The 280,275-nt window shown below is 49.9% G+C and overlaps 11 protein-coding genes across 32 annotated transcripts in view; 7 read left to right on the forward strand and 4 right to left on the reverse strand.

The window, feature by feature from the left end:
* The first annotated feature begins 1,971 nt into the window (after positions 1-1,971).
* On the forward strand, positions 1,972-25,966 carry LRRC8A (leucine rich repeat containing 8 VRAC subunit A). Of its 2 annotated transcripts, none has more exons than XM_080927471.1 (4): positions 1,972-2,085; positions 4,898-5,005; positions 19,125-21,292; positions 25,680-25,966. In XM_080927471.1, exons 3-4 carry the CDS (start codon positions 19,133-19,135, stop codon positions 25,953-25,955), a joined length of 2,436 nt encoding a protein of 811 aa, XP_080783597.1. In that variant the 5' UTR covers positions 1,972-2,085; positions 4,898-5,005; positions 19,125-19,132; the 3' UTR covers positions 25,956-25,966. The 2 variants fall into 2 exon arrangements, with proteins under 2 accessions (XP_080783597.1, XP_080783598.1); XM_080927472.1 differs by lacking the exon at positions 1,972-2,085 and adding an exon at positions 2,645-2,696.
* Positions 25,967-26,163: 197 nt separating this feature from the next.
* Positions 26,164-43,959, forward strand: PHYHD1 (phytanoyl-CoA dioxygenase domain containing 1). 7 transcript variants are annotated; one of them, XM_080927483.1, is made up of 12 exons: positions 26,164-26,257; positions 30,771-30,849; positions 33,764-33,922; positions 37,004-37,079; positions 37,185-37,232; positions 39,075-39,130; positions 39,218-39,280; positions 39,681-39,702; positions 41,697-41,825; positions 41,911-42,027; positions 42,719-42,845; positions 43,656-43,959. In XM_080927483.1, the coding sequence occupies exons 2-12, from the start codon at positions 30,817-30,819 to the stop codon at positions 43,756-43,758; spliced, it is 933 nt and encodes a 310-aa protein (XP_080783609.1). In that variant the 5' UTR covers positions 26,164-26,257; positions 30,771-30,816; the 3' UTR covers positions 43,759-43,959. The 7 variants fall into 7 exon arrangements, with proteins under 7 accessions (XP_080783609.1, XP_080783610.1, XP_080783608.1 ...); XM_080927484.1 differs by lacking the exon at positions 26,164-26,257 and adding an exon at positions 30,483-30,535 and having other exon boundaries at positions 43,609-43,959; XM_080927482.1 differs by lacking the exon at positions 26,164-26,257 and adding an exon at positions 30,483-30,535.
* A 3,711-nt stretch (positions 43,960-47,670) lies between these two features.
* Positions 47,671-49,740, reverse strand: DOLK (dolichol kinase). Its single transcript, XM_080927545.1, has one exon. The coding sequence runs from the start codon at positions 49,443-49,445 to the stop codon at positions 47,835-47,837; it is 1,611 nt and encodes a 536-aa protein (XP_080783671.1). The 5' UTR covers positions 49,446-49,740; the 3' UTR covers positions 47,671-47,834.
* A 118-nt stretch (positions 49,741-49,858) lies between these two features.
* Positions 49,859-100,933, forward strand: NUP188 (nucleoporin 188). 3 transcript variants are annotated; one of them, XM_080927270.1, is made up of 44 exons: positions 49,859-49,901; positions 56,568-56,622; positions 57,596-57,669; positions 58,112-58,196; positions 58,319-58,399; positions 58,965-59,009; positions 62,939-63,031; positions 63,168-63,287; positions 68,478-68,689; positions 70,186-70,300; positions 70,856-71,056; positions 73,392-73,481; positions 74,885-74,950; positions 76,095-76,214; positions 76,788-76,914; positions 80,073-80,225; positions 80,601-80,727; positions 80,900-80,987; positions 81,080-81,156; positions 81,959-82,073; positions 83,372-83,492; positions 83,616-83,682; positions 84,530-84,658; positions 85,473-85,612; positions 87,499-87,605; positions 88,718-88,924; positions 89,010-89,179; positions 90,190-90,259; positions 90,579-90,646; positions 91,047-91,242; positions 94,104-94,181; positions 94,402-94,487; positions 94,607-94,752; positions 94,994-95,175; positions 97,162-97,365; positions 97,506-97,598; positions 98,260-98,418; positions 98,660-98,797; positions 99,150-99,224; positions 99,310-99,549; positions 99,654-99,785; positions 100,013-100,086; positions 100,191-100,320; positions 100,435-100,933. In XM_080927270.1, exons 1-44 carry the CDS (start codon positions 49,870-49,872, stop codon positions 100,609-100,611), a joined length of 5,265 nt encoding a protein of 1,754 aa, XP_080783396.1. In that variant the 5' UTR covers positions 49,859-49,869; the 3' UTR covers positions 100,612-100,933. The 3 variants fall into 3 exon arrangements, with proteins under 3 accessions (XP_080783396.1, XP_080783397.1, XP_080783398.1); XM_080927271.1 differs by having other exon boundaries at positions 97,165-97,365; XM_080927272.1 differs by having other exon boundaries at positions 83,378-83,492.
* A 700-nt stretch (positions 100,934-101,633) lies between these two features.
* SH3GLB2 (SH3 domain containing GRB2 like, endophilin B2) lies at positions 101,634-115,398 on the reverse strand. Of its 6 annotated transcripts, none has more exons than XM_080928101.1 (12): positions 115,278-115,398; positions 111,540-111,681; positions 110,818-110,946; positions 107,355-107,488; positions 107,085-107,177; positions 105,291-105,353; positions 103,875-103,898; positions 103,382-103,471; positions 103,119-103,219; positions 102,828-102,842; positions 102,469-102,709; positions 101,634-102,250 (listed from the first exon to the last, which is right to left on the reverse strand). In XM_080928101.1, exons 1-12 carry the CDS (start codon positions 115,338-115,340, stop codon positions 102,143-102,145), a joined length of 1,203 nt encoding a protein of 400 aa, XP_080784227.1. In that variant the 5' UTR covers positions 115,341-115,398; the 3' UTR covers positions 101,634-102,142. The 6 variants fall into 6 exon arrangements, with proteins under 6 accessions (XP_080784227.1, XP_080784232.1, XP_080784229.1 ...); XM_080928106.1 differs by lacking the exon at positions 102,828-102,842 and adding an exon at positions 104,265-104,414; XM_080928103.1 differs by lacking the exon at positions 105,291-105,353.
* Positions 115,399-119,425: 4,027 nt separating this feature from the next.
* On the forward strand, positions 119,426-139,706 carry MIGA2 (mitoguardin 2). Of its 5 annotated transcripts, none has more exons than XM_080928111.1 (16): positions 119,426-119,479; positions 123,038-123,273; positions 124,252-124,462; positions 125,620-125,732; positions 126,404-126,521; positions 126,818-126,954; positions 130,566-130,683; positions 131,362-131,462; positions 131,985-132,100; positions 132,452-132,524; positions 132,656-132,742; positions 135,840-135,938; positions 136,145-136,279; positions 137,216-137,269; positions 137,783-137,899; positions 138,103-139,706. In XM_080928111.1, the coding sequence occupies exons 2-16, from the start codon at positions 123,178-123,180 to the stop codon at positions 138,307-138,309; spliced, it is 1,782 nt and encodes a 593-aa protein (XP_080784237.1). In that variant the 5' UTR covers positions 119,426-119,479; positions 123,038-123,177; the 3' UTR covers positions 138,310-139,706. The 5 variants fall into 5 exon arrangements, with proteins under 5 accessions (XP_080784237.1, XP_080784234.1, XP_080784236.1 ...); XM_080928108.1 differs by lacking the exon at positions 119,426-119,479 and adding an exon at positions 119,486-119,598; XM_080928110.1 differs by lacking the exons at positions 119,426-119,479; positions 137,783-137,899; positions 138,103-139,706 and adding exons at positions 119,486-119,598; positions 137,556-137,765.
* Positions 139,707-145,663: 5,957 nt separating this feature from the next.
* On the forward strand, positions 145,664-152,576 carry DOLPP1 (dolichyldiphosphatase 1). Its single transcript, XM_080927724.1, has 8 exons — positions 145,664-145,931; positions 149,016-149,116; positions 149,317-149,401; positions 149,496-149,595; positions 149,738-149,836; positions 150,309-150,437; positions 150,739-150,828; positions 152,396-152,576. Exons 1-8 carry the CDS (start codon positions 145,856-145,858, stop codon positions 152,430-152,432), a joined length of 717 nt encoding a protein of 238 aa, XP_080783850.1. The 5' UTR covers positions 145,664-145,855; the 3' UTR covers positions 152,433-152,576.
* A 2,564-nt stretch (positions 152,577-155,140) lies between these two features.
* Positions 155,141-167,841, reverse strand: CRAT (carnitine O-acetyltransferase). Of its 2 annotated transcripts, none has more exons than XM_080927722.1 (14): positions 167,560-167,841; positions 165,298-165,561; positions 162,463-162,581; positions 161,252-161,305; positions 160,585-160,750; positions 160,236-160,410; positions 159,905-160,083; positions 159,351-159,451; positions 158,372-158,491; positions 158,157-158,279; positions 157,940-158,075; positions 157,515-157,577; positions 156,726-156,863; positions 155,141-155,932 (listed from the first exon to the last, which is right to left on the reverse strand). In XM_080927722.1, exons 1-14 carry the CDS (start codon positions 167,584-167,586, stop codon positions 155,717-155,719), a joined length of 1,881 nt encoding a protein of 626 aa, XP_080783848.1. In that variant the 5' UTR covers positions 167,587-167,841; the 3' UTR covers positions 155,141-155,716. The 2 variants fall into 2 exon arrangements, with proteins under 2 accessions (XP_080783848.1, XP_080783849.1); XM_080927723.1 differs by lacking the exon at positions 167,560-167,841 and adding an exon at positions 167,444-167,536.
* A 429-nt stretch (positions 167,842-168,270) lies between these two features.
* PTPA (protein phosphatase 2 phosphatase activator) lies at positions 168,271-197,935 on the forward strand (the record flags this gene model as incomplete). Of its 3 annotated transcripts, none has more annotated exons than XM_080927056.1 (10): positions 168,272-168,548; positions 174,891-174,988; positions 176,882-176,968; positions 182,984-183,109; positions 184,573-184,690; positions 186,841-186,940; positions 187,718-187,842; positions 189,226-189,326; positions 193,312-193,419; positions 196,549-197,935. In XM_080927056.1, exons 1-10 carry the CDS (start codon positions 168,518-168,520, stop codon positions 196,624-196,626), a joined length of 972 nt encoding a protein of 323 aa, XP_080783182.1. In that variant the 5' UTR covers positions 168,272-168,517. The 3 variants fall into 3 exon arrangements, with proteins under 3 accessions (XP_080783184.1, XP_080783182.1, XP_080783183.1); XM_080927057.1 differs by having other exon boundaries at positions 168,272-168,527; XM_080927058.1 differs by lacking the exons at positions 189,226-189,326; positions 196,549-197,935 and having other exon boundaries at positions 168,271-168,548; positions 193,312-193,382.
* A 21,555-nt stretch (positions 197,936-219,490) lies between these two features.
* Positions 219,491-221,980, reverse strand: IER5L (immediate early response 5 like). The gene has a single exon (XM_080927735.1). It carries the CDS (start codon positions 221,835-221,837, stop codon positions 220,617-220,619), a length of 1,221 nt encoding a protein of 406 aa, XP_080783861.1. The 5' UTR covers positions 221,838-221,980; the 3' UTR covers positions 219,491-220,616.
* Positions 221,981-279,687: 57,707 nt separating this feature from the next.
* LOC308428811 (large ribosomal subunit protein eL31-like) overlaps positions 279,688-280,275 on the forward strand; it is a gene marked incomplete at both ends in the record, with an annotated part of 4,998 nt that continues 4,410 nt past the window's right edge. Inside the window, one exon of the mRNA XM_080927381.1 lies at positions 279,688-279,722. Within this exon, the coding sequence (XP_080783507.1) occupies positions 279,688-279,722 (35 nt within the window). The remainder of the gene's footprint in view (positions 279,723-280,275) is intronic.

A 280,275-nucleotide genomic window follows, 5' to 3' on the forward strand; every position in this document is an offset into this window, starting at 1 on the left:
GCTGAAACACTGTGAGGTGAGGCTGGACAATCTTAGCTAGTCATTTTGAATTTGCTCTGTATGTAGATTTTCGAGGAAGCAACTAAGGCAGTCTGAGGCTGGATCACCTGGGCTGCTTGTCTTGTTTTTGTTGGTGTCTGGTCATTTTGCTCTGAAAACACACACACTTTTAAAGGTATTATACATCTCTGCATTAATACACGTGTGGATTGTGCAGTGCACACAAGGCAGGCACAAGGCGTCAAACTTTCTAAGTCTGTTTGGACTGTGTAACCCAGCTGTAATACAAATCTCCATCCATGCCATACGAAAGGACCCCGGAACTCTGTAGCTAACAAGATTGATTGACTGTGCATATACATTCATGTCTCCGCCAGTCTCAGAGCTGTTCCCATGAAGAAGGATTGGCATACAGGTTTCCTGTTTTGCTCCTTTTCTTCGGAATACTTTTCTTGATGATCCATCATTTTTCTTTAGATGTTTCTCTTGTCCAGTGGGGTCTGGATTCCTCGTTTGGATGTTTTTCTTCTCCTTGGAAGATAAAAGCAAAACCGTGCCCCAACTCTAACTCTGGGTCCTTTTAGTGACTAGCAGGATGTATCTTTCCTAGGGCAAAATGGTTTTTTTGGCAACAGAAAAAAAAGCATTATATTTGAAATTGAAATTATTATTATTATTAAAGTTTGAAACTAAATATACCTTAGTAGGTGGAAAAATAGACTCAGATCCCCCTTTGTCTTTATATAAATTTAAGATTAAAGGACTGGAGAGATGGCTCAGGGGTTAAGAGCATTGACTGCAATTCCAGAGGTCCTGTCAGTGCAAAAGGGGGCGGGGATCATTCAGTGAGGGAAGAGTAATCTGTACAGCACGTGTATCATATTAGTCAGCTGGTACACACCACTAATACCCAAATCCACAAAAATTGCTGTCCTCCCTGCCTTTCTTCTTTCACTTAAGCTACTGGAAGTCGTCCCGTACTGAGTACATGGAACACTTTGTTTTAATGGCTGAACAATTTCCCAACCTAAGGATTACTACAGTTAGACCTGGAGGTGTGGTTCTGAAGATGTGGTTTCACCCTCTTCTCAGCTCAGAATTCACTGTTAATGTTAGGCTGGAGGTTTCTGGATTTTTAAAAAAATCCCCCTCACTCACTCCGCCAACTTTTTCTCTCCAGCCAGAAGCCAGCGCTAGCAGAAGCCGGGGAACCCGACAAAGAGATTCCCGCCAGAAGCCTGCGCTTACAAAAAGCCGGTGCAGAACACTTAGTTCCAAAGTGACCACTGGACTCAGGATACACCTACGGGACTCCCTAACTTCAGCAAAACTCCAGTACCTTATCAATCACGGCACTGCCTCTCTCCCGTCTGATACAAAAACTTCCTAATCCAGTCCAGTCGGTCGACTTCAAAGACCTTCTAGTGAGAGACAGTAAACTCGCACGGGAGCGACTAATCCCCAAATAAACCTTTTAATTCAGTTCAACTGTATTTATTGCAGCGGCGGCGGAGTAGCCATTCAGTTAACTCGGAATTCTGTAGCTTTTCAGGGACAACCGTCGCAAGCAGGACGTGTGGGAGCGCGCGTCGGTTATCAGCAGAGCACATTTGCAGGTACCTGCATTTTCTGCGCAGCTAGTCAGCTACCGAGCAGCACTAAAAGTGTGAGGACGCTGGCCCAATAGCGATCGGAACCAGAACAAATGAGGTCAGAGGATACTTGCGTCGGTTTGGGTCACTTCGCAGCTCTTCCGGGAGTAAAGCATCCCTTAGGTTGCAGGGATCCCTGTCCCTTTAAGGGGGCTGAACTGTGTTCCGTTACTTCCGCCTCAAAGTGAGTTGACGCAGGCGCGTGGGAGGGAACAGGGTGAAGCGGCCTTACGCTTTTTCCTTAACAAATATGGCGACGACCGGACTGCCGCGGGTGCGCCCGGCCGTGACGTCACTTCCGGGGCGGGGGAGGCAGAGTGGTGCAGTGAGGGACAAACAAAAGGAGGCGCCGGAGGAGCGCGGCGGCCGGTGGCCGGACTGGGTGGTGGAGGGCCGGGGCTGCTTGCTGGGCGGCTGCGAGCGGCGAGCCCAGGTGAGTGGGTCGGGTGGGAGATGAGACGCGCGCTGTCACCTCACGGAACCCACTGGGACGCGCGCTCCGCCCCCTCAAGTTCTGGGAGGCTCTCGCTTGTCCGGGGGCGCCGGCCACCCTGGCCCTGCGTTCGGCTCCGCTCCGCCCCGACTCCCGCGGGCGCCGGCTCGGGACTCCACCCTCCAGGCCGTGCAGCGGCGCGCGAGCCCCCTCCCGGGCACCCTGTTTCCGCGCGCGCCTCTCTGCCGAGTTTCCGCTGCGCTCCCCAGGCCGCACTTGCCGCGCTGGTCCCCCACAGATCCGCGCCCCTCTGCGCAGGCGCCCCCTTCCCAGAGGTTCCACCCGGGGGTTTCTTGACAGCTCCCTGACCAGTTCTTTCAGTTCTTGGCCTTGGGCTTCCCGGCGCCGGTTTCTTTCCCTGGACCACTCCCTCTTCCTGATCTCCGGGGCTGTCCCCTGCTATGAGGATGGTAGCATTGGCTTTTTGGGACCTCAGGCCGAGGGTCCCCGAACGACCGACTCCTGATATAAAAGTCCGTTTGGTTCTGTCCCTGTTTCGTGCATCTCTTGGGCAGGAGTGGCAGATATAGGATGTTGTTGGTGATCTGGAGGTCAGCAAAGACGATCCCAAGCTGAAAGAACAGCGGAGAGCCCGGGCTGACGATGGCAGGGGTTGGGGGTTTGTGTTTTGGGACAGTGTCTCAACTATATAGCCTTGACTGTCCTCGAACTCTTTATGTAAACCAGTCTGGCTGGCCTCGAGTTCATGGAGCTGTCTGTTTCCTGAGTGCTGGGTAAAGACGAGGGCCTCTAACCTCTGTTTGAGACTTGAGTTCTTGAACCTGCCTTGGTAAGGATTCCTCTCCTTCCTCTGGACTGGAGTGAATCAAGAAGGGCTGGTTCTGCTTGGTGCAACTGCTGTCCTTTTGGGAAGGACACAGTGAGTTTGTGTTAGCCTTTTCCTGATGGGAACTGGGCTGACATAGAGGTAGTTCTAGGACAGCTACACTTGGACGGCCTCCTCTTCCCCGGCCCCAACTAGGGCAGTTTTAAGGATGAAGCGTAGACGGGAGAGAGAGAGTGTGTGTGTGAGGACAGGGGAAGCTTGTGTTAATTTTGGAGGCAGAAATGAGTAGCCAGAGGCTACAAGGTCTTTTCCTACCTTGCAAGTGTGTCAGTGGTCCCTTTAATTCTACCATCGGTGTTATGCCCTCTGAAGCAGACCCACTTGCAGACAGACAGACAGACAGTGCAGGAAGAATAAGTTGGCCATTGTGGTAAGAGAATGGGGGTGCTGGCTCATACTGCTGTTCCCTTGATGAAGGTCAGGCTTCTCCAGCTGTCATGGGCAGGCAAGGACAGGTGAGCGGTGCTGGAGGACAACTTCCTGGAGCCTTCCTGGGGTCTGAAGCTCCACTTTGTTTTGGGGGATGTTGTACAAAAGCAGGGACCAGAGAAGCGTTTGACACCTCCCACCCCCAGGATTCAGCCTCATACACTTGTTCTCTGTGCCAAAGGCACATTTGTTAGGATGAAGTTTCCTTGCAAATTTGAGTGGTCTCTATGCAGGGTGTGGGCTTCTGAGGGCCATCCTAATGGGGCAGAATCCCAGCTTGCTGCCTGAAACCAGACTGTTCCCAGCTCACTGTTCTGAGACTGTAGATGAGTCCAGGTTTTTATACAGAGACACTGAAGCACAGGCTGACCAGCAAAGACCTCCCAATAAGTCAGGAGGAATAAGTGCAGACGTTAAGTAAATATAGACTGCAGTGGTCCTGAGGCCGACCAGAGGAGAGAAGAGGGGGTCTTGGGTTATTGAGCAGGCTGTCAGGGATACATGTTCTTCAAGAAGGGACTAGAAGAGTCAGTGAGTCCAGAGTCCTACCTCCGCCATGGCTGCGAAGTGGGCAAATGACTGTCCAGCACCAGCAGTGTTCCAGTCCTGTCTGCGACAGAGGGTGGGGCAGAGGTGGACTGGATGGCCTCTGTACCCTCTTGACTCTGGTGCTTTGCTGCATGGTCACATACAGCCTGTCTGTCTTGTCTTCCTGTGCTTTGGGGACTGAGTTTGGCCTACATCTCCACAAGTGTGACAGCTGCTTCTTAACCCTGCCTAGACACCCCCCTCCAGGTTCTGCTGTCTGCTGCTTCCTTCCTAATTAAATACTGCTATAGTGCTCTTAACTCCCTCATAGCTGGGCCACACTCCCATCTCAGGCTACTGTTGCTTTCTTCCAAGTCTGGAGTGGTGCCACACTTGCCTTTCATTCAGCCTCCTTATCTTTGGTAAGCAGTGCAGAGCCTGGTGCCTGTCGGTAAGTAGTTGAGCACTTGTTCACTGTGGAGAGTATGTCTTTATGTTTCAGTGAAACTTCTTGCCTGGCCTGGCTCAGCCCTTGTCAGTCCTCTCTTTCCATTTCCCACCCCCAGGACTAACTGTGACCAAAGAGTAGCTTACAGCATCTTGTCCGCCTCTTTTCCTCTGCCTCTTGCCTGGATCCTTTCACTCCTCGAACCCAGGGGTTGCCAGATACCTGTTCTTCTAAAAAACTGTAATAACAACATTGGTCTGGCTCTAGGGCTAAACCTGAGTCCCTAGCAGAGCTTTGCCTCCAGATTGAAAAAGCTGCCTTGGGGACTCTTTGGAGAACCGGGATGTGTGGGGCAGGCATCCTTTTGCTAGCTCCTGTTGCTCTAGAGCCCGGTGTAGGCTCTGTTACTTACTCCAGGTTCTGTAAAAATGTCTGTGAACAATGTAAGTGTCTTTGAGAGGCACAAATGTCTATTGACTCCAGCTCTCACTTTCTCATAGGCAGCAGCAGCGTCCATGGAGCAAAAGGAATGTCAGGACCCTGTGCATCCAGACAGGGACCAGCTTCAACACCAACAGCCAACACAAAGATAGCAGAGCCATCTCAGGGTAAGGCTCTCGCCAGACTTTCTGTACTGCCTCTCCCAGGTAGATAGCATGATAGCACCTCCATTTTTATAGTCCTTTGACCTGTTTAGGATCCAGGGCATCTGAGTGGTGCCTGCTCCCTCTGCTTTGGTATTGTGGGTTCTATTTCAGTAATACAGGTTAAGCCCAGGGCCTCACATGTGTTAGATAGACAAGCATTCTACCTTTAAGTTACTTCCCAAAACTCAGTGTGTATCTGAGGTTGGCCTTGAACTCCTGATCTTCCTGCTTCAATCTCCCAGTCCTGGGATTATAGGCACACAACACCATTCTGGGGTAATGCTGGGGCCTCCTGCATCCCATCAGGAAAAGCTGGGACTGAGACAAGAACACTGGACCAGACCCAGACAAAGTTGTCAGCGCCGAGTTCAATCCACGGCCTCACCTTTCTTCGTGGCAATTTAGCATGTTGCTTCAGCTTGTACGAGGGTCAGCACTGGACAGAGACCTCTGCCCAAGCTTTGGCAAATGATCCTGCCGTCCTTTAGGCCAGCTCTAGGCAGTACTCTCTGAGACACACTCTGCTTAGTGCCTTCTCCACACCAGTTCTCAAAAAGGCTCTAAAGAGAGGGACATGTGACTGTCACCACCACCTCTTCCTCCCTGCAGATCTCATTGGTGTGGATAGCTAGAAATGCTGCCTGTGACACATTGTGAAGTTAGAGAACTCTGTGACTGTTGTGGGAACCGTCAGAGCCTTGAAAGCGTGCTCCTGAGCATGAGGGGAGCAGCCTCACATTTACATGGTCACATACGGATCTCTTGCAGATATGTTCCTATACATTGTACACTTTTCCTTTTCTTTGCTTTTTGAGGCAAAGTTTATTTTAGCTGGGGTGGTGTCTATTCCTTTCAACATCTATGTAGCCTAGGCTGACTACTCCTGGGCTAGTCTCAAACAGCAGTACCTACTACTACTACTTATTTTCCTCCTCCTCTTCCTCCACCTTCTCTAGTTTTTTAAAAATGTATTTATCTTTATGTACATTGGTGACTTGACTGCAGGCATGTCTGTGTGAGGGTGTCAGATCCCCTGGAATAGGAGTTACAGACAGACAGTTGTGAACTGCTATGTGGTATTGAACCTGGGTCCTCTGGAAGAGCAGACAGTGCTCTTAACTGCTGAGCCACCTCTCCAGCCCCTCTTCTCTAGTTTTATTTCATTATGTGTATGAATAATGAATGTTTTGCCTACATGTATGTCTGTGCACTATACTATATACCTATACTATAGGTGTGTCTGGTGTCCTTGAAAGTCAGAAGACAGCTTCAGATTCCCTTGAACTGCAGTTAGAGACAATTGTGAGCTGCCATGTGTGTTGGGAATTGAACCTGGGTCTTCTCCAAGAGCAATAAGTATTCTAACTTCTGAGCCATCTCTTTAGCCCTGGTTTCAAACTCTTGATCCTCTTATCTCAGCCAATAGAGAGCTGGAAATATATTGTTTAGATTTTAACATCAGAGAAGGAAAAGTCCTGATCCCGTCTTCAGAGACTGGGATAAAAGGAGACAGACAGGCAGACAGACCAACACACACACACACACACACACACACACACACACACCCCTCATACACACACACACAAACACACACACACACACACACCCCTCCTACACACACACACAAACACATACACACACACACACACACACACACACACACACACACACACACACACACACACCCCTCTTTGATGCTTACTTCATAAAAGTCAGGCCACTTTAGGGCTACCTGCTTTTTAGCTCTCTTGTTTCTTGGAACGGCAGCCAGTGTCTGGAGCTCTTTCCCAGGACTGATTCAGACAGGCTGCTGAGGCTGGCAGTTAGAAGGCACATTCCTGCTGCAGCACCCCTGGGGCCCTGCTAGGCCTTTCTGGCTGTGTGGGGCATTAACTTCAGAGAGGGAGGTGGAAAAGGTTTGGTGTGTGCTGCTGTCATGCTCTTTTGTTTATGGGAACAAGGTCAGCAGTGACTGCCCTGCCCTGTGGGAGCTTCCTGTTGGTCGTTGAGGAACTCTGTCCCTGGGGAGAGGAGGGCTAAGCTGAAGCCTGCCTTGCTGGGCAGTGGAGGACCGGAAGCCAGAGGAAGTGCCTGTGTGAGATGGGAATTCCTTCTGAGCTTGTAAACAGTATAGAGAGTCCATCATGCTGGCCTGAGGTGTAACCTGCCAACTTTGGCCTCTGCTGTCTGCCTGAGCTAGGGTTCAGGTACAGGTCAGGGAGAAGTGTGACATTTGAGTGGAATTAGGTTGATCAACATGCCTGAGTCTGTCCTGTACAGACACTTAAGTCATAAGTTAGAGCTGACTGTTTTTACAGTACCTCCAGGTCAGTTTTGTATTGGTTGCAGAGAGAGTTTCAGACAGAAATCCCATGTGTTAGAAGACAAGAAAAGGGCTTACCAGTTGTTTGAGTCTACAAAGCCACTTTGGAACAATTAAATATCAGCATTTTTTGTTTTGTTTATAGTTTTTTGTGACTATTTTTCTCTTTATTTTATGTATGAGTATGCTATTGTGTTTTTAGACACACCAGAAGAGGGCGCCAGATCATGTTACAGAAGGTTGTGAGTCACCATGTGGGTGCTGGGAATTGAACTCAAGGTCTCTGGAAGAGCAGTCAGTGCTCTTAACCGCTGAGCCATCTCTCCAGCCCTCAGCATTTTTTTTTTTTTAAGATTTATTTTATGTATATGAGTACACTGTCACTCTCTTTAGACACCAGAAGAGGGCATCAGATCCTATTACAGATGGTTGTGAGCCACCATGTGCGTGCTGGGAATTGAACTCAGGACCTGGAAGAGCAGTCAGTGCTCTTCACCACCAAGCTATCCTTCCAGCCCCATATCAGCACGTTTTTTTTAAAAAATGGGATCTAATATAGCCTAGGCTGGCCTTGAACTCCTGTTGCTCCTGCGTCTACCTCCCAAGTGCTGGATTGCAGGCGAGCACCTCCATACCCAGCATCAACGGGTTTTATAGTGAGGCAGGTCAAGCCTGACAGCTGGAGTCAGTGTTGTCTGGCAAGATCTATGTTCTCTCTGAACTCTTGGTGCCCACTGAACTGCATTGCTCTCCTAGGCCCTCCCCAGCTTTCATTCCATTTCTTTCTCTGCCCTTTCCTTACAGTCTCCCTGCTTCTCAGAGATGTGAGCTGGCCCCTGAGTAGCTGATGGCTAGAGCCCTCCTCCTTCCCAACACCCTATTCTCTAGGAACATCCTTGGTGCTAAGAAGCCTGTCTGGTCACCGCATTCACTTCTACTCCAGTCATGTATGTGGTGTCTGTCATTTTACCATCAGACAGACAAAGAGACCAAGGCTTAGAAGGTGTGGTCACTTGCCTCAAGTTGCAAGTGGCAACACAACACCAGGTCTGAAACTGCAGCAAGTGGCTTGGCAACCCATGCTCCATCTACTCCACCCTCTAAGCTCTTCTCTATCTCTTTACTTTGAGGACAGTTTCAGAGTATCTATAATGTGGTGCCCACTGACCCTGGCCCCAGACCTGGAGTCAGATCAGGAGAATTGCGCCCAGGAGTCTGCATGTGGCAGAAGTTTCCTATGTGGTCAGGTTGGTGATCTTGAAGACTATACTGGGGACACTGACCAGAAAGCCACTCTTAGCTCCACCCAGCTGTTAGTGAGTGAAGCCAGGAGGGAGTAGAGTGGAGCTTCCTCCAGAACCAGGATGGATTTTTGTCTGTCTGTCTGTCTGTCTGTCTTTGTGTAATGTATGTCTTCTCTCTCTCTCTCTCTCTCTCTCTCTCTCTCTCTCTCTCTCTCTCTCTGTGTGTGTGTGTGTGTGTGTGTGTGTGTGTGTGTGTGTGTGTGTGATTGGCTTTAACTCCTCTTGTGAAAGAGTCATGGGACTAAGTTCTGGGCTCTTCTGGTAAGTTCTTTCTGTCTCTTGAGAACTTGAAATCTCAAAATTAGATTGCTTGCTGCATTACAGCCTTACACTCCCATTAGAGTAAAAGTGGCTTTAAATTCCATCGTTTCATGCCACGCACCTTGGAGGTGCATCTTCCAAACCTGTGCCCTCTCTGACAGTCAGCATAACGCATGTGCACCGCTCGGGTGCACCTTGGGTTCTCGTTTGGGGAGTGGATAGACATCTTGCTTTTAGCTGGGTTCTCTTGCTTGCTTATGCAGGCCAGCACCTCGTTCTGAACCCACAGCAGATGTGTCTACAGCCTGTCCAGGGTGCCTATACCTACTTTAACCAATTTCAGAAGACACAGTAGGTGCTCACTGCAGGTCATGACAGTCTTTAAGGCTACTTTGCTCCCTGTTTGTACCTGGGCTCCAGTTTTTTTAACCCCTGAAATACTAGAGGCTCCTAAGTATGACCTGCTTACAAAGGCCACATTTCTGTTTATGCCTTGTCAAGAGGAAGTTCTTCCTAAGAAGCATCTCAAAGGGACTGTGGACACAGCAAGACTGAGGAGTCTTGTTGTCTTAGGAACTGCTTGGCACGGTGGCAAGTCAGATCTAGGTCTATTTTGCCACCAGGTCCTGTAACATGAAGTCAGTTCACTCTCTGGACCTCAAGCTCTTCATGTTATAAAGGACTTCCAGTCCTTCTGTTCTGAGAATAGGGCAACATCTTAAACAACCCCTAATAATCACTATAGTAAACATTTTTATTGCATAGAAATGATCCAAAATCTTTTTGGGAACTCCTTCATTCAGTCCCCACTGCAGCCCTCCAAAAGAAACTAACATTTTACAGATGAGATGGTTTCCAAGTCACTCACTGGTGAGCTTGGGAGCTGCCAAGCAGTTTGCTATGATGTTGGAAGCTAAGGGGCAAGAAGTACTGGGCACATAGCAAGGGCAGTGGCTGGGGCTAAGCTTCAGCAGCTGAGCTGTATACTAGATTCCGGGGACCAGTGGGGATAGTCCAGGACGTGTCACCAGAACGCAGCCACACCCCTATGGGTTTGCAGAGGACAGACCTGTTTGGGAAGCCCTTCCTTAGTGCCAAAGCAGTTCAGATACTTTAACCCTCCTGCTCTGGCCTGCCATCTCTCCTGAACTGTTTCTCAGGAGGTGAGGGAGTGTCTTCCTCTGCAGGGTAAATCCCTAGCCCATTTCATTTCATTACTCATTTCAGCTGGGCTTTGGGGGCTGTGTACCACAAGAGGATGAGGCCTTCTCCCACCTCCTGGCCTAGTATGTGAGGAAGCATAAACCCTGGGGCAGATTCATAGGCCTGAGCCCATGAGGCATAGCTAGCCACTCAGTGTCTCACAGGGCCTCTAAGGACCAGCCCTTTCCCTTCCCCAGGAGCATTTTAGAGGGACAGCCTCCCTCTGCTTGCAGGGAAGATTTCCCTTAGGTTCTGTTTGTGCTTCAATAAAGGGCTCTTGCTCTGCATGCTCTGCTGCTCAGAGGGCCTGTAGCCCAGGTGTAGGAGCTACCTGAGTCTCTGAGCATGCATGCTTTGGTTGTCTTTCTCCAGATGGTAGGAGCAGCATGTAATCGGTGTGTGTGTGTGTGTGTGTGTGTTTGGGAAGCATCAACAGGGGCTGGAGAGATGGCTCAGCGGTTAAGAGCACTGACTGCTCTTCCAGAGGTCCTGCGTTCAATTCCCAGCAACCACATGGTGGCTCACAACTATCTTTAATGGGATTCTATGCCCTCTTTTGGTGTGTCTGAAAACAGCTACAGCGTAGTCATATAAATATAATAAAAACATTTTTGAAAAAGAAGCATCAACAGGAAAGTAGAAGCAGTGTACGCCACTGTAAGTCAGCTGCTCAGGTATCAGAGGCCGGAGAATAGTTCATCCCAGGGCTTTGGAGCAACCTGAGCAACATAGACTGCTCTTGAGGAAAGAGAAGACGGTGAGGAAAGGAGGGAGGATGGAAAAGGGAGGCCCTGAAGATGGGACACAATGCCTGAATACTGGCTCTAGTGGCCTTTCCTGAGCCCTGGAAGCACAGAACTATGGGAGGCTCTTCTGGGATGGCAGGTTGAGTTCTGGGCCATGCTAGGTTTCAAACAGGTGTAGCATATCTTGTCCTCAGTTCTTACAGTGACACTCTGGACAGCCACAGTCCCACCTTACAGTTGAGGTAGCAGAGGAGACATGGCTGAATGGTACTTCCCTCTTCAAGCTCTTCCTGCCTGAGAGGTGCCCCCTTAGATTAGAGTTAGTATGGCTGTGCAGTGTTACAGGGTGGGGGAGCACAGGGCTAACCTTTCCTCACGGTGTAGCATCTGGTCCGTGGTTCAGTTACAATCCCCAGCAGTCATACAAGGCTGAAGAGCTTTTTCTTATGTGTGTTTCCAATTTAAAAGTACATGATATGTAAATTGCAAGATACAGAAGAGACAGGCCCATGTTCCTACTTATCCTCTGACTTAATCTTATGAAGTTTATGTGCTTTGTCATACATGTAGTAATGAGGGGTTTTGTTTTATTTTTTTAAAGATTTATTTATTATATATAAGAACACTGTAGCTGTCTTCAGACATACCAGATAAGGGCATCAGATCTTATTACAGATGGTTGTGAGCCCCCATGTGGTTGCTGGGAATTGAACTCAGGACCTCAGGAAGAGCAATCAGTGCTCTTAACCACTGAGCCATCTCTCCAGCCTTGTTTTGTTTTTTAAACTGATGACTGTCTGAGCACAGGCTGGTGCCTCAGGTTTCTGGACAGCAGGGGCGGTGGGTGCATTCCGCCCTGTACGGTAGTTACCTCCTCTACCTGAGGAAGGTTCCTCTTGCAAACAGAAACCTTGTCCCCGTCACGCAGCCCACTCTCTGGAGACTTGCTTCTTGTTGAATTTGACCCCTTGGAACTGCTGTTAGTGTCACCCTGCAGCAGTGGCCATATCTTGACTGGCTGCTTTTGGGGATCACACTCCTCATCCTTGTCAGCAGCTTCTTATTTAGGCTGGGACATTATCTGCGTCATTGTATGCAGATTTGTGAACGGAAGCATTCCTATTACAGAGCAGTAACAACAGACATTTGGGTTAAATTATGTGCTTGGGCCACAAGAATATTTCATGCTGGAGATGAATTTGAACTCATTTGTCTCCTAGTCTTCATCTTCATCTGTCTACAGCCACCTAGGGGAGAGCAGGGGCTCTCTGGGTTGCTTATTTGACCCTTCTGCTCCCATGTGTGGCTTGTATAGAATACATTTCTGTGTGTCTGGGGATGAGGCAGGATCTGGCAAGGATAGAGCTGTCCTGAGTTCATCTGTGGGATAGTGTTTTGGTGCAGAGAGTGTACAGGTTGGAAGAAGGGGGAGTGCTCACTACCATGGTAACCAGTATAGCAGCCACTGCTGCCTGTTAGGCCTTGACAAGTGTGAGAACAGGACAGAACCAGCCCTGGGCGACCTTTGTGTAATGAAGTAGCTGAGGTGCACAGGAAAGTGTCAAGGTTGCATCAGAGTTCCGTCCTCTCCTTCCACACAGGAGTCCCAGATCTGACAGGACAGACGGGCAGTCTGTGGATCTGGGAATGTCACATGTGACAGTATTACTTCTGCAGCTTCAGGGGGAAAGAACAAGGCCTCAAAGCTGTGCCAGCCTCAAGTGTCACAAGTGTCACAGCAATAGATTCTAGGAAATTAAAGACCTGAAGCAAGGGTGCTGGAGAGATGGCTCAGCAGGTAAAAATCCTGGCTGTTCTTGCAAAGAATTTAATTCCCAGCAACCACATGGTGGGTGGCTCAGAATCATTTGTGATGGAATTTGATTTCCTCTTGTGTGCATGAAGATGGAGCGTTCATATACATAAAATACATAAGTAAAGAAATCTTAAAAACACAAAAAACTGAAACAAAGCTTGGAAATGCTCAGGCTGGGAGGTAGGTCAGTGCAGGGTGCTCACCTAGGACTTGTGAGGGTCAATTCTCAGTACCAGAGAGAGACAGTCTTAACATGTCTGGCAACAAAGCTCAGTGGCGCCACGCTCACAGACATGTTTATTGAAGGGCAGGGAAGTCATGCACTACATGTACAAGAGCCTCTTCAAACATGGAGTTGCCATCTTCCTCTCAAATCCCCCCAGCCTGCTGGTTAAAAATATCATCTCTGAAAGTCTTGCAAAAGAGAAGTCAACAGGAGAGAGGACTGCAGGGCCCGCAGCAGGCAGCTCAGCAGGCACGGTGCTGTTGCCAAGGCTGGCCTGACTTCAGTATCCACATCCTCATGGTAGGAGAGACCAAGGCTTAGAGGTTGACCTCTGACATCCACACATACTCCACTGCAAATAAATGAGTGAACTGAATGAGAATGAACTGTTTCCCCTTAATTCTTGATTATAACATGCATATAATAAAAAGAGGTCGACTTGGAGTGAGAAAGAGTAGCAAGAGCAGGCGTCCTCTTGTTACCAGGGTCACACAGTTAGCAGACTTTGAATCTGTCCTGTGTCTAGTGTTTTTGCACAAATGCTCTTTTATTTGCTGTATAGTATTTCTTCCTCTGATCGTGTAACAAATATTTTATGTGTCTCCCCACAGCAGGCGCTTGGTTCCCAGGTCTTGTACCTACTGTATGAGAACTCCTGAGCTGTGTCTGTCCTGCAGTTTGAACAGGCACTGGCCTACCTTTGTTTTTTCAGTTCAGTCTGCTTGAAAAACTCATTCCACCTTTCCACACCCCAGACTTTGTACAGGGGCCTGGGATGAGCCCCAAATGGTCCATGTTATACAGGATTCCCTGCCTTTTCTCTCTCTCCTCAGGCATCTCTTGCCCACTTGTGAGCATCTTGAGATATCTCCCACCATACTCGCCCTCCAGGTCTGGGACATAGCCTCTAGAGGACATTGATTCATCTTTCTGGAAGAACAAAAGGGCCTGGGGAATGTAACTCGGTGGGTAGAGGGCTTGCCTGGCACAAATGAGGCTCTGGGCTTGATCCCCAGTACTATGTAAACTGGGTGTAATGGTAGCTGCCTATTGTTCAGCACTGGAGAGGTGGAGACAGGAGGATCAGTAGTTGAAGGTTACCCTCAGCTACATAGCAGTTTGCAGGCCAACTTGGATTATGTGAGACCCTTTCTTACAAACAAAAGAAAAGCAGTGGGTGTAGTGTGGCAAGGCACAGCGTCTTCCGCCTTCTGTAGCCCATTTCACACCCTTCCATCCTGTGCTTCATTTAGGAGAGTCTCCAAAACCTTCATCTCTTGGGGCAGAGAACTCACCTGACCCATTTCCCTAATGCCTCTGAACTTCCATCTCAAAGCCACACAGCGCCCCTGAGTGCCAGCTGCCCCCTCTCCTTCTTCAAGGCTGTAATTTATTTTGGGTCTTATGCTCTGATTTTCTTCTTCTCCTTCTCCTCCTTTTTTTCTTTTTCTTTTTTTTTTGTGTGCTCAGAATGGAACCCAGGGCTTGGCCACGTACTTGTTGAGCCATGACCATGGGCTCCATAAAAAGTTTTGTTTGTTTCTAAAATTGATTTATTTTTATTTTATGTGCATTGGTGTTTTGACAACATGTATGTCTACATTAGGTTATCAGATCTCCTGGAACTGGAGTTACAGTCAGTGTGAGTTGCCCTGTTGGTGCTGGGAATTAAACCCAGGCATCTGGAAGAGCAGCCAGTTCTCTTACTGCTGAGCCATTTCTCCAGGCTGGTCTCTGCCTCCGTTTCTCCCATGGAGAGCCTTGTTGTGGTGGGTGCAGAGGAGCACATCCTCATCCTTTAGTGCTCTGGGCCAGTCCATTTTCAGTTCCCATTCCACTGGCCGTTTGCCCACCTACTGTGTGCTGGACCCTATCTCTCAACCTAGTGTCCTGTTCATCTCCCCTATGACTGCGCCCACATTCTTTCCTTTCAGCAGGAAGTCCTGGAAGGCTCATTACTCTGGGTGGGCATCTTTTTGTTCCCCTCCCCTCACTCCCATCTCCAGGCTCTGGCCTAGAACCTGGCACTCTGTCAGGAAGGAGTCAGGGCTCAGAAAGGGAAAGCCACCTGCCTAGCTCACTGTCCTAGAGAGCAAGAGAGGCAGCCTGGCCCCAGTCGTTGCTCCTCTGAAGAGCTCAGGGCCTTGGTCCCACCATATTTAATGGTAGTCTGACTATGGTAGGGAAGGCACGGTCAGGACGGAGTGTCTGTGGTGATGACAGTGGTCCCAGGGTCCAGGCCCTGCTGAATGATCTGGGGTAGGGTGCAAAGTAGGGCAGTAGACTGGGTTCTGTCACTTGCTTTTCAGGTCCTTGACCCGTATTTTACACTACACAGACATAAGCATATCTCCTTCAGTCTCTGCTCTCCTCCAGACAGAGAGGCAAGACCGCCTGCAGTCAGTTAAGGCTCTTGCTCCTTTCCCAGAGGATCAGAATTTGGTTCCCATATCAGGTGGCTTGCAATTGCCTCTTACTCCAGTGTCCTCTTCTTAAGCAGGGCAGTGATGTGTGATCCCAAAGAGACTTAGAACCATGAGGTCTATGGAGATGGGTAGACACTTAAGTTTCTGTTGTGCAGTTGATAGTGGAGACACCTGAGCCACAGAACTGGGCAGACACAGGAGTGGCACCATGGTTATTTACTTACGGTAGTTATCATATCTCAAAGCCAGCCGAAAAAGCCATGGGAAGCACAGTGGATTCTAGACTGGGCCCTGTTCTAGCCTCTTCATGGAAAGTTGTTCCAAGTGTGAGTGTTCTCTCCTTGCTCCCTGGGCTGCTCAAGGGTGCTGCACCTCACAACTCCCTGTGACTCCAGTCCCTCCCTGAGGCAGGAAGTGGGAGGGGTCACCCTGCTGGCTCTACCCAAGCCACATCCACCTGAAACTGCTGGCTTACCACACCCAGATCCACACCCAGCCCTGCCCACCTCCACCCTGGCTCTTTTGAGAGTGCCTCTGTGTTTGTTACTCACTGTGTGCTAATGACTGCTGTGCTAAAGAAGCATCTAGCTTCTGGCCGAAGGAGGTGGAGGAGGGTAGTAGATCATGCCAGCTCAAACTGCACAAGTATATGCCTGCCATTAAGGGATAGTCCTCTACACAAGTGACTCTCAGGCCCAGGCCTCCTCTGGGCTTCAGTTCTCTTCCCTCTCAGCCCTGGGATCAGCCCACACTCTGGCCTGAAGTGGGGTACACTTTGAATGTGTTCATTACCCTCACAGAGCCTAGCTAAGGGCTACATAGAACCCACAATGTGCTTTGAGATGGGGGTGGGGGCAGGTGGATAGCATGAATGGATTGAAGTGTCTCCTTCCTAAGGGAGTTAGTGGGTATTACTGCTTAGCTGGGGCTGCTTCACCTGCCGCTTGAACCCTGACCACGACTTTGCTGGGCAGCACTGCTGAGCTTGTCTTTCAACAGGAGACTGGATATATTCTATGAATTTCCCACCAGAAATCAAAGGAAGTACTGTGGAATGGAAGTCACAGCCAGAAGCTGACCAACCCTAATTGACTGTTTCTCTGTCTCAACCAGTCTCCTGGAGGAGTGGGACAAGATATATCATTCCCTCCGGTCCTAAATCTCTACCCATCCCTTTCTTCAGTTTTTTGCTACCTTGGATGAGGCCTTGGAGCCAGGAAAGATCCCCTGAGCAGTTCCCTGCTAGAGTGTGATTCAGCCAGCCCTTCCCACCCCACCATGTGCCCCTCTCTGCAGGAGTGTGGGTGGTGTACAGAGCCAGCTGGTCATTAGGGGGCTGGGGACTTCCTGTGGATAGGCACTCATCCTAGTCCAAGAATCCTGGCCTCACCAGGAGAGCTCATAGTGTCTGCAGGCCCTGAAGTGACCTAAACAATAGGAACCCAGGAGTGTGGACCCTGAACACCTTCGATGGTCTCTTCAACACCTTGTGATTAGGCACTTCCTGTGATTAGGACCCCAGGCAAGAGGAGGGCAAACTCCATAGAGCAATAAAGCCTCAGCTGAGCCAGGAGGCCTGGGCTGATGACATACTTGATTTTTAAAAAAATGGCACTGGGCAGGTGTTTTACCTCCCTGAATCTCTGAAATTTCTGTGAAATAGGTTAAAGAAGACAAGAGCAAGTCCGGTGGAGCCAGTGTGGGAGCCTGCCCTGGGCTGTAGCTGTTACCACTTGTGCCTCACACAGGTGCTCATAAGAGACTGGCTGGGAGCACTTGGCCTGTTACGACTGCCATGATCAGCATCGTATGAAAATACAGTAGGGCCCTCCGCAGGCTGTCCCACTCCTTCTGAGAGAATGAAACCTATCTGACACAATATCTAAAAATTACTGTGAAAACTAGATTCTGATTAAGAACATATGGTGTTTAGTAAAAGCACAACTTCACTTTTTAAAACAGGGGTGGTGGTGGTGATACAGCCCTTGTATAGTATACAGGAAGTCTTAGGTTTGGTTCTTAGCAACTCATACTGAGTGTGGTGGCTTAGGGAGCAGACAGGACCAGAAGCTTAAGGTCATCACTGGCTATGTGCTGGATAAGTCTGAGGCCAGCCTAACACTAGGTAAGACCCTAATCTCAGATGTTGAACCAGAAGATGGTGAAAATGCTGAAGGCAGCTGAGTTAACACAGGACCGCGTTTTTCCCTTCATCTCATGCCTTTTATAGTTTTCCAGATGCTCTCTAGTGAACTGGTGATAGACACTTCCTATACCCCACTCACTACAGTTCTGTAGAGCAGAGTAAGCTTAGTCTCCTTGGCAGAATGTTCAGGGATTCCAGGGACTCCCTTGCACTCATGTTTGTGGCACAGGCAAGTTCTTCCTAAAGCAGCTCCTGGTCCAACGTTTCTCACACCAGGCTAACTGCTGGAGCCACAGAAGCCACTGTTAGACCCAGTTTCCCTGGCTTCCAGCCCAGCCAGATGAGCTCTCTGGGAGGCTCTCTCTTCTTCACTTGCTGTTTACAGCTTCCTCCCCCACACCACAGATTATCCACAGAACATTACCCCTAACCTCCTTTTTGCACCCCTATCCCCAGGAGTCCCTCACTAGACCTGCTGTCTGTCTCCATAGCCTTGTCTACACCTACTGTGTATAAATGTGGAGATGTGTTTGGTTTCTTTTGTTTTAGAGACAGTCTCACTATGTAGCCCTGGCTGGTCTAGAACTCGATGTAGACCGGGCTAGCCTAAAACACACAGAGATTTGGCTGCTTCTGCTGGGACTAAAGATGTGTGCTGCCACACCTGACTACATTTGTAGATTTTTAGACTTCACAGTTTGTTTTATAAGAATGAGTTTTGGGGGCTGGAAGATGGTTTAGTGGTTAAGAGCACTAACTGCTCTTCCAAAGATCCTGAGTTCAAATCCCAGCAACCACATGGAGGCTCACAATCATCTATAATGAGATCTGATGCCCTCTTCTGGTGTGTCTGAAGACAGCAACAGTGTACTCATAAAGTAAATTAAAAAAACAAAAAAGAATGAGTTTTGGAATATGGATCAGCAGTTGAAATGCTGGCTACTCTTTCAAAGGACCTGCGTTCAATTCCTAGCACCTAAATTGTGCTACAACCTTCTGTAACTTCAGTTCCATGGGAATCAGACGCCCTGTCTGGCTTCCGTGGGTACCAGACTTGTACTGGTACATAGCCATACATGCAGGCCAAACAGCCATATGTATATTTTTTAAAAAGTAATTTAAAAAGTTGTTTTGCCAGGCATGATAGTGCATACCTCTAATCCCAGCACTTGGGAGCAGAGGCAGGCATATCTTTATAAATTCAAGGGTAGCCTGGTCTACAGAGTTCTGGGCCAGCCAGGGCTATATAGACTATCTTAAAAAAAACAGATCACAAACAAACAACAAGGATTGAGTTCCAGGTTTCCCTCACTGCAGAAGTTCCTCCAGGTCATGGTTGCTGCGCTTGGAGCTGGTCCTTGGGCTATGGTTTGGGTAGGTTTTTGTTGTTGTTTGTTTTTGTTGTTTTGTTTTGTTTTTTTTTTTTTTTTTTACAAATTCTCTTTGTGGCTCTGGCTGGCCTGGAACTCAGAACCCGGCCTCTGCCTCCCTAGTGCTGAGGACATGTGCGTGTCACCACATTGACTCAGGATGGCGTTTTGGACAGGGGTGAAATGTTTATATTCCCTCATCCTTGGGTCCAGACTTGTGAGACTGCCTTGTGGTAAACCCTCTCTGGTTTCCTTTCAGGTTAAACCATGATTCCGGTCACAGAGCTCCGCTACTTTGCGGACACACAGCCAGCATACCGGATCCTGAAGCCATGGTGGGATGTGTTCACTGACTACATCTCCATTGTCATGCTGATGATTGCTGTTTTTGGGGGGACACTGCAAGTCACCCAGGACAAGATGATCTGCCTACCTTGTAAGTGGGTCACCAAAGACTCCTGCAATGACTCCTTCCGGGGCTGGGGAGCCTCCAGCCCAGAGCCCACTTACCCCAACTCCACCACAGTCCTGCCTACTCTGGACACAGGCCCCACAGGTATCAAGTATGACCTAGATCGCCACCAGTACAACTATGTGGATGCGGTATGTTACGAGAACCGCCTGCATTGGTTTGCCAAGTACTTCCCCTACCTCGTGCTCCTGCACACCCTCATCTTCCTGGCCTGTAGCAACTTCTGGTTCAAGTTCCCACGCACCAGCTCGAAGCTGGAACACTTTGTGTCTATCCTGCTCAAGTGCTTCGATTCACCGTGGACCACACGGGCCCTGTCAGAGACAGTGGTGGAGGAGAGTGACCCCAAGCCAGCCTTCAGCAAGATGAATGGCTCCATGGACAAGAAGTCATCTACAGTCAGCGAGGACGTGGAGGCCACTGTGCCCATGCTGCAGCGGACCAAGTCACGGATTGAGCAGGGCATCGTGGACCGATCAGAGACGGGCGTGCTGGACAAGAAGGAAGGGGAGCAGGCCAAGGCACTGTTTGAGAAGGTGAAGAAGTTCCGGACCCACGTGGAGGAGGGGGACATTGTGTACCGGCTCTACATGCGGCAGACCATCATCAAGGTGATCAAGTTCGTCCTCATCATCTGCTACACTGTCTACTACGTGCACAACATCAAGTTTGACGTGGACTGCACCGTGGACATCGAGAGCCTGACAGGCTACCGCACCTATCGCTGTGCCCACCCTCTGGCCACCCTCTTCAAGATCTTGGCGTCCTTCTACATCAGCTTGGTCATCTTCTATGGTCTCATTTGCATGTACACACTGTGGTGGATGCTGCGGCGCTCCCTCAAGAAGTACTCGTTTGAGTCGATCAGAGAGGAGAGCAGCTACAGTGACATCCCGGACGTCAAGAACGACTTTGCCTTCATGTTACACCTCATTGACCAGTATGACCCTCTCTACTCAAAGCGCTTCGCCGTCTTCCTGTCCGAGGTGAGTGAAAACAAGCTGCGCCAGCTGAACCTCAACAACGAGTGGACGCTGGACAAGCTGCGCCAGCGGCTCACCAAGAATGCCCAGGACAAGCTGGAGCTCCACCTGTTCATGCTCAGTGGCATCCCTGACACTGTGTTTGACCTGGTTGAGTTAGAGGTCCTGAAGCTGGAGCTGATACCCGATGTGACCATCCCGCCCAGCATTGCCCAGCTCACAGGCCTCAAGGAGCTGTGGCTGTACCACACAGCAGCCAAGATCGAGGCTCCGGCCCTGGCCTTCCTGCGTGAGAACCTGCGGGCACTGCACATCAAGTTCACTGACATCAAGGAGATCCCGCTGTGGATCTACAGCCTGAAGACCCTGGAGGAGCTGCACTTGACTGGCAACCTGAGTGCAGAGAACAACCGCTACATCGTCATCGACGGGCTGCGGGAGCTCAAACGCCTCAAGGTGCTGCGGCTCAAAAGCAACCTGAGCAAGCTGCCGCAGGTGGTCACGGATGTGGGCGTGCACCTGCAAAAGCTGTCCATCAACAATGAGGGCACCAAACTTATCGTCCTCAACAGCCTCAAGAAGATGGTTAACCTGACGGAGCTAGAGCTGATCCGCTGTGACCTGGAGCGCATCCCTCACTCCATCTTTAGCCTCCACAACCTGCAGGAGATTGACCTGAAGGACAACAACCTCAAGACCATTGAGGAGATCATCAGCTTTCAGCATCTGCACCGCCTCACCTGCCTTAAGCTGTGGTACAACCACATTGCCTACATCCCCATCCAGATCGGCAACCTCACCAACCTCGAGCGACTCTACCTGAACCGCAACAAAATCGAGAAGATTCCCACCCAGCTCTTCTACTGCCGCAAGCTACGCTACTTGGACCTCAGCCACAACAACCTGACCTTCCTCCCTGCTGACATTGGCCTCCTGCAGAACCTCCAGAACCTGGCTGTGACAGCCAATAGAGTAAGTGGCCTGCTTCAGGGTAGCCTGCTCTGGGTGCTCAGAGGACTAGTGTCTGAGGTTCTAGAAGCCCTGTGGTCTAGAACCAGCAAGGGTGCCAGAGTCAGACTCCTAGGCCTCATTCCAGCTTTACCAAGTCAGAATCTCAGGCTGAGAGTCTGTCCTTGTCATGGAAGATCAGTGTTGTGCTGCGGTAAGGGGTGGTGTGGCCTGTGTTGCAGGGATGTGCATAACACAGGAATCCCAACACCAAGGTTCTTTTGAAATGGGGTGATGGGAGGCAGGTCTTACCTTGCAGTTTGTAATATCTGTCTCTCAACAACATTTTGAGCCAAGAGTCCAGCCTGTATTTCCCCAGCAAGAGAAACTGTGGGTGGTTTTGCTGTCTGAGGTGAAGCCAGATGGTCTCTGTAGCTCCAACACTGCTCATTCCCTCCCTCTCTGCAGCAGAGTGGTGAGCAACAAAGTCTGGCTTGGGTGGGGTGGGCTCATCCACACCTCTGTTCTGGAAAGGAAATTAAGGGCCAGAATTGTGGAAAGCAACGCCCTGGAAACTATAGGTGGTCCCTGTGTACCAGCTGTGTGTGTGTATGGGGGGGGGGGAAGCTGAAAAGCCCCCACCAAGAGGTAATGGGGCAGTTGGGCAGGCTGAGGGCAGAGCGCTCTGTGGCTTGTGGTCAGGGAAAACGAGGCTGCAGCTACTGGATGCTGGCAAGGAGGTTTTCTTGTCCTCAAGGCCTACAGGTTGTCTTCCTGTAAAAAGTGGGGAGCCTGAGGTTAGGGATCAGGAGACAGAGCTAGAGTGCCAATTCAGCCTCCACCTCTGTGCCTCCATTAATTAGGTCCTTAAAGTAAGCAGGTGCTGCTGCCTCTTGAGTGGGGGTTGTGGTGGCCTTCAGCAAGTGTAACTTTCCTGCTACCAGCAGCTCTTTCTGCCAGCCTCAGGTATAGAGGGCAGTGGGTCTAGCTCCGGATTCACCTCTTCGTAGCCCAGAATGGTACTTCCATTGTTCTTGGGCACCTTTAGTATTGGCAGCCTGGATCCTCCATGTCAGAGGGATTGGGGCAATCTTTATTTGGCTTGTTTTATGAACATTGAGAATGATCAAGGATGGTGGTCCAACTCTGGTTGTTTCCACTAGAGTGGGAGCCTCTGAAGAGAGGACTTGGAGGTCCATGAAGAAGAAAAACAGTGTTTGGAAAGTTTGTGCGCACGTGCGCGCGCACGCGCGCTCACACACACACACACACACACACACGCGCGCGCAAGAAGTAGTGTTGGAGAAGGCTGGTTGCCTTAGGGACTTGGGATGGACTCTCTATGCCCCAGGTGCTGGGTTGGATTCAGGAAGGTGTGGGCTAGCTAGCTTTCAGCCTTGTCTTATCCTGTCCCTCACCCCCAGGTTCTCACATCTGACTTGCCTATTAGTGTCATGCCTATTGGCTGAGGTCACCTCTTAGGGAAGGAGCTGGCGGAGGCATGTTGTCCTGTACCAGAGGAAGGGGACCCTCTGTCACCCTGTTTAGCACATTGCTTAGTCACATCCTGTCTCCACCCCTACAAGCACCCAAATGTCTTTTATAGGAAAAAATGTGCTTGGACCAATTACAGGCAGGCAGGCAGGGCCTCGTGGGTTAGAGACTACAGTAGGGTGGGCAGTGAAGTGGGAGGCTTGAATTGAATAAGGCTGCTATGGACCTGTGTGGGGAGAGTCATGGGTCACTGGTTGGGAAGGAAGTGTGGGGTTCTCAGGTTTCTTACACCCTGAGCCAGGACCTGAGAGGAGGTATAGGGAGGTCTTCAGAGGAATGATCAACTATGCATCCTGTGTTAGGTGCTCAGTGGATTGTCCTGAAACTTTCATGTGGCTCCTCATGTGTGGGGCTTCAGTGAAAGAACAGATGTGAATAGAGCTTGTGACTGGCCAGCAGCAAGGCTGGTGGAAGGGCAGACTGGGCTGTGTGAAGTCAGAGGTGACGCCTCCAGATGGTTGGTGAGGAAGGTTGAGGAGCCATGGTATGGTGGAGGCTTGTCCTTATTGAAAACCAGGTGGACTAGGGATGCTAGGGGTGAAGGATATGTGTGCCCATGTCAGGGAGCCAAGCTATCAAAGTGCTTTCACTTTCTCTGTGGCCTGGGAAGTATCTGGTGGCAGAGTGATGATGGCGAGGTTCTAGGAGAGGACTCTGAAGAAGGGACCTCTGGAGGTTTGGACCTGACCCCACCACTCACTGGCTAGAACCGTTCCAACTACCCTTGACTTTATCAGTAGAGGAGGTCATAGGATGGTGGCAGTGGTGATAGTGGCAGGGGGAGTTGGGGGCAGGGAAGCATTGTGGCTATTCTGGGAAGGCTCTGGTCCCTGGGTTTTGCAGGACTCACATTCCATCTGTTCTTGACTTCAGACTCTATGGCCACCTTATCCCATCTCTGACCCCTGGCCACTGCGGAGGAGACATCTTTTGTTATGATACTGAGCCACACTCATTTCTCTCCTGAGAAAACTTAAGTTGCTCATTGGGAACCAGAACCTATGAAGTTCAGGTCCAACACTGAAAAAAGGTTCTGACTTAGAAATGCTGGAGATGAGTATTTCTAGTCCAAGCTTTGTATTTCAAAAATGGGGAAACTTCGGCCCAGGAGGGCAAGAGGCTTCCTTCCTGTTCTTTTCTTTCTTTCTTTTTTTTTTTTTTTTTTTAGATTTATTTATTTATTTCATGTATGTGAGCACACTGTCGCTGTCTTCAGACACACCAGAAGTGGGCATCAGATTCCATTACAGATGGTTGTGAGCCAGCTTGTGGGTGCTGGGAATTGAACTTAAGACCTCTGGAAGAGCAGTCAGTACTTTTAACCACTGAGCCATCTCTCCAGCCCTCTTCCTGTTCTTGAACAGGGTATTGTATTTGATAGAACAAGACTATGGCTCTTGACAGCAAGAAGCAAAACTTGAGTCCTCTCACCAAAATGGGCAGCAATGTCAGACAGTGTGTGCCACCTCTCCATAGCAGGAAAATAGGACAGTGATAGGGTCCCTGAGAGTGGACATTGCAGCTCTACCCAGTCCCTGTGATTTGTCCCTTGCTTTATAGACACAGAACATCACTACTGAACCAGGCTCAGATTGTCGCCCCACCTCCTACCTGCTGAACTTCAGGATGGGAAACAAACACTCACAGACCATTCACTGTTGGGTTTGAACACTGAATGAGTTAACGGCATCTGTGCTGGGGGCTAGACAGATGATTCAGTGGCTCTGAGACTCTTCTAAAGGACATGAGTTCAGTTCCCAGCACCTACATCAGGCAGCTCACAACCACCTGTAACTGTGGTTCTAAGGAATTCAGCACCCTATTCTGACCTTTTCAGGCACCCTCTTATGAGTGGCTAACACACGCATAAACACACAGACATATATAAAAACAGGGAGGGTCTGAGAAGCTGGCTTCTCGGTTACCAGTGCTTGCTGTTCCTGCTAAGGACTTGAGTTCGGTTCCAAATACCTGTATGGCAGCTCCCACCTGTCTCTAGCACCCTCTTTTGACCTTTGTGTGTACTAGGCATTATGTGGTATGTAGGCACACACACAAGCAAGCACTCATAACAGAAGAAATAAATCTTTGGTGGTTGTAAGCACTTGTTGCAGAGAACCTAAGCCTAGTTCCCGGTAGCCACATGACTACTTAAAACCGTTTGTTAACTCCAGCTCCAGAAGATCTGATGCCCTTTTCTGGCTCTCCATGAGACATGCACGTGGCTGCACATACATACATACATGCAGGCAGGGACTCGGGCACATAAAAACACATAAAATCTATAAAACAACAAAACAAAAACTCAAAATAGTATCTGTGCTCAGGGTGGGATCACCTTGTGATCAAGCTGCACATGGTCTTGTCTGTTCTTCCCATGTAGGCAAATTAGGAGGCGTGCTGAGTGTGCAGTACTGGGCCCCTGCACCCTAGCCAACCTGACCTAGGCGAGGAAGGCCTGTTCTAGAAGGAGAAGTGCTCTAGTTGGGATTCTGGCTCCTGTCAGGGAATTCTCTCTAGTTTCCAGAATTGATGCCTTACAATCAGAAGCTGCTGTTAACCTAGGCAGGACCAAGAGCCTGGCCCTGGGCCCTGGAAGCAGGTGGGTTAAGCATAACTACCAGGTTGATATATCCTCTGAGGGGCAGGTATTGGGTAGAGCTCAAAGCCCAAGAGATGTTGTAGGACCTTCCTGGAGGCAGTTATGATGGCTCCCTGGAGCAAGTAACTGTGAGTGTTTGTTGGGCCTATAGTAAGGATTGTCAGGATCCAGAGGAACTGATGTGAGTGGGGAAAGTCCAAAGGCCCTGTTCAGCCATGCACCTCACCCTAGCCCTTTGCTTGCTCCCTTCTGCAGATCGAGGCGCTCCCCCCAGAGCTCTTCCAGTGTCGGAAGCTGCGGGCTCTACACCTGGGCAACAATGTGCTGCAGTCGCTGCCCTCGAGAGTGGGTGAGCTGACCAACCTGACGCAGATTGAGCTTCGGGGCAACCGGTTGGAATGCCTGCCCGTGGAGCTGGGCGAGTGCCCCCTGCTCAAGCGCAGTGGCCTGGTGGTGGAGGAGGACTTGTTCAGCACACTGCCACCTGAGGTGAAGGAACGGCTCTGGAGAGCTGACAAGGAGCAGGCCTGAGCACAGCCTGGAGGAGCAGAAAGAGCCTCAGCACACCCTCACAGGCCAATTGGGCAGCCCAGCTCTCCCAGGACTGCTGGACAGCCAGCTGGGTCCAGCCTAGCAGAGGCTGGGCCAGAGCAGAAAACAGGAACTGAGGGGCTGGTCCCTTTCTCCTGCTGGGACATGTACACCCAGGACAGGCACTTACTGGAGACCAGAATCTCTGAGACTAGTTTCAGAGTGCAGTATTGGACAGTCAGGGTCTTCACGCTGGAGGCCGAGCCAGCACCTGAGGCCCAGGAACAGTAACTTAGATCTGGGTATTTATTTTTCCACTTCCCGTCTTTTCCTTCCAGATAACTTACACATTCCCAAGAAGGCTGGGCTCTGTGGGAAGTGTTAGCACTCTGGCAGTGTTCACCTTTTTCTTTATGGGTGATGCTGACAGAATCAAGTGCCCACCCAGATTGGACAGAGTTGGGTAGGGTGAGCCAGCGCAGGATAGTTGCCTTATTGGCACCATCTGGCAGCAAAGCTTGTGGGAGACCAGGCCTCCAGGTGGAAGGGTCAGGCCTGGGGCTTGCCCCTTCCGTTTTTGAAGCAATTTTAGATTTTTTTTTTTTTTCTCTTTTCTTTAGTGAGATTTTTGTTTTATTTTGCTTTTTGGGTCTTTTTGTTTTTGTTTGTTCATTTGTTTTGGGATTGGGTTTTTTGTTTTGTTTTTTTTTTAAGCTTTGAAAATGATGGTTCAGGTATTTAAAAAAAAAAAAAAAAAAAAAAAAAAAAAAAAGACACTAAAGGCCAGTGAGCTGAAGTCTCAGGTGGGTGGTATTTTCCCCCCTTGAGCAAAGCAGCAAGACATCGAACAAAATTTCCTGTCCCTGGGGTGTGGGCCAGGATGTCTTCCCAGTCTGTCCTGACCTTGGTCCAGAAGTGCTGTTTGCTCTTCTGCTCTCCTGGGGTAGGCTTTTGTTTTTGTTTGCTTTTAAGACTTTTTTTTTTTTTTTTTTTTTGGTGTCCTGTTATTTTTTTTCTCCTCCACCAGTCTTGGCAGGCACCCTTTTCACGGCTGTCAGCCAAAAGAAAGACTCTGGAGCTGCCAAGAAGGGGGGAGACTTGGGCTGGCTAATTCCCAGATGAACGGTGCTCCATCTCCCTCCCTACCCCCACAGTGCCCCTCCACACACAGTGTTAAGGAGCCCAGAGCAGCTGCTCCCCCCCCACCCCCGCCCCCCAACTCTGTCCCCACATCTTGGGTTTGCTCAGTGCTACCACTCGCCTCCTCTGCTTGCATTAGCTCTCTCTGGTCCATCGTGAAGAGCTGACATTTAGAGGTAGATTGGGCATGAGAGGTCACCACTGAGAGGGTGGGCTCCCCTGTTTTGGGGCTCCAGGACAGTTTATACTGGGCACCTGGTTTGCACACAGTACAGTTAGCATCTAGTGGTGGTAAGCCACTCTGCTTTAGATCAATCACTAGGGTCCCCCCTTAGAAGGGTCCTCGCCTTAGATCAATCACACAGACACTAAGGCACGTTTTAGCGTCTCTTGTCTTAATGATTATGTCTGTCTCTCCGTCCATTTGTGTTTTCTGCGTCGTGTCATTGGATGTAACCCTTGGAAATACTGCACACTAGCCTCTGACAACCATGAAGCAATCCGTTACACATGGGTCTGACTTGTAGACTCAGTTGAGATATTAAATAAATCTATAACACAATTGCCTTTGGAGGTCTCCATACCATACAAATGAAGGGTTGTCCCTTCATTTCTCTGAGGTGTTTTGATCCTACTTGAGTAGTTTGTTGAGGGGCCATTACTTGGGCTCTGCTCACTTCTCTGCCCTGTGAAACTGGAGCACCATCGAGACAGTTGCCAGATGTGGTGAGCCAAACAGAGCTCCAGGCATGGTTCCTGACCAGGGGTCTGTAGCCTGCACATTTTCTGTTTTGGCCCCCACAAGCTTTGATAGGTCAGGGCTGGAAGAGGAATCTAGAATGAGAAAGACAGTAGCCAGAAGTCCTTGTTCCAGCCCAGTTGTTTTGTGCATGAAGCAAAGCCCATCTCTTCCCTCTCATGGCCTCTATAACCCTATCTGTGCCTTGGGCATCTCAACCCTGCTTTCAGAAAATGCTTGAGGTGCCAACACCCAAGGCTCCATGGTTCTGCAAAGGTAAGTCACCACCGGGAGGCCTCCCTGGCTCCCAGCCCCTTCTAGGGTCAAGAGCAGAGGCTCAGAGAGAGAACTGTCTGGTTACCTCGGCTCTACTGAGACTCTAGTTACATTAATTTTTTTTTTTTTTTTTTGCTTGTTCCCCTTGCCTGTCATTGGAATAATAACGGCAGAGGCAGGCTTATTTAAAGGGGCTGTGAATATATAGTGTCTACTCTCCATCCCTGTGGTACTCATGTTAGAATGGTGTATGGATTTCGGGGCACACAGGCATTGCTAGAAATGGAGCCTAAGGCCTTGAACATGTGGAACAAGCGCTCTGTTCCTCTGCTGAGCTACACCCCTAACTCCTGAGTGATCTACAGAGTGCTTCCTTAGGTTCACAGTTGCAGAAGCTGGACGTTTAGGATCTGACAGCTTTACCCAGTGAGGACTATGTGCCACCTCAGAACATCACAGGAGTTGGAAGCTTCAGGGCTAGCCTGGCCTCAGGAAGGGTAACCTATTTGTGAGGGTGGACCAAACACCTCCCACTATGCCCCACCTTCCTGAGTTGTTAAATTCAGTCAAGCTTCTAAACCAGATGTCCTCTAGTCACACCTGGAAGCTCAGAAGCCTGGAAGTTGAGTTAGGAAGGTCACCAGAGGCCAAAGCCAGTATGGACTGTATAGTTTCCCAGGCAGACCTACAGAGTAAGCAGAGAGGGTCATTTGGTGGTTTATCAAAATAGCTGGAATTGAGTTTCCAGTGGATGGATCTGGGGTTACAGGTCAAGCCATAGCCTGAGCCCATTCAGTCTCCCACCCTCCTTCTGGACTATGTACCTATCAGGAGCCCTTCCATCAGAAGTATTTAGGTGAGAAAGAGGCCAAAGTGTGACTAAGGAGGTCTGAACTGCACAGGCCTGGAGCCCTCACTTCTCTGCCCCTGTGGACTGCTTGCAGATAGGCTAAACAGAGGGCTTCAGTCACCAAAAGACCCTCTTACATTCCTCCAATCTGGGAACTTCCTGTCCAGTCCAGTCCAGTTCCACAGCCCCCACGCCACCCTAGAGTAGGAGTGGGGGTTGGGAGAGACTTTCAGGCCTCTGCCCCAGACCTGTAGAATTCAGTCTGGAACTGGTTAGCTTCTGAGAAAAAAAAAAAAAAAAAAAAAAAGCAATGTGGAAACACCATCCACCCTCCCCCTGAGGCCAGGCGAATGAATAGATCAGAGGCCCCTTAGCCTCCCCACCCACCCAGGCTACTCCATCTAAAACCACAGCGTGACCCTAATCCCTACCTACAAAAGCAATTTAGAAAATTTAGAGAAAACTGAAAAACAGTTTTAAAAACAAAATACTTCCACCCCCTCAGCTCCACCCTTTTAGCATTTGGTGAAGCAGTTAGGAGGTACTTCCTAGATACTAGCCCCAGGCCGAGCTCCTTTATCAGCTGGAAGTATTACTTGCTGTTCACTGTGCCCTCTTATCACCAGCTGCCAAGAAAGTAAGGGACCACCTGTCTGGCTGAACCCCTCCCCCCACTTTGGTGATATCCCCAGGCCATTTCTGGCTCAGCCAAAGGGGCCCTCTCTGCTCTGTATTCCTGGAACTTGGTTGGGTGTCTGTTTTTGCTCAGCGGTTGCATCAGAAAGGACAAGTTCCCTGTGCCCTGCCTTGTGACATTCCCAGTTCCGTCTCTAGGCCTTCTCCAGCGTGACCAGAGAGAATTTCCATCAGCCCTAGGGGCTAGTAGGCATAGCCCTCATTGGCTTTCTTGAGGCCTGGACAACCCAGACAAAGCAGTAGCTCCCACTGTTATGGCCCAGAAAACACTTGGTCAGGAGCCAAGGCTCTTTGACAGCCGAGCAGTGTCCCCTACTGAGACACTCTGTCCCCTGACTGTTCACAGCAGCATTTCTGGGAAGGCCAGTGAACAGCTTGTCAGAGCTCATTGTCCCTGTCATCTGCAGAGCCACAGGTGGTTCTGACCATCCTGCCACCCCACCATAGACACCAGTCATCCTGGGTCTAAGACTGGAGGGCAGGAATCATCTCTATCCTCCCTCATTCTGATGGGCCTCTGTTCCCCGGACCCCTCATCTGCCTTCCCTTAGCATCCCTTAGCTGGGCTCTCTCCCAGCACCTAGGGGGCTTCAGATCATAGCAGAAGCACACAAAGTTATCTGTCTTCCTAGAGCCCTTTGGCCTTCACAATCCAAAGCCACTCAGGGCCCAAGCCTTGTAGTACAACAGATTCCCCTCTGGGGTAAATTTAGATTCTCTAACTGGGGACTTTCTAGCCTTTTCCTTCCTCATGCTAGTGGTGACTCACAATTCTGGCAGTTTCCTGCCTGCCTACACTAAACACAATCCCGACTACTGCCCAGGAGCGGATTTTAGAGGAAAACTTGAGGGATCAAACCAGCCTGTGAAAGGAAACAGGTATTAACTGGATTAACTGGAGGCTAGGCCGGGGCTGAGACTGGGCCCACCTCCAAGGTCAGAAATGGGGGAGGAGGAGCAAGGGGAGGGACCAGGCCCTGGGTGGAGACACAGGCTGTATTTGTTTGGGAGGGTGGAGCAGTTGGGTTGAATATTTTCTGGGTAGGGAAGAGTTAAATCCTTCTGGACCTCAGTCACTGGTCTTTCTCCCCCTCCTGAACTTTCTCCTCTCCAGCCCTGGAGCCATCGAGCTGAGCCAGCAGAGTCCTGCAGTATCCCCCATGGCCTGCCTGAGTCCCTCACAACTCAAGAAGGTAGGGGCCTATGGCTTGGAGGGTGCAGACCTCTAGTGACCCTTGAACTACCTCTGACATTTCACAAAGGAGAGCAGGCTTCTGGGTGTAAACCCTAACTTCTGTGAACATAGCCTGAGGGGGTCACAGTGCCACCCTCCTAGGCCCCGTATGGTGGGGACTGGGAGATAGGAGGTAGAGAAACCACAATTCAGATTAGCCAATCCAGCCAGCCCCAGGGGCCTGTTAATGAAGGCCTGGTGGGAACAGGCCAGTAGATAGGTCATTCCCATTACGAAAGCCTACCATATAGGGGTGGGACCACACACACTTTAAAATAACTGCCCACAATTTCATATGCCAGGACTGTTAATGTGTTAGATCTAGCCTTAGGATCTTTGCTTCAAAGTCCCTCCTGGAACTGTGGATGTGGCTTAGCAGTTGAGTGCTTGCTGGAGGCTCTGAGATTGATCCCAACACTCACAATGCTGCACTTATATACACACACACCACACACAAACCACACAAACACACTGCACATACACACACCACACATACCACAATACACAAACACACACATAGACTACACACATACATACATAAACATACCACCACCACACACACCACACATCGTGCATACACACTCGCACACACACACACACACACAGACACACCACACAAACACCCCATACTCACACACATGTCCCATACAAATGCACACACATACACATATCACATATACACACCACACACACACACAAATGCATGTGCATACACACACGACACATACGCACACAGAACTCCCTACCACAAATGCACCCATGCGGGCATATACACAGACACATACATAAAAACACACACATACCACACAGACACACACTCATCACCCAAACACACACAGTCACTCATACAGACATAATCTGTTCTGACAGTTACTACTGATGCCGCAGTCCTCAAATTTGTCTGTGGCTAAATATTTACTGGAAGTCAGTCTTTCCTGTCTCCAGGGACAAAGCCCCATGTCAGTATTTTTCTGCCTGTTTCTTTCTTTTTTTTTTTTTTTTTTTTCTGAGCTTTTGTTCGGTTTTTGTGGTTCTGAGAATGGAGGGCCTCCCATGTGTTAACCCGGGTGCTGGTTTGTTGCTGTTTGTTTGCTCTGTTTTGGATTTTTGAGACCTGCTCTTGCCACGTATCCCTGTCTGGCCTAGAACTCCATCTGTGCAGCAGGCTGCGCTCCAACTCACAGAGCTCTGTCTGCCTCTGCTTCCTGGATGCTGGTTTTAAAGGTGTAGGCACCATGCCTGGCCACACTTACATCCTCGCTTTCCGAGCCCTAGTGTGTTGGTTCTGTTTGTCCTCAGTGCTGGGGACGGCCTGGGGACAGCGGTCAGGTCAGTGCATTGAATGTGCCAGGCAAGCAGTCTGCTTCTGAGAGGCATCCCAGTATGCTAGCCTCAGAATAAAGAGACTTGGGGCCACATCTGTGTTCTCACCCCTAGCCTTCACACTCAGGAGAAAGCCCAGCTCCTTGTCTAGCCAGGGGGATCCTGTGACTGGGAACTTTCTAGCCTTTTCCTTCCTTATGCTAGTGCTGACTCAAGCATCCTGGCAGCCTCCTGCCTGCCCATACTAGATAACACAATGGAAATAAATTTCCAGTGGATGGATTTGGGGTTACAGGACAAGCCATAGCATGAGCCCATTCAGTCTCCCTTCTGTCTGCCCCTTTGGCCTTTGCCTCACCCTGTGCTCCAGCCTTTCCCAATTTCTCACAGTCATCCGGTGCTCATGGGTTTTGTACATCCTGTTCTCTGTCTTCAATGGTCCTTCCTATCTCTTTGTTTCCCAAAGTCCTGCACTTTCCTTTGAACCCACTTCCTCCAAGCTGCCCTTTGACCCTTCACCTCACTAGATTCTTTGCCTTTCATTCTCAAAACCCTGCTCCTCTCTCCCCGTAAGTCAGCGCACTGTGGTGTGGTATGCTAGCCTGATGATTAGTGACACACGGGTCTCCTTTACTGGGCTGTAAATTGTGTGAGGGTGGCCTATTCATAAGCACATGTCCATTGCTAATCCACATGGCTCGTACTCTCCTTGCTTAGTACTGGAATAGCCAAACATGGAGGTACATGGCCTCTGATGCCAGCATTCAGGAGGCTGAGGCAGGAGGATCTGGAGTTTGAGGCCTCTCTGTCTTAAAACAAATACAAACAGAACAAGGGGGTTAGGCAGCTCAGTGGTTAAGAGCGCTTCTGCAATCATGAAAATCAGAGTTTGAATCTCAGCACCCACTTAATAAGCCGCACACACCTCTAACCCTGGCTTCTGAGTGGAGACAGGATGGCCAGGGCTCACAGGGTACCAGTCTAGTGAAGAAAACAGCCAAGGTTTAGGGATGGAGAGATGGCTCAGTGGTCAAGAGCACTGGCTGCTCTTCCAGAGATCCTGAGTTCAATTCCCAGCAACCACATGGTGGCTCACAACCATCTGCAATGGGATCTGATGCCCTCTTCTGGTGTGTCTGAAGACAGCTACAGTGCACTCATATAAATAAAATTTAAGGAAAGGAAGGAAAGGAAGGAAGAAAGAAAAAGAAAGAAAGGAAGGAAGGAAGGAAGGAAAACAGCCCAGGTTTAACCTGCTTCAGAAATAGAGACAGTAGAGTGGGGAACTGTATGTCCTCTCCTGATGCCCTTGCACATGTGCACCTGGAGTTCACACGCATATCCCAACTGCCACTTCCCCTTCTCTAAGATCCAAGCGACCAATACTGATTTCTTCTCACTGAGCACCAGATACTCTTGCCCAGGACCATGTCCAGGATGGGGGACAGAGCAGTGAGCAGGACACTTGATCTTGGTTCAGGTTTGTGGTCAAACATGGATGTCAGGAATGGGCGAGGGTAGAGCGAACCTGAGTCTTGTTCCCGCTGCAGTTCCAGGAGGATGGGTTTCTGCTGCTGGAAGGATTCTTCACAGCAGATGAGTGTGGGGCCATGCAGCAGAGGATCGGTGAGATTGTGGCTGAGATGGATGTCCCCCTGCACTGCCGGACAGAGTTTTCCACCCAGGAGGATGAGCAGCTTCAGACTCAGGCAGGTACCTGGGAGATGAGGCAGCAGCTTGGATGGAAGGATCCCAAGGTCAGAGACTTCTGATGAAAGTTTGATCAGACAGACCTCAGCCATCTGCATGCCAGGCACTAGGCTCAAGAGTTGTGCTGTATCGTTCCTCACTATGAATTTATAAGGTGGCTATTATTGTTCTTGCTTGGCAATAACCGGGCTTTTCTCTGGGTAATATTGTGTTACTCCAACCACACCGTTTGTAACTGATAGAGACTTGAATCACCTCTCTGATATCAAATGGTCATTGACCTGCTGTGGTTTCTCAAGTTCTCTGGTCACAAAGAACCCTCTGTGACCAGAGGGAGCCCTGTGATAGGATGTTCTTGGGTGAGTCATCTCCTAGCCAGACTAGGAAGGTCAGTTGCTTCCTCAGACTCAACACAGTTTGACTGGATAGGTGGTTCTTCCAGCCTTAACCCTTCTTAGTCTGAATTTCTAAGTGGTCCAGGCAAGATCACCTTGTACTGATGCCAAGGAGCTTCTGCCACCTGGTGGGCCTAAATAGTATTACAGCAGCCAGAAACTGCTTTCTCTCAGAGAGGAAGGATGTAGTCTTCAGAAGAAACATAACAGACTAAGTATTTTTCCAACTAGCAGGACAGACACAGTCTAAGGAGTGAGGGGGCCGAATCCTGTTCCTTTCCCTAGCTACCAACTGAGAAGACTCTTAACAGCCTGTTGATTGCAGAGGTAGGAAAGAAGAAAGAGTGGGCTGGAGAGATGACTCATTGGTTAAGCACACTGACTGGCTTTACTTCCAGAGGACCAGGGTTCAATTCCCAGCTCCCAGTTCACATGTGGTAGCCCATAACTGTCTGCACTTCCTGTTCCAGGGGCCCAATACTCTCAGACAGATATATGTGTGGGCAAAACACCAGTGCACATAAAACAGGATACAGAGGCAGGCGAATCTCTGTGAGTTCTAGGCTGGTCTACTCTACAAAGCCAGTTCTAGGACAGGTAGGGCTATTATACAGAGAAATTGTGTCTCAGAGACAAAAACCAAAAGGCAAGTGAAGGAGAAAGAGGAGGAGGAAGAAGAGGTTGCTGGGATTGAACCTGGGTTCTTAGAAAAGCTTACCGAGCCATCTTCCTAGCTCTAAGAATCAGTAACTGTGCATTTAAACTTTGTTCTTCCCCCTGGTGACACAGCCAAGGCAGGGGGCCGCACCTCCCATAGGAGAGATGATAAACTTTTGTAATATATGTGTCGCCAGCATTTTTCAGATAGAATATTTGCTTGTTTGTTTTGAGACAGGGTCTTATTTTATAGCCCTGTCTATCCTGAAACTTGCTGTGTAGCCCAGGCTGGCCTCAAAGGCACAGAGATCTGTGGGCCACATTGTTCTGTGACTTTCAGCCCGGGATTCCATACACCATACAAAATGTTCAACCTATAAAGTAGGCACCCCCACCTGCTAATGTAAGTTTTCTTAGTATGTTTAGGGCTAAGTAAAGCTGTCCAGTTGGGCAGGTGTGACAGTGACGTCGTGCCGTAACAAAACCTGGCAGTCGGAAGGAGGATGGGTTTGTTGGGCTCCCTGTTTCAGATGGTCACTGGCTTTGTTGCAGGATATTTGATCACACTGTGAACCCAGAGATTGTGTTGTTCACCGGAAAAGCCTATTTCTAGTTGTGGTGTGGCTCAGCCCTTAGCACACATCTTTTACCCCTCTGACTGAAATACAGACATGCCCTTAGTACACACCTTTAATCCCCAAAATGAAGGGAAAGTTAGTTTGTAGAAGGAAGCGCCATGTTTAAAAGTGTTGTCTAGTTCAGTGGCAGACAAAGGGGTGAATCACAGAAGGATTTGACAGGACAGTTAGTGCTGCTTATGAGGGGGCAGTGCAGAGAAAGGAAGGAGGAGGCCGTTTTACCAGGAGAATTTTTATATAGACAGGTTGAAGAGAGAACAAGCTAGAGACAGAATGAGCCAGACAGTGAGAAGGAGTCAAAAGATTAGAACATACTGCCAACGTTAGTATGAGGCCAAACAGACCACCTCAGTAGAGGCCAAGAAAGGAGCCAGATTGAATCAGTAACCTTGAAGAGGAGTTGAACCAGCCGAGTTGAACCAGCCAGCCGGATCTGAGAAGAACAGGAAAGACTCAATAAGTTTATTAAGCAGCAAGTCTCAGGGGCTGAAAACATTCTAGGTCTAGATTGGATTGTATGGAGGCCAGAAACTTCCAGGACTAGGCCTAGGTTAGCAGACATAGGGAGCAAACATCTGAGATGACAATTATTTTAGGTGGATAAAAGTTACTCTTACATGGCTTCATGAGCATGGGCCTGTGGTGAGACGGAATTGTGGCAAAGCGGTCATGATGAGGCAGAGCTGCCCACCTCACCGCAGTGGGGAAGCAGAGAGAGTGCAAAGGAAAGGTCCGTGGTGAGATGAACCCTTCCTTCAAAGCCTCACCCCAGTGGCCTACTTCCTCCAACAAGGCCTAAGTTCCCAGAGTCCCCCAGTGGTGAGCTCATCAATGGACTAATACAGCAGCCAAGTTAGTATCTCCCTTATCCAGTGGTCACCACATCCGGGGTCATCCCTGTAGTCTTCCTGCTGGGGAGGTGGAGACAGATGCATCCTTAGGGCTTGATGGCTGGCTAACCTAGCCTACTCAGTGAATCTCGGGCTAGTGAGAAACACTCTCAATGAAAGGGAGGGCACGTAGATGGTTCTGGAAAAATGACACCTAAGGTTGTCCTTGCCCGCATACCTGTACATATACAAAAGGCATTTTTTTTTTTATTTTTTATTTTTTTACAAAAGGCATTTTTGATCTATAAGATTTTTCAACTTAGGTAAACTTATCTGGTCAAGGCTCTGTGGTAAATTAAGGAGCATCTGTAATAAGAGATGTCCAGGAAATCCCAATTTGTGGCTTTAGGCACCTGGAGTCCTAGCTGACTGTACCTCAGTGGCCATGCTTGAGAAGCTCCCAGGAGGTCTCTGCAGTCCTATGTGGGTAGGTAGCTCCTGACTCCCTAATGCTCTGTCCCTCAGCTCTTCTCTAGTCTCTCCTGTGTTCCCCTTCACAGGGCAACACGGACTACTTCCTGAGCAGTGGTGACAAGATCCGGTTCTTCTTTGAAAAAGGCGTTTTTGATGAGAAAGGTCTGGAGGCGTGAGGGTGGGTGGGGCTGGGAAGAAGCTGAGACCAGCTGAAGGAAGCTGGATTCCAGATCTTCTGCCTTTGTCTGTTTTTTTTTTTTACCACAGGAAATTTCTTGGTCCCTCCAGAGAAATCCATCAACAAAATTGGCCATGGTGAGCAGGGGCCTGGGAAGGCAGAAAGGAAAGTAGGCTAGCTGAGATCTGAGGAGTTTAGGAGACTTCAGACCGTAAGATGGTGGTTAGCCGAGTGGTGGTGGCATCAGGACACAGAGGCAGGAGGATCTCTGAGTTCAAGGTCAGCCTGGTCTATAGGGTGGGTTCCAGGAGGCTCTGGCCACAGGCTCTCCTCTGCCTCCACCTCTGCATCCTTTGATGTTGGTCACTTGGCACTTCTGCCCCGGCCGAGGGAGGATCCACTGTGTGGCTCCCACGATGGGCAGTGCAGGTTCTTCCACTCTCTACTGCCTGCTCTGGAAATGATCCCTGGGCGTGGGGGTTCTGGCTCCAGCCATGTCCTAGAGTTTCTTTAAGGAAGGCCTGGTATGACAGCCTTGTTCTAAGACCTCCAAATCAAGTATGCAAACTCTTCTTCTCAGGATGTAAATTTACCTTACAATTTATTTTTAGACTTTTTAAAGGAAGAGTCATTTATTATTTTTTTTTAATTTACTTATTTATTATATGTAAGTACACTGTAGCTGTCTTCAGACACACCAGAAGAGGGCATCAGATCCCATTACAGATGGTTGTGAGCCAATATGTGGTTGCTGGGAATTGAACTCAGGACCTCTGGAAGAGCAGCCAGTGCTCTAACCACTGAGCCATCTCTCCAGTCCCCCCCACCTTTTAAATTAAGCATGTATTTGTTCTTCTTCCCTCCCTGCCCTCGTGTGTGTGTGTGTGTGTGTGTGTGTGTGTGTGTGTGTGTGTGTGTGTGTGTGTATCCACATGAGCGTGCTGTGGAGAATGTATGGGGGTCTGAGGACAACCTGTAGGAGACATTCCTTTTTCTGTACTGTGAACTTGTGTTGTCAGGCTTGGTGGCAGGTCCATTTGCTCATTGAGCTATCTCACTGCCCCCCTTTTTTGTTTTCTTTTCTGTTTTTTCTTTTGACAAGGTTTCATTGTCTAACCCAGGCTGGCCTGGAGCTTACAAACCTCCTGCCTCAGCCTCCCTAGTTCGGGGACTACAGGCATGTACCGCAATACCCAGCTCATCATTGCCATTTCAAAAATGCAGAACTCAGGGTCATTAAGTATGTTCAACATTTTTTTTAAATGGCCATTGAAAATGCTTATAATGAGGGATCGTCTCAAGGTGGGATCTGGGCTGCTGTTACACACTCCTTAGCCCACTGTGCCTACAGCATCTCTGGGGACACAGCCGTTTTTCTCACCCCACCTTATAGAGAAGGAGACCGAGGCTTACAGGAAGGCCTGCCATTTGAGTTCTCACAGATGCAGTGGTAGTTCTGAGATTGCTTCTAAGAGACAGGTCCTTCTGACTCTATGAGGTATGGGGAGTCAGGGCTAAAGTGAGGTTTCCAGGTGCCCAGAAGGACCTGAATAAGGTCACAGACAGACCAGAGGAATAGCTCAGTTGGTGGAGTGTTTGTATAAGACACAGGAAGCCCAGGGTTTAGTCCCTAGTACGGTTTGAACCAGGCATGGTGGCCTGTGCCTTCAGTGACAGCACTCAGGGGTTAGAGGCAGGAGGATGGGAAGTTCAAGGTCATCTTCTAGTACACAGTAAGTCCAGGCCATCCTGGGCTACATACACCAGACTCTGTTGTAACAGCATAAGAAAACAAGAAAGGAATAAGGTCCTGGATGGAATAAAGTCAAGGTGTGTCCGTGGCCATTTAATTAGCTATAAACAAACATAAAGTTTCAAATACATGAGAATTCCAAAATGAGTCCTGACTTTAGTATCCAAGATGTGGGAGGGATACATAGGGCCCAAGGTTAGCCCATGAACCCATCTCTGATCCATAGCTCTGCATGCCCATGACCCTGTCTTCAGGAGCATCACACACTCTCCCAAGGTGCAGGTGAGTGGGGACTGGAAGTAAGGGTGGGAAGATGTGAGGGGCAGGTACGAATGATCAGGCTGGTGGCATGTGGCTTTCATCTTCTAGGCTTTGGTCAGAAGTCTGGGCCTCCAGATGCCAGTAGTGGTGCAGAGCATGTATATCTTTAAGGTGAGCTCCGCAGCCTCCTCAGTTTCCTTCTGTAAAGCAGTCCATACAAAACCTTATGTTACAGTAGACCAGGAACTGCTAGGGTTGGTTAGGTTGCAGGGAGGGCATGTAAGGCTGGCCTCTGGCTAAGGTGCTTGGCGCCACACAGATGCTGAGTTAAAACTTGTCTAAAAAGAAGGAAAGGGAACCCAGTGCCCCTTGTTCTGCTCTTAGCTCTCAAGGGACATCTCAGTGCTGCCTTCTCTAAGAAACTATCTAAATCTCCTTGCAGCCCTCCTAGACGGAGCACACAGTAGGTACTCAGTAGGTGGGTGCTAGTGCAGGGTTGGAGAACCTATGAGACCCAGATCAAGCCTGTCTGCTCTCTCCACGCTTACCAGGTCCTTGCCCTCTCTTGCAGCAACCTCACTTTGGCGGCGAAGGTGAGCTGAGACTGGGCTGCTGTGGGGGCCATCAAAGGAGATGGGACATCAGTGGCCATCTGGTGTTCCCTCAGGGTCTGTGGAATGGGCAAGAACCTGGGACAGGGAGGAACAGCCACCTTCCATCCCTGCCAGTAGATTGGGGATGGATCCCTGGAGCCCTCGGCAGAGGGGTACAGTGGTCCCAATTCCAATGGCAAACTTAGCTGGTTGAAACCAGAACCCTCCTCAGTCCCTCTCCCTGAGATATTTTTGTTTTTGATTTTGTTGGAGATGGGTTTCTCTGAGGCCAGCCTGGTCTACAGAATGAATTCCAAGACAGTCAGGGCTACGCAGAGAAACACCGTCTCAAACAAAACAAAACAAAACAAAAAACAAAAACAAACACAAACAAACAAACAAACAACACCCCCCCCAAAAAAAATCAACCAACTAAACAAGAACAAACAATCCAACCAAGCCAGTGTTCCTTCTGCCTGTAGGCGGTGGTGCACCCCTTTTACCCCAACACTACAGCACTCCAGGAGGCAGAGACATGCATTTTTTAAAAATAACACTGTTTCCCAAATCGTTTAGCATGTGGTCTGCTGATAGAAGTTTAGGGACTCTGTGATAGGTGGCATTTTGCTCAGATGCCACTGCTGCTGCGGAAGACTGGCTCTGGCCCCACTCACACGTAGTCCTTTGCTTCTCACAAGTTCAAGTCTGACTCCTTGTGACCAGCTTCCCACACAGCACCAAAGGGCCCCTCCTACTGCCCTGCGCCTGCTCTGCCTAAATCCATCATCCTTGGCCATCCTCCCCTCCCCCGCAGAGACTTTGAAGCCCCCCTAATTGGCCACCCTCCTCAGGATAACACTGAGGATTTCAAAGTCCCTATGGTTGCTTAGAGTGCGTAGTTACCCCAGAAGAATGAAGGTGATGTTTGTTACTGTGGACCAAGCTGCTCTCCAGGGGCATCTCCATCCTGTGTGTGTGCCTGGCATCATCACAGGGGGCTTTAAATGGTGGATGCAAATGGCCAGGGGCCATGTCTCTTGACTAGTAAGAGAGAGGATACTGGTGCCTGTGACAGCAAACCTGTAATCCCAGCTACTCAGGGGGGCTGAGTCTCCGCATTGGCAACTTACTGAGAAGACCCTGTCTCAGAACAAGGCTAAAGAGGGCTAGGGCTCTAAAGTAGGAGAACACCTACCTAGCACGCAAATATGGGTGCTGTCTGGGGCTGGTGGCACAAATCTGTAGTCCCAGTATCCTGAAGGATGAGGCAGGATTGTGAGTTTCAGGCTAACCTGGGCAACAGGGTTAGACCCTGCCACCAAACAAAACAGAATGAAGAAATGTAGTGGCTTCGTCATTCGTAGTCAGTGCCCTGTTCTGCTTATGTTTCCAGCTTATCCTGCTGGTGGGGCATCTGGTGGTTCAAATCTGCTTGCCCTGGTTAAGAACAGAGGTTTTAGCAGGGAGATGGTGGTGTAGGCATTTAATCCCACCACTCAGGAGATAGAGGCAGGAGGATTTCTGAGTTCTGGGCACACTGGTCTTTGTGTGGTGCCAGAGCCATACACAGAGAGAAACCCTGTCTCAGAAAAATAGATAAGAATCGTGGCTTCTGTAATTAGACGTGGCTACTTTTGTTTTTTTTCTTTTTAGCACATAAGTTTGGCCTTGTGCTGAGCAACTTTTAAAAAGATATATACTTTATGTATAGAACATGCTCTATCTGCATGTACTTCTGCACACCAGAAGGGGGCATCAGATCCCATTACAGATGATTGTGAGCCACCATGTGGTTGCTGGGAATTGAACTCAGGACCTCTGGAAGAGCAGTGCCTGCACCATCAAGCCGTCTCTTCAGCTGTCTGTCCTGTACTAAGTGATTTTAGTAGGTCATCCTACAGAGCCTCTAGCAGGCCTTTGAAGCAGGTTGGAACCGGGTGAGGTGAGGCCTGGCCAAAGGCCTTGTACCTTACTCCTGGGTGGGTCTCCTACAGTCTCTCCTCACCAGGATGCTACCTTCCTGTACACGGAGCCCCTAGGCCGCATTCTGGGCCTGTGGATTGCAATGGAGGACGCCATGCTGGAGAACGGTTGCCTCTGGTTCATCCCTGGCTCCCATACCAGTGAGGACACTCTATCCCTGCGCACCCCACCCCAGGGAGAGGGACATACTAAAAGAGTGACTAAAGGCTCCATGTTGGCCCACAGGTGGGGTGTCAAGAAGGATGATCCGGGCCTCTTCGGACTCTGGGCCTGGCACCAGCTTCCTCGGGTCAGAGCCAGCCTGGGATAATAACCTCTTTGTGCCTTTGCCAGTGAGGAGAGGTAGGTGTGGTGCAGAGCACAGGAAGGCAGGTGGTCATGCTTAGAGCTCTGTGTTTGCCCCACTCCCTGCATACAAAAGGCTCCCCGTGGTGCCCGTCTGAGGGCCTTGCAATTGTAGAATGGTTAGTCAGCAAGCAGTGTGTTTCCAGCCGGCTCTTTAAGGTCCGACTAAAGTCCGTGACAGCCAGTTCTTGAAGTAGATGAGTGTCTTTCTCATTCTCAGTGGTCCCAGGTAGAAGGCAATCAATGCAGGGCATTTACAGGAAGCATGTGAGGTGCACACATGTTCCATATGTGTTGGCAGGTAGTGCCTAGTTTTCCTTATGGAAAGGAGATACTGGATGCCAGCTCTGTCTGTCTAGGGGAGGGGAGCCTTCCCACCCCCCAAGGCATGGTTTCCCTCCTGCCTCTGCCTTCCAAGTGCTGGGTTTGATTAAAGACTTGCACTGCCATCTAGCATGGGGAAGTCCCTTCATAAGGCTTCCCAAGGTAGGCCACAGTGGAGAAGACTTGATGCCAAGGGAACCTCAGGTCCTGGAGCACTCGTGATAACAGCCCGAGTTTCCAAGGATAGGAATGGACAAGTTCTCCCTTTGCAAAAGAAGGGCTGTGTTCCTTATTCCCTTGGGAAAAAGACTGCTTGCTATGGGGTTGGTGGTGACTTGCTGGTAATAGTGTGGTATTCCCCAAGGGGGTCTGGTCCTGATCCATGGAGAAGTGGTGCATAAGAGTGAGCAGAACCTTTCCAACCACTCACGTCAGGCCTATACTTTCCACCTCATGGAGGCCGCCGGCACTGTCTGGAGCCCAGAGAATTGGTAGGTAGCGGGGTTGGTGTGTGCCCCAGAGAACCTCCTGAGAAGACCCTTTAGGTTAGGCACAGTGATCCCTTAAGCCCAAAATTGTATTGACAGTTTTGGAGTTTTGGTTTATTTTTTTTTAAAGAATTATTTATTTTATTTCTATGAGTACGCTGTAGCTGTCTTCAGACATACCAGAAGAGGGCATCGGATCCCATTACAGATGGTTGTGAGCCACCATGTGGGTGCTGGGAATTGAACTCAGGACCTCTGGAAGAGCAGCCAGTGCTTCTAACCACTGAGCCATCTCTCCAGCCCTGGTTTCTTTAAAAAACACAGAAATATTATGGGAATTTTTTTTTAAATCCCAGGTATAAGATATGTGGCTACTTCAGATTGTTCACAGCAGCTGACTGTAATTTGTTCTGATTTTGCCAGCATCAGATAGTTTCTGTGACTGTGGAACAATTGGGATTCTGGGGACTTTTCAGAGAGTCTGTCTATAAATGCTAGGGCCACAAGAGGCAGGGTGAGTTGTTGGTCTTGGTTTGTTAAGTAGTTGTTTAGAAGGAACAACCACAAATTAGATATCAATGATGGTGAAGATAAAACTTGCCCCAAGGAACTTGATTTACATATTCAGCCGGAAGTAGTTTAATGATAATGCCACCTCTTCCCCCAATTTTTTCCTCCTATCTAGTGTTAGGGGGTTAGGGTGGAGAAGGGAAGAACTCACAAAGGAGCCAAAATGCAGCTGCAACTCCTCTCACACGCTCTATAGGCTCCAGCCCACAACTGAGCTGCCCTTCCCACTGCTCTACATCTAAGGCCCTGGCTGGATCGTTCCCCCTGGTCCCCAGTGATGCTGTCAACACTAGGCCCTCTGGCTGCAACGCAAAGGCACATCTTCCTGTATGGGCTTCCTTTCTGATGGTGTCTGTGACTTTGGCTCAGCAGACAAGAAGCCAAGAAGCAGAAACGACGAGGCAGGAGCCCAGGCTGGGTGAGGGGCTTCCTCCAAGATTTTCTCTCTATATACCTTTCTGTCCCAACCCAGCTTTCTGAAGTGGCTGCTCAACAGGGGATGGATTCTGCTTGAGTCTCAGCTTTCTCCTGGATGGATGTTACTATGTAAGGTGCCGAATAAAAGGACTTCAAATATCTATGTGTATGGGTATGTTGTATATATGTCTGCACCACGTGTGTGCAGTGCCTCTGAAGGTCAGAAGAGGATGCTGGGTTCCAGAACTGGAGTTGCAGGTGGTTGTGAGCTGCCATGTGCCTGTTGGGAATTGAATTCCTGGGTGCAAAACCAGCCAGTGTTAACTGCCGAGACCTCTACGGCTTACAAATGACTTTGAAACGTAGTTTCTCTATCCATCCTTCTCACTGACAGCCTTGCAGAAAGCCATCAAGGGCATTCCACCATGCTTGGTGTGGTGACACATAATAATGGTTAGCAGCCTTTAGTGGGACCTCACTGCATGACTTTATCTCTGATCCTTATAAGGAGAGGGTCGCATCGATGTGTATGCATCTAGGACTAGGAGCAGGAAAGGACAAATGACCTGCTTAGGTCACACAAATACCCAGTCCCCTCTAGGCCTGAGTGTCTAACCTCCAACCCCCTTCTCCTCTTCCGGAAAGTAGAAGGAACCCTGAGGCTAGGAATCCAGGCTTAGGTATTTCTGGCCCTGTATCTCAGGCCAGGTCCTTCCTTTCTAGTCATACCTGTTTAACGAAGTCAATGAGGGCCACAGGTCACTCTTGATTTGGTGTGCTTAGCAGCACCTTCCAGAACTACTAGATCCCAGTACTACTTAGTGGAGGATGGGCCAAATACTGCAAATGGAGAGAAATCAGCTGATTGGAATGTATTGGTCTTGGCTTTGTTTGGTTTTTAAGCACAAGGCCTGTGCCCCATGTCACACACCAACATCTCTCTCTCACACACACACATACACCTTTTCTTTTTGTTTTTGGAAATAGAGTATATTTTGTGTAGCTTTGGCTGTCTTAGGACTCACTCTGTAGACCAGGCTGGCTTCGAATTCACAGAGATCTACTTGCCTCTGCCTATTGAGCCTGGGATCAAAGGTGTGCACCACCACCATCTGATGGGGAACTTGAGGTTTTCAAGTTTTCTTCAGTAGGTGGGCCATTGCACTGTTACATGGTGACTGCTGGCTGGGCTCCCACCCGCCTTGTTTGTTGGTAGCGGAGATGCAGGACCTTGCACACACTGGGCAAAGGCTCAGACATGAAGCTACTTGCAATTTCTGATGTTTTTTCTATTTTGGACAGAGTTTTATTGTTTGGATGGCCGGGAACTTGCAGGGTACCCCAGGCTGGCCTTGAAGAACTCACAGATCTACCCACCTCTGCATGCCCAGTGCTGTGAGTAAAGGTATATGCTGCCTTGTGGTTTGTCTTTTTTTTTTTTTTTTTTTTTTTTGAGACAGGATTTCTCTATATAGCCATGGGTGTACTGAAATTCATTCTGTATACAAGGCTGGCCCTGAACTCAAGAGCTCCATCTGCCTTTATTTATTATATATAAGTACACCGTAGCTGTCTTTAGACACACCAGAAGAGAGCGTCAGATCCCATTACAGATGGTTGTGAACTACCATGTGGTTGCTGGGATTTGAACTCAGGACCTCTGGAAGAGCAGTAAGTGCTCTTAACCATTGATCTATCTCTCCAGCCCCAAGATTTTTTTTAAAGAAAGAGTTATTTTATGTATGAGTACAGTATAGCTGTCTTCAGACACACCAGAAGAGGGCATCAGATCTCATTACAAATGGTTGTGAGCCACCATGTGGTTGCTGGGAATTGAATTCAGGACCTCTAGAAGAGCAGTCAGTGCTCTTAACCACTGAGCCACCTTTCCAGTTCCTTTTTATTTTTTTTATGTGGATGAGCGTTTTGCTTGGATATATACCCATGCACCATGTGTATGCCTGGTATCCAGAAGAGGGCGTCAATCAATCACCTGGAACTAGAGTTCTAAGAGGTTGTTAGCTGCCACAAAGTTTCTATGAACTGTGTCTTAGCAGCTGAGCCATCTTTTCAACCCTAACATGGGACAAGTGCTTTTAACCACTAAGCTGTTTTGGTGACATCTTAAAAAAACATCTTGAGCAGGGTGTCTTAGCACATGCCTTTGATCCAAAAGGGAGGCAGAACAGGCAGGAATCTCTGAGTTCAAGCAACTTCCAGGCCAGCAAGAGCTATGTGAGACCCTTACACAAAAGAGAGACTTTCTTTTCTCCTTTTGAGATAGCATTTCACATAGCCCAAACTGACCCTGAACTTAATACATAGCTGAAGATAACCTTAAACTTGTGTTCCTTCAGTGTCTCCTCCTGAATGCCAGGTTATAAACTCACCCCGCCCTCTCCTTTTTCACTGACTTGAGAGGCCTAGTACAGTTCTGTGTCCTATTTGTTGAGTGGTGGGTAGCCACTTCTGTAGCCCAGGTCTAGCCTTCTACCAACTGTAAAGCCCAGCAGATGCTTTGTAAGACCAAGCAGGGAGCTGGTGGGAAACTCTCTCCAACATTGAGCCACCTCCTTTCACACAGAGAGGGAGCCAGTGAAGATAAGCTTCTTACTTTTCATTGGCCCCAGAGGAGCAGCCCAGTGCTCGGAGGGAAAGGGCTTGGCAGTGATTCCCAGGGATAGACATTCCTGACTTTTGACCTTGTTCTTACCTCCTCTGGCCTCACTGGGGGAAGGCCTTGGGAATCTGGCTCTTATCTTCTCATGAAGGCAACTGCTCATTTGTTTAGTCAAATGTCTACCAAGTTCTTGCCACTGGCCAGGCTCTGTAGGAACCGCGGGAGCTGTGAAGACTCAGGCACGGGGCTAGACAGCCTGCACTCACACCTACAAAGGAACTTAGAAATTCTCCAGGAAGTCCCCAGCCTCTGCACCAGAAGAAATGAATACAGGTTTGAACAGGTCTGGACTGTAAGGACTGTTGAGTTCATCTTAGCTATTACTGCCTTCCCTCTGAGTAGCAGAAGCAGGGTGGGGCCAGCTTTCTTCAGCCTTTCTAGAAACACAAGTTGACCTATGACCTCCCTTCAGTTCTTCCTAGGCGAAGCAGGAGACACTTTGTACATTCAGCTCTTTCCCTCTTGGGTTTTTCCTCTGAGTGAAGCCAGGGGAGGAAAGGTTACTCTGGCTTCCAAGTACAACCTCTCTTCCTCCTATCTTGGCTGGCTTTTTGCTGAGACAAGATTAATCTTGGGTAATAATGACACTTCCTATACTAATCCATCATGGGTGGGTCACAGCCTGAATAATTAAAATTATTATTAGCTTATGTGTGTGTGACATCTGTGGAGGCATACAGGAGCCAATATGCCCAAGTAGATGTTGAAAGACAAGTCTGTGGACTCATTTCTCTCTTTTCACCTCTGTATTGATTTAAGTCCCTTGTCGTATGATGCAAGTACTTGTACCCACTGTCACCCTGAATACTTTAGATGTCTTACACAGTTCCTCTCAGTAGAGACTTCCCGTATTCAGAGAGTCAGACTGTCATTATTCCCATCTTACAGACAGAACAATTGAGGCTTAGAGTCTCTCAAGGCTACACAGTTAAGCTGTATGGCCAATGATTCTGACCAAATTTGTTTGACACAAAACACCTAAGCGTTATGCTTTCTGTTCTGCTGCCTGTAGGACACACTCCAGCTAAGCCATACCAGATTATAAGATGGGAGCTCTGCATCATATTTAACTTCCCTGAATTGGTGTATGCTTTTAAGCCTTTTTTTTTTGTGTGTGTGTGTGTGCTTTAAATATCAGCAAGAATAAAACCAGGAGAGCTTTGCTTCTTTATTTTAGGTCTGAATCAACTTTCTGGCTTCATCTTCCTAGATGAAGTCAAATCTGCTTTTCATCCCCTGGTCCTTGGTGTCCAAGTGGCTAGCTGCTGTGGGGACACAATTCATTCTCCCCATTTCCCTGTTTCCCATTACGGCCACTACTGGTACTAGGCCATCAGCAAAATCAGTAGGTAGAGAGGCAGTAGGAGATTGTCTATCTGAGTCGTGTATGCCTCCAGAAGTGACACAGTACTGATGGACCCCAAAATCCAAGCATAACTGTAGTTCAGGTCGACCCCGCTGTCAAAGATTAAGATCAGAGCTACAGAGATGACTTGTGCAAATATAGATGTCATGGTCCCCTCGAAAGTTTTCTTAGTTCCAGGCCAGCGGATCTCCCCCATGGTGCTGCCAAATATGGAGGCCACAGTGTCACCCACACCCACAGCTAGGACCCCAGCATAGGGGACTAGGGCTCTTGCTCCTCCCAGGCTGTCCTTCTGTGTACAGGGTCTGGGGATCAGCCAAATGGGAAGAGACATTCCCAGAAGCAGGTAGATGTGTGTCAGAATAAGGGGTCCACTGTCTCGTTCATCCAGGAAGAGGGACAGAAGGCTCCGCAGAGTGTGACCCAAGGGCTTGATTCGGAAATAGCGCACATACTCCAGGAAGACGAAGACTGCCAGACACACAGTGGCGGCCACATACAACAGTGGCCGGTCAAAGATGATACCTGGGATGTAAGTGGCTACCACAATGAAGTGGAAATACTTTCTTGTAATGGTAGGAGCCCTGTGCTTCTTGGACTCAGAAGATGACCGCTTGGCATTCTGGTACAGCACCACCAGGCAGGCCATGGTGGCCAGCAAAGACCAATAGGCTAGGAGGTAGATGCGAGTTTCTGTGTAGAAGAGGAACTGAAGAAGCCAGAGTATGGGGTTCCTACGAATGAGCCAGTGCAGCCAGGGCAGAACCACACCAAGGCCCAGCACACAGGTCATGAGGTGGAAGAAGATGGAAGAGGCCCAGGTGCCTGAATCCATGAAGACAAAGAGGGTGCTGAAAAAGACACCCATGAGCACTATCCCTACCACCACTACCAACAGGAAGAAGTCCACCGGGTCCCCCTGGCTTTCAGTCAGGGAGCGCTTGATGAGTTGGTTGAGGACGAAGCTAATGCCACCCAGTACCAGCAGGGCCTCCCCAGGAGTGAAGCAGCGGGGTAGCAGGTACAGCAGGATCATGTTGAGATAAACAAATATTAGCAGGACTTCCAGGACCTCGATCACCTCGCCCACACTGAGCGAGTGCTTCATAATATAAATGATAATGCCTCCGGCCAAACCCGAGATGGCACAAGTATTGGTGGGCACCGGACGAGTAATGCCAAGTGCCAACACAGAGGAGAAGAGGGCCACTGCCATACCAGTGGCTGCAACCACAATGCCGAAGCGCTCGAAGTATGGGTTCCCTGCAGTCTGGCAGCGCTCCTTCATGACCAGCCCAAGCAAAGGCATGACCATGGAGGCCGGCAGTAAGCCACTGTTCGCGGACATTCGGAACTGGAAAACAGCATTCCCCTGCTGGAGCAGCCGGTCCCACTTGTACTGGACGTAGAAGGCCTGCACTGCGAGGGCCACGGCGCACCAGGAGTATCGGTCCCACACTGCAGCGTGGATGCTCAGCACCACTGCGAACACCACTGCAGCCTCCGCCAGCACTGACCGACTCAGCGCATACCCAGACTCCGGGGCTTGCGGAGGGCACTGTCGGGTCATGTCTCTAGGTCTGGGGCTCTTGGGGGAAGAAGCTTGGTGACTAGGGACGCCTTGGCCTCTGGGGCCCTCCACCCGCCAAGCAGAGGGGCAGCAATTTCACCCAGCCAGCAACCTTCTCCAGCTTCCAAAAGGGTGCTCCACCGCGGGCCACTCTGAGGCCTGGGAGCCGGCGCCCAGTCACCCTCCACCGCTTTCACCGCTTTCAACCTACGGTGTAGTAGATGTTTGCACGCTTCACCTCTTACGGGCTCCACTGCCTCCGACACGGACTCTCCTGACACCAGGGCAGCGCCATCTTGACAGCCCCATTCCAGCCACGCCCACCATCACGTGATCTAATCCCAGACCACCCTCCCCCCGGTCTGGAGGCGCGTGGTCACGTGGGCGCAGCGTATGGAGGCGGGGCTGGGACGCGCGCGCGAAGATGGCGGCTGCCGCCGGTGGGCCGTGTGTGAGGTGCGGAGTGGGGCGCGGCGGGAGGGTGGCCGTGAGGCGCGGGGTCGGAGCCGGGCGGGAGTTGGGAACGGGACTCAGCGGCGGTGGCGGAGACGAGCCGGGACTGGGTGGACGGACACTTGCCGGGGAGGCGGTTAAGTCCAAACCGTTCCCGCTCGCGGCGCCGAGGACACTTTTTGGAGCGGGCCGGCCGCTCTCCCTTCTCTCTTCGTGGTCCTTATGCCTCCTGTCTTCCCCACACACCTACGCTGTCTGCACTACACTCCCTGTAGGCACTACGGGACATTTCGGGTCTCCTGGAAGACCCACCCCACCGCGATCCCCGCCTTGCTGTCCCTGCGTCCTGCTCCGCCTCGGGTGTGACTTGCCCACGCCGCGAGTTCTTCCCGCGGGCATTCTTAGTTCCCGCCTTCTTTTATTTTTGGCTAGTGCCGATATTGATTCAATATCTTCCAAGAGATTCCGGGTGCTGTGCCCGGCTTCGGACACAAGATGATTTACCCCCAAACAAACATACAGTTCTCACTTACGGAGTGCTCTTTTTGTGTTTGTGTGTGTGGGGGGGGGTGTTTTTCTTTTCTGAGGCAAGGTCTCTTGTATCACGGGCAGGCCTTCAAATTCATGTTTTCTTGCCTTTGCCTCCTTGGTGCGGAAATTACAGACATGAATTGCGAGCCCTGCTTGCTTTTAAAGAGCGCTTACTAGCGCCAGACCCTGGGAAAGTGCCTTGTAGGCCTTATCTCATTCATTTCTCACAACTAGGAGAGGCGCCTCCTGTTACACAGGACTCAGAAGTCCAGTTCATACATAGACAGCCCTCCTCGTCTGCCCTCGTCATATTCCCCATGAGGATTCAGCTCGAAGGCTTTAAAGCCTTAACCAGACATTATAGATGAGACAGTGTCTTCCCCTCTCCCCCTAAAATGTAAACATTCCCTGTCACCTGGAGTTGACTCTGCTAGTTTTATTTTGTCTTGTTCCCTGCTGAACCCTTAAATACCCAAACAAACATGTAAATACCACACACATTGCCCGTTGCCTGTCCTTTTTTATATTAGCCTCTTCACCTTCTAGGGGTAACAGTTTTTTTTGGAGCTTCCTGTGGATAGTGTGATTCTTGTAGGGGCCAGTTTGGTTTTCTTCCCCCCTCTTGTTTCATGCTAGACCTTGTGTTCACAGCTCTGGATGAAAACTTGTATGAAAACTTTATAAAGTGAATTTTTCAAAAGGAAAGGAAAATCTTGCCTTGCCAGCAGACTTTGAGCTTTCTGTGGAACTTTTTAAACCCATCGTTGAGGGAGGACTTGAACTGACCCTAGGGTTTTTATTTTACTTTTGTTTTGAGGTACTAGGGGTCAAACCCAGGGCCTCACTAATGCTAGGCAAGCACTCTAATACTGAGTCACAACCTGAGGGTGCCCAGCAGTAGGTTCTAGGTACTGCCTTGGTCTATTAGGACAATGACGTTTAGCACTGAAAAGCATGCTTCTTAGCAGTGGGCTGTTTTTGAAAAGCCTGAGATCTGGAGCAAGAAAACGTCCGTCCTGGCTACCTGCTGCTTTATGGTTGGTCTTAGAAGTCACCTTACCATTTCCAGTTCCTACTTTTCAAATGGGGATCCGTTTAATCTTTGTGTGTAAGGTGTGCACATGTTTGCATGGGGAGACTGTCAGGTGTCTTTCTTGGTCCATCTTTATTTTGCCAACTCGGGGTCTCTCAATGAATCTGGAGCTGATTCAGGGTGTTTAGCTCTCTCTCTTGCCTTGGGCTTGTCTCCTGAGCTCGGGGATTACTGGTGGGCTGCCACACGTGCCTGGCTTTTTAAATGGGCGCTGGGGATCTGAATCTGGTCTTTGCATCAGGTGCCGTCTCTGTAGTCTAGTGTTGTTTAGAGGCATATTAGAGCGACCATGAAACCTAATGTTCTGTGTAGCTGTGGTTGGTCTGGCAGTGTGACCCTCCCATCCCCACCCCTCAGCCATTCTGCTGCTGCAGTTGCAGGTGTGTGCAGAGGAGCCAGCACTAGTGGCTAGTGGCACCGGAATGACGCTCTTTCAACCACTCGGAATCCTGCAAAAGTCACTCAGAATGTGGCAGAAAGTTGGTTTGGACATTGATATTTTGAAGTCCCTTGGTGTTTTTCAGTTGGTGTGTAGAGTCTAAGTGGTGCAGGGGTGTGAAAAAAAATAAAGATACTTTGGAGAAGCTATTTCTGGGCCTGGTGTGATGTACACGTTAAGTCCAGGCAGAGGCAGGCTGATCTCTGAGCTGAAAGCCAGTCAGAGCTACACTGTCTCAAAAGTTAAAAGCTGTTGCTGCTAAGCTTAAGCCCTTGTTTACAAGAGAGCCTGTGGTTTCTGAAGTCAGGTAGACAGTGGCTGTGTTTGTTTCTGTGTAGAACATAACTTTCTCAAAAAGACTGTATTTGGGCTGGAGAGATGGCTCAGCGGTTAAGAGCACTGACTGCTGCTCTTCCAGAGGTCCTGAGTTCAATTCCCAGCAACCACATGGTGGCTCACAACCATCTGTAATGGGATTCAGTGACCTCTTCTGGTGAGTCTGAAGACAGCTACACTGTACTTGTACACATAAAAATAAATAAATCTTTAAAGAAAAATATGAAAAAAAGACTATATTCATGAGAATAAATAACTCAAGTAGCTCAGCGATATTTTCCATCCAAAAGTCTTTAAATTATTTTTTTGAACATTTTATTTATTGTTTTCATGTCTGTAAGTATTTTGCCTGCATGTATGTCTGTGCATCACCTTCATGTAGTGTCCTGGATCTGAAATTAGAGAGGGTTGTAAGTCACCATGTGGGACTGGAAATTGAACCTGGGTTCTGTCGAAGAGCAGCCAATGCAGCCCCTTCCTCTCCCAAAAGTTTGAACCAGGTGGATGTCTCTAAGGAGAATAATGTTCAGTGTCTGATGTGCTTTTATTTATTTATTTTTAAAATTTATTTTATGTATATGTTTGTAGGCCAGCAAGAACGTGCACCAAGTGTGTTAGTGGCCACAGAGGCCAGAATAAGGTGTTGATCTTCTAGAACTCCTGTCCACTTAGTTCAGATGTGGTGCACATTTAGTTCCCGTAGGATAAAGGCAGAAGCTGTTTCCTTCCTGAACCTTTAGTTGGTCGTAACCAGCCTCGTCTGTTGTGTCTACACATTCCCGCCCTTGCCTGTGGGATGGAATCTTTTTTCTTGAGTAGTTTCTAGTGCCCTCTGATTCTGTCATGTAGGCGTGTGCTCCTCTGGAGTTTGCCATTGTTAGTGTCAGTCTATAGTGCTTGCTTTTTGCAGATTATGTAGAATTCAAGTCCCCAGGTTTAGTGACAAGAGCCTTTACCCTCTGAGCAATCTCATGACCCTCAGCATGTAATGGCACATTCATTTATAACGGCCTCTTATATGTCTGCTACTGTATTAAGGTAATGGTTGGCCACTAAGAACTGGAAGCTTCACTGCAATCCATATATTTGCTACTTTACAGGGTGAGTTGTTTTTATGAGATGGTCTCATGTAGCCCAGGGTAGCCTGGGAACTCACCGTGTAATAGAGGCTGCCCTAAAATCCCTCCTCATCCTGATTCCATCTCCCAAAGCTATAGAATTATAGCTGGAGCCACTAAACCTAGCACATGATAAGTTCTTTTTTTTTTCTTTTTTAAAAAAGATTTCTTTATTCATGTATTTTATGTATGTGAGTACCCTGCCTTCATGTATGCCGAAAGGAGGGCATCGGATCCCCGTTATAGAAGGTTATGAGCCATCATGTGGGTGCTGGGAATTGAACTGAGAACCTCTGGAAGAGCAGCTACTGTTCTTGACCACTGCGTCATCTCTCCATCCCCTCAAGATGAATCTTGACTGCAGCTTGACTATTGTGATGGCCTGGCTCTCAGGCATGCCTAGTATACACTTGCTTCCACTGTGCTACCCTCGTGACTCTAGGCCAGGTATTGGCCTCTGAATCCGTATTTCCTGATACTGTATTGAGGACAATAATAGTGGTCCATAGAGATGGATGTAGGCATGTTCCACCTCGTGTGTGTGGAAGTCAGAGGTACCATGTGGGTTCCAGGGATCAAACTTAGGTCATAAGGTTTAGGGGCAAGTTCCTTTCCTGTTGCTTGTCAGAATCTTGGCCTTTTTTTATTTTTTTTAAATAAAAACTTCACTTTGTGGCTGGGGTGTGGATCAGTGGTGATTAGTGCTGTTGAGACCCTCAGATAAATCCCTCTCACACTGGGATTTATTTAGTGAGAGATTGATCACTCAGTGGCTTAAGAACACTGGCTGTCCCAGAGGACTCAGATTTGATTCCTAGCATCTTTATAGATGCTTATCACCTTTTTTATTTTTAGTTTTATTTTATGTACATAGGTGTGAGGGTATCAGATCCCCTGGAGTTACGGACAGTTGTGCCATGTGGGTGCTGGAAATTGAACCCAAGTCCTGGAAGAGCAGCCATTGTGTTTAACCATTAAACCATTTCTAAAGCCCAAGAATTTTATTTTTTTAATTTATTTTAAAAATTTAGAATTTTATGTGTATGTGTGTACCTGTGTATGCCAACGTGGTGTGTGTCCTCAGGAGCCAGAGGACAGTGTTAGATCTGAAGCTAGAGTTACTAGGAGCCCAATACAGGCCTCCAGGAAGAGCAGCAAGCACACGGAGCTCTCCAGCCCCTCTCTTCCTTCCCTCTTTCCCTCCTCCCTCCTTCCCTCCTTCCTTCCTTCCTTTCTTTTTTTTTTTAAAGATTTATTTATTATATAAGTACACTGTAGCTGTCTTCAGACACACCAGAAGAGGGCATCAGATTCTATTACAGATGGTTGTGAGCCACCATGTGGTTGCTGGGAATTGGACTCAGGACCTCTGGAAGAGCAGTCAGTGTTCTTAACCACTGAGCCATCTCTCCTCCCTCTCTCCCTCTCTTCCTCTCTCCCTCTCTCCCTCTCTCCCTTTCTCCCTCTCTCCCTCCCTCCATTCCTCCCTCCATCCCTCCCCCTTCTCTCCCTCTCTTTCTCTCTCTTTCTGTTACATGACCCTTGAACTTATGTAGCCAAGGATGACCTGGAACTTCCCATCTTCCTGCCTCCACCTTCTCAGCACTAGGATCACGGGTAGCGGCGTTTGGTCTGACTTATGTGGTGCTGGAGCTGGAACTAAGGGTTTATGCTTATTGAGCAAGCACTGTCGGCTGAGCAGCCGTTTCTGCAACTGTGCATTAGAATCTTCAAACAACACTGAACATGTCTCATGGGTACTGGACATACAGCAATTGCCCTCACTTTTACATTTGCTAAGTTCAGGCTTGTCAAATAAGTAAACCAAAGAAGGTAAGCGTGCCTTGACAGAGTGTGTGATGACTTTCAGAACACCACTGGATCTCTTCAGTGTCCTCACCTCTGTGTCATTATTTGAGGCTGCTTTATTATCAGCTTGAAGAGAAAAATTTGTTCCAATAACTAGATCTAATCCCCCAATTATTTTTGGACTGTGAATGTTATCCTTGTATCAGAAAAAGGTTATAGATAGTCCAGTGCAGTGGTGTGGGAGATGGCAGCTATGAATTTAATAGAATCAAAGTTGTTTTTCTAAATGCATTAACTTAGGAACAATAATTTTAGGTGTGTTTATGCCTTTGATGGGACGTTCTTGATGACAGCTGTGGTGTACATGGCTCTAACTCTTTGTGTTAGTTTTTTTCTCTCTTTTAACATTATATGTGCTTATTTCTTGTACACATGAAGGGGGTATGCATGCCATAGTTCATGTGTGGAGCTCGGAGGATAATTCGAAGGCTTGGTCTCTCCTTCCATGTGGGTCCCAGGAATTAGACTCAGGTCGGGAGGCTTGGTGGCAAGCAGCTTCACCTGCTGAGCCATCTTGCTGGCCCTTGTTTGTGATTTAGTCTTAATGAGAAAAATCATTTTCAGTTTTTTCTCTTTAAATCTTGTCTTTGGGGTGAATCTGTGCCTTGAATACATGTTGACATGTGCAGACACAGGCTTGTACATTAGCCGCAGACTGATAGGAGCTTCTTTGACTGTGCTCCACTTTATTCATTGTTTAGAACCCGAGATAAATTAGACACATCAGTATGGCATGTCCAGCTTGTTCCTTAGCACAGCACAGTTTTCAGAGATGACATTCCCACATAGCTCAGGCTGGCCTTGAACTCTATGGGATTCATTGTCTTTGTCTTTTATATACTATGTGGCTTAAGGTAATATCTTATACTTTTAGACCAAGTACAATGATTCATTCTTGAATTCCCAGCACTTAGAAGGCTGAGGCAGGAGAATTGCTTTAAGTTTGAGACCAGGGTATACTAAGTAATAAATTTCAGCCCAGCTTGGGCTATGGTATGAGACCTTGTATCAAAAATCCTACTAATAATAAAAATGAGAAACAGTTTAATTCCCCATGAAGAAATAGTCACACGTCTTACTTCCTGTCCTAGCTCCAGAGCCTGAAAAGGTGAACCCACTGGGGCTGACTGGGGGAAAAGAGAAAATTTTGTTCCAGGAAAAAAAAAAAAAAAAGAAGAAACAATTTAAAAAATTCTATGTTCTTACATTTTATGTTTATTTTGAATATCAATTTTTTTTTTTTATTAAAAGAACAAAATTATGTCTGTGCTTTTTTTTTTCAGGAGCAGTAGAGAACTCTGGACAATTCTACTAGGGAGGTCAGCTCTTAGAGAATTGGTGAGTTGAAGTGTTCTAGGCCGATTTTTTAAGAGTTTTTATAATGTATGTGAGTGTTTTGCTTGCATGTATGTATATATACCACATGTATGTCTGATGTCAAGGAGGCTAGAAGAGGGCATTTGATACCCTGGACTGCAGTCACAGATAGTTGTTGGCTGCCGTGTAGGTAGTAGGAACTGAACTTGGTCTTCTGCAAGAGTACTCAGTGGCTGCCTTAATCTAGTTCATTACAATACAGTGATTTTATTTTTTATTTAATGATTACTTGTTTTTATGCACACAGGTTTTTTGTTTTTTTAGACAGTTGTGAGTTACCATGTGGGTGCTGGGAATTGAACCTGGGTTCTCTGAAAGAGCAGCCAGTGTTTTTAAACTGCTGAGACATTTCTCTAGCTCCATAGAGTGATTATATTAAAACAAACAGAACAAGAAAAAAAAAAAAAAAAACGACTTCTGGAGTGTATCTAGCATTTTAGACAAATGACAGACATAATCTGCTATTTAGTAAAATAATGTAATCATTAGAAAGCCACTCTATGAATATTTCCATAAATGATACTTCAGTACCAATCAAAGAAAACATTACAAAATTTTGTGTTCAGAATGCTTTAAACCAATGGTTCTCAACCTTCCTAGTGCTGTGACCCTTTAATAAAGCTCCTCATGTGACCCCCAACAATAAAATTACTTTGCTTGCTACTGTTGTGAATTGTAATGCAAAAATGTTTATTTTCCAATGGTCTTAGAAAACCCTGTGGGAGGGTCGTTTCACCCCTCCTCCCCCCAAAAGGTGTTGTGACCTAAAGGTTGAGAAATGGTGCTTTAAATAGTGGAAACATTTCAAAGGGACACAAAGAAATGTGAGGGTGAGTGTGAGTGTGTGTATGTATGTATGTACGTGCATGTGTGTGTGGTGTGATCCTGAAGTCTGACTTGGTTGAATTTGTGTAATTGCCTTGTTCTTTTGCAGAATCAGATTGAGGCGGAATTGAATAAATATTGGCAGCGGTTGTTAGAAGGGCTTTCTTACTACAAACCTCCCAGGTATGCCATTCTCAGGTCTAGTGATGCCAGTCCCTCTCCTTAACCCCCAGGACTCCAGCATGGACAAAACTGCCTTGTGTGCTTTTAAAATTGCTTCACTAGCAAGTGAGCAAGTCTGGGTGTCTGAAAGGAAGGGAACTAAAGTGGTCAGCAACCCTGTCCAATGGCAGATCCCAAGATCTGACCATGCCTGGATAATTCTTTTCAAAGTAAGGAGCATGACAGCGCAGACCTGGAAGCACACACTGTTGTAACTATTTTATAAGGCACATACCTGATTTTACTACATGGGCATAGCTAGTTCTGTGTTACAAAGTTTATAGATGTGTGTGTATTTAAAGATACTAAAGGAAAAAAGAAGGCCAGTGCCATTGAGTGTTTTTATTTTATACTTTTGGTGGTCATTGTGAATGAGGAAAATAACTTAGCATTTTTCTCATAGTCCAAGTTCAGCGGAAAGAGTGAAAGCTAATAAAGATGTAGCGTCACCTCTGAAGGAGCTGGGCTTAAGAGTCAGCAAATTCTTGGTGAGTAAAAATTGGCACAGCGTCAGCTTGTGCTGCTGTGGATGCCTGCGGCTTCGTTGTTAATGAGGTTAGTACAGTTTTAAGCTTCGTGGCTGGTACTGACGTCGTGCTTCTTGCTCTAGGGTCTCGATGAGGAGCAGAGTGTGCAGTTGCTGCAGTGTTACCTTCAGGAGGCCTATAGGGGTACTCGGGACTCACTAAAGGTTTGTGGCTCTGCCCAGCTCCCTTGCCCTTTACAGAAGAAATTAGAGAAAGCTTATTTATTTATTTATTTATTTTTTAAAGACAGGGTTTCTCTGTGTAGCCCTGGTTGTCCAGGAACTGCCTTTGTAGACTAGGCAGGCCTCAAAATCAGAGGTCCACCTGTCTCTCTCCCCAGTGCTGGGATTAAAGGGGTGTGACATGTGACACCACTGCCCAGCTGGGCAAGACTTTTACAGGCTGGAAAGAGACATCCCAGTGTGTGCTAAGAAGACACCTGTCTTTATTCTTGCAGGGGTTGAAATGTCAAAGAATTACATGTAAGTGGGAAATCTGAGAGAACATCCAGTCTGCCCTGCCCAGCCTTAATCTTTTGTAGAAAGAGATGGACCAGAGGAGAGGGGGGAAGGATTTTAGCATCAGTTTGGTTAGACTTGGCTTAAACAAGGTAGAGATGTTTACAGAAACAGAATAGAAGAGCAGTCATGAAGGGTGTGGTGCATCTTTTTCTTTGCCAGTTGAACTTTGCTTGTCAGACAGCTTCTTGACTGCTCTGTTTTCCTTCAGACTGTCCTGCAAGATGAGAGGCAGAGCCAGGCCTTAACCTTGAAGGTAAGCACTGACTACTGTCTCATTCTTTGGTGGACACTTGTGTGGCAGCTTCTTGTTTCTGTTTTCCTGAGTGTTCCTGCCTTTTCTTTTTCTTTTTTTTTTTATGAGCCAAGGTCTTACTGTATAGCCCTGGCCAGCCTGGAACTCACTATGAGCTACCATGTGGTTGCTGGGATTTGAACTCAGGATCTCTGGAAGAGCAGTCAGTGCTCTTAACCCCTGAGCCATCTCTCCAGCTCGCTGGAACTCAGTGTTTAGACCACCTCACTATATAGATGCACCTCCCTCTGCTCCACAGTGCTGGGTAATAAAGGTATGTGAGACACATCCTCCTCTTGCCTCAGTTTTTAGGTCTTAGCTGAGGCTTCTTAACCCCAGGTTCCAGCTGGGGAATTTTCCCCAGAGTGCTTTCTGCTGCTGGTGCTGAGAACTTGTTTGGGGATGACTATCTTCCAAGGCTCAGTTAACTTGAGATTTTGGGTGGGGAGGATAACTTAGGGATTCAGGGATGTTAAGCAAGCATCCTCCACTGAGTCCCCTTCTCAGTCTTTTTAGTTTACATTCAGTGGGATTGGTTTGTATTTCTATATGCTGTCCTGCAGCCTTCTTTCTTGAGGACTGTCCCGGTGATTTGAATTCTGGATATTTCCTGTTGACACTCAATGCAGCTTAAGTTTATTGCTTGCAACATGATTGAGCATGCAGCTCTGGTATCCATGTTTGTTTTATTTGACCTACTAGTTTGTATCTTTTGTATTTTTTGGACCCTTTGAGAGTTCATGCTAGAAATTGTAGAAGGAATTAGAAATTCTTGTGAGCCCATATAAAAGACACACAATCCAGGTATTTTATTTAAAAGCCGTAAGTCTAGATAGGGCAGGTTTGAAGCTATTCTAACTCATTTCCCAGCCATAATGTCCCTTATTACTTGCTGGTTTTCATGGCCATGTGCTCATGGTCCATCTCCTCTCATGGCGGCCTCCTCCAGTGTCTGTGTCCTTCCTTCTCTCCCTCCTCTACCTGAAACCTCAGCAAAGTAAATGAAACATGTCTACTTATACCTATTGCCCAGTTACAGGCTTTAGTCAACTTTTTAACCAATTAACTTGGGAAGCAAGGTTACATAGCATTATTTGGTGTTTATGACAATCCCCTCATCGGGGGTGGGGGTAGGCAACCAGATCTTGGCTGCCAGAATTTAGCATTTGAATATAAGCAACATCATACCAACCACTAGAGAAAAAAAATGTTTTTTGGAAATTTGTTTAGATTATGTCTTAGTCAAGGTTTCTATTCCTGCACAAACATCATGACCAAGAAGCAAGTTGGGGAGGAAAGGGTTTATTCAGCTTACACTTCCACATTGCTGTTCATCACCAAAGGAAGTCAGGACTGGAACTCAGGCAGGTCAGGAAGCAGGAGCTGATGCAGAGGCCACGGACGGATGTCACTTACTGGCTTGCTTCCCCTGGCTTGCTCAGCCTGCTTTCTTTTCTTTTTTTTTTTTTTTTTCCACGTCAGACGGGTAATGTGCCCAGGTTGTAACAAGGTTTAATGGGTGGCACATGTCACGCAGCAGCATGAACGCCCTATCATCATACTTTATGAACCAGAAAGGATCTCAGCCTGCTTTCTTATAGAACCCAGGTCTACCAGCCCAGAGATGGCACCACCCACAGTGGGCTGGGCCCTTCCCCCTTGATTACTAGTTGAAAAAGTGCCTTACAGCAGGATCTCATGGAGGCATTTCCTTAGCTGAGGCTCCTTTCTCTGTGATAATTCCAGCTTGTGTCAAGTTGACACAAAACCAGCCAGTACAATTGACCCCTTGTCAACTTGACACACACAACACTATTAAGCCTCAGCCCTCACTTTCTTATTCATCCCCAAGATCTGAATAACCTTAAAAGTCTCAAGTCTTTACAGATTCTTACATCTTAAAATTACAATCCCTTTAAAATATTTAATCTTTTTTTTTAAAATCAGTCTTTTTACAATTCAAAGTCTCTTAGCTGTGGACTCCATCCACTTACTTCCCTCAAGAGGGAAAAATATCCGGGCACAGTTGTAATCAAAAGCAAAATCAAACTCTAACCATCCAATGTCTGGGATCCACTCACGAACTTCTGGGCTCCTCCCAAGTCTTGGGTCACTTCTCCAGCTATGCTCTCTATAGCACACACCTTGTCTACCAGGCTCCAGTTGCCTGTACTCCACTGCCGCTGTTGTTCTTGGTGGTTATCTCATGGTACTGGCATCTCCAAAACACTGTTGTCCTCCACTGCAACTAGGCTTCACCAATAGCCTTTCATAGGCTCTCTTCATGGTGCCAAGCCTCAACTTCTATTCATGACCCCTTCAGTCCTGGAGCACTAATTGTAACTGAGGCTGCAACTTCACCAATGACCTTCCATGGTTTCTCACAGTGCCGAGCTTCAGCTGCTCTCCATGACCCCTTCATTCCTTCAAAACCAGCACCACCTGGGTGACTCTTACACATGACCAAGTCCAGCCACAGCACGAGATACAACCTTGATTATCTCTAGAACACAGCGTCTTTGGGCTCAGAAGATACTTTTCAGATTTCACCTCAGTGATGCTGGTCTCTTCTAAATCACCAACAAATTTTTTGGCTGCAGCTGACCAGCATCAATACTCCCAGTAATGCAAAGCTTTCAATTTAGTAGTTCTGGAATCTTGTTAATCACAGCTGATTCTTCAGCCCCAGCTAACCAAAACCACAGAATCTTCACAATCAAAATAGCAACAGCCCTGACAAGAGGCTTTAATCTTCCCTCTGAAATTTCACACCTCCACCTTCTGCACTGTTCTCAACATTATCTCCAGGCTCCTACAGAACATCCCACAGAGCTCTTAACATCCCAATGGCTCTTCTAGCTCGAAGTCCTCCTACAGTCCTCCCCAAAACATGGTCAAGCTGTCACAGGAATACCTCACTGGGCTGGCATCAATTTGTCTTAGTCAGTGTTTCTATTCTTGCACAACCATCGTGACCAAGAAGCAAGTTGGGGAGGAAAGGGTTTATTCAGTTTATACTTTCACATTGCTGTTCATCACCAAAGAAAGTCAGGACTGGAACTCAAGCAGGTCAGGAAGCAGGAGCTGATGCAGAGGCCATGGAGGGTGTTACTTACTGGCTTGCTCAGCCTGCTTTCTTACAGAACCCAGGTCTACCAGCCCAGGGACTGGCACCACCCACAAAGGACTGGGCCTCCCCCTTGATCACGAGTTGAGAAAATGCCTTACAGTTGGATCTCATGAAGGCATTTTCTCAATGAAGTGTCTTTCTCTTCGATTAACTCCAGCTTGTGTCAAGGTGATACACAAAAAGAGCCAGTACAGATTATTAAGTAATAATTCCTTTAGTCTTTCTTGGCATATGACTGTGGAGGTTCTTAATTCAATGTGGTTATATTTCTGTGATTACTGATATTTGTCAGACTTTTCTGTTTGTGTTTAAAAATGTTATTTTAGGGCTTGGAGGTGGCTCAGTGGTTGAGGCCTCAGTTGGGTTCTTAGCTCCCATAGCAGCTGATGAATATCTTACTTCTAGCTCCGGCGCACTACTTGCCCTTCTTCTTCCTCTGGCAGTGGTAGGCAGCTGCACACATGTGCTATACACAAACAAAAATAAAATGAAGCGAATTTAAAATATTTGTTTCTTGTGTATACCTCCATAGCGAGCATGTGGAGGTCAAAGAACAACTTGTGGAAGTTGGTTCTCTCCTTCCAACATGTGGAACCTGGAGCTTGAACTCAGGGTGTCAGGTTTGTTGACCTTTATGCACTGAGCTGCCTTCCCTGCCCTCCATTCACAGTTTTGAAAGATTTGATTATCAGCAGTTTTAATGTTGAGTCTTCTTTTTGCAAGAGTGATTGATTTTGAAATTTTGCATTTCCCCCCATAGATAGCAGATTATTATTATGAAGAAAGAACCTGCATTCTTCGTTGTGTCTTACATCTTCTGACGTATTTCCAAGATGAACGCCATCCCTACAGGGTAAACCTGCTTGGTTTTCTTTTTCTCTCTATCCTGTGTCCTTCAGATTTAAAAAATTTCATGTAACTCATTCATGAAATTATTTGAATGTTTACATTTTATTCTACACATGAGTTACTGTGTTCTGGTTTTTAAGGCTGAATATGCTGACTGTGTTGACAAACTGGAGAAGGAGCTAGTTTTAAAGTACCGACAACAGTTTGAGGAGCTGTACAGGACAGAAGCACCGACCTGGGAGACGCATGGCAATCTCATGGTATGTAGTCCTTGGGCTTATCTCCAGCTCAGCAGAGAGACGTGCCTTGTTCAGGGAGCGCTAGTGAGGTCTCTTACCTGAGCATGTGTATAGGAATGGGCCAGAACAAAAGTGATTGGTGGTCCCTAATTCAGAGCCTCTGCTTGGTTCATTTTATCTTTCTTTCTTTCCTCATTTGTATTAGGAACTCAACCCTCTCTGGTTTTTCTTTGTTCTCTAAAATATTCTCTTAGCACTTAATGTAATCCTTTTGGGGGGCAAGTGCCAGGGTAGGCTGAGTGAGCATAGCATCTCACTCTGTTTCACCCAGGCTGCCTGCGCCTGCATCACAGCAGCCCCCTGCCTCAGCCTCGCACACCAGTTTTGTTTCTTTGTGATCTTTTTGTGCCGTGTGTAATACTAGTCTGCTCCTTTCTAAGTGCCAGACTGTACTGTACAGATCATAATATCACCTCTTGCTTTTGATTGCAGACAGAAGTTTCTACAGGGTAGCCGCAAACTCCCTAGATAACCAAGGCTAGTCTTGAGCACCTAACCTTACTGTTCCCAACTCCCAAGTGCTGGGATTAAAGGCTACGCCACCACACCAAGATACTTTCTTATTTTGAAAATAATACATTAACATTAAAAACGTGTTTGTATGAGGGTGCTATTCAGTGGTAGCAAACTTTCCCAATATGGTTGAGCAGCAAACCAAACAAACTTCGACATAAACAAATGCTAACAATTTTAAATACATGATATAAGAAAAGTACTAAAGCTTGGCTTAATGTTACAGGTCGGAAATCCAAGTTAGTTAGTATAGCTGGAGTTTCCTGGACCCACCAGCCTTTGAATAGTGACACAGAGACTTACTGACTTTATTATATCCTAGGCCTTAGCTTAGGCCATTGCTCAGTTAGCTCATCCAACTTAACCTGACCATCCTTGTCCAGCTCCAGTCATATGCCCATTCCCATACCCCATCTCCTCCAACTTCCTCCATGTGCAGTTCCCGGTTCTTCTCCCACACCTGAACTCTCTCCTATACCTACACAGCTATTGATCCTCAATCAGTCAGTTAGGAAGGTATATGCTTACAAAAGACCAAGGAAAGTAATAAGCCGTAAGAATAACAATACCAAGATTTAGCCAGCCCTCTTGTCTCTGCTGGTACAAAATTAACAATTGAATAATACAAAGACAACCCTCCCACAATGTACAAAAAAGCTCACTTTCACAATTTAGGAGGCAGAACCAGGACTATGGTTAGTTCAAGGACCAATCTGAGATAGAGATTGAGTTTAAGGCCAACCTGAAGAACTTAACAAGACTGTGTTGCAGTGGTAGAACACCTGACTAGCAAAGACATGAGTGGCTACTCCCATGTTTCCCAACACTGTGCTCCCAGAGGAGAGTGGGCTCTGTAGGCAGAAGTATTTATTGCTTCTTCCAGAGGGCCTGAGTTCTGTCCTGAGCACCAAGTAGGGTAGCTCACAACCACTGCTAACTCCAGGTCCAAGGAATCTCAACACTTTCTTCTGACCTTCAAGGGCACTTACACGTATGTGGAATATATACAAAGACACATATGCATAAATAAAAATGTAAGAAAACTGAGCCATTTACAATGCAATGCATAGGATTTTACTGCCTCCTTAGGAAACTCACAGTAAAACATAAAATAGTGATGAAAACAGGATCCCGAAAAAGAAGCTTAATGAAACCTAAAGTCCAAATGCACAGAACTGTGCAAAAGAACAAAGTACTTGCAGAAAGCCGTAACTGAATGGGAAGACACAATACCACAATTTTTCTGTTTTTGACACAGAGAGTCTCTATGTAGCCCTGGCTGTCCTGGAACTCACTGTGTAGACCAGGCTGGCCTCATCTCAGACATTCTGCCTATGCATCCTACATCCCGGGATTAATAGTATATATCTCCATGCCCAGCTCCTTATCACATTTGTTTGTTTGTTTGTTGACAGAAGGTTCTCATGTCTCCAGAAAAAACATACTTTTATGTTTTAATCTGCTGTTTTAAAATGAATGATTCTAAACACCATATAAAAGGGAGCCAGGAATTCTCTTTATCAGATTATAATGTTTTCTGTGCTGCTGGAAAATTGAAATAGTGGAGGTAATGTGCACCATTGCCCTGTTCCTCTGCTTCCTGACAGTACAGTGATTAACTGCAGGAAAGGACCGAGCCCAGAGACAGAATCGTCATACAAAGCTGGAAACTAGTGTGTAAATGGACACAAAACGGGTGGGAAGTTAATGAGTATCTTAAGGTTTTACTGCTGTGAAGAGACACCGTGCCCAAGGCAACATTTTTTGTTCTAATTTTATTTATTTTATATATGAGTACACTGTAGCTGTTTTTGAACACACCAGAAGAGGGAATTTGATCCCATTACAGATGGTTGTGAGCTACCATGTGGTTGCTGGGAGTTGAACTCAGAGCCTCTGGAAGAGCAGTCAGTGCTCTTAACCGCTAAGCCATCTCTCCAGCCCCCTCAGCGCAACTCATACAAGGATAACATTTAATTGGGGCTGGCTTACAGATTCAGAGGTTCAGTCCATTATCAAAAAGGTGGGGGCATGGCAGTGTCCAGGCAGGCATGGGGTAGTCAGACCTACCTGAGAGTTCTACATTTTCATCTGAAGACCACTAGAAGACTGGCTCCCACCTCTACAGTGACACTCCAACAAGGCCACACCTCCTAATAGTGACACTGCCTGTGCCAAGCATATGCTAACCACTACAGAGTGGGAAACAATTGACACTTGAGGGCTTGAGAGGTGGCTCAGTGGTTGTCTTTCCAGAGGACCTTGTGTTCAATTCCCAGCACCTAAATGGTGTTTCATAGTCATCTGTAACCTTAGTTCCTGGTGATCCAACACCACCTTCCTGGCCTTGGCAGATACTATACAAATGTGGTACACAGACTTACAGACAGGCAAAACATCCATAAACATAATAAAATACATTTAAGAAAAAGAAAGTGGCATTTGACTAGTAGGAACTAAGACCTGTAGTTATATGGTACTAGAGCTAGTAGGTCACCATCTGTTGAACCAGGGTCCCATCTCTATTGCAGACTTTTTCCTTTTTTTTTTTAAAAAAGATTTATCTATTATTTTATGTATATGAGTACACCGTTACTCTTTTCAGATTCCATTACAAATGGTTGTGAGCCACCATGTGGTTTGCTGGGAATTGAACTCAGGACCCCTGGAAGAGCAGTCAGTGCTCTTAACCCCTGAGCAACCTCTTCAACCCATGCTTTTTTCTAAAAGCTAAGTTTAAGAAAAGAAGAAGGAAACCAGTTTAGTGTAGAATTTAGAGGAGACATCTAACTAGGGCTTTGGCTCAGAAGTCGTAGAGTGCCTGCCTCAAAAGTGAGGTCCTAGGTTCACTGCCTGTTCTGCCATCACCCCCAAAAAGATGAGTCCTAGTGTTTAATTTTAATATATAATTCTATTTTATTCCACAAGGTGTGTTAGTTTGTCGATGTGGTGTTCATATATAGGTTCCATATAGATTCCACAGAATGCGTACATACATAGGTCAGAGGAAATATTGTAGGAGCTGGTTCTTTCCTGACCATCCTATGAGTGCTGGGGATTGAATTCAGGTTATTAAACGTGGCAGCAAGTGCCCTTACCCTCTGGACTGTCTTGTCAGTTTTCTGATAGAGGGTCTTACTCTGTAGTTGTGGCTAGCCTGAGACTCATAGTCAGACTGCCTTAGCCTTCTGAGTGCCAGGGTTACAAACATACCATCATACCTAGTTGATTCTGTTTCATTTGACTCAGTTATGATTAGTATCTTCATACTTATTTTATTTATTATTTGAAACAGGATTTTTCTATAACACTAGTTGACCTTGAGCTGAGGATAGACTTCAACTCTTGGTCCTCCTGCCTCCCGATTTCTGGGATTTCAGGTGTATGCCATTTATGCCTGGCTGGTTTTTTTTGGAAATGGGTCTTTCTCTATAGCCTAGGCTTGCTTATCAGAACTCACTCAGTCTCCTAGATCATCCTTATCTACAGTTAATCCTGCCATCTTAGTCTCCTGAGTCCTAGGATTACAGTCATGAGCCATAGCCAGCAGCTTCTTGTAGTGCTTTACAGGGTACTGTCCCTCGGCTCTTAGATCAGGTTCCAGTCATATAGCATGGGGAATAAGGTAAGATTCTGTCTTTAAGTAGTGTCCCATGGTTTTTTCCTATTGAGGGATTGTTTTGGTAAATATACTGTGTTCATGTCTACTTAAATAATGTGTGCTTGACAGTCATAGATTGTGATGGCTGCTTGAACTTGTCCAGGTCTTTGTTTTTTCTGATTGTTTTTGCCAGATTGTTCTGTGGGTATCATAATATGATTATATTAGCAAAGATTGGTAATAAGCCAGAAGTGGTGCATACTTATAATCTCAGCACTTAGCAAACAGAACAAAAGGATGGGTTCAGAACCAGCCTTACCTATGTAGTAAGTTCAAGGACATGAGACTGTCATAAAATACCCCCCCCACACCTACCCCTCCCCCCCAGTACTCTACTAAGAGGACTCTGAACATATACAACATTTATATGCAGGGGAATTCTTTGCAACATTAAAAAGAAGTAGCTAGCTAAATACTAGCAAATCTGCTTAATGCTTCTCTGAAAAGGACTGGAGAAAGGGAGCCATCCTTGAGACAGTGTTAAATAAAAAAGTGGCCAAGTAATTAGTGTACATGTTATTTTGTTTAGAGAAAGACAATAGGCCGAATCAGAATCAGTTCTTACATTTGGCACATTGCTGAAAAGAGACAGAATCCAAGACTGTTGCTTTGTACAGAAGTGTAGATGAATGGGCCATAGAAATAACATTGTTTCTTTAATCATACGGATGCACCATTCTGTACTCTATTCGTGTATTTTTAAAACTTTCATTATGGATATGCTATCTAATAAAAAGAACATTTTGGGGGATGGATGTCATGATACACTTCCTTAATCCCAGCACTTGGGAGGGGGTTTGTGTGGAACTATTCCAGCACCTGGGAGGCAAATATAGGATTCCTGAGTTTGAGGTCAGCCTTGTCTACATAGCCGGTTCTAGGATGGGCAAGACTACTTAGTGAGACCCTCTGTATAAAAAAAAAGTTAATTTGTTTTGTAGTCTGATTTCTCTCCCATTTTCTCTCTGTCGGTGCAGACTGAGCGCCAGGTGTCTCGATGGTTTGTTCAGTGTCTCCGGGAACAGTCCATGCTACTAGAAATTATTTTTCTCTATTATGCATACTTTGAGATGGCACCTAGTGATCTACTGGTACTTACCAAGATGTTCAAGGAGCAAGGGTTTGGTAGTAGGCAGACCAATAGACACCTTGTGGATGAAACCATGGATCCTTTTGTAGATCGCATTGGGTAAGTCTGAGTGGGTGTGGTGATGAAATGTGTACAGTGGAGAGGGAAGTTTACCATTTCTGTAGTGGGTGGGGAAGTAGGTGTGTGTGTTGCCATGTCCTGTTCATATCGGAAGTGTCATCTGGAATTCAGGGGACTTGTTCTCGCAAAACCGTTCTCTATTTTATCATTATTTTTACTTTTGTGTGAGTGTTTTGCTTGTGTGTGTGTGTGTGTGTGTGTGTGTGTGTGTGTGTGTGTGTATACCTGTTGACTTTAGAGGACACAAAATGGCATTGAGTCTCCTGTAAGCCACTGTGTGGGTTCTGGGAACTGAACTGGATTCACTACTGCTTAGCCATCTCCTTAGCCCCAAAGACATTCTGCCTTTTCTCTTTTTCAAGACAGGGTTTCTCTGTGTAGCCCTGGCTGTCCTGAAACTCGTTCTGTAGACCATGTTGGCCTGGAACTGAAAGATTTGCCTGCCTCTGCCTCCCAAATGCTGGGATTAAAAGTGGCCCCCCGGGCTGGAGAGATGGCTCAGTGGTTAGAGCACTAACTGCTCTTCCAGAGGTCCTGAGTTCAATTCCCAGCAACCACATGGTGGCTCAACCATCTGTAATGAGACCTGATGCCCTCTTCTGGTATGTCTGAAGACAGCTACAGTGTACTTATATAATAAATAAATAAATCTTTTAAAAGAAAAAGTGTGTCCCCAGCTGCCCAGCAGAGATGAATTGGCGTAGTCCAGGTCGGTCCACTCATCTATGTAACAGAGTACTTGGTGAGCAAGCAACTAGAGCAGGTACAGTGACCATAGGGACCACAGTGACACTGAAGAGCAAGATTTTAGTCTCTGCTGTCTTTGAGGTTGTTGTCTACAGTCTTTGAAATCATGTTTTTCTGTACTGATGGCTGTGGCTATATCCACATGTTGAGGCCTTTTATCCTGTGAGCCAAGAAGTGAATTTGAGGAGTGAAAGCTGGGTCAGGTGTAAGTTACAACTATAGAAAACTTCAGTGTTAGTTCTGAGTTGTCTTGAATGATGTGCACAGCCACTGGTCAGTGTCAAGTACTTGACATTGAGGTGTCCTAGAAACAAGAAGATAAAATACATTCCAAGGTCTGAGACTCAACTGTGGCAGAGTATATGCTTGTCACACACAGGCCCTGGGTTTGGTCCTCAGCAGCACAAACCGTAACAACTTCATTTTTAAAAGCACAGCAGGAGCTGGGTGATGATGCACACACCTTTAATCCCAGCATTAGGTAGGCAGAGGCAGGAGGATTTCTATGAGTTTGATGCTAGCCTGGTCTACAGAGTACGTTCCAGGATAGCCAGGGTTACACAGAGAAACCCTGTCTTGAAAATCAAAAACAAAAACCAAGCCATGCTCAGTGGGAACAAAGAGTGTGAAGTGCTCATTAGTGACTGTATGGTGACCTTATAGCTTCTGCTAGTTTCAGCCCAGCTCAGAACAATGGGACTAAGACTGGTGTGGGTTTTCCTGTCCAGGTACTTCAGTGCCCTTATCCTGGTGGAAGGTATGGATATTGAGTCCTTGCACAAGTACGCCTTGGACGACAGGAGAGAGCTCCATCAGTTTGCTCAGGATGGGCTGATCTGCCAGGTGAACTTACAAGAGCGTGTCCCTTTTCAGGGGTGGTTTATAGTTAGTTCTTAACCTGAACTACACTGATGCATAACATTTTTAGTTCTATATTTTTAGTTAGGTCTGGGAGAACTCAAAGCTACTTGTACAGAGATGACATTGAAGCTAAGTGGAAGTAGACTTACCGCAGAGGTGGCCCGAGGACAAATCCTTTGGGGTTATGGGCATTTGTGGGTTTTATGAAAAAAAAAGGGGAGGGGGTGAGCACTGAGTTAGAATGATTCAAAAGACAGAAAGGGAGAGTACACGGAACGTTCAAGAAGGATCATGCTGCTAACAGCTCTATAGTTTTAACATGTATTTTATAGTATTAAACTAAAATCATATAAAATCAGAAACAGTTGTGGGCGACAGTAGGTTGGGTTTTCTAGCAAGGGTTGGGGGGAAGGTGTGACCAGTGTGGGTATAGAAAAGACAGGTCTCTAGGTGACAGGCTTGCTTGAACATGCTGACGTGCCTGGCCAGAGCCTGTCCTTTCCTTCTCATGGACTCAAGATTTTCTCCCCTTATTAGGATATGGATCGTGTGATGTTGACCTTGGGAGACATTCCACACCATGCCCCCGTGCTTTTGGCCTGGGCTCTTCTCCGCCACACACTGAACCCAGAAGAGACCAGCAGTGTGGTCAGGAAGATAGGGGGCACGGCCATCCAGCTGAATGTGTTCCAGTACTTGACTCGACTGCTCCGTTCACTTGCCAGTGGGGGAAATGATGTAAGGCTGAAAAGGCTGAAATGTTTTGGTAGTAGAGCATGAGAAGGTCAGGCCCTGGAGAACAGTGAGACCTGAGGTGGTGACTTGGTTCATTGTGGTTCTTATTCTTTATTGAGGTAGGATCTCAGTCTGTAGCCCGAGCCAGCCTTGAAATCTTGATCCTCCTGCTCTAGCCTCTGAAGGGCTGGAAGCACAGACGTGCCACTGTGCCAGCTTTGTGATGGTTTTACTGGCTTTGTAGGGTGGTCAGACAGCATTCTCAGCACTCCTCAGTGGTATCTTAGTTGTCTTGGGAATACCAGCTAACCTAATCCTTAGACAGCTGAGACCCAGGAAGATGTAATTTGCTACAAACAGCAATACTTAGTGGTAAGCAGAGTTTGAGCTGATGATAAGTCTGGTTCCTGTTCTAGAGCAAGCAGTTTTCAACCTCTTGGAGTCGAATGACCCTTTCACAGGGGTTGCAATCAGAAAACATATTTACATTGCAATTTATAACAGCAAAATTAGAGTTTTGGAATACCAACAAAATACTTTATATGAATGGGGGTCACCACAGCATGAGGAACTGTGTTAAAGGGTTGCAGCATTAGGAAGGTTGAGAACATTGCTCTACAGGATGAATTTTGGACATCTGACTGAACTTGTTCACCTGTGAACAAGTCTGAAACTGAGTTTCTGCTTGAGGCTCAGATGTAATTTGCCTGGTTTATTTAGTTAGCTCCTGTCAATGTACTAAAGTGAAATACCAAGACCAGGCTCAGTGGTCAGGTGGGTACCTAGCATACTCGGGGCCTGAGAATTAATCTTCTGTGCCAACACTACCACCCCCAAAAGAAAGGAGGAGGAAGAAAAGAAAAGGTAGATTGGTGTTGGAATCATTGGTTTCCCCTACTGAGTAGAAGACTGTGCTCCTAGAAGAGCCCATTCACAGATGTTTATAGGTTTACTCTTATCACAGTCACCTTCACGGTGGCTGGAAGGTAGAGTTGGGAATGTCCTACAGGAGCTAGAAGTGAACACATCAGGCAGTGGGCATTACTCACTGTTTAGAAATCAATGGGTCGGTGTCTCAGCACTCTGGAGACAGAACCAGGCGGATCTCTGAGTTCAAAGTCAGCCTAGACTACATAGCAAGTTCCAGGACAGCCAAGGTTACACAGAAAAACTCTGTCTAGAAAAGAAAATAAAAGAGGAGGAGGAGTTCACTTTGAATCCCTGAGAGAATATGGAAGAGACTGTCAATACAACTTAGTTATACAGCATTACCCTAGCATACATGAGGCCCTGGGTTTGGTTCCCAATTCCCCCCTGCAAACTCTCTCCACCCCCATGAAAACCAGTAGGACAATCCTGATACATATTACTAAGTAAAGAAGTAAATTTAAAGAGGCCACATAGTGTGTGGTTCTACCAGTGTGATATTCTTGGGACTGTCAAAAGAGCAGTAGCTTGCCAAGGATGAGTTGGGAAGAAGAGATGAGTAAGCCAGATGGGATTTTTAGGATTGTCCGACAACTTTCTCTGATGTCAGCCTAACGCTGCTCTGAAAATGACTCTGGGGCTGGGGATGAAGCTCAGTAGTAGAGTATGAGCCTAACCATGTGTGCATGAGACCTTGGGTTCTAACCCCAGTACACAAGAAGTTGTACAAAGAAATTAGTCTTAAAACAGAGACCTCAGCTGATAGGCATGCACCTCACTGTACTGCAGGTTGGTGGCTGTCAGTATCTCATTTGGACTAGCTCACAGAACCTCTAGTGTGTATTCAGTCTTTTGGTTGGATGTTTTCTTTCTTTCTTTTTCCTTTTTTTTTTTAGTTTTGTTTTTTCAGACAGCGTTTCTATATTCCTGGCTCCCACATGCTGAGATTAAAGACATACAACACCATTGCCCAGCTGTGGTTTTCTTTCTTTCTTTTTCTTTTTTTTTTAAGATTAGTTTATTTATTTTATGTGAGTACACTGTAGTTGTTTTCAGACATACCAGAAGGGGGCACCTGATCCCATTTTAGATGGTTGTGAGCCACCATGTGGTTGCTGGGAACTGAACTCAGGACCCCTGGACGAGTAGTCAGTGCTCTTAACCACTGAGCCATCTCTCCAGCCCCTGTGGTTTTCCTTTTATCTACAAATACTTTGGTCATTTTGAGATTAGTTCCTTTGTTTTATTTCTGTGTTGTAATGTTTGTTAGTCCTTTCTTCTAATCTTGTCACTAAATGAGGAAGATTATGAGTGTTTTGGATTCTTTTAGTTTGTTTTCAAGAGCTCCAAATATGGTGGCCGAGTCTCGGAGAGAGTCGTTGTATTAACCACTTGTGTCTTGTCATTCCAGTGCACCACAAGCACCGCCTGCATGTGTGTCTACGGTCTTCTCTCCTTCGCTCTCACCTCGCTGGAGCTGCACACACTGGGCAACCAGCAGGTCAGTGCACGGCTGTCCTCACACTGTCAGGCTACCCCTCAGTATCAGTCACCACGATACCCTCAGAGTTGTTTCTTGCTATTTATTTTCTGTTTATTTATTTGTTTGTTTATAGTTTTAAAGACAAAGTTTCTCTGTGTACCTAGGCTATCGTGGGACTTGATTTGTAGACCAGATTAGTCTAGAACTCAAAGGTATTGTTTCTGCCTCCCCCTCTTCCTCTGAGTGCTGCGATTAAAGGTGTACACCACCACTGTCTGGCTTTATAGTGTTCATTTGAAATGATTAGTATTTTAGAAATTGATGAAAATGAGATTGTTGTCAATTGGAAGACCAAATTTTAGAAAATGGTAAAATTCTTGTGACTTCAGCTTTGACCTTATACTTTAAGATTGATCAGGAAGACCTGGCACATTGATAGAAAATGTTCAGCTAGTTGTGGTGTATACCTTTAATCCTAGAACAGGAGCCAGGCAGGAGGATCTTTGTGAGTTCAGCAAGGCAGCCTGTCTACATAGTAAGTTAGGACAGCCAGAGCTTCCTACTGAGACCCTGTATTTAAGCAAAGAAATAAAGGAAGAAATTGGCCTAGGGCTGGAGAGAGGGCTCAGCAGTTAAGAGCACTTGCTTCTCTTCTGGGGGACCTGAGTTTGGTTTCCAGAATTCATGTGATAGTTCACAACTGCCTGTGTCCCTATTTCCATGGCATCTGATGCCCTCTTTTGACCTCCATGGGCTTATGCATACTTGTGATATATCCCCCCACCCCACCCCCATTCACTCAATATTCCTTAAGTCACTGGCAGATGTCAAGTGTGCTAAGCTAGGTGCTGAGGACATAGTAAATTAGAAAGAAACTGTTTCTGATTTAAGAGCTTGGTCCAACTAAACATAACAACACCATCTTTTTTGGTGTGAAACAGGTTGTGTCAAAACACAGTATTACTGGCTTTTATCATTTCTACTCTACAGTTATACATTTGCAGATCAAGAAGTTGAGTTTGGTGGCCCAGCATTGTAGTGTGTGTCTTTAATCCCAGAACTCAGGAAGCAGAGGCAGGAATATCTCCTGAGTTTAAGGCCAGCCTGGTCTACATAATGTGTTCCAGGCTAGCTATAGGCCAGTTATACAGAGAAACTCTGTCTGGGGGGGGTGGGGGGTGGGAGGATTTTTAATTTGTGAATCTGCAGATAAGATGTGCATGCCTCAGCTTCTCAAGTAGTGCTAGGACTTGCAGCAATATGCTAGAACTGAAAACTATGTAGTGTTGTGACATGACTGCAAGCCAAAGTTCTTGACATACTGTTCAACATGTTTGTTGGTGTCCTTATGGTAATGGAATACCATACAAAAGATAAAGTGGTTTGTGCCAGAAAGACAAACCATTTCCTTCTCTCCACAGGATGTAATTGACACAGCATGTGAAGTCCTGGCAGACCCTTCTCTTCCAGAGCTGTTTTGGGGAACAGTAAGTATGTCAGAGGACTTGTTACTGTAGTGCTAGGGACAGCATACCATGACAGGGACTGCCACCAGTAGGCCAGGATGGAGACATCTCAGTAGCCCACAGTAGCTCTTTGTAAAAACAGTGTGGACAGTTCTGAGAGATGTTTAGTTACCATGTAACAGTTGGGCCCAGCTGGTCAGCACGTTCTCTGTGTCCCAGCTTGAACAGTGTGCTCATATAGCTTCTAGCTCCTCTGCACATGCTGCTGATTTCTGCAGGAGCCTTGCAGACCCAAGAGAAGCAGTTATAAGATATTTTAGGGAATCGGAGAGATGGCTCAGCAGTTAAGAGCACTGACTGCTCTTCCAGAGGTCCTGAGTTTAAATCTCAGCAATCATCTGTAATGAGATCTGATGCCTTCTTCTGATGTGTCTGAAAACAGCTACAATGTGCTAACACATATAAAATAAATAAAAATAAATCTTTTTTTAAAAAGGTATTTTAGATTGGACATTTATTGCTTGTGTGTGCTGGCTAAGTATTGGCATGATTTTGGGGTCGTTCTCAACTTTAATAGAAGAATTTAATAGAAGGAATTATATTGTTTGCCAGTACAAAGGGTGTCCAGGAGGAGGTCATGAATTAGATAGGCAGTATATAATTTTTTAGTAGAATATGAACATCTTAAATTATTAATAAACTGTTATTGATGTCTGTGTAAAGGAAAACTGTATTTAAATGTATGAACTTTCAAAAAATACTTCTTTTAATGGGCACTGGTTGTGTGTATACCTTTAATCCTGGCACTTTGGATGCAGAGGCAAACATCTCTGAGTTCCAGGTCAGCCTGATCTGTAGGACAGCCAGGGCTACACAGAGAAACCCTGAATCAAAAAAGAAAGAAAAGAAAAATAATACTTATCTTTATTTTCATTTTATGGGTATGAATATATGTCTGTACACATGTGTATGCAATGCCCATAGAGGCCAGAAGAGGATGCTGGATACTGCAGTTGGGAGTTACAGATGTTTGTGAGCTGCTGGGTGGGGGCTGGGTCCTTTGAAGGGCTGTCAGTTGTCTTCCTGCTGAGCCAGTCTTCCCTGCAGCCTGTTTCTGAGGATTTCTGAGCACTTGCGAAAAGAGATTTTTCCCTTTGTACTTTAGGAGCCAACCTCTGGTCTCGGGATCATTCTGGACAGTGTGTGTGGAATGTTTCCCCATCTCCTTTCCCCACTTCTGCAATTGCTCCGAGCCCTCGTGTCAGGGAAGTCCACTGCCAAAAAGGTGAGTAGTTTGGTCAGATTTCTAACAAGTGGTGGAAGGGGCTGGCTGCGGTGTCACTGGCACTCCTGTGTGCATCTGCATTGTTAGTGCACTGCCAGGATGGACTTATCTGGAGGTGATTGAAAGATGCCAGTTGGATGGTGTCTCCTCAGTTCTGTATGGGCACATTAAAGCTGTTCTGCTATGTACCTGTGGTTGGTACTGTGAGACTTAAGTGTGAAGTTGCTTAGGAGGGACCAGTAGACTTAAGAAATGAGTGACACTCTGAGGCTGTGCTGTGTGGTTAGTGCCTCCCCCATGTCTTCAAGGCCCTGCATTAGAAAGGGTGGTAGATGAGAAGGAGGAGCAAGCAGAGAGAGCCAAGACTGAGTGTAGAGTAAGGGAGCTTGGGTTAGGTACAGAATGGTGAGGCCCAGCTGAGAAGAGCAGAGGGCAGATTAAAGAAGAGTGTGAGGAGTTGTCTGGGAGGAGGTCAGTAGATGGGCACAGACAGCTGGCTTAAAAAGCAAATGTAGAACCCTTTGTGTAGCCCAGGACTAACATATGACTGGGTTTCTTTCTGGGTGTTGGCAGGTGTACAGTTTCCTGGATAAAATGTCTTTCTACAATGAACTCCATAAGCACAAGCCCCATGATGTGCTCTCTCATGAAGATGGAACTCTGTGGCGGAGGCAAACGCCCAAACTCCTGTATCCTCTGGGTAAGGCAGAGATACTCTGCTTCAGGGGGACTAGTTGGTCCTGGTGCTGCCTGCATTTCTTCATAGGAAATGCCTATGCGGCCCTTCCCCCTTTTCTCACTACTTGGTTCATTGAATGCTGAGCATTGGGCTAGGATGCTTCCATATTGTATGGTTCCTTAGGACACTCTATAGTTCAAGCCTTCTAGAGCCACAAACCAGTAAATCTCAGCCAGTTTTGACTAGTTTAGTGATACAAAATATTAACACACAGAAAAAAAAGCAAAACTTGTCTTTTTGCTATACATATAATTCAAATATCAAACTAAAAGAAAAACATGTTGACACTAATGAGACATTTCTATATCATGTTTAGTTTTAGTATTTCAAGTTTGATTTAAAATCTTTTTGAGGTGGTTGTTTGTTGTTTGTTTGTATGTGTGTGTGTGTGTTTTTAGACAGTGTCTGTCTGCATAGCCCTAGCTGTCATAGCTGTAGACCAGGCTGGCCTCAAACTCAGAGATCCTGTGGCTCCTCCCTTCTGAGTGCCAGAAACTAAAGGCGTGTGTCTCAGTGATAGTGTCTACACAAGTCCTCATAGAACCGTCTGATGCTGTCAGACATCCTTTCTACCAGCACACTGGAAGCTCTACAATGTGCAGAGACTTTGGGATTTGTCTGCTAAGTAATGTCAGAGTAAAAGTAAGTGAAAATCCAGTGGTATTCCACTGACTTCCTGCACAAGTATTTGTGCAGCCTGTGAACTGATGTGCAATGTGGGTTTGGAGGTCAGCACTGGCTTCAGTGCCTAGTCTACAAAGGATGACACACCAAAACACTCCAAAGGAGGGAGGTTGGTCTAATTTGTCGCCATTATGCAGTATTTGGTGTCATATTTTATAATATGACTTAAAAGGTGGTAAACTCAAAGATGTAGAAAATAGATAATCCTTCTAATGACCTGTTTTGTGTTAAGATTTCAAATTGGGCTAAACTGTAGTAGAAACAGAAACAGGCAGATTGCTGTGAATTCAAGACCACCTTGGTCTATACAGCAAGTCCTAGGACAGCCAGGGTTAAATATTGAGAACTGTATCAAAAGAAAAAGACTGGATTAGCACACAGCAGGACAACGATCACCATTGTAGTCTCTGCGGCACTGGGGTGGGAGTCCTGTGAGACTGCTGCTGCGGGACATTGCTCACTGAGTTAGCTCCGTTCTTCGCTTGTCTCGGTGGAATAAGGATCGTCTTCTACATAGAGCACAGTGTGCAGCGATGGCCATGACAGCTGGACAGCCATGTACAAGCCTGAGATTTGGAAGGACTCAAACATGCTGCCAGTTTAGTTCTTGCTTCTAGGTAGTCAAAATGGTGCTCTTTAGGGTTTGCCGTGAACTATTTAAAGTTCAATGCACTCTGTAGGCCTTCCTGGCACCAGGAGATGAGATGACTGATTGGCTAACCATATGTGCCGCTGCTCTTCCAGAGGACACCTCAGTTCCACATGGAGGCTGATAACATGTTTGTTGTCTTGGCGGCTTTCCTTGGTTGTGTGCCCTCTGCTGCTAGTGTTGGGCCAAGTCATACTGCATTGAATATGTCAAGTCCTAGGCACTAGTGTTTCATTCTCAGTAAACAGTCCTCATCGAGAGATGACTAGGTGAGAAGGACGTATATAAAGTAAGTTTCAGAACGGATGTTTGAGAGATAAATGAACATGTGCCATACGTATAAAGAGGAATGCTAGTCCATCTTAAAAGAAGGTTTTAGCTTAGAGCATGGCTAATTGGAACATGTGTATTAGCTTGTAGTCTGATATATACTACGTCAGGTATAAGCCCTGAAGGCAGCATCTTTAGAGAAATAAGCCAGTCACAAAAATACAAACTATTTTTTTGTTTTGAGACCAGTCTTACTTTGTAGCCCAAAATAGCTTCCATGTTGAGGAAGTTACCTGCCCCAGTCTCCTGAGTGAAAATTGAGATTAAATGGGAGCCAGCCCTGCAGCACACAGTTCTATGACTAATACAAGAAATCTGATGTTAAGTGTACTTAAAACCAGACTTGGTGGCACACAGTTGTAGAACCCAGCTACTTGAAAGATTTGAGGCTGAAAGATTACTTGAGCCTATGAGTTCAGTGGCATCCTGAGCAGGACTGTGAGATCTGGTCTACCTAAGTAAATAGATAAATAAGTAAATAACTATTTAGTGTGTGTGTGTGTACACTTAAGTATGTTATGGAGGTTAGAGGACAACTTTTGGGAATTGTTTCTCTCCTGTCTTAGTCAGGGTATCTGTCCCTGAACAAAACATCATGACTAAGAAGCAAGTTGGGGAGGAAAGGGTTAATCAGCTTACACTTCCACATTGCTGTTCATCACCAAAGGAAGTCAGGACTGGAACTCAAGCAGGTCAGGAAGCAGGAGCTGGTGCAGAGGCCATGGAGGGATGTCACTTACTGGTTTGTTTCCCCTGGCTTGCTCAGCTTGCTTTTTTATAGAACCCAGGTCTATCAGCCCCAGGGATGGCACCACCCACAATGGGCTGGGCCCTCCCCACCTTGATCACTAGTTGAGAAAATGCCTTATAGCAGGATCTCATGGAGGCATTTCCTCAACTGAGGCTCCTTTCTCTGTGATAACTCTGGTTTGTGTCAAGTTGACATAAAACCAGCCAGTACAACTCCTTTTATCATGTGAGGTTCCAGGTGTCGATGTTGGGTCATTATGCTTGGCAGCAAGTACCTTTTTTCTGTGGCCCTGTTTTTTTTTTTTTTTTTTTTCTGTTTTATTTTGTCTGTCATTTTCGGCAAGTCAGATTTGGTGGTACACACTTTCCTTTAATCCCAGTATTCAAGAGGCAGAGGCAGGTGAATCTTTGTGAGTTATAGACCAACGAACAGTGATACCCTCTCTAGAGAAAACGAGAAAATTGAACATTTTGGGGGCAAGATTTTAGTTCCCAGGGTGGCTTTAAACTCTTTTCGTTCCTCTGCTTCAGCCTCTAAAGTCTAAGATTGCAGGTGTGTGCCAGCATTTCCACCCTTAGCATTTTAATGTAAAAGTTGTAGAGTGGTGTCTGCTGAGGTCCTGTCTGTGTGTGTTGGATAGTATTGTCTGCCAGAAGAACCTCCTCTCAAATTTGTACGAGGATTACAGGCATTTCTCTTCCATAGGTGGTCAGACCAACCTTCGAATTCCTCAGGGCACTGTGGGCCAAGTCATGCTGGATGATAGGGCTTACCTTGTACGCTGGGAATACTCCTACAGCAGCTGGACCCTCTTCACCTGCGAGATTGAAATGCTGCTCCACGTTGTCTCCACGGCAGGTAAGGGGCTCTTGGAGAGCAGGCAATGGGAAGAGTTGGTGTGCTTGCAGGATTGGAAGCAGAGACCCAACTTGAAGGTAAAATTGGGCTGGAGAGGTGGCTCAGCAACTCTTTCAGGGGTCCTGAGTTCAATTCCCAGCAACCACATGGTGGCTCACAACCATCTGAAATGGGATCCGATGCCCTCTTCTAGTGTGTCTGAAGATAGCAACAGTGTACTCCCATACATAGAATAAACAAAAATCTTTCTAAATAAATAAATAATTTTAAAAAAAAGGTAAAATTGGAAGCCATCCAGTTTGGGGTCTGAACAGGCACATAGTTATCTTTTTATAGAGCGTGTGCCAAGAAGTCACAGGCTGTCTTTCCTCACAGATGTGATCCAGCATTGCCAGCGGGTCAAGCCCATTATTGATTTGGTTCACAAAGTCATCAGCACAGACTTGTCCATAGCAGATTGCCTGCTGCCCATCACGTCCCGAATCTACATGCTGCTGCAGAGGTGAGTCTGTGGCTGGGAGCTTGCAGCAGCAACTATTGCTCTCCAGGCACCTGGCCCTGAGCGCTGTGGGAGGGTCACAGGCAAGGGCTGTTCCTCTCCTCCCTGCAGTGTGGTGAGCACTGGAAATTCTTGTTACTTATTTCCCTGGGCCTGTGCTTTGTTCTTTAACCAGGCTGACGACAGTGATCTCCCCTCCAGTAAACGTCATTGCTTCTTGTGTCAATTGCTTAACTGTCTTGGCTTCTCGAAATCCAGCAAAGGTGAGATGAGAAGTCATTGTAGCAGCTAAGAGTATCTCATTTGGTGTAAATATCTGGAAGGATGTGGACACCAAATTCTTTTTCCTTCTCAGGTCTGGACTGATCTTCGTCATACAGGGTTTTTGCCATTTGTGGCTCACCCTGTCTCCAACATGACTCAGATGATTAGGTGAGCCAGGTCCTGAGTGGATAGACCTTTCTCCTTGCTATAAACCATTCCTGGTCATGTCCAGCCTGCCTTTATTCATTTTAAAGAGCCTCTGTCTTCACAGACTTGAGGTGAGGGAGGATAAGATGAAGAAGGGGCACAGAACTGCTCTTCTTGGGGTACACTGGTGCTTTACAGGGTTTAATTATGTTTTTGAGTTAGGGATTCACTGTGTAGTCCTGAGTGGCCTGGAACTTGCTATATAGACCAGGTTAGCCTTGAATTCATAAGAGATCTGCCTGCCTCTACCTTCTGAGTACTGGATGGTTCACAGGTTTTAAACTTTTGAGAGATAGACTGGGACTTTTCTCATGCAGCTGCAACTACAGTAGCTGTGTGGGCCTTTACGTTCCAGCTGAGAGTCCAGGGTGTCTGGATCCAGAGACTTGGTGTCCTATTCTCAAGCACAGTCAGTGTGCTTCTCCTCCAGTCTGAGGGTACGTGAGCTAGGCCAGTTACTGAAACATAGGCTCCATCGTATTACCTGAGCATGCTCACCTCCCTCTGCTTCCATGATAGGGATTTCCCTAATGGCTCATTTGATTTTTTCACTCTAAACCTTTGGAATTATATACATCAATAAGGCATAATCTTAGATTTTCTTCCCTGGCTATAAATTGTCTGCATTTGATTATTTCTCTTTGAAGAGCTTCGGTGTTTTGTGCTGGAGCCATCTAGTAATAACAAGAATGCTGTATAGTCAGTTCCTTCAAACCTTGACCATTGCTCATGGTTTTATCCCTCTGCCTCTGTCTGTCCCTAGTGCAGAGGGAATGAATGCTGGAGGGTATGGCAGCCTTCTGATGAACAGTGAGCAGCCCCAGGGCGAATATGGGGTCACCATCGCCTTTCTGCGCCTGGTCACCACTCTTGTCAAGGTACCATCTGATGAGATAACTTTGGAGCAGCTCCCTAGTTACCTGCTACTGTCATTACCTTATGCAGGATATGTTCTGAAGTCACTGCACATTAGCTTCTGGGTGTTGAGAGTCTGGCCAGTATGTTCCTTGGTGCTTGCTTAATTTGAGGAGTTAGTTTAGTAGTCAGAAACTTGTAGCGAGAGTTGAAAGTCTGTGGCTCCTGCAGTGCCTGTTAAGCTAGGACACTGTCATCCATGTGCACTTTATGTCTTGCCCTATCATATGCCCGTGTGCATGCTTCATAGGTCTGGCTTTGTGGTTGTCATCCAGACTGTATGCACTTTATATTTTGTCACAGTATGTGCCTGCATGTACCTCCATGGGCTTGTTTCATGATCTAGTCTTTATCTCACAGGAGGTACTTTGACTGCCTGCTCAGACTTCTCTTTCTTAAGCAGATTGTAGCCATGAGCTGATAATAGACCAGGACTCTGGAAAACTAGTATATAGTTAACAAAAATTTTGGAATTAGAGAGAAGTAGGGTGACACTTGAAATTCATTACTGACTACTTGAATTTCTTTGACCAGTTTCTGAGAGTTTCTATGGCATGGAAGTATATATATATGGTCACTCCCTGGTGGAGTTTAGAGGCTCACACATAGAAAGAGTTCCGCAGCCAGCCTGGGGTCCAAATACTAATCCCAAGACTAGCTTCTCAGGGGCCCAACACAAAAGGAGCAGGCTTAAATTAAGGTCTGCTTGGGCTGTAGAGTAAGGTCAGGCCTGGAGACCGTAGTTCAGTGGTGGTACTTTTTTTATAGGACTGTGGTTTGATACAAGCATTACTGCGCACACAGAAAACACTCAGCACCTTGCACATATCCTTCCAGTAGAAAATAAGTGAGGGCTTAGAGAGAAATTATTGTGTGTAGAGTCACAGTGAGAGTTTAAGATAGAGAAGTTGGAATTAATCAGTACTATAGGAGAGTTTGAGTTGTCAGTGCTCCGTGTAGTGCAGCTTCAGGTATGGGTGACAGTCCTGTATCTCGTGATTAGGGAACCTCTGTCCTGTCAGCACTTTCCCCCTGCTCCTCCACGTCAGCACCTTTGGTGGCATTGTCACCTTGCCTTAGTTTTCTCTGTTCACTGTGCGGTTCAATTGAAGTAGGAATTTCTGATATCGGCTTCTATTCTTGGCCAAGGTGTTCCTGATTCCCCTTTGGACCTGTCTAGGCTTTTGAGGTTAAATCTTGAGTAATAAAAGATGATTCCTTATGTGGTTGGCCAAGGCCCTCACAGAATGCTTTCTCATAGGGACAGCTTGGTAGTACCCAGAGCCAAGGCCTGGTGCCTTGTGTGATGTTTGTGTTGAAGGAGATGCTTCCCAGCTACCACAAATGGCGCTACAACTCTCATGGAGTGCGGGAGCTGATAGGTGAGGACAGTGAGGGCTTAACACACTGGGATTTCTGCTCCCTGGAGGTCTCCCCTCCCTTGTCTGAGGCAGGTCATTAACACAGAGATGCATTGTTCACCGCATGTCTTTTCTGGAGTCCAGGCTGCCTCATTCTGGAGCTGATTCATGCAATACTGAACCTGTGCCAAGACACAGAGCTGCATAGCAGGTAATGGGGGATTGGGCTCGGTAGGGAAACACTATATTGGTTGTTTCTACCCAACATGTCACCTTAGTTGAATCTCATCTTAGCTAGAATATCTACTGCTGTGATAAAGCACCATGTCCCAAACAACTTAGTGAGGAAAAGGTTCACGTTAGAGTTTGTCACTGAGGAGAGTCAGGAGCTGAAGAAACACTGCTTACTGGCTTGCTCAGCTTTTTTCGTATATACCCTAATACCACCTGCCTAGGGATGGTACCACCTACAACAGGCTGGGCCCTCCTACATTAATCATAAAGAAATAACCCATGGGCTAATTTGGTGGGCATTTTCTCGGTTGACAAAAATTAACTAACACAAACCTTATTCATCTCTACTTGCAATTTACTAGCCACTGGCTCAGTTGTCATTCTTCCCTATAGACAGAAAAGGGCAGATGTATGCATGTGTACACACGTAATCAGTTGTTACGATAAGTATGAAATGCTCCTGCCCATCAGAAAGTCTGTGTGCTGCAGTGTGCTGCCTCAGGGTGCCTGTTAGTGAGTAGTCAGTGCGGGCTCTAGGCCTATCCAGTCCTTGTACTTCCTGTGCTGTAACTTGATTTTGTGTCTCCCTTGTTTTTATATTTCTGTATATTACATGAATAGGTTAATCCTGAATTATTTAAGTAATTATTTCATCCATTAATTGGTGGGATTTAGATTACTTTTCAGGGAGGTCTTTAGGACCAAGTCTGAGGAAAGTGTTCATACTATCTTGCTTTCACAGACAGTTGGCGAGGGGCACGGAACAATGTTGCTTCTTTTTGGTTAAGAACTCCTAGTGACTGAGAACCTTCTCTGTTTTCCAGCCACACGCCCAGCCTGCCTTCCCTCTGCATCTGCAGCCTGGCTTATACAGAAGCCGGACAGACTGTCATCAGCATCATGGGAATTGGTGTGGACACCATAGACATGGTGATGGCTGCTCAGCCCCGCAGGTAGGGCCTCCTCTGTATCCACCCCTTTGCCCTTCAGACCCCATCTTAGCTTAATTTGTAGTTGCTTTTGTTTTCCCATCTTTTTAAAATTAAAATACACTTACATCATTTTCCTCATTCCCTTTCCTCTCTCCAACTCCTTCCACACCCTTCCCTTGTACTCTTTCAGATTGATGTGTTGTTAAATACACACACATGCCCAGTGTGTGTGCATAAAAATTTAAATACAACCAGCTCCGTACATTTGATGTACTTATACATCTATGATTTCAGGGCTAAGCCATTGCCGTTTGATAATAAATTAGGGGCTGGTCTCTAGGAAAGACTAGTTCTCCTGCTCTGAATTCCGTACTTACCCGAGGTTCTCTGTTTAAGCCTAGAGCCCCGTGAACTTTCCCTCTCTGGTCCTTAGCATGTCTATGGGTATTGTATTCCTTCGGGTCTTGTTCAGGCAGCAGTGTTGATGGATCATGGGTGAAGCTCTTTTTTTTTTTTTTTTTTTTTTTAAAGACAATCTCCTAACAGCTTTCTTGATCCTTGCAGTTGTTTTTTTTAAAAATAACTTTGTAGCCAGATGGTAGTGTGTGCCTTTAATCCCAGCACTTAGGAAGCAGAGGCAGGAGTTTGAGGCCAGCCTGGTCTTCATAACGAGTTCCAGGAGAGCCTAGACTAAACAGAGAAACCCTGTCTAGTGACTGCTGCGTAGCCTCCTTTCTAAGTCTGAATTGGCCCCACTGCAGTCTGACTCAGTGAGAGCACACCCTGACTGCAACTGTCCTATTGGAACTAACTGTGATCTCCATTTGGCACCTAGTGATGGGCCAGAAGGTCAGGGCCAGGGCCAACTGCTGATCAAGACAGTGAAGCTGGCATTCTCTGTCACCAACAATGTTATTCGGCTGAAGCCTCCTTCTAATGTGGTGTCTCCCCTGGAGCAGGCTCTCACACAGCATGGTACGTGTCTCTTCCTCAGTTACATCTCTGCCCATAAAGACATAGAAATTATTTCAGAAATTATTTCAGCTCATTTCTTTAGACTTGGTAACAAGGGGACCACATCATACTTTATTCTGGACTCCTGCTGATGACGTAGTAATACTTAAGGATGGAGACTGGGGTCATTTTTTTCTTGGTTCAAATTTAGGTTTTGCTCAGCTGTGTGAGTACCTCAGGCATATTTAAGGTTGGCCTCAAATTTCTCAGCCAGAATGGTGTCGAAGTAAATTTCTGTAAACCCAACATCTGAAGGAGACTGAGGCAGGGGAATAAGCTCAGCCAGGGCTGCCTAACCATAGAATGACTTCGGTGTGAGATGGTTCCTTGCCTCAGGGTGGGGTGAGAGCTGGCAGTGGTCACACATAGCTGACTGACTGTGTGCAGAGCAGTAGGGCCTGGCTCATGCCCACTGTCCCCTTGCTCTCCAGAGGCAGAAGGGCCAGAGCCACCTGCTGATCAAGACAGCAAAGCTGGCGTTCTCTGTCAGCCGTCCCTGACAATCCAGGCTGTATAGCAAGATCTTTCGAAAGACAAAGGACCCTGAAAAGAGGAGCACAAAAGTCCTTCAAAGCACATGGCCCACAGCACAGTGGGCTTTAAGTGGCTCTAATCTATGGCTCAGTCTAGTGCTTTGTTTTTTAAAGTCAGCTTTGGTTTTTTTATTATTATACAATTTTTTTCTTTCTCTAAGATTTATTTATCTAATGTATGTGAGTACACCATAGCTGTCTTCAGACACACCAGAAGAGGGCATCTGATCCCATTACAGATGGTTGTGAGCCACCATATGGTTGCTGGGAATTGAACTCAGGACCTCTGGAAGGGCAGTCTTAACCGCTGAGCCATCTCTCCAGCCCATCAGTAATGTTTTATATCATGTCTAAAATTATTTATAACTTTAGCTTTTTTCATTTGCTCTGCTGGGTTCTGAACCCAGAGCCTTATGTGTGTTAGCAGGTGCTTCGTTATTGAGTCACTGCTCTGGCACCAATTATGCACAGGCTGGCTGGCCTTAAATTCATGTAGCCAAGGATGTCCTGGGACTCTTTTTTTTTTTTTTCCTTTGTTTTAATTTATTATGTTTGTGTTCCTGATGTCTATGTATCAGCTTTTTCTTTCCACTATGAGTGTTCCGGGAGTTGAACTGTGGTCATCAGGTTTAGCAGCAAGCACCTTATTATTAACCACTGGGTCATCTCAGTGACCTTTGCCTATTGGGGTTTTTTAAAAATTATTTTATTGGGTATTCTCTATACTTACATTTCTGCCTATCAGGTTTCGGTCCTTATTTTTTTACCTCCCAAATGGTGAGATTACAAGTGGGTGCTACTATGTCCAGCCTAAGGGTTTTGTGTTTTCTAAATGTGTACTCGCATGTGGGTGGGGTGTGTGTGTGTGTGTGTGTATTTAAATGTGCAATTGGAGGTCAGACTGTGGGACTTGGCTCTCTCCCTCCACCATGTGGGTTTGGAGGATTGACTGTCTTGGCAAGGATCCTTTACCACTGAACAATCTCACTGCTATCCTGCTTAAGAAGTGTTCTTTTCTTTCCCTTTTTTTTTTTTTTTTTTTTTTTTTTTGTTTGTTTTGGGTTTTTTTTTTTTTTTTTTTTTTGGCTTTTAAATTTTAATACAGTGCCTTTTGTAACCTATTTATTAAATATTTCTTTTAATAATATATCTTTGCATTAATGCAGCATATTGAACTATTTATCCCCAAGTCCTGGTTATCTCTTTGCTACTCTGAACAGGACTGAACTGGCTACCTGAGCTTAGTCTGCCCCAGTGGATGGTGTTTTTGAAGAATTACAATAGGTTTCTGGCTTTCTATTTTCTTTGCTTCAGGTGCCCACGGGAACAACCTCATTGCTGTCCTAGCCAAGTACATCTACCACAGACATGACCCAGCTTTGCCACGTCTGGCTATCCAGCTGCTGAAACGTTTGGCCACGGTAGGATTTATGTTGCTAGCTAGGGTTGTAAGACACGAGCTACTCTCCAGCACTCTCCCACCGAGATTCATTTCGTACTCTTGTGTACGAGTTTGTGTGTGGGTGTGTGCACTTGAGTGCAGGTGCCCACTGAGTCTAGAACTGTCAGATCCTCAGACTAGAGGTCCAGGCGTTTGAGCTGCCTGATGTGCGTGCTCTAACTCTCTTCCTGTGTATGTATGTAAGTGTGTGTGTGTGTGTGTGTGTGTGTGTGTGTGTGTGTGTCTGTATGTGTGTGTGTATAAGTGTGTATACCACCTGTGTGCCTGGTGCCCAGAGAGTTGAGGAGAAGGGTTTGAGTCCCATGGAGCTGCAGTTACAGATGGCTGTAAGCTACCATGTGGGTGCTGGGAACTAAACCTGACTGTGTACAGGAAAAGGTGTTCTTGTTTGGTTGGTTGGTTTGGGTTTTTGAGAGAGTCTCATGTCCAAGCTGGGGTGAAACTCAGAAATCTGCCTGCCTCTGCCTCCTGAATTCTGGGATTAAAGGTGTGTGCCACCATGTCTGACTTAGTGCAGGTATCATTAACACTGCGCTGACTCTCCAGCCCCTGCCCTTTATACTCTTAACATTAAATCTTACATCCTTCCGTCAGTCTGATAGACAGGCAGATACCTCATTTTTTTACATAATTCAGACATGAGAAACATTTAACGTGTGTGTCTGCACAGGTGTGAACATGCACATGGGTGTCTTCCTCAATCATTTCCCCTCCTATTCTGTAAGACAGAGTCTCACTGAAACTGGAGCTTGTATGTTGGCTACACTGGTTCATCAGCACACCCCTGGTCCTCTGGCTTCTCCTTCCGCAGTACTAGGATTATCGGCTCATCTAGCCCAGCTTTTACATGGTGTTAAGGATCCGAACTCATGTCTTCATGCTTGTGCAGCGAGCACTTAACTGGCCCCCTCTCCAGCAGCACTTACTGCTTTCGTTTGTTTCTTCTGTACATTCTTTCACCCCAGAAATTTACGTCTGAGTTGTTCTCTTATTTTGCATCAGTGTCTTCTGCAGAACCCTCTGAAGTTTTTCTGGCCTTAGAACCCTAAAGCTGTTTGTCATGGTCTCCAGGTGGCTCCAATGTCAGTGTATGCCTGCCTGGGCAATGATGCAGCAGCCATCCGTGATGCCTTCCTGACCCGCCTTCAGAGCAAGATTGAGGACATGCGCATCAAAGTCATGATCCTGGAATTCCTTACAGTTGCTGTAGAGACACAGCCAGGTCTCATCGAGCTGTTTCTGAATCTGGAGGTGAAGGATGGCAGCAATGGCTCTAAGGTCAGCCTGCACTCTGGGGAGGCTGGGTGAGGGCTCTTTGGAATCCCTGTCATGGAACTTGAATGCCCACCTGTCTCTGCTGTAGGAATTCAGCCTTGGTGTGTGGAGCTGTCTCCATGTGGTTCTGGAACTGATTGATTCCCAGCAGCAAGATCGATACTGGTGCCCCCCTCTGTTGCATCGTGCAGCTATTGCCTTCCTTCATGCCCTGTGGCAAGACCGTAGGGACAGTGCAATGCTTGTCCTCAGAACCAAGTATGTCCCCTTTGGGAGCTAGCTGACGCATGAGCTTGACTGATCTTGTTTATAAAATGGAAGTAGGTTTCTTGTGAGTTCACCAGATTACGAATGGAATACTTAGCACACAGTCTAGTACAGGGATTCTTAGATGTCTTTTTATTCCCTTTTTTCTTTTTATATATTTATTTGTTTTTTGGAGACAGGGTCTCACTGTGTAGGTTTGGTGACCTAGAGCATGCTTTGTAGACCTGCAGCCCTCCGCTTCCCACCTGCAGAGAGGAAAGGATTTTATTACCACACCTGCCTAGGATTTTTTTGTTTTGCTTTTTTAAATGTATTTCATGTTTATTGGTGTTTTGCCTGTATGTACATCTGTGTATGGGCATCAGATCCCCTAGAACTGGAGTTACAGACAGATGTGAGGTGACATGTGGTTGTTGGGAATTGAACTAAGGATCCCTGGAAGAGCAGCCAGGGTTTTTAACTGTAGAGCCATCTCTCCAGCCCTCTTTTTTACATTTTCAAATAGTTAAAAAATAAAGGGTTGGTTTTTTTTTTTTTTTAAGTTTTTTTTTTGTAGATAGCAAGCATCTGTCACACAGCTATTTGTGGCTATAGGACAACATCTATGACTTCTGTGATATGGGTCATGGGAGTTGAACTCATCATCAGTGTTGGTAGTCAGTGCCTTGATCTCTTGCACTTTTCTTTTCTTCTTTGTTTGTTTGTTTGGTTGCTCTGTATACCTTTGGCTGTCCCGGAATTCCCTCTGTAGACCAGGTTAGCCTCTGCCTCTGGAATAGTGGGATTAAAGGCTTGGACAACTACTACCTGCCTCCCAATTTCACTTGATAAGTGGAAGGTGTAGTTTCATTTATGGATTTTGTATGTTTATATAAGAATGATTGGTTTATGAGGAACATTTTAGGTTTGGGATATTAAAGTATGAAAAAATACCAGCATAGGAGAGGTGGGGGCCAAGTAGGAAAGAAAAAGTAGCATCTCAAAGTATGTTTTTATCCTAGGCCCAAATTTTGGGAGAATTTAACGAGTCCACTCTTCGGAACTCTCTCTCCTCCTTCCGAGACATCTGAGGTGAGCTATGTGGAGGGCAGGGCAGAGGGCTGGTCTATGGCATGGAGAAAAGGACCCTGCCTCAGGTTACATGCAGCCCCATCTGCTTAGCAGTACCTGCTTCCTGTCCTCTGAGAAGCAGACAGACATGGCTTCCCTGGGTGGAAAGCTCTGGCATCTCCACATTATAGACATGGTGCCCTCTCCATTGGCATTTGCCTTTTGATTTCCGTAAATGCGTGTTTTCTTCTTTTCTAAGTGTTAGGCCCTTGCTGTCGGTAGGGGTGGGTGTGGAGGTGTTGCTCCATGTAATTAGTGTGTTTTGCTCTCCCCTCCACAGCCCAGCATCCTGGAAACCTGTGCCCTAATCATGAAGATAATATGTTTGGAGATATACTATGTAGTTAAGTGAGTCCTTTCCCCTTCAGGTGTTGTGTATTAGTGGGGGTCAAACGCCAGGCATTTTTGCATGCTTTACCACTGAGCAGCTCTCTAGCGCTCTCCCATGAGATTTAACCGAAGGGGGGATGGGAGGTTGTGGAGGCCTATCACAGAATGCATGATCAGTAAGCAGGGCACACAGGTGGGGTGGTCAGGCCCATTTATGGAGGGTCGGTGAGCTGTCCCTGACAGGGGCACTGATGGCATTTACGGTTCTGGATGGCTGGGATTTGATGGAGTCAGAGGCTTTTCTGAAACGGCCTCAGTCTCACTCCTTCCTTTGGAGCTGATCCTAGAGCTGGCTGCCATGTGCTCACTTCAGCTTCATGTACTTTTGAATCCTGACTTGGGTTTGTATTTCGTATAGAGGTTCATTAGACCAGTCATTAAAAGATACTCTCAAGAAGTTTTCCAGCGAGAAACGCTTTGCCTACTGGTCAGGGTACGTCAAGTCTCTGGCAGTGTACATGGCTGAGACAGAGGGCAGCAGCTGCACGTCCTTGCTGGAGTATCAGATGCTGGTGTCCGCCTGGAGGACGCTTCTCATCGTTGCTACCAGTCACGTAAGCATCGTGGGCACCTGGCTTTGCTTTAGTGGGAAGCATTTCAGTAGACATTGTATGCCAAGAGATGAGGATGGTCAGGCACTTGGGGACAGGACAGAGAAGCAATTCCAAACCCATCAGATATCCTCAAGGCTTCCCTGCTGTTGGGCCTGCATAGGTCTAGGTGCGCCTCCCAGGAGTAGTAGCTGCCTCTGGACACTGTAGGTGTCTGTGACTTATCTGCAGCAGCAGCTCCAGATCTCTCGCAGTGCTGTGTGTTTTCATCGGTTCTAGGAAAAGGACAAAGACCATTCTCTCTTCACTGTATAGTGAGTTTTTAAATTTTTTAACTTGTTAGTGGCTGCACATGTGTTTGGGGTCAGAAACAAATTTGTGGGGTCAGTTCCAGCTGTATGTGAACTCTGGAGATTGAGCTCAGGCCATCAGGATTGTGCAGCAAGTGTCTTTACCCACTTTAAGAGAGAAAGTTGGTGTTTGGGAAGAGTTTGCACAATTCTTGGCATTTTTCAGTTTGGCACTGTTGCCAAACTAAAAAATGTTTGGCAGTGTTGAACTGTTCTTCCTCAGGGCATCTGGACCATACCTTACTTAATTACATTTGGACCTTGGCACGTACTTCCTTGTTCCAAAAACCTTGTTCATCTGTCTGAATTGTTCTCCAGTGCAGCCTGCCTATAGACCTCTGAGTCTGCAGACCCACGGCAAGACCTGCCTAACTGATAGGGAAATGTCCGTGTTCCTGTCTTTTAGAATCCAACAGTAGCCTGGGGAGGTGGCACAGCCTTAATCCCAGCACTCACTAAGCTGCGGCGGGTGAATCTCTTAAGTTCCGGGCTAGCCTGGTCTATAGGCTGTGTTGCAGGACAGCTAGAGCTACATAGTAAGACCCTTCTCAGGGAAAAAAGAAATCCAACCAAACAGCAGTTCTTAAGTTGTACCTGTGTCCTCTACCTTCTGGGATACTGACCTGGTGAACCTTAATTCCCTTCTCCCTTCCATGACTACTAAAATATTTGTTCTGTGTCTGCAGGCACCAGAGATATTATAACTGGAAGTTGGCTGCTTCTCCACCCCTTTCTTTACCCTTCCAACCCTGTAACACTAGATAGGAGAGAGAAAAAGGATGGAGAGGAAAGAGATCCCTGAATAAAGTCAGAGGTCAGAAAGGAGGCAGCATTATCATTAGACTACTTCCTGCTGATTAGAGGCATAGGATTCCTGGGGGCAAGTTTGATTTTTACCATCAGAATATCTGGTTTCTTGTTGTTTCTTCTTTAAACATGACTACATAACAAACTGTGACCACCAGCAACCAGCCAACAAGCCACCTATGGGACTCTAGTATTTATATACCCTCTGAAAAGTCCCCACAATTCCAAATGTCACACAATCACAGACACATATCTGCAGCTGGCAAAATCACACCCCTGCTGGAGCACAAGGCAAATCATAGTCAGCTGCTGTGGACAGTCTGAAGCAGCGCCACGTCCCACACCTGGGATAAAACAAAAGCACATTCTTAAATATTTCTGTGGTTTTGTTTTGTTTTCCTCAAAGATTTATTTATTCTAGTACACTATCGTTCTCTTCAAACACCAGAAGAGGGCATCAGAATCCATTACAGGTGGTTGTGAGCCACCATGTGGTTTCTGGGAATTGAATTCAGGATCTCTGGAAGAGCAGTCAGTGCTCTTAACTGCTGAGCCATCTCTCCAGTTTTTTAAAGAAACCAAAATTCCAGAATTATCACCACAGAATATAACAGTGAAAGGCAGGGAAGGCCTGGTCTCATGGTGAGGACCACAGGAGAAAGATGGCCCAGTCACAGAATCAGCTAACTGCTCCTAGAGCCTCAAAGAGACTCTGACTCTGCTGCCTGTGCTTGGGATCTTTTTCCTGGTGCTAGGCTGCCCTGTCCAGCCTTGATAGGAGGGTTTGTTCTCAGTCTGACAGTGACTTGTTACCCTGTATTTTTTTTTTTTTTTTTTTTTTTAATGAAAATGAAGGAGGGGGAAAGGGGAGGACTGAGAGGAGTGGAGGGAGGGGAAACTGCTGTCATGGCCTTGTGTAATATATGAAGGGCGGCTGAGCAATGGTGATGCATGCCTTTAATCCCACAGGTGGTTCTTTGAGTTTGAGACCAGCCTGGTCTACAGAGTCAGTTACTGGACAGCCAGGGTTACATAGAGACACTGTATGTTGGCGGGGAGGGATGAGAACCTAAGGGAGGTGAGTCATAAATTCACCGTTTAAAATGTAATGAGACTGTAATACATGGCAATGATGGCGAGGAAGGTGCTGTGACAGCTAACACATGAGGTCAGAGTAGTCATGTGAGGTGACGCTCCAGACTGCTGAGTATGTGAACAAGCCAAGCAGAGAGTGTAGGGCAAGAAGTGTAGGCCGATGGAATTGCAGATGTCAGCGCCGAAGGAGAAGCACGTGGTATGCTCAGGAACGGCTGAAGGCCAGCTGTGGTTGACACATGCTGACAGGGGACCTGAAACACGGGATCCTGAGTTAGGGACTGCCTTTGTAACAACATGGACGGAAAGGAGGGAGGCCTGGCCTAGAGTGAGCATAGGTGGGGCTGAGGATCCTAAGGCGGGTGACCTTCCTGAGCCCTGGGAAGCCTGTGAATAGTGCTAAGCACAGGAAGGATGTATGTACTTCTTCAGGAAAGACAAATGTGAGCTTGATTCTGAGTAGATGTCAGGGTGAGCCAAAAACTGCAGGGCTTGAAGCTCTATTTCATCAGGCCCCTGATGACATTCCAATTGGTAATGGCCTCATGAAAGCCTTCATTTCTTGTCTCCTAAAGTCTGTCCAGAACATAATCCTCCTCCCACCCATTGCAGGCAGACATCATGCACTTGACTGACATGGCAGTGCGGCGCCAGCTTTTTCTTGATGTGCTTGATGGGACCAAAGCATTAGTAAGTATGCCTGAGTTCCCTTCCCCTAAGGTCACAGAGGGAGGAGCTCATGGTCCAGAGGGGTCAGTCAGTGTTCAGGTGGCCTGGGGGAGACTGAGTTGTAAGGAGGTGCAGGGCTCCTCGCACTTGTGAGAGGCCAGGGTTAGGTGAGGAGAGCACAGGCCAAAGATACTCTGTATCTTTGCAGCCAAACTCCTGACTGCTCTGCTCCTCCCTTCAGCTCCTTGTTCCAACATCAGTGAACTGCCTCCGTCTGGGCTCCATGATGTGTACTCTGCTGCTCATCCTCCTGCGGCAGTGGAAGAGGTGAGTGCTGCAGGAAGTGGAGCAGTTGGGCAGATAAGCCTTAAGTGAGGAAGACTGCCTGTGGCTTCTGAGGGGCACTGGGGACAGTGAGGCATGAAGCTTCTGCCTTGTTCTTTCAGAGAGCTGGGTGCTGTGGATAAAATCCTTGGGCCCTTGACAGAAGTCCTGGAAGGGGTGCTTCAGGCAGACCAGCAGCTCATGGAAAAGACCAAGGCCAAGGTGTTCTCTGCATTCATCACAGTGTTACAGATGAAGGAGCTTCGAGGTGAGCAACAGCTCCTAACGCAGGGCCACATGCGCTTGCTGTGAGACTCGAGATTTCAGTGTTGGGATTTTTTTACCCCAGGAATGCTTTTATTTCCCACTGTCCCTCCCCTCCCAGTAGTATGATGCCCTTCCTCTTGGTACTCAACTGCCTTTCTAGCCCCTGCCTAGGAAGAAAGCCTTGTTGTGCAGTCAGAATGGCCCACCTTGCACGACAGCACTCCCTCCCATCTGTTCTGCAGTAAGTGATATCCCCCAGTACTCCCAGCTGGTGCTGAACGTCTGCGAGACCCTCCAAGAAGAGGTGATTGCTCTCTTTGACCAGACCCGCCACAGCCTGGCATCAGGTGGTGCTGCCGAGGACAAGGACAGCATGGAGACAGATGACTGCCCTCGGCCCCGGCACAAGGACCAGCGTGATGGGGTGAGGGAAGGGGGGAGCCTTAGGAGCCCAGATCCCCTTGGGCTCAGGGATCAGAGAGAAGCACTTGGAGAGGTGCAGCTCCCAGCCATTTCAGCATAGTCAGGCAGACACTGTGAGCCAGGACGATTGGACCTTGAAAAGTGTGAGCAGCTTCAGGTCAGCATCTTCTGTGTGATCCATGGCTGGTGTGAGCAGAGGAAAGTGAGGGCAGGGTGGGCCAGAGGGAGCGGCTTTACGGGGCAGACACAGGCTCTTTAACCTAAGGACTCAGGAAGAGACAACGGATACGGTCTAGAACATCTTTGGTGGAGGAGAACTGAAGGCAGGGTTTCTCTACTTTCTGGACCAGGCTGATCTAAAACCAACAGAGATCTGTTGCCCCTTTGCCTCTGCCTCTGTCTCCTCCACCCAAAAGCTGGGATTAAAGGCATGTTCTACCATGCCTGGCTAGAACAATATTTTTTAAACTGTGTATATCATGACCACTAGCTTATTTGGTTACTACCAGCTTTGTTTTGTTGGGGGTTTTTTTGTTTGTTTGTTTTGGGGTTTTTTGTTTGTTTGTTTGTTTGTTTTTTGAGGTAGAATCCTCCTTTGTAGCCCAGGCTAGCCTCTAACTTTCTGCCTCAGCCTCCTGAGTGCTGGAGTTACGGGTATGTACTACTAGTTCTAAAGAGAATGTCAGATGTTTTGCATGATGTGAAATCAGGTAGGTACTACTGGTGGGAAACAGTAAGTATGTTGATGCTGGGGCACAGTCTGAAGTGTCTTGGTATGAGGTGTAGTCAGAAATAAGTGCACATTGTCTTCCGCTGTCAATCTCTGTTTACTCTTGAACCAGAACCTAGTAAGTCTTGGCATGCCTCAAAGCTGGGGTTGCAGGTGTATATAGAACTCCTGCCTCGTTCTGTGGGTACTATCACCAAACTCCAGTCCTCAGGTTTGGATAGCATGTACTTAATATTTATGTATCTGTTTTGTCTACGTGTGTATATGTACACACACAGAGTACATGCCCTTGAACTGGAGTTAGAGATAGTTTTGAACTCTTTTTAACGTTGATTTTTAGTTGATGTGGGTCAAATTGTGTCCTATAAAAAGACATTCTGTTGTTTTATCTGTAATTTAGTATTTTGATATGTGTCATGGGGAGGTTCTTTTCTGGTCCTGTCTATTTGCTGATCTAAGTCCCACCCACCGCTGTGTTGGCAATTGTGGCTGCTGAGAAAAGGGGGAGGTTTCTTTTAGGGTGTGACCCCCTGTTCAGTTAACTGTGCTCCGGAATCCAGCAGTACAGTGAAATCAATGTGTTTGTTCCTGGTAGTTTTTGTTTGTCTTAGACAGGGTCTCACTATGTAGCCCTGGCTGATCTGGGACACACTTTTGTAGAGCAGGTTGGCCTCAAACAGAAATCTGACTGCCTTTTCCTCCCCATGCTGAGATTAAGGCACATACTGTTACCACGCCTGGTGATTAAGAAAGAAAGTTGGGTGGGTAAGAGGTGGGTGGAGGTGGGTCTGAGAGAAGTTGATGGGATAAACAAATATAAGAAATGAATATGAAATTCTCAAATAAAAAAATTATTTTTAAAATAAGCGTATAACAGGCCGTGGTGACACACACCTTTAATCCCAGCACTCAGGAGGCAGAGACAGGTGGATCTCTGGGTTAGAGACCAGACTGGTCTACAGAGTGAGTTCTGGACAGTGAGGGATACATAGATAAACCTAGTCTTTCGAAAAAACAAGCAAAAGGGTATTAAACACTGGGGTTTGAATAAAGCCTAAGGTTGCAGGTGGAGGTAGATGCTGCGGTTAGGCCACTCAGACTGCCAGTGGTAGAGTGGGGTGGACTTGCCGTTCCTGGAGAGATGAAGCAGGAGTCACAGTCCTGAGAAGAGCCCTAGACAGGGAGGCCAGGCGCAGGGCTCTCCCTCTTCCCTCTACTGCCTTTTCCACCTTTCCCTGTCTTTGCCTTGATTTCCAGCAGGTATGTGTCCTGGGACTGCATCTGGCTAAGGAGCTCTGTGAGGTGGATGAGGATGGGGACTCGTGGCTCCAGGTGACCCGAAGGCTCCCCATTCTGCCCACGCTGCTCACCACCCTGGAGGTGAGCCTCCGAATGAAGCAGAACCTGCATTTTACTGAGGCTGCGCTGCACCTGCTCCTCACCCTGGCTCGCACCCAGCAGGTAGGAGGCTGCCTAGGGTGCAAAGACCCTGCTTGTGCCAAATGGTTCCCATGCACCTACAAATCTGAGTTTGACTGGGATCTTTTCCTGCTTTTGGCAGATCTTTTCAGGCTTTCTCTAATTATGGGTTTTTCTGCTAGGGAGCCACAGCAGTGGCTGGAGCTGGCATCACCCAGAGCATCTGTTTGCCCCTCTTGAGTGTATACCAGCTTAGCAGCAATGGCACAGGACAGGTGAGTGCCTGGGATCTTGCCTCTTGTACCTCTTAGGTGACAGGCCCACCTTGCTGCTCTCCCCTCATATTATCCCAGTTCCCTGGTAGCATTGAGCTTCCTGTCCTTGACACGTGGCTAATAAGAGGAATGTAGCTGCCAGAAAGCACCTGAGTGTGTACTTAGCATGGACCTGGTACCAATCTGATCCAAGCAACATGAATGCCACCAGGGCCAGGCTATTAGCGTGGACACTTGTCATCCCCTCAGAAGGCAGTTTGTACTAACGATCCATCATGTCTCCTTCTTCCCCCCAAGTCCTGAGGGCTAGCAGGTATGTCTTAGTCTGAAGTCATCGTCACAGCACCTCTTATTGGAATCTTTATGCCTGTTTAAGTCATTATCTAGCTTAGCCTCCCTCAGTTTACAGGGAGCATGTTGGGGGCCAGAGGAGGGCAGGGTATGGCCACGTGGACATAGCTGGTTAGTGGCATACTGGGTTTGGAACCCTTTGCCCTTGCTGAGTCTGGTAGCCTTGCTCCTCCTAGCTCTCCTCATACCTAGTGGCAACTGTCCACTCGAAGAGACTTTTCTTTCTAGCAACAGGGCCACAAAAGAGACTCTGCTGCTCTAAGTGGGTTCCTGTGGCATCAATCCTGAGCCTCTCTGCCATTTGTCACAGACACCCAGCACCTCTCGAAAGTCCCTGGATGCCCCGTCCTGGCCAGGAGTCTACCGCCTCTCCATGTCCTTGATGGAGCGGTTGCTCAAGACTCTACGCTACAATTTCCTGACTGAGGCCCTAGATTTTGTGGGTGTCCATCAGGAGCGGACCTTGCAGGTGAGGGGCTGCCTACCTCAGTATACCCAAAGCCACTTGGCAGATGGCTGTAGGACTTGGGGTATCAATGGCCTCATCTTTGAGGTAGCTGAAGAAATCTGACTTGAGCCACCTGACCAAGGGGAAGCCTTCATTGTAATGCCAGCCACCTAAGCATGTGTGGGCCCAGCACCTAATCTTTATAGGCAGGTAGGCATGGTGTGCAGGTCTCTGAGCATTCTCTGCTGTCCTGTCCTCACAGTGTCTCAATGCCGTGAGGACAGTACAGAGTCTAGCCTGCCTGGAGGAAGCAGATCACACTGTGGGCTTCATCTTACAACTGTCCCACTTCAGGAAGGAGTGGCACTTCCATCTGCCTCAGCTCATGCGTGATGTTCAGGTGGGCCTCAGACATTGCTTCTTGGAGGGTCTGTGGAGATGAGGGTAAGGGAGTCAGTGGATATCCTCAGTGAACTGTCTCTGAACGTGGACTTCTTGCGTGGGGCACAGGTTTCACTCAGGCTATGGACTTAGGCTATATTTTTCCTCCGTAGTGAAGTGAAACTGGGTGAGAACTTGGGCTCTATGAGGTAGACTTAGGTTCAGAACCCACAGGGGGAGGCCTGAAGCTGGAGGAGCCACAGGCTTTTGAGTTAGAGCATCAGTCACTGAGAGGGAGGCTGGTATCCCTGGAGAAGATTTGTTTATAGGGTTGCCTCCATGAGTTTTTTTCTGTCCCTCCCGTGTCCCAGGTGAACCTGGGTTACTTGTGCCAGGCCTGTACCTCCCTCCTACACAGTCGAAAGATGCTGCAGCACTACCTACAGGTACTGAAGGCCCCTAGCCTGTCACCCCTGGCAGTACTGCCCTTGATCTCCCATGACTTACCCTTCATTTCTTGACTCCCCTCAGAACAAAAATGGTGATGGCCTCCCTTCGGCTGTCACTCCCCGAGTTCAGCGGCCATCCACCACTACCACCATTTTGGCTACCCCACCTGGCTGCTCCTCCAAGCAGCCTGTTGCTGACACCGAGGCCTCCGAACAGCGAGCCTTGCACACAGTCCAGTATGGCCTTCTCAAGATTCTCAGCAGGACCCTGGCAGCCCTGCGCCACTTCACTCCAGACGTCTGCCAGATCCTATTGGACCAGGTACTGGTTCCCACAACCAGCCTTGAGCCTGTGCGCTGCAGTATACTGTGCTGTGCCTTGGAGAGCTCCCAGCAAGTTCTAGAGTGCTGGCTTTTGTCTTTCAGTCCCTGGATCTTGCTGAGTACAACTTCCTATTTGCCCTGAATTTCACCACTCCCACTTTTGACTCTGAAGTGGCCCCCTCCTTCGGAACCCTCTTAGCCACAGTGAACGTGGCCCTCAACATGCTTGGAGAGGTAAGCCAGCAAGACAGCCCCCCCCCCCCCACACACACACACACAACTTCCTACTTGTTTTGGAAATATGGAACATATCCAGCCTCTGGAGCCTAGGCCTCTTCCTACAAGGGCATGCTAAGAGTTCCCATGAGGTGCCAGGGGAATTGGTATGCAAGACCTCCAAGTAGAAGCTCTCCAACTGGCCACTCTTACTGCTAACTTGATTTTTGTACTGCTTCCTCTAGCTGGACAAGAAAAAGGAATCCCTCACCCAGGCTGTGGGACTCAGCACACAAGCAGAAGGGACCCGAACATTAAAGTAAGGCCCGAGTATTGAAGCCTAGGGCAGTTGTGGGCTGCTGTTCTCCCATCTGTGGCAGTTGTCAAGCACCTTTGCAACATTGCCCATACCTGCCTCTCCAGGTCCCTCCTGATGTTCACCATGGAGAACTGCTTCTACCTGCTCATCTCCCAAGCAGTACGCTACCTCAGGGACCCAGCAGTGCACCCCCGGGACAAGCAGCGGATGAAGCAGGAGCTGAGCTCAGAGCTGGTATGGATGTTGGGCTGGCAGCGGGGAAGCTGTTTGTTTGGATGCTGCATGTTCTGTCATTTAGGGTCAGAAACAGTGGCCCTGGGTCTCATTCACCTGCTGCTTTTCTTGCAGAGCACGTTGCTATCCAGCCTCTCACGTTACTTCAGAAGGGGAGCCCCCAGTTCCCCTGCTGCTGGAGTCCTGCCCTCACCACAGGGCAAGGCCACCTCTCTCTCCAAAGCCAGCCCGGAGTCTCAGGAGCCTCTGATCCAACTTGTGCAAGCCTTTGTCCGGCACGTGCAGAGATAGGGCAATGGAGTGCTGTCTACTTGCTGCTCCCTACCAACCTGCATTGCAGCCTGGGCAGAGGGCGCTGCCACAATGCCAGCCACTGAGCAAGCAGCTCCCTTCGTCCTCCTCCTGCCCTCCGCTGACATTATTTTTATATAGCTGAAGAGGTCAACAGCACGGGCAGGCAGCAAAGGGTCTGGGTGCTCAGACGCTGACAATACACCAGGTGGCCCTGTCCTTGAGTGGTCTCGTGGCACTTACTAGCCAGGGAGGCCCTGGGAACAGGAGCACAGGAGAGGCCTGTGTGTAGTGAGGGTTTTCCATGATCTATTCTTGCAGTTTTTTTTTTTTTTTTTTTTTTTGGTAATACTGTGGTCTATTTATACAAATATTAAAAGTGCTGTTTATATACTGGGCCTTTAAAGCCTGTGTTATGCGGCAACTTTCAGAGGCCCCCAGGGTTAGGGGTAGGGAGTGGCTGGAGATGGCAGGATTCCTGTTGATGGTACCAGTACCTGCCCATTGAGTCCTGAGGAGACTGTTGGGACAGGCAAACAAGGGACAGACAGTCTAGGTCTCAGTCAGTGTATATAGTTCTGCTGCCGTGTCACCGCAGCATGCCCACTGGGACCATCTAAGATAAAACATGGTCACACTGGATGCTCCCAGAATCAGGCTCCGTGCCACTTGCAAATTGTAGTACGTTGAAGAGGTAAATGATCCCCTTTTCCCTCACAGCTTGAGGCCAAGCCTGTAAGTGTTGGCTATAGAAGCTTCCCTGCACCCTGACAGGCAAGCCACTGTAGTCTCGTGGGTCCAGGTTTAGAGACAGATGTTTTCCTTAGGCACGAAATATTGTGTGATTGCATGTGTGGAACACTCGGAACTGGGGTGCCTTAAAGACTTTCCCTCTGCTCTGCACTCTGGGCACAGCTAGTACTGTGGCTCTACACAGCCTTACCACAAGAGACCAATGAAGTCTTACCATCATGCTTTCAGGGTGGCCCCTGGACTCTGACACTGACAAGAGCCCAGGTTATTTGCACTCAAAGGAGGATTTATTTGCCAGAGAGCAAGCACAGGCGGAAGTAAGAATGTTAGTTAGAAACAGAGGGATGGTGGCTGTGGCCACTGCACCCAGCCAGAGAGAGCCATGAGGGGAGTGGGGGGGGGGGGGCAGCACTTGGTGCTGCTGCTCTGGCTGACCCTTCTGGTCTCCTGCCACACTGTCCCAGCCCTGCCTGTTTGCTGCTGTCCCTCAACCTTCCTCGGCTGGAAGGCAGATGTTCTCCTTTCATGCCAAGTATATCCTGGGTCTGCGGTGGTGTCAAGTGTAGTGACCCTCCTGCCTCAAGGGAGCTGGGAAGTCTGGGATGTGCAGGATTGCAGGTCAGAAGCAGGGCTAGCAGAGGGACCTGGAGCCATTCTGTCTTGTGAGGTCCTTAAAAGCTGAATGACAAGGGCACTGCCAGAGAAGGGTTAGGTCCCTTGTCCTAAGCAGCTGTCGCCAGCAGACAACTGTGAGTGGCAGAGCCTGGGAAGGGGCTGCTTAGCTGAGAAGTTCCAGGTAGGTGACAGGAACCTTGCCCTTCTTGTTGCCTCTCTCACCAATGAGCCAGTCGGGATCCATGCCCGGCAGGCTGTAGACAGTGATGAGCTGTTGGGAGAAGAGAAGAAACGTATCCCCTGGATGACTAAGCTGGGGCAAAGTTGCTACTTCCCTGTGAGATGTCACTCAGGGCTGAACTACTTTCCCTGACTCCCACAGCTCCTTCCCCAGGGCCCAGGGGTTCCATAAAAATGACCAGAATTGTGCAGAGTCAGTATTCCTGGTGTGTCTAGCTCTTGTCTGCCCCCTCAGGGCCCTAGACCAACCTCATCAGCCAGCAGGGCCAGCTCACTGCTGTCGGCTGCCTCGTAGTCGTAGAGCACCCGGGCCTTTCGAGTCCCACTGGCTGGGGGAGCCACCTCCTCCAGGCAGAGTGCTGCCTCTTCTGGAGGGGCCAAGCCAGCCCCAGTAGGTACCACAGGCATGGTGGCCGCAGTGGTGGTGGGTGAGGTGCTGCTCAGGGGTGGGGAGGCAGGTTCTGTGGTGCCCACAAAGGTGCCTGGAAATCTAGAGATAAGGGTATCTCAGCAGCCAGTGGTAACCTGTAAGAGCCCCACGTACTCTACAAGACAGGTCAAAGACACTGGCCCATTTTACACACAAGGAGGCCCAACCCTCAACTTACATGGCACCCTGGGAGCTGGCAGCACAAGAGGAAAAACAAGATAAAGGAGGCTGAGATAGTCCCACCAGCTTGTCCACGCCCACTTCCCACCGCCATGAGCCCCTGGGGACTCTAGTCCCCAAGGGCTCACCACATGAGGTACCCAGGTGGGGTTCTAGGCAGAGCCTCTGGTCCAACCTCATATATCATGGGGTTTTCTAAGCTCAGAAGGGAAGGCCCTTGGCCAGAAGCATTGGGCCACTCACTGGGTCTGGGAGATAGGGGGCCTCAGAGACCTGGGTCCAGCCACACCTGCCTAGCTGTTTCTGCAGATCCAGCATGTGGCGGTAGCACTGTGCATAGTAGGTTGTCTGAGACTTGACAAACTCATGGAGGCAGCGAAGGTGGTTCACCTGGAAGGAAGGTCTCCATCTAACCTCTGGCCTCAGCACAGTCTGTCCCCGTCTGTGCTCTGACAGATCATACTCCAGATGCCACTGGGTGGGGATGGGATGCCCAGTCTGTGGCCTTGCCTCTGCTTGTGGCAAGGCCCAGCAGAGCATGAATGAACTCACATGGGTACTGCTGATCCCCTCCAACAGGAGACGAGTCACTTCTGCCTGCCGGTCAAACTCCGTCTGGGCCACTCGAAGCTCTTGCTCAGCCTAGGCGGGCCAGGCAGTCGTGAGCGCAGCTCCATCCTGCATCCTTTCTACCAGCTTTCCCTGTGCCTACTAGAACAATATCACGGCCCTCCAGGAACACAGATGCCTGACTCTACCCATGGCTTTGCACCTACAACCAACACCCAGAAAAGCTAGAGCCCATCTGGAACATGTGGACAGCTACAGTGACAGACCCTCCCCAACTTGGCAGGGTGAAGTCTATCAGGAGATGCTGCCACTGGAACTAATGTGCTTTGGAACAATCATTTCCCAGAGGGCAATTACCCCAGTGAATGTAAGGCAGAATTGAAGGCTAGAGACTCCCCATCTATAGCAGCAGTTATGCCTGGGTCCCTATCCTCAACTTGGATCTTATCCCCAAGTTTCCTAAGCCCCAGCTTACCTTGTCTACTTCATCATTCCAAAGCTGTGGAGACCGGAACAGCACCGGGCAGCGGGGAAGGCAAAGTGGGCACTGATCAGTGGAGAATTGGGGACAGCCAGATGCCAGAGCCTGTGCCTGCCCCAGCTCCCACAGCCCACCCTATCCTGCGCAACCCACCCCAGCCCAACCAGGGGTTGAGGCTGGAACAAGTTTGGTTAGGGCGGGGAAGTAGCACACAACCCACCTAGCATGCTGCATGCAGGGCCAGCCAGCTGGAAGTCTTGCTTGTACTTTCCCTACAAGCCACCCCCAACTCTAAGTGGGTCTTAGAGACCAACTGTCCCCACCCCACCCTGACTCCTGCTTGGAGGCAGGACAGGACAAGTGACCCTGGGCCAGTCACTGAACCTTTCTGTCCTCCAGCAGAGAAAGGCAGCCTCGGGCCAGAGTCACACTGGGGGTCAGTGGCAAAAGAAAAAAACAGGGCAGCCTCCACCCTCCGGGATGTTTCTCCTTCCACTCGGCCCAGGGAGGGGAGCGGGAAGTGTCATCCAGAGTCTAGGGAAGAAAAGCCCCCCTCCCCCCACCATGACTTAGGAGACCCAATTTATGGTCATTTGTAGAAATCTGGCCTAGGACAACACCCTGACACATGGACTGTTGACCTGGGCCCACAGTGGGAGCACCATTGTCATGTGCCATGTTGGAGGGCTGTCTAACAGACCTGAGCATTGTCATCTCAAAGACAATTGCCAGCCATGGATGACAGCACAGACCCCACAGTGGCATGCTCAGAACAGAAGCAGAGGTCAGATGGCCTGTGCAGGAGTTTCACGGGGGGGGGGGGGGGGGGGGGAATGGCTGGCCTAGCCCCAACACAGTCAATGTATACTACTAATAGCCAGCCTAGCCTGCTTCCTCTATCTTGCTCTAACCTGTTTTCCAGGAGCTTCCCAGGCCATCTAGCTTGCGACCTACCACAGTGCTAAGGCAAACAGTTGTCTAGAAGTCTGAGACAGGAAGCCTGATCCAGGCAGCCTCCTCTTTTACCCCAGGGTTCCCCCAGCCCATAGGAAGTTGGAATGGTATACCTTTATGGGAAAAAGCATAGAATGGAAAGTTTCTCAGGTTCCCTAGAGGTGGTACTGTGTGCTGTCCTAAGGACACGAAGAGGTTCTGTACAGCTGGTCAAAATATCTTCTACCTTGCCTAGGAAGAAGCCAGTTCAGCCTGCCTGCTGGATCAAACTGGGGCACATGGAACTGTCGCTTCCCTGTTCTGAGCTGCCCCTCAGCCTCTCAGGACAACCTGCAACATGAGCAGGGCCCTTTGCCTCACCTGCTGTCTTCTGGTCCTGCACTGGCAGAGCTAGTGGCAGGAGCTGTGGGCCAAGGAGACCAGGGTGGGGCAAGGCATGATGGAAGGGTTGCTTACCGCGGAGGCGCTGGCCGAGAGAATGTAATTACGAGGTCTAGTCTCCTGAAAGTCAGGCACCGTCTGGCGGGGAACAGAGTTCATGGGGGAGAGGGGTCACCCTGGGCCAGGACCAGTGTTGAGGCAAGGAGGTGGCCCCAGGGTCTCCTATAAGGAGATGCAAGAAACCCTGGCCCATGGGACAAGAGGCAAAACAGATACAACACAGACCCTCTGCCCACTGCAGCTGGAGATGAGACAGGTTTAGGGGCTCAATGGGTCCAAACTGAAGATCCAGTGGGCAGATGTGCTAGGAGCCCAACTAACCCACAGGCTAGACCTGCCCCTCTTCTGGGGCTCAGGCACACAAGGAGGCCCAACAGATCCACAGCCCTCCCCACCACAGCTTTCTCCAGCTCAGGACTTCACTCCATCAAGGCCAGGCCCCTCCCCATAAGAAGAGATAGAGAGATGCATGTTTGGACAGAATAACAACAGGCTTTTAACGTTTGCAAGAAGCTGCCTCACAGGCCCCAATGCCTGCATCCCCACAAACCGGAGGCTCTACTTGGAGGCCAGCCAATTGCAAAAGCCTGAAGGCATGCCCTGGGCTGGCCGCAGCACTTGGGCCCTCGGGCAGGATGGGCGAACGGAAGCAGCACAGCACATGGGACAGGTATACTCACATCTCCCTCACACTGAGCCAAGTTACCCAAGCAGAACGGAAAGGAACAAAAACAGAGAGTTAGTAAGTCCACAGCAGGGGAAGCAGGCACAGCCGGACTGGTGTAGGGCGGCTATAGTAGGACTGGAAGGACACAGGCCACCCTCAGGAGTCCTAGGTAGCAGGCCCTAAGAACACTGCTCATACCTTACATGACCCCTGGGCCCCAAGGGGGAAAGCGGTTACCCTGCAGTGACTAAGGAAAGGAGGAGGTGACAGGGAGTGGGGCTGTTCTGCACAGGTGATTGACAAGTGATCGAAAGAGCCACAGGTCATTCTCTTCACATATGTACACTGGTGACCTGGGCTTGGCTATGGCTCTCACCAGAGGCAGTGTAGGCCCCGGTACTGTAGGGAGGGACGGCACAATGAAGGTGGTGAGAGTTACAGGCAGTGGAGGGCCCAGCAGGCTCTCCTAGTCTAGCTTCACTTTCTTCTGCTGAGAGGCTAAGAAGCACAGGAGTTTTCCTAACATACCCTGGGCCTGAGAATTTCCCTCTCAGGACCTGTGGTGGCTGTTAGGTCCCTTACACCCTTGCGCAGCCTGCACACCAAGACAGTGCTCAGCACTTCTGGCCCGGCCCAGTCAAATCAGTTCAGCCTGTCCCATCCTGGCTGAGCAGGCCCCTGTGGGCTGTGGGGAGGGGGGAGGAAGAGGCTGGCCAAGGACCTGCTCTTTTTAGACAGTCCCTGTGTGAGCTGTGGGGGCTGGCCAGCTCTAGTGCTCTCCACAGCCTAGGAAAGCCTAAGCACAGGGCACAGGTGGAGAGTTAGTCAGGGAGCCATGCCCAGGGAGGGCCAGGCTGAGCATCCACGGAGGCAGGAAAGGCATGCAAGAATTCCATCTGATGTCTTAGAGGCTTGCAGGGTGCCCAGCCCAGTTACAGGCGCTGTGAGTCTACCCACCTCATACATGTCTGTCCTGGAGCCACCAGGGTTCCCTGGGGTGGGGACAGAGACCATGACCTGACCAGTCAGCACAATCTTGCCCAGCCAAGGAGGAAGAGCATGCCAAACACCAGGTCCCTGCATACCGCATCCCTGGACTCCTCAACAGAGCCTGAGAGCAAGGAGGGGACAGGGGCACTTACCGTGGCTTTGGCTTCTGCTGCCTTGGCCTTCTTTAGCCGGGCTTTGCAGGCATCCAAGTCAAGGCGCCGGTTCTGTAGGAGACGCCTCTCCTTCTGCAGGGGTGACAGGGACAGTGGGACTGGGCCAGATCTGGTCAGAGACCCCTGGCAAACTGAGACCCAGAAATGGACAGTCATTCTTGGTCACTCAGCCTGTAAGAGCCACCTCTGATGAGGTCTGGGGTGAAAACCTAGGCACAGAGTTCAGAGGAGTGACCCCAGACTCCTCACCGAAATCGTTTTCCAGTCCCCTTCCAGGAAGTTGCGCAAGGGTGTGAGGAAGCTGAGGGAGGCAGTGTGAATGAAATCCCGCTCTGCCGCTCCCAGGCGCTTTTCAGCTTCTGACACCTTGGTTAGTGTCTTCCCTGGGAAGAGAGTTGTAGGGTGATGGAGGGACCATCTCCACACAAGCCACTCTGCCTCCAACAGGCAGACAAGTTGGACATCTAACATGGAGTGTCAGGGGCTGCTGGAGTGTGGCTGGGGTGGAGCCTTGCCAAGCAGGCAGGACATGAGGTCTAGTGTCTCAAGAGCAAACAAAAGACTGGGGAGTTGCAGAATGAGAAAAGGAGTTTAGGTATCCCCCAAAAGTCACACTAACTGAACACAGCTATCAAAGACGCCAGCTTCTGGTCCCTGGAAATTGTTCAAAGTACAAAAACAAAGTGAAGAAACATTCTCTGAGTAATTAGTGGACCCTGGTAAGAACAATCAAGTGGCATTAGCCGGGCATGTGTCATCTCTCCCTAGTCAGGCCTGGACAGGCAGGAGGCCTGCCTGGTGGTAAGAGCGCCGCCACCCCGACAGAAATGAACACAACACCTGGGGTATGTCTGAGACGGGCTGGGAAGCACACCACTTCCCACCACTAGCTGAAGAGGGAGCCTCGCCCCAACAAGGCAAAAGTTAGCTGGATTTGTAAACTGCTCAACTTTTACACAAGTTTCCCAATTCACACTCCTGGCAAAGTCTCAGGGGCTGAAGATGTTTACGAACAATCACTAACACATACTGACCCAGGCACGGCTCCCTGGGAGCTACCCTGAAACAACAAGAGCAAGCAGGGAATGGTGGGCAGGCCTCTAATCCCATCAACTGTGAGGCTAAGGCTGGAAGACCCAGAGTCAGAGGCCATTCTGGGCAAATCAGTAAGACTGTGTCTCCAAGGGGCGGGGGAGACTTTTGTAAATCCAACACATCAATAATTACATTAAGTGGACTAATGAGCATGCTAATGAAAAGGTAATAACTCAGAATAGGTATTTTTAAAAACTAAATGTTGTCTGTACTGAATGGTGTTGTTAGAGCCACAGTTGAAATTTTATGATAGAGACAGATTGAGAAGAAGGGAAAAAGATACTATGCAAACGGTGGCACTAGAGAGCTAAATAGCCAAACGGGTATCAGGCAAAATGGTCCTTCAGGCAGAGCTTCACTAGAAACAAGGAGCAGCCCTTCCACTTTACTTTGAGAGAGAGATGCTTCCCATCCTCCGCCTCCCAAGTGGTAGAATACAGGCTTATGACACTGGCTGCCGTGCGAGTTCATAGGGGGTGTCACTCAGTGACGGCTGCACCAGCATGCGGACTTGAATTCAGGTCCCCAGTGCCTACATACAACTCAGTGCAATGGCATGCATCTACAACCTTAATACAGATGGCAGTGGAGACAGGAGACTGGCTACCAAGAATAGCAGATAAATGAGCTACGGCGAGAGACCAGTGGAAGAAGATATGCAAGTCTGACTTCTGGTCTCCGCAAGCACACACATGCACACCAATCATCAGGAAGACAAGCGTAAGCCCTAACAGGGCTCAATATACACACCCCACACCGACAAACTACATGAGAAAAGACAGGACAACAAACAGCCGGAAAGGCCCTGCTCTTTCTCAATGACGATGTCAGACAGTCGGCAAGAGCGCACTGCCAGCAGCCGATTTTCCTGAACAATGTCTCACCTGGCAACACATAATGTAAACACATACCAGCCCCTCATAGGTATATGCTGGTTGAGCCCTGGGGTCGAATGACCCTTTCCTGGGGGTCGCCTACGCCCATCAGAGAACAGGGGTATTTACACTGTGATTCCTAATGGTGGCACAATTACATTTATGAAGCAATGAAAGTAATTTTATGGTGGGGGTCAGCACAACATTTGAAACTGAATTCAAGGGTCTCGGTGTTAGGGAGGTTGAGAATCACTATGTTAGCCCATGAAAAAAAGTCCTAAGTTTTAAACTCTAGTGGGGCATAAAGCCACAGAGCCACTTGGGAAGAACAAGCCGGCAGTCCCTCCTTTCTCTGTGCCACCATACCAGGCTTACGGGGTGCTAGAGACGAGCCACAGACCCATGAGTGAAGCAGCGCTTTACCGGACGTCTGAGCTAGAGCGGCAGCCCCGCAGTTTCTCACAAGGTTAGACATGGAGCTGAAGCAAGGGAAGACAGACCAAAGGCCATGTCATTGGTAGTCAGAGCTGGGGACCAGGACTAACTACATAAAGGGGAGACTTCTGGATGAGGCGGAGATGTTTGTACAACTCTAAATTCACTCCAGTATATATAGAAAGTACGTTTCATGGAGTACATTTTATGACATATATAAGGTGCATTTGAATAAAATTCAGAAATGAAGGGAGAGAGACAGAGGAGGCTCCACATCCGCTGGCATGGCTCTTATCTGCTGGAGTGAGGAGCTGGCTGCCCTCCTGAGGACCCGTGTGCAGTTCCCGCACTCTTGCTGATGAGTTCACACAGCTCACAACTCTGGTTCCGAGGGAACCCACGCCCTCTGCAGCCTCCCCGGGCTCCGGGCACACGAGTGATACAATACATACATGCAGGCAGAGCACCCCCCACGACAGTCAGCCCTCGCCTTAAGTTAGGCTGCAGGATACGGAAGGTCCTACTGAGAAGCACATGTCAGGCCTGAGGAGACGCTCAGTCAGGAAGGTGCCCTGTGTCCAGGCATGAGGACCTGACAATCCCCAGAACACGTGGACAGCAGGTGCCATGACATGTGGCTGGAATCTCAGAGCTCCACAAGTAGAGACAAAGCGGATCCAGAGGCTTGATGGCCGGCCATAGTCTAACCAGTGAGTAAACACCAAGTCCTAGTGAGAGCCCCAGAGGTTGGACCTCTGGCCTCCACACACATGCATACACCAGAACCTACGTGCAGACACACGTAAGTAGGGCTGGCTGGGATGCAGCTCAGGGGTGAAGTGCTTACCAGGCATCCACAGAACCCCAGGGTCCAACTCCAGCACCACAGAAACAACATACATACATACCACATACAAACACACTGGATCCCACACATGCATATACCCCACCACACATGTACCATGCACACACATTCACATGCACACTCACCACACACAGGTACCATGCACACACACATCTAAACTGGTGAAGGTAGGATTGATTCATTCTTTTATTCTCCTCTACACCCATGCATGCAAGATCTTACATGTAAACTCTGTATAACTGTAAATGGGACAAAGTTGACCTGACAGCCTCCACCCTCAATCCCAGCATTCAGTGGTCAAAGCCCTGTGGGGCACTGGGATTTAAGACCAGCCCTAAATAGCAAAGCCCAGTCCAAAGTAAAAGAGAGGGAGAGAGGGGAGGGAGGTGAAAGCCAGAGACAGTGCCCCACACTTTGGCTCCTGGCTCTGCGGTGTGCTCACCATAGGGAGTGCTGGGGCCCAGCTCACTGGCTGCCTCTGCCATGTACTGAGCCAGCAGCTCTCCATTGGTGACTCTCGAGGGTACCTTTCTGTCCAGCTTCTCATACAGGAACTCCTCCACTCGAGCACCTGTAGGGAGATAGCAGCCTAAACCACAGGGCTCTCTGGTCTAGGCCAGAGATGAAGATGACAGCCAGGGGGCGAGCACATCCGGGCAGCCCCACCCCCACCCCCAGCATCCATCCTGAAGACTTCCAGACCCACCCCTTCCATCTGCATCCACCCTGTGAGACTACAAAGGATGCCAAGGCCCAAAATAACAGCTCGAAGTCTCACAGCACTGAAATCAGCACCTCCTTGTCTCCCCAGTTTGAACAGGATTTACGGTGTCTAACACACATTTGAACAACTGCCTGCCCTTGGTCCCCAGGCCTCTTTGGACACTTTGGGACACTGCAGGTTTATACGTGACATGCAGGCTGCCTTCGCTTCTGGAGTTTCGCTGGCAGACAGGTGACTCTGCATGACTTCGCTTAAGTTTTGTCCCATCTCCAGCCGGGGAGTTCGTAGTCTATGTGCATCTTTCCCACGTGGGCTTCACTTCAGACATTCGACGCCTCTGCCCAGCTTGGCCTTCTCTCTGGCCCAGAGGGCACTCCGGAGCCCTGCACCGGTTCTGAGCCTGCCGGGTGCCCACCTGCCTCTGCCCAGCACCCACTCACTGGGATTGGGCTGCAGCAGCACCTCAGTCTGCCTCAGAATCCGCTCCGTCCAGTTCTTGGTGCTGTCTGCCCGAGAGAGAAGGTTCTCGAAGTGGGCATCAAGTTCAGTCCTCTCAGCTTGGCCAAACTTCTCCTCTGTGAACTGGAAGTGCAGGAGAGGTCCCGGGGTCAAGACCTTTCGAGACCCACCCTGGTTGCCTTTTTCTAGGGTGAGGGGTCGGGAATGAGGCTCCTGGAAACCCCATAGCATCCCTGGTCCCTCTCTCCACAAAAGCAGGTAGGCTCCCAGGGAGCCCTGAGGAAATGGCCACCAGGGCTGAGGGAGAAAACTTGATAGCAAGTCCTTAGGGAACAGATCGGACCCAGAGCGAGGGTCTGAGTTCGGGGACTCCACAGGCAGCTAGGGGCTTCGTGGAAGAGGGGCTAGGACAGAGATCAGGAAGAATCTAGGTTCTGGGTTAAAGAGACCATTCATGTCTCAGTTTGGCACTGAGAAAGGGCTCAGTTTCCCCTTAAAGCAGAGAGTCAAAATGCTTCTCACAGGCTATAGAGGGTAAGATGGGAGAGATGTGGGTTAGACGTGAGGGGGCTGGCAATTGAACCTGTGCCCAGCATGAATACACAAACTGCTGGGGCTGGCAGCTGATGTGTGTCCAGGGAGGGAGCGTGGAGAGGGAGGCTAGCCAAATGTTAGGGTGTGGCAGACAGAGAACATTGCCAGCCCACCAGAGCCAGCTGCTGAGTGTACCCAGGACCTGGCAGGTCACATGGGTCCCCCATCAGGAGCCATATGGGTCACCTAGGAATAATTGGACTCTGATCCAAGTCCTGCTATCTAATGTAGAAAAGCCCAGGAACAGATACCCCAAGCAAAAGCTTTTGCAAGCCAGGTGACCAGGCTTGCCCCAGGTCATCGTGGGGTGAAATCTGCTACAGGTGTAAGAGAAGGACCATGCTGTACAGCCTGGGGCACCGAGTCTTTGTGGTGTCCGAAGCAGGCAGGGTCAAGCTTCCCATTACACAAATACGGCCACTGGGGCCAAGCAAAGGGCTGTGCTGGAGTCAGGGTCTAGGGAACAGGAGGCGCTGCAGAGCCACTGCCTGTGATGGATGAATCATCCAGAGGCCAAGGAGCCACCAGGTCCCTCAGTAGTCATCAATTATGCAGCTGGCCTCGCTTCTCCCTGCTGTAAGACCTCCTCCCTCAGCTCCCTGTGCAGCTCAGCCTGTCTTCATGGTCCCTGCCCTTGTCCCTGGTCCTAACTCACCAGGGCTCCAAACCCTAGCAGGTCCCACCTAGCCCTCTGAGGCTGCTGTTAGTCTTACTTTCCAACTGAGGCAAAGGCCCAGAGAGGCAGCTTCTTCTCCCCAGGCCTGTTTCTCCCTGGAAAGTGGCAAAAACCCACCTCACAGAATATCCAGCCAGCAAATAGTATGAGTTTAACAGTTTTCTTTTTGGAAATACTGGGGATGGAACCTGGGGCCTCGAAGGTCCTGGAGCAGAAGACACATGCTGAGCCACACACCTGGCCCAAGGGCAGTGTCAATCAGTGTCATCACTTATAAAGTCTCCCAAAGGTGTCACTGGGGGTCGGGGGCTGCCAAACATACAAATTCCCATGCTTACTGGGCTTCCCTGAGCCCTGGGCACCCACCCCCACCCACTGCTACCTGCTACTTGGATGAGGATGAAGCCCTACTGTTAAGATCCTCAGCAAGGTGGCTCCCCATACCCCCACAGGCAAAGTATTCACATTACTCGGGGATGCTGTGTGGTACTCCCTTCCCTGATGGGGACACTTAGTACTGGCAACTGCTTCACAGACTTTGGCTGATATTTCGGACACAACTCTGGGGCCCTTTGTGAGAGATGTCACCCCAAAAATCACTCTTGAAGAAGGGATATTGTCCTTAGGTTCCAAGTTGGAGAGGCCTTGCTCCCTTTGGAATGTGGGTGAGGTGACCTCACAAAACTGTCTCTGGTCCACACGGGGAATGTGTGCTTGCATATCTTGGTGCCTGGCTCGGGGATACTGACCCATAGGAGCTGTCACCTCCTAGTAATAAAGAACACCTCCATCTTTCCTGATGCTGCCCGTGACAGACACCTCTCTAGGTCACACTACAGGTGCCTGCCGCCTCTGCTACCTAGTCCCTTCTCTTCAAAGGGGAAGGGGATCACGCCTGAAACAGTCCAAGGCAGTTTCCAGCAAGATGGCATCAGCAGGAGGGTGGGTGTGTGGAGCAGAAAGCCTCTATTTATAACACTCTCCCTCCTCCACCCCAGCCTGGGCCTGGGCCCTGGCTGCAGCTCAAGTGTGACCCATGTGCCTGCGCCCATCAGGCAGAGCAAGGAGGCCTGGAAGCCCTAAGCCACCACTACCTGTGAGGCCTTTCTGTGGGCCTGGCCAGGTCAGATGGCAGGACCCAGCAGTGGCAGGAAACCAGCAGATCAGGTTCTTCCCAGATGTGTGAGATAGTATGGTTGCCATGCCAACGCTGGGACAGGCTTTCCCCTCTTGCAAGAGACTGAGGCCCTGAGGTGCTAGTATTCTCTCTAGTGCTGGGCTTGCCCACCAAGCCTGGAACCGGGAACTGCAATGGCCATTCTCACTGGGACACAAAGTCTCATGGGAACCCTGTGCTTTCTAGTAAACATGGCCAGATGGGGCTCTGAGGGGGAGGCAGACTGTGCCCAGCAGATCAACAAGGGCAGCATACAGAACTTATTCCTGGGGTACTGAGGTGGGCTGAGGTGCAGAAACCCCAGGAATCCCACACCCATCCTTGGAGCAGACAGGGCCTCCATCCTGACTGAGGCTCATACCTGAACTACAGAAGGGCAGAGTTAGGCTGAGATGACTTGTCCAAGGTCACATGCTGCACAAGTCATTTAACCTCAGCAACTGCATTTGCAGCCAACCCAGGAAAGAGAGCTTTCATCCCATTTCTCAGAGTGAGAAACAGAGGCCCTGAGGTAAAGCTCTCCTGCCCCGGCAAGGTCACAAGAAGCATTACCATCCGTATCCTGACTCCAGCCCTTCACCGAGACATTAATTCGCCTTAGTTTCTCTTTCTTATACCAAATGTTTAGGACTTGTTCCAATATCAGCATTACCGGCCTGGACAGAACCCAAAGAGGGCAGCCTGCCAGATCCTAGCCTTCTCCACATCCTTTAGGCCTGGGAAGTAAAAGGAAACAGGCCTCCCGCAGAGCAGAAAGGAAATAAGTCCTGGCTTCCGGCCTGACTATCCAAGCGTGTGAAAGGGTTGGGATGGAAGGAGCCATAGCACCAACCTGCCCATTGCACGGGTACGGAGACTGAGGCCCACAAAAGGGACTGGGGTATTTCTGTGTGGCCCTCAGCCTCCCAGCCTGGCCTGGAGCGGGGGCGGGAAGGAAGGGAGACTAGTGCAGGGAGGTATAAACCCACCCAGGGGTCGTTCATTCATCTCCCGGGGTGTGCAAGCACCAGGGCAAGTGGGCAAACCTGTCAGTGCAAACAGGCACTGCCAGGGGCCCAGGCACCGGAACACAAACCCCCATGGGTCCCGGGCCCTCAGGGAGGTGCAGCTGACCTCGCTGGGAGCTCCCCTGGGCAGCTCAGGAACAGGGGAGCAGGGGCCCGAGCCATCCCCAGCGCACAGCCGCTGCTGCAGGGAAGGGGCTCCTGCTGCAGGGTTCCCGGGTCGCGCTCCACATCCGGGACCTACGCACGGCGTCGCGCCAGGCCTCACCTGCACCGCCCGAGTGAAGAAGATGCCCGCGTCCGACGCCAGCTTCTTCATGTTGAAGTCCATGGCGCGCCCGTACGCAGGGCCGCCGCGCCGGCCCCAGAGCAGCCGGCAGCCCCCCGCCCCGCCTCGCGCACCCCGCCCGCACCCCGCCCACCTGCTGCCTGCGCCCGCCCTCTGCGCGCACGCGTCAGCCGACTAGCCGAGCGCGGGGCGGAGCCAGGCGGGGCGGAGCCAGGCGGGGCGGAGCCAGGCGGGGCGGAGCCAGGCGGGGCGGAGCGGAGCTTTGTCGGGAGCGCTGCTGCCCCCTGCCGGCCGCAGGCCACACCAGCCGGCTGCTCGCTCTAATAAATGGTTTACTGAAAAGGGTTTCCGTGCGCCCTCGAGGTCTCTGCGGACGCACCATAATGTATACTATTGATTATCTTGGAAATTCTTTGTGCACATTTTTTGGGTTTTTTTAAATATTCGGGAATATATTTGTTTTAAACAGGGTCTCTCTCTAGGCCCCTTTTGGCCTAGAACTCCAAGTGGAGGTCAGAGAAAAACGTTCTAGTTAGTTCCATCTTCTACTTTTATATATGTTCTGTAGTCTTGAAGGTCAAACTCAGGGCACGTTCCATTTCCGGCTGAGCCGTTTCTCCGGCTTCCTTTTATTTTGTTTGTTAATTTTAAAAATGTATTTATGTGTAAGGGTGTTTTGTTTGCATATGCTGTGGATTGTATGTGTGTAGTGCCCACAAACACCAGAAGAGGGTATTGGATCCCTTGGGACTGGCATTACAGAGGCCTGTGAGCCACTGTCTGAGTGCTGGGAACAGAACTCAGGACCTCTAAAAGAGCAGCTAGTACCCTTGCCTGCTGAGCCATCTCTCCAGCCCGTCCCACCTCTTAAGATTTATTTCCGTTTTGTGTATATGTGGACATATGCCATGTGTTTATAGGCACCTGTGGAGACCAAAAGAGGGCGGGCTTCAGATCTTGTGGAGCTGGAATGAAAGGCAGCTGTGAGGAGCCTCACATGGAGGCTGGGAACCAAACTCTGATCCCATGGAAGAACTGTATATGGTCTTAACCTCTGATCCATTTCTCCTGCCTGGCCTGCTTTGTCGTTGTTGTTTGTTTGTTTAGGTTTGGGGGGGGTTGTTTTTGTTTTTGCTGCAAGGTCTCATACAGCCCAGGCTGCTCTCAAACTTAATATACAGTTGAGGATGGCTTCTCCATCTTCCTGTCGGAATTACAGGCAGACGTCACTTCTCCTAGCTGTAAACTGTATGCAGCAGGCAGAGGGTGACAATTGGGGTGATGTTAACTCAGGGGAACAATGAGGTCAAGCTCATTTTTCATACCTCCTTCATTTACAAACCTTTGGCCTGTGATGAGAACATTCCCTGTCCATCTCCTTAGCAGTTTTAAAACATGGGAAATCTGATTAGTGCTTGTCACCCCACTGCACAGCAGCAGTGTTAATATCAGCCATCTCTGTCTGTCCCTGTGTCCCCTTGTCCCCTGCCACTATCTTCCCCTTTCCATCATTTTCTCTTTATTGGAACATTGGCTCTGGTCCAGGAAGACCCTCTCTCAATTCCCACTGTCTTCCTCTCTGGGACTCTGCTTCTTTAGACCAACCTGTTTCTTCTGCCCTTGATGTTGGTAACACTGCAGGGTAAGGAAACTAAGGACAGGCCCTGTTGTTCCCGCATGTGTCCCAGAGAAGGATGGGCAGAGAGCTCAGAGTTGGGGAGAGAGCTCTCAAGCCAATCATGGAACCTTGGAGCTGGGAGGTCTACACTGCTGTTCTGCCAGGTGGAGAAAACGGACTGCTCTAGAACAGCATGCCATGACCTTCAGCCCAGTTCCTTAGTCTCTGGAGGCAGGGGGATGCCCTATACTCCTGTCTCCCCTGCTTCCCCTGTGGCTTAGGAAATAGGATTTGGTGTCTGACTCCATCTGTTCTTGCTCTGGCTTCAAAGCTTCATCTTTTAAAAAGATATTTAGTTTTCTTGGTTTTTAATTATTACTTGTGTATGGGTGTTTTACCTGCTTGTGTGTCTGTGTACCGTGTGTGCAGTGCCTGGGGTGTCCAGAATTGGGTATTGGATCCTGTGGGGCTGGAGTTACAGACCATTGTGAGCTGTCTGACTTAGGTGCAGAGAACTGTAGGACCCCCTTTCAGGGACCTCCACTCGAGTCTCGGGACACGGGGTTACCCAATGAAACGCGAGAGACCTTCTTGCTGCAAAAGCACGAGGTAGTTTAATGATGGAGCTCCGGGCTGATATGTATCTCACGCAGGAGACAGAGGTATCGACCCTGAGACTTGAAAGCTGGGGGTTTTTACAGGGAGAGGGTCGGGGGCTGGGAAGAAAAAGCTCACCCAACACTTACAGCTTACATGCAGTCAGGAAGTCAGGAGCCCGAGCCCCACACAATGACCTCCTCACCCCATTCCCCCTATGTGAGAGCATGGACTCTTCCCAGGGCCCTGGTATCTACACAAGAATTAATTACACTCCAGGGTTCCGCAGTCCCAGGCACTGTGGTGTTTATACAAGATAAGTTACAGCTTCGCTAATGACTGCGATGGTGCCCAGGTGTCCCGAGAAGGCAGTTAAGCCCTAAATCTCCTAGCTAACAACTAACAAGATACTTCTCTCTGTGTGCTCACCCTGCATTCCATCTCCTTGTATAAAAGACAGCCTAAACAAATCATATTCAGACAACTAAAACTAAGGGAAGTATAGGAAACATTATTTCTCCTTAAAGAGAGAATTCAGCATTGCAGAGACTGTCAGATTGTGAAAGGTCTTAATTATTAAAGACTAAAATATACTATGAAGAAAATACCAAAAACCAGCAACAGGATTATCAGACCTTGAATTTAATTTCCTTTCAGAACCAAACCTATGTTCTTTGCTTTTTAACTACTAAGCCATCTCTCCAACCTTTCAAAGTTTGTTTCTCCTCCTCCCCTTCCTCCTCTTCCACCTCCTCCTCCTTTTCTTCCTCCTTCACACAGGGTCTCACCATGTAGCCTTGGCTGCCCTGAAACCTGCTGTGTAGACCAGGCTGGCCTAGAACTCCCAGTACTGGGATTAAAGTTGCACATCACCAAGTCTGTCAAAGCCTCATCTTTTTACCCTGAACTGTATCATCTTCAGCTGGTACCCTTTGCTTTGTTTATGTCTGTGCAGGGGTGACCCTGAGTCACCTGGGTGCTTGTTCAGGCATCTGTTGACCTAACACATTAACAGTGGTTTCCTCGGCGTGAGGTGCCTCTTTCAGACTCTCACTGCACACCGGTAATTCACAAGCCCAAAGCATCTGTTCTCGGTGCTGCACAGCTTCACCATCGTTATTTAATACAGGGAATTTGGATGTAGCTGGGCAGTTTCACATACATGTTTGAAATTCCAGCATGTTGGGAGATTGGAGACGGGGATCAAGGCACAGTGGTGATACACCTTGCAGAGGCAACAGAGGCAAGAGTTCCAGGACACCCTGGGCTACATAGAAAAACCATCTCGAAAGTAAAACAAAATAAAACAAAAACAAACAAACAAACAACTCAACCCAACCAATCAAAAACCAAAACCAAACCAAACAAACACACAAACAAACAAACCCTGTCAGTCTCCAAAGCATGGATCCTTTAGGAACCCTGTCTTGGAAAAAAACCAAAACCAAGAAATTAAACCAAACCATAGCATAAATAAGGGTTGTAGATATGCGTGTGGATGCATGTGTGCCTGTTGGTGTGAGTATGTGTGTAGTGCAGGACAATTTGGTAATCAGATGTGACAACCCAGTGAGAACAACGCTAAGGACCAGTGTGCAGAAGAGGCTTCCTATGTCGCTGCTTCCCAGAAAGCCCCAGGCTTTCTAGCTCTATCACCGTATTTTGAGTGTCCATGTGTCCATCTAATCCTAGTGACCAATCGGAGGAGAGAAGAGGGCACTTCCACACTGCAACCACACTTAGAGGGCGGGGTGTAAAGTGGGAGAGGCGGGAGGGGCGACGTGGTCACGTAGCTCATCCCATTGGCCAAGGGTCACGGCGGCGCGGAGAGATCTCGAGACGCTCATTGGTCAGAACTGTGTCGACTGGACCGAGACCACGCCTCCCCCAAGCTCCCAGCGGCTTGGTTTGGTTGTGTTGCCGCCTGGAAAGGAGACGCTGCCCTTCCCCAGCGATGGGATCCCGGGTGAGTGACGGCCGCTGCGCGGGCGAGCAGCGCAGCAGGGCTAGGAGGAAGGCTTGCGGAGCATGGAGCCCAGCCCACTTAGGGGTCCGTGACCTAGCTAGTCCGCGAAGGTGTCCAAGGTGGGATGAGTGGATTCCCTGGACCAGGCGGCGCGAGAGGATGCATGGCTCTGGGGGTGGAACGAGAAGGGAGTTGGGTCAGAGAAGAGTCCCCGGCCTGGAACGCTGCGGGCATCTAAGCAGGGTCGCGGGTACTCCCAAGCCTGGAAGGAGCAGGTGTGCCGGCTGTGAACAGCACTGTATGTGGACGGCCATCAAGGATGTCCTAGGGATGTCGGGGCCAGCGAGGAACGTCCCTGCCCAGACTCCGCAAGGAGAAGGTTCTGAAGCTCGGAATATTGCTGACGTTCTCTGTAGGGCTGCCCAATGCCAGGCTGCGTGGGTTCCCACAGAGATGTTATGGAATGGGAAAAACAGGACATGAGGCAGAGGGTGGTGTAGTAGGGCTGTCTTGTTCTGAGAACACAGCTAGGTCAAAGTGGGACGAGAGACTGCTCAGGCCAGATAGGGTTGTCTTGCACAAGAGAGGAGGGCCTGGATTGGGAAGCCCGGATATCAGGGTGCCAGGGTGGAGGAGCAGACAACCTCCCTGCTCAAGAATGTGGAGTAGGATTAGTGGCCAGCATTAGAATCGAGAGACAGGATGTGACATGGAGCTTGGACCCTTCCTTTCTGTGAAGTGACCTTTCTCTTGGGCACAGGCAAGACTAACTGGACTCACCTGCAAACAGAAGACAGGCCTCCACCCCCACCTCCTCCTGCCTGGGTTCTAGAATAGATAGATTCTCCTCTAATACCATGTGGCTTTCGCAGACCTTAAAGGCCCCCAGGTTTGATACAAGCAAGCAGCAGGCTAGGGTGCTCCAGCACAGCCTCGGTGCCTCATCTCTCAAAGCCTGAGTATTCATATCCTTGTGGTAAATTATGTTTACCTTGAGGGTTCTGAGAAGGACTCCACTCAGAGTCCTCACAGAGAGCTAGCGCACTGGCCCGTTGAAACACACAGAAAGTATGGTCCCTGCTATCTGATGTCCTTGCCTCTCACTCAAGGCCCTGCCAGGCCAGAGGACTATGCACATCACAGTCCACTTCACAGCCTCTAGGCAAAATTGTCTCCTGCCCTTGACAGTGTGGCAATTTCTTTAGCCCTTGAACCTCACTCTGCTTGCCAGCCTCTTGACCTTTCCCCTCCCCTCCACAGCCTTAGGGCCAACCTGATAGGGTTGTGTGCCTTTCTCCACTCACCAAGGATAATCTGTTCCTTGTTCATCTCTTGTGCTGGCCTAGTGACCTTTGGCCACCGTCCCAGAGAGACAGGGATGTCCTGGCCTGTGTGTTCCTTCTCTGAAGATCCCAGAAAGCAAACTTGAACTTGAACATGCCCCCTGCAGTGTCTTGGGGGTCTCATTTCTATGCGGTCAGACCTCTGATCTGGCCTTAGCTCTTTGTGGGTCTTGGGATATCTTTTCCCCCTCTGTGCCTCTGCTGGGGTTCACTGCCCGCTCCTTCTGTGTTAAGTAGAATCCAGAGTCCAGTAAACCTTGAAGTACCTCTTAGCAACTGAATTATTTTGGACTCCTGGCTTAGGCTGGACAAAACTCAATTTTCTTCCTGAGAAGGTGGAAAAAGGCAGGGAGAAACATCTGCCCTTCTAGCTGTCCTGATTCAGTTGGTTCATAGCAGTAAGCTCAACATTTGGGAGACAAAAAGCAAGAGACGTGTATAGAATTCAAGGCCAGAATGTGCTACAGTATATGACCCTGTCTTAAATATAAGTCAAAACAAAACAAACAACAACAACAAAACCCACCACCACAACAAGATTAGCACAAACATTAGGCCACAGGAAGTGAAGCATTCCTGGCTCTGGAACGGATGTAATGGTTCTCAGTCTGGAGCCTGGGATCTTTATTTAGAAAATGGCCAGTGTTTTTAAAAAGACCGAGAAAGTGCAGAAGGCTCTGAGTTAGAGGGTGACCTATTTCTCTCCCAGTCTCTGGGTTCTTTCTGCAGCTAGCGTGCCATGCATGCCTTCCTCTGCTCCCTGGCTTATAGAGGTGCCTGTGGGGTATCTGGCTGCTTGCCTGCCCATGGGGGCATAGGGCTGGGGCCTGGTATTCCTCATACACGCTTGCTGTTCATTCCGCCACTGAAGGCACTGTTTTCCCCCACTGTTACATGCTAGACAAGTGCTTGAAAAACACTTGAGACAGGGTCTGCCTAACTTGCCCAGTCGTTCTTTGAGCTTTTGGTCCTCCTGCCTTAGTATCCTGAGCAGCTGGGATCACAAGCCTGAAGTGCTCTGAGGTGTGCTGACAGGTGCACCTTTAAAAAAAAGTCTCTCAGATGAGCGTTTTGCATGTATGTATATGTCTGTGTACCGTGTGTGCCTGGTGCCTTCACAGGTCAAAAGAGAGCATCTGGTCCCTGTCAGCTGGAATTACAGACTGTTGTGAGCCAGCATTTGGTTGCGGGAATCGAGTCTGGGCCTTCTGGAAGAATGGTCAATGCTTTTAACTGCTGAGCCAACTCTTTAAGCCCCAAAGTATTTTATGTGTATGGATATTTTTCTTCATGTTTGTCTGTGTACTATATCCATGTCTGGTGCCCATGGAGGCTAGACCAGAAGAGGGAAAGGATCCCCTAGAACCAGAATCACCAATGGTTATGAGCCACCATATGATGGTAGGAATCGAACGTGGGTCTTCTGGGAGAGCGTCTGTTCCTCTTAACCACTGAGCAATCTCTGCAGTCCTGACCTTCTTTTAAAACATTTTTTATTGGAAAGATGGCTCAGCATTTAGGCATGGTTGCTTCTATTCTAAAGGACCTGAATTCAGTTCTCAATACCTACATCAAGTAGTTCCTAACTTCCTATAATTCTAGGTCCAGGGTATCACATGCCTCCTTCTGACCATCTGAAAATATGGCATATACACATACATAAATATAGTACATTTTTGTGTATATGAGTGCGGGAGCACAGAAGCCTGAGAATAGCTTTTGGGAGTCAATTCTCTCCTTCTATACCTATTTTCATTTCTGTTGCTGTGATAAAACACCTCAGTAAAGGCAACTTAGGGGAGGAAGGTTTTGTTTTGCCTCATGGTCCCAAGTGATAGTCCATTGTTGTGGGAAAGTCATGACAGCTGTTCATGTTACACTCAGTCAAGAGGCAGAGAGCAAAGAAAGCATGTTTGCTTTTACACAGTACATGGATGTGGCCTAGGGAATGGTGCCGCCCACTGTGGATGGATCTTCTCACCTTTATTAACATAGTTCATTCCTCATGGACATGCTCAGAGACCCATCACATTGGACCTTGGATCCCGGGAACTCAGTTGTCAGGCTCCCTCAGTAGGTTCTTTTATTTGCGTAGCTATCTCACTGCCCCACAGCCTGTTGGCAGGACTGGGTATTGGACGTAGGGAGGAGAGCGCTCTAGCACTCATACCCTGTCTGAACCTTCCTGTGTCTCACTTGGTCATCTGTCTGTCAGCTTTGTGGAAGGACCTGTTATGTGTGCCCCTATCCTGCGGGGGAGTGGATGGTACCCAGGACCCAGCCAGAGACCAGCTGAGGACGTTCTCCTTGGAAGCTCTCACCCCAATAGGTCCCGTCTTGGATGCTGGGCCTACCATGGCATTCCGTAGGACTGAGGGTATGTCCATGATCCAGGCTCTGGCCATGACCGTGGCTGAGATACCAGTGTTCCTGTACACGACTTTTGGTCAGGTAAGATGGGTGTGGTCCTCTCCAGGGGCCCTTGCTAAGGTTGTGTGGCTTATAATTCCATGAGTCTTAGTTAACCTCTCATGGCTGTGTTGAAAGGCCAAAGCAACTTAAGGGGAACGTGGTTTGAGTGCTTTACAATCCATTGTGTCGAAGGCTTGGTGGCAGCAGCAGGAAGCTGGCTGGTCACACAGCATCTGTACTGAGGAAAGAAGATGACAGACAGACAGATGCCAGTGCTTAGCTCGCTTTCTCCATTTTATATGGGGCACTGTGCCCTGCCCAGCAGTGGTCGCCTCCACAAGTAAGATGGTCTTCCCACCAAATGACGTGAGAGGCCCCTCACAGACAGAATTAGAGGCCTCTTAGGAGACTGTCGTTCTGTCAGGTTCACAGTCAACACCAACTATCTGTATGTACATCTGGGATCTCTTCTCTGAGTAAATCAGAATTACATTGAAAATTGGGGCCCTAAACTCAGTATTTACCCAAAGGCTAGGTGACCTCTTGACTTTAGTTATCTCTAAGTCCCCTGACAACCCCTAAAGCTCTCTTGTGGGACAGAGTTCCACTTGGGCCAGCAGAGGTGGCCAGGATGAGCCTGTTTGGATGGATGGTCTTGGGTACTGAATGTCATTGGGAAATGGATCATTAGGGCTTGAGCTGTATATTGGTCAGTGCCTGCACACATCTTCACTGATGTGAACCTCACGTTCCTTTTGGGCAGGGATCCTGACAGGTGACATAGGTCAAGCCCTGGTGCAGTGTACAGGCCAGCAGTGTGGGGACACACTGGAACCCAGGGTTCATCTTTGTAATGTATTATGCTCTCTGTATATTTCTGATTCACATTTCAGAGAAGCTGACTTGATTTACTTTTTGGTGCCCCTTGCCACCCCTTGGTCAGCAGAGAAGTACTGTGGCCACTCCCAGGTCTTCCCTTTGGGACACGTTACCAGACCACTTGTCTCTTTCCTCCAGTCCGCGTTCTCCCAACTGCGGCTGACACCAGGCCTGAGGAAGGTTCTTTTTGCCACAGCCCTTGGGACTGTGGCCTTGGCCCTGGCTGCCCACCAGCTGAAAAGGCGCCGGCGGAAGAAGAAGCAGGTGGGCCCTGAGATGGGAGGTGAGCATCTGGGCACGGTGCCCATGCCCATCCTCATGGCCCGCAAGGTCCCTTCGGTGAAGAAAGGTAGGTATGTGGATGGGGAGCCTCTGACATTGTCACATTTCAGCACTGTTCACTGTGGGTCTCAGGCTTGTGCCTTCTTGCCTCACAGCCAAGTTACCTCAGTAGGGTTGACAGCAGAACCAACCATTCCTTGAGACACTGGGCTCAGGCATGGTGGGTGGTATTGGTCCCTGGGCGTCCATATCACTGTAGAGAATTCCCATCTCAGGAATAAAGACGTGGAGTTCATGAACCCAGTGGTGTTTCTCCATTCTCTTCTTTGGAGGGGAGAAAAGGGATTTGCATGTGGTAAGGTTTGCCTTTTTAGTGTGTCGTGAACTTTGACACAGTGCCATTATAGAACCAAGCCACTGTGGGAAAACTTTTATCTCGGAGCTTGTGTGTGAGCAAAGGTGTGTAGGTGTGTCATAGTGTATTTTTGGAGGTCAGAGGACAACTTGCATACGTAAGTTCTCTCTTTCCACATGTGGTTTCTGGGGTCAAACTGAGGCACAGGCCCATCCTTCCCTGGCAACCGTGAGACACAGTCGCTTGCTGTGGTCAGTGTCACGTTGCTGTCCTTCAAGGCAAAGCGTTCTCATAGGTTCACAACTTGGGAAAAACAAGTTTCTTTGGACTTATATGTCATCCTAGCACTTGGGAAGATGAGGCAGGCGTAGAACTTAAGGCCACCATGGGCTACACACTGACACTTTGTCTCATAAAGCAGAAATACTAAGGAGAATGAGGGTTGTTTTATTGATTTGTTGATTGTGTGTTCTCCCACGGTGTACATGAGGTGATCAGAGGACCGCTCTGATTCACTTGGACTTGGGTCTCTCCTTTTATCAAGGATTGAACTCAGGTCCTTCTGCCTGGTAGCAAGTTCCCTTATCTGCTGAGGCTTCTGGAAAAGAGTTCTGTAGTCACTTAAGCACACAGGCAAACTGAGTAAGAGCTAGGGAGGTGACTCAACTTGCTCTCAGCTTGTCTCGGCACTTGGGGCCCTCCTGTGTTAAGTCAGCAGGCCAAGGAAGAGCCGTAGTCCTCTGCTAAGTGTACACACTCAGAGGAATCTACTGATGTCCTGGCTTAGGTCTGAACACACTTCCAGAAAGATAAGGATGGGGAGGGAAGCTCAGTGGGAGGATGCACGTGACCCGCCCTTCTCCCCACAGGCTGCTCCAGCCGGAGGGTTCAGAGCCCCAGCAGCAAGAGCAACGACACTCTGAGTGGCATCTCCTCCATCGAGCCCAGCAAGCTTTCAGGGTCCTCCCACAGCCTGGCCTCGGTAAGGAGCCAGGGAAGGATGTGTGTGGAGGCAGGTGCCACCAGCACGATCTTAGACTCTGCCCTAAGGAAACTTCTGGGCTGTCAGGGAGATGGAAGATAACCCCCTTCACTCCTTCACACCCTTACTCATGAATTCTGGCTTCGGATCCTGTGATGATAGTTGGAGGCACCAGTTGGAGACGGGTGTGTAGGTGCCAAAGAGAGGGAGTTTATCAGCAGGTTTGGGCATCACATGTCGAGCAAGTGCCTGGGAGGTGTCTAGGATGGGGCTGGGCTGAGGGTCTAGAGATAAAGGAGACAGAGGTGAGGTCTGTCTCCATGGAGCCCAGCCTTGGGCTCACTGATTCATAGTGAGTCTATTACTCCGCTCCAGCTCTGTGTGGTGACGCCTTTGCTCTTGAGTCTCTGGAAAGGTGGAGCCTATCTTGTGATTGAGAGGTCCCAAAACAAGGTGGCAGCTGTCTGGGCAGGAACTGGGCCCAGGGACATTTCACTCATGGTCTTGGGTGTTTCTTCATACTGTGGCAGTCTCTGCAGCATCCTCGAGCTGCTCTGAGAATGTGGGTGCTCACCTAGCTTCCTTGGGAGGTGTCTAGGAGGGTCAGGCAGTTGGGGTGGGCTCAGAGGGGACCCACAAAGGGCCTCACTCTCTCTTATCTTGGTCTCTAGATGGTGATGGTCAATTCATCCAGCCCTACAGCTGCGTGCTCAGGTTCATGGGAAACCAGAGGGATGGAGGAATCTGTACCCACCGCGGATGGTAGTGCCGAGAGCCTCTATGTGCAAGGTTGGCTGGGAGGCTAGCCCAGGGCCTTGGGGTAGGGTAACTGCAGCAGGGAGCAATGGCCTTCTAGGAGTCTGGGCAAGGCAGGTCACTTCTTGAGGTACTACCCCACCCCAGATCCCTGTCAACTTAGAAGACACATCTTGTTTAGATAAAAGCGTGCACACTGGCCAACCTGAAAGAAGGCAAGACCCAGCTGTAAAGTCCTGCCTGGGTCTGACCCTCCCGTGATCCTCTGCCAACCCCCTGGGTTCATACCCCTGTGGTACCTGAGCCTTTCTCCTCTCCTGTGTTTTCAGGCATGGAGCTGTTTGAGGAAGCCCTGCAGAAATGGGAGCAGGCACTGAGTGTGGGTCAGAGGGGGGATGGAGGCAGCACCCCCACACCGGGGGACAGCCTCCAGAACCCAGACACCTCATCAGAAGCACTGTCAGAGGTAGGTGGTGGTCTCCAGTCACTGCACGGTTGGCCAGGTGAATGGCTGACTCGAGTGTGCTCTCTCCACACGGCCACTCACTAGGTCCCACCTAGAATGGATGTAATAGCTCAAGTACTGTGTTTGGTGCTGTCACATTGGAGACAGCTTGGTGAGCAAGTCCCACTTTCATAACAGACCCTTCTCTCAGCTCTGGTCAGGGGTGGGGGTGGGGTGATAGTGGCGGTGTTGATGCAGGACTATAGGAGATGACCTCTGTTCCTAGTAGACTGGATTCTGGGGCCTTTGGGTTTTGTTTCTATTTGGGGGGAGGAGAACACGCAAGATTTTTATTATCATTTCATAATCTTATTTGTAAGATTTTTATTTTTTATGTGCTTCCTTGCATGTATGTCTGTACACCATGTTGGTGCCCACAGAGTCCACAAGAGGGTGCTGGATCCCCTAGAACTGAAGTGACAGGTGTGAGCGACCAAATGGGTGCTGGGAACCAAACCTGGGTCCTCTGGAAGAGCAGCAAGTGCTCTCAACGGCTGCACCATCTCTCCAGCTGTCCCCTCTTCCTCTGTGATTTTTGAAACATGTGCTGCTCTGGCTGTCCTGGAACTTGCTCTGTAGACCCTGCTGGCCTCAAACTCACAGAGATCAATTGCCTCTGCCTCCCAAGCGCTGGGATTAAAGGCGTGTATTGTCATGTCCGTGTGGGGTCCATTTTTAGCATGTGTAGTCTGCAGTTAACTGTGGAGAGCTCTGGAGAGAAAGGTAGAGAAGCTTTCATTGGTTCCTTTCTCTTCTATTTGTTTAATATAAGAAGACATAAATCAAAACATTAAGAATGAAACTAAGAACCTTGCACGGGCCAAGCACATAAGCCATGTGCCTCAGACAGGGTATCACTGGGAGTTGCAGCTGGAACTCTCAGTGTAGACCAGGCTGCCATCAGACTCACAGAGGGGTGTGTCCACCTCTGCCTCCCAAGCTGTGTACTACCGTACCCTGCTATATGACTCTATTTTCACTCTAGGTCTGACTGTGTAGCCCTGGTTGGCCTAGAACTACTGGTTGCACAGACTAGTCTCAAAGTCACAGAGACCCACTTCTGCCTCCTAGGCTGGGATTAAGGGCATGTACCACTGTATCTGGTTTGTCAGGCGTTTATACTTTTTAAAGTTATGCTTGTGTGTGTGTGTGCCTGTATGTGTATATGGCGCCACAGTGGGCTTGTGGAGGTCAGACGGCAACCTACAGGAATCAGTTCTATTTTTCCTGGGGGTCAGCCTTGGTGCTTTTACCTGCTGAGATATTTCTCAAGGCAAGAGCATGGCAGCATCCAGTTAGCCATGGTGTGGTTGTATTTTGCCTGTGTGCATGCAGGTGCACCACGTGTGCGTGGTGGGGTCAGATCTACTGAGACAGGTCACAGCTTGGTGAGCAGTCTCCCTGACCTCATGCTTCCTTATCTCCTCCCCCGCCCTCCCCTCGGCTTTGGTTTGCATTCTGGTGATCTTGCCTGGCTTGTCATCTGCTGCCGCCCATCTGTGTGTGTGTTGTTGATTTGTGGAGAGGCACATGTGGAGGTGGTGAGCAGACAACTTGCAGGAGTTGACCCTCTGTCGTGTGGGCCCTGGGACTTGAACTCAGGCTTATTGGCAAAGACCTTTATCTGCTGAGCTATGTTGCTGGCCTCATCTGTGTATTTCCTTTAGAGAAATGTCTGCTCTGATCCTCCTGCCTTTGCCCCCCGAATGTGGAGTTGTAAATATTTTGGTTGTTTTTCTTAGTCTTAGGGTGCTTATGTTGAGTGGTTTTGTTTTGTTTTGAGACAGGGTCTCTATGTAGTCCTTACTGCCGTCCTAGATAGAACTCACTATGTAGACCAGGCTGGCCTTGAACTCACAGATTCTCCTGCCTCTGCCTCCCTAAAGGCGTGGAGTTTTCTTTCCCATTCTTCATGGCATCCATTGAAACACACAGAGGACAATTTTAAGTTCTGGTTGGAGGCAAAGCTTATCTGTAGCTTGCTTCCCAGGCACCAGGCCCTGGGTTCCATCCCCAGCACCACAGAAGCAGGAGTTTGCCAGCAGTGCAGCATGTGGAAGGCACAGGCCAGAGGGTCAGTTTAGGGGTACAGCCAGGTGGTGGTGGCGTACCCCTTCAATCCCAGCACTTGGGTGGCAGAGGGAGATGGATCCCTGAGTTGGAGGCAGCTTGGTGTGCAGAGTGAGTTCCAGGACAGCCAGGGCTACACGGAGTGCTGACAGACATAATCAGGAGCTGCCAGTCAGGCCGAGTCCAGCAGAGTCTTAACAGAGTGGCCGTGGCCCAGAGTCCCGTGGTCTGGTTCAGGTCTCTGTCCTGCCATACTTTAGCTATATACCCTGGGACACTTCACTACCATGAATTTTCTCTGTGGAATGTCACTGTCCCAGAGAGAATCTTTGAGACTGAACAGCAAGGTCCTGGGTAGGGCCTCAATGATGGGTACCTCTCACCTCTTCTGGCCCTTTCTCAGGCTTAATTGGCCCTCATCTGATTCCTCCCTGGGCTCTGGTTACTTTAGCAACAGGCTCTACTCTGGTTACCTCCACCTCCATGGAGAGAGTAGTCAGGCTAACTCTTGCCTCACCCTGGGACCCAAACCCAAGAGCCCCAGGGCAGAGAGAGCAGCACCTAACACCCTGTGCTGGGGCTGGAGGTCACAGGGGGCTGTGCCCCACACCGGCTAGCTGAGGCCTACCTGTGCACATACTCTCCCGCCACCCAGACCTTCCCAGAACAGCTTGTCACCTGCAGCCTTGACACTTGGGAGTCAGGAGGTAGAATTACCCTTATTTGATAACGGCTACTACCATTTGCACCTGAGTCCCAGAAACCCTCTTGTTAAGGTGAAGCTTTTCAGTCCCTTCTATACAAAAGGCCTTGTAGGAGGCCACTGTTAAGGGCTTGCCCAGGTACACAGGGTCTGCACTGGGGGGGGGGGGGGTCTTCAGGGAAAGTCTTGAGCCACTTAGAGACACAGTGTTTTCTAGGAAATATGTTCAGCCAGTCTACCAACAAAGCAAGAGAATGCGGGAATGCGCTTACCTAGCGCAGGAAGCGCTGAGCTCCGTCTTCAGCACCATAAGCGGGTGTGAGGCAGGATGGATCAGGAGTTCACCACATAGAAAAAAATAGATGAGATCAACTTGTTTCATCATCATCATCATGTCTTTGTTTTTTCAGTGCAGTTTCTCTGTGACCAGGCTGGCCTCAAACTCAGAGATCCTCCTGCCTCTGCCTCCTGAGTGCTGGGACTAAAGGTGTGCACTACTTCCACCCAGCCTCTTTCTCTTTTTGAGGCAGGGTCTTCTGGAGTCCTGGCTGCCTGGAATTCAATACTCACTGCATGTCCCACATGCAGTCTCAAACTTGAGATTTCCCCCTAGGGCTCCCAGATTGCAGGTGTGTGCCATGATGCCCTTCCTGCTGTGTTTCTGCCATGTGCCTTCTGCAGTGGGCAGCACAGGTCTACAGTTCTTCTTTTGGACCCAGAGCCGACTCCATTTCCTTGGGGCCCCACCTAAATGGGGAGCTTGACAGCTCTAGGTTGAAGGCCATTGCTTTTGTCATAGCCAGAGTCACAGCGGAGGGAGTTTGCTGAGAAGCTGGAGTCCCTGTTGCACCGGGCCTACCACCTGCAGGAAGAGTTTGGCTCCACCTTCCCCTCTGACAGCATGCTACTGGACCTTGGTGAGCAGGACCACACAGGCTGCTGCAGGTCTGAAGTGCCAGGAATCCAAAGAACCAGGGTGTGGTTCCCCAGTGCTGCAAACAAATTGAAGTTTGAATAAATAGGGAAACCGAGGCACTCCCCTAAAAATGGCAGCCAGACACTGAAGGAAGATGAGGCTTGGAGCCCATGGTTAGTGTGCCTTGCCCTGGCCTCGTGGGAACACCTTTGGGTTAAGTACCTACATCTCCTGGACAGGTCTGCAGGCCTTTGGGTTAGCATGGCAGTTACCAAAGGCAGGGCAAGTGGACCAAACAGTTCTCTTGCCACCACAGAGGGGGAACTAGCTTGCTCAGCCCATTGTCCAGTGTCCTCCTCATGCCCATCATGCCTTTCCTAGGGTGCACTGTGGGAACAACTTGGGTCCAAAGAGGGCTGGCTAGTGCTGCAGGCTACATCCTCCCTGGCTTCTTGGCATTGGCCTCAGTGTGACTTTGCCTACAGGAAGAATCCTGTTCCCTCGGATCTTCCTCTACGACAGACATTGCTAGGGCCTTCAAGGTGGCCACCATCAAGTCTGTGGCATTTATTTATTTATTTGACACACCTTTCTGAGGTGTCCTGGAAGGTTCAGACCCCTCAGCTCTAGAGCCTGCAGATGTGAGGGCAGGTCTCAGGCCAGTCTTACTCCCTTCCAGAGAGGACCCTAATGCTGCCCCTGACTGAGGGCTCATTGCGTCTTCGAGCTGATGACGAGGACAGCCTGACCTCAGAAGACTCCTTTTTCTCAGCCACTGAGGTAAGTCGGTTGGGGGACCAAGTTGGATTAGACCAGGCCCTGTGGGCCAAGACTAGGTTATTTTCTTGGGTAGGAATAAATCTGCTTCCCAGATACTCAGAAGTTCCCAGGTCAGGGAGGCATGAGAAGCCAGGGTTATAAATCTACATGGTCAAGCAGAGCAATTCCCCCCACATCTCTAGGACTATAAACTACACCCACCTCTGGCTTCTCTACTCCATTTAGTCCTTTGGTTAGCATTAGTCTGCCACCAGGCTGGGGCAGGGGGCATGGTGTCTGTGCTTGGGACAGGAAGAGGGGACGTTGTGTCCAGCAGATATGCCCTTTGGGAAGAGACCCTAGAGGTACAAGTGCTGAGGTCTAGGGCTGGAAATGAACCTAGGCCTCCCGTCTCCTGGGGCCTGTGTACTCATGCTGTCTTTGTGATGGGCTAAAAGCAGGCTCCTAGGGTGGTCCCTGTTGCTGGGCCCAGAGTTCTGCCCCTGGTAGGGTGTTGCTCACAGCCTCCTGGCCCTTTGCCAGCTTTTTGAGTCCCTGCAGGTCGGAGAGTACCCGCTTCCTCTCTCCAGGCCGGCTGCTGCCTACGAGGAAGCTCTGCAGCTGGTGAAGGAAGGGAAGGTACCTTGCCGAACACTCAGGTAAGAATGTGGGGGGGGGGGGTGGGTGGGCTCCAGCCCCAGGGAGGAGGGCCGAGGTGCACAGTGATGGTGGATGTGACCAAAGGAGGCTGAGGTCAGCCCGGGTACCATAGCTATGACTGCCACCTGTGCCCAGGTCCAGAGGGAGCAATGTGGCCCCAGAGACTAGCCAGCCAACTTCTGCCTTTGGCTGGGGGTGGGGGGGAGATTGAAGAACAGAGGGTGGCTGGCACCAGCCTGAGGTCACACTGCTAGGTTGAGGCAAGGCCAGGTTGGACCCTTGTCCCTTCCTCTTCATCCAAGGTACTGGGTCTTTGCCAGGTGTGTGACACTATCTGTCCCTTTCCTCAGGACAGAGCTGCTGGGCTGCTACAGTGACCAAGACTTCCTGGCCAAGTTGCATTGTGTCCGGCAGGCCTTTGAGGTGGGTGTGGTGCAGGAGCCACTGGGGGAGGGTGCTGGGCCTGCCCCACACAAGGGCACCCTGTGCCCAGCCATGACTCTGTCCTCTCCACTGGCTCTGGGAGTCTGCCACTCACCTTCTTCTTTCTTCAGGGGCTTCTGGAAGAAAGGAACAACCAGATCTTCTTCGGGGAAGTGGGCCGGCAGATGGTGACAGGCCTAATGACCAAGGCTGAAAAGGTAGCTGTGGTGGGACTATTGTTTCAGATTTCCCTCCAGAAACTTATTTCAGGCTGGGTTTTTGCTTCATTTTGTTGACTAGATCTTTAACACAAAACTCTTGGGCCTGTGAAGTGGCTCAGTGGGTAAAACCACTCGCTCTGCAGGACAGGTGACCTGAATAAGATCCCCAAGCCCCCGGAGCTCCTCCACTGTGGCTGTGGTAGAGATGTGTCCACAGTCCTTTGTGCATACCAACACAGTGACAGTGCAGACAACGCTTGGTCAAGTGCTGTCTGTGTAAGCGTGAGGACCCGAATTTAGAGCTTATCTATGAAAAAGCTGTGTGTGGTAGAGCATGTGGTACTCTTAGTGCTGTGGAGGTGGAATGGCCAGACCCATGGGTTCCTGCCAGTCAGTCTAATCGGTGAGCCCCCAGCCCATGAGAGACCCTGTATGAGGAACATCTTGATTCTCTCTCTGGCCTGCACATGTGTACAAACACTTCAGAATCAAGTTGCTGGAGTCCTGCCATCTTCCAGTAGCCGTGGGGTTGCTGGGAAGGGGTTGTGGGTCCCCCGACTCGTGTTCCATCTTGGAAAACTAGAGATGTGAACTCTCTTACTCGGTGATCCCAAAAGTACAGCTTTGTAAAACTGGCCAGTAATGAAACACAAACCATATGCCGAGCGCTAGTGGGTTATCCCTTAATCCCAGCAGGCAGGGAAAGGCAGGCAGATCTGTGAGTTCAGGGCCAGCCTGATATACAGACTGAGTTCCAGGAAACTATGTCTTGAAAAACAAAACAAATAAATGCAGGCTGCAGAAGGGTCCCCTGCATCCACGGACACTCTGACCACAGGCATGTTGTCCATCTCCCAGCCTGTGCAGGCAGTGTGCAGTTCTGCTCAGTAGTAGCACAGGCTAGCTCATCCTGTGCAGGCAGTGTGCAGTTCTGCTCAGTAGTAGCACAGGCTAGCTCATCCACCTTCCCTAGCCAGCTCTGCCCTGGTAGTAAAGGCAGAGCACTCCATCTTGTGGGCAAGCTCTGGTGTGTCCTGTCTCCCGGTGGGGTCTGGGACCTGTGAGGCTCTGTCTCAGGTCCTGGCAGGAGGATGTTTTGAGAGACCTTCACCCTAGGTCCTTGTTGGCATGAGTTTGTCCTCATATCTGGCTCATACTGGGTTTTTGTAATCCTGACCTTTGTCTCTCTTCACTGCTCTCTGGCTCTTTGCTTGTGGGAGAGGTTGTATACTTGTTTTTTTTTTTTTTTTTTTTTAAGATTTATTTATTTATTTTATATACATGAGTACATGTCAATGTCTTCAGACACACCAGAAGAGGGCATCGGATCCCATTACAGATGGTTGTGAGTCACCATGTTGTGGCTGGGAATTGAACTCAGGACCTCAGGAAGAGCAGTCAGTGCTCTTAACCACTGAGCCATCTCTCCAGCCCCTGCATAAGTTTTCATAATTATCACCCACTTGTGCTTTTGTTAATGCATTAGACAAGTCTCTTGAGAGGGTCTTCGGTAACACGGCTGTGTGGCTGAGATAACCTCGACATCCAGTCCTCCTGAATCTGCCTCCTGAACAGCCATGACCAGTTTCTTTAGTTGTTAATTGCATTATTTTTTATGTGGTGTGCATGAGTAAGGGGTGTAGGTGAGAGTGTGCACATGCCACTGTGCACATGTGAAAGTTGGTGGGAATTGGTTCTCACCTGCTATCAGGGTTCAGGTACTGAACTAAGGGGCCTTAACCACTGCAGCATTTCATTGGTCCTGCCTCAGCTTCCTGAGAAGCTGCTGGAGGAATGATCTAAAAGCCCCGTGTAAACCCTTGTCTTCCGTGGCTTGAGACCCCCTAGCCTTCGGTCAGGCTTGGTCTGTGGCTGTGCTGGACATACTCTGCCCTGTGCATCTTGGGGCAGCTTGCAGCTGTGGATATGAACCATGCTCTCCGCCTGTGCCTGCGCTGCCCCTCTGTGCCTAGTGCACTGTTCCCCAATTCTTATTGATTTAGATAATTCACATAGAAGAGAGTATGGAAAGGTGTGGGAAATGTCTAATAGTGAAGAAAATGAGCCCCAAGGATTCCCATCTCTGGCCTTAACACCCTGTCTCCTGCATATGGTGCCCCTTGTCTCCTCACCCAGCAGTGATGCCCACGATGCCAGGGTTGTCACCCCTGACAAGTGCTTCATTCACCTTTGCCAGGTGATTGTCCCAGTGCCTGCCCTCTGCCCCAAAGTGAGCTCCAGGCTGCTCCTTCAGAGCACCTTCAGCCACTGTCAGCTCTGCTGCATTCTGTGTTTAGCAGATAAGGAAACAGCCTGGAGAGAGCAAGGAGCGTTCCCAGGCCATCGAGCAAGTGAATATAAAGCCAGGCTTTACGGTCGAGTTAGCCATGTCCAGCCTATGCCCTTAGCAAAAGTCCCATGGGCAGCTGCTGAGCCCCATGGCAGGAGCACTGATGTAGCCATATCTGGATTCTCTGGGCACATCTCTAAAGACATTGGCCAGGTGGCAAATGTGCAGTCTCTGCAGTTGGAGGTAGCATCAGGACCATTTTGTAACCATGCAGCCTTCAGCCAAGCCTTGTGTCTCTCTAAGTGGACTGTTTCCATGTATAAGTGGACATGTCCTGTGTCAGTCACACTCCATGTTCAGGAAGCTTCTACTACTGAGCCACAGTCCCTGCCCCTGCTCCTGCAAGAGTTTCCTTCCCTGCTTATGGAGTGCTTTCTGTGCCAGGGGCCAATGTAAACAGGTGTGCGTGCAGCTCCTCCCAGTTCACCCCTTGAAACTACACCTTTTCCTGGGCATCGCCAAGGAGAGATCATGTACCAGGGTGGTGCCTGGCTCCCACAAGGCTACATGTGTGTACTAATGAGCCAAACTGAGACATAGCTGGGTCCTTGGTGCACAATTTGCCCCACACACACCCTGGTTCTCTAGAAGATTCAGGCAAAAGACACCTCCTTGCCACCTCTTTGGGGTAAGGCCCCAGCCCTGCTTGGCACATTCCTATCCACAGCCCAGCCTGCCTGTGACTCTTATCCAGCTGGGTCACAGGGCCTCTCCCACAACCAGAACTGGCTGTACTTTTCACAGAGTCCCAAAGGCTTCCTGGAGAGCTATGAGGAGATGTTGAGCTACGCCCTGCGGCCTGAGACCTGGGCTACCACCCGGATGGAGCTGGAGGGCAGAGGGGTGAGTCTGCTCACGCTGAGCTCCTGGGGTTCTTGACAACTGAGATCATTTTGTTGGGAGCTTGTGTCCAGCTCTGCTTCAGTGCTAAGCAGCTGAGATGTCTCATCTCTGCCCTGAGGCTGGGTGCCAGCCATTTCTCTATGTGTCATGCACAGGCCCCTTTTGGCCTTAGCACGGTAGCTCTAGATGTCTCCTTTTCTCCAAAGGTGGCGTGCATGAGCTTCTTCGATATCGTGCTAGACTTCATCCTCATGGATGCCTTCGAGGACCTGGAGAACCCTCCGTCTTCGGTGCTTGCTGTCCTGCGGAACCGCTGGCTGTCTGACAGCTTCAAGGAAACAGTGGGTGCCCATGCCTTTCCATATGTACATGTCCTGTGACCTCGGGCACTCATCCTCTTATGCCCAGAGTTCACTTGTCATTCCCCGCCCACTAAGATGCGGGAAGTCAGGTCCAGGTGCTCAGGCGCTCCCTGCCGCCCTGGCTCCAGCAGTGTGCAAATGTTCTTCTGTGTTGTCCTCACATGAGGCAAAGCCCCCACTCTGGGCGGGCACTAAGTACATTCATTTTAATGCATCCCATTAAGTTAAAATAGAGGAAAACTTCCATCCACTCACCCCCAACAAAATGACAGCAAAACCCAAAGCCACCAGTACTGTGGTTATGCTGCTGCCCGTGACTCTTCTCCAGCTAGGCCATTTATAGATGCTCATGGTGCCTTCCACAACCACCAGGTGAGGGGGTGGGGTGCTGTGTCATGACCATTTTCCAGAGGGGGAAACTGAGACTTGGAAAGCCTCCACATCTAAATGAAGTTCTGAAGCAGTAAGAGTTAAAGCCTAGGTTCAAGAATGGGTGTGTATAGGGTTAGGGCAGCTTGACAGGGAACAGTGCTCATTGCTCCTGGAAAGGCCCCGGGTTGGCTCCTACTGCTTACATAGCGCACAAACACCTGTGAGTCCAGGTCCAAGGGATTGGTTAGGTGCTGGTTACACTCTTAGTCTCAGTACTCAGAGGCAGGCAGAGCTCTGTGAGTTCAAGGCCAGCCTGGTCTGTAAAGTAAGTTCCAGAACAGCCACAGCTACACAGAAAAACTCTGTCTTGAAAAACAAAACAAAACAAAAAAAATTAGGCACCAAATTTGCATAATTTAGGGAAAAGGAAATCAAGGCTCATGCACAGTTAGTTGTGGGTAAGCTGTGGGCAGAGGTCCTCATGGGCCAGGGCAGGAGCTCTGGGTTAGACTAACTCAAGATGAGGTCTTACCTGTGTTTTAGGCCCTAGCCACCGCGTGCTGGTCTGTCCTGAAAGCCAAGAGGAGGCTTCTGATGGTGAGTGATTGGTGCAGCTTCTTGGGCCTAAGTCGCCAGAATGTCCCTAACTGGTTGGACTGAGTAGGGGGGAAGGGTGCGGCAAAATATCAAGGCCTCATCCCTCATACTGACCACCCATCTTGCCGCTGTACTCCACTTGGCCAGGTGCCCCAGAGATTCTCCAGGAGGAGTAACCATTATGCCCCAGGACTCAGCAGAGGGTACACACCCTGGGAGGGGGAAGAGGGCTAGTCACCTGACTGGCCAGTGGTCAGCAGGCGGAGCTTTTTTTCTTTCCCAGTAGGCTGCTGGCACCTGCACTATGGATGGAGTAGCAGAGATCCATTACTCCCCATGGCTGCCAGGCTCTGCCCACTAAGGCCTGCAAGGGGCAGCTCTCAGAGCAGAGCAGTCTCTTAGCCCTTTCTGTACAAGTGAAAAATCAGGGCTGCACAAGCTCACCATTTGCCCTAACTAGGTAGCCCTGATCCCCAACCCCAGCCTGCTTCTTGGCCCTGCCACTCACCACAGGTGCCTGATGGCTTCATCTCCCATTTCTACTCCGTATCGGAGCACGTTAGCCCTGTGCTGGCCTTTGGCTTCCTCGGACCCAAGCCCCAGCTCTCAGAAGTCTGTGCTTTCTTCAAGGTACATGACAACCGTTCCTGCTTTCCTGCTACCACAGAGGGTGGGGGCCTGGGCTACTCTAGGTGAATGCAATAGGGTGAGCCCCAGGAAGGCAGCTGCCTCAGGCTGGGAGAATGGACTGGGGCTGAGTGACTGAGAAAGGGACTTTTAGAATGTAGAAAATGTCCCAAGACCCAGATCCAACACCAGTGTCCTACCCCCAGCACCAGATTGTGCAGTACCTGAGGGACATGTTTGACCTGGACAACGTGCGCTACACAACTGTGCCAGCCCTAGCAGAAGACATCCTACAGTTGTCCCGGCGCCGCAGCGAGATTCTTTTGGGCTACCTGGGGGCGCCAGTGGCTAATAGCACCGGGATGAATGGGCCACTGCCTCGAGAGAATGGGCCCCTGGAAGAGCTGCAGTAATAAGGGGGCGGGCTGGAGGAGGGAGGTGACTGGGCCTCAGTCACAAGGGTGATGGGAGAGAGAAAGCTGCCCCTCCCTTTAGATTGGCATCCATGGGCTGGGGTGGCCAAGGGCCTTTGCCCCTGAGCTTACTCCACTTGCTTATCTGGGAGTCCCAAAACCTAGAGGACAGATTTCCATGAAGAGGAATCACTAAGAGCACTGGATAGCGCTGCCCTTGGTTCCCTGAGCAGCAGAGGCAGGCCAGAGTCAGCAGGGTCTGACCAAGGGCAGGCAGCAAGAGAGAAAGGGGTCGTAGAGAATGGCTCTGTATGGACCACAGAACTCTAATCGCCTCTGCTGCTGGCAGAGGGCAAGGAGGTGATAGGTGAGGGATAGAACATGCCGAGCTATGTGGTGACAGTCACAGAGTCCTGCAGTAGGAGTCACCTATAGCTACCTAGTTTCCAGCACCTTGGCTTCTGGCAGGTATGGAAAGCCATCTGGGCCAGTCAGAGGTTGCCCCACATGTGCTCACATCTGAGCAGGGACAGCCCCTCACACACCCAGGACAGTGTCCTCTCATATTCCCACACCCTGCCAAAGACTCAGTCCTTATCCCACTTCTGCCACCACCAAAGATGGAGGAGGCAGGACTGGCCTTTTCCCGTTTCCTGGTGAGCCCGGAGCTCCTGGGCAGTGCTAGACTCCAGTCGAGGACTCCAGCCAGAGCTCACAAAGGCCCATCTCCTGTGTTGCTATCTGCTGCTCCAAAGTGAGGGCCTAGGAACCACAGCAGGGTGGGCAGAGGCTGCACCAAGGCAGTTCCTCTGACAGGCTGGACTCAGCACTTTGCCTTCAACTCCATGGACATGTGCTTTGGGGCTGCAGCCACCCAGAGTCCTGCAGAGACTTCTGTTGGCATTTGTCATGGCAGCTGCAGGGGTCCTGGTGGCCTTCCCTGTACCTGAGCTGGGAAATTTTTATTTATTGCCTTAATACTTTATTTGGCTGTTCCGTCCCTTCCAGGTTGTGAGACATGCAGGAGAAAAAGACTCCTGGTCTGGAGTTGAGCACTGGCTCCTGGAACCAAGTTCTTCTTCCTGGAAGGGAAAAGGGTTCCCCAGGGTCAGCAGGATGCAGTGAAGAGAGGGTAGCCATGGCTCTGGGTCCTCTCTGAGGCCTGTGCTCAGAAGGGACAGCCCTCACGCACTGTCTTGACATTCCATTCATTTGCACTTACCCTGAGCTGTGAATGTAACCCTGGGCCAAGGTCCACTCTGATTTGCCCCTGAGCCATACAGCTGTGGCATTTTCATTTTGTCCTGTTTGTGTGTCTACACCCTGCCCTCTACACTCAGCCAGCAATGGTGGAGCGTGAGTGCAAGCCTGTGAGTCAGATAAAGGATCGAAGTGACTCTTCTCTGTGTCTTGCTGGGGTAGAGGTGGGGGCAGTGCCGAGCCAAAGGCACTGGGTAGAGGTGGCAGGAGGAACGGGTCAGGAGCAGCCTTGTGAAAGCCTGACAGCATCTATATCCCTGGAATGACAAGGTGCAGATGTGTAGTGGGCAGCCTACACGTCTCGTCCTCAGTTCCCACATCTGTAAGTCATGGGCATTGTACCCAGCCAGATGGTCATGGCCTATCAGGTCTTGATGTGTCTTCACGGGCATCTGGCTCAGGGTTACTGCTGCTGTGATGAAACACTGTGACCAACGGCAGCGTGGGCAGGAAAGGGTTTGTTTCACTCACAGTTCCACATCACCGCTCATAATCAAAACAAGCAAGGGCAGGAGTGTGGAATCAGGAGCTGATAAAGAAATCATGGGCAGAGGCAGGAGTGTGGAAGCAGGAGCTGATAAAGAAGTCATGGGCAGAGGCTGTATATTGCTCCCTGTGGCCATGAAGGCCAGGCAGTTTATATGAATTATAATCTGAGCACAGTGAGAGATCCTGCCTCAAAATACAAATTTAGAGCAAATAAGGAAGACATTATGTATTGGCCTTTGTAGAACATACAAATATGTAGGCCCACGATTTTTCTTTCTTTCAATGTAGCCCTGGATGTTCAAGTTCTATATAGCACCTGAGTGTTGGGATTAAAGTCTTGGGCCACCACATTTAGCTTCACACAATTCTTACTCTGGGGCTGAAAGTGTATCCTTGTGACAGAGCGCTTACCCAGCATTCCCAAAGCCCCAAGTTCAACTCCAGTACCGCACTATTCAAAAACAAAGTGGGCAGCAAAACTGAGACCTTTAGTTGGCAGTTAACATCCTGCCATGTTTGTCTAACATGTTTCCAGAGTATTCAGAACAAGTTTCAGGTGTGAACTTCTTTCATAAACACTTAAGCAAGCAGATTTCTAGTGCAGTTTTCCAGTGCATGGACCCACATCCCAGTTGCAGCTCTGTCCTGTGTGCTCAGGAATTCCCACAGGACTTAAGTAGTCCTGGAAAATGATGTGGGCCATTTATCATCTTGGGGAAAAAGAGGGAGATTAGGCATGAGGAGCCAGATGGCAGAGTGGTCTCTGGTTATGGGGTTAGAGAGTTCAACCCAGTATGAACTTCAAAGACCCTGTCTCAGAGGGACAGGCAAAGTGGCACACACTTAAACAGTCCTAGTACTAAGGAGGTACAGGAGTCGAAGGCCATCTCTGGCTACTATGTAATTCTAGGCTAGTCTGACTATGTGGGACCCTCTCTTAGGAAGAAGAAACAGGGCAGAGGTGATGGCTCAATTGGTACAGTATTTGCCTGGCATGCAGGAAGCCCTGGGTTCAGTCTCTGGCACAATCTAAACTAAATATGGGGGCTGGAGAGATGGCTCTATGGTTAAGAGCAATGGCTGCTCTTTCAGAGGCCCTGAGTTCAAAACCCAGCAACCACATGGTGGCTCACAACCATCTGTAATGAGATCTGATGCCCTCTTCTGGTGAGTCTGAAGACAGTGACAGTGTACTTATATATAATAAATAAAAATCTTAAAAAAAAAAAAAAAACACAACTGGGTGTGGTGGTACACACCTGTGAAGCGAGCTTGAGCCCTCTTCAACTTGGCAGGTGTAAGGAGTGACAGACGTCACCCCAATGCTGGGAAGTAAGTGGACTTAAGGCAAGCGGTGTGGGTCTTAGCCTTGTTGAGATGTACTGTGTACCCCATTTGTTACTTTAAAGGTTTTGAGTAATGTACCAGCTACTATAATTTACTTTTGTCATTCCTTTGAGCTCAGTAAGCTCCCCGCCAGCTTTCTCCCCTTCTTGCTTTTTCTGGACCTTTTCTGTGAATCAGATCACATCATATATGATCTTTGGGTTGGTTCTCATTCTACTAGAAAAATGTGAGAGTAATTCATTTTGCACCTTGGGACCAATCCAGGCCTCAAGTATGCTAAGTAACTTATCTACCAGCAGAGCCACGCCCACTTCCCTGGTTTTGTTGAGTTAAAATTTTTTTTGAAGTGTGTGTGTATGTGTGTGTGTGTGTGTGTCTGTGGGTTACTATTACTATGATGAAACACCATGACCAAAGCAACTTGGGGAGGAAAGGATTTATTTGGCTCACACTTCCACATCACTGTTCATCATTGAAATAAGTCAGGACAGGAACTCAAGCAGGACGGGAACCTGGAGGCAGGAGCTGATGCAGAAGTTATGGAGAGGGGCTGCATACTAGCTTTGCTCCCATGACTTGCTCAGTGTGCTTCCTTATAGAACACAGGACTCCCAGCCCAAGGATGGCCCCACCCACAATGGGCTGTGGCCTCTGTCAATCACTAATTAAGAAAATGCCTTACAGGGTTGCCTGTAGTTCAATTTTATGGAGACCTTAACTGAAGTGTCCTCTGGAAGAGCAGTACATACTCATAACCACAGAGCCGTCTCTCCAGGCCCTGCTTTTGCTTTGAGACAGGGTCTTGCTGTGTGCTTCTTACTGGCCTTGAACTCACTCCCTTTCCTCCCGTACATCACCACACACAGCAATCTTTGCCATCTTTGGAACCTTGGAATTCCACAACCACCAGGGGATAGACGTTCCTTGAGGGCCAGGGCAGCACACAGGCTGATTGCTTTTTCTCTTCATTCCAGGGGGTTCTTCATGTCCTGTCACTGTTGAGGGCAGCCACCTCTTAGGAGGCAAGGACACAGATGTTTTCCTCAGCTGTGACTTTGTGCACAAACTAGTGTGGTGGGGTACATGCTCAGAGTCCAGGTCTCCAAGTTCGGTGTCACTCCCCGTTACTGCCAGGGGGATGTGATGCTCTCTGCTGGTCCCCTGGCATGCACATGATACATATGCACACGAGCAAAACACCACACATGAAATGAGAGTGCACGAAACAAGTGCTGTCTCCTCGGGCCGCTGGGACTGGTACAGGGACTGAAGAGGAACATCCTAAGGGATAGGACTTCATATGACACTGATCTAACTCTACTTTGAGGGAGGAGAGAGCGCCCCACAATCACACAGCTGGTCTCACCGTGTCACCTCTGCCATGGCAATGTCTCCTGGGCATACCTCCATCAGCAACACACTCAGGTACACCAAAAGATGTCCCCAGGGATTATACTTGGTCTCTCTTGACCCACATGGGAACATAACTCAACCCACACCTGAAATAGCTGCCCCTGGTCCCAAATGTCCTCCAAGAGTCAAATGGGAATTAAACCAATAGTTCATACCACTGAGCATTCACAACAAGGTCGGCTGTAGGCCACAGCAGGGACAGCTCCCACAGTCAGAACCAAGCATGAGAAACTGCATGTACATTTGCAGCAGGTGTACACCCAAATACCTGATGGGTGGCTTTAGATGTCACCTAGGGTGACTGCACAGGCCTATCAGTTGTTCCTTAGCTGCGGATTCTTACACAAGAATGTCTAACTTCTGAAATACACTATCCTATATCCATACGGTTTCTGGAACTTTCTATAAGAATGTCATGTATGAACATATAATGAATGACTTTGAACTCTGGATCTTCTTGCCTCAGCTTCCCAAACACATTGATACATATTCTCTGCCTCTCTCTCACTCACTCCTACACACACACAGTTTGGTTTTTAGTTTTGTTTCCTTCTGTTTTTGAGGCAGATTCTCAGGTTTGCCAGGCTAACCACAACCTCACTATGTGACCAGAGGATAACCTTGAACTTGATCCTCCTGCCCTTTCCAGGTTCTGGAATTATAAGCATGCTCCATCTGGCCTTTTTTTAAAAAAAAAAAAAGATTTATTTTATGTGAGTACGCTGTAGCTATCTACAGACACACCAGAAGAGGGCATCAGATCCCATTACAGATGGTTGTGAGCCACCATGTGGTTGCCGGGATTTGAACTCAGGGCCTCTGGAAGAGCAGTCAGTGCTCTTAACTATGGAGCCATCTCTCCAGCCTCCCTTTCCCCCCTTTAAAGCCAGAATTCCATTCTCCCACCTTTGCCTCTCAGATGCTACAATTTTAGGGTGTCCACCCATCTAAATATTTTATATAATTTAAAATTAGCAAAGGCAAGTGGGCGTGGCAGCCCACACCTTTAGTCTCAGCACTTGGGAGGCAGAGGCAGCCAAATCTCAGTGAGTTTGAGATCAGTCTGCAAAACATCTATGTAATGAGTTCCAGGCCAGCCAAAATTACACAGTGAGACCCTGCCTCCCCCCCCCCCCAAATCCTACATTACTTACTTACTCTCAGAGCTTTCCCTATCCTCAGTACCAGCTATTCCCTCAGAGCCTTGGTGGCCCAACACCCCACATCTCCCCCAGCATCCTGGGATTCTTTACCCAGCTAGGCTGGACCACAAGAAGTCCAGCTCTTTTCCCTGCTGGAGACTCACCCCAAACATTTTCCATCTCATCTCGACACTTCCTCAGGGATGCTCTTTCCCTGTGTGTCAGGAACTCTGAGGAGGGGCAAGGCCGCCTGATCTTCCATGGGCGCTGTCTCACAGAACTATTCTAGGAAGCTCATGAGCACTTTTCACACCTCGTTCTTTTCAGAAGCTAATAATGACTTTGCCTGAGAGAGAGCTAAGGGCAGGTGACAAGGCGGTGAGGCCAGCTGGCCTAGACAAGTTCAGGCTGAGTGTGGAGATGGAGGAGAAGCTGAACACAGCTAGGGGCAGGGGTCTTCCTGACCCACAGCTGAATTCTGAGTCCCCAGCATGTCCCCAGCCTACTTAGACTAACCTGCAATTCTAGTTTCCACAGGCTGCCAGACTAAGCCACTCTAGCTAGTGACCTCAGCACATAGAATATGGAGGCCAAGGCTCCAACCCAGACTTACTAGGTCCCCCAGGACCACAGGCCGATTAGGAACCCGCTTAAAAAAAAAAGTACACACACACACACACACACACACACACACACACACACACACACACACACAAACTGTGCATGCTCTGGTGCTTAGTGAGGTCATAGAACCTTCGCATACTGGCAAAACCAGACAAGAATTACATTCCTGTGTAGCCAGAGATGAGGTAGGCAAAGGAGGTGCAATTGTGGGAGACCACTGGAGCTCCCTCAGCCCCTTTCTGAGGTAGCCCAGACTGGTATCCAACTCACAGATTCCCTTGCTTCTGTGGAGACCCTTTAATATTAGGAACCTGAAGGTATGAACTGACAAATAAGCCAGACTGGGCCAGGCAAATGGGGCAGGAGTGCGTGTGTGCCCATTCCTCGCAGCGGAACTAGAGGAACTGGAATCTGGCCTAGACTGGAAGTAGGTCTGTCTGGAGAGAGTGGGTTCAGAAAGGGAGGTGTGACTGTTTCCTCAAGAATGTTTTGGGAAAACAGAGAAGGGTAGATGGAACATCAGGACTATAATGAAAATGCTCCCAAGTAGCTTCACTACATAGTGTAACTGACATAACTGTAGCATTCCATCTAAGATATCTAAAACGTGCTACATCCCAGAAGTTAGGACCAATAATCTTTTAACAGAAAGGGTTTGTCAGTAAAGGACAGAAAAAAAAAAATCGCTCTAGGTCTTTGACCTCAGTTTACATTTATGGACAGGAAGTCAGAACCTGCAGGACGAGGAAAAATGATGCTAAGGCAAACTTGGCTTCATAGTGAGGTACAAATTTTTGTTTTCAAAAATGGGTCGGTTGAGAGCCGGTGGTGCTGAGGCTCCCTCTCCACCGCGCTCTGGGTTCTCGGGAGTCTTAACTGGGCGCAGGTGCCAGCCGAACCAAAGCTCCCACCAAAGTGCAACACGCCCCCCGAGATAGCGCTTGATTGGCTCGCCTTTCCCACACTCCGAGCCAAGCTTACCATTTGATTGGCTGTTCTGCTCTCTGTCCTGCGCTGGAGCCATCCATTCTCTTGATTGGCTAGACAACTACCTGAGCTCGCACGTGATTGGGCACTGGCAAAGCAGCGAGGGTCCCCGCTTTCTGATTCGCCGCACGGGCCAGCCTCACGGCCTGCACACTGAATGGCTGCGCCACTACCTGCAATCGGCCTCGGATTGGGTGCGTGGCGTCTCCCCGGCGTGATAGGTCAGGACCACCGCCCCCCTTGCTCCCCATTGGCTGCTCGGCGAAGCCCGGTCTCCGGGTAAGATGGCAGCGGACGGACAGTGCTCGCTCCCCGCTTCATGGCGGCCAGTGACCCTCACCCACGTCGAATACCCTGCAGGTAAGAGCCTGCCTCGGTTCCGAGGACGTTCTCCCGGAGCCGGCGTCTCAGCTCCGGGCGTTCGGGGCCGCGCGGGCCGTCTTAGGGGCGCGGCGGAACCGCGGTGGGAACTGTCAAACAGCGAGCCTTGGAGGGGCTCGGCCAGCGCGCGCGTCGCGCAGGCGCAGTGGAACGGCGATGAGCTGGGAGAAATTGTGAGCGGCTGGCTCGTACGCTCTGCGGCTGCGCGGCCGAGTCGCTCTCCGGGGTCCCAGGGTACTGGTGGGCTGTCCTGGGCAGGGGGTCTGTGTAGGGCAGGCGAGGATCTGGGCCTGGACTTTGTCCCTTGTGCCCCGCCCTCCCCCGAGCCAGAGAGGCCGCACTCCTACTTGGGCGTGCAGGGAGTGCCAGTTTCCTTCACTATGCAGCTGGCTGCTCGCTGGAGAAAGCTCCCAGTTGCAGGGAGTGTGCAAGCCCAGGCCAGGTTTGGGAGAATTTGTGGCGCCACGCCCTGAGCAGCACGGCAGAGGCCAGCCGCCAAGTGGGCATGCAGCCCCCGGGAGCTTGACTTGTAAGAGCTTCCATCTGACACGCCTCTGGGAGTGCCCGCCTCTCTGGTGGGAAGGTCCATTAGCCACGGTTCTGAAGTTCCGGCTAGGCTCGGTAGAGTGGAGCGGAGCTTAGGCCTTGGGGTGAGACGTTTCCGGGCTCCAGGGTAGGCACCACCCCTCTAGTCACTTCATCTTAAGTGGCTCCAAGTACAGTGTCTCCTTTCTGTAATGGTGTGTGACTCAAATGACCTGAAAGGTGCTGGGCACAGAGCCTGGCCCACGGTACACACCCAGTAAATACCTGTAGTTTATATCTCTAGATTGCCAGCGCCCTCCCAGGGTAAATGTTTGTTGCCCAGCAGCCACGGGCCCCTTGCTGGCCTCTGGTTGTCCAGGAAGGGCCTGTTCTCTTGGGTAGAAGCCCTGAGAACTTGGGTCTGCTGAGAACACAGGGCTACAGGCCAGAACTTTGGCTCTGAGTGTTCTGGGTTATACTTAAGGTGTGGTAGTCCTGCCCAGGGATGGGCCCTATCAAAGTGCCCGTTCATTATCCATCCACCCACCTACCCACCCACCCATCCATCCATCCATTCTGCATCCCCTTAGCATCTCCCAAGTGCTAGGCCCTGGGCCAGCTTGGGGTTTGGAATGATGAAGTCCCTGCACTATTGCTCTGTGGAAAGTTTCTGCTCCAGAGGAGGGAAACCAGGCCTGGAAAAAGGGAGAGACTTAACTTTCCAGACTTTCCCTCCCTGTCTTCAGAGTAGCTTCTTGGAGGGCTGGTGGCCTTTCAGGTGAGAAGGCCCCTGCAGCTATGAATAGCGTGACACATACAGGCTGTGTGTGATGTGGGACCTGGTTGAGCCTGAGAACATGTCAAGGTACTTCCACACTTCATGTCACTCAATACACTGAACATGCTTCTTTCATGCCTAAGCTCTGTGGCAGGTGTGTTATACATTGCTACACTTGGTCAGGAGGGTATGGAGACCTTGTCACTACCCTCGTGGGACCTAAAGTACAGAGGGCAAAGAGAGGTCTCACACAGCTACTTACACTAACCAGTAGGTCATGAACCATATCCCAATCACACATCTCCATTAGTCAGGCTGAGAGTTTTGGGACTGTGGGATTTGTGGCTGATCTTAGCTTTTGTTCTTTGAGTTCACCTAGGCAGCATCCTAGGTGGGGGAAGCCACGTGTGCATGGGTCCAGAAGTAGGACAGCACAGTGTGTTCAGGGAGCCAGAGGAATGTTCTTGCAACTGGAGCAGAGGGTGGGAGGGAAGTGGGCCAGGTCTGCCCAGAGTCTGGTAAGCAGGGCCTAAGAAAACATCCCAAGGGGAGGCGTGTGGACTAAAGAGAGCTGAGGCTAGAGCCCCTGGCCTCAGGAAAACCTGAGGCTCTTGCTTGCTATAAGGCAACCTGAGGAATTTGGTCAGAGGTTCAGGGACCCTAGTGTGCCCTGGCCTCCGTAGCCCAGAAATTATCAGTTGAGCTGTGACAGAGTCAGGATCTCAGGGATGGGAAGACATGGGCTCTGAGAAGGGAGAGCACTCAGAGTTCCTTAGTGGGATGTGGGAGCATCAGCATTTGAACCTATGTTTCTGGCCAACTCTAAGCCAGTCTTTCCTGGTAGGGCCAGATAAGGTATATGTGAGTCTATCCCTTGGGGCCTGGAATTTGCTCTCTGCCCTCTGTGGGTCTATGCCTGTTTGTGTAAAGCCAGACTGTTAGTGTGGACCATTTCCCATCCTGTGATCACCTAGCCTCTGTGATCGCCACTGTGTGAGTGGTATCTGTTCCAGAGTTCTTTGCCAGGCATTTTACCTCACTTTTACACAGTTCTGGAAGATACATCCCAAAGGAAACAAAGTAGAGGATTAGGGAGGTAAACTTGCCTAAGGCCTGAAAGTGACTGGTGGCACCTGGCTTACAGTAGCTTTTTAGTCTGCCCCCTTGTTTCAGTGGTGACTGTGGCCTGAGCACAGGGTCTTGCCTGTCTAAAGACATGACTCTAATCTTAGATTCTGCCTCTCAGGCCAGTGGTCCTCACTGCCTCCCTCCAGGGTCTGCCAGGAGAGGAAGCACACTGCCTTGCCTATGGAGAAGCTTTGAGAACTGGCTGACTGCTGTGGGTGGCCACTTTGAGACGGTTCCACTGGAGAGTCCAGTGGCTATATCTGGAGAACACAGGTGTCTCCAGAGGCCCCAGCCCCATGGGGGCAGCCCAGACACATGCCAGATCGGACCTCGGGATTCAGGGCCCCCTCTGGCAGAGCGATCGGTTTAATATCTTGACCAGGCCAGACATTTGCGTCCATCCAGGTCCCATGTCTTTCTGATTGTGTAACTTGAACAAGTCACATAACCATGCTGAGACTCGCTTCCTTCTGTAAAATGGGAACAAAGAAACAACTTCTTGAAACTCATGGTGTATGGGTACCTTACAACTGGGGGGGGGGGGGAAGGGGGGAGAGTTGGGATGTCCATGACTGTGGCCCTGGGCTCTAGGACCTCCCCTTTTGTCTCATGCTGTTACTCTGTTCCCACAGGTGATCTGTCTGGCCACCTCCTGGCCTACCTGAGCCTCAGCCCTATTTTTGTTATTGTTGGTTTTGTGACTCTCATCATATTCAAGCGGGAGCTACACACGGTGAGCTTTGGCCACATCCACTGCCCAGAACTCTCTTTTGGTCTATGGTGCCTTCCCCTGCAAAGTCTGTAGGGGTCTCCTGGCTGCTCCAGGTCATTCACTCATTGGTCTGGGCTGTCCACTGAGAGGCCACTGTCACAGGGACTGGGTGTTAGCTCCAGGCATGCAGAGGCCCAGTGAGTGCCCATCTTTCCCAGCAGATTTCATTCCTTGGGGGACTGGCACTGAATGAGGGCGTCAACTGGCTGATCAAACACGTCATCCAGGAGCCTCGGCCCTGTGGAGGTAGGGCAGAGACTTTGAGGACCCAGGGCTTCACGTTGGACATTGTGAGGGAAACTGTATCTTCCCATGATGCCCTGTTCTTTTTCTCCCCCAGGCCCGCACACAGCAGTGGGCACTAAATACGGGATGCCCTCCAGTCATTCCCAGTTCATGTGGTTCTTCTCAGTCTATTCCTTCCTTTTCCTGTATTTAAGGTGAGAGCCCCATCCATGCCCTGCTGTGTAGCTCTGCTCTGCTGGGGACTGCTGCACTAAGCTTTTGAATGGGACCAGGGGCTGTTGGGAGGCCTGGATTCAGGTTGTAAGCTGAGGCTGTCTGATGCGCCTCTTTTCCCAGAATGCACCAAACAAATAACGCCAGGTTCTTGGACTTGCTGTGGAGGCACGTGCTGTCTCTAGGGCTCCTCACCGCGGCCTTTCTAGTCTCCTATAGCAGGTATGGAGGGAGGAGGAGCCCTACCCTGCAACCTGCCCAGCTGGGGTCCTGTTAGGTCTTAGTCACTTTTGAACAGTGTCTGTGGACCTGGGCCCAGACACTCACTGTAGTTTATGACTGGGAAAAGAACCCAGTCTTTAATTTTAACAGACAGGGCTCCAGATGCCCTTTCCAATGTAGCAGATAAGCAATGGTTTTAACATTAGCTTCTTGCATTAGCCATTTGTTCCCAGCTTTCTGGGGGTGGGGAGTGGAGTGGGGGCTATGCTTAAGAGCTGGACAGAAAGGAGCAGGTGTGGAGATGGGTGTGTTCTCCATCCCTGCTGCCCTCTGGATGTGTCCACTCTGTCTGTGTGTGTCTTCACACCTATACCTAGGCTCCTGAGGAACCTGTTAGGAACATTAGGCCTGGGATATTGTATAGGCCTTACCTGGCTGGCTCTCATGAATTTCCTTTCTGGCCTTGTTCCAGGGTCTACCTGCTGTACCACACCTGGAGCCAGGTGTTTTATGGGGGTGTTGCTGGAAGCCTCATGGCCATCGCCTGGTTCATCATCACCCAAGAAATCCTCACCCCATTGTTCCCCAGGATAGCAGCCTGGTAACCACTTCCCCTTTCCAGCTCTGTCCCTGCCCCTCCTGCAGTTATGTCTGTGAAGAGCTTTGTGTCCTGGATGGTCCAGTGTCCAGGCCTCTCCTGGCTACCATCTCCCCCAGGGGCTTATGAGTCTCCTGGGCTCAGCAGCCAGAGTGCCTTAGCACATAGAGACTTAGAAGGTAGCCAGAGTCTTGTAGAGTTGTGGAGGAGGCTGTAGGGGCACCAGGAACTATTGGGACAACTGGCTTGGTGGCTTGCTCACACCCTCACTGTGGCCCTGGCTTTTGGTTATCTGTCTTTCCAGGCCCATCTCTGAGTTTTTCCTCATCCGGGACACGAGCCTCATTCCCAATGTGCTCTGGTTTGAGTACACAGTGACCAGGGCAGAAGCCAGGTGAGTTAAGGGGACAGCAGCCATCACTGTTCACCCCAACCTGTTTGGAAGGCTCCTCAGAAGCTAGACACTGCTTCTATTTCTGACATTGACATATGCTATGCTCCCATTTTTTCAGGTGGGTAAGCTGAGGCTCAGAGGGAACGAAGTTGCTTAAGCTCTGTCTGTTAGTGGGTGAGAGAGCAGATAGGAAACTACTGGCCTAGTGTGTCTGTTTTTACTTCTAAAGCCCAAGTCCAGAGAGCTAGGCCTTGGGGGTTTCAGGGCCTATGAGTGTGACCATCCTCAGAGATGATAAGCTTTCTGTTAGGTGGGTAAGCTCAGGCTGAGCTGGAGGCCAGTGTGAAGCTGATTACAATTTGGGGCAAAGCTGGACTTTGGTGTCTCCTGACTCATGCTCTACTACTTACCTTTCCCCATCTGGGGTGGAGTAATTAAGGGCTGGGGACAGCCAACTTCTTCCTAGGTCTGAGGGGAGCTGAAGCAGGTCAGGCACCAGAGAAAGCCTGGGAGACCTTCCAAGAGGGACAGGAGCCATTGGGAAGGGCAGAGCAGGGGAGGTGTCCAGTAGCTGAGCAATGTGTTAGTACACCAAGGTCCACATTATCCTAACGAGCTTAAGAGTAAAGCCTGGATCCATGAGGAAAGGGGATTTGAGGGTTAGGGCAAGGCAATCCCATTAGTGGCAGAAAGGCCCCAGATGCCTCAGGCTCAGCTCCACCTGGCTGAGTGGCCAGCGCTATCTTGCTCACCCTCAGCCACCTGCCATCATTCTCTCCCTGGCTGAGCACAGAGCGAGACAGCCACGCTCCCACCCTTCTGGTGTTCAAAGCAGCAGGGACCCATGAGAAAGGAAGGGCCAGCCACAAGATCCATGTTTCGGAGCGAGGCTCAGAGGCTTAGAGAGTAACAGGGTCCCAGAGTAGAGCAGGATGGTCGACCCTCCCAGGAGGAAGCAGACCTTTGCAGCAGGGCTGACAGAGAGGCATTTGAGAAAAGGAACAGCATGCATGATGCTCTTGAGACACAGATCCATGTGTGACAGCCAGAGGAGCAGGTTGGGGGCCTGGGGCCACATGACACCAGACTGTGGGCCACATTAGTTAGCCTTCTAGTTCTACAGGTACCTCACACAAGCACTGTTCTTGCTGAGCCTCAGCCAGCCTTCTAGAGAATAGCAGAGATTCTGCTTCCATCCTGGGAACCCCTTCCTCTGCTTGCATCATCTTGCAGGAAGAGCATACCACCTTTCTGTAGCTGCTGTGGGGGTAGCAGAAGAACCTTCTTGGGCTTACTTCTCTGTAAAGGAACTCCCCACTATTAGTCAGGCCCAGCCAAGTGTCCCGACCCTGGCTCACTTCCTGAGTTCGAAACCTGGGTTCCTATGATATGGCCCAGCCAAATGTTCTTCAGGTTCTAGCCCATGGCAGGAGCTCTGATTGACCTGGCTCTGACCTGGGTGGCTATGGTTTGGTGTTGAGACTAAGCAGGGAGAGAGGACAGTTGTGGGACTGACTGGCCACTCAGTACCAGACATCCCCAGATCTAAGCCAGCCCCGTTTTGCAGGAACAGACAACGCAAACTGGGGACAAAACTGCAGTGACTGGTTGGTGTGGCTGGATCAAGCCTCCGAATCTGGCATGCACCATGCCTTGCAGGATGGACAGAATGATGGATGGAGGGTGAAGCAGAGGCCTCTACAGACCTGAGTCACCAAGTGGAGCCTTTTTTTTCCCTTATTTTAATTTTAATGGACACGGTGGACCAAAGTGCTGAGTCAGGTCCTCAGCCAGGACCCTAGGGAGGGCCTGCTGTGTGTGGGTCACATGGCCAGAGCCCCTGTCTCTGCTGCTGCCAGCTCCTGACTGGGTAGGCCTCAGTGTGTGGGGAGAGCACAGGGATAGCGCTTGTACCTCTGATCCTGAGATCAGGAACTCCAGGTAGCGAAATGCACACTATTTATTCTTTCGGAATTGTAGAGTTCATGCTGAAGAGGCTGCTCTGTGGCAGCTGCCCTGTGTACAAAGGGCCCAGGTTAGCTCCCAGACCCTGTGCTCTGAGCCTTGGGCAGGACAGCCTGCCTCCTGCTGGGCCTGAGCAGGGCCTGGGGCCCAAGAGTGAGGCATCCCCTGCTGTCCCTGCCACCATTGCCATTCCAGAACCCTGTCAGTGTTTCCTTGTCTGGGGCAAGGCCCAGAGCCAGCACCCATCCGTCCCTCTGTCTGGCTGGGCTGTTGGCTTGTGTTTTTCCCTGTATCAACCCGACATCATAAGGGCTTTCTCTGGTCCTCTCTCCCTTCCTGACAAAAGAGCCTGCACATAGGGGTGAGTATACCCAAACGTTTACAGCTCCTTTTGTCTGGCCATCGGTAGCAGTCTGTCTTCATCCCCACTTGAACAAAAGAGAAGAACCAAGAGTTGGGATCGCCTGCCCCGTGTGCTCTGGATTTGTCCCTGTTCTTCCTGGCCTGCCCTGGAGGCTGGAAACCAGTGCAGGTTGACACTGGAGTCTGCCTGGGTGTGGGCTCTCTGATTCCCACCTTCCCAGCTTTGAGGATCCCCTTTTAAAAGCCTCTCTCCAGGTTGGCCTGCCACAGCTGTGGAGATGCTTCCAGAGCTGTTTGAGCCCTCCCCTTTCCCTGTGGAGGCCCCTAGCCTGCTGCTGAAGCACAAATGTTTGGTGCTTTCCTCTGTGTTTGTTAAAGGCCGTGTCCAAGCCCCTCAGATGCCAGGGCCAGGGCTGGTTTCTAAGGAGGTAGGTCAGTCACATCCCCTCCCCTTCCCTTAGGATTTTTATTTTTTACTTTTTGCCTGAGACAAGCCAAGTGTGAGGTGGTTTAAGAAAACAAATGAAATTGTTTACTATTGTTTTAAAATAAAATCTGAAACTCTGGAAGTTGAGCACACATTACTTGAGCTCCTGAAAGGAGGCAGCCGGGGCACACATGGCCTCAGGGACAAGGATGTGGTAAGACTGTGAAGTCACAAGCATTTCCAGTATATTTAGTCCCCTCTAGCCCCCAAAGTGAGGGCTTAAATGGCCCCAACATCTGCCACAGGCCTGTCAGCCTCTGGTGCCAATACCAGTGATGTCTGGTCTGTTCTCCTGTCAAAAGCCCTCCCTGTCTGGCTACCTCTGGCCAAGTTTTCTTCCACATCATAGTCCTGAGGACTGGGGAACATCTGCCCTCACACAGCGTCCATGTCCAACCTCACTTGCATTGTCTGCCTCAGGAGAACTGCCTGCCACCAAGCTTGTGGCCTTGCAGCACAGACTGAGCACAGGCTGGCCTGAGGCATGTAGTTTTCACAGCCACTCTCTTGTTGAGAGATATGGGAGATAGACCCTCACGTGGAGCAGTTGGATAGGGGAAGCCAGAATCTTGGCAATTGTGACTACTAACTAGTAGTGACCCCAGCAGAATGTATTCTAGACTTCAAATTATTTGTTCTTACAGTGGAGTCCAGCTCTTCTCTGCAGCCCAGTCTGAACTAGGACACGCCTCTGGGGAAATCTGGTTAACCCCTGCTAACACCCTGGCTAGGCAGTTCCTTTCTGTATGTCTACTTGCTGCCCTGGGACAGCTGAGGGGTGTGTGCTGTGAACCTGGGTGAGCTGAGCTTCAGAATCTCAGACCTTCCCTGCCTTACAGATGACTAATGTACCCTTGGGAGCCTGCCATTTAGAAGGAGTGACATTAACTTCTCTGAGGTGGTTTCATCATATGAGAACTGGTACATGTTGGAGGCCCTACCGAAGATGACCACACAGGTCAATCAGATCATGAAGCACTTCCTTCACAGGTGTGCCAACCTCCCAGCCCCCACATCCCAAGCACATATATACCCAGGACTTTCAGTACATGTACCCTCTAACAGGTGTCAGGGTTGGGGACTCTGATAGTGGTTGCTTCTCCATCTCACTTCAGTCAGCATTTGCTAGCATCAGCCAGGCCTCTAGTGTGTCTCTGCTCCATTACCCCTCCTGCGGAGTTCCGTGCAGAGCAGCTGCACCTGGCTTTGGGCTGGTGAGTGTTTGCCACACCAGATCTATAGCTTCCACTAACCATGGGACTTGGGAAGGCCTAAACCAGGACAGGTAGGTGGCTCATTAGGGGTTGGCAACATCCTTTGGCTCAGCACCTCAGCTCTCATAGCTCAGCCCGAGGAGGTTTTCTCTGGGAGCTTGCTGGCCCACTAGCTGCTTGGACACTAGCTCCCTGAAGCACAGACAAGTAGACGATGGCAAGGCAAAGGCATCTGCCCTACTTGCCCCTCAGCTGAGTCAACTTTACCAGCACTCTTCCTTTTATTGATCACCCGGCATAATCACGTTATGCAACATGACTGTGGCAAGAATCACGCTGAATGGAAGCAAGACATCTGGGGCTCAAGAGTCACTGGAGTGTGGCAGCTGGGAGAGGGCATCTTGAGGTGGGGTGTTGGAGGCTAGGCCTCAGGTGTCCCTTGGGCTATAAAGACTTAACCCTTAGCTACAGAGAGGTTGAGAGCCCCCATTAATAGATATTCCTCTGACTCCTGGTCCTTGGGCATTTACCGATGAAGACAGAGTTTGGCTTGGCTGTGGAGATGAGATTGACCAGGGCTGAGGAACGGGACTCTTCACAGCCCCTGCTGTGAGAAGGGATGGCCTGACTAGTTCCCTTCCCATCTTAGTCTTGTTCAGCCTCTGGACTCAGCCCTGCACATGGACTCCAGCAGGTGCTGAGGACAGGGCATGGAAGGCACTTGGCTTGGACCTTGGGGCCCTGCTAGAGAATGCTTATCTGGCTCAGTCAAACTGGAGGGCACGGGAGCCAAGGAAGTGAGCCATGGCAGGTGTCCATTCCAAAGTAGGCTTGGCTGTGGAACTGGGTGGGCCTGGGCTCAGAGCTTGGCTCTGGGGTGGTTCTGGAGCAGGGTGCGCATGTCTAGCAGAGCTTTCTCCAAGTAGTGAGCCATGCGGGCGGCGTTGGTCTCAGCGCAGCTGTTGTAGGCTGACACGGAAAAGTTGATATGGGCCTCCATGGGATTGTAGCAGATGCCATAACCATCTGGGACCACAGGTCCGAAGAACATGACACAGTCTGTCTTGGCAGGAACCTGGGGACAGCAGGATCTAAGCTTTCATACCCAGGCCTGTGGTGGCCCTCCTGCCCCTTGGGTGTATCAGTTTGCCTCTGCATCTACTCCTTTCCTGTGCTTTTTCCCTTTTCTCCACAGGGTGGGCCTTCCTTCATGTTCCTGGAGGGAGCAGTAGTGCTCCCTCTGCACTCCTCAGGGTTCCTGCGGTGCTTCCTCTGCTCTCCTCAGGGCTCCTGCGGTGCTCCCTCTGCACTCCTCAGGGCTCCCAGCACTGCCCTGAGTCCATGCCTGCCTCCTTGCCTGTGCTCCACAAATACTGTACGCTTCCTGGGACTGTGTCCCAGCACCTAGCACATACCATTGGTACTCACCAGGTAGTCAGTTACAGCTGCCAAGGAGTGAATGCAACATTCTCCCTCTAAGAGGCCTACGCCTTCCCAGTTTTGTTATAGCAGTGTCGCTACCCCCGAGTTCCTGCTTGCGAACCCATTTATTTTGGCAGTGAGCCTCTGGTGACATTTGTGGGCCACATCACCAATAAAGTCCAGCTGCCAGTGGGTTGTGAAGATTATTTATATTTTATATGTGTGTATGCTTGAGTGTAGGGGTGTGTGTGTGTGTGTGTGTGTGTGTGTGTGTGTGTGTGCACGCCCACAGAGGCCAGCAGAGGACATCATATCCCTCAGAATTGAGGTTACAGGTGGTTGTAAACAACCTGATGTGGGTGCTGGGAACTGAACCATGGTCCTTTGGAAGAACAGCAGGTGTTCTACTCACCCCCATCCTGGGACACCTGGGTCGGTGGCCTTACCTGGCTGGTAGAAAGGTTGAAGTGCATAGCAATGGCGTAGGAGGTGTCCATGAAGATGTCAGGCATGCTCACCAGGTCCTCGATGGCCTGCAGTTTCAGACCCAGCAGGTGCCTGTCAAAGGCCTCCCCTCGGATAGCCTGTGTGTGGGAGAGCGGTCAGAGGCAGGTGCTGCAGGGTCACAGGGCATCCCTGCCCTCCTCGGGAACCTATGGCAGTGCTGACCCTTCCATGACATCAAGGTGTTCAGGCAGAATTGTCCTCAACTCCCAGATGGGGAAACCCTGGGTTATAGATGGCAGACTTTAGCCCAGGGAGGCAAGACAGTGCAGGATGAAACCATGACAGCCAGAGAGTGCAGGTAACATGATCAAATGCTTGTATGTGCCATGTAACAAGGGCAGGGCTTATACAGGCTACATAATAATAGGTCATGTCTGTACACTGTTTAACAGGGCACTGTCTTTGTGTGTTGTGTGACGTGGGGCAGTGTGCACTCTATATGACAGGCATGGGCTCACACTGAGAACAGGAGCGGTGTGGAGCACTGGGCCTCTGGAGAGAGTGGGAAACATGGACCCGAGAGCCTGCGCTCACTGTGATCATGGAGCTTGGACCAAGGCAGTTACCAGGACGACCCTGGTTTTACCAACTTTCAAATGGCATTATTAGTTTAAAGTACATTTCCAGGTGCTCCAGAACTCTGGGAAGAGTCAGTTCTTGGCAGGAATGGCCAGGAAGATGGACAGACAGGTGATGGACAGTACGGAACGAGAGCAGGGCTCACTCACTCGATCAGTGTAGGCTCTGTGGGCCTGCACAGCCTTCCGAAGCAGCTCCACCTTCTGCTGCTCCTGGGGGTGGGTGGGGACAGAGAAAGTGAAGAAGCCCTGCCCTTCCTCTCCCTCTCCCACCTTAGCAGCTCTCTCTGTACTCAGCACCACAGCAAGTACTGAATTACCATCTCCTCATTCCTAGAGCCCAGTGCTCACTCGCACGGGAGTGAACACAGGCTGGCATCTCTTAGGGACACATGGTTTTGCCTCGGCAGTCAGAAAGCTCAGATCGAAATTCATGGCTCGATCTTCTGTTAAGTTCCCTTTGCCCACTGGGGCTGAGATACCATAGAGGTGCAATTCATTTGCAGGGAGAGTGAACAGGAAAGCAAGGAGATGGCCCAGGCACAGCCTCCACGCCCTTGCCCCAGACTTCTCACCGGCACTCTGGAGTCATCCATGCCTTTGACAAAAGCCAGCGAGTCTATGGAGGCCGAGCGGATGGTGTCAGTGCGGCCCAGGTGAAACATGCGCAGAGAGGCGCTTTCATATGTGGCACACGCTTGCCCATAGATCCTGGGTGGGAGGCTGGTGTCAGGATGTCAGTTTCTACACCTCCCTCCCTCCTCTGTGGGCAGGTGATCAGGCAGGGCACACCTGTAGTAAGCCAGCTGCAGGGCTATCTGGATGAAGGCATCAGGGCTTAGCTTCTCTGACTTGGGGAAGTCCTTTCCAAAGTGATGGAATACCAGCATCATGATGTCCAGGTCCTGGATCATGCTGGGGTGGAGATGTGGGAGGCATGGGTGAGACGCAGGCATCTGGAAGCCTCATGGCTGGTCCTCCCCTAAGACGGCCCAGCGTGCACTCACATGCTGATGTTCTGTTTGGCCTTCTCTATGTCGTTCTTGATCTCAGGTGTGATGTTGAACCGTAGCTTCTTGGGCATGGGCAGAGGTACCATAGGAGATCGCACGAGCTCAGGTTTTTTTCTACATGGGACAGGGAGGCTTAAGGCTCAAGCTGGTGTCATTAAGCCCAAGAGTGTTCCTGAGACTGAGGTGGGGGGCAGGGAGTCCCTGAAGCTATGGGTAGGAGGTTCAGAGATTGTGGTTAGCCCCTGTGAAAAATGACTTCACTCTAGCTTTCAGGTCAGATGAACGCCAGGTGTAGTGGTGCACACCTTCAGTCCTGTCACTTAGAGGAGCAGAGGCAGGTGGATTTCTGAGTTTGAGGCTAGCCTAGATCAGCTAGGGAATTCTAGGCTATAGTGAGACTGTTTAAAAACAAACAAAGAGAGGCTAGATGGAGTGGGTCTGGGGGAAACAGCCCTGTCCAAAGCCACAAAGTGGGGAAGTTAGGGCTAGAGGTGGACTTCAAAACACTATGGCCTCTGCAGCTTCCTTCAGCCCAGCAGTCACAGGACTGGCTGCTCTGCTCTTCCAGAGGTCCTGAGTTCAAACCACATATGGTTCACAACCTTCTGTAATGGGATCTGATGCCCTCTTCTGGTGTGCATGCAGACAAAGCAACAATATACATAAAATACGTAAACAAACCTTTAAAAAAAATCCTTCTAAGCCAGGCAGTGGTGGCACACACATTTAATCCCAGCACTCAGGAGGCAGAAGCAGGCAGATCTCTGAGTCTGAGGCCAGCCTGGTCTACAGACTGAGTTCCAGGACAGCCAGGGCTACACAGAGAAGCCCTGACTTAAAAATCTAAGAGACAGAGTCACATTGACTCTGTTCTGCAAATGAGAGTAGAGTAACATTTCTCTACAAGCTAAGTCTGTCACCTGCATGCTACCTGCCACCAGGAACTGGGGAATGAGGCTGGAGCCATACTCACGTATACTCCATGACATGGTCCACAAGAGCAACGATGGGGGGCCCTTCTGCAGCTGCATGCTCATAAACCATCCCACAGGAGCCATCTTCTGCCACAATGAACTGTGGATGAGAAAGGACCCATCCTGTCAGCCCCAGATTCCTGGAAGGGGGCTCCTTGACCCACTTGCTCTCTGTGGGTCTCATAGGAAGGGTCCCTGAAGCCATCTCCAGTCCGTGCGCAGATCCACCCAAGCGCTCTATGCTCACATATCTGCGAACAGATCGTCAGAAGCACACCCCAGCACTTCTACTGTGAATGAGCACAGAGGAAAAGTCATACCCAGACTGCTCCATGGATGACATGCTAAAGGGCTCTAATGGGGGTGTCAGTGGCATGCAGGCCTGGTAATGACAGGCTGGTTGCCTGGTAATTACAGCAGCAGCCAACCTCCTCACTTCCTGCCTGCTTCACAAGCAGGAGGCTGGGGATGCTGGGCTTAAGGAGGGGGCAGGAAGTTCAAAGGCTCAGTGAGCCAAACTTTGGGGCCATGGCCCTGCTGGGTTCTCACTTGCCTGCAGTGTCTTGTCGAACCAGCGGTTGCCACTGTTGAACTTGCTGCCACCACCATGTAGCATCTGCCCTGCTACATGGTTACGGTAGACATCATCAGAGACTCTGGGCACTTGCTTGTCCAGGCACACAGTGAAGATGCTCTTCTGGATGGAGTTCACCGACTCCCGGTTTACTTTGTCTGTAGGGGTTGGGGTAGGTGTAGGGAGCTCCAGAGCCTACTGTCTCCTGCTCTGAGCTCTTCTTGCCTTATGCCCCTCTGGGGATGGCAAACAGTAGCTGCCTCAGCTCGGGACCTGTGTGGCATGTAAGGAAGCCCCAGCCCTGAAGTACCTTTAATGAGATTGTTATAGGCCTTGGCCCAGGTGTTTCGGTGGTTGGAGGTTAGGATGCCAACAGGTTCTTTGTTGGATTGCAGTGAGGAGTTCCAGATTTTCTCTAGCTGCACAAAGATCTGATCGGAGGTGAGTGGTGTCCCGTCGCTGTGGTACACGTCCAGCTCGAAGAACTGTGGTGCCACACAGGGAAGAGAGGTGCTGAGTGATCTCAGGCAGAGAGTGACCACCAGCCCCTCCTGGCCTTGGCAATGGAAGTCACAACCAGTGCAGCCTGGGCCAGGGGAGGGGCTGGGGTCGGGTTGGGAGGGGAGGATGGAGGGCTATGGCTAGGCAGTGGTGCCCACCTGGTAGTTATGCACCACGGTTATATGCGAGGGTGGTTTCTTTGACTTTAGGAAGTTCACCACTGAGTCCTGCTTGGGGCCAGGCACACGGCAAGAAGATAGGATCTGATAATACTGGTTCATGCACAGTGGCTGTCCTCCCAGGAACTCAACCGGCAGTGTCTCGCTGTGGGAGGGCACAGGAAGGGACCACTGGGAAGGTGAATGGGGAAGAAGCCAGGGTAGACAGACACCTGCTAGTACTACTTGGATCTGGGCGAGGGACCAATTCCTTGGTGTCTCTACTTGCCACCAGCATGAGCAGGGGTTATTATGGTATAAAGGTGAAAATACAGGTCTTGAGGCTTGTACTTTCTAGGGACTGGACTCCTGTTTATGAGTCACTCACAAACTGCCTCCTCCCTTATCTGGGCTTCAGTTTGTCACGGCAACTGTGATCCATTTTGGCTGAGATGGCAAGGTCACCAGGAGAAGTCCTGGGAGCTGGAGTAGAGGACTTAGATGTATGCACTCTCACCAATCACTGGCCTTAATCCCTTCCAAGGCTAGGCCAACACGATGTGAAAATGACATGGGCCTGCTCAGTGCCTGTGCTGACACACTGGATGCTATGGTATTAGGCAGGCGTGGGAAAGGGTGGTATTCAGGTTGGGGTGGGGCTGCTCACTTGTCAATCATAGACTTGAAATCCAATACGCCCTCGATGAGTTTGGCAGCAAACCTGGAGGATGAAGCAAAGATCTGAAGTCATGTGGACATCCACTTGAGGGCGTTGGGAGGGGATGCCCATCAAGTATGGTAAGGATTGGCCAAGGGTAGGACCTGTGGAATCACCACACCCCTTCAGGAGACACCTAAGGTCTCAGGCAGCAGTGAGACCCTTTCAACCTCTCTTCATCTCCAGTGGGGATGCTGCTGGTGGGAGAGGACCTCAAAGGACCTGGGTACTGCTCAGCAGTGGCACGCTAAGAGGATAAGAGACCAGTGGTGCCTGAGTCCCACCGTGGGCTGGGACAGCCTGAGGTATTCCTCATGTGGAGGTTCATTACTTTGGTGAAAAAGTTAAGGGTACCCTCCAGGGTCCAAGTATCCCTGCTGCCACACCCTTCTCCTTCTGAGTCTTTGTGTCCCCATGACATTGGTATCGACCTCTTCCTCCTTGGGCTATTCAGGATTTCTTGGCTCAAACCAACTCCCCGTCCCAGAATGGATGGATAAAGTAAGATAAGTGACGATATTTATCCAGGATGTGGGAGAACCCAGGCTGAGTCCCATCTGTAACCAGGAGGCCCCGGTTCCTTTGTGTGTGTGTGTGTGTGTGTGTGTGTGTGTGTGTAGCGTAGCCCAGGATCTAGTGCATGCTGGACAATCACCCAGCCACTGAACCACACGTTTTTCTTCCTTTCCCCTCCTGGCTCCTCTCTGTTCTTGCCCTGGTCTCTTTAAGAGAAGCTGGTGTCAGTAATGAGTGGCAGGCTCCTGGGCCGGAGATCCCTGCTGCTAGTATTTTTATCTCTGGTAGGACTGGAACAGGGGCCAGGGCAGGTGACACGGCTGAATGTGGAAAAGGCGACTGTGTATAAAGGTCACTGTGTGACCAGCTGAGTGGGAGGGACTCAGGGCATAGCTGGAGTGTGAAAGATTACAAAGCCCTGGCACCAGAAGCCTGTCCTCTTAAATTAAGTTGTGACCATGAGAGATGGTCCCCTCATTGCTCTGAGCCTCAGTTTCCCATCTGTAAGATGAGACTGTTGGTGGCATAGGAGCACAGGGCCAAGGCCTTTCCAGTTTCCTAGGGTGCAGACTCGAGGGTTCTGGAAACACAGAGAGCCCTGCCCACGGGCACTGCCCAGCTTTGTGCCAGTCTCAGACACTCACCGGAGCTGACCCTGTAGATCCGTGAAGTCCTGCTTGGGCAGTAACACTCCTGGGCTGGAGTAGATGACCACAGGTTGGCGGAACTGGAGATAGGCTGTCTTGAGCCACCACTCAGACAGCTAGACAAGGACCAGAGTAAAGCTGATCAGGAGGTGCACCTGGGGTCCTCTTCCTCCCCAGGACCAATGATCCAGCTGGCCTTGGTGTCCTCTGGCCTCTCTGCAGGACAGTGTCCCAGCAAATGCTGAGGTTCATAGTACCCTTCCCTACCTCCTTCAACATCATCTTCCCCTGAGCTTGTGCAGTTGGCACTGCCAAGAGAATTACCTGGGAAAAACAACTAAAAGCAAACCTGGCAAGGGAACAAACCAGTGAGTAGCTTTCCTGTGTGTATTGTTTCTTTCTGTGTGTATGTGTGCGGGTGAGGCTTGAATCTAGGACTCCACACACACGCTAATAAGCACACATGCCGCCACTGAGTTAGACCCTTACTTTATCTTACAAATTCATTGTCAATGATTATAATACACAAGTAAGTAAAATACATCCCTAGATATATAGAACAAAACACAAGGAATGACATGGAAGAAGAAAGCCCAGCAAGTGGGTTTTCAACCATCTCCAGCTGGGAATTACCCAAGGAGCCAACACCCTGAGTCAGTAGCTCACAGGGACTGATGCTGGCCTTTGACTAGGAGGAGGACATGTGCTTTCATCTCAAAGTCAGGGCAAGTCTAAGTTACTGTAATAGTGAGAACAGGGGTGGCTCCTTTCCTGACCCACAGATGGGGTTTCTTGGGATCAACTCTAGGCCCAGTGTGAATTGTACCCTGAAGGCTTTGTGCTCATTACGACTTACAGTAAGTAGGTGTTTGTCCTTAATTTCCACCTATGTCCCTTTGTTTTTATTTTATTTCATTTATATTGGTCTCACCGTGTATCCGTGGCTGGCCTAGAGCTTTGCAGAGTAGGCTAGCTTCACAGAATCTGCCCATGTGTGTCCCATGCACTAGACATGTACCACCATGCTATACCCTATCTCTTTAGATTCCTAAACCTCAAGACCTAGGCCTCCCTATGTGCTCTATGCCCATCCCAACCAGCATCAGAACATGTCTACATAATGTACAGTGGCTACCCTATGGTATCAGGTCACTCACCGGGGCCCTTGGCAAGAGAAGGGAAGGTGACTTGCTACAAGGCTGTGTAAACATGTGACTGCCATCTGCTGACTCATACCAAGAACTGGACCCCCGGCCCCCAAGGTATGCAGGCCTTCCTGTACATCTCAGGCTCTTCCTGAGAGCTGCTGTGAGGGTGTACACTGTGGTCTACCTCTCTAGGTCTCAGCTTCTTCAGTGGTGGGAAGCAGACAGACCAGGGGCCTTCACACCTGCAGGGATTGCAGGCTACAGTTTGGACAGGGGAGAAGGTGACCCTTGGCAGAGGCAGCAGTGCTTCAAGGGCCCGGTGATGACCCCAACTCTAGTCAGAACCTTTGGCTTCAGACATCCCTTGATTCAATGAAGCTAATAGACCAAAAAATCTAAGGTCCTTTTAAGACCAGAATTCTGATTTCAATAGACAAAGACCCTGAGCTGCTGAGGCTCGGCAAATGCTCGTCCCTAACAACTCCCACCTAGCTCCTGCTTCCCACATGTGGCTCCAGACTTTACTAAGGATACTTCCTATATCCTGTGTGGTCGGGCCAGGTTCACTGCTCTCTACTCCTGCTGAGTCTGTATCTAAAGATCCCACTAGCTCAGATGGAGAATATTTGAAATACAGAAACCTGCATTCATACTGAGTACGTAGACCTTTATTTTGTTTGATAACAATATCGTAAACTGTATAAATAAGAGTGCTTACTCACACAGCCATTATGCTGTGTTAGATTGCCATCATTGGAGAAGACTAGGATCCATGGGAACAGGCATTTAGGAGAGACCAAAATGCTGGACTCCCTAAGGGACTTAAACTTCTATAGCTCTTGTGGGGCCATGGATACTGTTTTTCACCCAGCTGTCCCCTGCAGTCAGCTTCTTCCTTGAGCTTCATATTGGTAACCTTCCTCCCAATTGCTTTTAAAAGAGAACTTCCCACCTTCAGTCTTATTGTATTAGCAAGTACCACTGGCTGTCTTCCAAACAGCCTTGGACCTCATGACTCTGTCTCCCAGTGCCAGGCCCAGGGCACGGACACTCCCCTCTAGGTGAAGCCTCTTCACCGCTCCCTGGCTCCTGCCCTTGTTTCCTTCCCAGTAGCTCCGGCTATCTTTTTTTCCCCCTTAACCTTTGTGTGTAATGCGAATACAGAAATGTGTACCATGTATCTGTGTAGATGTGTTTTATAAACTGAACTAATTTAACTGATTAGAACCAGAGCCAGGAACATGTAAAGCAACCTCAGGCTGGCGCAAATTCCCTGCCTCAGGCAGTCCCACCTAGCTCCCCGGCTACATTCCTTCCCCTGACTGCCCTTCCTGCTCTGATCACACTCCAGCCCAGGCTGTATCCCAAAGCAAGCCATACTGCTACTCTTTCCCTCCTGCCCTCCCTCTGACAGACACTGCCATCTATATTACCTCTGCCTCTTTTCCCCTCAGCCCTGAGGAACCCAGAGTCTTACATGCTAGGGAAATGTTCTACCACAGAGCCATAATCCCAGCCAGTAGGACCTTTCCAAAACTCTCCATGTAATTCCTCTGCTGAACATGACTGCTGATGTACAATCCTGTTTATCACCCTCTCCTTACATGCCGAGTGTTAGCTCTAGGGGTGCTCTGGAGGACCCATGGCCCCTGGGTGACTGTCAAGCCGCCGCCACCTCACTTACCCAGTTCTCCATTTTCTTGGCCCTGCGCTCCAGTCCCTTCTGCAGGCGTTCCCCTACGCCCCCTGAGGTCTGAAACTCGTCCACCAGTTGCTTGGTGTGAGCCCATTCTTCCTCACTCACGATGGGCTGTAGGGCCTTGAGGTAATGGTCCAGGGATTGTTGAAGTGGGGGCACAGGCAGCCTTGGCAGTGCATCCTGGTGGGCCTTGAAGCGACCAGAAATCTTCATCAAGGCGGAGGGCTTGAGGAGGCCCAGGGGTTTTACCTGCGGGATACAGAGCAGCCTACTCATTCTCTCAGACTGAAGCACAGCTCTTTCCAAACTACAGTCCTAGGCTTTTATACACCATCCCCTGGGGCAAAGACAGCTTCATGGGTGGTACCTGCTCTGGATGCCCAGCCCTCAAGGTATAGGAGTCCCGCCTCTCAGGGGCCTAGAGGTACAGGCAAGCTAAGGACATGTGGGGATGAATGACATTATTGGGGTGGCAGAGGTAAGGGGGCCTCCCACCTTTCAGGACGCACAAGCCCCATCATCCTTGCCCTGGGCAGATAAATCAGCCAACAGAGAGGTGGCAGCTGGCACTCTAAGCCGAAGCCCCCAACTTCTCAACTCCCACTTCCAGCTTGAGAAATAGGAGGGAAGTGGAAATGGGGGAGCCAGAGACAGCACCTCTGGGGGAGGGTTAGGCTCTGTGCTTTCTCTTCGCTGTGGGGCGATGGTAAGGGGTGTGGGCAGAGCTGCAGCAAGAGAGCCGAGTAGCCTGGCATGGAGGATGAGAGATAGCACAGAGAGACAGCGGAGGAAACCTCGGAGACTCTGGAGGTGGCAAAAAGCAAGACAGGAAGGGCCCAGGCTGCTGGCACAGTGGCAGGCAAGCGGCAGAAGCGCCATTCCGTACCTTCTCTCTCTGCTGCTCGTCCTCCATGGCAGGACTGAGGATGTGTGAGCCCTGTCTGTCTGCCTGGGCTGGATCTCTAAGCCTAACTGTGCTACCAATTGGACGAGCAGAAACTAGCAAGAGCAGCCACCTGCCTGGACTGGAAAGAGAGGACAAGATTCAGGTGTGAAGGAGTCGTGAGGCAGTAGCCACTGACGTGGTGGCATCTACGGCTGGAGCAGAGGTGTCAACTGGGCTGCAGATGCTGCCTACCTTTCCCTGGCCTCCAGAGGAGGAGGAGGAGGGCAGGTAAGTGGGCTGGAAGTGGGCATGGAAGTAAGAGGAAACCTGGAACTTCTTTCTTCTTTGGATGGGCCCAGCGCCAGGGAGGCAAGCCAAGAGGTATTTAAAAAAATCCACCTGTCAAAATCTTCATAGATCTTTTTGATGTGGGAAAGCTTGGCTGGAGGGTGGAAACAGTCTGTCCGCTAACCTGTGGCCCTGAAATCAGTCCTGCTTAGGAATGGTGCAAGACAGAAAATGCCAGGAAAGGGCCACTAGTGGACAAGGATTGTCGTAAACCTGTCCATGTGTTTCCCTTCTAGACCTAGGGACCTTTGGTGCCCACCCCCCCAAGTCTGTTTTTTCTTTTCTTTTTTTAATGAGTTCTGGATCATTCAGGTTGGATTCAGAAGTAGGGGAGATATGGGGGGGGCAGCAGTACCTCAGTACTTTTAGTATGAATCATAACCCAAAGGACCCTGTCTGTGGGTTGGGCTAAATTTGATTAGCAGAGCCATGGGATTTGATTGTCTCTTTGCTTCAGTCTCCCTAGCATTAAAGTGGTTATGCCCGTATGCTGGTCCCATATGATGTAAAAGCAGTCTTTTGGCTTTTGAGGACCGTGAGGCCTGCCACCTCCTGCCTCCTCCAACCTGTTTTGGGGGCTTTTTAGTACTAATCTCCACCTGAGGTTCTCTTAGCCATATGCATGGAGGAGGGTGAGTATCTGATGAACTCGAGTCTGAGCAACTGGGTAAGATTTGGAGAAGTAGCTCTAGTCTGGGCAGAAGCAACAGCCTAGGGCTGAACACTAGCCCGTAGCCCCCGACAGGTGTCTGAGTCCAAATAATTGAGAGCATGAAGAAATGGAGTGCAAAGGTACAAAAGACTTGAACCTAGGTTTCTCAGGCTTCTGGGTCATTGACACTTAGTGCCATGGGTCTTGAGTTCGATCCCACCCCTTACCTGGTCTCCTCTACCCACCTTGCAGATTGCACCCTACCAGCCGATGTTAGGGTTCTCCTTGACCGCTGGCTGCTACCCTGCAGCCCGAGGCCCGCCCGTCTTGTCCCGTCCAGGGCCGTACTGGGCGTACTCACCACGGTTCTGGCAGCAAAGGCTAACATCGTCCCAGTCTGTTTGCGGACACTCGGTCCGCTCCGCCCCTCGAGCTGGGTAAAGTCTGCGCCACTGCTAGGGTGCTGGGGTCAGTGGGTTCGCGGCTCGGGCTCTAGGTTCAAGGTCGCCGAGTCACTGCCGCTAGCCAGTAGGGGCGGCCCCGCGGCCACCGGGCCGGCGGGCTGCCGGTGTGGCAGGACTCACGGGGCGGAGCTTTGGCGGGTCGCAGTTCCCGGCGGCTAGCCCCGAGCCGGGGGCGGGCCCAGTCTTGGGCGTGGCCACAGAGGGAGGGTCCTGTGCAGACGGACCTCCTGCTCAGCCGTTAGCAGCCAGGCGCTGGGCTTCCGTCATGGGGTCACAACGGTAGTCACTGTCCAGCTCGCGGCCTCCGCCTCCAAAAGCTACCTAAGCTGTCGAGGTGCTCGCGTGCGTCCAAGTCTGTCTGCAGTCCGTCCTTGAACGTCACTCTTTGAGTGGCCGAACTGGGGATTCAGATTACTTGGGTTGGGCCATGCACAAAGATGACAGGTGGCCTTGCTCCACACACACACACACACAAATACTGCTGCCATACCTATTCCCTCTGTCACCCCCCCTCCCACCAAAACAAACAGGGACCCAAACGCCCCGCACAAATATGGCAGTTGGCTTGCGGTCGGACGGCAGCCGTTAGTGCGCATGCTCTCCGGCGCCCCGCACCAAAATGGCCGCTGCCTCTGTCGGCGCGGCCGCTGCGAGACGGCAGTTGGTGGGCATGCTCCCTGAGTGCCTCGCACCGGCATGGCTGCCGCCTTCACAGGAGTTACTGTAATTCTCGGCTTCCGGTCGTAGCCGGCCAGCGCTCATTTCTCTGCTGGAAGCTTGGTAGAGCCGGGGAGAGGTGCGGGGTGAACGCTGAGAGGGAACCGCGAGTATCCGCTCCGGCTCCTGACGGAGAAGATGGCCGAGGGTGAGCGGCAGCCGCCGCCAGGTAGAGCGGTTGGAGGGCCCGGGCGTGCGGGTAGGAGAGGGGTGTGGCTCGGGGGTCCCCGGAGTCAGAGGAGAAGGAGGGACGGAGGAGGCGAAGATGACGGCCTAGGGGGAGTTGAAGGGCCAGAGCCCTGGGCTGCGGCCTCGGGGACTCCGGCCTTATCCGGGGGACGGGCGAGCAGAGGGGAAGTGGGGAAGGACAGAGAGCGTTCAGATAATACGCTCTTGACCTGGTGGCAGAGTTAGTTGCCTGGGGTCAGGCGAGAGGGCTCCAGAAGGCTGCGTTCTTTAGGAGGCTTTGCTCGGGTGGACCTGGGCCTCGCTCGGACGCCAGCCTTCTCCCATACCTACCCACCCTTCCCTCTCTCCCGCCCGCCCTCCTGCAGGCTTGGCTCTCAGGGTTTCAGTATCTGCGAGTTAATTGAGAGAAACTACCCGAGGTGTCTAAACCACTAATTTTTAAGAGGCTGTTTGTGCAAGATGAGAGGGTTGGTCGCATAGTCGTCCATAACTTTTATTTACACTGTGGCCTCGTTGTAGATCATCTTTAAGTAACTAGGGCAGAGATCGAGGCCAGATGCTCCAGTAGAGACCCCCTTTTCTGGAGAAGAAAGCTGTTTGCTGACTCTGTAGAAAATTCTTACAAAGAATGGATAGGTCGGCTAAACCCAGCTCGTGCTTTGGAAATGTTTGCTGGTCCTTCCACCACACTTCCTATTTTGTGGAAAGTCTCAGGAGGGAGAAATTTTGAAAACCAAGAGGTACCATTTCTGTGCCCTTCAAAACAGATGAGCACAGTGGAATTCAAAACCAGACATTTATTTTAAATTACACAAAACCTCTATGAATGTGTCTTACTCAGTTTTAGTGTTGACATCAAGAGATACTAGCTATCAGGCAGGCGGACTCCTTTTGAAAGAAAGGAGTGTTTCTGGAGCTGAGTAGGGAAGGCAAGTTGGGGACCAGAACCCATGCACCGGAGGGAAAGCAAACAAACAAACCCAACCACCTTCAGGGAGGTTGTGGACACTTTTTAGTTACACCAACTATTTGGCAAGTCACCATAATGTTCTTTAGTGGATTGAAATTGAGGAGAGTGTGGCTCAGTAAGGGTGTCTGCTGCCAAGTCTGTCAGCCTAAGTTCCATCCCAGGAACCCACAGGCCGAAGGATGGAACGGACTTGAATGTTGTCCTCCGACCTCCACATACATGCCGTGGCTCGTACACACACACACACACACACACACACACACACACACACACAGATATAATTTTAAAACAATTTAAAATGAGGTTATCAAACTTTCCTCATGGAGTTGTGGTTTTGTGGGTAGTTAGATGTGAGCACAGCGTTTGGGTGTGTCGAGTACTCACCGGATGGATGCAGACGGGTCCCCTCAGAATAGGAGGTGATAACCTAGCATACTCTTGGGGGGTTGTGGGTGGGTTCTTTGTTTGATTGTTTGAGACAGGTATCACTTTGTATCTCCAAATCCCCTGGTACCTTTCACTTTCCCCCTGACATCCCCAGACAGGCTTTGCTCTCTGGACTTGCCACATATCCAGAACTTACTGTGTAGATCAGGCTGGCCCAGAGATCCACCTGCCTCTGCCTATTGAGTGCTGGGATTAAAGACCTGCACTACTGTATCCAGCTTGTGCTTTTGAAACAAGGTCACTGGCCCTGGCTAAAAGTCATTTTAATAGCCAGGAATGACTTTGTGTACCTGAACCTCTTGTCTCCCCCTTCCAAGAGCTGGGGTTACAAATATGGGTAACCAACCAAACGTGCTTAGCTGTTTTGTTTTGAGGCAGGGTCTCACTATGTGCCCAAGGCTGGCTGGAATGGGGTCCTTCTGCCTCCACCTACTGAATGCAGGGATTGTAGTGATGATATGCTTGCTACCTGAGCTACGGCTTATCACCAGCTACTGGGCTACTTCTGGGTCTTTTTTCCGGGGACGTTTACAAAACTCTTTGTGTTATGATCTTAATTGTCAATGCAGGTGATCCAGGGTCTCTAGGTTCCTTGTCAGAGGCAACCTGAGACTGGAGAGCCTGTATGAGTCTTGTCTCTGAAGGCTTATTAGCTTCGTTTGCTCATTTGTTTTTGATTTGGATATGTGTATTCAGCCTACTGTGTTTCTTCAGTGACTTACTCTTTTGCCTCACAGTGTTGCATACAGACTTACTGTTTTGGGGGGACATAGCTAAGTCTGGAGGCCTTCTCTGTGAAATAGTGTCTGGAGAGCAGTTTCTTGCAAGGAATAGGTCTTATACAGGAGGAAAGATCCAGTAGGTTGGTTGGTTTATAGGTTGGTTATTTAGAATAGGGAGGACATTTCCCATAAAATGTGTCTCCATAAACTGTGGTTGGCTTACCAGGCTGGCTTCAAAGCTTTTTATTTAGCGTCTGACTTCAAGTAGCAATTTACTTTTTCAAAGGGCCTCAGCTTGGGCGGTGGGAAAAGGTGTGTGTGTGTGGTGTGGAGGGGAGGCTTCTGGACTCCACCTGCATGACCTTTCCCCTTCCCTCCTGTGTGCTTTTCTTTTGGGTTCTGCCAAGGCTGCGAAGTGTATCTTGCTCTTATCTCCTTCTAGCCTTCCCTCAGGTCTCCCAGTGCCCTGGACTTCTCCAAGCATGCTGCCATATACGCAGAGCCGCTTCAGGTCCCTGTGACTTCTGCTTGTAGTGATGAAACAGGAGCATTGCCATGAGTTCTAAGCCAGTCTGGGCACCATAGTGGGCTCCAGATCAACCTGTTTGAAACCCTGTCTTAAAAACACAAAAATAGGCACTGAGAGATGGCCCAGAGGTTCAGAGACTGGCTACTCTTTCAGAGGGCCTGGGTTCTGTTTTTATTTGGATTCTTCTCACCTAGTTAGCTGTGTGTTCTTGGGGACTCTGCAAACATGGATTCTGCCAAGTGTGGACCAAAATGCAGGTTCTTCCCTTATTACTTCAATAGTATGGTATGAAAACTACTTTTGTGGCATTATACTGGGTATTAAGCATTATATAATCTTAACATACAGAGGGGACTATGTGGAGGCCATCCACACTGGAATAGGATATATTTTATATACGGGACCTGCTCATCTGAGGATTTTGATGTCCACACTAAAGAAGCTGGAGCAGACCACCTACGTTACCAAATGATGACTGTCCTTGCATTTGAAGTCTTGAAGCTCTGGTCATTATTTTGATATACCACTTTGTCATTTTTCATACAGTTAAAAACATTATTTGTCTTGTGATATCTTTCTTGGTCCAGTGGTGCTTTAATGGTGTGCTGCATAATTTCAACATATATAGAGTTTCTTTCCACATATTTATTTTTTTTTTAATTATTGATCATTTGAGAATCTCACATTGTACACTCCCGAGCCTCCTGTTTCTGCCCCTCCCATCTCCTGTGACCCCCCCCCACCCCAAAGAAGGAAAATTTAGCTCATTTTATGTTGTTAATATACTCAGTGGAGCATGACCAAACTTCTAGTGGCCTGGGAAGGTGACTCTTTCTTCATGTGCACCCTGGCCAGAAGCCATCAATATTGAGTATTTTAAGCCTTTAAACATTTGGGGGAAGGGTTCTGGCTTCATGTAAAATGAGTAACACAGTTCACCTTTAACCACGGTAATACAGTATAGTTGGAACATATGCATACATTCTTTGATGACTTTGAGAATTTAAACTGCAACAAAACCTTTGAAGGAAAGAACACCATATACAACACTCTTTCCTTTGAAGGAAAGAGTGTTGTATATGGTGGCACAGAGGCAGTTGGGTCTCTGTGAGTTCAAGACTAGCTTCATCTGTAGCTCTAGGCCATCCAGGGCTACATAGTGAAAGCTTGTGTAAAAATTAAAACAAAATCCACCAGAATTTGTCAGCAGGTTGATGTGTGAGGCTCCAGTTTCTTCATTTCTCTGTTCTCAGCACCACGTGACAGCTCACAACTGCCTGTAACTAGTTTCTCCTGAGTATATTTGGGCAAAAAAACTCATACATATAAATTAAAAATATAGATCTTTAATAATAATAAAACCAAACACAAAAAGAGGCTGGGCATGGTTGGGCACAGCTTTAATCCCAGCATTAGGGAGGCAGAAGCAAATGAATCTGAGTTCAGGACTAGCCTTGTCTACAGAGCAGAGTTCAAGGAAAGCCAGGGCTGCATTGAAGAACTTTCTCCCTTTCCTTCTCTCTCCCTCTCTCCCTCCCCCCCCCCCGTGTGTGTGTGTGTGTGTGTGTGTGTGTGTGTGTGTGTGTGTGTACCAGGATGGGGAGGTGGGGGCCAGGGATAACAACAACAAACTGCTGGAGAGGTGGCTCATCAGATTAGGGCCTTTGCAGATGACCTGAATCTGACTCCTTGGGAACAGGCTGGGTGGCTCACTATTATTTGTGACTCTAGCTCCAGAAGGTCCAATGCCTTTGGCCTCCTGAAGACACCTGAACTCACATACATATAGCCATACACAAAAGCATGCACACACCTAAACGTAATATAAGTAACAAATTAATATGATTAATTATATACTCTTAAGTTTGGCTTTTTGAATCAGTGTTTCTCTGTGCAGCCCTGACTGTCCTGGAACTCACTCTGTAGACCGTTAGCCTTGAACTCACAAAGATCCATCTGCCTTTGTCTCTCAAGTGCTGGGACTAAAGGTGTGTACCACCACTGCCTGGGAATAAAATATCTTTTAAAAATTAAAATAATAAAAACAATTGAAAAAGCAGAAAAACAGTCACAGGGTTTTCCATTGTACGGGCACATCACCAGCTGCCTATTCCCTTACTGGTGATATTCAGGGTGCTTCTAATCTTCCCTTTGCAGCAAGGACCTTTGGGCATATTTCTGTTTCTCTGATCACACCATAGGGCAACTGCTCAGTGGAGCAGTGAGCCCCTGGCCACTGTTTGCAGTGTTTATCTGGAGAAGACAGAATGGCACCACTCCATAGCTGCCCTGAGCAGGTGCCCTGCCTCCTCCTCACACTAGTGCCACATGGTTTGATCTTCCAGTCTTACCTGGAAAAAGACCTTGTGTAATTTATAATTGATCTCTCTTTGTTTATTCAGTTACGTTGATGATTTTTTTTCAGCTGTTAGTTTGTGTCTTTCTTTTCTTCTCTGTTTCTTTAAAGCAGACTCGGGCTACCTTAGAACTCACTGTGTACCCACACTGGCTTCCAAGTTGGTGATTATCCTTGTGCCTCAGCCTCCCAAGTCTTGAGACTACAGGCAAATGCATGGGGTTATAGGTGTGTGCCACTGTGCCTACTTGGTTTTGATTTTTTAAGGGTGTTGTCCAGTTAGGGAGTGGCTACTAGAAAAATTGCCAGTGACTTTGTGTGTCTGTGCTTATGTATCTGTGCGTGCCTGTATCAATGTACGCAGAGGCTGGAGATGTTTCTGGGTGTTGTCCTCGTGGTTCTTTGAACCAGGAACGTAAGGCTCCAGCTGGGCTTGCTGAGCAGTGAGCTCCATGAACGCACCCAAAGGCCTCCCCAGCCCTGGAACTGCATGTACGTGCCTGTGCCCAGCTCTCTATGTATGTGTTGGGAACCTGAGCTTTGTCACAAGCACTTTACCAACCGAGTCACTTCCCTGGTTTGCTTAGCCTTTTCATTCCTTCTCTTCTGAATGAAAGGCTGAAAGCTGGTGGGTTTGGCTAGATTTTTCTTGTACTCAAGGGATAGAGTCTTGCTTTAAAAATGAGCAAGCCAGGTATAAAGGCACACACCTTTAATCCCAGCACTCAGAAGTCAGAGACAGGCAGATCTCTGAAGTTCAAGGTCTACAGCCTGGTCTACAGAGTGAGTTCCAGGACAGCCAGGGCTACACAGAAAAACCTTGTCTGGGGCTGAGGGGGTGAGAAAGAGAGAGAGAGAGAGAGAGAGAGAGAGAGAGAGAGAGAGAGAGAGAGAAGGGGTGGGGGGAGGTTGGTATGGTGTCTCACTCTTTTTTTTTTTCCTTAAAGATTTATTTATTTTATATATATGAATATACTGTAGCTGTCAGACACACCAGAAGAGGGCATCAGATCCCAGATGGTTGTGAGCCACCATGTGGTTGCTGGGAATTGAACTCAGGGCCTCTGGAAGAGCAGTCAGTACTCTTAACTTCTGAGCCATCTCTCTGGTGTCCCACTCCTTAAGCCCAGCACTTGAGAGGTAGAGACCATCAGAGCTCTTTGAGTTAGAGGCCAGCCTGGTCTATATCAATTTTAGGTCAACCAGAGCTACATAGAGAGACCCTGCCTTCAAAAAAGCAGGGAAGGCCTAGAGGGGGGAATTAATTACCTGTTTGCTTTTTTGTTTTCTTTATCAAGATTCTTCAGAAGAGACCCCTCCAGCTACTCAGAACTTTATCATTCCAAAAAAGGAGATCCACACAGTTCCAGACATGGGCAAGTGGAAGCGCTCTCAGGTATGAGTGGTGCCTGCACCTGAGGGAGGAGCATGGAGAACTGACGTTTGTCAGTCAGTGGCTTTCCAGACAGGCCAGGCTTATATGGAAAGGTTTTTCCTACTCTTGGTACTGAGCTGTCGGTCCCAGGAAGGGATGGGAGGGCAGCCGGCTGTCCCACTCCCTTCCAGGCAGTGCACAGGACTGCCTCACTAGAAAGGGTTACCGGCATCCTACTCAGGTAAAGTCTTCATCGCTCCTTTGATGTTACACTGGAGTCACATGAGTCTCCTGATTCTTGCTTGCAAGAACCCATAAATGTAAGAGCCAGCACAACAAAGGGAGAAGAGACTAGTTTGTGGATACCTCTGCCAGGAACATGACCACACTAATAATAGCTAGGAATTGAGATCCAGTGTCCTAAGAGCAGGCTGGCTTTTCCTGCTTCTCAGCCTAGATGGTAGGCAGAAGAAAACGACTTAGGCTTATAGTCCAGAACTGAGGAAAAGAAGGACACTTTGAATTCTAAGGAATGGACTTGAGCCCAGCTCCAGTCAGGTACTTACGCTAGGTCTGCAGCTGCCACGGAGAATGTCATTTGCACAGACAGCAGGGATGAGGGCTTGTGTGACAGATTATTCATGCCACAGCCACATGTCTTACTCCATTGAGTAGGAAGAGTCACTGGAACCTGTCCTGCTTTCACAAGCCTGCCCTCTGACATTTGCAGATGACTATCATGTCCTTTTGTGACTAGTCACCAGGTTAAGCGCCTTAGCCTGCTCAAAGGCTGTATGGATGGAGCCCTTTCATCATCTCTGATGCTCTTTCTGGAGTTTCACAGTCTCAGCACTGTTAACATTTGGGAATAGGAGTCTTGCAGGGGGCAGTCCTTGAATGGTGGCTCTACCCACTAAATGTCACCAGATACTATCTATGCCTTCCTAGCTGAGAACAGTTCCTTATCTGGATCTAGGTATTTTGTCTGTGACACACCTTTTACATTCCATGGCAAACACTACCTGCTCTGGACAAGGGCCTGGGCCTGGCCTGTGTGGGAAAATGTCTGTGCTTGGCCTACCGGAGGCCATCTCATAGGCTGGTAGGAGGGCCCTGGTGTAGACACCCCCTCTAGATGCCAAATGTCTATTTTCATGACTTATTTTGGGTGTCCCAGTACTGACTGGATGAGGAGGAAGAAAATAAGAGAGAAGAAATGAAGACACAAGATGGAATGGAGGCATTTGCTCTCAAAAACTGCTTCTCTGGGGGCCTGGATCTTGGTGTTTTTTTTTTTTTTGTTTTTTTTTTTTTTTTTTTTTTTTACCTCCTCATGCTAGGGTAACCTGTAACCCAACAGGAAGGAAGTACAGTTGGAACTGGTAGTGGAGATCTAGGAGGCAGGAACCAGCTCTTGTTGGAAACAGAGATTCTATACTATAGCTGCCCTTCTGACCTGGGACATAGCTGGAAGACAATCTGGGGAAGGGAGTGTTGGGGGTGTTCCTTGAACTCCTGCTGGTGCTGTCTGGGTACTAGTCAAACATTTGGCTACTCAGCTGTAGAGGTAAGCTAGCAGGGTCCTAGCTCTGTGTCTCCTGAAACCTTGGTTGTAGAAACCATGGGCAGATTACCTCCTCCCTTGAAGTCCTAGATCTGTGTTAATAAAGTAGGATCCCATGGGAGTGTCTTAAGAAACTGCCAGCAACCACTGTGAGCACTCAGAGCCTAGGCTGCAGGTTGGGGTGCTTGTGATCACTGCATTGCTGGCTTCAGTGATGGGAAGAATGTGTGCACTTGGTACTCTGTCTACTTCTGGTACTAGGCTGGGAGCAGGAGCTAGGGAACTTGGGTGGAGCTGGAGTGGATGAGATCTGACACCCTCTTTCTTCCTGTTCTCCCTGTGTTTTCTAGGCATATGCTGACTACATTGGCTTTATCCTTACCCTCAATGAAGGTGTGAAAGGGAAGAAGCTGACCTTCGACTACAAAGTCTCTGAGGTAGGCATAGGCAGGGAGCCTGCCACAGAGCCAAGCAGGCTGATGACAGCATGCAGGTACAGACAATAAGTTGCCCCAGGATAGTGCAGTTAGCATTCGAGGCCCATAGTCCTCGTGTTTTAAATCTATGAATAAGATAATATTTATAACTTAAATCAAGGCACATATGCAGTTTTATAATCTGTATTTTTTCTAATTGGCATTTTTCATTAAACTTGAAATTAAAGATGACAAAAGGGGTTGGAGATGTGGCTCAGTGACCAGGTGCTGGCTTAGCATATGCACAACTCTGGGTTCCAGGCCCAGTGCTGGAAAAAAAGCAAAGGAGGTAGATGAGTTTGTGGAAAGATCGCTAGTAGAAGCATGTATGGCATCAGTGTGGTAGATCAGCACAGACTTGGCATGCACTGGGCCCTGTGTTCAAACCCCAGCACAGTTGCCCAGGGCATCCCCAGTAACAGTGTACAGCACAGTTCCTATCTGTTGGCATAATTGGCATGCCCTATTGAGAGAAGCCCTCATTTGTTTACGGTTCTGACTCTCCAGCTGCATCTCTGGGCACCCAACAGCAGTCGGGTCAGTAGACCCCACTTCCTCAAGCTTCATGCTTACAAAAGTGCTGAACAGTAGCACAGGCAGGCTCTTGCCTCAGGTTCCTCCTGTATAATAGGTGCTCTGGTTGTTTAGAGACAGACTTGATTATGCAGGAAAGACATGAGCTGGGGGACAGAGCTTCCTCTGTCTTTGGAAGGTGTAGTCTTCCAGTCTGCATGCTGTTCCAGTGCCATCTCCCAGAACTAGGTCCCAGGTGTCCAGTGTCCTCTTGGGTTCATGTCCCAGTTGGCTCAGGGCCACCCTGAGCCTCTTATCTCTTGGCATTTTGACTCTCTGCCCTCTGGGTACAGCTGGGCTGTTAGGTAAGGTCCTTGCCTAGTTTCTTCATCTGTCCCAGGATGAGCTTACCCTGTTTTACCCTCATACCAGGTCCCCAGTACAGTCACTTCTTGGCTCCTGGGTGACATAGTCTGGTTCTTTTTAAAGATTTATTTATTTATTTTATATATATGAGTACAGTGTAGCTGTCTTCAAACACACCAGAAGAGGGCATCACATCCCATTACAGATGGTTGTGAGCCACCATGTGGTTGCTGGGAATTGAACTCAGGACCTCTGGAAGAATAGTCAGTTCTCTTAACCTCTGAGCCATCTCCCCAGCTCAGTCTGGTTCGTTTCCCCCCCCTCCCAGTCTGGTTCTTTACAAGATGGGAATTAGGGCTGTACTGGGGAGAGACAGCTGTCCCTTGAGAGCAAGCCCACAAGTGACTGACTTCTTGGGCTGTGACTTTGGGCATAGACTGGCTGGCTGAGCTCAACAGTGCCAGTGTGCTGGAGACATCAAAGGGGAGCTAATTAAGGAGAATGCCATAATTATCTCTCAAGTACTGACCTACCAATCCCTTTAGGGCTTCAGTTGCTCCCAAGGCTGCTCCGGAGTTATCCTTACTGACTAGAGGTTGATATGGCTGCAGGGCTGTTCTTTTGGCAGGCTGAGAGGGTTTGCTAGCATGTCACCTCTGAACTTTGTGCTTTGTCTTTCGTGTGTGTGGGGGTGGGGGGGAGGAAGAGATAAAGAGGGAGTGTGAGTGAGTGTTGGGGATAGAATTCAGCACTTTACACATGCTAAGGCAAGAGCTCTATCACTGAACCATATCCCCATTTCCAGTTCTATTCCTTGAGACTGTGTACCCCCCCCCTTCTTTTTTTAAGGTTAGAGTCTTGCTCTAGCCCTGATGTCCTGGAATTCACTGTGTAGACTAAGCTGGCCTCAAACTTGGTATCTTCCTATCTCTACCTTCCCAGTACTAGGATTACAGCCTTTTATCACTACACCCAGTTTTTCTTCCTGTTCTTTCTGTAGAGTGGCTGGCTCCTCAAGTGGCTGCATGCAGGGAGGTGGGGAGCCAGTGGGATGCAGGGCTTTAGCACCTGCTGAATACTCTGTTGTTATTGCTCTATGTCAGGGGGTTGGTTCACTCAGCTCTAACTTTTCATCAAATGTTGTTGCTTGAGCTGGGCCCCTCCTGCTCATCTCTATGCCTGCCTCACTAGGTGTATAGCCATAGCCAATTTGGTCTCCAGAAGTTTCCTTATTGGCTGGGGCAGCAGAAGGTACCCAGTCATAGCACGTAGTCATGGATGTATGTAGGGCTTTCTTTGTGCCACTTGGCACAGCTACCAGAGCTCCTGTGTTCTCTCAGTAGAGCACAGATGGCTCAAGAGAGAGTGGAGGGATCTAGACCAGTGATTTCGTACGCTTGAAACAGGGTGAACCAGAGCCAGGTAGTGTTTATCTAGACCCATGAAGACAAATTGTTCTTTAGATTGTACCCATACTAGTACTAGGGAGGAATTTTTGTTTTTGTTTTTTTAAAGAAAGAGTGATATATAGTCTTTCCTGGCCTGGACTTTACTATGTGGACCAGGGCTGGAGAGATGGCTCAGTGATCACGGGCTGCTCTTCCAGAGTTCAGTTCCCAGCAACCACATGGTGGCTCACAACCACCTGTAATAGAATCTGATGCCCTCTTCTGGTGTGTCTGAAGACAGCTACAGTGAACTTATATACATAAATGAATAAATCTTGGGGTGGAGGGGGAGGATAGTTAGTTTGTTTATTGAGACAGAATCTCTATAGTCTTTCCTGGCCTGGACCTTACTATGTGGACCAGGCTGGCCTTGAACTCAAAGGAGAGGTCTACCTCCTGAGTGCAGGAATGAAAGGTATTTGTTACCACACCTGGTTTTTTTTTTTCTTCACATCTTTGTTTTTAGCATACTGAGGGACAGAATGACAAGCTGGTTAGTATAATTTTAGAGAAGATTTTAGTGGTCCATGAAATTTAAGGGGCACTTCTATAGGGATGGGATGGGCACATGTTATTCTTTGTGCTTTGAGGTAGAGTGGGGTGGTTCCAGTCCCCTGAGTTCAAAAGTCCTACCAGAAGGAGGAGCTGTGAGTCTTAATTACTCAGGCCCAGGTTCCTACTGGCCTCAGGAGCCACATCTTTATCCCCTTTTGTGCCTTGTCACGGCCACAGGCAGAGCATGGTGCTTTCTGGGACTAAGATGTCCCAACCTTTTGTACACCAGAGTTGTTATGTGAAGTGAGTTTTGGTCTGTAGTTCCTAGTGACCTGGTTCCTCACAAAGCCTGGCTTTAGCAACACTTGCTCAAAATATCTTTCTGCCACGCCATCTACGGCCTCAGCCTGCAGGCAGCTTGCTCCTTCCAGGCCTCAAGCATAGGTGAAGGCAGGCTTAGGGCCATTGTTACCCTGTGCAGAAGGCTCTTCTGTAGTTCTGAGTCCCCTGTAGCCACAGACCCTGGCCAGCAGTCACTGCAGACACAAATAACTTTTAGATCCCAAATATCGCAGGGCTTTACGTGTCCCATTTGAGATTTAATAATAAAGATGCAGCGCCTTCTGTATAGTTTAATGTGGTGGCCTGTTTGTTGTGGCAGTCTCTCAGCTAGACTCTGACCCAGTCTCTGCCATTGTGGCTCTCACTGCCCTACCTCCCTGCCTTGTTTCTATCCCGCTGTCTGCACACACCAGTGAGGACACAGAATGTGTGACCCCTGAAAGTACTTCAGGTAGGGCCTCAGCATGCCTACCTAACCACAGCCTTTCCTGGGTTTGCACCTGGTTCTCACCCAGTTCCAGGATTTGCAGGAAATTTCTCTTTATACTGCATTCCCATTGGCATGACAGGATCTGCTTCCTGGCAGGAATTCTTTTCTCAAGGTTTCCTGGCCTTGAGTTGCTCTGGAATCACATCATCTTCCAGTCTTTAATCCTGGCCTGTTTCTCTGAGCCACACCTGCACTTGGAGGGCGCATCGTAGCCACCTCACTGACTTGTGTCTCTGGATAGATACCTGACCTGTAAATAAGAAGGGAGAGCTCCCACACCTGTGACACCAGCTTTGCTTCCTGGTACTGTTTTTGGGGATAGCATGGAGAGAGGGGTTTTTAGGCTGCCAGTTCTTAAAGTTTCATACAGACGACATCAGATTTGCACCAAGATGGCGTTGCAGAGTTGTGGCCCAGTATTGTCTGCAGAGGTGCAATATGAAGATAGCCCAGACATTTAATATGAGGACCGTTAGTTCTCCCTGGTGTGGAAAGTGCTGCAGGGGAAAGGAGCAGGCCGTCCATGTTCCGGTTCAGGGTTTGCAGGCGTAAGTACAACCCATCGCCCTGTGCAGGCTCTTGTGCCTTAGGAGGTATATAATCTTTGTCCTCACATTTGGGATGAAGAAACAGAAGCCCAAATCTCCAAGAGCTCAGTGCTATTTTAATGGAGGATTGGAGCCAGGCCTATCTTCTTCTTCTTCTTCTTTTTTTTTCAATTTTATTGGATATTCTCTGTATTTACATTCCAAATGTTATATCCTCCCTCCCCTTCCTCCCTCCTCCCCCTCAACTTGCTTCCATGAAGGTGCTCCTTCTCCCAATCACTCCACCTCAGTGCCTTGGCTGTTGATGGTGTTCTTCCCATGAGGGTGCAAACCCTTCAGCTCTTTCAGTCCTTTCTTTAGCTCTTTCATTGGGGACCCCGTGTTCAGTCTGATGTTTAGCTGCAAGCATCCTCATCTGTATCTGTATGACTCTGGGAGAGCCTCTGAGGAGATATCCATGTCTGGTTCCTGCCAGTAAACACTTCTAGGCATAATATAGGGTGGCTCTCCAGGTGAGGTAGTCTCTGTAGACCTTTTCTTCAATTCTTGCTCCTCTGTTTGACCTTGTATTTCCTCCTTTGTTTTGTTCTCCCTTCCAAGAAGGACTGAGGCATCCACATTCTGGTCTTCCTTCTTTTTGAGCTTCATAAGTTCTGTGAATGGTTTCTTGGGTGTCCGAGCTTTGGGGGGGGGGGGCAGGCCTATCTTCTTGTATTGTTCTTACACTGTTGAGCAGTGGCAGGCACTAGAGAAAACAAGTCAGGCTGCTAAGACGTAGGTGGTGGTTGGTTTTGGAGGTCAAGATTACTAGCTGTATTAGGTACTTGTCTTGTTGCTGTGGTCAGGACCTGACAGGGAGCAGCTTAACGGGGCGGGGAGGGTTATTCTGGCAGGTCACCATGGTGGAGAAGGCAGGACAAGAGGAAGGATTGTGAGAATCGGTGGTCAGGAAGAGGATGACGGCTGACGCTTAGCTCGCTCTCTCCTTTATCCTTTCCATTGAGTTGGAGCACACCTACAGGAGGCACCACACTGTCAGAGAGAGACATACACAGGGATTTTCTACAGTGATTTTAAATGCTCATGACAACGATGATGATGGTCTTACTTAGTGTTTCTCATGGCTGTAATAAAGCATCATAACCCAAAGCATCTTTGGAGAGGAAAAGTTTTATTTCAACTTACAACTCTTAGGTCACAGTTTATCACTGAGGGAAGTCAGAACAGGAACTTAAGCAGAGGCCATGGAAAAGTGCTGCTCACTGGCTTGCTCACCCTGTTTCTTGTGGAACCCAGGAGGACTACCTGTCCAGGGTTAGCTCCGCCCACAGTAAGTTGGGCCCTCCCATATCAATCATCAATCAAGAAAATGTACCACAGGCTTACCCATAAGCCAAGCTACTGGGTTGTTTTCTCAGTTAAGGTTTCTTCTTCTCACATTACTCTGGCTATATTAAGTTGACATAAAACTAGCCACCACACTGCATTTTTATCTCTTCCGTTCATGTATGTATTGTTCACTGAAGGTCTTCAATCACATCTGCTTTAACAAAGATTGGGGCTGGTGCTTGTGCCTATCTAGTAGGCTGGCTGATAGCCAAGTGTGATTCCTTCTATGAAGGGAAGGTTGCTTTGTGACCCTCCTTCATATTCTGGACAGTTGGGAAGGAGGGGGAATAGCTAGGAGAGCTGCCAGCCTAGGGGACTTTTTTCTGTGGCTCCAGCAGGGCCACTAGTCATTGTGGTGTGTGGTTCCTCTGTCACATCTTCACAGGCCATCGAGAAGCTGGTGGCACTCCTTGATACGCTGGATAGGTGGATTGATGAAACCCCGCCAGTCGACCAGCCTTCCCGATTTGGGAACAAAGCCTACAGGACCTGGTATGCCAAACTTGATCAGGTGAGACTGACTATCAGAGTGTGGGCTGGTCTGGGTCAGTGGGAGGACTACTGTGATCCCAGATGGGGCAAGATCTGTGCTCAGAGCAAGCCTGTCTAGGTTCTAAGCATAAAATCAGGGACTTTTTCAGAATGGCAGTTTTATTTACCTGGATTACAAAATCATCCTCTCCCAGCCAGACTCCTGGAAACAGCAGGTGTGGTCACACAGTGTCCTGTGTGAGGTGCTCATTAAGTCATTTTATTAGCAGCAGATTGGAAATAACTCAGGTGCCATCATAAGAGGGCAAGTTAATAGTACTAAACCTCCCACCTGTGAGTACTATGCAACTGTGAAAAAGAATAGAAAAGGGCTGGAAAGATGGCTCAGTGGTTAGAGCACTGACTGCTCTTTCAGAGGTCCTGAGTTCAATTCCCAGCAACCACATGGTGGCTCACAACCGTCTGTAAAGGGATCCAATGTCCTCTTCTGGTGTGTCTGAAGACAGCTACAGTGTACTTATATATAATAAATAAATCTTTAAAAGAAAAAAAAAAAAGCAAGTGCATTTGTGAGTCTCCAGTGTTTGTGACAGTGCTCTCCTCTGCTGCCGTGTGTCAGCACAGCCTTGGTTCTGAGCATACCACATGCACCTGTGAACCATGCATTCCGTCATGTATGCCATCATGCCACACACACAAATGAACCCTGCCCGAAGCACACAGACTCAGATGTTGGGACTCTGGTCAGTTGTGAACTGCAGGGCTTTCTCTGCACAAGGCATTCTCTGACAGAATCAGAACAGCTTAGCTATAGAAAACAGATTTCTAATGTCCCTGCTGCCATCAACCAAGTTAATGTATCTTTAGATTCTGTTGTGAGATGGTTGACTTGCTTTTAAGGTTTGTTTATAAATATGTGTTTGCTTCATACCACATACGTGTTACCACACGCATGCAAGTGCCCTTGGGTTCCAAAAGAGGGTGCTGAATTCACTGGAGCTGCAGTTACAGGTAATTGTGAGACACTCAGCACTGGATCCTGGGAACTGAAGTCAGGTTTACTGTAAAGGTAGCCCATGCATGGCTGGGCACAGTGACACAGGCCTTTAATTCCAATACTCAGGAGGCAGAGAAAAGGGGATCTCTGTTACTCTGAGGCCAGCCTATAGAGCAAATTCCAGGACAGTCAGGATGAACTAGAAAGACTCTCAAAAAACAGTAGCATGTACTCTTAACTGCTGAGCCTCTTCTCCAGCCACAGAGAATATTTGATTTTAAAAACTCTGTAGGCCTGTGGGAGAATTGATCTCTTATCTTGCTCCCAGAGTCACCCCAGGATCCCTCCCTTTTTTCTGGCCACTCAGACCTCGGAAGCAGGGAAGACTCGATGCCTGGACCCCAGGCAGATGCTTCCCAATTGTGCCTGCTCACCCAGATGCTGCCTAATCTGCTGCCACCACTGTGTGTCTCTTATGTTATCAGGAAGCAGAAAACTTGGTGGCCACAGTGGTCCCCACCCACCTGGCTGCTGCTGTGCCTGAAGTGGCAGTTTACCTGAAGGAGGCTGTGGGGAACTCCACACGCATTGACTATGGCACAGGTACCTGCTGCTGGGGGGTCTGAGTGACTGGGGCCTTGCTGCTTTCTTCATGTTGCCTGAGCTGCTTTCTCTGTCCTGTCCTCCACACAGTCTTGGAGGTCTCTGAGCAACCAGCAGTTTTTCAGGCTCCTGGTGTGTGTGTGTGTGTGTGTGTGTCAGGCTCCTGGTGTGTGTGTGTGTGTGTGTGTGTGTAGCAGGAACGGTGTGGGTATGGGTTTCAGCAGAGGGTCGGGAGGGATAGTGATTGCTGGTTTTATCTTATTCCACCAGGTGGCGCTACTTCCACAGGCATGGCACCTGCTGAGAGTTGATTCAGTTCTTGGTGAAACTGGCTTCTGCTTAAGCACCTCATCACTCTAGAGATAGTTTATTGAGCACTTACTAAAGGCAGCTGCCTAGAGAAGAAAGAGTTTGGGTAGCTCCCTCTTTCCCTCACATCTGTTCTCTCACCATTTTCTTTGTACAGATGATCTTTGGCTCTGTTGTCCATTCTAGCCAAGCTGTTGCAGGCACCTTAAAGAGAAGTGTTCGTTGGGATAGCCTCTATAGCCAGGAGAGCCCTGTTGTCATAAGGGTTTCCGTTCCTCTTTTCCCTAAAGTGGGCATTTGAGGGATGTCTTGTCTCCTACTTGTTTGGGGAAGGCGTCCCTGGAGCCAGAGCCTTGGAGAACTCTGTGCTCTGTTCTTCTTGCTGCTGGCAGCAGTTCTGAGACCCTGGGATATGGAGAGCTTCAATTAATACTCAACTAGGAAAAGATTTCTAGGGCAGTGGGGTACCCCGGCTGTCATTTGGAAATTTACAGGTGAACATAACTGAGTGTGTGTGAATCCATGTCTGGCAACTGTCTGATCTGCAGAAGTAGCTCCACACCTGGCTTTACCTCCCTCCAGATGTCTTACCACATAAGGACCAGGGTCCAGGGTCTAGCCAGTGCTTCATGCAGAGCTGCCTGTTGCTGTTGGATGTGACTGGGAGAGAGGAGGGCACCTCTTACCTTGTGATCTGTCCTCAGTGCCCACGCAAGCTCTTGCATGCTGCTCAGGGCTTCCTTCCGTGCCCTCCGCTGAGGACTCACTGATTGCTTACCTTGGGCCTCTGTATGCTGTTGTTTCTGGCTAAAATGATTTCTTAACTATCCTTTTTTGCTGGTCATCTCCCATTCCTCTTTAATCTCAAACATTATTTTCTTAGGGGAAAACCTTGAACTCTGAAATTAAGGTTCCCCTAGGATGTGCCTCAGTTACCCACCTGTCTCCCAAATAGCTAAACTCAAAGTAGTAACTGTATATTTAATGTCTGTGGTCTCTGACAAATCATGAGTTGTCACACGCCCACGCTTCCCGCCGCTAGGAACAGGCGTGCAACAAATGAACAGCTTCTTCTGCGGAATAACCTTTATTGTACAGCACTTTGAGCAGGGGCTTCGTGAGCAGGAAACTTGTCTCTGAGTCGGGGACTCCCTACCGAGTTCTACTGTCTAGACGGCCTCTCACGCGCAGTTCCCCACGAACGATCTCTCTGTCCAGTCTCTGTCCACGCGGGATCTCCCGCAATCTCTCCTATCGGGTCCCTCTCCACGTGGCGCCTCTCCGCCATCCCTCCATGTGGGGTCTCTCTCTTCGTCTTCCTCTTCTTCTCTCTCGTGGGGGAGAAGATGCACTGCTATACATGCCTCAGAGACTTGTGTTGCTACCTGATTGGTGCATCCTCCTGTAGCTCAATCACGTGCCCTGGGGGTGGGCTGTGACTTATGTGGTGCATGCGCATTAAGCTGGGCCACAGCTCTGTTTGCCGAGTTCTCTGCGGGAAGCCGGCACCACGTTTGGGTGCAGCACAAACGGCTCCCTACAATGAGTTCTCTGAGGCAAGGACTCATTTGTTACTGGGATCCAGCATGGACAGTGTCTGCCCACATAGTAGGTGCTCAATAAGCTGGGTTTCTAATTTGTCAAACCATAAAGTAAGGTGCAAGGCCTGTGCAGGAAGTCTCAATCAGGCTTATCAGGAGAGTGCCCGAACTTGTGGTTGTTGAAAGGTCCAGGGCTTCTGGACTGGGAGGTCTCCACCTCAGTATGAGCCTTCCTGCTCAGAGGAGCTGGGGACTGGGGGACCTCTAGAAGATATCAGCTTGGGCCATTTTCTTCCCCAGGGCATGAGGCTGCCTTTGCTGCTTTCCTCTGTTGTCTCTGCAAGATTGGTGTGCTCCGGGTGGACGACCAGGTGGCTATTGTCTTCAAGGTGTTTGATAGGTGAGAGTCACCTTGGAGGGGAGGAGAGGGCATGTGGTACCTGGTGTTCCCACGTGGAGGCACTGCTCTGAGGTTAATTTTCACAACCTTATGCAGTAGCAGCTGCCTGCCTCTTAGAGAAGAGGAACCAGACAGGTGTCTGTTGACATCACAGTCCACCAAAGACAGGAGGAAGCCCAAGTATGCAGGGACCTGCTCTGAGCTGTACAGCCCTGGGGCACACTACTGTCCTGGTGTTGGCATACCTCTAGCTTTGCAGGTGACCCATGTGCACACCTTCTAACTTCTTTCCTTCCTTCCTTTTTTTTTTTTTTTTTAGATTTATTTATTCTTTTGTGTTTTGAGTACACTGTAGCTGTCTTCAGACACACCAGAAGAGGGCATCTGATCTCATTACAGATGGTCGTGAGTCACCATGTGGTTGCTGGGAATTGAACTCAGGACCTCTGGAAGAGCAGTCCGTGCTCTTACCCACTACCATCTCTCCAGCCCCTACAACTTCTGATTTCTGACACCAGGGACCTCACCCACTTTCCAGTGGTACCCTAAATTAGAGAAAGGGACTCCCGCCTAGGGTATTACAAGTTGCCAGAGTTGATGACATAACGCCTAGTTTCCAGGTGGTGCTTTGTCCCTCTCTCTGGCAGAAGAAGACATCTGAGGGAAAGGGTAAAAGACCATTGGCTCTTTTAGCGTCACTCACTGTTCCCTGTACCCTTCTTGTGCTGAAGAATGCCATTTCTCACCTTTCTCCTTCCTCCCCACCCTCCTGCACAGGTATCTGGAGGTTATGCGGAAGTTGCAGAAGACATACAGGATGGAGCCTGCAGGCAGCCAGGGCGTGTGGGGTCTGGATGACTTCCAGTTCCTGCCCTTCATCTGGGGCAGCTCACAGCTTATAGGTACTAGTGAGTGGTCACATCTCCACCTTGTACCTCATGGCTGTAACTGTGTTCTCCAAGTCCCCGCGGGTCCCTTCTTCCCACCCGGGACACACAATGCCAGCTTGTAGTGCAGAACATTAGACCAGCTTGGACTAGCTACTGCTGGAGCTTGTTTGCTGTCTACTTATACTTGGAGCCAGTGTGGGCAGCTAGAGGAGGTGATGGTGGAATGCCACCAAGATAATGAAAAGTGACAAGGACAGGAGCCAGGCAGGGTGTGCCTGATGCAGGATAGACCAGGTGAATGCATCCAGCTCCTGGCAGCAGCTGTGGGGTGTATGTTGAAAATTGGGGGCACTTTTGAGTCGGTGATCATCGGTGTCATCCACAGTGGCGATAGAACTCTGTGCAGGGGTACAGGCAAGTTGCTGCCAATTGCTTTTTCTTGTGTGCTTCCAGGTCTGCGCTGTCATGCTCCTTACTTTGAAAAGGATTATCCAGGCATGGTCAGATCTTGGGATCTGCCATTGGACAGGGTTGCTGACCACTTTAGTTCCTTGGAGAATTAATTGCTGCTGATCAGTACACACAGACACCTAATGGCTGAGAACTTCCATTCTAGGCACTTTACCAGTCTTCTTAGAGACCCCAAGAGGATACCATACCTAGTGTAGCCCCATTTGGCAGGGTGTGTGTCTGCACGCATGCGTGTTGGATTTTAGTCTTGCTTTGTAGGTGTAGAGACTGAGCCTGGAAGGCTGGAGTCATCCGTCCAAAGTCTCACCGCCATGTGCTGAGCTGCATTTGATTTGCTAGGCACAGTCCTGTGTCACCTGTGTAGCTGTGTGCTTTCATTGCATGAGCACCGAGCACTGTGGTGTGTGCTTCCCATACCATGATGTCTTTCTGACCCAGGGAATGTGTAGTTAGCTCCACTAGGGCTACTTTCTTTTCCTAGCTGGCCTGGAACTCACCTATCTCTGTGTGCTGGGAATAAAGGTATATGCCACCACACCCAGCTGAGATAACTTTTAAGGTAGGTGTACACTCTCTAATTGTGCTTAACAGCAGAGGCTGACAACCTGGAGCAGAATTGTTGTCATGGTTGAGTGGATGCTCAGGTGTGTCTGTCACCTCTGCTGATTGGTAGGTAGCACACCAGGTTTGTGTGCACCAGTGTCACCACGGGTACATGCATAGTGGCTAGCTGTGTACAGTGAGTGCCTTGCTAGGTGACAGACTTCTCAGTCCCATTATGATCTTTGTGCACTAAACAGGGACTCTACCATAGCTCTACCCTAGTATACCACTGTCACAGTGGTTGTAAAATGTCCAAGGTGGACACCCTGTGCTCAGGCTGAGTCAGGACTGTTCTGAAGCCCAGGCCTCTACTTTTCCCAGACCACCCCCACCTGGAGCCCAGACATTTCGTGGATGAGAAGGCGGTGAGCGAGAACCACAAGGACTACATGTTCCTCCAGTGTATCCTGTTCATCACTGAGGTGAGAGCCACACCAGCCTCTTTAGGCAGCCTCGCTGCTGGGGCCCCCTTGCCCAGCCACCAGCCTTCTCCCAGAACCTTCTCCCAGAACTCTTTGTTAGGTCTGAGTTGGTTCCTCACTCTGCTGCCCTTTGATTAGAGAATAAGCCACCACACTCAGCTTCCATGGGGCTCTTGGGCTGTTAGGTTAAGTTGTAGTTGTTAGCTAGACTTGGTGACCCGGCAGCAAGCCTAAATGCCATGCATTGTGTTAAGGGTGCAGTGAGTCTCTAGAGCCCTGTGTTTATGGATTCAGGTTGAAGTCCCTAGAGGAGCGGAAGTAGTTCCATCTCTGTACCTCAGCAGTGTTAAGAGGTAAAGACAAGCAGCCCGTGGAGGCAGTCACTGGGCCCATATCACCTGGCACATTCACCAAGGTGGCCCAGGGACTCTGAAAATTCATGGCTTTGGATCCACACCAGCTTTCTCTCTCAGAATTTTGTGAACAAGAGCCAGGAGCTCATCAAGAGACCCATAGTCCCCGGGCCTGCTAGGGGGTGTTAGAACTTTTCCTCCTCTCTGCCTGTACCTCAAGTCTCATCCCAAGTTTACATAGTCCTGTCTTCTCTTTCCATGTCCCCTGCATGTTTGCCCTATGGAATTACACATGCCTTCCCGCCCATGTACACTACTCTCTTGGCTCCCTGTTCTGAGCCTCTGATCAGGGAAAAACCTGGTTAGCAGCCTTGACTCTAGCTAGGTCCTTCTGGTCAGCATTTGCCTCGGGGTTGTGCCAAGCTCCAGGGGCCAGAGGGGAATGACACATTTTTTCCAAGTCAGCAAATGGAGCCAGGACTGATGGCTGGGCGGCCACTGCTTGGTTCTTGGAGATATGCTGTCTTCAGCAATGTGGCAGGCTCAAGGTCAGGAGGATTGGGGGCAGCCTGGCTCACTGCCTTGAAAGACAGCTTTGCAGGACTTCAGTGTGCAGTTAGGGGATAGGGAGGCTGTAGGGTAAGAGGGAAGGGTGGGAAGGAGCCACAGATTCTGCAGAGCTTGCTGCTTGAGGCCAGAGCCTAAGCTGTTACTGCTTCCTCTGGCGGCTGGCCAAGCCCCTTGCGTCCCTGTCAATAATTCTAACAAGGAGGCTTGGTAGGCTGGGCTTCAGAGACTAGGGATCGATCCCATGCTAAGATTGAGTGTGTGTACCTGTTTCTGCTGGTAGAACGTCCCAAAAGCTTTCCCAAAGTTTGGGATAAAGGATCCCATAGAAGGTAGCCCAAATAACCACAAGGAGGCGCTAAAGTGCGCTGAACTCAGGTGGCTTCAGTAACAGAGGTAGGAAGTGGGAGGGGTAGCTTTTTGGCTGTTGTGCACTTCTCTGCAAGGCTTGGTTTGCTCTTGGTTCCAGGCTCTTGGGTCAACAGCTCTGGTTGGTTGCTAGGCACTGTGGTAAGGGCGATCTGCCTGCCTGGGTTGGCAATGTAGTGCTCTGCTGCTGCTGCTGCTGCTGCTGCTGCTGCTGCTGCTGCTTACAGCTAGACAGATATGGATACAGAGATATAGACATCCCCACCCCCGCAGTTGGCAGTTTTTATTTATAACCCCGTGAGCAAGTGGTTGGCCTTACTCAGACCCTGGAGCACAGAAGCTTTTGGTCCGGGAGACCTGAAGTCTTTACTGGCCAAACAAAGCCCAAGGAAGTTGGGAAGGAAACCACTTCTCTTTGCTTGGTCTTGTGTCTGGACCGCCTTGATAGCCGTGGGCATGACAACAGAGGAAGCCCACCTTGCCGGGCTCCTACTGCCTCAGGAAATGTAGCCTTGGCGCCTTTAAGAGCCCAGGGCAGGCAGGAAAAGAATTTCAGTTTCAATCTGGCTTCTAAATTTGGAGTTTTGGGAAGGGAGGGATCAGATTTCAGCTGGAAGGGAAGGAGCTGACAGGAAGGCGCTGTGCTGAGCCTCCCCCACCCTGCCCATCCCCCTCAGTTACTGACAGAGGAACCATTTACAAAAGGCCGATTCTCTGGGGAGTGGAGAGGCAGGAACGCAGCGTCTGTGAGTAATTTCCTGCTCAATATGGCTGCTCTGACTCACACGATTCCCCTGGGGTCACTGCGGGACTGCAGTTGCTTGCTTGTTCTCGCTTTTTCTCGTCTCCCTTTGTGGCTAGAACGAGCTGATTTTCTTTTTTCTTTCTTTCTTTTTTTTTTCTTTTTTGCCTTTTCACCCCCCAGTTTCTTTCTGTTCCTCATTTTTTTTTTCTTTCTATGAGTTGCAGAACCTTCTGAAGGATTTGGGAGACCTGAGGCCCTGAAGGCCTTGAGGGTGTGGTGGCCTCTCTAGGGACACACTGGGCTATACAACTTGGGCCTGCCTCTAGCTCTGCAGCCTGCCAGACAGCCCTTTTTGAATGTCCCCTGCTAGTGAGTGAGGCTTGGTCCCCCAGGCAGGGTTTTAGTGTCCCTTTATCTGCCCCAGGGCCTTGCTGAGCCAGCCCTGTAGCACCTGCTGTGAGACAAAGCAGCTGGTGATTTGCTCAGGGGGTCTGTAGGGGACCCTGTTTCACAGCACCAGCCTACAAGTCTGCAGAGTCAGGGTGGGGAAGTAGAAAGACTGAGGCCACAGTCTTTGGGAGTGTTGGGATAAATCTCAGGAAGCTGAGGGCACTATAAACTTTGGTGCCTGTGGTCAAGGAAAAACTCCACAAATACCTGGTAGGGAGCAGGGCAGGCTTTGGTAGCTTCTTGTGCTCAGCACTGGGGCGGGGCCACTGATACAAGCTTTCATTGGTAGTTTTTGCCAGGGTGGGGGGAAGAGGCAATAGGGAAAAATGGCAGCATTTCTAATTTAAATCTATATATTGCCCTACATACTGAACTTGAGGCATGTGGGAGTGTGGACCACCAAGTGAAGCCACAGCAGTAAAGTGGCCTGTGATGTCCTTCTATGAAGAAAGTTTGGGCTTATCCTTTCTCCTGGAACTAGCTACCTCACCCCCATTTTCTTTTTTTTTTTTTAAAGATTTATGTATTTAATGTACATAAGTACACTGTTGCTGTCTTCAGACACACCAGAAGAGGGCATCAGATCTCATTACAGATGGTTGTGAGCCACCATGTGATTGCTGGGATTTGAACTCAGGACCTCTGAAAGAGCAGTGCTCTTAACCACTGATCCTTCTCTCCAGCCCGTCACCCCCACTTTCATGCATGGTTTCTTCTGGAACCTTACACTTACTAAGGTCCAGGTCTCTGCTTTCTTGCCAGACTCACTGAGCTTTTCAGTCTATCTCTGTAGTGTAGGGCTGGATGCTGAACCCTTTTCCCAACATAGATGCTGCCCATCACCTGGGAGGGGAGTAAGGAGTTGTGTGAGCTCCGTGGCTGATAAATACAAGCATACTGGCCCTGTGTTCTCGCTGGCAGAATGCAGACACAGGCTTCCCTGTCCCTGTTCCTGCTCTGGGGCTCTGATGCCTCCGGAACTGTGTTGGACTGTGACAGTGCTTCTCTGCCTTCCAGCTTCCCTGTGCCTGCTCATCTTGTTGCTGTGGCTTTTCCTGCCCTACACTTGACCTTGCTAAACAAACTTTCCTCCTGTACTGTTCTGGAGCCTCCCTCTGTCTACTGTGCATTGGGCCTCCCACAGCCCCTTTCCTGGCCTCCTGGCAGCTACAGAGCAAGCACTCTGCCGAGTGGCAAGGGAGCCTGGCTGCTGTCTGGATAAGAACACATTCTACCCTCTGGGTGGAGATTTTGTTTTCCTAGGGTTGCTAAATTTGATAGGTATTGGGAATGGAGCCTCTTGTTCTGTCTGTGAGGAAGAGGATGTGGGTGAGAGGTTATATTTTTTCAGCAGGCCTTATAGGCTAAGCCTCTGTGTGTGTGTGTGTGTGTGTGTGTGTGTGTGTGTGTCTTGTCTGTCTGTCTGTCTGTATGTGTCTGTCTCTGTAGTGTTAGAACCCAGGTGGCCTCTGCCTCTCTAGTTCCTGGATTTCTTTTCCAGATGAAGACTGGCCCCTTTGCAGAGCACTCCAACCAGCTATGGAATATCAGTGCTGTCCCGTCCTGGTCTAAAGTGAACCAGGGCCTCATCCGCATGTATAAGGCAGAGGTGAGTGGAGTCTGGCCTGCCTACCTGCCTGCCTGCCTGCCTGCCCCTGATGTCCCTGATGCCCCTGATGCCACTTGGTCCTAGGGGTGAGCTCAGGACTTCTAACTTGGGGACCTCAGAACCCGATGGATGGGCAGAGGCCCAGCTCATGTCTCCATAGTTAGGGGTGAAACAGCCTGTGCTGCTGGAGAAGTCAGGGCTCTTCTGTACCTGTCAAATGGCTCCAGGCCTCTCAAAGCTCTGATAACTTTAGTGTCTCCCAAAGTGACTAGGACATCAAACCTTTGGGTGGGTTTGATCCTAGAGTCACTGTCCACAGTGAGGAGGTGGGCAGAAGTGCTCCCTAGAATGAGCACTTCAGGAATGGGGGAGGGGCTGCTTTCACCTCACAGTTCTGCTGCTGGGAGGACCTTGGGCTGGGAAGCTCCCCTGCTGAAAGGTGCCTACCTTCCTAGGGCCTCCCATCCTCTCCACAGAAAGGCAGAGAACATCTTTCTACCTGTCTGCCTGGCCCCTCCAGTATTTTGAGCTACTTGACTTTGGCTTTCTTGTGCAGTGCCTCTTGGGCTGTGAGATCCAACTGTGTCTCACTCACCCTCACCCCAGCACTGTGCTAACAGCCTCACTGGAGCATCCCATCTCTGATTCTTGACCATCATCCCAGCTCTTACAAGAGGAGTCTCCTTCACAGAGCTCAGAGCTCACCCCATCCATCATCAGAGGTGGGACGAGGAAGGGTCAGTTGGATTTCATAGTACAAATATTTCCCACTGGCCTGGCACCCTTGGATTTGGCCTTGAAGGGGTTAATAGAGCATGGTCTGCCAGGTTTGGGCCTAGGCCTGGCCAGCTTTTTCTGTTCTCCTGAATCCTCTTCCTCTAGACTTCACATCCTGTGTTTAGACTTCAGCCCACATACCTCTCTCATCTCGGAGGCCATTCCTGAAGCTACCCAGATATCTTCCTGCTCCACAAGCCAGCTCCAGCAGCCCGGTACTCCCCTTGGTCCTGTCTCCACAGCCTTACTACTGCAGGAAGTACAGGAGGCTGCACTGCAGCTCAGTGTCAGGGGAGCAACACCACCATACCAAAGGCAGGACTCCAGTCACCTCCTTGTTCAGACTCCGAATTGCTGTCCTTGTGTGTCTCCAAACCTGTATTGATTCAGCCTCCTAAGAGGAAGGCCAGCAACCCTGCCCCCCCTTTCAGGAGAGGAGATCTGTAGGCTGAGGTACAAGATGGTGGTACAGCACACAGACAAGCCTTGGAAGCCATGACCTAAACCTTAGGTCCTTAATGTGCTGCTAGTATCCCTGCAGTTATTGACTGAAAAGGGATGTGTGACTAAAGACACCTGGTGCATGCTGCAAATGGGAGCTGACCCTGCCCTGGCTCAGACCTGCCCTGTGCCAGGGTGGATTTGTAGGGTAATTCTACAACTTGCTGACAAGCATGAGCATCTTGAGGCTTTGTAGCACCTAGTTCTCTTTTGTTTTTGGAGACAGGGTTTCTCTGTGTAGCTCTGGCTGTCCTGGAACTCACTCTATAGACCAGCTGGCCTTGAACTCAGAGATTCTGCCTTTCCCTCCCAAGTACTTTAAAGGCACGTGTCACCACCTTCAGGCAGTGTACCTACTTCTTACTGGTGCCCTTAATCTCTAGTCTCTGAGAATGGGGTGCTATAAACCTGCACTAAGAGGGCCCAGGAAAGGACCTACTTTTTCACCCCAGTTCTCCATCCACAGGGAAGACCTCTGAGCTGCCAACAGGGGTCTGGTCAGGCCTGGCATTAGGCAGCCTCAGGATATGCAATTAACTGTCTAGTTCCCTGACCTGGTATTTTGAAGAGAAGTACCAGGGCCTTTCTAGGCCTTGTGTGATGGGGATCTTTCTTCTTTCTATAAGGAAGGCCATCACTATACCTGGACTAATCTCCTCCAACTACCTAGCCTGGATCAGGGAGTGGTCAGGAGGTGCCAGGTTTCTAAAGCCCAGGCCCAGTTACTGGGCAAAATTATGGGAGAAAAGCCCTTCTAGTTGCTTCTGCTGCCTTGGGGCCTTGGACTTTCTCCACCCCAGCAGCTTCTTACCAATTTAGCTCCTGCTTGTCCTGCAGGCCCTTCCCCCACTTGCCTTTCTGGCTTTTCTTCTGTGAGAGCCTGAGGCGGGTTGACCTTTGACCCTTTCTGGAATTCCAGGCCCTGGGGGGTGCCTTCCAAACTCCCACCACTTCCTGATGACTTAAGCACCAAGGCAGCTGCCTTGCCTCAGGCCTGGACATGCTGCTCCTCCCCGGACAGACTGCACCCCCTGCCACTTTCTTTGCTCAGGCCTGGTTCTGTACTTGAGTTCAGTCTCTCTGTTCTTCTTGCTCTCATATGTGCCCCTCCCACTTCTAAAGCTGCTTTCTGGGGTGAGGGAGAGTGAGCCCATCAGGTTTTTTGGACCACAGCTAGAGCCAGCCCCTCACCTCTGAGGTCATAAGTCTTGTTCCCCAGCAGCTTACAGGTCCCAAGCACACCGAGAGTTGTTAGAGGAGGCCAGGACAGCCTGGCAGGTCCCATTCTTATCCTGGGAGACAGCAAAGATAGTCTGAGGGCCTGGGCTCGGGCTGTGGGTCCCTGGTAGGGGTCTGAACTGGGCTCAGGGAGTCCCCATTCCTTTGCCTGCTGTCACTGTTATTGCCATAAGCATCATAGGGACTGCTGCCAAGGCAGGGCAGGGGTGTCAGCCTGTTCCTATTGTCTCACTCTGAAGAGTCAAGATGCCCTTTGAGGCCAAAGACTTGAGAAAGTAGGCCTGCCTCTTTTTGGTTGTGTTCAGATGTCCCCATAACTGCTTGGGTCAGGATTAAGGTGGGGATCTTTGTCATTTCTTATGGCTTGCCTCCATTCTGGGTCAAGTGATGTCTCTCGGCTACCTGTCTTTGGCTTCAGCTGTGGGAGGTGGAGACAAATGAACAAGAGCACCTTCCTCAGAGGCTAGGGGCTGCTCTGACTAGGTGCATTCCTAAGTCTGGTGGATTCCCATAGAGGCGGCGCAGTAGGAAACCTCATATTTGTCTGGGTCCCTGGGGATACAAGAGGCAAGACAGGCCTCACACCTCCCTGGTTTTCCCCTCCTTTCTCAGTGCCTGGAGAAGTTCCCTGTGATCCAACACTTCAAGTTCGGGAGCCTGCTGCCCATCCATCCAGTCACGTCAGGCTAGGAGAGGCTGAACTACCAGAGCCACCCTGGCCAGGTTCCTGTGCCCTCTGACCCAACACCCCTCCCACCCACCTTGTGTTCTTTCTGTTTGATGAGAGGCTGTTTACTGAGATGGGTGCTAAGCAGGGCCTGAGTTGGGGAAATTGACCAAAGTGTGGCCAGTTTTTGACTGTCCGTCTGGTGGACAAGCAAGAAGAGAGGGACTTGGACGTGGTCCCAGGCCCTGCCCATCCCTGTGCTCCTGCTTCCCTTCTCTCCTGCCCAGACCCGTGTGGAGGAGACAAGGACATCCTGCTCTTCCCATGCTTTTCCTTTCTTTCCCATGATGTGATGTCTCCCTCATTAAGAGCAGGAGTGCCACACCTCCAGGGGTGGGCTGGCCGGTTTCCCCGCTAGCCATGTGTTCCACTAGGTATTTGCTATGGGACTGGAGAGTGAGGCTGTCATCAGCTATGGGGAGGGCTGGGGTGATGAGGCTGGTCTTCTCAAGGTACCATCCTAGGCCCTGGGGGAGCTGTGTCCATCCTCATGCTGACTTTGTTCACTGGCCCTTGGCTTTGCTAGGTTTTCTGACTGTTAACATTTCTCTTCCTGGGGATAGCAGGGTATGGAAGCTGCCCTGGGCTCCTGGGACAGCCCATTGCTTGAGTGATATCTGACTTTGCAGAACTGTCAAGCAGGAAGAGGTAAACTAGGGGAGGCAGTTGGACTGGTGTGTCTGTGGAAAACCCAGTTTCCTCCAGTCTTAGGCCTACTGAGTCTGCTGCCTCCTGCCTGCTTTGAGTGGTCTTGAGCTTCATCTGAGGCCCTTGGCTTGCCGCTCTGCTCCCTTGGGTCAGTTTGTGGCTTGTGTGGGAGGGCAAAGAAGGCAGCAGTCCTCTCCTCCTGCTTCCCTTTGTGAGATGAGATAAGTGCTGGCCTAGGCCTGGGCATACACTCAGAATGGGTAGGACTGCCTAGGGGACCAAGCCACAGTCACAGTTTTCTTCAGTGTGTGGCTGAGCTGGTACCTTGCAGGCTTCCCTGTCCCACTTGAGCTTGTCCTTCTGCACTGCCCATCTTGTCTGTGCCCACTTAGCTTTTGTGGAGTGGACACTGAGAAGCACAACCCAGGGGCTTAGCCAGGATTAACTATGATCTGGGCAGAGCTGGGACTGAAGTCATCAGAGTCACACGCAGTTTCCCAGGAAAGGCTCAGTGCCAGCCTTCCAGGGCCAGGCCACTGCCTTCCTGGCTCCCTTCCCTGTTCCTGGGTCCCCAGCCCTGCGCCTTCCTTGCTGTTTGGATTAAAGCCTCTGTTTTACACCTGTCCCCTGTGTGAGACATCTTTTCCTGACCCGTCTGAGTGACTGTTCCCCAGCAGATCTTACCAGTTGACTCTGGGGGTAGAATATGTGACAGTGACTAAAACAGACGGGGGTGTTCCCATCCCAGCCATCCCCCTGCTCACTCCTAGCAGCAAGGTTGTGGGTAGGTTTCTGAGCCACTCTGAACCTCAGGACCCTCATTCAGAAAACGGATGCAGTCATAAATGGCACTGTGATGCTGAGTCTAGGCCTGGCTCAGAACACATGCTGTGTTGTCACTGTGACATGTGTGCATCTCCTAAGCCTGCTAGGCACAGGGCCTAGGACGTGGAGCATGCTAAGCAGGAACCAAATGCCAGCCTTCTACAGCTGCTCTGGACTCTTGCTAGCCCAAAGATGAGGCTGACATTGAAACTTGCATCCACAGTTGTTAGACATATCCTCTTTGTCCTTAACCCACCTTCTGAGTACAGCTGTGCAGTGGGACTACCTAGACACCAGGCAATCCTGAGAGTAGGAGCGTAGGAGCCTTTGTGCTGGTCCTGGAGACTTTGCACAAAGGCAGGAAAAGGAGCTCAGTCACTTTGCTCTTCCTCTGGACATCCTTGGTTTCCCAAAGCCATGTCTTCAGTGTCCAGCACAATTGAATTCAAACCCAAGGCCAGCTGCTTAGAATGGAGGAAATCTATGATGGCTGACTCCACTGGTCTGAGCTCCAGTGAAAACAGGATAATAATAAATCTGAAAAACAGGCATAATAATAAATGCACTATGGTCTAGCACAGTGGATTTCACCTTCCTAATTGCTATGATCCATTCCAACCATAAGGTTATTTTCATTGCTACTTCATGACTATAACTTTGCTGTTATGAATTGTAATGTTAATGTCTATTTTCCTATGGTCTTAGGTGACTCTGTGAACGTGTCCTTTAGCCCCCATAGCGTTGTGACCACAGATTGAGAGGGTTAGCCATTTTACAAGCAGTAGCTGTATATTTGTGACCACAGCATACTGGAAAAGAACAGTATCTAGTGGATTGTAATTAAGAAACTGATGAGGCGGTGGGGGAGGGGGGTCCTGCTATTTGAGTTACACATAGGCATGTCATGTCCAAAGTTTTGATACTATGTCTTAGTTGGGGTTTTATGCTGTGAAGAGACACCGTGACCACAACAACTCTATTTTATGTGAGTTCACTGTCACTGTCTTCTACACACCAGAAGAGGGCATCGAATCCCATTACAGATGGTTGTGAGCCACCATGTGGTTGCTGGAAATTGAACTCAGGACCTCTGGAAAAGCAGTCAGTGCTCTAACCACTGAGCCATCTCTCCAGCCCCCACAGTAACTCTTATAAAGAAAAATGTAATTGGTGCTGGCTTCCAGAGCTAGAGGTGTTATCTTCCTGGCAGGAAGCATGGCAGCGTGCAGGCAGACATGGTGCTGGACAAGGAGCTGAGAGTTCTGTATCTGCATCAGCAGACACCAGGAAGAGAAACACTCGGCCTGGCTTGAGCTTCTGAAACCTCAAAGCCCACCTCCCCTGGTACATCTCCAACAAGGCCACACCTCCTAATGCTTCTACTCTCTGTGTGCCTGTGGGGGCCATTTTCATGCAGACCACCACACTGACTCAGGATTATCTACAGTCAATACTGAGGACTGCAGTCATGTAAAACGTATCTGGTCTGGAACAGTCTTCTAGTCTTCGCCATGGCCACCTACACTTGGGCACACACTCACACACAGATGCACGCATATACATAGTATTAAAAATAAGGGAGGGGGAGGGAGGCTGAAGAGGCGGATCAGTGGTAGAGAGCACTAGCTGGTCCTCTTCCAGAGGACCCAGGTTCAGTTCTCAGTACACACATGGCAGCTGACTTCTGTCTGTGACTCCAGTTCCGGGGAATCCAGCAGCATCACAGAGACATGCATACAGGCAATAAATAAATAATTGAATGCATGAGGCTAGGCCTGGAGAGGACTCGACCTAAGGTTCAGAATCTTCAACATCAGATTTGGCTCCTGGCACCTACATGGGGCTCACAACCATTTGGAACTCCAGTTCCAGGGGATCTGATACCCTCTTTGGCCACCATGTACACTGCATGCATGTAACACACAAACATACATGCATATGAAGCACTCATATATATATATAATAACTTTTCAAATGAGAGTAAAGGGCCAGAAGGATAGGTCAGAGGACCTGTGTTCAGTTTCTAGCATCTACACGGTGGCTCACAATTTCTTGATTTTCAGGGTGATCCAGTGCCCTCTTCTGGCCTCCAGAAGTACTGTACATGTGTGCTTACATGCAGACAAAGCACAGACTTGTTTTTTGAGACGGGGTCTTTAGCACTGGCTGGCCTCAAACTCACAAATTTGCTTGCCTCTGTCTGCTGAGTGCTGGGATTAAAGTGCACCATCATGCCTTACTAATCAAAACAGACCTTAAAAGTAAAATGGGGGGAGGGAGTTCTAGACAGGGTTTCTCTATGTAGCCCTTGCTGTCCTGGAACTCACCGTGTAGACCAGGCTGCTCTCAAACTCAGAGATCCACCTGCCTCTGCCTCCTGAGTGCTGGGATCAAAAGCATGTGCCACCATCCCATGGCAGAACTTTACATCTCATTTTTAAATATTGAGACTGTCTCATGTATCCCAGGCTGCCTCACATTTGATAAGTAACTGAGGAAAACCTTGATGAACTCTTGATCATCCCATGTCTGGACACTCAGTGCTGGACCTAGAAGCATGCACCACCATAGCCAGTGGTGACAGAACAGGGCTTTGTGCATGCTAGGCAAACACTGCCCACTGAGCCACCACATCTCCAGTTGGAAGTCACATGGTACTTTTGTGTTTACATTTGAATGTGCTTGAGTAGATACTTTGAAGGTAATGGAGGTAAGTTTCCAGGGGAGGTGATGTAACCATGGCATTGCCATAGGTTCCAGGAGTTTAGAGTTTGGTTTCAGTTTGAAGTGTAAGAATCCTAGGGTGAGGTGAGTGGGTGTCATGTTTGAGAGTCAGTAGCTGTGTTGGCCCAAGGATGGGGTCAGGTGAGTGAAGGAAGTTTTTAATTAGCATAGCTTGTGTGCTCCTGGTGGGAGGAAAGGGAGTACCCAGGGTACTGTATGCCTTCTAAGAGAGTGGGGAAGAGGTGCCAGTCCCTGCCCCAGCACTAGGTGAGGTGATCAGGGAGCAGTGGCCTAGAGATCATATATAGCCATCAGACCCTTGCCAAGTTGAGTGTTCTAGGAAAGGAGGGGGAGTAGGCTCTGGTAGCAGAGTTATGGCTTTCACCCTTGCTAAGGACTGTTTCCCTGCAGCAAAGGCAAGTGCTGGTGGGGGTGCTGTGCCCAGGAGCTGCCTGGCCCTGGGCATTAACTCACAGTTAACTGAGAGCTTCCTGAATCAGGTTAGTCTAGCTGAGCACTCTCAGAGGAAGGAGTGTGCATTGCAGTAGTGTGTATGCACACTGCTCTGAACCCACCGCCTGTCTGCCTGTAGGACAGAAGAACCTTTGAGTGGGTGAGACTGGAGGCCATGAGGTTTTGGAGTGTGGGCCATGCTGCTTTCTGCGTGCTAAAAAAGATGTAGTATAGGTGATGCTGAAGGACAGAGGAGATCCAGAGTCAACCATTGAGGCCATTGGCAGCCTTCCCCATGTACCTAGAGGGTCCTTGTTCTGTCCCACAAGAGGTGCTGACTGGTGGATTGTACCAGGCTTACCTGAGCAAAGAATGTGAGGTGGGTCACCAGCTGCCTCAGGGTACAGGGGTATTAGAGGGTCTGTGGGGCAGTGGGAACTCTGCAGACATGAGCAGGTGGGAGGTAGTCAGACCTTGGAGATGGATGAGAGGATTCATACTGCCAGTCCTTGCTTGACCCATGAAGGATGCCTGCTATGTTGACATGTGGGTCCAAGGGAACTCTCTGCCCACCGTCCTGAGTCAAATGGAGCTTGAGAATAAGCCAGATTGTATAGCTTGTGTTTGAGAATTTGTATATGTCAGCCTGGTTGCTCCAGGAGGTACGAGGAAAGAGCCCATTCTTAGGAGAGGGCACTGCTGGAAAAACAAAGCTGGGGACTTGGTTGCTCCCAACATAGGTTATATGTTTTGTTCCAGTGTTATGTGTTAGACAGGGAGGGTTTCTCTGTGTAGTCCTGTCTGGCCTTGAACTCACAGAGGTCCTCCTGCCTCTAGTGTTGAGATTAAAGGTGTGCACCACCACTGCTCCTTCATGCTTTCCATGAAGCCGCCCAGTATCAAGCACTTCATAAGATGAGAGTATGTCCTGCTTCAGGAAACTGACAGGTGGAGAACAAGATGGAGCCGCTGTAGCAGGAGGTGGCTAGGTGTCAGGGAAGCTGGGCTCCAAGCCTTAACTCACCGTTGGAGAGCAGCCTGGGAGCCGAGTCCTAACGAGGATCACAGACCATGGGCGTCATTGCAGCGTGTAGGTAGCAGGGGAGCAGTGAAGGTGACAGTGCTGGCCTCCTGGAGCGTTGAGTCACACTTGGGGCACCCATAGCACATTGTAGTTCCCTTTGACTCTCGAGAACTGCATTTAGATTAATGTGTAATGCTTACTGTTTCTAGTAGGCAGGTTACAGGAGAGTGGCATTGACCAGAGAACCTGTCATGCAGCAGTCCCCACTCATCGTAAACCGGTGACTTGGAGGGGAACTAGGAGGCTATGAAAGAGCAGTAGTGGGCCCCTCTGTGGGTTTGTATGAACGTTTGAGGGCCCTATTAGAGCAGGGATGCTCCCTGGCATCTGGGTAGGTGCTGGCCTTGAAAGCTGATATCACCTAATGCTTTGGCACAAATACCCTGTGCAAGCCAGGGAGGTCTAGGCTGCTGGGGAGAGGTGGAGAGATTAGGTGTTGAAGAAGAGGTTCACGAACCTTTGGGAGAAAAAAATGAGTAGGCTCTGAAGAAACACTGCTCAGCAAGAGACGCTGGGTTTGAGATGCTGCTGGGCAGCGTGTTGGATACGGCTGGTGAGAGGCTACCACCCTCCTGGAGGGTAGAGGGAGAGCCAGACCACAGGGTCTCCAGCTCCTTGCCCTCCCCCTATTCTCCAAATTCTAGCCATACTGACTGCTCTGTTTCTCACTCTCTTGTCTACTGATTGATTTGACCTTTTACCCCCATTGGGAAGCTCCTGGTTCCTTGGAGCTCAGCTCGGGCCTCAGTTGATTGCAAGGCCTCATGTAGCCTTCTAAACCAAGCTGCCCATCCCACTCCACATCCTAGGCACAGTGAGCTGTGGAGGCTGTGCTGCCTGTCTCAGCTGAAGCTACAGCAGCTTTCTGAACAGTGGAGAGGCACTGGCACTGCCCATGGGGGTAAGGGGGCAGGAATCTCATGTTCTCCGATGTTCCTAGGAGTGTGCCTTACACTGCAGATGCTTGTGTGGTACTTGGGAGTGGCCAGGTTAACGTCAGGATCCTTCCTGTGCACGGGTGATGCAGATACAGGAAAGGGAGGCTGAGCCAGTGGCCAGAACCAGAGATGGGAAACCTCAGACAACACAGTTCCAAGGGCCCTGACATGGAAGTGCTGTGGGCTAGAGGGAAAGAGGACCCAATGTGTCTGCAGGCCAGTGACTGGTGAGATACATGGAGGTTCTGTGGGCAGAACCCTCTACTCCCGACTTTGCAGGAGCTGGGAAGCTGCAGTGAAGCAGCCAGACCAGGCCCAGCCTTTACTCTCCTGATTTATCCCATGCAAACCCTGGAAATCCCCTTGTGCTGAACTGTTAGGGCTTGTTAGAGGTTGATGGGGCAGTCACAGTAGCTGTCAGATGATGGGCTTCTGTGTTCCTTTTGGTAACATGCTTGTGGCTTGTTAAGTAGGGCAAGCAGCTAAGGAGACCAAGAAACGCACACTCCCTTTTAGTAGAGGAGCAGGTCCATCCCCTTGGCCTCTGTCTCCGTCCACTGTGTGGATGTAGGTGCTAGTGTGCTTACTCTGCCTGTGGAACTGAGCGGTTTGGGAAATCTGGCTGCTCTCCTTCCATCAAGAATGGTTATAAAAATGCTGAACACTACTGACCTAGCAAAGAAAAGGATTGCAGGCCTTCCAGTTGGCTTTCCCTTTTGTTTGTTTATTTGAGACCGAATCTCATTGTATTCCCTAGCTTGCCCAAAACTTCCTATGTAGACAAGGCTGGCTTCAAACTCACAGTGATCCATCTGCCTCTGCCTTCTTTTGAGTGCTGACATTATGTCATGAGCTTCTATACTGAGCTGTTTTTTTTTTTTTTTTAAATGAAGTTTGAAGTCTGTCTCCGATGCCTACATATTACTTTGGTACTGAGACAGATGGGAACTGATTGGAAAGCTCTCCTAAAGAGTCCTGAGGAGTGACATGCTTTTGTCAGAAAGACATAGCTTCCTGGTGTGTGTCTAAAGCCTCCCTGTCCTGCCCTGCCCCTGGGATGCAGCCTGGTTTTCCTGAGTCTTCTGATGGGTTAGATGTGGCTTCAAGCTGAGAGCTTTTACCTGCAGGTAGCCTGGAGTGGGAAATGTGGGTAGAAGCCAAGTCAAGATGGCTACTTTATCCAACACTGATTCTATGGCGGGTCCAGCTTCATCCACACTATTCTCTGTCCCACAGCCAATCAGGACAACCCCCAACACTTCCGGTAAGGAGGATCTGACACATGTCTGTGGCTTTGGGCAGCCTGCACAGAGGCTGCACTTGTAGCTGCTAAGCCAGAAGCCATGTTCCGTTGTGGCTTCAGTGCTGTCTCTTCAGCCAGTGACAACCTTTCCAGCAGGACAGGACCTTTGCTGACCCAGAAAGCCCTCTTGGTCTGGGCGTAGACAAATCCTGTTACTCTAATTATTTGCTTGAGACTAAGTTGTGGTTTTTTAAAAAGTGACAACTGGAACTCAGCACTTGGGGAAGAAAAAGCAGGCAGATCTCTAGTTTTATGCCAGCCTTGTCTACATAGAGAGTTCAGGCTAGCCAGGACTACGTTATGAGGCCCTGTTCAGAAAAAAAGTCGTGGGGGGTTATATATAAATAAATAAATAAATAAATAAATAAATAAATAAATAAATAAATTTAAAAAACTGAAATAAAAATAACCTAAACCAAAGGCAGGGTATATATGGCTTGTTCTCAGATGACCAGAGTTCAGACAGAGGTGGCTCTCCTGATTGGCTACTCTGGCTGGGCTTGTAGGATGTGCCAACCCTTCTAGATTTAGCTCATGGACTGGCTGGTGTGTGACTTAGAACCATCATTAATCACTCAGAGCCCTGGCTTCCTCATGTATAAGTGGGTAAGTAAACATGTCCTTATGGGGGCTTGGCTGGTAGGGTCTCACTTCACCTTTCTAGGCCGAGGTGAGCATATGGGGAGCCACACAGGGATAAGAACAGAGTGCTTATTCTGTGCTTGTTCTTGTGAAGCTCTGAGGAGGATGCAGATTGCAAGCATGCTTCCTTCCTTTGAGACCTTCTGGGGACATGGGAATGTGTTTGAGAGCTGTGGACACTACAGAACTAGATGGCCTCCCTGTGGTCCTAGTGAAAATCCCATGGGAAGGCTCTTGCTGACTGTAGATTACAGGCTTGCCATCCCATCTGGGCGAGGTTGGCTTGTGGCTCCTCCCTGATGAACAAGTCCTGTCTGGAGCAGCTCCTGCCCAGACTCTGCTCTGGTTCTGGAAGCTAATTTTGGTCTCTGGGGGCTTCTTGTTTTGTTTATTTTGGGTTTTGGAGACAGGTTCTCTGTAGCCCAGCCCTACCTAGAACTCAGGGAAATTTTCCTTCCTGAGCCTTGAGGGACAGTACACATGAGCCACCAAACCTGGGCACTTGTCAAGAGCTGCTGCTGGTTCCTGAACTGAGCCTGCATATCAGATGTAGAGCTAAGTGTTCAAAAGTGTCCACATGTCTCAGAGAAGAGACCAAGGCAGCTGGCAGGGTGCTGACTGGCCTGTCCTGTCCTGGGGGTCAGCAGCCCCTTTTTTCTGCTTCAAAAGCCATCTTTGCAGACTGGTCCTGGCAGAGAGGCACCAAAGGAGGCAGGCGCTGGGCTGTGGAGATGACAGAGCAGCAAGATTGCAGCTATGGCCATGATGACTCTTGCTGACAAAGGTGCTTCTGTGCCCTCATGTGATTCCCCACAACAAGCAGAGAGTCACCCCTTAGAGGTGACGGAGGTGGCACTGGGCACACCAGTTGCTGTCTGGGGCCTCCAGCTGCTCTTGCTATGTTGGGGTGAGGCCTGGCTGGTCTGTAACTCTTGGGCCTGCATGTGCAATACACTTCTAGATGTGTCGTGTGTGTGTGTGTGTGTGTGTGTGTGTGTGTGTGTGTGTGTGTGTATCTCCTAGCAGGCCTAAATCCAGGTAATACCTTCATTTCCTCCACCTCAGAAATGCAGCTCCTGAGCAAGCCCTACTTGCTTTCCTTCAAATTATAAACCAGATCTGCCTGCCTCTCTCTCACCTGCACTGTGGTCAGCTCAGCCCCCATTGTTGGGTCTCCACTGTCTGCCAGCCTGACCCACTTCTGACTTTCACACCCTGAGCTGAAGGAGAGACTGATGGTTTCTCCGGCCCCTTAAGTCTTTTCAACACAGATCTTTTCAGTTTACAGCTGAACGTGAGGGGAGTCAAAGATAGACTGTGAGATTTGTTGCTCTGCAGACCCTTCTCTCTTTCCCAGAGAATCCAGTAAAAGGAGCAAAGATAGGATTCATCAGCCTCCTAGACTTAGGGCCGTTCATTTGCTCAGACCTCAGCAGGACCTGGCCTTCCCACCTACTATGGTTGGTACAGGGTTAAAAATGTGGCCCAGGCTGTACCACTGAGTGTCATTGGCTATCCCCTTTGCTAGGGATCTGAGTTGGGGACTTGCTGGAGATACCAGGGGCAGGGCCAGAGGTGTGATGTGTGGAGCTCTCCCTCAAAACTTGTCATGATGCTTTTACATTTATTGGGGGTGACAAAACACGTGTAAAAGACACCCAGATACAAAGACTCTGCAAAGCTGAGGTGGGGACTCAGAAAGCAAAAGGATCCTTATGGTGTTTTAAATGGAATGTTCAATGTCACTGTAAATAAGACAAAAACAAGCGCGAGTGTCATCTGTGCAGCTTAAGCATCGACTGTGTGCCACCAGCGTCACATACAGATATGAAGCACCCGGTTCGCTTGAATGCTCACATGGGATCACAGAAATGATACAGTTTGTATTTTGAGCCTGTGCTAAGGCTGACCTGAACAGACAAACACCAGCCAGCTTACAGAAAGAGAGCACCCCCAGGCCGAAGTCCTAAGCCCCAGAACCTCCTCTTCCTACACATACCAACCAGCTTACCACAGGAAAGTGCTGCTGAGGACCTCAGTACCAGGCCAGAGGAGAGTAGGAGGCTCTTGCCATGTGTAGATACAGCCTGGCTGGCCACCAGGTCAGCTCTGTGTGGCTGCTTCAGCGCAGTGGCCAGTGCCAAATACATACATTTGAGACAGGGTCTTATGTAGCTCAGGCTGACCTCAAACTTACAATGTAGCCAAAAATGACACAGTTGAACTCCAAACCTTCCTGCTTTCACCTCCTGAGGTCTGGGATCACAGGTATGCCCACCAAACCTGTTTTCACAAGGTGTTAGGGACAAGACCCAGGGCTTCCGTGCACTCTGCAAGCAATATACTACCTGAGCAACTACTCCAACTGTCCTAGGCTTCATTAATAAAGCACAAGTTCAAAACTTGGATCAATGGTTTTTAGATGGGAACCACAGAGCGTTGACCGGTGGTGAAGTGCTGTACGCTGGTATTGCTTCTGGCAAAAAAACAAAAGGCAGAAGAGAGTGAAGTACCAAGACATCCATGAGCCGGTGACATCACGTGTCCAGTTGTACTTAGCTGACTGGTGGGCCTCATATCCCTGCTGAGAAGCTAGTTTTCCAAACTGCTTGGCCAGTGCCAGACCACAGTGAGCCAGAGATGCCCGGCCTGACTCAGTTACTCCTTCCTACCTGCCTGCCTTCCTTTTTTTTCTTTTTTCTTTTTGAGGCTTGTCTGCATATGCAGCCTAAGCTGTCCAGAAACTCATTATCCTCCTGCCTCAGTGTCCTGAGTGCTGAAGCTTTACATGCCTGGCTTTGGGTTCCTTTCCTGACTCAAGCCCACTTTTCACAGCTCCCCTTGTCCTGTAGTCAGCTCTCTGAGGCCAGGTTTCTTTCTAGAACAAAGAAAAGCTCAGTTCCCTCTCATTCAGGTTCTCCCCTGGCTGCCGTGTCGGTGGAGGGACAGGTGCTTGTCTTTGTGACTCTGGAAGGTACGTGGGACTGACGGAAACAGGGCCCTGAGTACTCAGGAACACCGGTGATCCTTGCAGCACAGAGCTGTAGCTCTTGTTTTCTCAGAAGCAGGGGAATGCTGTGGATTCTAGCTCAGCCTAGGGTATATGACAGAACCTTCTCAGAAATAGAGCTGAGCAGATAGCTCAGTTGCTTGAGTGTGCTGGCTGCTCTTGCAGAGGTCAAAGTTTAGTTACCGGCACTAGCGTGGCGGCTCAAACGTTAACTCCAGTTCGAGAGGATCTGACACTCCTGGCTGAAGCCCATGCTGCATTCACACGTTGCATAGACACACACCAAACACACACACTAAACAGAGCTAAGGAGAAAACCAGAGGAAGGGTGCTTGTCGATCACGCTGAGGCTCTGGGTTCTTCACTGTTCTGCCCAGGGAAACTCACTAGAAAATTCAGGGTTAGGGTGGGAAGCTAGACGGGTGGATGTGGGAGTGGCAGGGCCTAGATAGGGAGTAAAGGGGAGCAGCTATATTTTTATTTTATTTTGAGACAAGGTCTCTCTATAGAGCCCTGGCTGTCCTGGAACTCAGAGACCCGCCTCCCTCTGGTTCCTGAGTGCTGGGGTTAAAGGCCTGTGCACCAACACCTGCATGGGGAACACAGAGAAGCCGTCTCAACAAAACAAAAAATGCCCCAAAACAAAGAAACCAAGAAACTAACACACAAAAATATACAAGCAAACAACCAGTAGACAAAAATGTAAAATGCCCATACAAAGCAATTTGAGACAAAAAAGAAAAAAAGAAGGTGTACAAAAATACCATTGAGTTTGTTTTGTTTTAACTACTCCTGGCCCAGGGGCCTGTCCTGAAGTGTTAATATAAACAATGAGTATTGGAGAAAACTATTTCCCTTTGCAAGCTGGTCTCAGTTGCTGCTAGTTTTTTGGGTAGGGATGGGAGCTTGAGTTCATCTCCAGACCGGGGGCCCTATCTGGCTTGAACTTGTGCAGGCTTGCACATGCTGCCACGCTGTGACAAAAGGACATCAGTCCTGTTGTGTCTGGAGGACAGCTTTCTCAGAGTCATCTCCTCCCTCTGCCTCTCTTCCATCTGGCTCCCTAAGCCCAGCCGGGGGACCTAGAGCTCCGGAATCTGTTAGTTCCTGTCTACTGCAAGAAGGCTCTCAGGACTGAAATCGGCACTGTCTGTGGGTACCACAGCATTAACTTGTTTGTTTCATTTTTAACTAAAAGAAGATTTGGCTTTTCCTAGACCCTTGCCCTGTCCAGTCTCAGGCTCTTGGTTACCCAAGACAGCTGCTTCTGCTTTAAGACACCCTGAAATGGATAGTCTGTTCAGTCAGGCAGCAATCACACACCTTGACAAAAAATTATTCTAAGGCTTTGTGTGTGTGCATGTGTGTGCATGTGTGTGCATGTGTGTGCATTGTGTGCATGTACAATGAGTCCTTGCAGACATTCCTGCTGGAGGAGGCCAAAAGGCATGGGCTCCTGAAGTTACAGGCCCTTATGCTGGGGCTGGGAACTGAACTCAGGTCCTCTGCTACAACTGTACGTGCTTTTGACCTCTGAGCTATCTTTCTGGCTGCCTTTTACATTTCTTTTTTTAGACATTACACTATTTTTATTTGGTGTGTGTTTATAAGCACATGCCTTCCAGAGACTGTATGTGGAGGCAAAAAATTTGCAGGAATCAGGTCTCTCTCCCTGGTCTCTAGGTCGTGGAAGTTGAACTCAGGTACCTTTGAGCCATCTCAGCTCTGAAATCCAACATACCTTTTCCTTGCTGTCCTGGAACTTACTATATAGATCAGGTTGGCCTCAGACTCACAGATACCCACCCACCACAACCTCTCAAGTGCTAAAATTAAAGATGTGTACCACTGTACATGGTTGAAATGTTCTTTGTGTTTGTTTTATTCTGTTGTTGTTTATTTTGAAACACAGTGTTTCTCTGTGTACCGCTGGCTATCCTGGAATTTCATCTATAGACCAAGTTGGCCTCAAACTCAGAGATCTGCCTACCTCTGCCTCCTGAGCGCTAGGATTAAAGGCATGCACCGCCACCAGGTATGAAATCTCTTTTGTAAAGACAGAATTAAGAACTGGAGAGATGGGTGCTGTAGAGATGGCTCAGCGGTTAAGAGCACTAACTACTCTTCCAAAGGTCCTGAGTTCAAATCCCAGCAACCACATGGTGGCTCACAACCATCTGTAATGGGATGTGATGCCCTCTTCTGGTGTGTCTGAGGACAGCAACAGTGTACTCACATATAAAAAGGTGGAGAGATGATGCAGTGGGTAAGGGTGTATGTGTGCTGCTCCTATGGACGGCCCTGATTCAGTTCTTAGCGTCCACGCTGGGGAGGCTCAAAATTACCCACACCAGGGGATCCAGCTTCTGTGGGCACAGCACAGACCCTGCTCACCCCCCCCCCCAAAAAGAACCAAACCAAACAGCTCAGCTTCTCAAGTGTTCTAGGCTAGCTAGCTTCAAACTTGTTATGTAGCTGGTGATGACCTTGAACTTCTGACACTCCTGTCTCCAGCTTCTAAGTTCTGGGATTCCATGTACATCACCACAGTATTGGGGATCAAAGGAAGGCCTTGTGGATGCTAAGCAAGCATGCTAACCACTGAGCTACATCTCCTGTTACTAAGACAACGTTGGCTGTTAGCACAACAAGCACCAGAGATCCCTAGGTCTCTTGATGCTTTATAAAAAGATACAGCCTTTTTATCTTTAAGTTATAATCTGAAGATGATTTTATTTGTATTGTTGGGGTCACAGGGTTTTCTATTTGAACACCCACCCTTAACTTTTTTAAAACGTGTGTGCTGGGCTGCACAGATGGCTCAGAGGCTAAGAGCACTGGCTATTCTTCCAAAAGACCCGAGTTCAAATCCCAGGAACCACAGAGTGGTTCACAACCATCTGTAATGGGATCTGATGCCCTCTTCTGTCATGCAGGCAGACATGCAAATAGAGCACTCATATGTATAAATAGATAAATATTAAAAAAAGTTATAAGTACATACTAAGCCAGGTGTGGTGGTGAATACTTGTAATCTTAGGACTTGAGAGGTAGAGGCAGAAAGATCAAGTTTGATGCTAGTCTGGGTTACATAGTGAGACACTCCCTCTGCCCAAATCAGACAACAAATAAAAGCAAAGCCATCAGGCAAACTGTGACTGCAGAAATGACAAACCAGCCCACTGTGTGTCTGAGCAGACAAGAGGGCAGAGCTGGGGGGCCCTCCCGGAAATGTTTCTGTTCCTTAATCCACAGTTTTTAAGTTTCTTAATAACAGGGCAGCCTCAGGAGAAAGACTTGATTTTTCAGGAGAGTGACAACCCAGGGAGAGATGACTCCCCAAATGGTGGTCTCTCTGAGCAGGCACCCCATGGTGTGTAAAACTCTGCTGTGCAGGACTCACTGCATGTATGCATTCTGGTTTTGTGGACAAAGGACAGGAGACTGGAAAGGTAAATCACTTACTGCCGCCTACTATAAACAGCTTGGTGGATCCCCAGTGTGGCTCAAGAGTGACCGGGAGCCACTGGCCTGGATTTGGGGCTGGCACCCTATAGCGGGTGGCTGTTTTGTCATCAGTCACTAAACATATTTGAATGTGGCTTTCACTAGTAGGAATCCGGCACACAGCCAGGACCACCCCTTCCCCCCCTCTAAGGGTCGCTGAGATGGGGTGTCAGTCTCAGTCTAACAGGAAAAGCAACAGACAGGATTTTTGTGGAGCCCCAGCCCTCCAGGTACAACCAGGAAAACTGGTTGGAGCAGCTGCCCAGACCACTGGCTCCGAGCTCATCCTCAGCCCCTCCCACTGGCCCAGGGGAAGAAAAGAGCCTCCTGTAACCAAGAATTGTTGCTATTCCTGACTGCTACCTGCATGCCTGGCACTGCTGGGTCCCTACAGTCAGCTGGTGCTGTGTAAGAAAAGCAAGCTCAGAAATACCAGACCAATGGTTCCCCCTACCCCCCAACCCACCAGAGGCAGGCAGAACTGAGGCTCAAGGCTAGCTGTGATGGGTCCTCCCTCCCCTCCAGTAAAAGAGATTTCATGTCCTGAATTGGGCTTCTACAGTTGATGGTTGACACTTTTATCCAGACCCATCCCTGACATCAGGGACCCTCACCTGTCAATCAACTCCTGCCCACGAGGCAGTGCAGTTCTGAGGGCCATCTTTTTTCCCTCTCTGTCAGCCCTGCCTTGGATGCCCTTCCACCATCTGCTGGTGTGATAGAGATTCCTAAAGCTGACCACAAACTCTGCATCTCTCTCCTAGTCCTCTCTGGGGTAGGCAGAGGCACAAGACTAATTCTGACCAATGGCTAGGAGTGTAGATGAGGTGAGTCACTGTCAGACTGAGGTAGACAGAACCTACACAGGGCTCTACTTCCATTTTCCACCACGGTGGCTGTGGCAGTGTTGAGACAGAAGCAATTGGAAACCCGGAGTCACTTTGAGAGATGTCTGCTTTAGCTGGACGTTGCATAGTCAACAAATAAACCTCCAGTATATCTGGATAACTCGTCTGGTAAAGTCTCAACAATCTGAGTTTGGTCTATGGGATGCACATGGTGGAAGGAGAGAACCTGCTTCTTCAAGTTGTCCTATGATCTCTACATGGGTGTCACGGCATTTGCACCCCTATGCATACATACACACAAGTATGTAAATAAAAATAAGACTAACCCTGTCCTTGTCAGATCTCTTGGATTAGGGATGAATTGCTTACGGCAGCCTGTTCAGCTCTAGCTAATATGCTGATCTGCTTAGGTCATGATCATGACCATCATGATCCACCTCCTCCAAACAGCCCAAAGCTCTGATTTCATTTGCTGTAATACGTGCTTAACAGTTTCTTTGTTTACTTCTTGTCTTCCATCTCCACTAGACTTCAGGTTCTCCGAGGCAGAGCCCGAGTGTCTGCCTTATGCCTGATTTCTAGTCCAGTGTTTGGCAGATGAATGAATGAGTGTTCATTAATTGAGTGTGCATTATAGCCAGCTGCCCCTGCTCTAGGTGAAGTACCTTTGGGATATGCTGTTGCTGTCTCTGTGTTTCTAAGTCCATGGGCACAAAGCCTTAAATCATCAGAAAGTTGGAAGCTGTAGTTTTTTTTTTTTTTTTTTTTTTTTTCTAAAACACCAGAGTCAAAGCTGCCTGGGTTCCTCTCTCTATAGCTTTACAGATAGACAACATGGATGAGTAAGGGAAGGAAAGTGGCCCCTAGTAGGTGACAAGGTAGATAGATGTTCAGGTTTTCCAGAACCTCCCCCAAGTTTCTATACACCTGGTCCATAGCTCCTCCTACTCATCTTAGTGGCTTTCTCATGGCTTCTGTCATGTTCCCAAAAAACCCCTCTCTCCAACACCTACCTCAGGGCACCAAGTAACAGCACTCCTGGCAGCTAGGACTAGGATGGGGCTTCGAGGTGACAATGAGGAGGGTCCCTCCTGGGGTGGGGATATCACTCCATTATGAAAGTGCTATGAACAGAACCTGATTTTGGATCCCAACATCCATATAAGTTTGGGTACCTAGCTTGTCACCCCAGCACTGTAGGTGGGGCAGATCAGCCTTATGGGAGAGGGGGAGGATGAGGCCAGCTCCAGGGAGGGCTACCCTGTTTCCGGAAATATGGTGAAGAATAGTTGGTGAAGACACATAGTGCCAACCTCAGGCTGCCACATGAGCGTGCACATTCCCCACAGACAGGTCTCTGCAGGCTCCATGTCACCAACAAGATAAGCTTGTAGGTTTTACTTATTTTTAAACGATTTTTGGAGGGGAGGAGCTGGACAACGGGTCCCCTTCTGGCCTCCATGGGTACCAGGCACACATGGTACAGGCAAAACACTCAGGTGCACAAAAATGTTTTCTTTGTGTGTGTGTATGTGTGTATGTTCACACACTGTGTATGTTTAGTGCCAGTGAAGGGCCAGAGGACAGAAGATCCTCTGAACTGGAGTTACAGATGGTTGTGAGTCACGTTTGTGTGCTGGGAACCAAACTCAGGTATTCTGCAAGAGCAATATATGCTCTTAACTGCTAAGCCATATCTCTTTTTGGAGACAGGGTCTCACTGTGTGGCCGTGGTTGTCCTGAGAACTTTCTAGGTTGACCAAGATGGACTCCTAAGTCACAAAGATTCTACTGCCTCTGCCTCCCAAGTGTTGGTAGGCTAGAAATATATATATAAATGTGTGTGTGTGTGTGTTTTTAAAGACAGGGTTTCCCTGTGTAGCCCTGGCTGTCCTGGAACTCAAGATCTGCCTGTCTCTGCCTCCTAAGTGCTGGGATTGAAGGTGTGTGCCACCATGGCCAGAAATAAATGTTTTTCTCCTACCCCCTGAGATAGGGTTTCAGATAGGTTGGCCTGGTGCCTGCTATGTAGGCCAAGCTGACCTAAAACTTACCTCCGCCTCCCTAGTGTGGGAATTAAAGCTGTGTGCCACTCTGCCCGACTCCGTTTGTTTATTTTATTTCTCTAATTGTGTGGTTACATGTATGTATGTGCACTGTGTGCATGCTTGCCACACACAAAGGCCAGGGGTGGGCTTCAGATCTAGAACTGGAGTCAAAGACAATTTGTGGATCATCAGGGTGGGAGCCAAACCCAGATCCTCTGCAAGAGTAGCAAACGCTTTTAACTGAGAAACCATCTCTTCAGCCATTTGTTGTTTATTTTCAGAGCTACTGATCAAACCCAGGGCCTTGTGCATACACCTCCACCAACTACACACCCCTGACACAAACTTATATTGTCTCATATTTCATCCAACAGTAACAGAGGTCTGGGCAGGAGTGAGAAGGGGAGCGCTTGGCACTAGTGTCTTCCTGAGCACACAGGAGGCCCCAGGTTCCACCCCCAGCACCAGAAAACCGAAAGGTTCTGCTGTTTCTTTCCCCCAGCAGACTGGACCGGACATGCCTGCGGGGGGCCGGGATGGGGGGGCTCTGCTGGGCAGCTCATCTGCATTAACAGCAGTGCCTGCTACCCTACACTATTCATTTTTTCCTTCAATATAAAACATGCTTATTGTAGAAATTCAGGGGCTACAGAGATGATCCCGAAAGTACACAGGATCAAGGTCACCTTCAAGCCTCCCTGCCTACTGTGCTCACAAGTCTTAAGGACTTACTCAGCCTTGCTTATGTGAACAGGTGACTAGGTGGTACTGCCTGTGTTGCAGATGTCCCTGGGCCCCTCCAGGAGGCCATGTTGGCCTTCCAGGGTCCCTCTTCTTTTTGGCCTGCTGGCTGACATCCCTGGCTACCTGTCAAAGCCCTTTTCATTTCTGTCTAAAATCTTCAAGGCCTTTACATGAGCTCCCTCTATGGCTTTCTTGCAAGTAATGTCCTTGTCCCCAGTCCACTAGGAGTGACCCTTATGGGTCTCCTGACTACTAGGAGAACCCAGCCCCTGTGTTGGACATGCCATTTTCCTTCCTTTGGTCATTCCTGAGTGGCGAATCAGGAAGGTACCATATGGTCCCATGCCAAGAGCAGGTCACCTTCTCCAGAGTTGTGTTGACCATTTCTTGTCACCCAGGTCCCCAAGTGGCCGTGCACAGGCTCCAAGTCTTACCAAATCCATCAGGAAATCCCTCCTTAGCCCTGAGTGCCTCACCCCCCCCCCCCAGTCTCTGGAGGCAGCTTCTGCACTGCATTTAGCAGGTGCCCCCTTTTCTGAGAAAAGACTTTCCTGCTCACGCGCTCCCAGTGACAACCCTCAACCACTGTCAGGCTTGGCCACCGTTTCAAAACCTAACAGTCTTTCTCTGGAATTTTTTGAGTTAGTAAAGAAGGTGGTCCCTTTCCGGTAGCCAGTCTGTGAGAGAGGAGACCAGAGCTGCCTTCATCTGCAGCAGGAATCTGGGCTGCAGGAAGAGTGGCACCCAGGTCCTCAAGTGGCCCTGCACAGGCCCTGAAACCAGTGGCATCCCTGGCCACCCATGGTTCAGTGCCACAATTCCTATTGCCCAAGCTGTCACGTACATAAAGTCTTAAAGGACACAGGAATAGGAGAGTCGTGAAGGGTGAATCGGGGCACGACTCTGTCTTCTCCGCCTTTGTCCTGTACCCTCCAGAAGGAAGCACTGGATGTGGCTTCTAACCTGCCAGCTCTGATATGACTGGATGCTGCAGCCTAGTACACATTCAACTGTGAATTCTCAATCCGGCCATGTACGCCACATCCAGATCAACTGCCAGCTCCTGTCAGAGGCTACAACTACCCTCCCTACCTGACTGGGAGCCCCAACAGGTAGAGGCTGGGTACCAAATGCTGAGACCTTGGACTAGGATTTCCTTTCCAAAAGGCTGGATCCACCTCTGAGAGTGACTGGGGAGTTGAAATTAGTAATCCACGGAGGCATTTGCTGTTCTGGCTATTTATTGCTTTGGTGGTGTTGAGAAAGCTTTCCCGGGGATAAGCAACCAGAACACTCTTTGTAGCTGTGGGTCCAGTGGACAGAGAGTAAGACACAGCACTTGGTGTGTATCCTGTTTCTCTTCCCAGTGGCCCTCCCGGGAGTTTAGAGCACCCCCAGCCGCACTCTTCTCTGGAGGGCAGCTCAAAGCTCTGTGAGGATCTAGAGCTGTCATCTTGGCATCGAGCTCCAAGCACAGCTAGAGAATGGCTTAGCCGCTCCCCAGCATCAGAGGCAGCCTGCCTTGGGATGTATGTTTTATGTTGGGGGAGATTCGATTAGCTGAGGATGACCTGGGGCCGAGCCTCTTGTCTCTGCCAACCATGCAGAGCCCTCAGTTTCTTCTAGTTCCCCTTCAGCCTTGGTCTTGCCGGAGGGCACCTGGTGACTCCATGCTGGTCACCCCATGCCTAGGGCTCTCATGGCTCAACAGCCCCACCTCTCCCCCCAGTGTTTCTGTCGGTGTTACGTCTGTGGAGCATCAGTCTCTCCAGGGGAGTTCTGGGCTGCCACGTTGTATACTTCACAGGAAGCTCCAGGGGCTGTGAGTGGGGTGAGGAGAGGAGGAGCTTGGAGATTCACATGTTGGAGGCAGTTGGAGGGTGGGTGTGGTCCTCAATATGGTGCCTGTCCTTAGTATCTGGACTCCGTGACTGGCCGTTGTTTATTTCAGGGGGGATGTTTGTGTCCCCCGTAGAGTGGGCCCTCAACCCTTTGTGTCATTGCTCAGAGTCCCGGGGCCCTGAAAGTGGAGCTGGGGGTCCTCTCTTGTGCGGCCCCCTGAGATCTTCCCCCAACTCCCAATTTCACTAGATCCCAATGTCCCCAATATGCCCTGAGCTAAAGCTGCGCGGGTAGGGAGGAAAGAACCCTAGTCTGTAGTCTTGTTGATCTCAGAGCTTTTATCTAGCACCCAAACACCCCCACCCACGTCTTCACCACAAGGGTCCCAAGGATAGAGGCGAAGGTCCCAAGCTCCTCCTCACAGGGAGTCTCGCTGAGCCCAGCTCCACGTTCCCAACAAAGGCATCCCACCATGTGTTCTCCTCCACGCGGACCTGAAGTGGGAAAGCTAGGGGCTCAGGGTCCCTTCTCAGACCAGGGCTGGGTGGGGACGCGACGCTAGGCCGCGGGTGCGTGTGGAACCTCCCCCCAGCAGCCCGGCCGCCCCCGGCTGCGCCTCGCCCACTCCCAGCCGCACACGCTGCAGCGCCTTCCAATTGGCGCTAGGGGGAGCCGTGGCAACTGGCTTGGATTGACTCAAAACTGCATCCAACAGCTATTTCCTTGGACTTGCAGAGGGAAATGGGGAGGGGGGGGAAGATGCACCCCCTCCTTAGCTCCAGTCTCTCCCCATGGGAGGCCGAGAGCACAGTCTTTGGGTGTGTGGGTGAGATGAAGGTGTCTTTTCTCCCGGTAACTCACACCTCCAAAGCATACATGCTCTTACCCAACCTGGATCGCGGACCTTCGCGACCTCCCCGCCCCCGCGTTTTGGAGTGTCCCCAAGAACTTCGCCACGCGCGACAGCTAGATCCAGAGCCGAGCAGCCCCCCCCACCCCCGACAGTGAATAGCATCCGCCTCTCGTCTGGGCTTGGGGCGCTGGGCGACAGCGCCTCCTCTCGCCCAGCGTGGCTAATGGGGTGGGGCGGCGTGAGTCGCCGGCCCAGTGGCTGGGAGCTTTTGCGCAGAGAAGGGGAGCACAGGGGCCAGCCAGTGAGAGCGAGAGATCTTTAGCCAGAGACGAGAGACATCGCGAGAGATGCTACCTCAAAACAGCAAAGGCTGCCGTTTTCTCTTACCCCACCGCCCTCCACGCCTCCCTAGTTCTTTCCTATCCCCTTGGCAAGGCTGGAACCACCCGTGTGCCCTGGGGTCGGAGCCGCGGCTCCAGATGTGAATTTAGATCCAGTGGGAAGAACCCGAGCTTCCTTCGGTGCCTTGGCACATTCTCCCACTCTGAGGTCATTCCGTAGGTGGTCAGAGGGGAGCGCGCGCCTGGAGCCTTCCTGCTCCATCCACAGAAGAGGGAAGAGAGGAGGGCGGGAGAGAGCAGAAAAGGAGAGGGGAGGGGCGCGGAGGGAGGGAGACGCCGCCAGCACACCACCAAGTGGCACAGAGCAGTGATAACAAACTCAACTTTAAAAAAAAAAAAGAAAGAAAGAAAAAAAAAAAAAAAAAGGAAAAAAAAAACAAGGAAAGGAAAAAACTTCCTCAAGTTGCTTGCTTGAGACATGCGGACGTGCGGTTGTAGAAGCGGGGCAGGGAGTGTGGGTGGCCCAGAAGTCTCCCTGCTGCAGAGACTAGAAGCCAACTAGGCCCCTGCAATCCTGGTGGTGTAGGGAAAAATGTTGGAGGCTGGCTCAGCTTCCTGCTGGAGACCCGGGGCAGCGAGTTCCCAAGGGGGCAAGACCCGCAGGTGAGGAGGGCGTAGGCAGTGAAAGACCTGTAGCACCGGCCTCCACCCCCAGAATACACACCCCTTAGAACACACACACCGACTCCCCACCTGGCCCTGCGGATGTGAGCAGATCTGGCCCGCTACGGCCCTGGAAAGCCGGAGTTTGCTTGTGTGTGTGTGTTTATTTTCTCACTTCTAGGCCCATGTGAAAGCAAAGAACCACCATACACTCTACAATCGACTTTTTATTAAGATTATAAATTTAAACAAATAACCTGAACAGTTTTACCCGGTGAGATACAATTCAGTATGCACAAAAATACAGGAGGAAGAAGGGCTGGGAAGGCAAGGTTGGCAACTTGTTTTGGAGTCCCTAGGGTGTTGATGGCAGAGACCCAGAGGGGCACTAGGCGAACCTCACCTTCTCACAACAAAAGGCTTTTAAATTAAACAAAATCTATCGAGCTGAGGACGCAGACAGGGTTTTCACAGGCTTGAACAATGCTGGTTTCATGAGATGGGACCAAAGGCTGAAGCACGACAAGGTAACTTAGAAGCGCGCACAAACACTACAGCTGACCAGGAGCTAAGCGAAAGTCTCCAGCGCAGTCGGCGGTCCGGGCCCCTCCCTCCCCCGGGGATCCAGGTGAAGGAATCGACTTCCTTTTTTGTTTAGAGAGGACCGCAGTGCTGGGCATGATGGGAGATGTAGTTCGCCCTGCTCGCCCTCCACTCCTTTCCCAACTGTGCTGAGTGTCAGGGTGTCTCCCCCCCCCAACCCCCGCCCGAGTCCGCGAGGCGGGTGGAGGAGGGGGAGGAGGAGGGAGCCAGAGGGGCGGGGAGAGGAGGGGTTCTAGACGCCCAACCCGGCAAGAAAAGAAAAAAAAAGTTGAAGTGTTTTCATTTCTGCCTTCTCATTTTGAGAACTTTGGAGGCCGCCCCCAGAGAGGAAATGTGACCGAAACGTCCCTTTTGGAGATAGAGTTTGCCTTTGTTTTTTTTTTTTTTCCCTCAGGGTTTCACAAGACCCGTTCCTTACCCCAGAGAGGCACTCAGGAGAGCGGAACGTCGGGCTGCCCGGCTCTGACAACTGATTAGAATCCGCGTCCTGGGCCCCGTGCCCTCCTGCGTTGCGCCCCCGGCGCGCCAGGGCACCCAGCCTCGCCCCCGGCGGCCCGGCACCTCCTCCGGGCAGCAGCCCTGCCTCACGTGGCAGGCTCCTCGCTAAACACCACTGCAACCAGTACAATAAAAAGGGGGGGAAAAAAGAGTAAGAGAAACACAAAGCATACTTAAATAGGCTTTTTCTCTGCAAAAATAAAGTCCAAGATTTTTAGATTTTTTTTTTTTATTTTACAATTTATAAAACATCAGCCTCTTCTCGCCCCCAGCTCAGCCCCGAGTAGCCGGGACCTGCTCGCTCCCTATCGCTCCTTGGCCGAGTCTTTGTCTGGCCCCAGCCCCGCGGGGCCCAGGGTCCCCATGCCCTCGGGGGTCCCTAGAAGGCGACAATGGCTCGAGTCCAGGCGCCGAGGCTGGCGAGCGCCTGCTTGGCGCACAGCTGCCCGTTGAGCGGTGGTGGCTGCTCCGAGGAGTCCGGCTGTCGGCTCACCAGCCCCGAGAAGCCCGAGCCAAAGATGGAGATCAAGTTTGAGATGTTGGACGCGTCCGGGGACGAGTCCGGGCAGAAGTCCTCGAACCGGGCGCGCTTACAGGGGGCGAATGGGGTGCCCCCGGGGGGCTCGGCTCCCAGGTCGCCCGCGTCCTCCTCGTCGTCGTCCTCTTCCTCCTGGCCAGGGTAATACTTGCGCTTGCAACCACCGGCGGACGCCAGACCGGGTCCCGGAGCGCCCTGGCCACAGCAGGGGCAGTGGGCGGAGGCGCAGCAGTCCTGGTGCAAGTAGCCGTTTTCTACCGTGGTCACCACGTGAGTGTCCAGGTCCAGCACGGTGGTCTGGCTGCTGCAGTGCACGCCGAAGTCCGAAGGGGTCGGGTATGCGCCCCGGTAGAAGCCAGGGGATGAGGAAGGGGCTGGAGAAGCGGGCGGAGGGGAGGCAGCGACGGTCTGAGGAGAAGCCCCGGTAGGCGCTGAGGGCGCAGAGCAAGCGGCCGGGACGCGAGGGTCCCGCGGGCAGAGCGCGGCGGGCGCGGGCGGCGGCAGCGGCGCAGGACCCGGCTGCAGCGGCTCCAAGTGCTGCCCGCGGTGGGGCGCGCCGTGCGGCGGCTGGAGCGCAGCGCACCCGGGCAGCTCCGAGAGCGCCCCCGCGCAGCCCGCGGGCGCCCCGGCCACTGCCACCGGCGCCGCCGCCGTGCAGCCCCTGGGCGCCGGGTGCTGGTGTTGGTGCAGCTGCTGCTGGAGGTGCAGCTGGTGGAGCTGGTGGAGCTGGTGCAGCTGGTGCCGGGCGACCGGCTCGCGCGCCTCCGCGTCCCCGCCACCGCCAAGTTGGAGCGGGCCGAAGTCGGCCGCGCTGGCCGGCATTCCGGGCGCCGCGTAAGCGAGGTGCTGGTGCTGGTGGTGGGGCGGCTGCTGTTGCTGCTGCTGCTGGCGCCGGTAGAGCTCGGCGTAGCGCTCGCTCAGGTAGAGCTGGCGCGCGTTGCGGAGCACGTAGGACACCAGGAGGTTCTTGTGCAGCTTGATGCCGCCGCGCTGGGTTCGGGAGCTGTGGATCTTGCGCAGGGAGATGCTGATCAGGCTCTGGGCGTCCAGGGCGCACTCCATGCTCCCGCGGAGACGCGGGCGGCGGAGCAGCCGCCTCTGGTGCTGCGAATGCTGCTGCTTGCGTGTGTCTCCAGTTGGTCACTCGGGCGCGCCGGGCACAGGGACCCGAGCCCCGGTCGGCCGGTCGGCGACACTCCGAGAGAAGTCGCCACCATGCGTCGCGCGCCACCCGCAGGCTCACGCTCCCCAGACGGCGCCAAAGCAATGAGCCTCGGCCGGCCCCGGCCCCAACTATTTAGCTGGGCAGCAGCGCCCCGCCCTACTGTAGATTAGCCAATAGAAGCGTGCAGAGCCTTCCGACTGACAGCCACTGCCCGCCCCGGGGCCACTTGGCTAGCCAATCAGACCAAGGCGGTTCCTTTGTGCTATTCAAATAACGAACGGACCCCGGGCCTCCAACGCCGCCGCTGCCTCGAATGTTCTCCTGGGGCCGCGGCACCTCGTGGGACTCGGAACCTCCGAGGTAGTCGCTCTTGGCTCTGGGTCACCCCTTGAGAACCACGTCGAAACTCGTAGCTACACTGGACCTGGTTCTTGCGAGCTGGGGGTCGGCTTACCTGAGCGCAGCGGAGATGGCCCCGCCCCCTTCCGCATGGTTGGGCCTCACCTGCCGCAGGTGCGCGCGGTTCCCCGTTTCGGGCCACGCGGCGACCCCTCTTTTCCACCTGCCACGGCTGGGGTAACCTGGGCGAGCTGAACCTTCTTCCGAGAAAAGCTGGTAGTGGTGGGGCGCACCTGAGAACTAGGGTGCCTTCTTGGAAGAGAGGGTTTGGGGCCTGATTACCTGATGTGTTAGCCCAGGGGCCTCCCCTTCTGTTTGACTCAAAACCCTTTGAGTTTTGGTCTCTAAGCAGAGAAGCTTTGTGATCGTGAGCCTGCCTGGGTAGGGGTGGGGGTTGGGGTATTGGGAACCCGCCCCAAGCTTCCTCCTCCTTTGGGTGACCTCTTTCCTGACTTAATATCAATGACAATAGAAGCCGTTGCCAAGTGCCTAGCTTGAATCTCTTACCAGAAAGATCTGAATTCCTCTCTCTAAGGTTCTTGGAGCCCAGGCTTGAGATCTGATTAAGTGGAGCAACCTGTTATGATTTGGTCGCAACCCTGAACCCCAGGCCAAGGACTCCTCGATTTTTATGATCTTATTCTGAGTTATATACCAACCAACTGGGGACAGGCAGAAAAGAGACGTTGCTTGGGAGTCTCTTTTTGAACTGAGAAGCTTAAAGAAAGTAAGAGGGTAGGGGCAGGGGAGGGTATAGATGCTAGGCAGTGTTCCTTTTCGTACCTAAGTCAGTAGGTTGGCCTAGGAAGAGTCCAGGGCTGGGCTCTTGAGGGGTTAGCATCCCCGGGGATGACTGATAGCAAATGAGACCCGTGGGGCTGGGGAGTGGAGGTTCTTTTGAAACTTCCTGTCTTCGGACCCTCTCAGCACCTCTGTCCCTTGGCTGCCGTCTTAAGAAAAGGACTCGCTAATTGTTTCTTTACGTTTTGGCAAGTGTCAAAAGCAGGGAACAGTTTGCTCAGGTTTTCAGATGCGGAAGCTTAGCCACTAGCTATAAAGAGGCTTTGTCCAAGACCAAAGGCTCCAGGCACAGTGCTCTGTTCTGTCTGTGCCGTCTGGGAACGTGTAACTGTGAGAATAGCTCTCTCCACCCTGTTTCAGAGAGGCCAGGGTTACACTGTGGGGTTGGAGGTGGGTGCTCAGAACAAGCACACTTGACTGGCATCCTTTTGGCCATGGCACTGGGGATGTACCCTCATGAATCCTGGGGGCTATAAAGCCATGCCTCTGCAGACCTCCTGAATACCTATCTCGGAAGTGTACAGGTTCAGGAAGGGAGTGGGATGCTCCCACAGCTGGGAGGACTGAGCTGGAATGGGAGGAGTCTGCGGCCACAATGCGTGCCGACCTTTCCCAGTATTGACTGAAGAAACGAGACTTGAAAGAGGTGGTGGCAGGATTTGAACCCAGTTTTGTAAGTGCTTGGAAATATGTCAGTGGGGCCAAGTGCACTAACTTGGGCCCAGCTCCTGATGAATGATTTAACACCCCCACCCCATCCATCCATCCATCCATCCATCCATCCATCCATCCATCTATCTATCTATCTATCTATCCATCTATCCATCCATCCATCTATCTATCTATCCATCCATCCATCCATCCATCCATCCATCCATCCATCCATCCATCCATCTATCCATCTATCTATCTATCTATTTATTGCAGAGAACCCAGGACCAGGAATCTCCAGAGCCCCTGGGGAGGCATATATTCTTGGTTCCTTACGTTCATAGTCATTCTTAGCACTGTGACACATAAGATAGCTCTAGGGACCAGCCTGGCAGTCGGCAGTAGGGGTGGGAATAGAAGTGGGTGGAGGGCCAGGAAATCAAACCCCTCTCTTGGGCTTGGTACCCACCCACTCCTTCCCCAGCCACTACTGAAGGTGAAGTTCTTTTCAGTGTGAATGATGAAGTCTCACACTCTGAGCCACACCCCCAAGCACCAAGGTGAGTCCCTTTCACATACGTGTGTGTGTGTGTGTGTGTGTGTGTGTGTGTGTGTGTGTGTGTGTGTGTGTGGCCAGCCTCTGGGGGTCAGCAAACTGAGCCATTCATTGTTTGGCTTAATAAAAATTTTGGTCTTTTTTGAGGTAGCTCTGGGCAAGGGAGTCCCTGGAGATGTTTCAAAAAACCTCCTGCTGAAGGAGGCCAAAGCACAGCTGAACTGTGTGTTTGTGTGTGTGTGTGTCCTAGGGGAGGTATGACTGTGACTGGGGCGAACTCTGTGTGTATATGTGTGTGTGTGTCCTGGAAGAGGTGTGGCTATGACTGGGGTGGCACCCAGTAAGGATAAAGATGAATAAGATGGGGTCAATTCAATGCAGACCTCTGCTTGGGCACACAGTGGTTTGGCAGAGTGGTTCAGAGACCATTCAAGACCATGAGTGTATGCATGTACGTGTGGTTGCACATGTGCATGTGTGCCTGTGCTTTTGTGTGTGTGCATGTATTCCTGTGAGTGAGCAGGGCCCTCAGCAGTCACCTTGTGGAGGGAGCAGTGCACAAGATAAGGTTTCTAGAGATCAGCTGAGTGAGGTTGGGGCGCCTGCCTTTCTTCCTTGAGTTGGGGAGATTACATCTAGTCTGAGTCACCATTCCCTAGAGGAAGTTAATTAATGCCCCAGTATTCACCAAGTGTCTGCTGGGATGGCAGGCTCAGAGCAGGGCATGGATAACTCAGGACCTGGGTTCTAGTCAAACCCCAACTGATGCCAGCCCCAGGTGGGTCGGAGCCCTTATGTCCTGTGAGGGCACAGAAGCTGCATACACCAGACCCCGGCCCTAGGAAGGTACTTGGCCAGTGCTAGGATTTAACCCTTGGGGCTTTGGGATGGTTTGGGGGGAGATGCCCAGGCAAAAAAGCATCTTGGGAGCATTGTGCTAGGATGGAGGGGGGCTCAGGAATGGGGGTAGGTAGACTTCTTAGGTTTGTTTATATGCTCACCCTTCTGAGAGAAGCTTTCAGGAACCTTTGCCTGGAGGCCATGGTAGTGTACGTGAGAACAAGACAAAGTTGTCCCCTGCAGGGGGGAAGTAGATGGTATCTTACCGAGCAGACAAAGGAAGCTCCTTGTGATAAAACCAAGACCAAAACAGGAGAGATGCTTTCCAGTGGAGGTTAGGAAGGGTATGCAGGGAGGGCCTGGTTTACAGTAGGTGCTCAATAAACATCTGTAGTACAGTGAATGTAATGTATAGAATCTGTAATGGTTAAGGCCAAGCACCACTTTTCCCCATTTCCAGACCAGTTAACTGAGAAGGGCTGGGGTGTGTTCCAGAATTGGCCTAGATGCCCCTTCAACACCAGCCTATCTCTCTGTGTTCCAGCTTCTGTCTGAAGCTGTGGTTTTATCTGCAATTTGCCATACAGGGTCAGAGACCCTGGGCCTCATGTGGCAGCTGAGTGTGGCAATGCTGGAGCAGCTACTGTGGTCTGAGATCAAGAGAATGGTGATTCTTAGATGCAGGGGTCTATAGCTGTACCCCAGGAAGATCATCACGTCAGGAGTTCTGGGGAGCAAGTCAGGAGCAGCTACTCTTAGCCCTAAAGGACCAGGTAGAAGTTCAGAACACAAGTGTTTGCCTCACATGGTCCTAGCAACAGGTGCAGTCCCAGAAAACAATGGGACCTGGCTGCAGTGACCTCAAGGACCTTCCCCTAGTAAGAAAGACTGACGTCACCTCAGCTTTGAAGAACTCGTGCCTACTCTCACTAGGTCAGGGCTGAAGCCAGCACCAGCCATTAAGGCAGGGCCTCTTATGATGCATGTTGGGATAGAAATCTCGGCTTGCTCTGGACAAACCACATCAGGCCAACATGGTTCCATGTGGAGAGGTGGGGGAGAGAGAGAGGTGAGGGGTGGACAGAGAGGAGAGAAGAGGAAGAAGGAGAGAGGGGTTGGTCTTATATGTGGGTTGTGATGCCACTTGCTCCCAGGTGTAGATGGGCTGTACGCTGGGAATGTTTGGCTGTTTCCATGGCAATGGGTGTTCCAGGTCCCTGTCACCTGTGGGTGGCGTCACTGCTGAGAGCTGGAGCGGTCCTAGTGCTAGGGATCCACGCCTCATGGGAGAAGCGACAGAGGCAGAGTGTACCCTCCCTGAGGTCACACGGAAGGAGGAGAGGTGGCAGGATCTGCAGGACCCCATGCCACAGATGGCTGAAGGGGTACGGTCCCCACCATTGTCACTCACTGGCCCTCCAGGTGACTCTACTTTTGGACAGAACGTGCAGTGTTGCTATCATCTCTTGTATGGTGGGTCTCTGGACTCGGGGGCTACCTGGGTGTGCATTTGTTTATTCGTTCAGGTTGCAGGAAGAACGCACAGCCGCTCTCACTACCTGGAGTCCAATGTGAAGTATCCTTTTCACCCCCTGACCAGTCTAATTGATTGGTAATGTCTGCCTGGAGCCCTGGGTAAGCAGGAATTTGGTGCGTACCCCAGTTGATTAGTGATGTCTGCCAAGGGCTCAGCTGGAACCTTCAGGACCGGTGTGCTAAGCAATTTGGACACCTGGGGGTTCCAACTGATTGAGTGTGGGTTGTGGGTTTAGCATCAAAGGGCAGGAAAGTCCTTTGAGAAGCTGGAGGGAGAGCCAAGCTGGGAAGGAGTGACAACTCTTTCTTCTTTCTCAGATTCCTGTCAGATCCTGGGTTAAGCCTATTGACTTGGGTTAGGTGAGTTGGGGGGTGGTGTGAATGGCAGCAGCTAAACCTCCTGTCTGGGGGTTGTTTTTAGAACAGGTTTTTGTCCCTGCACAGCTCTGCTGGGAGTTTCTAAGGCTCTGGACTAGACTTGGGATTTGGTTTTTGTTTGGCTGCTGAGGAGAATAGCTTCTGCTCCTTGTGCCCAGTAAACGCAATAACCACGACCCTGCTGTGTTGGCACTGGCTTTGGCCTGAGCTACTTTTCAGTAATTCTCCAACAACTGAAAGTCGTGCACAGTGTTGCAGACCCACTTGAGAGCCAAGTAGACTGAGTCCCAAGGAAGCAGGGCTCCAGGCCTGGTGTGGTGGCACATGCCTGTCATCCCAGCACCTAAGGTACAAACGAGGGGCTTGGGCTACAGGGTGATGGCAAGGCCAGCATCAGTAAAGGAAACAAAATGGCACAGAGTGACACTGGGTGTGGTGGCTCCTAGAACCTGGGAGGCCAGCCTGTGCAACATGATTAGTACCAGGCCAGCTGGGGTGGCATAGCAGGACTTGGGTTCAAAAAGCAGGAGTGGCTAGGTGACGGTGGCCACGCCCCTTTAATACCAGCTCTCGGGAGGGAGGCAGTGGCAGGTGGATTTCTGTTGTGTTCAAGGCCAGCCTGAGCTAAATGGACAAACCTTGTCTCAAAAAACAACAAAAAGGGAGTAGGGAAATGGACCAATGCGAAGACTACACCTAGACACTGCTTTTGAGTAAAGGCACTTGACAACCCAAATTCAGTTCAGAACTCACACAGTCGTCCTTTGTGCTCCACATGTAGACCTGAGCAACTTCTGTGCTAGCCGGGAAGAGATGGCCTTCACCCTCCCCTGCCCTGCCACCTTCTGTCTTGGTCTTGCCTATACCCATTGGTTCTTTCCTGTCTGTTAAGTGCCTACTGTGTCTCTTAAGAGCCGTGGGAGCCCTGCTGTCAGGAACAATCCTTACATTTACTTCAGATGGAACAAAGAAGGAATAAGGGAAATGTATTGGAAAGCACCGAGTATGACCACTGTCTATGAATTGGACTTGAAGGTGGGGGATGGGCAGGAGGCTAGAGAGAGAGAGAGAGAGAGAGAGAGAGAGAGAGAGAGAGAGAGAGGCTGGCCTGGGTTACACAGCTGGACTGTCACAAGCAAGCAAGACCGCCTTGAAGAATAAAGGAAGCAGGAGAGGCTGGAGGGACAAGACAGTACCCACCCTCTCAGTCCACAGGGCGGAGGGTCAGGTCCCCTTCATTGGTGGGTGGTGTCCCTGCCGCTCAGTGTTCAGGGCCTGAAGCTGAGGCTGCTCCTCTGTCACTCCTGCGCCCCAAACTGGTGAATTTTTAATGCTGGTTCCACAGAACAAAGAAGAGTTTTTGTTTTGAGAGCACTCCACTTTGTGTGTGTGTGCGTGCGCGCGCGTGTGTGTACGCATGCACATGTGCACGTGTGTGTTCATGCCTGCATGTATGTGAAGGGAATAAGTGCCACAGAGTTCAGTGACACTGTTTCTAGAGTCTTTGTCCTTAATTCATCTCCCAAACCCCTTTCTATTCTCACTTATAAAAAACAAAACAAAACAAAACAAAAAAACAAAAACAAAAAACAAAAGCAAAGCCTGCGGTGCAGGCAGGAATCCCAGCTGCTCCAGAGGTGGAGCAGGAGGGTCAGAGGCCAATCTGAGCTACCAAAAGAGTTTAAGGCACGTGGGGGCAACTTGGTAAGACCCTGTTTTAAAATAGGTTTGCCTTTTCGTTTTGAAGGTGTGGGACATATATCTCTGTTATAAAGCTTGCCTCAAATATGCCAAGCCCTGAGTTCAATCCATGCTACTACTGAAACAGAACAAGGCTAAAACAGGAAATGGAGTTCAGAATGTGGCTCAGTTGGAAGAACGCTGGCCCAGCACCTCATGAACTGGGCACCGAGGCCCACAGCTGCGGTCCCAGCGCTTGGGAGATGGAGAGAGATGAAGGATCAGCCACATAATGATTTTAAGTCCTAAGCCAGCCTGGGCTACCTGAGCTTCTGTGTCAAAGCGAAACAAAGAAACAAAAACCGAGGGCTCTCTTTTCACTTCTGGCTCTGGTACTAGGTTGGGGACCAAGAGCCCCCACACCCCTCCTCCCAGAGCCTACCTGGCTCTGAGACAGAAATCCATCAGCGGTGTCACCCTCCCTAGAGCCGGTGGTGGAGGAGGGGTGGGGATTCAGGCTCTGCTGACCCCCATGACCTACTGAGTCTTTGTCTCTGGTCTCAGGTGGGTTTCTCAAAACTGCATTCAGCCTCAAGGACAGTGTAAAAGCGCTGAGTCTCACCTGTGACCTCAGAGGACCTGAGAAGGGGGGAAAGAAAGGGACACAGAGATAGGACTGTAAAGTCCAGGGCTTCTTTCTTCAGACCTGGCACAGGGTGTGGCCTTGCGCCTGCTGTGGTGACTCTTATGTCCTCTTAGCTTATTTGGTGAAGGATCAGTGCATGTCACCAAGTCTCCACCTGAGTAGTTCATGGGACCCCTCGGGGACCTGTCTGAAGTAGTTTTACTCCCCATTTCACAGGCAGGGCAGGCTTGTTTGACACCAGAATAGACTCCTGACCTCTATGGAGATACTTCTAGGGTGCAGGTGGCCTCTGGAACACCCCCAATTCTGAGAGCTGGGGTTCATGAATATGGTATGAACTGGGGGATCCTCCACCTTGCTCTGATTCATCTCCTCAGCCTGACTTCATTGTATCTAGTGCCCAGCCTCCGAGGCTGCCCCTCTAGGGACAGCTGCAGTGGTACAGCCTGGAGCCTCAGCCCCTCCTGTTCTTTGCTGGGGTCAGCCTTCAGTCCTCAGTTTTCCAGCCTGCTCTCCTTCGTGAGAAGGGCCTTTTATGTAAAAGTGCCTTTTACGAAGGGCACTTGTGAGCCAGGCTGTGCTCTGCAGCAGCAACAGTGACCTGGCTGGCAGATTTTTCTCTCTATAGATCTGTGTTTCCATCTCAGCCATGTCTAATGTAGGCCAGACCACTGTCCTCCAGGCCCGGAGCTCCTGTGGCCTGGCAGTCCTGCCATCGAAGGGTTAGCTGTAGACACTCCCCCCACAGTGTGTGTGTGTGTGTGTGTGTGTGTAGATAGGTTTTCTGTTAAGATTTATTTTATTATTTACTTATGTATCTGTATGAGTGGTTGCCACGTGTGTTTAGGTGTCTGCAGAGGCCAGAAGAGGGTGTTGAACCCCCTGGAGTTATAGGTGTTTGTGAAGGCTTAGCGGGGTGCTGAGAACTGAACTTGGGTCTTCTGCAGGAGGAGCAAGTGCCCTTTTCCTGAGCCATCTCTCCAGCTGTGTTTTGGCTGTTTGCTTATAAATATGATACATTTTATTTTTGAGAATTTTGTGCATGTATACAATGTACTTTTTATCATATTTACCCCTACTGATCCCCCTAACCTCCTCCTCCGTATTTACCCCACTTCCAATTTCATGTCTTCTAAAAAGTAATAAACCTTAACCACTGAGTCCAACAGAACTGTTCATACACCCGTAGATGTGGAGTATACTGGGGCATGCTTGATCTTTCAGAAGCCACACCCTTAAAGGAAAATAACTCTCCCCCCCCTGCAGTGAACAGCAATCAAAAACTCGTCACCTGTGGCTGGGGAGGAGTGGCCCCCTCCCCCTGTGTTAACTGGATTTTGCACAGGTCTTGTTCAGGTAACCACAGCTAAGCTGCTGGGAGTACGTGAACCCTGGCATATTTCACTCCAGACCTCACCAGCCTCTGGCTCTTAACATCTTTCCAATTCCTCTTCTTCAAGGTTTCCTGAGCTTTGGTGTGTGTGTGTGTGTGTGTGTATACAAAGTAGGGAGTTTTAAGATGAAGTTGTATTTGGAGTCTTTCCATTGGCCAGAAAAGAGTCACATGGTATCAACTAGCTGCAAGGGAAGCTGAATGTATATGCAGTTCTTAGAAACTAAAGGAACAAATGACCTAGTTCAGGGTTTTTCTTTGTAGCTCTGGCTGTCCTGAAACTTCCCTCTGTAGACCAGGCTGGCCCTGTGTGCTCTGATTAAAGTCATAGCAATTGCCTTGCCTGGCCATAGGAAATAGTTTTGAATCAATAGGCACCATATGGTTGATTTATTGATTGATTCTTTGACTAATGGGGGGATGGGTAAGCCATTGGTCCACTGATATTTGCTGAGTTGTCTCCTCTATTCTAGACTCCCAAGGACATAAGTAAAAGGGAAAGAATGGGGCCACAAAGACAGATGAGGCTTCTCTGTGCTACAGAAGTCAGGGTTGGAAGCCATGCAAGCACAACATGGTTTTTACCCTGTTATGTCATGAACATGTCATTTATTCTAATATCTGAAAATGTGTCTTCCCATCAGAGACACCTTGGTTTGAGACAGGCTGGTATGTCCCTTCTTGGACAGTTGGCGAGGCAAGTACGTGCTATGACATGCCTCCATCACTATGCCTTTAAGAGCAAATTCTGTTCCAGGCTAAGGAAGTCCATTCAGGAAAGGGAGGGGGGCGGATCTTATGAGCTGTGAATAACACTGGGCAGGGCACCCGAGCTCACTCTCACACCGAGCACTGACGTCATCCTTCATACCCATTGTACAGATGAGATAGTACTTCAGTAATTCCCTCGTGGGAGGGGTTTGCATTCCAGCCCAGGAATTGGATTGCCCCATATCTTACAAGAACATGCAGCTCCCCCACCACACACACATATGTGGTAGTTGGCTCATTTTCCAGATGAGATGGGAGTTTCTGAGGCACCCTGTTCTGTTCGGTTGACAGTGTCAGAAAGTGCAAGGCTGAGGTTAGAACCTGATGCCAAGGACACCACTCTCTGGCTGCCTCACAGATGGGCCGATAGGGAGCGTCTGTCGGAAGCCCAGCCTCCTTGGGTTCTGGTTGAATGCACACCCCTCTGAGTTCTTGGCCTGATAGGTTCTGGTGCCCACAGAGCTTAATCAACAAGGAAGACGATCTAACTCACTACAGCAGAGTTGCATGCCATATCAGGGTGTGGGGGGCGCTTAGGAAGGAGACATGATCCTTGTGGCAGACATTTTGGTGGCTGAGTAGATGGGCCATCCATCCAGTAAAAAGTGTTTGTTGCACAAGCATCAGGGCCCTGGCACAAGTTCAGAACCCTGGCAGGCGTCCATGAGGAGGGCAGGAGTGGTGTGCATGTGTGATCCCAGTGCGAGAGGTCCAGTGCGAGAGGTGGATTCCCTAGGGCTCTCAGCCAGTGAAGACTGATGAACCCAGATTCAAGGATCTGCCTTGATTTACAAGGTGGACAGCCGGTGAGAAGGAGTCCCCACACCGTCTTGTGCCTCCAGAATTCGTGTGCACTTAGACAGGCAGACAGACACACACACACAGACTTGGGTACATATGGCACAGGGCACCTTCTGAGCTCTTCTTAGGCATCAGGTGAGCTCCTGAGGGCATCCCCCACCTGTGTCTAGAAGACAGCATTCCAAGTTCTCCTCCCTAGCCTCCAGGTCTTACTACTGTGGTGTTCCTTCTTCTGCAGTGCGCCCCACCCCCAAGTCTTGGAGGGGATGAAATAGATGTCCTGTTTCTTAAATCTTGAACAGGGTGACTTAGCCATCCTGTTTACTCTGAGTACTTGAGATCATTTTTGCTCAGCCCTTTGACCAGCTCTGAGACTCTGTAGTAATCAATGCCCTCTGCAAACAGAAGCTTCTCTGAGCAAGGCTGAGGGCAGCACAGATGTATGGATACAAGCAGTAATAACCAGAAGCACGCTTGATACTGTGTCCATTTAGCCAAACAACAGTCAGTAGGTTTCCCCTTAGGGCCTCTGAGCACCCCATCAATCCCTACAGAAAGCAGCTGTTTACCCCCATCAGGGCCCTGCCACTGTTGTACCAGGGGCACATCTGGCCTGGCAGGGTAGTGCTGTAGTTCTCAGGGTTCAAGGCCAAACTGGAAGTACTGATGACTTTTCCCCCCCAGAATCCTGTATTAACACCTTTGGGTGTTGACTTTGAACCTGTGGATCAAAAGGCTGAGTAGCTGGGATTAGAAACATGTTGCCTAACTGGGCAACACTTTTGACAACTCCAAGTAGCTGCAGATACTTTTGTCCAGTCAGTGTAACCACTCTGACTTGGTCCCAGTTTGCTCCCTGTAACTGTATTCCATATAATACAAAGGACATTTATTTGGAGAGAATCTTCTCCAGGTCTAGCCCCTCCTGGGTCTGTTTCTCCTGGTGACCTTGGGCTCTTGTGAAAAGCCAGTCCTGTGTTATAACAAGCACCAGTGGACTCCACACAGGGTTCCAGACACTGGATTCACACAGGGATCCAGACACTGGACTCACACAGGGATCCAGACACTGGACTCACACAGGGATCCAGACACTGGACTCACACAGGGATCCAGACACTGGACTCACACAGGGATCCAGACACTGGACTCACACAGGGATCCAGACACTGGACTCACACAGGGATCCAGACACTGGACTCACACAGGGTTCCAGACACTGGACTCCACACAGGGTTCCAGACACTGGACTCACACAGGGATCCAGACACTGGACTCACACAGGGATCCAGACACTGGACTCACACAGGGATCCAGACACTGGACTCACACAGGGATCCAGACACTGGACTCACACAGGGATCCAGACACTGGACTCACACAGGGATCCAGACACTGGACTCACACAGGGATCCAGACACTGGACTCACACAGGGATCCAGACACTGGACTCCACACAGGGATCCAGACACTGGACTCACACAGGGATCCAGACACTGGACTCACACAGGGATCCAGACACTGGACTCCACACAGGGATCCAGACACTGGACTCACACAGGGTTCCAGACACTGGACTCCACACAGGGTTCCAGACACTGGACTCACACAGGGATCCAGACACTGGACTCACACAGGGTTCCAGACACTGGACTCCACACAGGGTTCCAGACACTGGACTCACACAGGGATCCAGACACTGGACTCCACACAGGGTTCCAGACACTGGACTCACACAGGGTTCCAGACACTGGACTCACACAGGGATCCAGACACTGGACTCACACAGGGATCCAGACACTGGACTCACACAGGGATCCAGACACTGGACTCACACAGGGATCCAGACACTGGACTCACACAGGGATCCAGACACTGGACTCCACACAGGGTTCCAGACACTGGACTCACACAGGGATCCAGACACTGGACTCACACAGGGATCCAGACACTGGACTCACACAGGGATCCAGACACTGGACTCCACACAGGGTTCCAGACACTGGACTCCACACAGGGTTCCAGACACTGGACTCACACAGGGTTCCAGAAGGAACAAGCAGGGCATTGATATTTGACTCCCATTGACATCGTTTGGGCGGGAGTGAGTGAGTTTGGGATTTACTTATTTTTGCCTTTTTTTATCTTTGTTGAGAAATTTTGGTTGTTGCTTTTTGTTTTTTTATTTTTAATGTTTATAGGCATTTTCGTCTGCATTGTATTTCCATCTGTGCATCATTTATGTGCCTATGGAGATTGGAAAAGGGTATTAGATCCATCAGGACTGGTGTCCAAACAATTGATTGTGAGCTGCTACCTGGGTGCTGGGACTTGAACCCAGGTCCTCTGGGTTCTTAACCACTGAACCATGTCTTCAGTCTGCAATTTTACATTTTAGAAGTGATCTGGGGGAGATACCGAGCCTTTTTGGTCAGGAAGAATGGTTCAGCAATGAAGTAATCTGGCTTCAGTGTGGTCTCCTGACCTCTCCTGGTCACTTTGGACATGAAATCCATTGTCATAGTTCAGTGGAATGGTGGCTGAGGACTCCTGATTGGGATCAAGCCCTGCCAGCGTTGGTGGGATAATATTCTACACCTAAATGACCACCAAGTTCTCCTCCCTCTCCACAGCCACACCCATTTTCCACAAAAGCAAACATTGCAGAGGTTGAGTCTAAGCTTTCTAAACTTGTCTATTTTCAGGATTGTGTGTGTGTGTGTGTGTGTGTGTGTGTGTGTATTGGGGGAATCCTGGGAAGGATCCACCATGAGAGACACCTAGGCTGGAGAAAGAGGGAGGGAGAGAGGGAAAAGGAGGGGGAGGGAGCACTCTGCCTCTGCCTCAGTTGCTTCTAGCCCTCCCTTTCTCCCATTTCTTGGTTTCTCAGCATCTCTGTCACACCTAGAGTCACATATAATGTGTTAAGGGCAAGCTGCCTTTGTCATTCCCCATTCAGGACACAGCCTTCCTGTGGGCTTTTGTCAGGAAGTCAGTCCTGCTCTGCTCCTGGAGATGCTCCCCTGCCAATGCCTCGCCCTCCAGGAAGCCTTCAATGTTCCCACTAGAGCCATTCTCTGCTCTGTTCCAGGGGCTCAGCATGGCACCATCTTCCCAAACATTCCCTGGGGCTACCCCCCAAACCCCCCCGCACTGGCATCTGTCCTCCCTTTGTCCCGTCAGTGGTCATGGGCTGGGTGCCTACTTTGCTTGAGTCTTGGCCTGGGACTGCTTTTGTGTTTTCTCTGGGACTTGGGGGACAGCGGCTTCACTTCCCGAGGCTCTCCCATAGCTGTAAAGGTAGCCCGAGATCTGTAGTACTGCGTGGGCTCAGCCCGCGCACTGGGCTGAGCTGGTTCGCTCTCTGCACCTTAGCTTCCTCAGTGATGACACAGTGGCCTGTTTGCAGAACGGCAGATCCAGAGAGATGGCTCACGACATTTGTCACAGTTCGTATATTGTCGAGTATGTGTCCACCATATGTTCTGCGGCTTGAACTCAGACTGTCAGGCTCATGCTACATCTTTACCCACTGAACCATCTTGCTGGCTTTCCCCACCATGTGTATGTGTGTGGCATGTGGATATGCATATTGGACTGTGTGTGGGTGCACATGTGTGTGCATATGTGTGCATGTGCACGTGGAGGCCCAGTGTTGACATCAGAAGCCTTCCGTGACTACTGTCACTGTGGTAGGATCTTCCATGTAAACCCACTGCTCACGGTCTGGCTGGTCTAGGACCCTTGTCTCCGTCATACCCATCTGACATTTTCATGAGAAGGGAGGACTTGAACTCCACTCTTCACGTTTGCACAAGTGCTTTGACCACAGCCTCTTCCCATCCTCCTGAAAGTGACTCTTGGCTCTGGGGACGCTGACCAAAGCCAGCTCTTCCTAGACCCTCCCCCATGCATGTCGGGAAGAGCTTCCTCCTCACTGAGTGAATCCAGAGAGGAACGCTCATTTTCCCATCGACTCTCCCCAAACCACCAATCCCCACTCAGTAAAGGAAACTGAGGCCCGGTAAGGAAAAGGAACTTGCCTGGGGTCACACAGTGTGGCCCTGCAGGGACCCCAGGCACCCTAAGTCTCCAGCCAGCACACAGCACTTCCGTTCCTGGGCAGTCTGCGGCTCAGGTCCCAGAGCCCAGAACTGACTCATGCAGCTGTTCTCTCCCTGGCCCCGTGTTTAGGAGACAGCTGTCCTGGCTGATGTGCTGCCGAGCATTCAGAGGTCCCCAAGATGGCCTGGTGATGAGTCAGGATTTGCAGTTTGCTACAAGTCACGGAACCCATCCTCCGTGCTGGTTTAAACTGGAAGCCTTGGTAGGCAGGCAGAGCAGGATGGTCTATCCCGAAGCCCTTCTGGCTTCTCTAGCACATAGCTCTCATTCTCAGCACTAAGTGGCTGCTTCACCTCTGCCAGACAGAAAACCTGGGGAAGGGGGGGAAGGAAGAAGGACCCTTTGCAGGGGAGGGGTTTTTTTCTTTCTATTTTTCTCTTTTCTTTTAAATCGGGGGGGAAAAAAAAACATTTGCTGTCTGGACATTCACAACAGTGATTTCATCTCTTGGTCAGAATTTCACTGGGAGACCTGCCTAGCTGCAAAGGAGTCTGGGAGGTGAATATATTTATCTGGGCACATTATCTGGGGAAGGAAGTTGGAGAAAGAATGACAACTCAGTTGCAAGTCACTCCGGTGTCAGTAGTCTTAGCCACTTGCTTCAGGGTCTTCTATCTGGGATATAAGTGGAAGTCCCTGGTCAGTGCCTTACTGTTTTGTAGTGGCTTAGAAACAGTGTGCGCATGCAGCACAGGCCTGGGGTACACAAGCTGCTCAGTAACTGGGGACTTGGGAGGTGTCTCCAAGTCTTAGCATCTCCCAGGTTCTTAGCAGAAACCCGTGGAGCCTCTGGCAGCTTACACAGGACTGACAGCAGTAGCTGGGCTTGAGTGACTAGTTCCTCCTTAGGGCATCACCAGGCTCCTTCTCTCTTGTCGAGGTTCACAGATGCACATTCCCTCTGTGCACTTCCGATTGCAATTCTGCAGAGACACCAATGCTGCCTTTCGAAGGATCTGGCTACTCTCCAGGACCCTGTGCATGCTGTCCATGTCCCGGCTGCTTCCAGGCAGCCCCGGGGACAGTGGGTTCAACCCACAGCCAACAGGCAAACACTGTATCATTTGCCTGAGGTCCAAGACTTGAACCATTGCTTATTCATGTTTGTAACACCGATCTCTGCACAGTCCAGGGGATACCACCCTTTCTCTGCAGGTTAGTGGTCACCCACACTCACTGGGCTTCTGACTGTGCAGAAACCTGGAGGAAATGGGAGGCACAGAAGCAGGCTGGCTGGAGAGAGGAACTGGTAGCAGGTGGTACCCACCATCTTTAGCAGGCAGAAGACTTCAGCCTCGGGCCTGGGAACATTGGTGATGTCAGAGAGTCCCTGACTCCTCTGGTGCTTGAAGCCAGCCTGGCCCAGTACAGTCAGAGCAATCTGGCCTTCTTGCATGTGTGTGTGTGTGTGTGTGTGTGTGTGTGTGTGTGTGTGTAAAAGAGAGCTCGTCCAACACTGTCAGAGTGGGTCAGCTCTGTCACAGTGACACAGACATCTTGGGGTGGCTCCTGCGGTCAGTTGCCTGCCTGCCCTGGCAAGGAGCCCTTGTTTGTGAAGTGCTGAGAAGAAAGAACCTCTGTGGGATGGGAGCTTCAGTGAATCCAGGGAGAGGGGGAGAGAGGATGGGGTTAGGGGAGGAGACAAAACCTGATTGACAAGTGACCAGAGCTGGGTCTGCTGTGTCTTCTCTGCTGGGGAAGAGTTCTCCAAGCAGACACACTTCTCCAATTAGTTGGGTTTGTAGCAGGGGCTTGGGGGAAAGGACGGGAGGGGGTAACAATCCTCCCTTTTAGATTGACTTCAGTTCTGTTTTGAGACTAGAGTCTCAGCAAATACTTCTGCCTGGCCTGGAAGTCGCTATATTGACCGACTATGTTAGAGGTCTATGTTAGGGCATTCCTGTTACCACCTTATTTTGTATGTTTTAATTTTAAACGCTTATTTATATTTATATTAGTGTGTGTACAAATAACGTGTGTGAGAACATGGACATGCATGTGCCACGGCACATGTATTGTGGTCAGCAGGGAACTTTCAGGGGAACTTTCTCCCTGGGAATCAAAGTCACTTTTACTAGCTGAGCCATCTTGCTGGCCTAACTTTATGTTTTGAGATAGAATCTCTTTTATCTGCTCACCTTGGCAGACTGTCACCCAACCCCAGGGACCCACCCGTGTCCACCCTGCCTGGATTACAGACTCACGCCAGCATGCCGAGCTTGTTATGTGGGAGCTGGGAGTCCACCTCAGGCCCCCACGCTCACAGGACATGAACTTTACCAGATCCAAACCAAAGATCTTTCACTGGGGAAATGGACCAGTCATTGTAGTAACTCCTCTGATGCCTTCATTCCTTCATTCATTCATCAGCGTATCTATGGTGAGTCTGCGGAACACGCAGCAAGAAGACAGCTCTTGTTCTCTCAAAGTCTAACCTGGAGGCGAGTGGCAAGCAGCAGCAGAAGCTGTCAGCCACCCAGTAGGTGTGGCAAGGTGTAGGACAGGCTCCTAGAATCAGGGTGCTCCCATAGCTGTCCCTGCCTGGACCCTAGAACATGGAGTGAGAGGGCCATTCTCCTGAGAGGGGTTTGAGCTCTCAAGCAGGGGGCGTATGGCGGCATGATTCTAAGAGAATGACATGGACCAGTTCACAAATTACTTCCCTCTGTTGAGTACCTACTGTGTGCCCTAGGTCAGGGCTATAGAGACAGAATCTAGGCAAGGGCTTTCATCTTCTGTGCAGCCCACATCTGGTGCAATAGAAAGGAGGGGTGTGTGGTGGAAGGGTCAGGGGGTCATCAGAGAAGCTGGGAGAGGTTGCAGGGGTGTGGGGTATGGGGCACAGGGGCTCTCTACACTGCACAAGGGCAGCAGGACTTTCTAAAGCTGAGGAATTGAAGCTGAGATCCAAAAGAGGAGCTGCAGACAGTGCAGAGACCCTGGGACAGGGGTGAATCCGGAGAGACCCAAGGGCAGCCATAGGGTGCGAGTTCACAGCAACTGCCCACTTGCTCACGAAGGGCTGTGGATTGCTGGCATTGTTCTTTACAGATCATGAAAAAACTATACAGTGTCTTAAACTATCGGGCGATTTTGCCTTAGTCAGCAGTGAGCCTGGAGTGGGTTGTCGACTGGTGGGGTGGCCTATGATGTTCCCAGGCATCTGGGCTCTGTCTTCCCTTCTCAAGTACGGAGGTCCCATCCCTTCACATTGGCTACCTCCCAAATCAATGTAGTTGGTGCTCCTTTGGGTCTCCTCTCTGTCCAGACAAAAGGAAAGGTGCAGAGGGCCTTTTCTTGCCAGACACCATCTCTTTCCCGAAAGTGGGCATTGCTCCCCAGAGACGTTTGACTGGCTGAACGTGGGTTCCGTGGTCACCACAATCTACAGGAGATGCTAGAGGTTCAGTTGCTAAAGCAGAGGAAGGAAGGAAAGAAGATCTCAGGAAGCCTCTGTTGGTCCTCAGGGTTAACCATGGGCTCACAAGGCCTCTTGGAGAAAAGGCACTGGTGAAGTCAAGGGCTGGGGAAGGATTTGGCTATAAAAGTGGGCTCCCTCTTGGGGGTCACAGGGACACTTGCATAGTCTTTACAGTGGCGTGACAGGGTCATGTGTAGATTTGTGCTACAGCTTCTACTTTTTCAAATACCTAAGATGCCACATTGCTGAGGAGGACCTTGTCCATGGGTACCTCAGGGACAAACCAGGAGAGTCCTCAGGGCTCTAGTAACCTTACTATCTAGAGAAGGCCCCTCAGCCTCAATCGACACCAGCAGCAGCCCACCGAGGCTCCGGGCGGTTCTCTGCACACCAGACATGAATGGAAAGTGACTCAGGCAGGCAGCTCCCACCTGCAAAAGCCCATTCACATCCACTGGGTTCAGGGTTTTGGTCCAAACTGCCCAGAGGGAAGATCTATGAGGTTCTGTGGAGCTTCCTGACGAGGGGTTAACTAAGAGTGGGGAAGGTGGCCACCTGAACATGGCTGTATCCCTGGCAGGCCCACTGCCACCCACACTGTACCCAGGACGAGATGATATGTCCAGCCCTTGCTAACCCGTACACTGACCTGTGTACTTGGCTGAGGTCCATGTTCTTGGAGACAAAGTGAGGGTCTTGGAGGCCCTATGCAGTGAACTCCATTTTTCTCCATGTGATCACCAGCCCCCAGCTGTGTATTCCCAGGGACTTAGGACATTGAGCTTGAGCTGTGTTTGCCCCACACTCTCTCCGAATTAGGCACTGTGTGTCAGGTTGGGTGGGAGGTGTTTGAGTAATATTTGCCCTTTGGGGAGCTCAGCCTCTGGGCCTGCCTCTGTGGACCAAGTTTCTCTGATACCTTGTGTGACTTTGGGCAAATCTCCCCCCGCCCCATTTTTGAGACAAAGTCTTAGAGTGCAGTACACGCTAGCTTCAACCTGTGGCTTTTTGAGTTCTAGAACCCCAGGCCTGTCTCTGCTGTAGTTTGGAATGTGTGTTTTATCCATTGTGTGTAATGTGTTAATAGATGCCAGAAGAACACATCCAAAAATGTCAAATGTCTTTCCTTGACCACTGTCTTTAGGATTTTTAAGAGATTTGTTTTTTAAAGTAATGGCATATGTATGAATTTGTGTGCACCAGCTGACTTCGGGAAGCTGGCGGAGGGAGAAGCCATTAGATCCCCTGGAGCTGGAGCTGCAGGCTGTCATGAGCTGCCTTGTGAGAACTGAAGCTCCGGAAGAGCAGCCAGTGCTCTTGACTGCTGCAGCCCCCTTGTACCGTTCATTTTTGAGACAGTCCCTTCACTGGCCCTGAAGCTCACCCGTGTGGAGTCTGTTGGTTAATGAGCTTCTGGGGTCCTCAGTCTGCACCTCCTCGATTCTGCTGATACGTTACCACAATGGTGCTGCTGAATTTATTTTTTTACATTTATGGGGGGGTGCATGTGCATGCCATGGAACATGTGTGGGGGGTGCATGTGCATGCCATGGAATGTGTGTGGGAGTGCATGTGCATGTCATGGAACATGTGGGGGGTGCATTGTATGCCATGGAACATGTGTGTGGGGTGCATGTGCATGTCATGGAACATGTGTGTGGGGTGCATGTGCATGTCATGGAACATGTGTGGGTGCATGTGCATGTCATGGAACATGTGTGTGGGTGCATGTGCATGTGCATGGAACATGTGTGGAGGTCAGAAGACTCTTAGAGGAACCTTCCCTCCTTCTACCAGGGATCAAACTCACATCAGGCCTGGTGACAAATGCTTTTCCTTGCCGCGCCATCTTGCTGTAGAATTCACAAGAGAAAGTACCTGCACCTGCCTTTTCCATGACCCCTGGGCCCATGTTCAGGTCAAGCTCAGGGTTGCTTGGCCTGCAGGGACTTTATTGGCCTGCAATCCTCTCAGCACTGGTTGGGACTCTACCTCTCAGTCCCACACGATGATCACAGTCATCTCCATCCCTGGCACCATTGGGAGGCTCTGGGACCTTGAGGAGGTGGACCTAGTGGAAGGAAGGCAAGGTCGGCGGGGCGGGCTGCCCATTCAGGGGTTACGGGGCTCTGGACCTTCCTCTCCCTTTTCTCATTGCTCCCTCCCTCTTGCAAGGCATTTCCTGTGGCTTTCCTGCAGAGCTAAAGAACCTTGAACCAACACCTGTCAGATTCAGTGGGAGAGCCAGCAAGATTGCTCAAGGCCCAGGAACTCACAGAAAGGGAGGAGAGAACCCATTCCAGGAAGTTAACTTCCAATTTCACATGTATTACCATGCACACATGTACATGGTACACCACACACATATAACATGCACATACCACACATACACTATACATACAACACACACACCACACTTACACCCCCCCACACTATCCTTACATCCCCCACACACTATACATATAACCACATACACTCACACTACACACAACTAACACTACACACACACACACAAGCATAAACACACACCAAAGACACCACATTTATATGCACTATACACACACAAACACCCACACCACACATGCTATACATATTCCACATACACTAACACCACACACATTATACATATACAACATACACACTATACACACACACCATACTACATATATACACTATGCACACACAAACACACTATGCACACCACATACACACTGCACACAGTACACACATAGTACACATATGAAACACACTATACATATACACCACACATACATCACACACACACACATAGGGCTGGCAGGATGGCTCAGCAGGTGAAGGTGTCTGCTTTTCTGTAAAGCCTGACCACCTGCGTTCCATCCCTGGACCCCTATGGTGGAAGAAGAGAACTCTGTCAAGTTGTCTTCTGACCTCCATGAGTTCCAGGCCGTCTCTCTCTACTCCAAGTCTATCTGGGCTGGCAGAATGACCACCTTCACCTTCTGTGTAACCTTACTACTTCCCTTTGGACCCACATAGTAAGGAATTGTGGTAGGTTAGTTGTCCCCAGCAGCTGCATGTGTGTAGCAAAGAAATGACGGTGACTTTATAGAGAGCAGGTGCTGAGTACTGCTTCTCACTGTCCCTGGGGAGCTATGATGGGAGAAACTGCCTTGTGAAGGGCTCTGACTACGTAGAGCAGCCCTAGATCCCGGGCTGCGCCCCTGGGAAAACTACAGTCCCCAGAAGTCCCCGAGGGTGTAGAGCGCTGCTACTTGGGAGTTGTAGTTCTATGCTACTGGGGATGGGCGTGGCGAGGGTGCACGTGGCCGGGGCTTTCACTGAACGGCCAGGTCCCTGGGAATTGGTCCGCTGGAATGCTCACATCCACAGTCTCTAAGAATTGACCTTGATAATCTGGGTATCCTGGGAAACTCCACAGAGTCTAGTACTACGGGTTTGAGACTGTGGTCCCTTTAAGGGGCGAGGCCGAGAGTGTCCCACCCTTGACTGCTCCACCTCAGGGCGTGTCCCACATGGTGTTTTAAAACCCTTGTCTCTTTGATACCTTTTATAAGTCCTGGAATCCCCAGCACTAGTTGTCACCTGCACATCTGGCCCTTTGGAGCACAGGGCTTGAGGTGGGGCTAGCAGGAGGTCTAGGTGACTCCAGCAGAACAGAGAGGTAGCCAGGCCTTCCAGAGTTTGAGTACCCCAGGATGCCAGTGGACTGGCATCCAGCCTGGGCTGCGTGGGCGAGGTCAGAAGGGGGAGAGATCCACCGGAGCTTTTGGGGAAGCAGAAGAATTTTTGCCAGTTAGAGTGAGAGAGGCCTGGGAAGGGCCAGTAAGCTGAAAGTCGACTCAGGGTAAGGGGGGCTGTGTTGACTGCAATTTAGGGGAAGGTCTTCTCTGACAAGGGAAAGAGGACCTATGAATCTAGCCTGGCGTTGGACTTCATAGTCTGGCTCATCACTGGGGCATTTCCCAGGGTAAGGTTGCTGCCTCCTGGCTGGTCCACAGACCCAGGTAGGTGGTCTCAGCATTCTTGTCCCTTGCCAGGGAAACTGAGACTCTTAGGAGGCTGTCAGGGAGATTCTCCTAGACATATCCCAGCTGTCAGGAACTTGACATTGAAAAGGGGGAGGGTCATTCTCCAACCCTCGCTTACCCCCAGATGTGGTAGAGACAGGCAGTCATGCCTGGGCTTCATGTCTTGCAAATCTTCCACACTTCTGACTGCCTGGAACATAGGCTTTCTCTCCATCCTCTCCTGCCATGGGATTCTCATGTTTTGGCTCTTGTTTTGTTTTCAAGACAGGGTTTCTCTGCTTGGCCCTGGCTGTCCTGGAACTCACTTTGTAGACCAGAGTGGCCCAAAACTCAAAGATTTTCCTGCTTCTGACTCCCAAATGCTGGGAGTAAGGCATACACCACCACACTTGACTCATTTCTATTTTAAAGACTTGTTTTTATATTAGAAAAAAGGTCGTGTATATGTTTACATGTGTGTGTGTGTGTGTGTGTGTGTACCTGTGTGTGTGTGTACCTGTGAGTGTAGGTCTCTGAAGAGTCCAGAAGTGGGAGTCAGTTCCCTTGGAGGGCATTCATGATAAGAGCTGCTCAATGTGGACCCTGGGAACCAAACTGATTCACTAAAAGAGCTGTAAGAGTTCTTAACCACTGAGCCATCTCTGCCTCCCACCTTCCAAAAGCCCAGCAGAGATACAGTTCTTCTAGGTCCTGTGCCTGCCCCCGTCGTTATGGTTTATCTATGATTAATTTAAAAAATGGTGAACACATAGAGTAAGCACCCTTTCATTAGAACACAGGTCACACTGTTAGCAAGATGGCATGTCACTTCTGCACGAAGACGCTGAATCTCACAGAAGGTGAAGGCTAGAGAGTCCCCCATCCCACTTTGAGGCACACCTGATCGGGAAAGAGAGACCGGGCCGAGGCCCAGGGGCGGGTGGCAATGATGCTGGGATCTGTTTGTTTGATTCTCTTCCCCACTGGCTGCAGTCCCTGAGGACCTGGTGCCATCTCTACTGGAACAGCATCTCAGCTCTCTTCTTTGGTTTCAGAGCTGATGTTCTAGAAACCAAATGATTGCCCAGATGCTGGCTCCTCCTCTGGTCCTGGCTGCTGAGATGCAGACTTTTGCCCTGACCTTATACAAGGAGCCCCAGGAGAGCCAAAAACCTCTGAAGCTGTTCTCTGCCTAGAGCCACAGTAGGCTCCTGTCCCAGGTCCCAGTATGTATGACATTGGCAGAGTCCTTTTTCTGACACCCAGATCCTCGTTGGTGAACTAGGGCCACCACAGCCTTAGAGCTACAGACCATGTGTGGCATTCCTGCCTGCAAGACAGACACTGCCCGTCCAGCCAGAGCTGGAGGCTGCTCAGGGCTGCCAGTGGGCTATAGAACAACAGGTAGACTTTCTCCTCAGGAGAGGGTCAGGGGCATGTGGTCAGTATGTGTAGACAGGCCCTTGGTCCTCTGGTCAGTTGCTGCTCCTCTTGGAGCCCACTTGACCCCAGGGCAGTCAGAGGCCGGGCGCCCTGCAGGCTGGCTCCATGGGATGTGTCTCTCCTGTCTCCTCTTTGGAGATGGATTCCTAGAAAGGTTCTGTCTAGTTTCCCCCTCTGGCCAAAGCAACAGGGCTGCTGTCCTCCAGCCTGACTTGCTGACCTATCAGTCAGACCAGTGCCCCCCTGTGCCCCCAGGCTCCTGGACCTTGAGGTCCCATCTTACCTTAGGATTGAATCGAACATCCTGATCTCCACACTCTGGCCAAAGAGGCTTAGGAGCCAGTGCTCTGTCCCCTGTCCCCAGGCAGCCCAGTGACGTGAACTGCCTCATGTGTTCTCTTCCTGGATCCGGCCTTGCCTGAAGCAGTCTGTCGCTTTTTTCAATCGAGACAGCTTCGATTTGGGTTTCTCTGTTTCTGATTAACACAGAAATCATACTTCCCATCTTTGTCCATCTAAACATGGCTCTGTGGTGGCTGCCATATGCAAGCTGGCCCCAGTCCTCACTCAGATGTCTTAGAGCGGTGACAGGAACGGTAGAGGTGAGAGTGAGCCTGGCAATTGGGACTTAAGTGGTGCGTGGGGACAGGGAATGCAGGTGATTCGTGACATTTGGGGGTGATTTTAAGGCATAGGCAGGATTTTTGAATTTGAGAATCAGGGAAAGGGACCTTATGAGCAAAAAGAATAAGCAGATAGGCAATCAAATGAGTAGCACCTGAGTCTCGGCACCAGTGGAGGAGAGTCTGGAGTGGAGGAATGAAAGTATTCAGGCACCCATGGTCATATACAAACTGTCAGCCTGTCACATTTGGATCAGAAGTGTCCCCAAGAGAAAAGCTGCTGTATTGGAGCCTTAGTCCCCAACTCAGCAGTTGTTCAGAGATGGGGTCCTTGAGGGGTGTCTAGATCACTAAGTCTCTGACATCACTAAAAGACTAGTCCATCTATGAATTCCTTAGCTTTGTGGGATAGTGAGAATGGGGTGAACACGAGGAGTTGGGGCCTTGTTGGAGGAAACAGGTCTTAGCACGTGTGCTGGCTACTTTTAAATCAACTTGACACACAAAGTCATGTTGGAACGGAGATTCTCAGTTGGCAAAAAAAAAAAAAACAAAACAAAACAAAACAAAAACCACCATAAGACTTGCCTGTAGGCATGTTTGCTGACCATATTCATGATTAATAATTGACGTGGAAGGGCTCAGTCCGCTGTGGGCCAGGCCACCCCTGGGTGTATAAGAAAGCAGGGTGAGCAAGTCAGGAACAGCCTGTAAGCAGCACTACTATGGCCTCTGCTTCAGTTCCTGCCCTGACTTCCCTCTGTGGTGGACTGTAATGTGGAACTGTAAGCTGAACTAATTCCTTCCTTCCCTAAGTTGCTTTTGGTCATGATGTTTTATCTCAGCAGTAGAAACCTAAGACAATTGGCTTGGTCCATGGGCATGTCTGTGTAGGATTGTCTTTTTGTTATGTTTTGTTCTTTTGAGACAGGGTCTCTCTATAGAGCCCTGGCTATTCTGTAGACCAGGCTAGACTTGAACTCACAGAGAGAGCCACCTGCCTCTGCCTCTAAGTTCTGGGATTGGTTTGTTTGTTTCTTTGTTTTGTTTTTAAGTAAATTGATGTGGGAAGACTCAGCCCACTATGGGCAGCACCATTCCCTAGGCAGAGGGTCCTGAACTCTGTGAAAGGAGAGAGATCCAGCCGAACAAAGCAAGCAAGCAAGCATGCATGCACCCATCTCTCTCTGAACTGTGGATATGATGTAACCAATTGTTGAAATATTTGAAACTGGCTTTTTATCTTGGCACTTTACCACAACAAAGGAAAGGAAGCTAGGCTTCTTTCTTCATGGAGGTCAGTAGCCAAGTTGCTTCTCACCTGGATCCACTGCTGTGTGAATGGTTACAGTATGGAGGGGAGGAAGCTGAGGTTCCCAGGCAACGTGTGATGTGAGTTCTGGGTTACAAAGCTCATTAAGGTCCTGCTGGAGAGAGCTGGAACCATGACGTTTCTAGGGCCACTCCTGCAGTCTGGGAAATTGGAATGACCAGCCCACAACCGGAGCTGGTGTGAAGTGACAGACCAGACCTTATCCTCAGAGTCCTGCACATTGCCTTACCTAGGACACAGGTTTGCTTTTGTCTCCATCTTGGCTCAGGTGGGGACTTCTTGCATGTGGGACTCTGTGTGCACAGACACATCATGTCTCAAAGGGCACTCTCCTCATTCCAGCAGGCTCTTTCTCCCGCCTTCTTTCCGATTGGTTTGCTGGGAAAGTCAGGGCCTTCCTTGGCTTTGTCTCCAGTGGCAGAATCCTTAGTGGGCCTGGCACTCTCTCCATCTACTTAGCGCCTTGTGAGGAGTTTTAAACCTCCCTAGTTCTCGGGCATGGACTCGGCTGAGGTCCTCTTCTGCTGTCTTTCAGAAGCAAGGCCTTGTGATGGCCAGATGGCCCAGTGGGTAAAGGTACTGATGAGGAGAGGGGGACCCTGGCTGCTTGCCCTGTCACCTCCATATGTGCACTGTGGCTGGTGTGAGCCCTCAAGACAAATGCACTAATTAGAAAATAAGTCTTATTCATTTACTTGGCTGCACAAGTGCAGATGCCCACCTAGCGGTCAGGGTGACTAATTGAACCCAAAGCTCGCCAATCAGCTAGACTGCTGGCCAGTGGGCCCAGGATTCCTTCTGCCTCCATCTCCTGTGGTGCTCTTACAGGTGTGCCTCACACCCTGTTCTTTATGTGGGTTCTGAGGACCCGAGTTCAGGTCCTCATACTTTTGTGCAGACCCCCTACTGTCTGTGAGGTCCCCCAGCCCAGGAGTTACATTTGCTCTCTCAATGTAGTATTTTTTTTTCTCCTAAGTTCTCTTCTGGATATAAATTTCCTTGAGATAGAGTCTATACACAGCAGATTCCAAGTGTGTGCTTTAATAATTAACTGATTGTTTTATTTTTAATCAATGTATTTATTATTTTTTTGAGACACAGTTTCTCTGCGTATCCCTGGCTATCCTGGAACTCCCTCTGTAGACCAGGCCTTGAACTCAGAGATCTGCCTGCCTCTGCCTTTTGAGTTTTGGGATTAAAGGGGTGTGTCACTGCGGCCCAGCAATGAACTGATTAGTTATTGGGCATCTATAATGTGTCTGCTGTGTAGTTTGTGATTTGTGGGAAAAGCGGCTTTGATGTCATGTGACCAGTTGAGAACCCCGGTGTCAGTCACTCTGGGCAGCTGTTAGACTTTGAGCTACTTGTGTCCCTGTGTGGGGCTCTAGATTCCTAAGTACCTCTGTGGGTGTGTGGGACCTTATCAGTGAGACCTTTTTCACTCCTTCATGTTGGTCTTCCAGCTGGCTTTGATCTCTACACAGTGTCTGCAGCTTCACTCCTGAGGATCAAATGACAGATGTGTACCGATGTCCAGCTCCACCTTGTCCCTGCCCCACTGCATTGTGGGTCTGGTGGCATCGTAACTCAGAGCACTCATGGACAGGATGAAGAACAGACTGAGCGTCTGCCACATGCCCCCAGGGAGCTGACGTCGTGCTCAAGGAGTCTGGGGTTAGGACTGCATCTCACAGGACAGCGCAGCGCCATCCACACCTCTTTGAAGAAGAGTGTGACAAGCCATGGATCAGTGGGGCTGTTTGTTCCACAGCATAAGCAGAAACCTGACTAAGCTTCAGAGAGACCAGTGCTCATCACATAGCTCGTCCGAATAAATGAGACCACATGTTTCAAAATGAACATCGGATACACAGCCCAGCCTGGGGTATGGGTTATAGGATAGAGGCTCCTCCGCACTGAAATCCCAAAGCCCTTCCCTGCCATCCTGGGCTTGCTCAATCTCTACTTGACTTCCGCTGATGGTGGGGAGCTCTCTGTGCCCCATCTAGCTTGTTTAGTTCTAGAACCTTCCCCGTGGTGAATAGGGCTCCCATTGTCCCGGCACAGGATAACTCTCTCAAGTGGGACTAGACATTTAAAAATTTTTTTCATTCTGCTCTGTGTGTGTAGTGTATGTATGTGTTTGCATGTGTGTGGGCACATGTGTATGTGTGTGGGTGTATGTGTATGTACCTGCATGCTCGCACACATGTATGTAGGCTCAAGGTTAATGTTGGGATTCTTCAGTGATGGCTTTTGCACGTACTTCATGGAGAAAGGGTTTCTCAGTGAAACCCAGAGCTCTGAGGATCTTGTCTCCACCTTTGCTCACTGGAATTACAGGCAGGCTGCTAGGCCCACCCAGCACACACATGGGTTTGGGGAATCCAAACTTTGATCTTGCATGGTGAGCACTTTAAGCACCAAGTAATTTCCCTAGGGCCTAGGAGTTCTTAGTAACAGGATACAAGCAAGAGTCAGAAGTCTGGATTCTACACTCACTGCTGTGTGGTCTTGAGCAAGTATACTCACCTCTCTGAGCCTCAGTATCATAAACAAAAAAGCCTTGCTCATAGGATGCTCCAAAAATTAATCTAGAGATATGCAGGGGGTCCTGTAGGAAAAACACAGAGAGGTGCATGTTGACTCGGGGTAACCTAGGACAAGGACAGTCTTGCTGAGTTCATACTTCCTGTTAGGTTTCCTATTGTTTTTCTCTAGACTGAGGATGGTATTCTGCTGAGGGTAAACTCTCTGGTCTACACCCGTAATGGACCACTTGGGGGAGAGGGACACTGGAGGTGCTTGTAGTTACATCACAGTGTCGGGGGAGGGGAGAAAGTGTGAGAGGGGAGCAGTGAACGGGAAGGAACCAGTGTACCCTCTCACCCACTCCCAGGCTAAATGTCTCCCAAGGCTTTGTGCTGGTCCCCTTAGGAGTGGCACAGGTGAAGGGACTCAGGTCCAGAAATGCAACTTGATTGGGGGTGGAGCAAGACACACACACACACACACACACACACACACACACACACACACACACGCTACTTTTGGCACATTCAAGGTGGTTCCGGCATTGAGCATGTGCGACCCACAGCCCCACCCACAGCCCCACCCACCCCCTCAGATTCCTGTTCCACAGAGTTGCTGCTAGAGGCCGAGGTGGAAGAGGCAGGACTTGAACTGGGGTCATCCTAGCTCCACCAGATGTTGGCAATGTGTCTGTTGCCAAGGAACAGGGCGGACGCTATGTGGCCATTTGCAAGGGCAGCTTATGGATAACCGAGTTATCAACCAGTCCCAGCATCAGAAGAAACAAAAATGACAGGATCTGAGTCTGGTGACGGGGGAGGATCAGCCATGAGGGCGGTCCACCGAGGATGCCTGGCACCTGGGGGCCAGGCAGGCCCTGCAGAAGGATGGGTGGATGCAGCCCAGCTCTGGGGACCCTGCATCAATCAGCCCCTTCTGGTGCCCTGGGGTGATGAGCTCAGCCGGAAGATGGCCCATCGGGATCTGCCCACGCCGGGTTGGATTCCCAGCTCTCTCACTCACAAGCTGTGGCAAGGCAGGGTCGTCTGCCCCCTCGATCCGGCCTCGGTTTCCCCTCCACCGAGGAGCTCAGCCCGCGCCTTCCTGCCTCGCCTTTCTTCTCTGCGCAGCTATTTAAAGTGGCCATGGTTTGCCTCGTTCTTTAAAAAAAAAAATTCATTCCCGTACTCAGCTGAGTTCCACAAGGCCAGCTGTCACCACTAAAAATGTCTGTCGTGAGACAGCCACCAGTGAGGAGGTGGGAGGAGGCAGGAGGCCCGGATGGGGAGGCACAGCTCTGCGGCTGGAATTTAAACACACACAGACACACCCGCGCGTGCACACATGTACACTCAAAGACACACTCATGCACGCACAAAGACACACATACATACGTACATACATACATATACATCATGCACACACACAAATACATGCACAAAACACACTCATACACACATACAAGACATATCATGCATGCCCGCACACACACACTCACACCCAGAACTAGGAAGAAAGAAGAACCAGAAGATGGAGGGCCCCTGCCTTCTTCATTATCCAGCAGCCTGCTGGGCCCTGAGGTGACAGGCGGGCAGAACCCTCAGCCCCTGAAGAACAAGGAGGATACAGCTCACTTCTGCTTCCCAACACTACAGTCCCCCTTTTCTGGGGAAATGGGTGGAGGGAAGTTGCCTGATCTCAGATCAAGGCTGTTTTCCAGTCAGGGATGAACACGGCCTCTCAAGAGTGGGAGGGAGGAGGGATCAATATGGAGAGCCAACTTAAAAAGGAGACCCCATCACCTACACCTTCCAGAGAGGAAACGGGAGGCTGAAACAGAAGGGGGTGCCAAGCATGGTACCACACACTCATTAGCTGGTGGGAGCAGATGATTCTAGCCTCCCTTCCTTGTGTGGGAAACGGCCAGTCTCAGAACCCCCTCCTAAGGAGGCCGCGAGGGTGACCTAGCCCCAGGCAAAGGAAGCAGAGCAGGGTAACTGGGAAAATGAGCCAGGAAACCCAGAGCTCCTTAAGACAGGACTGTCAGGCTCAGGCTCAGAGTTTCTCTGTGTGGTGGGAGCAGAGTCTGGAGAAACGGGATGGGGACAGGGAGGTCACACATACAAACATACCCACAGGAGGATCACACACACACACACACACACACACACACACACACACACAACTAGATGATGGTTCTCCCCTGCGTCCCCCTGACCCCAGGTAAGCTGCTGATGAATGGGACCCATGGGAGCTGGGGGAACTCATCAGAAATGGAGGGTGGGTGAAAAGACACACACTCCTGGAAATGGAAAAGGAAGTTACATCATCAGTGTAGGAGCCTCCGGGAGGAATTCTGTGTCTCTAGGATCATGTGCTGTCAGCTGTAGTGGCTCATGCTTGTAATCCCAGCATTTTGAGGCAGAGGCAGGAGGATGGCTGCAAGTCTGAAGCCAGACAGGAGTACAGAGTGAAACCCTTTTTAAAAACAAAACCAAAACAGAACTGTCTTCTCCTGGGCCCATTTCTTTGCATGCACTGAGGCCAAGGAAGGCCATCTACACTTTAGCAATAATGTCCCTTAGTGCTCTCTGAGCGTCACAGTTGTCTGTGGTTAAATTTGGTAGGAAAATGTTAGGTGGAAAGTTCAGAAAACAATCTGTGAGTTTGAACTTGCAAACTCTGAGGGATTGACCAACCCTCGTGCTATCCTCTGCCTGATTCCAGGACTGGAGTCGCCCGGGTGACCAGCTGTGTGTATCACAGCTATCTGCTGGTCACTGGGTCCCTTGGTGGTTAGGTCCCCCGGCACGGTACCCTAGTGCCTATGCTTAGAAATTCCCTGTTTTACTTCCTGATGCCCCACAGTGCCAGGGCAATGCAGCCAGCCACCCGTACATGCCAGTGACAACTGCAAAGGTGGCTTTCATCATACACATGGGTGCCTAAAGCAGTAAGCACGCAGGCTGGAGACATGGCTCAGTCATAAACCACGTGCTTCACAAGCACGAGGACCCGTGATCCACCCTCAGCACCAGGAAACAGCTGGGCACAGGAGGGCTGGGGAGAAGCCTCGGCAGTTAAGAACACTTGCTACTCTTGCAGAAGACCCAGGTTCAGTTCCCGGCACCCACATGGGGGCTCACAACTGCCTGTCACTTCAGTCCCAGGGTGTCAGATTCTCTCCTTTGCTGAGAGCACTGTCCACACTAGATGCATGTACTTAACATGCACAGTTATACGTGCAAAACAAAATTAAATGATTCTGTTAAACAAATGCTAAGCATGATGCTCTGTGCCTGTAATCCCAACATTGGTGAGGCAGAGACAAGAGCATCACAGGGACCTGCTGAACACTGAGGCTTGCTGAGTTAATGAGCACACACATGCATGTGCACACATGAGCACACACATGCATGTGCACACACAAGCACACACATGCATGTGAATACATGAGCACAACACATGCACATGTACATATGAGCACAGACATACCTGTGTATATACAAGAACACACATGCATGTGCACACATGAGCACACACATGCATGTGCACACAAGAGCACAATAGATGTATGTGTACACAACATGTGTGTGTGTACACATGAGCAAAAGCATGCGTGTGCATACACAAGCACACACATGCTTGTGCATACACACATGAATGTACATACACAAGCACAGATGCTAGCCCACGGGGGTGTTAGGACATTGTCCTCAATGAGATTCCTTGCCTAGCTACTGCTGCTGAGCATCTACTGTATGCTGGCTGCTGGCTTTGGCCCCTAAAGGGAACTCATGCATCAGGTGGAAGGTCTTAGACACTCATTTCTTTGTTCATGTGACACTGAGCCCCTGTGGTGTACCTGCTCCATCCTGGAGTGGTAGTAGAGAGATCAGGTGGGTAGCATGGCACAAGGCTTCTATCTTCACTCCTGGTCAGGCTTTCTGACTCAGTGGCAGGACTTAGTGTTCAGCATAGCTATATTTTGGAAGGAGTTCACGTTGCTCAGTTAAACACGCATGTCCTGTGAGAGCAGTCAGGGGCGGGACTGGATATAAGAACAGAACAGACACACTAGGCTTGGCAGGGAGAGCTCTCCTTGGAGGTAGCTTCAAAATGACCCCATTTCTCTCTCTGCTGTCCCTTCTCCTTCCTTAGCTCCTTCCTTCCTTTTTTCTTCTCGGTGTGTGTAGGAATGTTTGTGTCATGCAGAGGCCAGAGGTTGAGGGTGGGTGTCTACCTCAATCACTCAGCCGTACTTCTCCAGATTGGTCTCTCGTTAAACCTGAGACTCATCAATTCTCTTAGGTTGGTTGGCCAGAGGCCAGTGATCCTCCTGTCTTTGATACAGGAGCATGTGTTTTACTAGGTGTTAGGATTTGAACTCAGATCCTCATGCAGCAGGTAGACCAGATGACCATCTCTGCAGCCCCCTTTCCTTTGGCTTTGGAGATAAACTTGCCATAGGTAGCCCAGGCTTCCCTGAAAACCACAATGCTCCTGCTGCAGCTCCTGCCCACTGACGTTCATTTATCTCTACCTTTCTGGTGTACTCCTGTGCTTCAGAACACCGGGAAGTTAAAAGGTCTTGCAGCACCTTTCTGCAGTCTTTTATACAACCCCCAACCTCCCAGCTATCATCACTGTTCTGGAAGCTTCTGGATGCTTTCTTGGTGTGGACACACCAATTACAAGTGTTCCATTTATAAGAAGGCATCGCACACCAGGTGCCAACCTGTGCACTGAGGCCTGGCAGGAGAGAAGGAGTGACACAAGGCAGCGGGAGTGTGGGTGGTGCCCGGCATTCAGGGTAGGTAGGACTGAATGGAAGGACAGGAGAGGTCCGGTGGACTAATGAGATGGAATCAGATTGTCGCAGGATCCCCTTGGTTGCTGAAGTGGGGCAGGAGCTGGTGGTCAGTGTATCTGTCTTGTAACATCATCAGGCAGCACCTTGCTGAAACCAGCACACAGAAGGTTAAGTCTGGAAGGTTGCACAGGCAGCAGCTGCAGAGGCGGGAGAGAAATCCGGGGTCTGCCTTGGGGCTTTAGTTTTGGACTTGTGCTGGCAAGTTTTATGTCGACTTGACACAAACGAGGGTAATTTGGGAAACGGAAACCTTACCTGAGAAAATACCCTCACCAGATTGGTCTGTGAGCAAGCCTGTGGTGCATTTTCTTGATTGCTGACTGATATGGGAGGGCCCAGTTCTCTGTGGGTGGGGCCACCCCAGGGCTGGAGGTCTTCAGCCTATCAGAAAGCCGGCTGAGCAAGCCACGAGGAGCAAGCCTGTAAGCAGCATCCCTCCATGGTCTCTGCGTCAGCTCCTGCTCCAGGTTCCTGCCCTCCTTGAGTTCCTGATGTTCCTCCTGCTGTTTCTTCTTTCATGACTTCTATTACAATACAAACCCTAATAGGGACAGGACCCCTTGCTCATCTCTGCCTCTTTGATGGCTGCAGAGCCACGAGAAAGAAGGAGACCTTTCCACAGCAGGGCACCTGTCCCTACAGTTGTATACTCCAGGTTGGAGTCACCTACTCAGGAGCACCTCTCACACCAGTTACGGGATCTTTCGAGCAAATACAGATTGTTGGGCCCAGGCAGAACCTCTAGGAGAGGTCTGGGGACCCACATTTAAACCAAGACACCCCACATACTGACTCTACTGCCTCTCACTCTACAATATGAGACTTCAAAATGACTGGAACAAAAACCCATCTACTCCCCCAACCTAAGCTGCCCCTCCCCTTGGAACTACTGTGAGCTCTGCCTTGTGAGGGTTTGGAAGGCCCTCAGAGTGTAAAATGCTTGGATGGATTTTCTCTTCGCAGCATATGTTCCTGGAGGGTGGGCCAGTGTCCCCTGCAGGAGCGGAGCCTCCCTGGACTCTGCAGGACTGCACTTCACAGCATGCCACCAGGAGCTAACTTGTGCCACTGTTACCCAAGGAGAGTGTGTTTTGGCATAGCAGGTGCCACAGGACACCCTGTCACCTCAGCCTAGCTTCTTGTTTCAGTTATAATAATACACGCACACACACACACACACACAGCACAGCACATGCCAGGGTCTCTGTCTTGTCTCTAGGTCTTCAAATTTACTCCTGTCCCCTCTCTGGGCCTTCTCTCCCAACCTCTCCTTCTTCCCAAGTGTGCCAGAAGTGTTTGACATGGGCTGTCAGATTCAATGGTCTCCTGCTGTCCTTGGAGTTGACTGTCCCCCAAGCTAGGATCAGCCTGGTAGTTCATGACACTTACACCCTCATGTTCCCTTCTTGAATTCACTTCTCAAACGTGTCTCCTCTCTGTCCCTTGGTGTCTCACCTCTGAAACAGGATCACAAGTGTAGTACCAATCACAGCGATAGGAAGGACATTCCCTCTCCAGCCCATGATTGCCTGGGTCCTGGTGGGGGTTGGGCCCAGGTAGAGATGGAGCCTCTGTCTTTTCAGCGAAGTTCCAAGTTAATCTTTGACTGTCTCAAGTGTCATTTGTGATTCCTGCAGTTGTGTGTTTATGATGACAGGTTCCTACCCACACGTCCCCAGGCCTTATGTGCCGGCCCCACACTGAGTGTGAAAAACATGCTCGAAGACAACCATGGTCATTAAGCTGGTAGTGCCAGACAGGACAGGGCCATTGCAGGGTCAGGTGGCACCAGTGTTTCTTACCTTTCTCTGTAAAGATGACACTGGGGTCAAGCCGAGTAGGAAGGACAGGGCTGGCTGGTACCAGCTGCGTAAAGGTGCCTGGGCCTGGGTCATGTTGGTCTAGGTGAGTGGAAGAGATCAGAGACGCTCTGGAGAAGGTGAGGCAGAGGGTACACTGAGATCTGGTGAGCCAGGCTCTGGGAGAAGCCATGAAAGCCCTGTAAGAGAGAGGGATCAAGTAGGGCTGGTGGATAATCAGATTGGTGGAGAAGGCAGGGACTGGCTTGGGCCCATGGCTCTGTCCCCAGTAGAGAAAATGTGGAGGGAGGAGGGCTTGTGCCTGTGGGCCAGGCATGCCTGTGGAATCTGGTCTATCTTCCCCCCTAGCCTTGGAACTTGGGAAGATACTGAGGAAGGGGTGAGGGAAGAGGTCGGGGCTGCCTGAGAGCCAAGCAGCCCCCTCCCGGTGCTCCCCTAAATCCCAAAATAAATGAGGCAGAATCCAAATCAGGGTCTCTTCATCAGGAGAAAGGGCTCATTTCAAATATTTGTAGCTGCTTAAACCGGAATGGAGCGATATAAGGACTTAGAAGGATAATCGAGCCTTTTCTGAGCAGGGTTGGCTCAGCACTTTTGCCCGCCGCCGAGCTGGAACTGTGCCTGCCAGCCTCTTCCTCTGCACTGGGCGCCCCTCACTGCAGCCGCGTCCCCCTTCCAGTTCCTTTCTTAGTTTTATTAAATCTGCACATATTTGCTGGGAGCCTTATCCTGCCGGGACTTCACAAACTTGGCTTGAGGACACAGCCTTAAGATGTCCCAATCAGGATCCAGCCTGTGCACCGGCCTGCCCTGTTCTTATTTACTCGTGTGTGTGTGTGTGTGTGTGTGTGTGTGTGTGTGTGTGTGCAGTCTTTTGTGTGTGTGTAGGGTATGCGTGCATGTGGATATGAGCACATACGTGTGTGGCTAGGGTGTGTGCACATGTCTGTACTGAAAGTGGAGGACCTCGGACTCTTCCACCTTGTTCTCGCAGGCAGGGTCTCTCCTATCCACTAAGCAGATCTGACCCTGGCAAGTTCAGGGTGCTATGGCCGTACACCTGGCCGGGTGTCTCAGTCCCATCACTGATCTCTGATATGGCTTGTCTGGTTAGCCTGCTGGCTCCTAGGAGAAAGGGTGCCTCTGTCCCAGGCTTCTGAAGCAGGAATTGAGGTGGGCGGTTATGCCCACCTGGCATTTACAGGGCTTCTGGATACCCAAGATTAGAACTGTGGTCCTCATGTTTGGGTGCCAAGCATTTTATCCACAAAACCATCTCATCAGCCCCTCTGGGTATGTCTTTATTTCAATTTATTTTAGGACTCAGGGTCTCACTGCGTCACCCTGACTAGCATGGACCTTGTTATCTAAACCAAGGTGCCATGTAACTCACCGAGATCCTCCTGCCTCTGCCTCCCAAGTGGGAGGATTAAAGGCATGAGTTACCATACCTTGCTGGGTGTGACTTCTTAATATTTGATATTTGCAAAAGACCTTGGTATGCTATTTTTCCTTCTTCCCTCCCTCTCTTCCTCCTTCTTCGACACAGGGTCTTGTGTAAACGAGGTGGGTCTCAAGCTCCTCATCCTTCAGGAGATCACAGGCGTGGGTAGAAATAAAGGATCCTCTGTAACATCTCTAGAGGACTTTCCACAGGCCAGGGAGGAACAGCTGGAGAATTCTGTCCTTCCCTGACACCTTCCTTCTCCTCCACATCTTGTGGCCTCAGGCTGGGCAGTGTTTGAGGAAAGTCCATCCTTCTCACAGCCCTGGACCATTTCGGGAAGTCACAGGCCTCTTGTTCTTGGAGGAGGGATGTTGGTGTTGGTGGTGGTGTTGGTGGCGGGACTCCATGAAAAAGCCTCAAAGCTGCTGGCTCTGCCAGCCAGTGTGTGTATGTATGTGTGTACATGTGTGTATATTAGTACATGTGTTTGCATGTGCCTGTGTGCACCACATGTGTGTGTGTGTGTGTGTGGATGAGTGTGTAGGCATGTAGAGTTCTTCTGGGTCTCTCCGGTGAGGAGTTTGTGTGATAAAGGAGAGATAAAAAGAAGGACTAAAGAGTTGGGCATTCTGGCCAAAGGGCTTGCTAACCTCCAGCCTCTGAGGTGCTTATGGAAGAACTGTGGAGTTTAGAGCCTGATGTCCTGGCTAAAGCCACCAGTTTCTGTGCCGCTACCCCCCCTCGTCCCCACACGTGCCCCTGAAGATCTTACCCCCACATTCCACTCCCTGTCTTTCCTTCTCCGTCCTGGGGGGTTATGTTCAGTCTGGACAATAGATCAGGCTCGTGACTACCCCAGGGCTGTTGCATATGCCACTCCTGTCTTGGAATAATCTTCCTTGGCCAGCTGCTTGTGGCCATGGGGTCTCAGATGTTAGTCACAGTGAGAGAAGGGCTTGTGATATCTTATAGCTAGATCCATCCTGGTGGCTGGGTGGTTGCTGGGGACTGCTGGCTTGGCCAGGGTCGGGATGTCTGGTTTGGACAGGTGGCATTTTATATAGCACATAGCATCCACCTCTGGCTCCAGTCAGGAGAGGGTCACCTGGCTCCAGCTTTCCAGGCTTTGGTGGTTTAGGCTGTGACCAGGTTGACAGCAGCCTCATCTTGGTTTCGTGCTGGCCATTTCTCTTCTGCAGATGGGTTAAAAAGCAGACAGAATATCACTTCCCCAGTGGGAAGTCAGGGGGGTTGGTGTGAGTTTGGTGGTGAGAATGGCCCTGTGGCACAGACAGACTTTGAGAATACCGTTCCCCTCCGTGTGTGTGTGTGTGTGTGTGTGTGTGTGTGTGTGTGTGTGAGAGAGAGAGAGAGAGAGAGAGAGAGAGAGAGAGAGATATCTGGAGGCTAACCTGGTTGTGAGCTCTCAGGGTTTCACAAGGATGTGTTTTTCCTTCCCTTAGGGCTCTGGGCTTTCTTAGCATTTACTGGTGCAGCCAGAGGCCTCAGGGAGCTGGGAACACAGTGGCACAGAAAGAGGCAATCCACTCGGGCAGATGAAGAGGCAGAAGCCAGAGGGCAAGTGATGGCTGAGGGGACACTTGACTGGGGACACAGTATTTCCAGTGAGGCATGGAGTAGGCAGGGAGGGGTGGAGACACCCTGGCTTTGTATATGAGGGTCTCTCTCTGGGAAGAAGAGTCAGGTTGCTGCCTGTGTGTGTCTGCATGGCTCGTTCAGAGAGGTCATGGAGGGACGCAGAGGTGTCTGTCCACCCAAAGTCCTCTGTGGCTACCTGAAGTTCTCCCTGCTGGACAGCAGAACTGTGTACTGGGTCTGTGTTGTTGAGTTAACTGGTTAGCTTCCATAGACCCACAACTTCCCCTGCCATTCCCCTTTTTATAGTTTTATTTAATGATTTATATTTCGGTGCAGGAGAGGGTGGGCTCACATGCCGCAGCATACACGGGAGGTCAGAGGACAGCTTGGGAGGGTTGCTTCTCTCTAAGCACCATGTGAATTGGGGAGATAGAACTCAGGCTGACAGGCTTGGAGGTGTACTTGCTGATCTGTTATTCCCATTTAAAAAAAATAAGAAAGAAAAAGAAACAGTGTATTATTATTATTTTCTTTCCTTTTATTGGATTTTTTTTTTTAAATTCACATTTCAAATGTTCTCCCCTTTCCTGGTTTCCCCTCTGGAAATTCCCTACCCCATCCCTCCTCCCTCCACTTCTATGAGGGTGCTCCCCCACCCACCCATTTTTATTATTTTAAGTGAAGTGTGCGAGTGTGTCTGGGAGATATGTGGGTGGTACAGGTGTCCATGGAGGCCAGATGCATCGTGTTCTCGAGCGCTAGAGGTACCGCTGGGTTGTGAGTTGCCTGCCCGGTGTACTAGGAACTGAACTTGGGCCTTCTGTGAGAGCAGGGTGTGCTCTTCCATTTTAGACAGAAAACTGAGGTGTAGTGTTCAACCGACCTGCTCACGATTACAGCTGCTGTGTAGCAGAGCTGAGATTTCAACCCAGGATCTCGCAAATGTGTCCTGGTTCACAACAGTTAAGATTCACACAGCTGCCTCCTTCATCTCTGGTCCCACATGAGGATATCTGGCGAGGACATTCAGATGCTAGCTCTCCTGGTCTCTTGGAGGAGAGTCTTAACTGCAGTGTCCTACTGAGCTGTCGCCAGGAACGTAAGAGAGAAATAAGCCTGAGTCTTGCTCACTTCCGCTTTTCTTTATTAGGTCAACTGATGTCACTAGTCAGCTAAGTCACCTACAGAAAGATTTCAGTGCCAGGACTCCATCTCCTCCTCCAGCTCTGAGTAAGGGGTTCAAGGAGAAGAAGAAGATTTTGGGGTTCTCTCTCAGGGTTGGTGGCTGAGACTCTAGGAAGATGTCATGATGTCCTGAAGGTGGATCCTTCCTCTCATCGTACATCCTCAGTGTGCTGGACCCAGGATGCAGCCAGAGCTCTGTGCCCGGGAGCCCGCCATCTCCTTCCTCTCTCCAGGTCAATGCCCACTCTATGCCAGGCCTGTGGCTAGGGTTGGGCTCTGGGAGCAGGAATGAAGTCCTCACACAGAATTGGCTGTCCCTCAATACCAGACCCCATCTGGTGGGGGAAGGTGACTTGTGTACATAGCTTTTAAAATATGAACATGACTTATCTAGGATATGCCATGGGCAGTGTCACTTGGGGACTTGGCGTTTCTTTGTATGAGTGACAAAGGGTCTATGCCAGTTAGGCATCACCTCTCCCTTCAGCGTCTCATGCACACCAGGCTGGTGTGCGTAGCCAAGGATAATCTTGAATGGGCCTCCTGCCTCCGCCCACCGCTGGATGTCTCCCCACCCAGTTTTTGAGGTACTTTGGACAGGCTAAGCTAACCCATCACCAACTGCTCCTTTGAGGCCAGCTCAAACTGCCAGCAAGTGTGAGTGTAGGGACAGGAAAGTGTCACAGTAGTCTATTGCTCAGCCCTCAGGAAGTCTTTGCCTTTTACCCCTTTTCCTGAGGTCTACGATGCTGGGCTGCTATAGGCCAAGGGTGGGTCCCCACAAACTCCTGAGCATGCTCTGTGTTCTACAGCTGTGTGGCAGTTTGACTACAAGCACCCTGTGGATTTAAGGGCACTTTTGATCTGAAGTCAAAGGTTTCCCACTCACAGAAAGGAGGGATGAAGAAGGCTGAGACTTCCGAACAACCCATGGTGGCCAGCGGGAAGCAGGGTGTGGGGTAAAGGCATGCTGAGAGTCTTGGTCTTAGAGGGTCACATGGTAAAGGAGAGAGCCAACCCTTGGAAGCCATTGTCTGACCTCCACACATGCGCTATGACAGGCTGTACGTTCCTTCCAGTCCCCACAAATGTAAAGTTTCAAACTGAAGTATGTGATGGGAATGGGTGGGTGGAGAAGCAAGAGATTCCAGAAAAATCTAAGGGCAGCCACAGCCAAAGGAACCAGTTCCCAGCATGGGCCTGAGAGAGCTTGGTCTTGTCACTGCTGATGAGGTGAAAGGGACCCCCTAGCTACAGGTCTGAGCCCCTTACTGGTGAGCAGAGGGGCCAAGCTGTGAGTTTTCTCTCAGCCCACCCCTACTGTACCTCAGCAAGGGCTTCCTGAAGCAGGCCCACAGCCCAAGGGCCTCTGCAGTCCTAGCTTTGGCCAATAGCACTGGGCACTACAGATGGATCTAGAGAGAGGATATGATATGGGAACTCTTTTCCTTATAATGGTCTTAGGCTTGCCATAGAAAATACAAGACACACAAACTGAAATATCAGATCAACAGTGGATAATGTTTTTACCGTATATGAAATATTTCAATATTACACTAAAATTGGTTTGATGTTTATCTCAATTTCAAATATCACTAGGTGTCCTTTATGATAATTTTAATTTTTTACATTTATTTATTGTGTTGTGTGCAGTATGGATGGTGTATATGTGTGTGGTGTGTTTGTGTATACAGGTATGTGGTCATATGTATGTGGTGTTTATGGTGTCTAGTAAGTGTATGTGTGTATTTGTATATATGATATGGACAGTGCATGGTGTATGTAGTGTGAATATATGCAGTGTGGTGTGTATGTGTGCTATGTATGTGTGTGGTATTTATGATATGTGCTAAGTATATGTATGGTGTGGTTTATATGTATATGTGTGCACATGTGTATATGGCATGTATGTGTGTTTTATGCATGTGTATGGATGGTATGTGCCATGTGTGTGGCATGTATGTAGCATGTGTGTATGTGTTATATATGTGTTTGGCATGTGGCATGTGTATGGCATGTATATGTGTATGGTGTATGGTATGTGTGTGTGGTGTATTCATGTGAGTGTGGGTGTGTGCACACCTGTGCACATGCATGAAGAGGATAGAACAGGACAGGAGCTATCCTGGAGACATGCCCCGGCAGATGATAACCATTTCAGCTAGGCCACTGGCCAGAGGGCTCTGGGGAGCTGCTCCCCCCGACCCCCCATCTCAGTGCTGGGGATGGTCATGCACAGCCATGCACAGCTTCTCAGTGGGCACTTGGTTTTTGAACTCAGGGCAAGCGCTCTTGCCACCGAACATCTCTCCAGCCCTCGTCTACGTGACTGCTGAGCACCAGTGCTCTCCAGAGCAGCTGTAGGAAGGTTGTTTCCCACAGAATTTCTTCCCTGGCTTGGGGGCCTTTATTTCCTTCCTATAGTCTGCCCCTCAAATGGGCCTCATGGAAGGTGAGGTTGAGAAGATGGCTCTCTGTATAGTGTCAGTCAGGGCTGGTTGTGCTCCCTTCCCAGTCCCAGCAGCTGGACATCTGTCAGCCAGGGCTTGGAAGATACCCTCATGGTGTAATCCATGTGTATGCACTTTATGTGGGTCTAGCCTTGTGTTAGTTAGTCAGGGCTCTCTAGAGCAGCAGAACTTATAGAATGAGGCTATCTATCTATCTATCTATCTATCTATCTATCTATCTATCCATCCTTTCATTATCAGCTATTATTGCCCTCCCTTTTGTGATAGGCTTCAGGTTATCCTCCTGGAAGATGCTCAGTTATGTGGGAAGAGAAATGCAGAGCATGGAGGAACTATTCTTTGGATGGATGGGTGGGTGGATGGATGGATGGATGGATGGATGGATGGGTAGGTGGGTGGGTGGGTGAATGGGTGGTTGGATGGATATATGAATGGTTGGATGGAAGGATGAATGGATGTTTATGTGGGTGGGTGGATGGTTGGATGGATGGATGGGTGGGTGGTTGGGTAGATGAATGGATGAGTGGTTGGGTGGATGGATGGATAGATGGGTGGTTGGATGGATGGATGGATAGATGGATTAGATGGATGGATAGATGGGTGGTTGGGTAGATGGATGGATAGATGGATGGATGAATGGGTAGGTGGTTGGGTGGATGGGTGGGTAGGTGAGTGGATGGTTGGATGGATGGATGGATGGATGGATGAATGGGTGGGTGGTTGGACGAATGGATGGATGGATGAATGGATGGGTAGGTGTGTAGATGGATGGTTGGATGAATGGATGGATGGAGGGTGGATAGGTGGATGGATGGATGGAGGGTGGGTGGTTGGGTGAATGGATGAATGGATGGGTGGGTGGATGGATTCAGGATTTATAAGAATGATAGGCTGTGATCCAGCTAATCCAACAATGGCTGGCTATCAAAGTTTAAGAATTCAGAAGTTGCTCACTCTGTGAAGCTGGATGTCTCAGCTGGTCTTCAGCAGATGCTGGAATCCTGAAGAAGTGGACAGTATGTGCCAGTGAAGGGATGGACTGGCTAGCAAGGTGTAGAGAGCTTCCTTCTTCTATGTCCTCATATAGGGTCCCAGCAGAAAGTGTGGCCCAGATTAAAGTTGTGTCTTTTCCCCTCAAGGTCTGGATTAGAAGTGGATCTTCCTACTTCAAATTAAGCAAAAATCCATCAGACGTGTGCCCTCTTAGATTTTAGTCAATTTCAGGTGTAGTCAAGTTGACAACCAAGAACAGCCACTAGAAGCCTGGACTTGCTGTAGTCCTACCCTGACTTTGTTACCTGGGTCTCACAAGGACTCTCTTCTTTACAGATATCAAAACCCAGGGTAAAAGATGTAGGGACACCGGATCAACCCCAGCATGTGAAGGCAGAGCCTGTGAGGTATCAGCAGCCCTATCTTGTGAGGGCTCTTAGGGCTAGCCTTCTTCCTTCATATCGCTCCTCTTCTCTGGCAGAAGTAGCCTTGGCTAGCCGAGGAGCCAGTGCAGACGCCAGGCTCTGCTTTTGTTGCTGCCCACAGTCTTTGGCTGTGTCTGTGTGCTGGACTGAGGCAGCCCCATTTCTCTGTGGAGTCTTTCTAAACCTGGCAGAGCCACATGGAACCTGCACACAGCTGAGGTCCTTCGAGTGAACACCCTCTGGAGCCAGCCATAGCCAAAAAAGCCCAGCTGCTGCTGGCAGGCTGGATGGACATCTGTGCCCCTCTCTCAGGTGTTTCTGCCAGCTCAAAGGCCAGGTGACATCCTTGGGCCAAGGAAGGTCTGACTAACTGCAACTTGGTGCATGGGGAGTCATGGCTCTGGACCTCTTAACCCATGTCTGTCTTCCCCCACCCCATTTCATTGTGTCTCAGGTACCAGCTCAGGTTAGAATGTCATTCCACCCACCTGCCATGTGAACACAGTCTATTTCTTCATATCTGACCACATCCTCACCACCCTGCAGGGTCTTGAAGTAACTCGCTCAGTTTCTTCTTTTACCTATTGGAGTCTGTCACTGTGTGTGTGTGTGTGTGTGTGTGTGTTATTGTTTTGTTTTCTGAATCAGTGTTTTACTGTGTAGCCCAGGATAGCCCAGGATAGCCCAGGATAGCCCAGGATAGCCCAGAACTCACTATTTAGACCATGCAGGAATTCATTGTAATCCTTCCAAGCACTGTGAATATAGATGTGATCAATCATACTTCCTTCTCTTCCTCCTCCTCCTCTTCTTCTTCCTCCTCTTCCTCTTCCTTATCTTCCTCTTCCTCCTCTTTCTCTTCCCCCTTCTGTCCCTCAACACCTTCTTTTCTTACCCACATTGCTGGGGATGGAACCTAGAACCTCACACATGTTAGTTATCCGCTCTGTCACCGTGAAAATAAGAAAAGTAACTGGTTGGAAGAAGACCTTGCCCTGGCTCATAGTTTTAGGTAACAGTCCACGGTGGTGAGAAAAGTGTGATGGCCGGGGCTGGAGGCAGCTGGTCACCCTGCATCCACAGTCAGGAAGCAGAGAGAGATGAATGCTGACATCCAGCTCACTTCCTTGTTTTCTCAAAGTCTGGGTCCCCAGCCCACGGAATGGTGCCACCCACTGGCACGGTGGGTCTGCCCACCTCAGTTAACCCAATCTAAAGGCTTCCTCACAGGCATGGCCAGAGGTCTGTCACTTAGGTGATTTGGGGTGCTATCAGATTGAAAATTAATAATGACTATCACACTAGGAATGCACTGTACCCCCGAACTGTCTAGTCAGTCACTTGGTATGACCCTGGCCACTTGCTTGTGTGTCCCATAGTCGACCTGTGAGAATGTGGCTTTCATAGGCAAGGATGGTGTGCCAGGCGTGGCTTGACACAGAGGGCTGCTTTCTGGTTGGTGCATGGGCCTGGCAGTGTCCACTCTGATTTGCAGAGCTACGGCCATCTGTCTGCTGCCGCCCTGTCATGGATTGTCACATTCCTGTGCACGGGCTCTCTGGAGGCCACCCCTGGCTCACGTGGTCATCACACACACTTAGGAAGTCACAGTATGGCCGTTTCTGACTTGACTGGGGTTACCCTGAAAACAGAGCCAGAAATGAGGTCTGGTGGTGGGTTGGGGAGACTCAGTGGGCTTGCTTGTTGGGGGCGGGAGGTTGAGGGAGCACGGGGGAAGAGAAATCTTTGCAGGGAGTTGCCAGTGGGCTGCTAGGGCTCCATCTAAGCTGAAGCTCCTGAGGGGCTGCTGGAGACCATTCCAGCCCTACCCTTCTATCCTCCCAAGCTCTACAGTTAGTGGTGGCCCAGCGTAGGTCCACTGGGAAAGCAGGACACTGGAAGAGGCTCCTACTAGATCCTTCCTTGCCGTTAGGAGGTACACATGGTGGCATGTCCCTGTCCCACTGTGCTTTTACTGTGATAAAGACCATTAGAAGAGCAACTTGTGGAGGAAAAGGGTTATTTGGTTTACGTGTCCCGGTCTCCATCCACCATTAAGGGAAGTCAAGGTGAGAACTCAAGAAGGCAGGAGTTGGAGGCAGGAGCTGAAGCAGAGGCTGTGAGGAGTGAAGCTCACCAGCTTTCTCTCCATGGTTTCTTCAGTCTGCCTTTGTATACAACCCAGGGGTGGCATCACCCCCGGTGGGCTGGACTCTCCCGAATCACTCATTAACCAAGAGGATACATCACAGACTTACTGTCAGGGCGATCTGATGGAGGCATCGTCTCGGTTGATTTCTTCTTCCCAGATGACCCTAGAGTGTGTCAAGTTGACAAAACATTACGCAGCACAGTCCCCTTCCTGGAGGCAGCCATGGGAAGCATCCAACTGCAACCCCCCCCTTAAATAAAGAAGCAAAGGAAAGCCCAGAGAGGTCAGTCAGCAGCTACGATGTGGCTGAGTGCTTTCCCAGCACGTGCACAGTCCTCCTGGGCTCTATGCTGGGTACTGGTTGTGGGAAGTTGGGAGAAAGAGAGAGGAGAGGAGAGGAGAGGAGAGGAGAAGAGAGAGAGAGAGAGAGAGAGAGAGAGAGAGAGAGAGAGAGAGAGAGAGAACCCATGATTCTTTGCTTTGCAGATGTTTGGTGTTCAGGTACTCTGAAGGTTGGGATCTAATGTTTTCTTTTCAAAATCCTGTGCCTGCCAGAGTGGCTCTGAAAGTAGACTGCTCACAACACCAAGGCTGCAGTCCCAGATCAAAGGGTCTGGCACAGGGTGACCCACCATAGGAACCTTTTTGTCCCCCTGAGTCAGGTCACTTTCATATAGTGGGCAGTCATGGCCCTCAACCTCCCAGAGCTGTCAGGGGTGGTCCCAGGAGCCAGGGACCAGGCACGGCTTCCACAAGATGGGCAAGGGGCTTCCCAATGGTGCTGTGTCAGTGGGGACATGTGTCTGCAAGTGAATGTCCCACTGATGAGCTCAAGGCCGGCCTTGGCCAGGGCAGACCTTCCCCAAGGCCCCTGCATCTTCTCGAATGTCACCCATCTGTGTCTGACAGGCACATGTGTGTTGTCCCATTACAGATAAATAGAAGGGCCGGCCCTTTGGTCAGAGCCAGCATCAGTCCTGCCTGGGTGATAGCCAGGTCTGTTGCCCCGACTGCCAAGGTACTTAACCTCAGGGTGAGTGCCTGGTCGTCCCCAGCTGGGTTTCTGGGACACAGTGGGTGGTGGAGAGACCAGCTTCCCCCAGTGTGGTGAGGGAGTCATTCAGCACCCTTCTACATACCCAGAGCCATTTGAGGCTCACACAGTGGAACCCTCCGGCTTCCTGGCTTCCACATGTCCTGACTGGTCCTCCAGCCCTTCCTTTGTCATCCCACCAAAGAACCCCATCTCGGTGGACCAGCCAAGGAGATGCCTGGTTTCACATCTGCCAGTTGCCACAAAGACAGCTTGACCCAGACCCAGGCTAGGGCCCCCGCCAGCCCACGCTGCACCCCCCTTCCCAAAGCAAGGGCCGCACCGCCCTTGCTTGCCTTGGGAGTGGATTTGAGGCAGGGATGCAGTTGCCTGGTTTTCATTAATTGGGTCTATGAGGGTTTCTATTTTCTCCCAGAATACCGATTGATCTAGGCGAGGTAAACAGCACCGCCAAAATTGAGGGGGGGGGTGTGCTGCAGGAGGGGGTAACCGATGCGACTTGACATTTACTCAGAGAGGGGGGAGGGAGGAGGTGAGTCACACACCGGAGGAGCCTCAGCCCACAGGTTCTGCAGCAGGAGCACAGTGAGGGAGGCAGGGAGGCAGCAGGAGGAAGCCAGCAAGTCTCCAAGTCTCGGATCAGGTTTAGCAGACCCCAGGGAGTCCTGGGGGGCTCTCCACACCAGGGGGGAGTCACTGGGTTTTTGATGGCTGTGTGCATAACTTTGGAGGTGGGAGCCCTGAATGAGGGTGGGGCAGAGCTGTTGGCATTCAATGTGGGACTGATTCTCCCTCTCTACTCTCTCCCCCTTTTCTCTCTTCTTCCTTCTCTCCCCCTCCCCCCCTCGTCTAATTTTTTTTTTTTTTTTTTTTTATCTCGGGGCACCTCGCAAATGAGAGGAAGTGAAGCTGGAAGGGAGGCGGGCAGGAGGGATGGAGCGCTTGGTACCCCCATCTCTCCCTTCCTCCTCCTGCTCAACAACTTCAGCTCCAGGATGACTCGGTTTCCCTGCTTAGTGATAACCAGGAACTTGAGATAAGGGGGAAGGCCACAGTCAGTAGGCCTTGCGCACAGAAAGCTCTGCCCTTTGTTACTCTTACCTTGGGTCACCTGCCACAGCCAGGAAGGTCCTCTCCATCCAGGTGAACTGGCTCCTTCTGTGGCCTTTGTCCCTTCCTGCTTGGGTACACAGCAGGCTTGTCTGCCTGCTGCGTCTTATCCCCTTCCTGTTACTTAAGAGTTGGCTGTCTTGACCCCTCTGGAGAGTCTCTCTGCCTCTGGGTACCGGTGGCCAGGATTTTATTTTATTTTATTTTTTTGCAAAACCAAATGCATCCTCCCCAAAACTTTCATCTGGTCTCATATTCTCTGAGCTGCCAGTCTTGGAGCTTGTGACAACAGAGCCTGGCCCCTCCCTCCCTGCAGTCCACAGTGAGTGTGCCTGGCCACACCCTTCAGCCACTCACATCCCAACCTTGCTGTCCTCCTCTGCCAGCACCAGGCTGTTGTCACCATGTCCAGGCTGGGTTCTTGGGCTCTGTAGCTTCTACGCACTGCTCTAGCCAGAGGCGTTCTCAGCAATGGCCATCCAGTTGCAAGGGCATCTGGGTTTCCGAGATGTCTGCTGTCCACCTAACTAGCTTGCCCTGGTGCTAGTGTGGCTACTGTGTGTTTACGGGACTGTGGCCAACTTACCCCACGGTGCTCCATTCAGCCTGTGTGACAACAGACTGACGTCTGGACTGTTTTCATTTTCCTTCAACCTGTAGTTTGTTGGCATCCATCAGTTCTAGAGACTCACTCACTGGCTACCATCTGTCTTCGTGGTATTGGGTGATAGAACCCGGGATCTCATACATGTTAGGCAAGGGCTGTGTGAGCCATACCCACAGCCCATAGACCACACATCCCAAAGAATCATCTTTCTCCCTCCCGATATCTCTCTCTCTCTCCCTCCCTCCCTCCCCCCCCCCCCCGTGTGTGTGTGTGTTTATAGAGACAGGATTTCTCTGTGTAGCCCTGTAGATCACGCTGGTCTCAAACTCACAGAGATCTGCTTGCCTCTGCCTTCCAATTGCTGGGATTAAAGGTGTATACCACCATCACCCGGCAAGAATCATCTCTTAAGGGTTGTTTCTGTCTACTTCTCCTCTCTCTGAGGTTCAATTAAACCCCGTCTTTCCCAGCTCGTATTTTAGTGCAATCTCTCCATTCTATGCTCCTCTAAAATGCATTTTGGATATTTTGGTTTAGAGGTTAATTTTATGTGTCTGAGTGTTTTATCTGAATGTGTGTACGGGCGTTAACCATGCACGTGCCTGATGCCCTCTGAGATCAGAGGAGGGTGTCAGATCACTTACAGCTAGAATTTCAGACAGTTGTGAGCTGCCACATAGGTGCTGGGAACCTAACCCGAGTCTTCCACAAGAGCAGCAAGTGCTTTGTACAGTTGCGCCATTTCTTCAGCTCATGAATACTTAAAGCATTTCCACATTCCTGGTGTGCACGTGGGTGTCAGAGGGCAACTGGGAGCCAGTTCTCCTTCACCATGGTCTCAGGGATTAAACTCAGGGATCCAAGCTTGGCGGCAAGCCCGTTTAGTGCATGAGCCATACCATTGGACCTGGATATTTCCTTTTGACCTATCTTCTTTTAGCCTAATTCTTTCTTTGTCTGAGTTGAATCCATCCTCCAACCATCCCTAGATTGTCTTTTCATTCCTTGTTTTAATCACTTATTACTCAGAAAGAGCGAGGGGAGGGGGGAGGAGGAGGATGTGAGTCACACGGAGAATTGGCCCACGTTGCCACAGAAAGGAGCTTCAGTGATGTAGCTGAGCCGGTGGTCCTCGAAGCTTTGGTTCTCCAATTTCAAAGACTGCAGGGAACCCTGGGGCTCTTAACTCCTGAGAGGAGGGTGTTCCTGAGTTCTTAAGTGGCCATGGAGCTCTGGACGTGGGGTCCTCGAAGGCAGATGGAACACAGGCCGGTGAACAATCTACAAAGAACTGAGATTACAGGCTCGCAGCTCTGTGGCTTAATGACTAGACACCAAAATCCAGATGTGTACAGCACCATCACCAATGGGTCAGAAATAGAATCTCAGGGTATTTGTTTATTTACGTATTGACTTAGTGTATGGCTGGGGAGCAAATGCATCCACTTGAGTGTGCTACGCTGGTGCTGTACCACTGAGCTACCACTTGGTCCCTGCATCTCCCCACCGTAAACGTCTATCACTGTCACAGTCACATCCACATCCAGCACTTCTGTTCGGCTCTTATTAATTAGCTTTTAATTCCGTGTCCTTGTTTACTTTTATTGTATGAATGTTTTGACTCGCATGTCTGCCCGTCTGTCTGTCCACTATGTGTGTGCCTGGTCCTTGTGGAGGTCAGAAGAATGTGCCAGATCCCCTGGAACTGGAGTCACAGAAGGTTGTGAGCCACCATGCAGGTCTTAGGAGTTGATTCTGGGTCCTTTGCAAGAGCAGCCAGTGCTCTTTAGGCATCTTCCCAGGGCTCCTCTCTCTGTCCTCTATGGACTTGTTATACAGCCTTTTATAGTAATATATATATATATATATATATATGTATATATATATATTATATATATATATACATACATACACACACACACACACACACACATATATATATCACACTCTGAGGCGGGAACTCATCTTGTAGCTCAGGCTGGCCTTGAACTCACAATCTTCCAGCCACAGCCTCTTAAGCCACCACACCTGGCTGTTTCTTGCTGCTTTGTTCATATGTGACCGTGCAAACTTGCCTTCTATTGTATTTATTTATTTGAAAAACTTTAATTGCTCACGCCTGCTGTCCCCGCACTGGGAAAGCTGTGGTGGGAGGATTGTTCTATGTCCAAGGCCAGCCTAGGTTGACTTTGTTATGGAGTGACATCCTGCCTCAAAAACAAAACAACTAGTAGGGGAAGCTTGAGTGGTCCACATGCTTGTCAGGGGGCCTGATGACAGCTCAGTTCCTGGGACCCACACAGTGAAAGAGGGAACCAACTCCCTCTATGTGCATGCCGTGGTGCACACACACACACATACTAACACACAATACACACACACTCACACACACATACACACACATATACACATACAGTACACTCACACACACTCACACATACATATACACACTCACACACACATATAAACATACAGTACATTCACACACACTCACACACATATACACATACAGTATACTCACACTCACACATATGCACACTCACATATACATACATACACAAGCATACATATACACATACAATATACTCACACGCACTCCTACATACATATACACACTCATACACATATAGTACACTCACACACACTCACACATAATATATACACTCACACATATACACATACAGTACACTCTCACACACTCATATATACACACTCATACACATACACAATCACACATACACATACACATTTCCATGTACACTCATACACACATACACTCACAGATACATATACACTCACATACACACACACAAACATATACACACATATAGTACACTCATACATATATACACATATAGTACACTCACACACACATGCACACTTATACTCACTCATTCATAGTCACACACACACACACACACACACAAATCAATGTTTTAAAAGAAGGTGGCAGGACGGCTCAGTGGGCACACCATTTATTTTTCCACGGCTGTGATAAACACCACAACCAAAAGCAGCTTCTAGATGAAAGAGAGAATTAGGGCTCTCAGTCGTGAGCAGTGTCCGTGAGGGTGATGAAGGCGGTAGGAGCTGAAGCTGAGAGGGCACATCTTCATCCAGAGAGGGGACCGGAAATGTGAGACTCTATACTCTCAGTGCTCTTCCTCCAGGATGGTTACACCACCAGCTACTGACCAAGAGTTCAAATACCCGAGCCTGTGAGAGACATTTTTGTTAGTAGGTGGTGGTGGGTTTTTTTTTTTTTTTTTTTTTTGAGACATGGTATCTCTGTGTAGACCAGGCTGGCCTCGAATTCACAGAGATCCTCCTGCCTCTGCCTCCGGAGTGCTGGGATTAAAAGTGTGCACCACCAGACTTAATATTTCAACTTTTAAAGTTCTCTTTAGCCCAAAGGTTGGTCGGCATTGTCACAAGAGCCCCACAGTGACCCGAGCAGGAAGTCTGGCTGCCCCTCATCTTTGAGTCTAGGTGAACCATCTTCTCCATGCCATTGGTCGTGGCAGGTCTGGTCTGGATGCTTCTCTACAAGCTTGACTCTGTTCCGTCACACTCAGCCATTCTGCCCTTGAGGTTCTCTTGTTTCTGGGCTTAAGCAGGTACGGAGGCAGCAGCCTGGCTAAGGTCTGTTTGCCTTGGGTTGGTAATCACCTCCTCCAGGAAGCCTCCCTGGAAGAAGTCTTCCTTAAAAATGTCAGGGGAGGCCCAGAAGAGTGGACAGCCTAGAGCAACAGGAATATCTTTTGGAGGAAGCTGAGGCTAGTGAAGAAGAGGTAGAGTCCGGAGAGAGTAGAGGGAAGGGTGTTAGTTGATTAGACAGTCTGGCTTCAGCTTGCCTCTGGGGCAGAGAGCAGGGAGAAGTTGAGTCTCTGCTTGGACCACTGAGGATGAAAGAACATCCGTGTAGATGCAGGAGAGACTTTGATGGAGTTCTGGAGGGCTGGGCACCAAGTGGTTGCGTTCAGCTTCAATGAAGGTGACTGTGATTTAGAGGCCACTTGACACAGCAGTGGCCACTCCCCTGCTCAGCCTCCAGCTTCAGTGGGTTTTTGGGGTGCTCTTCTTTTGGGGATCTTTTCCTCTCGAAAATATTTAGGGGGGCACTGGAAACGCCTAACCTGTTTGTCTTTCTGTCTGCTCATGCGCAGCAATCTCTACACTGACTGACCACTTAATGTTGCAGTCACTCAGGGTGAGGAGCCAGGACCTGCCGTAGCTTCTCCGCTGGCCCTAGGTATCTAGTCAGCTTCCCAGCAGGAGGAAGAAGATGTCAGAGATGAGGTTTATGCTGGTCCCACATGCTCAGGCATAGACCGCCACTGTCTCTCACAATATGCTCAAGGTAGGAAAAGACTGAGGTTTGCCATGTCCCCTACATGTCCCTAGTGGTGTTTACTCCCTTTCTGTGTACCTGCCCCAGGGATGGGAGCCTTCAAGGCAGGAATTTGTAAGCATTTGTAATGCTTAGAGCAGTGCCAGGGTATTAAGCTTCTAGAACCTTCTGTTTCTTTGTGTTTCTAACCAAGGACCACTGGTCTTTCCATGAAACAGAGCCAATGACGAGTCTTCAATTGGATCTAAACCACCACATCTAAAACCACCACAAAGAAGGACCCTCAGTGTTAGTCCATACACTCAGTGCCCAGATGGGTCTGACATGGAGTTATTAGGGCTTTTTACTCGTCAATTAAGATTTCTGTGAGAGTTTGGACACCATCTCTTCATCAAGAGCAATACTTGCTGAGACCCCTCCATCCCCCTCACTGGATGCTGGAAGGACCCTGAAACCCCACAGCAGTCCATTAGTGAGATTCAGTGCTGGGAGGGCAAAGCTGCTTTTCTGTGGAGTCTGCAGAGATGATGAGACACTTTGGTCCCCCGTAAAGTGCTTTAAAATCCAGCAAATGACCAGCGTGTGTCCACATGCCTAGTTCAGTGGCAGAGCACACAATGGGCCAGAGAGAAACCAATGTCACATAGCCACTTCTGTCTGTACTGCAAGAGAAGGGAGGGTTAGTCTGTTTGCCCGAAGGCTGTTCTGCATGTTGGGGTCAGACCTAGCTTGAAGCTCTGGAAACGTTCTGGTCTATGAAGGAAGTAAGGAGCTTGGAGTACAGACATCTCTCCCGGAGAGTGCACACTTGACACCACCCACATATCTCTTCTTTCTTGACTCACATTTACACAACAAACTCTTGACTCTCTCTGTGCCCAAGGCTGCATGTGTCCTTCACCTGGTAGACTCCAGCCAGCAGCCGATGGTACCCTACGTAAGGCTCTCGTAGCCTGGCTACCTCTCTTGCCCCTGCCTCCTACACTCAGGCACACAGGCCTCCTGTCCAAATTTGCTCTGAACAGCTGGCTCTTTTCTAATGTTTAGCCCTAATTGAGACTCAGCTTCCAAACTATATCTGCTCATGAGCTCTCTTCACCTGGGAACACTCATACAACTCCAGGAAGATAAGTATATAAGATTGGTATTTAAATAAAATGTTAACTCATACGTTATAAGGAAATTAATTTTAAAACAGTGCTTTGGCTTGGTAGTGGTGGCACACACTTTTAATTCCAGCACTCAGGAGACAGAGACAGGCAGGTCTCTGAGTTCAAGGGCAGCCTGGTCTACAGAGCAAGTTCCAGGACAGACAGGGCTACACAGAGAGAGATCCTGTCTCGGAAAAAACCTAACCAACTAACCAACCAAACAACAGCAACAACAACCCCCCAGCCAATGCTTTGGTAAATGTAAGCTCACTGGTTATTAAAGATTAAAGTGAATTTGTTTCACACAAAGAGTTTACGGTTCCCCCACTCATGCTGTAGGACCGAAAGCACCTTCCACATTTTTCAGAGTTGATCAAGATTTTTTTTTACAAGATTGTTTTCATTCTTTTTAAATTTTGTGTGTGTATGATGGGGGTGAGTGTCTGCACATGTAAATGCAGGTTTTTGTGGAGGCCAGAAGAGGGTGCCAGATCCTCCTGGGACTGGGATATAGGCTGTTGTGAGGTGTCCTTCTGTATGGGTTAACCATCCTTCCCTCCCTTCCTGGCCCCCTCCTTTTTCTCCCCCACCCCTCTCTCTTTAAGACAGGGTCTCTTGATCTCACCCTGGCTGGCCTTGAACTCCCAGAGTTCTGCCTGCCTCTGCCTCCCGAGTGCACCACTGCACTCAGCCTGTTGCAGTGTTAGGGAACATGGCCAAGTCGACTTACAGGAGGAGGGTTTACTCCGGCTCATGGTTCTAGAGGATAAAAAAGTCCATCACAATACAGCTGTGGCCTCAGGAACAGCTGAGAGCTGACTTCTCAAACAACAGGATGGAGACAGAGTTAAGTGAACTAAGAATGTTCCAAGTACTAGAAACCTCAAAGCCAGCTGCATTGGCATTTGTGCTCTAACAAGGCCACACCTCCTAGACATCCCAAATAGTACCACCCACTAGAAACCAAGTATCCAAATACCTGAACCCATGAAGAACATTCCTATCCAAACACTACCACGTGCATGCTGGGAACTGAACCTGCCCTCCCCCACCCCCACCCCAAGAGCAGTACATGCTCTTAGGTGCTGAGCCATCTCTCTAGTCCCCATTGATTAACACTTTAATTTCACATTCGTCAGTGCGAAGAACACGGCAGAGCAGCGTGGGACACAGAACAAAACGGCAGAGGTGTGCTTGGAGCCATTGCAGAAACCGCTGGAAGTCTGTCGTACTCTCCATTCAAAATTCATTTAGACATTTTTTTTTAATGTCAACAGCTCAGTGTTTTGTTCTGTTTTTAAAGCACGAGTTCTAACACAACACAACACACAGGTATACCAATGCATGCTGGGTAATGACGGCAGAAAAAAAATTAGACATTTTTGTTTTCTGTAAGAACAGTAAACAGTGTAAGAGTAGTAAACTCTGTGGTAGCTTCAGAATTGGCTTGAATCTGGGCTGGGTTGCTTCAAGCGGCGTTCACTGGCACATTGTGGTGAGACCAGGCACGAGGCAACGTGTGCCTGCTCCGTGCCCAGAGCCAGGCTGCAGTGTGGTCACACAATGCCCCTCGATGCCACCACCTCACCTCAAAAATGACCTGCTGAGCTTGAGCTCACTTTTGGTTATTTTGCATCTAGTAATGGCTAAGTTTTTGTGAGTCCACATTTAATTACAGAACCCCACGTGGGACCATGGCTGTACTCTCTCTAGTTGTGGTTGAGATGTCCTCCTTAGGACCTGTTTGAGGTTGAGCCCTCTGTCCTGCATTTTCATCCATCCTGAGCATTTTAACCCGAACTCCCACCCCCACCCCGTTCTCTCTTCCTGTCTTTGTGTTTTCTGCCTCTCTCCGCAGGAACATCTTCCAAAGAGCAGGGACAGGGGAGGCCATGTCTGCACTGGATGCCTCTCTGCTGCTGCTAGAACAGTGTCTGGAGGCTGAACTGTTTGTTCCTAAAACTGTGTGAACCGTCTCTCCATGGGGTGTTGCCAGAGGTCACCAACACCAGCCCCAGTCACAAAGTAGAGGCCCAAAAAATGGCAGCTTCTCCCTCCAGGCCCTACCCACCTGGAGGACCCAGGAACCAGATTTCTGTTGTGCTGGGCACCATTTGGCAATACACTGGCTGAAGCTTGGAAGCCTGGAAACATGGTTTTGTTTCCAGGCTCTGTCTGAGGTTCCTCAGAGCCCCTGTCCTCAGAGGAAGGAGAAGATGATAGAACCAGCCACCGAGGCAGCAGGGAGCAGGGCAGGCCTCTCAGGGTTCCAGAACCCAGCTGGAGGAGGTCCTAGCTCCCTAGTTGGGTAGAATTAAGACAATTTTCTCTGCGACCCACCGCTTACAGAAGTTCATAGCAACGAGGTATTAACTTCTACCATGTGACCCCCCAAGCCACTGCAAGGATCAGGAAACAGGACTTAGCAGCACACCTAGAAACTTTCAGGGTCTCATACCTGCCACAGGTTAGTAGGTAGCTCCAGAGTCACTCAGGGATCCATCAGTGACAGAGGCTGTCCTTAGCAGGCGGAACCACATGGTACCTGGATCTGTATCATAGACCCTGAGGGACCAGCCAGTGACTCCAGGCCCCATCATCCTGCAGAGCAGGACTCCAGGGGCCCTCGGGATAGCGGGAAAGAACCAGCTCTCTTAAGCTGCCTTTGATTTGCACACACACATACACTGTGGCACATAGGTTCCTTCCCCCAGTTTTTGTTTTTAATTAAATGTAGTTTAAAATGCAAGGAGCTAGTAAGATGGCTCAGCAGTTGAGAAGAGGACCTGGGTTCAGTTCTCAGCACCATGCTGAGCGGCTCACATTCACCTGTAACTCCAGCTCTGGGGGAACCGAAGCCTATGAACTCTGAGAAACTGTATTCACTCACACGAGTCCACACACACACACACACACACACACACACACACACACACATTTTTTAAAGTAATTTTTAAAATGTAAAGGAGGGTTAGGGATCCGTGTTAGGCATTTGACTGGAGTGCTCAGAGCCCTAGGGTCAAGCCATAAGCCATAGGAAGCTGTCCTGGTGAGGTTTCTGTCAACTTGACACACATGAGGATTATCTAGGAAGAGAGAACATCAACTGAGAAAATGTGTCGATCCCCTCCCCCATTGGTCTGCACATAAGCTAGTCTATAGTGCTTTTTTTTTTGATCAATAATGGTCTCGGGAGGGTCCAGCTCCCTGGGGTTTGTGTCACCCTGGGCAGGTGGCTCTATGTGCTCAGACAGCAGGCTGAGCGAGCCATGGAGAGCAAGCCAGTGATCAGGATTGACCATGGCCCCTGCATCAGCTCCTGCCTTCAGATTCCTGCCGTGACTTCCCTTCATAGTGGACCATGATGAGGATGGTTAGGGTGAAAGAAAGAAAGAAAGAAAGAAAGAAAGAAAGAAAGAAAGAAAGAAAGAAAGAAAGAAAGGAAGGAAGGAAGGGAAGAAAGAAAGAAAGAAAGAAAGAAAGAAAGAAAGAAAGAAGAAAGAAAGAGAGGAGGGAGGGAGGAAGAGGGAGAGAGGGAGGGAGAGGGAGAGGAAGGAAGGAAGGAAGGAAGGAAGGAAGGAAGGATGGAAGGAAGGAAGGAAGAAAGGAAGGAAAAGAAACCCTTTCCTCCCCAAGATGCTTTTGGTCCTGGTGTTTATCACAGCAACAGAAATCAACTAAGACACTTTGTGTGTGTGTGTGTGTGTGTGTGTGTGTGTGTGTGTGTGTGTGAAAATATGTTGACTATTTCATTAGTACCAACAACACTGAGGAATTCATTTGACATAGAACGATGAGATGGAGATATAAATTTGTAAGCACTATATAAAGTAGACTTGATAAAAAGTTTTGTTTTGTTGACTTTCAGGCTGGAGTGACCTGTGTGACTGCTTTCCTGAGTCCTCCCTGGGATGAGGCTCTGGCCCTGGTAGAGGTGGCTCCCATCCCAACAAGGCAAGGTAAATACTGAACAAATATCAGATCTCAGTTGTCTCTGGATACAAGCTAAAGACTGAGAGGCTGGCCTGCCTGGCGTGACAGTGCACACTTTAATCCCAGCATGTATGAGACAGAGGCAGGCAGATCTTTTGAGTACAAAGATAGCCTGGTCTACATAGTGAATTTCAGACCAACCAGGGTTACAGAGTAAGATGGGGGTGGGGACAGAGGTGGAAACTATGTCACAGTGAACACCCCACATAGCCATTGTCCTGTCATTCTTATCAGGCCCTATCTCTGTCTCAGAGCAGAGAGGTGAAGTGACCAGCTGAATGTCACCCTGTGGTTCTTGGTAGGGGAGTGACAGACCCTGACCCAGTCTCTGTGTTCAGCCCTCCCCATTTCCTTTCTGTCTGTGTCTCTCCTGATAGGGGCCCTTCATGTTCCCGATTCCTTTAAGCTTGCTGTAGCTTTGGGGTGGCAGGGACAAGTAGCATTCAGCTGTTCCTCCCCAGCTCAGCTACCTGACCTCACAGTCCGACTCAAGTGGTGAAGCTGTCATTTTTCTTTATGAGCCACACAGCAGGCCTCTACTTTCGCACATACGCCATTATGTAAAGAGTAGATCAAGATGGCCAGTCAAGACTGCAGACCCGGATACGGGAGGTGAGACAGGTTCTGGGCTTCAGAAAGAGGTTTTCACATCAGTGGGATTTCACTGCTTCTGTGGGGTTGTTTCTCAAGTCTGACAAAATATCCCATAATAAAAAAGCTTTCAAAAAACCATCTCCCCCACCCCCGTGTGTGTGTGTGTGTGTGTGTGTGTGTGTGTGTGTGTCTGTCTGTCTGTCTGTCTGTCTGTCTCTGTGTGCATGTGTGTGTCTTTCTCTTTCTATGTGGTAAGTGTGAGCCCTACCCCGGGCTCTCGCCTCCATCTTGGCCAGGTCTTATGTAGTTCACACGGTCTATCCTTGATCTTGCTATGTAGCCAAGGCTGACCTTGAACTATTCATCCTCCTGCCTCTACCTCCTGAGTGTTCAGATTACAGGCCAGCAGACCTGTAATTTAGGTACCTAAATTGTTGGCCTGTACTTGAACTTGGGGCTGATGATTCCTCTAGAGCTGTCTCCTCTCTAGGCTGGCTTCTTGGTCATCTGGAGAAGCCCCAGCATCTCCTATGAGGAACTATGGACTTTTTGGAGGAAGTGTGTCACTGTG

This window comes from Micromys minutus (assembly GCF_963924665.1).
Source record: "Micromys minutus genome assembly, chromosome: 13".
Lineage (NCBI taxonomy): Eukaryota > Metazoa > Chordata > Mammalia > Rodentia > Muridae > Micromys > Micromys minutus.

Coding starts and splice junctions, on each gene's coding strand:
- NUP188 (XM_080927270.1), top strand. CDS start 49,870: ATGGCGGCTGCCGCCGGTGGGCCGTGTGTGAG. Junction 82,074..83,371: donor TGGTCACCACTCTTGTCAAG/GTACCATCTGAT, acceptor GCTTTCTCATAG/GGACAGCTTGGTAGTACCCA. Junction 90,260..90,578: donor CTCCTTCCGAGACATCTGAG/GTGAGCTATGTG, acceptor TCCCCTCCACAG/CCCAGCATCCTGGAAACCTG.
- IER5L (XM_080927735.1), bottom strand. CDS start 221,837: ATGGAGTGCGCCCTGGACGCCCAGAGCCTGATCAGCATCTCCCTGCGC.
- CRAT (XM_080927722.1), bottom strand. CDS start 167,586: ATGTTAGCCTTTGCTGCCAGAACCGTG. Junction 160,751..161,251: donor TTCAAGTCTATGATTGACAA/GTGAGCAGCCCC, acceptor GCCCTCCCACAG/CGAGACACTGCCGGTTGAGT. Junction 155,933..156,725: donor TCAACCTTTCTACCAGCCAG/GTAAGGCCACCG, acceptor TGCTGTCCCCAG/GTTCCTGCCAAGACAGACTG.
- DOLPP1 (XM_080927724.1), top strand. CDS start 145,856: ATGGCAGCGGACGGACAGTGCTCGCTCCCCGCTTCATGGCGGCCAGTG. Junction 145,932..149,015: donor CCACGTCGAATACCCTGCAG/GTAAGAGCCTGC, acceptor CTGTTCCCACAG/GTGATCTGTCTGGCCACCTC. Junction 149,596..149,737: donor TTCCTTTTCCTGTATTTAAG/GTGAGAGCCCCA, acceptor CTCTTTTCCCAG/AATGCACCAAACAAATAACG.
- LRRC8A (XM_080927471.1), top strand. CDS start 19,133: ATGATTCCGGTCACAGAGCTCCGCTACTTTGCGGACACACAGCCAGCA. Junction 21,293..25,679: donor TGGCTGTGACAGCCAATAGA/GTAAGTGGCCTG, acceptor TCCCTTCTGCAG/ATCGAGGCGCTCCCCCCAGA.
- SH3GLB2 (XM_080928106.1), bottom strand. CDS start 115,340: ATGGACTTCAACATGAAGAAGCTGGCGTCGGACGCGGGCATCTTCTTC. Junction 111,682..115,277: donor TCTTCACTCGGGCGGTGCAG/GTGAGGCCTGGC, acceptor CTGCACTTCCAG/TTCACAGAGGAGAAGTTTGG. Junction 103,472..103,874: donor GGAATGATGAAGTAGACAAG/GTAAGCTGGGGC, acceptor TGGCCCGCCTAG/GCTGAGCAAGAGCTTCGAGT.
- DOLK (XM_080927545.1), bottom strand. CDS start 49,445: ATGACCCGACAGTGCCCTCCGCAAGCCCCGGAGTCTGGGTATGCGCTG.
- PHYHD1 (XM_080927483.1), top strand. CDS start 30,817: ATGGCCTGCCTGAGTCCCTCACAACTCAAGAAG. Junction 39,703..41,696: donor ACCTCACTTTGGCGGCGAAG/GTGAGCTGAGAC, acceptor GGTCTCCTACAG/TCTCTCCTCACCAGGATGCT. Junction 42,028..42,718: donor GCCTTTGCCAGTGAGGAGAG/GTAGGTGTGGTG, acceptor GTATTCCCCAAG/GGGGTCTGGTCCTGATCCAT.
- MIGA2 (XM_080928111.1), top strand. CDS start 123,178: ATGGCATTCCGTAGGACTGAGGGTATGTCCATGATCCAGGCTCTGGCC. Junction 126,955..130,565: donor CATCAGAAGCACTGTCAGAG/GTAGGTGGTGGT, acceptor CTTTTGTCATAG/CCAGAGTCACAGCGGAGGGA. Junction 136,280..137,215: donor CTGACAGCTTCAAGGAAACA/GTGGGTGCCCAT, acceptor CCTGTGTTTTAG/GCCCTAGCCACCGCGTGCTG.